At 36.6% G+C, this 288358-nt stretch overlaps 2 protein-coding genes and 1 long non-coding RNA gene across 3 annotated transcripts; 1 reads left to right on the top strand and 2 right to left on the bottom strand.

The window, feature by feature from the left end:
* Positions 1 to 77584: 77584 nt before the first annotated feature.
* On the bottom strand, positions 77585 to 276755 carry LOC117206756. Its single transcript, XM_033446365.1, has 3 exons — positions 273139 to 276755; positions 249172 to 249222; positions 77585 to 77665 (listed from the first exon to the last, which is right to left on the bottom strand). Exons 1-3 carry the CDS (start codon positions 276265 to 276267, stop codon positions 77585 to 77587), a joined length of 3261 nt encoding a protein of 1086 aa, XP_033302256.1. The 5' UTR covers positions 276268 to 276755.
* Positions 150952 to 153096, bottom strand: LOC117208970. The gene is made up of 3 exons (XM_033450527.1): positions 152578 to 153096; positions 151620 to 151711; positions 150952 to 151492 (listed from the first exon to the last, which is right to left on the bottom strand). The coding sequence occupies exons 1-3, from the start codon at positions 152834 to 152836 to the stop codon at positions 151106 to 151108; spliced, it is 738 nt and encodes a 245-aa protein (XP_033306418.1). The 5' UTR covers positions 152837 to 153096; the 3' UTR covers positions 150952 to 151105.
* LOC117208996 lies at positions 253394 to 269932 on the top strand. Its single transcript, XR_004487823.1, has 2 exons — positions 253394 to 253433; positions 269862 to 269932. It is a non-coding gene; the product is annotated as an uncharacterized LOC117208996 (long non-coding RNA).
* Positions 276756 to 288358: the final 11603 nt, after the last annotated feature.

Here is a 288358-nt window from a genome sequence, read left to right as displayed (position 1 = left end):
TGAATTTTTTATTCAGATTAAATTCAATCACTTAAAATACTTGTTTTCAACGTAACCCTAGTTTCGATTAAAAAGATACAAATGATTCTCTATATTTGCTAAAATTTAATCAATAGTAATTTGATCTATAATTAACCATTATTAGTAGTTTATTTTCCATGTATAAAATGTTCTCGTTTTAAAGATACCTGTTTCTTTCATATACCAAATCAAATAAATGAGTTTGTTTCAAATTTATCAATTTGCAGAAAGTACATTTCAGTTACATATATGAAAATTTCATAGCATATTAAATATGTATGCTAGATACCCAAATGATTTTTCTTCCATTGTCTGATTGTTCAGGCTTCTTCCCGACCCCTATTTTAAAAAGAAACATATTGCGGTAACGTTGGAGTATATAACTTTTCGATATTTTCAAAAATATAGTACAACGAGTCGTATGTCTCTTTTGCAAGACTCAAAATTGTATGCGCAATGTCAATAGTTTCATTTCCATTCTTTCGTTCCAAGTTAGACAAATGTATCTTTGATACCGAATGTTGCCAGTACGGTTGCGAATTACTGTACAATGTCTGTACTGATCGATGTAATCGTTTTCGCAAATTAATCAGTTGATTAACTTTTGGAAAACCACAACATCGATAAGTACAAACATTGCACAATAATTCAATACCAAGCTAAGAACCACGCTAATACAGTCCAGTTTGGATTACGAAAAGCCACGAAGAGAATTTTGGATAATCTAAACTGGACTGCAACGTGGGACGCCGTTGGACGCCGTTGGACGCCGTTGGACACCGTTGGACGCCGTGGGATACCGTCGGTAAAGTTTGGGTCTCCAAAAGCCTCCAACAGAATTTTGGATGATCTAGACTGGACTGCACCGTGGGACACCGTGGGATACCGTCGGTCCAGTTTGGGTCTCCAAAAGCCTCCAACAGAATTTTGGATGATCTAGACTGAACTGCAACGTGGGACACCGTGGGATACCGTCGGTCCAGTTTGGGTCTCCAAAAGCCTCCAACAGAATTTTGGATGATCTAGACTGGACTGCAACGTGGGACACCGTGGGATAACGTCGGTCCAGTTTGGGTCTCCAAAAGCCTCCAACAGAATTTTGGATGATCTAGACTGGACTGCACCGTGGGACACCGTGGGATAACGTCGGTCCAGTTTGGGTCTCCAAAAGCCTCCAACAGAATTTTGGATGATCTAGAATGGACTGCAACGTGGGACACCGTGGGATACCGTCGGTCCAGTTTGGGTCTCCAAAAGCCTCCAACAGAATTTTGGATGATCTAGACTGGACTGCAACGTGGGACACCGTGGGATACCGTCGGTCCAGTTTGGGTCTCCAAAAGCCTCCAACAGAATTTTGGATGATCTAGACTGGACTGCACCGTGGGACACCGTGGAATACCGTCGGTCCAGTTTGGGTCTCCAAAAGCCTCCAACAGAATTTTGGATGATCTAGACTGGACTGCAACGTGGGACACCGTGGGATACCGTCGGTCTAGTTTGGGTCTCCAAAAGCCTCCAACAGAATTTTGGATGATCTAGACTGGACTGCATCGTGGGACACCGTGGGATACCGTCGGTCCAGTTTGGGTCTCCAAAAGCCTCCAACAGTATTTTGGATGATCTAGACTGGACTGCAACGTGGGACACCGTGGGATACGGTCGGTCCAGTTTGGGTCTCCAAAAGCCTCCAACAGAATTTTGGATGATCTAGACTGGACTGCAACGTGGGACACCGTGGGATACCGTCGGTCCAGTTTGGGTCTCCAAAAGCCTCCAACAGAATTTTGGATGATCTAGACTGGACTGCAACGTGGGACACCGTGGGATACCGTCGGTCCAGTTTGGGTCTCCAAAAGCCTCCAACAGAATTTTGGATGATCTAGACTGGACTGCAACGTGGGACACCGTGGGATACCGTTGGTCCAGTTTGGGTCTCCAAAAGCCTCCAACAGAATTTTGGATGATCTAGACTGGACAGCAACGTGGGACATCGTTGGACAACGTTGGACAACGTTGGACACCGTTGGACATCGTTGGACAGCGTTGGACACCGTTGGACGTCGTTGGACAACGTTGGACACCGTTGGACATCGTTGGACACCGTTGGACATCGTTGGACACCGTTGGACAACGTTGGACACCGTTGGACAACGTTGGACACCGTTGGACAACGTTGGACACCGTTGGACAACGTTGGACATCGTTGGACACCGTTGGACACCGTTGGACAGCGCTGGACACCGTTGGACACCGTTGGACACCGTTGGACATCGTGGGACGCCGTGGGACATCGTGGGACACCGTGGGACGTCGTGGGTCACCGTGGGACATCGTGGGACATCGTGGGACACCGTGGGATGCGTACGTTTTAGTCTTAATTAATCGTAAGGTAGATACCTATGTCAAGTGCATTGTGAACTCATTCTGTACGACGACATTTATCCACCTTAGAACGAAAAAAAGAAAAATCTCGTCTCCCTTCACTAGCTTACCACACAGTACTTATTGTACTCGCGATTTATTGGTTCGCGATCACTCAGTTCTTTCAAACCGTAGCGTGACGTACTCGCTCGCGCGTATTCCGCGTACGTGCGGGTCAACGTGCACTGGACAACTCTTTGGATTCGTAAGTCGCCCCAAGGACACCTCTGTCCTGGTGACTGCTCGACGACTGCTCGACGTTCGCATCGTATCGCGGGAGTTGTCGTCGCGCCGGTGATGCTGGCGAATCTGTTGGGGATTCAGTCGTGGATCTGCAGTCCTGTCCGATTGGTACTTTGGTACTCGGTCAGGGACCTGCAATTTGACGTCCTCCGTAATTCTGTTCGGGCCCGCGGGAGTGGACCCCACTGTTCAGTTGAGGTCAATGCCTTCGTAATCCTGTTCAGCGGTCCCTCCCCGTGAGTGGACCCCACTGTTCAGTTGAGGCCTCTTGCCTTCGTAATCCTGTTCAGCGGTCCATCCCCGGGTTCCACATGTTCAGTTGGAGTGTGTTAAGTTGCTGGCCTATGTGCCGGATCCACGGCTGAATTACCCGTGGATCACTAGCATCATCGGTCGGCGCCATCGACCGCGACTCGTGTAAGTTTCGAACGGCGAAACAGGAATCGAGTTACGGTCAATTCTTGGGCTTTCCGCTGAACCTCGGGGTTTTCTCGTGTACGGGGGTACGTCGTGTAGGTTTGTTAGTTCTTTCGAGAGATCGCGATCTCGTTCGTTTCGGGCGCGCCGCGTTTTTTTCCTTTATCATCTGATTCATCGGGCATTTTCTTGTTTACCCATTTTTAAGGGATACTGATTGAGATCACGTTAGAGTTTATAACTTTTCAGTATCTTCAATATCTTACAGTGTCGCAAAAATAGAACGATAACTAGTTTAGTACAGCGACTCGTATGTCCCTTCTGCGAGACACGAAATGGTATATACAGTGTCAGTAGCTACATTTTCTTCCTTTCATTCCAAGTTAGATAAATGTGTGTTTGATACCGAATGATGCCAGTAGGGATGCGAATTATTGTATGATATTTGTACTGATCGATGTAATCGTTGTGTGGGCGATAGATGTGTGCGTTGTTCTACGTTTGTAAAGATTCATGTAACTGCTGCGTAGGAGATAGGTGTTTCGCGGTTAGGCTACGAAATAACTATCTCTATACGCAGGCCCATGATCAAGTAGAGTCAGAACTCGACATTCTTACCAATAGGTTGAATGTCGAGACCGATGCATAATGTTGAATAACTCATGGGCGGGTCTCGTGCGTAGTCACCTCCTCGTGGTGAGACCTGGTAATTGGCATCGTTTTCCAAAAATTAATCAGTTGATTAATCTTTGGAAAGCGATACCAAGCCAAGAACTACGCTAATACTGTCCCGTTTAGATCACCAAAAGTCACGGATGGAATTTTGGACGATCTGAACTGGCAACGTGGGACACCGTGGGACACATTGTGTATTAGATTCTTCTGTATGGTACATATTTCATTTTATTCTTTTGTACATTTTGTTTAACTCTTAATCATAATTAATTATTATAATTATAAATGATAACCAATTAGTTTTCGTCATTAACACGACGATAAAAGTCGAAAATTTTAATGTGCATATATATATGTGACTATATATGAAGCAGTGCGCCATATAGAATTACAATTAAATTAAGATTTCATTTAATTTTGAGATTTCTAGTTTTCATAAATCCTAGTCAAGTTTCTAGTTTTCGCGTCGGTATTTTTTCTGAAGCTCCTTTTGCTTTTCGTTTTGCTATTCGTTTTGCTGTTTGTTTTGAACATTGCGCAAACGCACATCGAAAGTAGTATTTATTTGATGATAAATAAATTTTAGATTTTTTTGCGTAAAAGGAGGGTGGGTGGGTTGCGGATAGGGCGAGTCTTCACTCGCAGCTCCTCCTTGTGGTGAGACTTGGGTAATCAGTAGTATTTGATATATAATTACTAATTGTATTACTGTGCAGCAAAGCAATTAACTGTATAACTGGTATAATTATTAATTATATGGCAAGTAATATGAGCTAATTAGCTGTGATCCTGACTAGGTACTCATATCAATCATAAAAATTAGTGAAATATAATTCAGACATAACTTAGAAGTGTAACTAATAACAAGTACCTTTGGTAATTAGTAAAGTAGAAATATGAATGGACTATTCTAAAATTAAATAACTCCACCCAAACCTTCTATGGATTTCCATGAGTACGTAGGTTTAATGTTCAGTCTACCATTTCTTTTGCAAAACGTCTCGCGGGATTGTTTACGTATCTGAATACCACGGTCTTCTTTGTGAAGTAAACTGCCTCTTATGTGTGATTCGAATTGAGGATCACTGTGCGCCTTGTTGATTAGCTGACCTCCCTTCGTTTGTGTAAGGAGGTTTGCTCGCGTGCAGGGATATTTTAGTCGATTTTTAATTGTCACTAACAAAGCAATTTTTTTATTCTTGATTTTCGTCTTATTTCGGCGACAAGAGTCACCCCTTAAATTACGTTGAAATAGTAGCTGAATTCCCTGTATATGTATATACTACATACTACGTTCTACATAGGATGGACCAGTTAAATGGGATCACCTAAATGAGTCGCCCAGGAGCCATACCGACCAACTTCGCAAATTAAAATGCAATGAAAGAATGATATAATTGCAAACATTAAACATTAACCACAACTCCCGCTGGTATACCTTGGATTATTCTAGTGTCGGTAGCACACTTTTCATTCAAAGTTCAACAAAACGGCGACAAAAAATCGTACGTCGTGTTTTAAGAGGTCGTCGTAAAGGAGAGGCGATCAATCTTCAAATCCATGGTGATTTCAGTCATAGAAAAGATTTTTCAGTGTCCGTAGAGACGTCTGAATTTGTAAAAGTTTCGAGAAGACAAAACGTCCTCGTTTTCTCCATCTGCTACACGATGTTAGAACATCTTTGAAAAAAATGATCTCGCTATCATAAAAGTCGTACGCCCTTTTTCACCAAGTTACAACAGTTTAAATATCGACAATTTTTCATCGGAAATTTAGTTTTTTTATTTAACTTTGCACAGTATATTTTATTATAAATCTGTTATTTTATTTTCATCAGATGCATCTCATAATGAATTACTAAATAAAGTGCAATCTGTTGGAGTTTTCCAATAAATATAACGAGCAGGTATCCCAATATTTATAGCCGACAGTGTATTCATTGGAGTACGTGCAATAAAAGTATGTACAAATACTTTTTGTAACCACCGTAGTTATTCAAGTGATTCGATTTACCCGGTACACCCTATATATATCTATATACCTCCATATATCTATATATAGATATATACTATATATATATCGATAGAACCTATCCTTTCGTTTAATACCATCGATTCGAGATGGACGACTATCGCTCGACGAACGAGTAAAAGTCGCCGTTGCTTCGAGTAGGTACGATCGTTAAATCCCCGACCTCATCGACGACTTAACCACCCCTCGAATCCGGAAGAGATAGTGGCCATTCACGGAGCTGAATGAACTCCTTGCCAGGACTGTTTCGACACTACCCTTTTATACGATGTTCGCGATGGACCTGACGTTTTAAACGACGTTAAACTTTCTCCTCGGTTTCTCAATCTCCTAGTTATAGTGTCACGTTCCTTGGATTATTTCAATTCGACAACGATCGTGCTAGGTTGATTGACTCGAATTACCAAGAAGAGAATCGTGAACCCGAAAGAGGCGTTTCGTGATAATCGTTGAGATAACAGGCGTTGCCGTATTTTGGGTTTATTGTGATGTTAATGGCTCGTAAGATGGTTTGTGTGTTGTGTAATAGATGCGACTCTTAAGTGGAAAGTAGTATCGAGATGCTTGGATTACTTCGAGGCTTCGTAATCTGAAGAAAATTTGTGATCGTTATAGATCTTCGAAATGGAGAAAGTTCCATTATATTCTATTATTATAAGCGTTTAATTCTACTCTATGCAATTTTTGTAAGTCCCTAATTCTCTCATAAATAGCTTTCTTCTCAAATAAAATATTTTACTTTAATTTTAAAAATATTTTGGCAAATATTTCTCAAAAGTATTTTACTCGTAATCACAATTTATCTGATAAAATGTTTAGCAGTGAGGAATGAACATCGTGTGTCGTCGTTTTCTAAGATTACAAAGAACTCGTTAAATAAATTTCTATTTACGTTCTCGTTTTCTAAGTTTGCATAAAGATCCACAGCCTAATGACCGTATTTTGTAAAATTGTTCGAAGAAGAGACAAACGGTGCCGCGTAAATAAATTCGTCTACGAAATTTGAAATTTAAAGCAGATCGTATTTTAAGTAATCTTTTTCCAAGAGAAGTATTCTCTCATTGTTTTCAGTCATTAGAGGCACAGCCATTTGTGGGAAAAAAATTCGCCGAGTTTCAAGTACAAAAACTTTAATTAGGTCCAAGGGCGGAAATAAAAAATCGAACATAATGGAAGATTGCGCTGAACACTTGGCACGAATTCAACAAGGAAAACCGGCTTACCTATCGTCTACATTAAAGCCGCGAAAAATGTTCTTACAAAGAGAAAGAAGAAAGAAAGAGTAAGAAAAGTACAAACCCATCAAAAACTACACAGAAAAAAGCAAGAGAAAGAAGAAAGAGCAAGAAAAGCAAAGACTTGTTAAAAAATATAAAAATCGTATTCAGAGATCCACTTCTGTCGACTGTTAAATCACAATTATACTTAATTCTTTCAGTATTCTGAAAAATATAATTTATTTGAAGACTGAAAGACGACGAGAGAAGGAAGTTAATTTTATAATATTACTTTCTATGCAAGTACGCAAGTTTCTCGAACTGAGATATACAGGGTGGTTGGTAACTGGTGGTACAAGCGGAAAGGGGGTGATTCTACGCGAAAAAAGAAGTCGAAAATATAGAATAAAAATTATTTTTTTTTATTTTTCCATCGAGACAACGATCTACAGTGAGATCCGTTATAACGAGACGCGATAAAGTGCACGCGTACCGAGCGAAAATTCAAAGTCGATTTTCTCGAAAACAAAGCCTCGAACGAAAAATTTTTATTCTATATTTTCGACTTCTTTTTTTGCGTAGAATCACCCCCTTTCCGCTTGTACCACCAGTTACCAACCACCCTGTAGAATCAAATATTAATCAGCGACTGACTTTTACGTATTATTTTTGAAACAAGTATTGCATTAATGTCAAGAGGGAAGGAGTTAAGCGTTAAACAAACGCAGATTTCTAATATTTTAATATTCACGACTCCCATAACGATTCATCACACACGACTGAAAGAATCGACGAGGACGAACGTGTATCAGGAATAACGACAAAAATTTAATTAACCGTAAGAATAGAGTCCGTCGGAAAGTTCCATCGGAAGTTGACCGTAACGGCGTCCCGAGTCTTTGGCAGGGATCCAGCCGCGAAAATCGCCTTAGCTGGCCGACAGAAGCAGCGGGAAAAGGTACTAGGAAGGTGGATTGAGGGAGGGTCGTAGAACAAGAAGGCTCGTACGGTCTTTAACGTTGAGGTAGGACAGCTCTAAGCTTTCCACGACCAGATCCTTCGGTCGGCTCTCTTACCCTTGTCTTTCACCCTTTTTGTTCCTGCGGAGATCTCTCGCGTCGAAGGATGCTGGCTTCCGTAACGTGGAAGAGAGAAAGACGACAAGAAGCAGCCAGTGATTTAGTGTACGGTCGCAGTACGCCAGGGGAATGCCGCGGAAGAGAGTCGAGATAACGTTGGAAAGAGGAAGAAGCCAAGACGGATGATTTTAAAGGAAGATGATGGCTATTACATACGCTATAAGTAGGTCATAAGTATCGGGATTCTTTGGCCGTCTTGCAATAAGAGTATGTCGATTTTATCGAGATGTACGAACGAATTAATCACGCGCAGCGTAAGTACACACGATACGAACTCCTGTTTTCTCTAATTGTTCAAAATTAATAAAATGTTTTTACTAAATTACCAAGATCAGAATCGAACCGGATCAAATCTAACCTTTATCAAATCAGGATCAATATCGATATATTGTTCTACGTGCAAATATCACGCAACTTACAAGAAATGTTCAAACCTTAAAATATTTTTTAATACATACTAACATATGCCCAATTTCACTGTACAAGATCGTTGAAATAACCGTAAGCTTTCCAAGATAAATAAATGATACATACAGTGATTCTCATTGATAGAATAGATTTCAAGATGTTGAACATTATTTTGCTTATACTTTGTTAATACGAAAGAGTATGTGCATTGAATAAATAAAATACATGTTTGCTTTAAAAATACCGCTTCGTTCGAAGCCGATATCGTTAGCGGTTTCAGAGGTATAGAGCTTGGAAAACAGTATTTAAAACGTGCGCAATGTCAATCTGAATAGTGTGAAATGGTGTGACCTACTTTATTCCTGGAAATGTGTGCGTCGCCTCTAGCGAGAGTACAAAAGCGCTGACTCAACGTCTGTCGCCGACTCAACGTCTGTCGCTGACTCAACGTCTGTCGCTGACCAGCGCGTGTGGTCTACGCTTGTGATAGACCAGCGAGAGGCTTGCGTGTGAGAGAGCATCATCGAAATGCTCAAAACTGTGTTTCGTTTTAAACGATTATATCTTGGCAACGGAGAGTCGTATAGATACGAAGTAAAAGGTGCTGGACAGGGGAGAGTGTCAGGTTTATAAAAATGTAGGTTTTTGTGCGTTTCGATAGGAACGAATTACGTCATATACGCGGTATTAAGATGTTTGAAAAAGCAGTACGCAAAAGAAAATAAAATGCTCTCAGACAGATCTCCAAAATTATCATAAAAGTCGCTACTTTCATCTGTAGAAGAAAATTTCCAATGATGAAGAAAACATATGTACCGAGATTGCTATATCTACTTAAAAAAGTACTCCAATCCCTAACTTATTTTTTGTTGGAAATCCAATACCAATCGACGATTCTTAATTCTTTTCCAAATATTCATTCCTTAATGCGAAAAGTATTAAAAGAACGATCATAGTAATTTTACTTGTGCTGCAACTATAATGTAATTATCTGACAAAAGGTAGAGCAGAATTTCGTATCCGCATTCGCTAGCTTGCTGTCCATTTCCTATCCTTTTCACTCTCTGTTCCTCGTGCGGAAAACAGATACGGAGTGCTAGCTTGAAAGCTGGCTGGATCGTTAAAAGTCTCCAATTACCGGAGTGGAATCGTGAACCTCTTGGAGGAAGTCTGTTTGCAGCTGCAGCTGCAGCAATCGCGCCACGTTTTCCAGTCTCGAACGATGCTACCACTAAACTTCCACTTTTCTCTTTTCTCCTGTGTCTTTCTCCTTCTTTTTTCGACTAGCTCGTCCCTCTTCGTCTGAGGTCGACTATTGTAGCCGGCGACAACGCTGACGCCTTTCGTGAAATTCGTGAGAAAAGCGGACTTTCGTTCGTAGATTCGGCGAGATTTCTCAGAGTATCGCTATTAATGCTGTCTTCACGATGAATCAATTTTTGACGAAAAGACGACTAAGTTTGAATAAGAAACGAAGATTCTAATTTTTATCAGATAAAATAAAATTATATATATTGTATTATATTTTTCCATATCCTATGAATTTTGTACATTTTTACGCGTCTAACCGTCAGTTGGTGCGACGTAGAACAAATTGCTGAGAGACATAATACGACAGAGAAATAACATGAAACTCCGCAGTCCGTTTATCAAACGTACAGCAAAAGATTATTATAAACTGCCACAAACGTTATAAACTTCCCAAACAACCTAATATATTAACAAAATTACAAGAAAATCACGATGAAAATTTCGATTCCCAAACGCGCAACTCGTCAATAATTTACTGGATGGCGTCGACCACAAAAGCATCGGTCCCTAAAGCACTTAAAAATAACGCGTCTCGTGTCGAGGAAAGGCGATAATCCATTTCTCTGACGGAATTATTCATTTGTCGAGAATATTTCACGCAACCATGAAGCGTGCTCGCATAGTAGAGTACCGCGTCGCGTAGCTAGTAGACAAGCAGATATGCAGTCCAAACTGAAGTAGTAATATAGGCCGTGCAATATATCCGCGTCAGGTTGACCAATGCCCTGTCCAAACCGCCATACATCAACTGCTGTATTGTGGCCACTTCGGATTATCCTGGCTTTGAAACGGCCACGATTTCGAATTTCCACGTTGCGACTTTCGCCGCGTTTTCACCAGCTTCAAACGTTCGTTCCCTCGACGCTTTTCATTCCGACGCATCGAATTCGCTATCCCATGTCATCGAGAGCCCCGGAGCCACGATTTTTGGTTTTCATCGGGTTTCACCTGTTTCGTCAATAGAACGTAGGCTGCTTGTCTATGGTACAGGAAATTTCGAAATTGTAACGCACGGAACGCCGATCTCGAATCGTCACATTCTACACGATCGTCTACACGTCTGGCCGTATTTTCGCGGGTTTTCAGCTTTTTAATTAAGAGAGAGAAAGATAGAAGAGATTAATGTAGAAAGGAGTAGAAGAGTATCGAGTGTTTTTCAGGGGAAATGTTTGATCGTTGTACGAATATTGTGTTGTGTTGTTGCGAGAAATATATATAAAGTATTGTCAGTTTTGAGATATTTGTTAAAATTAGGTGGAATTCTATATTATTTTTTTAAATCGAAGCGTTGTTATCTTGTTTAATAAAATTCACTTTTATATCGCATTAATTTTTCTAACGCAAATATTTAATACCAAACCTAGCATATAGATACGTAATCTTATTCATTCGCTTCTTACAAAACAATAATCTAAAAATTTAAGTTAGACAAATAAAACATAACTCGAACAAATTTATTATAATAGCAATAGTAATTTATTTGACAACGTATAATGTATCAATGTTCATATATACTTCAAACTAATCTCTTAATAAACGTTTAAGTTTCCTCAATAAAAAAGCATAATAGAAATTAAATTACCAAGAAATCTCACACATAACGAAGAATGTCACACAGAAATGTTGACTCTTAACGATCTAACGCACTACCATATTCACGCAACATGTAACCAAACTTACGTCCAACTTAAATTCAAATATTTTCAAGCAAATCGTACGAACGAGAAAGTCGAGGAATGATTACCAACCCCGTCGTTCGTTTCTCTCCTCGTATTCGAAAAGTTCCATAATGTCTCCCTCAGCTGCAGATCGACCACTAAGAAGAGCAGAACGATCCACCTTGCGAGACTATCAATCAAACTTTCCACCGTACCGGACGATAATTCAGTCGGATCACGCGCGACGGGTTCATTTAGTTTTATGAAAGAAACGCGGGAAACAGCTTGTCGGTCAGCTTATTGGCCAGAGCGCACTGTATCCGGCCACAGAAACAATTAAGGAGACCCGGATCGTGATACACGTTCTCGTTACCGCTGGAACTTCATCGAGGTGTTGCCGCACCCTATGTGAAACTTTCGCCAATTAACCGGCGAATCGGGGAACAAAAGGAACAATCATAGTCCAACCTGGTAATCAATTAGAAGACCCAATATCTTCAGGAAGAAGAGGAAGCTTATGGCACGCTATTGATTGTTGTTGTGTAGAATTTCGACGTGTTAGAAAATTATGCAATATACTGTGGTATGTTTTAAATAATATGTAATACTGTGTCTTTGAGGGACAAAGAGATGAAATTAAACACAACTACAGAAATTGGATTTAAACGTACAGTCGTGATTTGCAATTTGCTTTGTTACGAGAGGCCCTGGAGATTTAAATCGATAAAAAGGAATTAAATAGTAAAAATAATAAATATATAGTAAATAGTAACAATATGGAAATCTAACGAAAAAATTAATCGACGACATGTGTTTTATACGTCTGACTCGCTGTATATGACTGAATATGATCCGTTTTTATTTACGAGTTCGATACATTCGAATACTCTGAAATTGAAAAATGAAAGGATATGGGAATTATAAAGCTGAAATTCGTGAAACCTACTATCTGTTGAATTATATATACATATAAATACAAAATTGTCATTTTACTGTAAAATTTCAACTGTTCTTGGAAGATACGCTTCAACGAATCTATTCTTCAGAAATATTTAGCTGTCATAGCTGTTTAACCTGGAGAATCGATATACTAGACAATGTTCTGGTTTATCTTTGGACAAGTACTTGTGTCTAGGATATCTTAGCTGTTATTGAGAAATGGGAAGTAATCTTCCACAGAACTCACCTCAAACTATAACTCGCCAGAAATTCCTTATCGTACTCAGTTACCCCAGGAAAACTGTTAAATAAAGTAACAAACAACATTTTGTGATTTTCATCTTTAAAATATTGTAGGAAATTTTAAATCGTGCGTTCCTTTATTAAATTTCATCAAGTGGAAATATTTTCTAATTTCCGAAATATTGCTGACCTCGATCTAAAAATATCCTAATTCAAAATCGATAAAAGTGGGCTGTGTGCTGATTGGCTGATATCCAAAACGTTGCAGCGAACGAGCAACGCCATAAAGTTCCCACTAATTCCCTGCTCAGGATAAAAGAAAAAAGAAAAAACAAGGGATAATAGAGGACTTATCGTCAGGGCAAATGGAAACTCGAATCATCTCGAGAAACAGACGGAATTCTATTCACATTTCACATCTGCCACTTCAGATCGATTAACTTTTGAGGTTGAAACTGTACACTGGCTATTATCTTAATTGAAAACAGTCGGACAAGTTTAGTGGGATTTTAGGATCAAGCGTAAGCGAGTCTGTTGGCTCGTGGTTTCATTAACCTGCAGTGAAGATAGCGGATTAAATGTTCTTCTTAATCTTGCAGGACATGTGCTTGTCTGTTAAAAGTAGCTGAAGTACTTGAAGAATTGCATAAAAATTTTGATAAATTTCTAATCAGAAATTATTCTCGATAAACAGAATCCAAATGTAACGTATATTTGTTATATTTTAGGGTTCGATAAAACACGTAATGATTGCAAACTTTTGGCCGGCAAGAATGTAACGAGACAATTTAAATTTACGTAGAAAGATCGAAATAGATTGTGAAAGTAAAGATTTAAGTATATGTAGCTAGTTTGATAAAAGATGGATTAAGATAGTAATTTAGATTATCTTAATTTGAAAGATGGAGAATTATAATTGTATCATCACTTTGCGTCGTAAAAAAGTATGAAATATAGCATGTAGCAGTTAATTCGTAACTTTCTACACTTGTACTACAGATTAACTAGTGGGCGAAGCTGCTTAGAAATTCAAGAGTAGAATGCTTCCCCTGTAGCGACCGCTTTAAAGCGACTTTATTAAGTCGCTGGTACTATAAACGTATATTAAGTTTTCAACGATAAATTATGAGATCTTGACGTACATTCGCTTTACCATGTTACTATGAAAGTAAACGAAACCAACGACTTCTGATCTCTATATTAGAACCTCTTCTTTTAGGATCTTATCTTACACTTATAAAAAAGAAAAAAAATTGAATATTTCGGAAGATTTTATGGAATATGAAATTTAAATAATTAGATAATTAATTCTCCGGGTTGAATTATACGAAGAATTTTGTATTGCTTTTGTATAATATTCCTACACCAGAGAAATATTTCCTTAATTTCCGGAATATATAACAATCGTTTAAAGAATTATTATTTAACGCATTTCTGATATAATGTAGAAAGTGGAATAATTTGTAATATAGCATACAAATTTTTAATATGGAACAAAAATTGCCAAGTCAGCAGATTCTACGGCATTCTATAAAAATATATTAAAATACAAGATTCTAAAGATTAATAATACAAATGTAATTTTCACGAATTTTCTTCAACTTTGACAAACGTTTGAATTCATAATCCATTTACATGGTGTATCATTGGACATGCATATGCTGTGAATTTTTCTGGAAACATGTTGTAAAGTACGTCTATCCGAGTACCTGCTGCTACTCAAATTCAATTTCGTCGGGTGTATGCCGGCGACACGATTCCACGAGAGAAGAAGGCATCGCGTCGATTGAAATGCTGATCGATCGTAACATCACGATCAAACATGATTTAAGGATCTCTTTGCTGCTACGTGGCAGGATCAGACCAAGCTTGGCCCAACTCCTGAAACTTTTGAATTGTATTTACTTGTAAGAGTTCCATGGATCGAATAACAATTACCGTGAGCCTGTGCTCGAGATGACTTTTGCTAGCGTTTAAGCAAATTCCTTCCTGACACGTATTCTCATATCTCTAGGATTTCTCATATGAATTTCAAACTTTGTTGGGAAAGATTTTGAAATAATGGAGATAGATAGATATCATCGTGTATACGTGCTTCAAAAATTTGTTGATTACTTTATTACTATACTTCATTATACATTTTGAACTTTTCTCTTGTTTGTTCACATAAAACGCAGACAAGAAGGAAGGACCTATTTAATAACAAATATTGTAGTAAAGAATAAAAAGAATAAAGAATTGTAGTATAGAATAGAAGATAGAGTAATACAGAAGAGAACAAAATAAATCTGCAAAGAGACTGAAAATGAATATATTGAACAGAAATATAACATTAACAACAAATATCATTTCATCGATCAACGTTTAACAAGCTCAATATCTACTGTGTAATTTGTCGTAGAATATTATATTATTAACTTAATTTAATATGACATATTTCAATTATTTGAACATAATTATTACAGAATATTCAATTATACAGTAAATTGCATAATAATTATCATGCGACATTTTCAAGCGTATCAAGTGGTATCGTATATTATTTTCACATGATTGTAACCAAAAATTACAACAATTGTTGATGCTATGGGGTTGCTAAATGTCTAGCTTGAAGCAGTTCCAGTCGAAAATTGAAATACGGGAGTTGGTGCTGCAAGTTCTACTCGCTTTGAATTGAATTTTTAGCTTTTTTTTTTAGCACGATTATGAAACTGATTTAAGGATGAACGTTTAAATCGTCGCATTGGCTTGGATAGTTTCATAATCATTTTATATGCGGTTTAAGTTGCCTTAACTTATATTACCAGCGACGACCTTTTTACCTACAACCGAACTCGAAGCCAGTTTTAAAGTTCATTTACCGAACTCGATCGTTCCATGAGTTCTCGTAATTAGTTCGCAAATAGCGACGAAACGCAGTTAAACATTGGCTCGAGAAGGCTAAAAGAAGAAAGTAGGGCTAAATGACGTTTGACAAAAAAGGAAATTTGTAGAAGGCGTAAGGTACATTACTCGATCCTTTGATCGAGTAATTGAAGGTTAAAAGAATGTTAATTTTTCTCTTATTTTTATATCACTATATGATATTAATTAAAATTTCGTCCTAGAATATTCCTTTTTATTTGCAAACATGCTGCTACAACTATTTACAAGTTACAAAATTCTATTACGCAGATAACGTGCTGTTATGTTCGAAGTGAAACGTACTGATTAATGTAGTAGCTTTAACAGCAAAGTTTGAGCACGAAATTAGGTTTTCATGACGATGTTATTTGTAGGTAAATGGGATGTAGATATGACCTGTGCATTTATCAAATTTATGAACGAGTATGGCTAACGCAAATGTCGTTCTCGTAAAACGTAGAAATCGAAACTAACAAACTGGCTCCCTGTTAAATATTCAAATTTGCTTTTATCCTTCTTGAGATTAAAACAAGAAAACGACACGCTTTCGCTCAATACGGATCTTTGGGGAAAGTTATACAAAGTAGAACATAACTCGAAATTTCTCCACTTCGACACATTCCACAATATTTATTGTTCTATCGTGTGAATATTAAAAATGATCGCGAATTCCAGCCTTTCGTCACCACGTTGAATCTCGAGCGACAAATTGATTAGTTAGGCCATGCGGTTCGATTTCCAACAAATGTCATTTGACGGTAACGTGAAACTGTAAATATTAAACACCTGAAACGGCGGTAGCTAAGTAATTGCGCATCATCATGGTGAATGATGCGCAGGATAAGGCTAATTGCGCGCCAGTTTTGCAAACGAACCAACAAATCTGCCGCGTGCCCGATCGAAATCCTCGCTCATGAATCATTCTGTCGCGGCGCTGTAATTCACCAAATGTGTCCATGCATTGATCCGGCCATTTCTGATGGATTTGCAAACGGAATTCATAGAGTGCTGGCAATTATCGCGAGATCTCTGTTGTTGAATAATTCGTGTTGACTTCGTTGAAGGAAACTCTGCAGCACGAACGTGATCGTCATCGTGAAACAGTGATGATGGACAGATTGACGTATTAGTTCGAGTTTCGCGCTAGCAATTTCGGTAAAAGGAAGAGATAAGAGATTTATTGCGTCGCGTGCTACAAGTGTGTGGTGAAAATGTATTTTTGAAGTTAAAGGATCTTCTGAAAATTGTTTCAATTGATAAATTTATGTATATTTTTGTGCGTTCGTTCAAAGTACGTGATTTGTAAAAATCATTTCACGAACGGATCAAAATGCTACTGTTAAGGTGCGAAATTATATAAAATAATAACGAATAGACCGTAGACTGAAATAAATCTTAACTTTGTACCTTTTGTCATCGCGATATAACTAAAAATTATAAGCGAATTCTCTTGTACAATAATTTATCAATTAGTAATATCAGTGAACTGATAAATCATTATAAATCGAACGTTACGAGCCTGCCTTTCGTAATTTTCCAATTTGACGTCGAGCAGAATAATCAAATGACATATAATTTGTAACATTTCATTTGTTTCCTATCAAACCTGTTAATGTTATGCAATATTCTACATATAAACAATATATCAAAAAGCATGGCAAACGTTATTTGTGATTATATGATACATCAATTCTACACTGAAATTTACAATCTTGCAATTAACCGAGAAAGGACGTTCAACGCAGCATAATGAAATATGGACATTTATCTCAAGATTATTACTTTGTGCCGTATATCAAGCTTTATTCCGCAACTCACGAACGCTCAAACTAGTTTTGCAACGTCTACTTTGTGACAACTATTAATTTACGATACCTACATACGATAATGTGTCACACTTACAGTCACGACAAATCGTTCCAGCGAAAGTTGTTCCAATATCGTGTGTCCGTACAGTTAACCCCAAAAGCATCCAACTACATTGTGGCAGATTATACGTATATCGATAAAGAACAAGAACAACTTGAAATTTAGCTACCTCAAATATTTATTATTTTATTCTACAATGATATTTTAATAATTTGAAGATAACGTAGAACTATACAATAAAACGTTATATTTCAAGGAGTAAGCACGAAATATTCAGAAAGCTGGATAATTTTTTAACCGACTGTAAATTTCTGTAAAATTTTACATGCAATCAAACGACTTTCGATTATTTTTTCTTATCACGCGAGATAAATTACACCGCTTAAAAATATACTATGAAATATTATACATTTGACGAAGATTACTAGCGTGCATCGAATTCCCTCACAATTTACACGTGCAAAACGAATTATGGCAAAAATAGGCGATGTCAAAAGTCATGAAATATGTGCTCGATACGATTTATAGCCAGCAACCCGCGAAGAAGTAGTTATCGAAAGTCCTCTCCGGCAAATCGATCAAGTCGATTGTAATCGGTCCACAGACACGGTTAGTGAATTGTGGCCAACCGATAGTATAATTCATGAACTGTAATTTCACAGTCACGTTGCCTCATCGACATCACAGGCCATCGTAATTCAAAATTTCAAGTCGAAATCTAGCAAGAAAGTACGCGGCCTCGTTTCATCAGTTCACGAGATACCGTGCAAGCTCTTTTCAACGTGGTCGCGTTTAATCACTCAACTTTCTTAATTAATAGCTACCCTTCGATGCGCTTCTTTTGTTTACCTCCGATACTGTTCGTCATCAGTCCTTGTACAATATCCTATAACGAATTGTAAGTCTGTGAGAATTAATCGAATGACTAAACAATTATTTCGCTCTTGCTTTTTGTTTTCCCTACTTTCTTCTATTAAAATAAGTTTTAATTTTAAAATAAGTAATCCTTCCCAAAAATGATAAAACTCAATAAATTTCAAAAGTATACGTTTTGTAATTCGAGCTGTCATATCCCTTTTTCTTCTTACAATAAATAGTTACATACGTATATTTAGATGATAAATATTATCTTAAAGGCTATCTTTTCGATTCTTCTGTATTCTTTGAATCGTTTTAAACCGTTTCTTTCAATTCGTTAATTTCTCGTTGTATGTACTCGCGATTAGTTATACAAAAAATACAAACTGAGGTCTCAGGATCTGGAAGCGTCAAGTACTTTTCCAAACCAGTAGGTCGAACCGACTAGCATCGAGCAATTATTATACTCAGCAAGAAAAGGAAGAGCGTCTATCCAAAGGACATCCAATAAGGACCGCGTCTTTTCACAAAGTGGACATTTCTTTAAGCTCTGTTCGCATGCCAGTCTTATCACTCGTCGTTTCGAGAACATAGACGTCAGCCAATTTTCACTGGAATTTTCAATAGAGAAAAAGATTCGCGCTCACGGCGAGCGACCGCGGGAAAGGAAAGAAAAACGGGTGTTCGTCGTAAAAGAATGCCGAGGTTCGAGGCACGCCGTGATAGACGTCAAAATGATTAATGACGGCCGGCTAATAAATATAATATTAAATTCCGTGCCTGTCGGAGATTGCCACCCTCCAACGTCCAGTAAAAACAACGACGAAACGATCGTAAAGAGTTCGTCCGGTAAAATAATTAATTTTTTCCACTCGGCTTCGAGATACTTACAACAGGCACTTAAATTTTTTTGCGTTGAAAGTTCCGGTGCAGGAGAAGACCAGCTTTTTGCTTGTTGCAGTGAGAATATTTTTATATTCTCAGAGAGGATCGTATTTTAATTATTCGATGCAGAGGATGAAAGTTTTAATAGAATATATGGAAGTTTACACAGGCTTACGGAAGTATTCAAATGGTTGTAGAAATATTTTATTAATATATTAATTAGTCTGATACGAAACATTTTGAAATTTTATTAGCACTGTTACGGGATTCGACTGTCATGGTTATATTGGTAAAGTTTGAAAACGAATTTGAGAACGTACGTAGACGTTAATGACATCGTACAAAATATTTAATACGAGCATCGCACAGAGATCACATAAGGGGTATTTAAACATGTCTCATTTTCAACTATGTTAAGTTGAAATTTTTCTGCTTAATCGTGAAGTGACATTAAAATCAGGAAATTAAGAAAAATGTACTTATCATAAAATGTATGTATAAAAATATACGTAAGTAGTACGAGTCATCGTGGTCTTAAAAATACATCATTATAGATGTGCGAAATTCCAATGAAAAATCGCGAATTGGTCATTTTTGCCAGACGAAGCTGATATAATAAAATTTCTCTGTAAAGTATAATCTTCCTGTTCGCTTCTACTACATCGGGTCGCAACTTTGAAGGCGTCGTTACTAATCGTTGTTCGGCAATCGTTTAAAAAACAGAAAATACAATGTTATGTTATAAATAGCAATTTGCAAACTTTTCGACGCAGTATAGAGATGTAAAACGCGAATTGTTAATTACTTGGATACCACGCGTGTGGACTCAAAGAGAGTTTCTCTTTTCGTTTCTCTTTGGGGTAGAAATATAAATTCGAGGAACGAGAACAAGTCACGTTGAAACAGCTGAAACAGAATTCCTCCGTTTATTATGCGTCTCCTGCAATTCAACGTCGACTGTATACTTCCGTAAAGTTTTCCCGTTAACGACGACCCCCATGAAATTTACTGTCGTCGCGAGATTCAATTTCCCCTTTTGGCAACGCCAGTCGAATTAACAGGGTAATCAGTTAATTTTCGCTCATTCCGGCTTTTCTCGCTATTGTTTCACTTCATTGTGCTATTAAAGCTGTGAGAATATTTTCTCCTCATTTTTTAAACTATTACACATGCAGCAATCCTTGCTTGTAAGAAATTATTCCGCCGTATCTCGTATAAAGTAATTTTACCACTTTGTTATGAAATAATTGTTAGACGAAATGAGATTATTATGAGAATATTATTTATTTTTGATCGGTAGTTTACTGAAGCATTCCAATTATCCGTAAACGTATAATATGTAAAAATGGCCTTTAGCTACTTTACGAATGCGTGCCCTTTCAATTACGCTTCGTAATTGAATCGTATATCCACATGTTTCTTGCTCAATTTTCTGCGAATGTTGTTCTCTTCGGTTTGTCCGCCACGATAAGAATATTTTGTAAATTTTCAATTTTTCGAAGAATGAAAGCTTTTACTAAACACGCGTATAAAAATTCGCTCTTCTAGCGTAGTACGACACGAAAGAATCTAACGAAAGTAAAAAGTACGGGAATTTAATTTGAAAGATTCAATATTAACAACAAATCGAAATTACTTCGCTCTCCCGAGAGCGAAACCTAATATAAGGATCTCGGAGAAACTTTTATAGAACAGGTTAAACGACAGAAACGTCTTTTGTCAGAAGGAACACGTAGAAAATGTTCAATTGCAAAAGCGAATGGAAAATTCTATTTATTTTTCACTTTGTTTCGGAGAAATCAAACGTGCTCTCATAATTCTCTAGGCACAATATACACTTGGCGCAGTATAAAATGAAAAAGAGTAAAGAACAACAAAAAAGATCGATACGCCGTCTCTTAAAAAATGAAACGACGAATCTATCCATGTTTGCCACGTGGAAAGAACAATCGGCCACTCGTAAATAGTAAAGCAAACCGATGAAAATTTGGAAAACACCATCCGCTGCCAGTGTTCAGATATGACGAGAACAATCGTTTTTCTTTTAACGCGTAGCTCTTGACGCAGCTGGCCAATGAAACGATCGTTCGCGAACTCCATAGAAATCCGATAAAAGGGGGTGCTAGAATGCCATTGAATGGCTTTGAACGAGGCCGCGTAAAAGCGTGAAACGTCGAGGCGCGTCCATGGCGTTATTTTCCCCGCGCGAAGCAATATTCCGCGACAATCGGACCAGGCAGAACACAGTGCCTGTCGGCAGCACGCAATTAGCAAAGTGCCGGTAACCTTACTCATTACGCATTGTGCGCGTAAGCGACATCGGAAACGCGAATACGTATCGCTAATGATAGTATAGTGTAGTATAGTAAATATAATATTATGATTTATTTACAATAAACGAATGGTACGGATGGGATCTAGACAAGTCAATAGTTAATTTGCAACTCTCGTCAAAACAGATCCAACGTTCTCTCTCTCTCTCTCTCTCTCTCTCGCGCGCGCGCGTGGACCACACACTCACGACAACGTTAGCAACACTATCCCGACAAAGCAACTCGCACTCTCTGACTTCTCGATTCACACTCTCTGGCTTCTCCACTGACACTGACTGTTCTAGCACCCCTTTGTCTTTTCTTAGACCCACCACGCACGTGTTCCGCAACCACACGTGGCCAGGGTTGCGTAGGCCTTTTCTACGAAACTATTCAATTGAAGGACCGACGACACATTGAGGGGCTCGACGGCGCCTAGGCTCTCGCGACATTGTTTATGACTTACCCGATATCTCTTAGGCCTTTTTGTCCACGATACTGCAGTAGGATTTTTTTAATTTATCGATAGATCTATTTACAATGGATTAAGCAGGGAACGATGGTTATTTAACGTGAATTAAATACAGTAATATGCTATAACTAAGACAACTAAATAGTTAATTCACAACTCTCGTCACCACGGTTCCAATGCTCTCTTTCACGCGGACCATCCTCCTCGACAACGCTGACAACACTCCTCTACAACGCTGACAACACTACCCGACAACTCACCAGCGGCTACCTTTTATACCCTGGCTCCGGTATACTTGGCACGCACATGTCCCATGGTCGAGTAGATCTTCTTAATTATCCAGAGTTTTCTCCCGATACTACAATAGCGAATCTATCCAGGGAAATGGAGAGGAAACGGTTTAGTGTGAAATCGAATCGTTCGACCGATGTCTTGCAAGTGCGACTGCGAGAAGGAAAAAGTTAAGGAGACCGGCAGATTTAAGGAAAAAAGATTGGAACGACTGGTGTGCTGAAGTAAAATTAGAAGGCACTATGTTTGTGGTTATTCGAGTTTCAATCGTGTTTTCATTGGCACGTTGTGCTTTGTTCGGATCTGCCCTGAGGGAAGGAATTAGAATGTTCAGGAAACTTCGGAACACAGCGCAACGTACCAGTGGGAGCACGACAGAAGCTCGAATGTCATCATACTGTCACAACACGGTATATTGTCTAAACATGGTGAAAATTTATCATCCAAAATAACTGGTTGGTGTTTTAGAGAGTCTATGCATAAACATGTTTAGTGTATTGTTAAAATATTTTCGTTGAACGGTTAAAGGAATATTTGGTATTTTCAGAATGAGAGTTTTGTATGACGAAGTTGAAGGAACAAATCGATATTGTGTAAAATTAATTGAAAGATGTTTTGCGAGTGCGTAAACGCGTTTAACGTTTTGTAAATTTCTTATTCGAAGATTTATCCTGTCTAGGAATAAGGATTAAGTTGAAGTTAAGAACGATCGAGGCAGCTATTAGAATAATTGGAATATGTTGGAAGATTTAACGAAGTAGACTATTTCAAATAAAAAATTAACATATACAACATGTAACAAAATTTTCAACAGCGCAAAATTCGTCAAATAAAATAAATCGTTCTCTCTAACAAAATTCCTCAAATCAATTGAAAATTCCGCTATATACCCGAAGAAACCAGTTTTCCAATTCACTCAGCATGTTCCTTTCGTCTACGCCACGTCGTAAAACCAAGAATTGGAAAGGCAACAAGCTCCCGAGTATCGAGACAGCAAATAAAGGACGCCGAATTATGGGGATTCCTATAAACGTGGTTGGTCTTGCGGTTGTACAATTCGAGAGGATGGCAGACACAGCGAAGAGTGGGTGAGAAATAGAAAACAGAGAAATGTCATAAACATAAAGGATAATAGGACACGCGAGGATGAAACATTCGTGGATGCTAGCGAGCAAACAGAATTTGGAAGATAACAAAATCCACGATTCGTTAATGTTCGTCCAAAGTATCCAACTCTGAATAAAAATCTGAGCACTAGTCGACAAGTTTCAAAAATTGTCTTCTTTGCGAATGACACCACGATATAAAACAAAATGTAATTCTCACGATATTTTGAGCCTTCGTCGTAGTCGCTAATAGCTTCAATGATACGTGCAGTTAACGTGAAGTTAAGATCCATTTAAAAAAATACTACGTTAAGGACGGATTATCTTCAAATTTGAAGAAAGTGAGAATCGATGAAATAGGTGGAGAGGAACGATTCGTTTGTCACGGGAAATTATTTGGAAGGCATCGCGGAACAAGAAAGAACACGTGGCCAGAGGTGAAAGAAACGTAATTTAAGTCTTATGCGAAGAAGGATCTAAGAACCACCAAAAAGAGGAATTGTTTTGCCAGGTGTTGCACGAACTCGACGGGAAAACGATTTTTAAGGAGACGTCGGGAATGGGGAAAGGATTTAATAAAAGGAAAAATGAGCGCCATAACCGGACGAAAATAAAAAGGAATTTATAGCATTGCATCTGCGCGCGAGAAGTTCCGAAGTGGCGGTGATATTTTGCACAGGCCAGAATTCCTATGGATCCGCGGAAATTTTCCAGGATCAAGAAACAGACGGAAGTAAGAATGAGAGAGATTGAATTTTCTGGGGAATAAAAATAGAAACAAAAATATGTTTTTGCGGAAAAGTGACTTTATAAAGGAAAAGGAAATTGAGAAAATAAACTCACGAAACTGAACTGATGTTAAATATTAGGTTGGTGCATACGAAGTGTCGTTTTTCTGAATCAATCACACTGAAGAAGAGGAGCTTTGTTATAAATTATTTATATTCGACGGGAAGAAAATTTACAATAAATATCATTTCGTATAATACCAGAAACTTTTTATATCGATTGTCCTGAATAGCATCGGTGATTTTGCTATTACATTTATATATGCTTTATATGTGCATCGAATCGCATAAAAATTGCTTTGATTAAATAATGTAACGTTTAGAAGTTTTATTTGCAAAATGACATTTTATATGTACCAATTTAATGCAACAGAGGGTATGAAATTTACAACTACATTTACAAAGTCTCTAATTTCAGCTTCAGTTTCTATTATTTCTTTTTTTTTCCTCCCTAGCATGTATATTTTGCCATAAAAAGAGAAAAGAACGATGAAAAATAAAAATTTCGTTTGAATTTTATGGTCCATATTTTTAGTGAAAATATAAATACAAATTTTTAACGGGTCATATTAATAAAGTGTGATTAATTTGAAACTGGCGATTGCAAACTTTTTTTTTAATTGCGATAAACTTCTGTTATCGAGTTTCACAGAAAAAAAATGCATTTATATCGCGTGGAATTGAAATACGTGATTATAGATATAGATATTGACAAAGACTTCTCATTTAAAATATAAATCAAAGAATAATCATTCTTCTCTGAAACTATATTTTCTCGTCTATTTCAAATTTAATTTCCTAAAAAGTATCTCAAACCCCCATCAAATATGCAAATTAATATATTCATAAAACTTCCTCTGAATAAAACATCATCAGTGAAAGAACGTGCTACCTTTATCCTCAAAAATGAACCTGTTATACAATTCCTTATTCGATGTACGAATGGCGCAAGCTTTGGAATCAGAATGAAGAAAGGACGAATCAAACAGGCGATTCTCTTCGAAAAATCGAACGTGTTCTCTGAAGCGAGAAACGCTAAAGTGGTTGGATACTTGGCGACGTGCGATCCAAAAAAGACACGAGAAAGTTGCCGGGGCGAGAAGGTCGGAATAAAAACAGGAAGAAGAAGGTTCGCAGACAGTGGGCGTGGAGACTTGTTCGAAAGTTTATCATTACTTTGCGCCCGTGCATCGGAATCGAGTTGCTGCGCCCTGGGCCCGATATCCACCGGCTAATATCATTTTAAAACCAAAGTTTTCACGCAAACTTTTGTTTATTATTTCCCCGTAGTCGCCGGCGGGGACCACCAGCAAGGAAGAGGAATCTTCAATCGAACTTCTTTTATCGCAGCCCCTGTTACTTCCCCATCCCTGCTCGTTCCCGTTGTTCCGAACTTATTGAACGAGTATCGAAAGCGTCGAACTGAGATCAGAAACTGAGAACGGGATAACGCTCTGCATGTCGATGGAGAATTACCTGATAATGGAACATTGTTGCACGACGTTTTACACTTCGTTTAATGGTAGTTCCTCAAGAGAAAATGTAGGATGTAATGGTTGTTGGAACTTTTTCCTTGTGAACTAGTAAAGGTACGCGTATATGACTAGAGATTTGAGGAAATAGGGGAAGAATGTTTCGAACGTGAAAAACATTGAGTTATATTGGTACTGATATCACTGGAATAATCAAACTGATCGATTTGTAACCTTTTACAGAAATTTCGGAAGCTTTTTAGAAATCTTTTCTCGCCAAAGGTACACGCATATTGCTGGAATACTTTGAAAGTGTAAAATATCAAGGATGCGAAATTTTGTTAGAATCGTATTATCATTGATATTGCTAGGACTGTCAAAACGAACAATCTGCAATTTTTCGTAATAATATTACAACGGTATATTTTTGCAGAATTTTCTTAGAACATCATTCTTATAAGTAATATTTAGATTAATACAGAATTTAGTTCACTCTACAGATATCTATACGAATTTATACTTTTAGAATAAATGTTAATTCTTTAAATATTTTGTATCTTTGCATGTTACGCGTTCTATATATTTTTACCCATTTAAATTTTCCATGAATCTATAAACATTACGTAAACATCCACGATCTAGTCATTAATATGTAGATATAAATCTAGTTAAAAAGAAAAATAAAGAAAGAAAATAACTGCTTCGATCACAAAGTCGTCTCAGTTCGTAAGAGTCTCGTCCAGTCGTAGATCGCGCTAGTGAACGAAGTCGATGAAAGGCCGGACGCGGCGCACGTAAGAACGAGTAGTATTACCTGATTCCAGCGAGACAGAGAGAAGAACAAAGGAGGAGCCGGCTTTCTATCGGAGATACGGCTACGTCATAACCAAACGATAAACTCTTCAATGGCTCCGGATGATCGGTTCATTTCCGATAGTTGCCCACAATCGACAATGCACTAGTACTGCACATTCCAGATACCAGATCTGTTGGCACGCTTGCTACCGTGAAGGTTTACTCGCGTACTGTTCGCGTGTACAAGAATCTGTTTTAGCACACTGTATGTGTATCATGTTTATCTTCTATAAATTCGTTTGTACATGTTTGTACGTAGCTTATATCAAAGCCGTTTAAAAGTTAGAGATCAATTGATGCTGAGGAAATTGAACTTTTCTTGTAGGTGGAATAGATCGTATTTATTACGTGTTTTAAAATTATCCGTGTCTTTATGTTTGATTATTTACCGACTAATACTACAAGTATATTTAAAAATTCATTTTTAATGTAAAATTAGTGAATTTTGATAAGAAAACTTTTTATTAGAGATCAACTAATTCCGTGTTTTTTAATACAGTTGAATACGTGGATGTTATACATATACAATTCGATATGAATTTTATATTTATATTACTTTTATCAGTGTGTTGATATAACAGTATTAATTAGCCAGTCCGGTTAATTAACAGTTCGCTAATTATCCAGTTTATGTAGATGTTTTCTTTCAGAAGTTTATGAAATTTTCCAAAGTTGTTTCCTCTGTTTATGCTGCCTTTCGTCTAAAGTTGAAAAGTAAACTAAGTGAAACTGTACTAAGCTTTAGTTTTTCATGGCAATGGTTCCGTATATACAAAATAAATATTCTTAAACTTAACACGGCATAGCACAACTTGCTTTAACCCTGGCTTTATGAACCGTTTTCCAAGAAATTCCTCAATTCTAACGCATTTCTTCGTATCTCCAAAAATTTCTAGGTGACCGCGACGAAATTAACGTGGGGAAATACGGTTTGGTGGAAAATGCTGAAAAGACAGGGCAAAATTAAAACAGGTGATCCCTAACTTTTGACCAGAAATGTATTGCCGTGTATACAAGGCAACTGCAGTCAGGATTCAGGGTTTCTCCCTTCGCGTTGCAATGGAGCTTGTTATCTGGTGCGCGAACACCGTTGATGTACTGTTTATTGCTGGCGCAGCAACTGCGACAACACTCGGCCCATTGTAACTCTTCGCGTGTTTTTGAAGCGGAGCGCGGTAGACAGCGCGGCGACTGTCCCGCGTGCTATCGGAATTCTTTTATCTCGTCACGACGCTGTTTCGTTTTGCCGGATAATTTGCGACACTGATTCTTCCTACGAACATGAATTCCGCTGCTCTCTTTGTTCCTGCCATTTATTTGACGAGGCCTGTACACATTCGGGGGAATGAATTGTTCGCCAACGCAATTTTAAAAGCGGTGTTGCTTTGCCGTCGCTTTGATGGAAATTGTGCAACGATGAAATTGCTAAGTTTTATCTGCTCTTTTTTTCAAAATCCGTAATATTATCCCTTTTATTTCGTAGTGTTTGGAACGCTTGTATAGTTTATAGAAACTCGTGCTTAATATCTAACACTCACTCTCTTTTGAAAAAATAAGAAATATAAGAAAGTGCAATGGCGTAACAGACTCTATGTAAGATCTACTTCTTGCATGTAATATGTAATACGTTCTAAATATCTAACATACAACGAAATCGGATGTATTTCAAAATACGCGACTCATTTGGATACAAGAATGAAGAAGGGGGTTAATGTGCCACGAACATTTCCATCCTATTCCTTTTCGTCTATAGAAAAAAAAAACAAAAAACAAAAAACAAATGAACATATGTCTATAGAAAATTATCTAAAAGCCATTCGTTCTATGTAACACACCCTCGACATTAGTATATCGAAAATATGCCATTATTTCCAAATAAAAAATAAAGGGAGAAAAGAAATACGAGTTGATCTCGATGAAAATATCGCATTCCATATAACACATCCTAAATAACACCGATAAAACGGGACAAGAGTATTTAAAAAATATTCCCAGAACACAGAATCAGCGTTTGCCAGCTGTCAGCTCGATCTCCGTTACAGTACCTACCACCGGTTGATATCGATTTAATTTCCCGGTGGCTTTATTTCCGCGATAAATTCGCGATAGCCAGTGGCGCGCGGACGCTCAACGAATCCCCTCAAGACTCGCTCTCACACGTACCTTCATTAATCTCGATCGTGCGTCACGTTACGCTTATATAGACACCAGCCATCGAGCGTGTAAGTGAATTCACCTGGCGCCGATGGCTGCGACGATGTATCGACCGGCGGCGATAACCATTATCGATGTTCCGTCAAAACGGCCGAACGAGGAAATTAAAAATGTAACCTATCCACGTCCGGCGTAATGGCACTTGACGGCCCTGGGGGGCCTGCAGCCATTTTTCAGCCGCGCCTGACGACAGAAGACTGAAAACCGATCCGGTCGTTCCTCGCGATAAAGGAGGATTCTTCGCACCAAAAGTACGATGCCTAGCCGCGAAAAATTGATAAAGAAATCCGAATCTGGATGAGCACAGCAGCCGCGAACGAAACGTTACGTTCCAGGTAGCTGTTCGATCTTTTCACGGTGGAAAATCATCAACGATCATTGGTGATTCGACGGTAATACGTTTTATCTGATTGATCGGGGACGCTAATGAACTTTGCTTGAATTTTCTTAAACGTTTGAACGAAAGAATTACGTAGATAAGCGAAGGGTGAGTATGTGTCTGGTTAAAGATCGAAATCGGTGGAAGCTTTATAGAATTGTAGAAAATTTTAGTTTAAAAAGAAAAAAAATCCAATGTTGCATTTTGTTTAGGTGAAACAGTGAAAAGTGAATTGGTAGTGAACCTCTAAAGGATATTGAACTTCACTATTATTTACTACTTTATTAGTAGTACTACTAGTAGTACTAGCAGTAGTATTACTGTTTATTAGTTTTGAAGAAATTAGTCGAAGTTGAAGATTCTGAGATCGTAATATTTCATCGATAAGTTGTTAAAACGTAAAAAATTTGGAGAAACTTTGGACGATATTGCAAGCTACAAAGCGAAGTATGTTTAGTTTACAATACCTTGATACTACACTTCGATTAAAACAGGTGTATTTTCATATCAAAATCATGAGAATTAATCTATGAATTTACGGTTTTCAGTCACTGGCAGTTATCCTTTCAATTTAAGAAACAGCCGAGAGGTAAAATATAGCTTATGCGAGTTTAATAAACGATGGATAAATTGTCCGATGTACGATTTATCGTGACATTAAAATTTCAAGGGAACGCGTCCTTCAACGACGGTTCGAAAAATCGTGAATACGTAAAATGCTCTTAACAAAGCCTCGAAGAACATTTTCAACCTGTCCTTTCAGAGGAGATTAATTAGTTCCAGCTATTTTATACACAAACAGAGAACGGCATCGCCCAAGGCACATGCTTTTCTGAAAAAAGAATTAGCTGCATTTTTATATCAAGCTTTACATCCTTCCCTTTTTCTCCCTCTACAATAACATGTAATGCACCTTTATCATTTCCTTTCAAAAACTAAACTTGTAAGATTCTTATCATAGAACTCGTTACGAGAAAAGTGTTATGAATTAATATTATCTCTGATTGTGAATATCAGTAGCATAGTCGAGATAAAACAATTTGTTCCTTGCAATTTGTTCCTTGTAAAAATATTAATCGAAACGTAAAAAAACGAATTGTTCAAACGAAATGTAAAAAAACTTCACTTTATATTTTTCCTAGTTTATAAATCCGATGCATTCTTCGTTCTCAGTTTTCGCTATAAATAACGGTTAGTAACAAATTCGTGCAAATTTTGGAATCCTTATCTTGCCATTTTTCTTCTTAATAATCTCGGGCAGTTCTAGACACAGCGGATTAGGCGACTCTTTTTTATGTTTCCTGTAGATACTTTCGTGGTGACTTTTGTTCCAGTTGCTAACCGCGACCATTCCTTTTCTCCTCCAGTATAAAAGTACTCGCATGCATTAAAGTATACCAAGAAAGAAAACAGAGGAAACTAAACGGTTTCGTGCAATTAATCGAACCACATAGACATCGTCACCACATATCGAATTCTGTATATCAAATAAATCATTTCTGCTGGCACACGTATTTTTCTGCACGATTCAAGGCAGCTCGAACGGCTTTATTTGACATCTTAAGAGAATTTCATTCAATATCTTATTGAATATATCAAGATCGTGTGAGCGGCACTTGTGAAAACGTCTTGCAGGGTATTTACCTATCTACCTTCTTTTATTGCTTTATAATTAACAACTAGAAAAAATGCTTATAAAAAATATTCGATTCATAAATATGCGACTCTCATGTAATATAGTTCAGACACCGATACAGATTCAGTTGAATGTAGAATACAAAGTAAAGATAAATATCCCAAAATTTCCTATTCCGATCCCTAACCGACACCTAACCGAAATCGTTATGGAAACCTATGATCCAACGATCTCAGCCGTATATTACATCCGTGGACATCGATCGATTATTCCCTGCCATAACGACATATAATAACATAACCCAACCCAAAGCAAACACCACAGACATCTCCATGAACCATTAACCAATAACGAACGTACCACGCTTCTCTCGGAAGCAGCGACCTAAAATTATCCGAATTACGAAATTGTTAAACTGCGGGAGTCCATTAGCCAGGCAGACGAAATCGTCTCGAGTTTCGAAGCAAATGAAGACCGAGCCGAGAGTAACTTAACAAGGGGATTCCGAGCAGACGACTGCGGTCAGCCACGAAAACTGGCAAGGGACGAGAGAAAAAAGAAAGAAAAGAAAAAATGAGGGAGCGAACAGGGAAGACAAATTGCGTGGCGAAGAGAGAAGCTGTAGTTCCTGGCCCTGTACGGAACAGTCAGGACGAAGTCGGGGACGTGAATTAAAAGGAAATTCGACTGCAACGTGCAGAATGTTCCCGTTGAAACGAGCTCGTTGCCCTCGTCGAATTGGACTCTAATTAGAAGGATTCGAACGAACAGGCAAGAATTCTCGCAGGCGAGAGGATAACACGCGATCCATTGTCGCTTCCTTTATCATTCATTGGGCTTTATTTTCCACCTAGAACGATTGTAACAGCAGGTCCTAATGATTCTTCGACCTTGTTCTCTTTTAGCCTCTTACGGAAAACAGGGTGTTTATTCTACCATGTATGTTCGGTCTGCTTGTGGAAATTGTATTGTTATCGCCGAGCTCGTTGATGATATGGAACGTGGTACGTGAATTTTAATTAGGCGTGCAATGGACTTTCGGTCGCGCGAGGAGAAAATAGTAGAGGTAGGAAAAAATTGATCGAAGGTAGTACTGGATTGCGTGGACTATTGTATATCGTTGTACGTATAAACTAAAAATTAGCGAAATGCTTTTCTTTCTTGCGGATACCTTAGAAATTTTATAATCTCGAATATTCTTTGTTTCATAAAGAATGGACACTATCAACTTGTAGTTTTAAATACATTAAAAGGTAGAAGTTTGTAAAAAAGAAATATGTATATCCCCATTTTTGTCAGTAAAATTCTACAATGGTCTTTTCAAGAACCCCTACATGTTTTTTGATAACCACAGAGACAAAGAATCTGAAAGCAGTCATTTTGATCGCTTCGATAGTACGAGTTTCAAGAAGATGAAAATATACATATATATCTAGCTATCAAGAAGAAAGAATAAATATGAAGTAACTTGACAGGAATTTTACCTTACTGAAAAGTCCACATCTGTAATTGCATACCTAATTAATCTATTCCCTTTAAATGCATTCAGCTTCTTCCTATACGTCTCGTTTTCGCGCATTTTTCATAAATTCTCAGATTCCATTTATCAGGAAAAAAGAAAGGGAACTATCTTCAATGACAGAGAACGATAAATCATTCAAAGGTACTTCTTCTCCGGAACCCTTATTTTCCCAGATTCTCACACGTTTACCTTCCACTTTGGCGACGTGTCGTGGACAATTTTCGTGAGTTCCCCTTACGGCTACATTAAGCGGCGTGGAATTGGCCGACGGCAAGGGGAAAAAAATGGAACAAAGCCGGGCTTTCGTTTATACGTCCTACGCGTACTGGCTCGTTTTAATTCCGTCCGCCGCTTAACGGGCATGCAAGATTACGTGGCCGCTCGAAGAAAAGTCCATGAACGTTTTGTCCCGGCGGAAATCCGACGGTCACGTGTTCTCTGCAGGACTGTGGCCTCGTTCTCCCAGCGAATTTACTCGCGTTACGGAATCTACTTAATGGACCGTAGATTATTTCCCGGGAAACCGTACGAATTATCGCTGTTAATTCTGACCCGGTCGCCTGTCGACGATGGAGAGAAAGAAATTATCGTTACGGAAGGAATTAGAAATGGCTGTAAGGAATCAGATATGTGCGACAGAGTGGATGAAAGAGTGGATAAGTGGATGTGGAAGAGAATTAAGTAATAGTATAATGGAAGTAATATAAAATGAAATCCAGGTACTTTCTTATTTTTGACACTTTAATTATAAATTTAAAGAAGTAGGAAATCGGAAATGATTTCATTCTCCATTATTGTCACATTTTTGTGATAATTAATTTTTTTAATATTGTAAACGGCAATTCGTAACATAAATCTTGACAGCTTGAATACGATTGACAGCGTATACGAAGGAACAAAGGTATGGATAAAAGAATAACCAAATGTTTAAAAATAGATTTAAAGTGATTTAAAGAAATAATTAAGCTGCGTAAAAATAAATCAGCCACGAGCAAATTAACGATCACTTTGTAGGAACACTAGTAATGTATGTAAATTCTGAAATCACGATGCATTCGCGTTGCTCCTCGTTAAAATTTCAAAACCACGAGAAAAATGTACTAGCTGACGTGTCACTGCTCTCATGAAACTGTACATTGGAAATCTTTGTAAAAATTGCGCGAGAATGCTGCGTATGCAATAAAATAAACGAAATGCTGTGCATACAAATAGGAAACAAGTACATTACGTACGGTAAAACTAGAACCACTTACCAGGCGAGCTTTAAAGGTTTGAAATCTTTTGCAAGTCTGCGAAAGGAAACGAATGCGTTGAAAGTTTAATGCGATTTGCCCAGATCGAAGATGAATGTTATGAATTTTATGAATGCACAGATGCGAAAGGAACGTTGCGAGAATTACTTGATTTTCGTCTATTCTTTGCGCCGAAAGTTCCGTTCAAGTATCCAGAACACGAAAGGCTCTCTAAACATTCGAGAGTTTCTGTGTGCTTATCGATTCCAGGAATTTTAACAATTTCGCGAATATCGACGGTATCGAGGATATTGTAAATGCCTCTTCTTGTTCGATATTATTAAACCCGACTGTTGAATTTATTAATAAACAATGATGATATTGATAAATACGAAGGTCAAATTATTTTTGATGGCAAATGAATTTATAGAATTGATCGTTTAGTAAATAAATTCTTGATCAGCCAAGATAAAAGACATTCTAGTAAAAGGACGCGATAATTATTTCGCACTGTAATACCAGTTTTCCGAATGCTTTTAATTTTCGTTAAAAATAATTAAATAAAGATGAATACACTTAAATTAATTGAAGCATAAACGATAGAATTTTTGTTTACACAATTCTGAAAATATGCAAATGTTTTTAACAAAATTAGAATTAGGCTTTTATTGATATATGTAACAATATGATTGGGTAAAAGTACTTGTCTTTGTTATGTCACTTTAATTGTAATCATTTATACGTATATAACATTGCAGATATCCAAAGTAACGCTTATTCAAAACATCTTTCGAAAAACTGTTATTGAGAAACAATTAATGTTTATTTAAGCGAAAGTCAGTTATCAATAAATTTCAAGTAAATTTCTGAAAAAACGAAAAGATTAGAAAACATTAATTTATAATTGTTCTCATTACGAATAACCCCTTATGAAGGATTAAAATTTTTTTAGCTACCAGTAATCATTATGGATGACGGAAATTTAATTGATTCGGTTATCAGTAACCAACATAAATTTTTAAGGAAATTACGAATTTTGCTCAAATTAATTTTAGAAGTATCAATACAAATTACATCAAATAAAGTAGCAATTACAATATATTTTTCGCGACACGAAGTTTCTTCGCTTCAAACGTACCAAATTTAAACACCGAACCAATCACATGCACAGCTCAAAAAATGCCATCCTTCACTTCCCTTTTCAATCACATTTTATCCAACTTTGCCCAAACGAGTCTACCTTTTACATTCGCAAGCATCTGCCAAATTCGTCGTAAAATCTACAAAAAGTCTAAACGAGATCCTTCAACTCCACGCAATTCCGTTGATAACTTATTATTTACCCTGCGAATTTCGCTCTGTTTGTGTGCGCGACTCGTGCTCGCACATCATACGAAATTAAATACCCTTCGGACCCGAGCATTTCAGCTCGTAGCAGATAAACAAGGTTTCAAAGGCTATCGAAAGGAGAGGGCCTTTTGAGCCACGAAGACACAGTGCGTTCCGGTGGAACAAACAAACGGAAAAGCTTAAAATCGATGCTCGACCGGATGGAATCCCTCCCCCATCCAGTTTGACGAGGCAATCGAGAAAAAGAGAGATACGAAGAGAACCGGCCAATAGGTACACAAAGAGCCGCACTTTTATTCCAACACGCCTGGTATAAATATTTTAGCATTTGTTGTCTGACATCTTGTTAGTCGAACCTGCAATATTTTTGTCCGAGCGGAGAAATGAATTCTTCTGTTGGTCACGGACGTTCCACGGACAAAATTTTTCCCCGGTGTTGCGCGAAAAAAAGGATTGACAAGAAGAGGTGCGCCATCGTTCTCGTCGTGAGATAGTGGGATATATTTGTCGATCTAATGGACCGACCGGACCGAGGGAACCGCTATATCAAACAAATATTCCTGGAAATTCCATGTTTCGCGAGATGACCGTCTTTTGTTCCGAATCTACGAGACTAGGAATCGAAAGCTTTCAGTCCCGAGCAGTTGTCGCGTTTCCTCGCGAATTTTTCGACCTTCCCTTTCGTTCGAACGAACAGACACGAAAGAAAGTTTGTAACGAACTTGGAAAAACGAAACGATAGAAATTTTCTATCCTTAGAGACGATGAGATCTGGAACCTGTCATCGTTTGAAAACAAGATAACTTAGAGATGATATTTGAAAAAGGAAATTTAAATTATTGTTTTTGAGTCTTCTAAATATTTTGGGAAAATATTTAAGGAATTCTTTTGGATGTGTGGGGAAACGTATGTATTAATGGATATATTATACGATTTGTAAGTTTTCATTTGTTTGTTCTTCTCCGAAGACGTGCGATAATGTGAAAGACTGGGTATGTTTATGGAAATAATTTTCAGTATACATTCAACTAAATATTCAAAATATTCGACTAATATCATTAGGTTATAGATGGCTTGTAATTGTTTGAGCCTGTTTATTTATATAATTTCATGTTTGTATTCTTTATCGTGATAAAAATCATTAATGGTATTTACTGCAGATTATAATTGTTATGTATCATTTAACGACACAAATTGAAGAAAGGTGCTATTTTTTAATTTCATCGAAACCATAGGTCTATGAAATATAATTTTAACTCCATTTAAAATGGAAATAAGAAAAAAAACAAAGGATATTATTCAATTAGTTTCAACGTACGGAACGTGAAGCGAACGCGAAAATGGACCTACATTCATGTAATTATCTTAATCATACAAATATTCTATTCAGTAATAACGTTTACATCGAAAAACCGTGCTAATTACGTTAATATTATAATCTAGCTCTGATGAAAGACACAAATTTCATTTTATGCATCGTCGATGTATGATTCTTGAAACGAGACACGGAAAAAAAACAAAATTGCTCTCGCCCAGAGCTTTTTCATTTCTTGCTCCCTCTTCCTCTTTCTCTTTCTAAGTGAAAGGTACGTTGAAAAAAGGAATCTTCCCAACATCCTAGGTTTACAAGCTGATCCAACTAAAAGAAAAGTGGTTAAGTCACGAGGCAGCCGCTCAAAGGAGTTTGAAGTTGAATAAATAACGCAGAGGAAATGTAAAGAAAACAGGGCAAAAGAAACAAAGCTCCGTAATTAATTAAATTTCTGAAGCATGGTAAAATCTTCTTGGGTAAACGAAGGAAAACGCCAATAATTCACCAACGTCGACATTTATCCTGATACGATTTTTTAATTTTAACTTCGACTTTTATCCTCGTACGATTTCCTAGTTTTAAACTGATCTACGTTTGTCTGCGATCGTTTTTCTCCATAAAAGAAATCTTTCGTATAATATAATATTTGATAAAAATAAATCAAAAATAAAGTAAAATGACTTCATTTCGTATACTGAAAAGAGAGAGGATCGAGAATAATTTGATTAATCTTAATCGTTGCAAAGAATGGTTTCTCGTAATTCGAGCCTACCAGATCGATGTTACTTCCTGTCGTTTGCTTAAGGAAACGAAACTTCTGAACACGACTTTGCGACTGTTAATCTAGATGCAATCAGTCCGCTGTAAAATTGTAGAGCCGGTTTACTTTGAGAGCCAACGATCCAACCAACTTTCATGAACTTGCACCGCGTCTGCCAGCCCGAGTAATTTCAGTAATTATTCTTTAATTTTCTACCCAAAGAATCCATATTTTCGCAGCGTAATATTCAAACTGCTATAAACTGCCCGTAGCAGTGTTTACGTTATTCGTGTCTAAAATATCTCTGTGACTTTCAATTCTAATTTTATCGAACGCAAATTTTTGAAACCTTCGACAATACTTGAAGTATTTCATAGGCAAATCTTCTTATTACAAATTCTTTTATTTTTCTGTTACAATACTTGGTAGGTAAAACAATTTTCCGTCTAAGTATCATTTTTTAGTCGTTTCGTTGCAAAATTCCATTCATAAAAACATGAATTTCCGTAAATGTTCGTAGTCTACCTATGAAGAAAGCAAATTATATTTCAACATGGTATTACGACCAATATTCTCAAATTCATCGTTTCTCCTGAATTTTATTTTAACGGAGAAATATCTCTGCGTTCCTCCTAAAATTCTAAAATGCATCGTAAACGGAATCTTGATGAACGCGTGCATGCACGAAACAGCTAGAACGAATGGGATACGAACAGTTAAGCAGCAATGGTGGTAAAACCAAAAAACGAGTTTAGAGGATGAATAAGAAGCGAGAATGGGTGTAAGATCGAGGGAGGAAGGCTTCATTAAAGAGCTTCCTTTTCCTACGCAGCGTCGCATTTCTTTAACCAGGCCAAAAGAAGTTGCAAGAACAAGGATATAAAGAACGCTTATAAAGTTTTCGGAATTGAAAAGATTATGGCTAGCCATGCCTGAGGATTAAACTCAATCAACTGAGATAATTTATGAAGCAATTTTCTTAATATTTTTCCATCGCCTTTTTTTTTTTTTTACCATTTCTCGTATTTTTCATTTTGCTTCGTTCGTCGGTCTTGCGCGTTTCTCTATTCAAAATTTCAAATTTCTATTTAAATACTATATTTAGTGCGTGACAGGTTTCCAACTTTTGAAAGGTAACGTCTCACTTCCTCCATTATCCTCAAGACCCTCGGGACGACGATGTTTAATCGAGCCACGGAAGACATTATCCAACAATTCAGGCATTTCAATATGGAGCTTAAACTTCGGAGAACATGGATTTGAATTTACAATACTATCACAGCCACGTATAAGGGATTACGAAGCTGTTACAATTTTGAAGCGAATGCTACTTCTGTAATATCTTGTGATACATTGGTTTTTAACGTATTTGAGAAAGTTTCTATCGTACATTATAATTACGTAATATCTATGTACGCATATAAATAAACGTATGAATATATTTACACATTATACAAATTTCTTCGTTCTTTTTTTTTTTTACAAAAACTTTTTTCTTCCTACATGAAATGATTGTATAGAAGATTGTTCACTTCTTCTTAAAGTTTTGAATTCTTTTCCCACTTAATCAAATCTGCAACTAATCAAATAGTAGAAATCTTTGGCTTGAGAAAAGGATATTATATCACGATATTATATTATAATGATACGAGAAAAATAGACGATTAACAATGATGATATGAATACTATTCTACGAATAACGTTAAACGAACGTTCCCACAAATTTGCACTCTCTATAACAAGGAGATTTATAACGAGCCACGCTTGAATCAATTTTGTAAAAATATAAAAGGAGCAAAATGTACGCATTTCCTCGCATTTTATTGTTATAACACACCGGTTGAATAACGGGGAAAAGTTACAAGGAACAAAAGACACGAAATATCCTGTTGGTGTTCACGATGCCATCGTATATCCCTCTGTTCATTTTTTCTCGTCTCGTGGAAAAATGTCGGACTCGTGCACGTTAATTCTAGCTAAATCTGTAAAGTCGATACAAACGTTTCGAAATGCGCGAGTGTAGCTTGAATAACAGAGGGAGATAACGAAGAACAATAATGTAAAATTTTTGTTAATGCAGCTATGCAAGCTGCAAATATTTCTGCATTAAAGAAATCTCATTATAAATTTCGTATGGTATCTTTATTCTGTATGTTAGCTTTATTTGTAAACTTTTAGTAAACGTAAATAAAATATTGAAAGATATTTTATAAAGAATTCTGTGGTTTATAACTTATATGTGATAACGCATCGTTTTATTTACGAAGAATCCTATAAATTTAGCTAATAATAAATAGACACGAATTACATGAAAAGCGAGATGTATCAGCAGTATATTGTAAAATTATACAAACATGATATGAATATCATATTTATGATCATATGATGCATCGTATCATATATCCATAATATACGTTTGTAATGTTAAATTTGTTTCAGGGTTATAAATTCATACGTTTGTTATTTAATTACAAACTTTAATTAAGGAAAACAGAAAATTATTAAATAATGATTTATTCGGTCTTGATACAAATCAAAGTTGTCTATATTATTTGGAAAATAAAAATTGTTATGTTTTCTCTTTAAAATGAAATTTGTCGAAGCCCGAGAAAAACACGCTTATTTAATTCAGTGAGATATAATACCCTGAACAATGGATGAGCTTTCGTTTTATCAGAGGGACGACGATTTTTGGTTGCGTATTTTCCGCTTCATCTGTCCGGAGATTTTCATATTTCATACTTTAAAAGCGCGAAGAGCTTATCGCTGGTGAGTAAACAATCGAAGTTGGTTTTTCGAAGTCACAATCGAACGATCGCTGTGGTTTAATAACGTCGAATCGTTACTGTCGGAATCGAAACGCAGCCGCAGGGATCGAGCGCAAGTAATACGAAGACGTTCTCGAGAAAAGTTTTAATTAACCGTCGTTCGATCCACTTTCGAAGGTAACTACATCTGAATTTTCTGCCACACTAACACCGGGAAGATAACTTCCAGCTTCATAAATATAGGTACCGATTCGATCGTATTATTGAACCTCAAGTAAAACGAAATTTTTGACGATTACAAAATGAGTCGATGTTTACCCATTGAAGAGATACGTTAACGTAAATTTATAGCGTCTGTTTAGAATGTAATAAATAATAAATTTTTATTTAGCATTTGATCATCTAGACACTAAAAATGTGAAGCAAAGTAATAAATATAGTTGTTTAATATATATCCTTCTCTCAGAAATAGAGATTTTCAAAAAGTTTGTACCATTCAAATGTAAATGTGTACCAGTGAAATTTCCAAAAGTTTCCTACAACATACGTGATATATTTTTATAAATATATCGCTGTAATACTCCTACAGAGAAGAGTGATGAAATTAGACATAATACGTATATTCTAGACACAATACAATATTTTAGCACGATAGAGTATCTGCATTGCAACAGATAAGACGTGTGTATCTCGCTGAAGAAGTAACTACGATCCTTTCATTCCTATGTTCGCCCATGTCGGGCATCCACTGCTATACTTAGCCGCCTGAAAAGCACAAACCTCATATCGTACGTCGGCAAATATTCATAAGTTAAATATCGTCTCTTCGTAGGAGGCTCAGCACGAGAACTCGTGATATAACACCACCGTGGTATTACGTTGCACGTGAAAATCCTCAGCTTGTCGAAAGTCATCTCTCAGTCTAATACCTCCGCGTACTTGCCCCATCTTTTGCCTTCTTTTGCGAAACTTGTTCCTTTTTATTCTTAATAAGATTTCTTCTTATCATTCGTTCACTTTTACTTGCTTCACTTTGATGGATATCTATTTTTCTGAATACAATTAGATCTCGACGTGCCATTATTCTAAACTGGTATTTTGATACGATTTGCAACATTTAAATCTTTCTAGGCAATTTTATTTCTTTCTAATAGTAACGAGGTATTGTAGTTTTTAATGCCTGAGTTTTTAATTTCATTATGAAAATTCTTTTACAGACTTCCGAACAAATTTTTATTAAAAGAAGAAAATATAAACCAGCTTCTAATTTTCTGTTTTATTTTCTATTCCACCAACCATGAATATTAAAGATGATTTCATCCTTTCAAGCTTTATTGTACAGTACATGTTGGTGCGATCTTGTAGCTTTACAAATACACGTACCATAGACACTCCCACCATACAAGAGACGAAATAGAAATAAATAGAAATTTGTTCCGCTCCTTAACTATTATAAGAAATAATTTACTTTGAATATTTCGAATAGTTTCGCATATTCCACGAATTCCGTATATTTTTGACTCTTTAAATTTCTCCTAAACGTACAAGCACTCACAGCCTAGTAACATCTCCTAAAAAAATAATCAACGCAAATGTTATCTATCTGAATCTACTATCGTCCTCAATATCGTCTTTCTCTTTCAACTCTGACCTTCCAAGAAGATAAAGTACAAGCACACGAAACACGTACACTGTATCATCGGATTTCACAGTAGGTTCCAACGGTGGCTTTCAAGCATTATCAAAATGGTTCAAAAAATACCTCGCTGCTTCCTTCTACTTTTACACTTATAGTCTGCCAACATTCTATTCTCTTTTCTCTTCGTGCCAAGGCAAAATAACTCGAAACTATACGCGCGTGTCTGCACGTTGTTCTGCACGTACATGGCCGCGTCTCCGTACGAAACAACGTCAGCACTTTATCCGGTTCGGCTGCGAGAGCTATCGTCGAGAGTATATCAGAGGGTGTTTTCGCACAAGCGACAGTCAGCTCGTGAAATGACTTCGCCAGCCGGCTTCGCGGTATTCCTGGGGTGGGAAGTCCGCCTCGAGTTCCTCGAGATCCTGTCGAGCGTTTGAAATTACCGGGATAAGTGCTCGCGTCGGAATCAACATCGAAATATTTCTTTGAGCTACAAACCGTCATTCTAGCTGAGAAAAGCCATCCTTTTCCAGCGCTATCCACCTGTGTTTTCCTTTTATTTTCCTTGCTCTAGCGAGGTTCATCTAAATGGTTAAAACGTTGAGGTTACAGGTAATAGTAGGAGAATACGTGTTCCAAATTGATCGAACGTTACGGTTTTCTCTTTATTTCCACACTTTTCGCAACTTTTTCGATAGAAATAAGATTTTTAAGTATATCGAGTTGCGAGTCTCGTAACATGGCGAACTTAAAAAATTCGTAAGTTATTTGCTGTGCGACAAAATGTTCCAAGCTGAAATTATTAGTCTCTAAGAATTACATACAGTACTATGATCGATTTGTTCTTTGCTTTTTTATCGGGATATGACGGTTATTTTCAGTTTTTTAGATTCACTGCTTTTCTACCGCATTTCTGTACAAAGCACCAAATTGTACGTTAAGAGATATCGTACGAAATAAGGCCAGAGATTAATGATCACAGATATAATCTCAAATTAATTATTTCAAAAGGATATGAATTATTGGACAGCGAAGAGTTCACATTGGTTTCGTGAAATTGTCCACCAACACAGGTGGAATTTGAATGTTTGCAGCGACATAAATAACAAAGGGTTACCCACTGTCTCCTAGAAATAGACAAAAGGAAAACGAGCGAGGAACATAGTACTCTCTTATAGCCTAGCATTTTATGGGTAAAGAGTTTGAAATATTTACGTGAAATTGTACGACAGTCGATAAAGCGTTTGTTGTAAAAAATGTTTGGCGATGAATAAAGTTAGACCGGGGCAGAGGTTTAGTTAAATCGTTGTAATAGATTCGAAATAAACTGCGATATTGGTTTTCCATTACGATATTTCTATCCGCCGCAATATGGTGTCGCTGGTCAAATAAAATTCGATGTTTCATGTTATTGGAAGGTGATATTACGTCTTCTGGAAAACTGCCAGTTATTAGCTATGATGTAGCATTGGGAATAAAGATTCAATGTGTTTCAGAATGTGCTGGTTGTCTAGATCTGTCTGTTGCAAATCGGAAAACTATACTAAAGACTAACGTTTATAGCTTGAGATAATGTCGACCTATAAAATGTAAATTCCAATCAATGTCGTTATATTTCATAAAATTGTACGTTCTAAGTGGAAGAAATAGTAAGAAAAAGAGAGCCTTAATCCTTGATATTCTGTTTCATAGCTATCGTGTTATCGAGAGAATTCGATACCGTAAATTGATTGAAAAATATTAGAAATGAAACTTTGCGTTAATATTGAGTCTTATCGGGTTAAGAGGCGGTATAATTATCAGTTCGAAAGCAGCTAATATTAAAAGACTAGAAAGCTAAAACTCGCAACACAATTTTCTCTATTCACCATTTTGTGTTATAAGCCCTCTCTTTCAGAAACTTTCTCAATTTGTCTTTTATTCTAACTTTCTAATTTAAATTACAACTCGTAGTTAGGTAAGTAATTCATGTTTCAGTATGATAAAATTGTACAACCTTGTCCTTTCGTTCTTTCGAGTATCATCTTTAAATTTGACACGCGTTCTCCACGGAAAGTTTTCTCGTTCAGTAAAATGTCTTCATTCTAGAAGCATGAAACTTGCACGAAGACAGCGTGGTTATTGTCAATTTTCCAAATTGCTCGGAGAAAACAGCAGAACGCGAGCTGAAGATAGCACACGTACAAGAACGTTTCCGAAACTGGAGCTACACGTTGCAACGCGATCCGATTTCGAATTACGTTTTTGATCAAGCTGAACGATCAAGCGTTTGGCGTTGCTCGCGAGTTTCAATCGAAGATTCAACTTCGTGAGAAACTTCGATTGCGCGAAAAAATAGAGAGACTCTGGTCCTGGATACGATACAAAATTCCATTTCACGATGTTCCTGAGAAAACGAAAGAGCCAGGGTGCACTCAAAATGTTTGCAAGAAACCCAAGTTTCGAAAATTACACGGACGATCACGCAACGCGTATTGGAAAAGACGAAAACCTAGGTATTCGTGACGTATTGCGAAAGTTTCGCGAACTCTTCCTAGAATGAACTAAGTTTCAAGATTCTGCAACGAGTTTGCTTCCTAAGATCAGCCTGAATTAGGTAACATGGCGAAGCGACTTACGTCTGCGGCGAATAGCTTTTACTTTTGCTGAAACGATTTCTTAAATCGCATTTTATTTACACGCTTAATAATTGTACTTTTAAAAGCTTAAAAGCTTAATAATTGTACTTTTTCGTATATGACTTCTCTTTCTGGGTTTTACGATAATAAGTTGACTTTATGAAATAAATATCTTTATATTGGGTTTTATTGATTATAATAATTTACTATAATTTTCACGGTATTTGATACTCGTAGTTCATTAATTGACAGATGTAAAGTGAATTATGATAAATATGATGTTGCCCAGTTTTCAAAGAAATATCCATCTTGCAAGAAAGTGTTGGAGTGTGTGAACGGTGCATGAAAAATCGACATATAAAATTAGGCGTCTTGAATCTTCCTTCGTTCTTTTTTGGATAATACAAGAAATACTAAATAAAGTACAATTTAATCAATCGTTCCACATTTCGCGGATCATATCCGATTCGATCGTTCAACAATTGTTTACCTTTGAAGATAAAATGGAAGAATTATTAACGATATATGACACTTTCCATTACAATTTTGTACATAAAGATTTTCCCGCAAAATCTTATTGTTAAAGATTGAAAATCTTATTGTTAAACGTTGGAACCAGGCTGAGTTTGACGCCCAAACATTCGACAAACGCCGCAGGATTAATGCGAGCAAAGGATCAGTCAAAAGCTTGCCTGAAAGGAGGTGTTTCAAAAAGTAACACAGTTCCCTACAGGGAGTAAAAAATTCCTACGTTTAGAAAGCCCTGAGTCGATCGAAAGAACAACAGCAAAACGCTGTCACCGGGAAGTATCGTGAAAACAAAGCGTGATTTATTCGAAAACAGAATAGTCGACGTCAAGTTGTGACGTTGAAGAACCGAGGGCCGGAAATTGCTCTTCAACCGCAACGAGGCGTATTCACGTTACAAAAATAGCGATAACCACGGCGCGAATGGAAAGCGAGGGGAGGGAGTGAATATTACGAACTGTCATGAACCGACGGAAAACTTGCCGTGGCTGTTGCTAAAGTGGACGAAGTTATTCATCCACCACGGGACGAAATTATTTCTCGAGATCAGCACGGCCTGGCTGGAATTGCCAGCGTGCAATTCGTTGCTGAGGCTTGCGGTCGTGTTCGAAACTCTCCTGTAAAATGGCGCGAGGTAGACTGCTACACGACGAAGAGACGGAACAGTGACGAAGGAACGACCGATGGTAGAGAGGAGCATATGTCCTTTCAGAATCTGTTACCTTCCTTTAATTACGTATAGTCGGAAGCCTCCATTACCCATTCCTTGTTATTCTCTCTTGATATTTTTACCCCTTATCGTCAGACAGTAAGTACACATTCTGCATCGTTTGAAACGTTCTTACCGGTTCCAGTTAGTAAGATATTCCTAGTAGCTAGTAGGCTATCTGGTAGGAAAATCCTTTGAGTTTGAGAGCTAATGGAAAGTTCATCTCGGGGGCAACGATGTAACGGGAAGAGTTTCGGGAATGGGATCTTCCGTCGGTCGGTGCCAATTAAAATTTCACCCAAGGATTGCTCTTGGTGTCGATTACTGACGGTGATGAAGACATTTGCGTCTTGATGGTTGGGCTAATCGAAATGCGGCTGAGAGAGAGAAAGAGGAAGAGAGAGTGTGTTCGAACGATGTGTCGTGAGCGAATGGAAACGATTTTTCGCAGACGGGATTTTGATACACGAAGGAAATGTTTGCATGTTTGATATATTATCGTTTTACCAGAATTTGGTATTTTGGAGAAAAGTTTAGACGAAGAAAAGAAATTCTATTATGGGTGGGCAAGATGGTCTTTATTGAAACGATTTGTAAATTTGAGTTCTACTAAAACAATTTCTTCACGAATAAATTGTTCTGGTGAAAAACAGATAATGCCATACACACGTACCTACATCTTTATAGCTTCTCAGATTATGCTGCAAAAATAAAAAATAATGTAGCATTTCGTACGGAACTAAAGATCTTCTGTTGTTTTTCGACATAAATATATTTGGTATTTTTGTATTCATTAAATGCAAGGTACAGATTATATAGGGGAAAAATGATCAAATTCAACGACCAGATGCTTTCACACGTGAATTTTCATTTCAGCTCGGGCTAACGCCAGATGAAAATAAAATACGTATCACTAAAAATATCTAAATTTTGGAAGCGAAAACTATGGAGAACAGGTATATAAAAGCTTGAAAATATAAAATTTCGGTAAAGTTTCGACATTCATATAAATATCCGAACACTTTTAAAAACTTTTTATCTTGATCCTTCCCTTCATTATGATTCAAAACTAGACCGAAAGTATAAATTTTGAAATGCAAGAAAATATCCAGGATGGATATAATACACACGTATGTACAAAATATTCATAGGAAACTACTCACCAGAATATTTATTTATCGAAATAAATCTTCAAAATTCATTTTCATAAAACGCACGAATTTGCATAAAATACCCGTAATCTACTCACGATTCTAGAATTGGAAGGTTTAAAAAGATCTATAAAATACCAATAAAAATTATAATTCAAACTTGCAAGTATGTACCTAACGTTATTTCATTTTCGAACGATCATTATCTGGCAGTTTATTATCGATTGGTGGCGATGAGAAGTCTAGACCCGATAATAATATCGGCAACGTTAACGTCCACAATGGTCGAGACGCTCGCGTCAGCCACGCCATTGTTCAACGATTCTCGATCGTAGACGTCGACGACGACGATGACGACGATGACGACGACGACGACGACGACGACGACGAGGACGGTGTTGTCATGGTCGTTGGCCTTCTGACTGTTCCGAATCGAACAAAGACCCAAAATCGAATAGCGAAACGATCCTTGCTTCGTATATCTGACCGACCGGAAGAAGAGGCCACCATGGCATTCAATCGAAAGACAATCGGTCGATTGAATCGGTCGAGGTTAGGAAAACGCGAACCACAACCACATGCTAGCAAGCTCGTGGTTGATTCAATCAATCGACCTGAATCGCGTTTGAGTATTGCTTTGCTTGCTTTCGATCCCTTCTAGGGAAAGATGTTGCTTATGGTGCTGCTTTATTCCTTGGATAATGTCTTCAAGATACGGTGGTTTCCTCATAGCGTAGCTTTCACCGATCATGCGTTTGAGAAAATGAAGGATTTTGGATTTTTGTTCAAAGTAAAATGAAATGAATATTAATAGCGTAGTGGTGAAATGAAATTAGTGTTAATAACACTAATGATTGGTTTCATTTAACAGGGAAAGAACATTACGAGCAATGTTAAAATTTTATTTTAATTCGGTAGCGAGATTAGATATGGAACATCGTGTCGTCGAGAACTTTTCATAGATGTCGATCTTTATAGTTAGACTGCTAAAAACGACGAGAGAGACTGAGAGTTTTAACGTTACTTTATATCTATATGGTTTTGCGTATAACTATATTTGAGACAAAGATGCATCATAAATTTGGACATGCTTGCTGTATTTTTATTCAACGAGTCGTTGAATAAACTGCAGCTTCGAAAAGGGAATGTTAAATGCAAGCAACTAAAGGTAAAATAATTTTGCTCGTGCTTAAAGTTAAAGAAAACGTTAAATTTGAATTTAAAATCAAGACAAAAATTTCATTCGCGTCTAAATTCAACATTAAGTTTGAGCTACTGCTATTTCCGAATAATAAGTATGTATATACACGATTCGTATGTAAAATCTGGAATAACGAAACTAATAAATATTTGAGACATTGCGTTGAAGCGGATGAATATTACGTTGATCGTATATATGACGATGTACAGAAACTAAGTGTAATTAAAGTTTTATTTAAAAACCAACGTTTCATATGGGCCAACTTAAGTAGAAACTGGCATCCAGCTCGTAATGAGAAAAGCAAATGAAAAAAATGAAAAATCAAGAGTGTAAAGAAGGAAAAGATAAGAAAGGGTGCAGGTTACATTCTCGACGAGAAGCCCGCAATCCTTGGTTTCCTTTTCGCTCTATTTCCGCCCTTTCATCCCGGCTTTTGCAAGTCAAGAAGACCTTCGATCCGAAACTAAAAGTCGTGCTTACGAAGGGAAGCGTTTTCAATTAAAGCGGCACGTTCATTATGGGTAATTAGGCTAGCTGCGCGAGCAGCTGCACTCCGTACACTCTCTTCGCCACCTATCCGTCTCTATCATGATGCATCATGTGATAACAGAGAGAGTCTGAAGGAAGAGCACGGAGGAAAGCTCTTATCGCGAAAGAAGACGCTCAGTTAAAGCTCCCGTGACCTCGAACAGAGGTCTTCTTCTTCTTCTTCTCAAGTCTTCGACGCTCTGAAAGCTTCACGGTGAGTGTTTTACCACCGGCGACCAACTTTTGTTCAACTTGCTTGACACGGAGAGATCCGGCTGCCACGTTTTGAATTGGCCATTATCAGGGTGCAACGTGACAAGTACTTTTAGAAAATAATGGAACGTAAGAGAGGACAATGTAGAAATTCGTTTTGCCGCTGACAAAATTGTCTGATATAGAAGATTTGATGTTTCCTCTGTGAGATTATCCTTAGAGATGGCAAGATTATATACATACCGTATATGTGAGCCTTTTAGAAGACGAACCGACGAACTCCACATTTTATAAATTTCTTGATTCCATTACATAGGTACAGGGTAATATTTTTATTGTTAAGAAACAAATGACGTATCTTCACGAGCTGATTCGCGAAGAAAGTATCATAAATAATGATAAATTCAAAGGAAGATCTAGGAAATCGTGTCACATCATCACTTTTTCTGTGTGTTTTCAATTTGTAGATCGATGCAGCTTCTGAAAATTAACCATACGTATTTTATTATTTATACTTTGAAATTTCCAATACATGACCAACCATCCTCACTTAATTATGAAGTTCAATTAATTCATCGGATGGTATGGAGAGAGGAAAAAAGATATTTATTATATAAATATTGTTGGACCACAAACACGTAACTAACGCTTTGTTTAAATCGCTCAAAATCAAAAGTAAATCCAGTATGAAATATCAGTTGTAAGCAAATACAAACAAAGTTTGCATTTCGTTTCTCATTTTTATCACAAATAAAAGACCACGAAGCAAGACCACAACAATACTGCAGCTCTCAACATGTCCAGCTGCATCAGACACTTCATAGCTTTACTTCACGCATCTCTTCAATTTTCGTTTTTCAAACAGTCGCAACGTTACCAACTCGAATAAATCTAACTCGTATTACAGCGACAAATCGCGCAAAAAGTGCGTCGAGAGGCGAACTGATGGTAAGCGGATTAAAAAATTAAGCGACGAAAAATTCGTCGATTCACGAGCGTATACCAGAAACAGTGAGAGAAAGAGAGGAAGGGGAAGAAAGGAAAAAAAAAACGAAAAAATTGGAAGAAAAGAGCGAGAAAGGGAGATATTCACGACGAGTTTTGCAGCGATGGAAAACTTTGAGAACGTCAGACACGATTAACAAACCGCGAACGTAATTTCGCTAAAAGCCGGAATAACGAGGCACCGGGATCAAGCCGCGACGATCACCAAATTTTACATCAACTACGACACGTACGACGACGATGTTCTCAATTTTCGTTGTAATTAGTTACGGCTCGGCGCCCAGCTCGACCGTGTAACTCGATACGCCACGTCGATCAATGGAATTTCGTCGGCTAATCGTTGATCGCGCTTTTTGCGAATTCCCGTGGCAACCGTTATTGTCGTGATCGGGAAATTTTCATCGTGATTTATACGGGATATCATCAGGTAACTCTAAGTGGAGAACAATTACTTGTTAAAAAGCGTACGTAACATCATAATTTTGAAGACGAATTTTTATAGGACACCGATTTAAAATTATTAGTAATTTGATTATTCAACAATGGCGCAGACTTATCAATTGCAAAATATTAATTGCGAGGAATGGCAAAAGTGAATCATCGTATCGTAAGTATCGTAAAATATGTTACTTTTAGTATATAGTGTAACATGATCCTGCAATTGAAACGTTTTTATAGTTCGATATTAATCACGAAATAATACATTCGGCATAATATTAACTCTATCTGTCAAAAGCATATTCAGAAGTTCAATCGTTGTATTAGTATAATTTGACAATATCGATGTTTTCACTTTCTGAAATTATTCAACAACTAATCTAATTAAACCACTAAATATTTCCCTCTTTCGTTCGAAATTACATGAAATTATTATAATCGAATTATACATAATTATAATAATATATAGAGTAAAATCGTCGATTCAAATTTATGCGAAGTTAGTTCTCGCGGAAAATTCATTCGCCGAGGAAGTGAAGTTTTATGAGGCATTTCCATTGTTTCGGCGTGTTCTTTGCGATGAGGTCGATCGAACAATTCATCCTGCGTCCCTTCTTTTACTGCAATCTGCTGAATAGCAGGAGGAAAGAAATTCCTACGAAGAGGAAGAAGAAGCGCAGGGAGCTCGGATCCGGTTCGAGAAATAAAGAAAACGCCGAATAGATCTTTCCTTTGTAAAAAGAGAATCGGCTGCAAATTCTAGCTGCAGGAGTTTCCTTACCAGCGCCCGGTCCTTGCAAAAGCAACGATTTGGGCGTGTTATAAAAAAGTTTCGCGTGATCGAGAAGCTCAAGGAAAATATTCTTTCTCATTGAATAGCCACGCGAGAAACAGAAGATCTTTGTTTCCTCTGATTTAGAAAATGCGATTTTTGCATGATTAATATTAGAAATGCGCAATGGTTTATGATGCAAAATTGTAATAATCATGCTACAAGGTTTTGCAAATTATTCTACAAAATTCTGGACTTTTATGTTTTTGCGAAAGTGTTTGAATATTCTCTGAAAATCGAGAAGTAGCCGCCTTATCCAAGTAATTACTATCTTTTTAGAAACAGTGATATTTCAGTGATTCGAAAAAGTTCGTAAACATTTTAGACCGTTGTCAGACATCGGGAAAAAGTTTTAAGTAGTTGCACGAATAAATTCCGTCGACGACGGTAGAGCTATGTTTTCCTTTTTTTTAAACATTATGATAATTTATCCTTTCTAAAAAGAAAACTCGCAAAAACATTTTGAGCGTTCGCGTGAAATTAATTGCACAAATAATTGTAGAAGCAATTGAGTTACCCTCCAAGCGTTTTCTCAACAGTTTTTAACAAGTTATTATAATTATAAATTATATTTGCACAGGTGCATAAATCGTAAAGTAATACGAAATATATCTATCGCAAGAGCCAAAACATCGAAAGCTGTGAAAACGAATCATTCGTTTTCTATAATAGGAATATGTCGTCTATGTTAGAAAAGAAAAAGGACAAATTACACGGCGAATTACGAGTCGTAAGTTTCTCCTTTGGGAGAAACAAAACTTTGGTTATAAAGAATATTCATACTATAATTCCAAATCACAATTAATTTACTGTCTCGATCAAGCTACGTATTTCTTCTTTTCAGTATCGACTACACATAAAACAAGCTATTACATTTTATACGATAAAAGACCTGACACCCAACTGAACGCGAGACAAACTTAACCAAACAAACAGAACAACGTACAAAAATTCCTTTTTCCGCAACTAAAGAATTTGTCACGGAAAAAGACGAGATCATCCGATATATATCGATACAGACAGAAGGAGAAAAAGTGGAGATATTCTCACGAAAGAATAGATATTGAGTTCGTCCTCTGTCTCGAAACTTCTAGCTGTCGTACGATACATTGGTCCGCCAGTAGTCTGTGAGGACTGGGGTTGGTATTGGTTTTCAATTTGCATTCTCCCAATAGCCAGCCATGCATCATTCCAAGTTACAAACCAACGAACCAAGCAAGCTACCAGCCTCATTCTCCTTCAGTCGCCACACTTCGAGTTTCTGGGAGGGGTGGGCAAAAAGAAAAAAAAAAAAAGAAAGAAAAAAGGAAGCGAAGGCAAAAACATTCTGAACAGAGCGAAGAACCGGGATGACACTGGATCGATAAATATTTGATGGCGTCTAAAAGCAGGTTAATCTGATCGAAGGCTATGTCAGCTATCCATCCTGATCTCGGTGTGTTTTTAGTTTCTCTTCTCTCTTCGTTTCCTGCTTTCTCCTCTTTCTTTCCTCTTATATTTTATCCGCTTTTTTTCCTGTGACGCTTTCGTTCTGTGTAAGCGCGAGACGATGAATAAATAAGCGACTGAATGGAAATGCGGGTTCAATCGGCACAGGGAATGTCGAAATGCTGGCAAACGCGGAGGAACGAGGAAACAGACAGCTGGATGAACGCGATAAATGTTGGAGAGATCGCTCGTGACAGAGATTATCGATTAAAACGCTGGCGGAGAAATTTTACTTTCGAGTTCTTGTTGGCAGACGCAATAGGTTACGATTGGTTCGATGTATTTGAGTTTAGGTGGACTTCTTGTCTTACGATATTTTGTGAGACCTAAGACTCTGGTACTCTTTTCTCTTTCTTTCTATGTAATCATTTGAATTGTTACGGGAGGCACGGCAAACTTATATATTTTGTATTTGATAATTTTTGCAACGCTGATTCTCGGATAAAATTTCATTCTGCAAATTACTTCAATAGTACAAGACAATTTTCCATGTTTACACTAGTCTTTAACCTAACCCTTCTACGAACTCTCTCGAACCTAATTTTTCTTCTTCCCTTAGCTTCTCCTTCTTATTTTACTACTTCTCTTCTTTCTCCAATTGCTCTCCTCTAATTGTTTACTTAAAACACGCAGAAATAAATTCACAAGAAAGGATATCAGGATATCACGAATCCATTCCTCCAATTGTTTTGCACAAAACTTAATCAAAGGATCAGTACCTTGGCCGTTATGCAAATATACGCGCGATACACTCAGGACAAATGAAAAAAAAAAGAGAGACAACGAAGTTTATGTTCCTTTAATTAAAAGACGAGAAACTACGGAACGGAGAAGGAAACGAAATGCGGCTTTGTTTTCAAACGCGAAGAAATCACACAGAAACACGAAAGAAACGCCAATCATCCACCGACAAAGATCAACGGAGTTCATTTCGTGCCGAGCACGGTTAATAACGAACCGAGATCCGCCAGTTTTCGCACTCTGCAAAACTTTCAAGGATTCCGAAACTTCTGTTCTCTGGAATGACGCCTCGATGTCGTTCGTGAAAACGCAGGAGCTTCTTAATCGGCTACCTCAAAACATAGTCTTTTCATTGTCATCTTTAAGCGATGCTATATACTTTCTGTGACATTTTACGGATAACTAGAAGAAGCAAACAATCCTATGAATGAATTTTGAAAGAGAATTAAATTGGAAAAATGAGAATTAGAAGGACTTGTACTATCTCTGGAGTTTATAAAATTATACTGCATTGAAAGTGTTATTATTATTAATTAAAAATGAAGTATCTAATATACGTAGTGAAATGCATATAATTTAAGGATACGGTATATAAGAAAAGAACTGTAAATTCTTTGAGTGACAAAATACAAACCACAAAGGAACGAGAGACATTAATCAAATTCCTAAACTAAAACGTAGTCTAAACTAAACGTATCTGTAGTTTACTTGTACATTTCGTTCATATTTATATTTTATATTTTATTATATTTTCTGGTTTAATGTTTGGAAAAAGAAATGTAGAACCATATAAATTGATATTTGTTTTCATTTTATATTCAATATTGTTATTTAATTACGCAGGGGTATTTGGAAATGATTAGCGTACACTCGAAAAAGAGCCAGCAATATAACCGGTGGTTTGTTGATTACGGTATCGTATTTTAAAGCTTAATAAATAACACTTTGTATATTCAGCGTATACATACGTGGAATGGCCTCGCCGTTTGGTTTATGCATAGCTAACGAATTTTTTACCATAAGGCTGATATATTGTTCCGCCAAACACATACGAGATGTAAATTACTACAAATCAGATAAGCGTTGCACATATGTTAGCGTGGATCCTGCATGGAAATAGTTTGTGGATTTTGTAAATGATATAGAGTGCATTTTTCAATTTTATCATTTTGATTATTCTATCAGGTAATGGAACGTTCTACGTTCCAAACAAAATTCGAAATATTTTAGAATATTATTCTCAGAGACATTACTTTGTCCAATTATCTTAAAATGTTCCTTTAAACTTCCACTGGTTTTAGTAAATAAAACCTCTCTCTTTACGAACAAAGAACTTTCTCTCAAAATTTCATAAACATTTTAATTTGAGCTGCACTTTATAAATAAGTAATTACATTAATGCGTTATTTCAGACGTTAATGTTTTTAAGGAAGATATTATTCGTTATAATAACTATTTAAATTATGATTAAACTTAACAAACTCACTTGGCGAATACTAAACTCCTTCCGTTACTTCGATTATTTCAACTAGGAAAAGAAACGAATGTTCCTTCGATTCTGTCGATAATTATCCACGCTGTTCTAATTATATTTAGATCAATTTATTCGATCAATTGAAAACATTTGTTTCAATCGTGAAAGGTACAAAACTTTTGTTAAGAACTATGAACAAGATCGTAAAGAATTGTTAGCGGAAAGAATTCGTAAACAATTTCTAATTTCTTAAAAGGGTATCTAGAATATTGGAAAGTAAAAATATGGTTGATTCTTTAAGAAGATAACAAATATCGCCTTTGATCATTAACTTCTACATTCTACTGATACCTTACATCATTACTAATATCTAATCTTATTTTATTTATTCGCTAGTAATGTGCCATCTTGCTCCAACTCGACCAATCTATCCAGATACTTAAAAGCGAATACTCTCGTCGTTGGTGACGTAAAATCTTAAGAGACAGGTCAACGGTCGAGCAATACAAACGCTTTCGCTTCGAACCGCGAGCAGCGTGAATTCACGAGTAAATTTCAGCTTCGGAGTCGGAAATTCACTGGACCGTTTCCAGCGATGTGCTACCGGTCTCTCTCGGCCACTGGTTAAACACAATCTAATTTAATCCTTTTAAACCGTCTAATCCCCGGGAAACCATTCAAATAAATACACAATTGTGCACGTTACGCGGTGCATTTCTCCATTTATCTTTTTCCTCGTTCACCCTCTTTGTACGTCATTTGTTTCGTCTCGTCTCGTTCCGTTTCCTATCGTCTTCCTTTTTGTCGATCGTTTTACCTGTTCCCCCATTCACCAACCGATAACTCTAGCGTTCTCGCTGGCTTAACGTGTACGATTTCGCGTGATTTTGCCCCCTTTATCCTCACTCTGTTTTCTATTCTCGATGCTACTTTCTCAAGCAATCGAATCCTCTTGCACGGTACCTTGCTGCTTCTACTCGGTTTGTATCGTCTTCCTTGGTTCTGCCGAATCCCGCTTGCGTTCCATTCTTATAGATTACTATCGTAATTGTGCTTTATTGTTATCTCAAATCCTGGTCAATTGTTCATCGATTTAAATCAATCAGTGGGACCTTCAATTTATTGGGAAAGGGGATGGAGCATAAAATGGAGAGAACATGTAATCTGTTAGATAAATTACTAATTTACTTTCGTGGAGAAAATGTAAAAGTTCTATCTTTTCTTCCTAGGTTATTTTATTATCTTGTAGATTATCGTAAGTGGTGATTTAATAATTTGTCACTTGTCTGTATCTTTGAAACAAATTATTGCAAATGGAAGCAAGTTGAAATAGTAATGTATATGTGAAATAGTAAAATATTACTAACATTGATTACGACGTTTATATTATAAAATACTAATGTTTAAGAGAGACATGAATATAGAATATTGTTAATACTTAACGCAATATCAATTTTAAAATATTAAAATGCTCGAAATATCAGTAATATAACTATAGAGTAATGGTAATATTAAGAACGGTGTAATATTTATACAATATGATGTTATTTTTGTATATCTATATAATTGTATTCTTTGGAAATTCTAAATATATTTCTTTATCTATTTCTCTGTACAATTACCTATTCAAACGTACATATGTTTTATCGATTTCTCGGTTCCTAGGGCATTTTTACATTTATCCGCTATCTACAGCTCTATTTATCTATCTACACGACAAACATAGCAGGTATTTGAGAATTTTTCCGTTGAAGTACTCAAACGTCGAACAAATAAAAAGCACGGTCGGGTAAAATAAGAAAAATCAAACTTACGTTTGGATTACATATATCGGAAGATTATTGCCGTATTATGGCAATCAATATGAACGTAGGAATGAAAAATAATCGTGCGATCAACCAATTTTTAGACCGTAGGCATTATTTTATTAACTATAAATCACGCTTCGATACAGTTCTATTTTGCTTGCTGAAAATTGAACTGTTTCAATTTATCGTAAATAACCGATGTTCTATCGTGTTTATTGATATTGTGTCCGACTATATAGTCGTTTATCTACTTCATTCCAGATCTGTCCATCATGTTATTGACCTTTCGATATTACTTCTTTTGTTTCCTCCGCCTCTTCCATCTAGTAATTAATTTTCCCTATTGTTTTACATAATTGCTTGTAAACCTTCGCTTCCAAAGTCTATGGAAACGAATATTTTTAGTGTTCATTTATACTTTCCAATCTCAATTAAAATACAAATGAGCAAATACTTTTCCAGTTTTAGGGAGAGAAGTGTTAGAATACAGAGATACCTCGATAAACGGATTGAAATAACGAAGAGACGCATGTAACAGTTTGTTCATCGAACAAAGAAATGTAAATTCTCACCCCAAGTTCACAAATTATTTCTCTCTTTACGAGGAAATAACGTTTCCTAAATGTTTTAATAGCTAAATGTTTTAATATTTCCTATTTTCTCAATACAAAGAAATGTTATCAAAAAATCATTCTGCTCGGTATTTCCAAGTTACCTTCCCCATTTCTCTCAGAAAAAGACGCTCACACAAATTAAGATTTTCAGCAATCAAACCGTCAGCCACAAACGAAACGCTCGTTCCTTCGTACCACCAATTTTATACACTAATTTTTCCGACGAAATACAAAAGGCAGATAAAAAGCTCCGAAAGAAAAACGTTTGCAACTTTCTGGCCGACTGATCAGTTTGCCTGGAAACTCCACGGAAAGACTACAGCGGCTCGTTAGCGAGTTCCGGCAAGTTTTACAACCTTTTTTTTTTTTTCACGCGAACGTCATTCAGTCGGCTGATTTTCACCGAAACTGGTCGGTATACGTGACTTAATCCACATTTTCCCTCTGCACACCGGTTTTCGTCGTTTCTCTATCCCAATGGAAATTGCCCGATCTAATTTCCCCTCAAACGAGCATCCGCGCGAAAGCCTCTCGAGGATGAACGCGAAACGATTTTCCACTCGGCCGGAATAGAAGGCGATACGACGCGCGTATTTACTTAACTCGAACCGTTTTTCCGCCTACACTTGGACGAGGACCCGCCGCTCCGTTCTCTCTTTACATCCGTGTCGATCGGTTTTCATACCCGATTATTGCGTTATTTTCACTTATTCAGAATACGCTAACAATGAACACGATGTCCAGTGAGATTCGGGTCGCGACGATAGTTTCGTGGTAATAGACAGACATCGAATGAAACTGTTAAAATTTCCAAATAGTTATGAAACGATAATTTTTTGATTATTACCTTCTTTTTCTCAAGAAAACAGTTACACAGTGAAGTGTATCTACTGAAAGTTTTATTCCATATATTTTTGCATAAATAGAAAATTTATATTTTCGTGCAAGTAGAAAAAGATGAAACGTCTGTTTTGTTTGAAAAAGAAATTAAATTTGTACTTCCTTAGCGATATTATTCCTAAAATAAACAAGTTCCGATACGTAATTAATCGGTTTTTGTTTCGTTGAATTTTCCTCTAATTGTTAGTGGCAATAAAACAATTAATACAAGATCACGACGGAATTAAAGTGTCGACGTACAAAGTTGTCTTAAAATAAAAAGGAAATAACTGAAACGTTAAGAGTTCGGTAAATTACTGTTATTTATAACAGTCAACAGTTTCATTCGATCCCTGGTAATAGACATCAAAGTGGTTTCAATGTTGCATGACGGTTTAGGTGGCTCAAGCAGAGGTAAAGGAACGTTTGTTGAATCAGTTGCGGAGATCTGGATGTTGACTGGAGCTGGGAATTTTAGGAGGGAGTGATTGTTTTGTCTGACCGAGATAGAGATTTTAGGTGAGACTCGACGTTGCTTTAGGTTTAGAGTAAGTGAGTGTTACTGGTTACGTAGTTCTACAATGATTTCTATCTGGTTTGACGATGGAAAGGGATGACGTTTCTATCTCTGTGTGTTTCTTGAGGCTATTTGAGAATTTAGATATTATCAGGCAAGGGTTAGGAGGTTTACAAATACAATAAGAGATCAAAGCGATGGTGGTATCCTCATAGAGGCTGTCTCAGTTGATACAATTATCGTGTGTTGAAATTGCAGCATGTAATTGAAGAGATATTTCGATTATCCCTTAAATACATAATATATCTCTATTTGTACGTTCTACACACCAGTCGTTTGGCAACAAATTCCTTTTTCATATAAAACAATGCGAGGGGTTTTAAAAATTCGATTGTTTTATGGTGTCCGAAAAGTTTCTTTCGTTTTATGAGGAAGTAATAGACGCACCACGTTTTTTTATTTTATATTATTTTGTCGAATTACGTATGATCCATTTTGTTCTGTCGAGATAAACAACGCGATATTTCATAGACTTGGTTTCACGTTTGTACGAAGATGCACTGTTGTAAAAAACACGTTTGCGAAAGAAAGATACTTTTCGGACAACCTAATACATATAGATTAAAAACTTTAAGATATTTCATTACATTTGGAAAACCCGTGTATTTAAGAGTTCATTAAATAACGAAAGAAGGAATATTTATAAGCAATTTATATCAAAGTCATTATCTTTATTAAATTTTGAACCCTTGATATCTTCGATTAAATAACGAAAATGAAATTTCTCTATCTACGAACCAATTTCAACGAAGCAATGGAAAACTACACATGGTAATCCGACGCTTCTTCATTTTAATTTTACCAATGTTTTATTTCTATCTCGTGGTATAGCAAGATACGAGGAAAATATCAACCGTAGGTATTCTTTCCAGTTACAGGATTTCTAATCCCTCCGGATTTCCTCTTTTCTGGACATGTTCCAGGAAATAATTTGACGAGCTCCAGCTACCGAGAATCTAGTATCCGTTTTGAGATCGCCGGTGGAAAACGTGCAACAACTATCGCATTTTTCCTTCGTTTATCTTTCACAGTGAATATCACAATGCTTTCATATTGTCATGGATGTTACGATCTTTTACCATTATTATTGCGATTACGAAAACCCTTGGGGGAATAATCGCTGCACTATGGCAAAGTTAGTCGTAGAACTCCAATTTCAGGAAGATGTAGTTACTTTCTAACTATACATACTGTATATGTACACTTCTGTACATACATACACTGTTGGCCACAGATATTAAGATACTTACTTTTCTAGAAAGTAGTAACAAATTTTATTTTATTTCGTATTTTATACATCAGAAGCTACATATGTATGTATTATACGAACGAAATAACAGAATTATAAAAAAATAACGAGGAAATAGAAGCAATGAAAAACATGGAATTTGTATTAAATATCAGCAAGTATCCTAATATTAATAATATTCGTAACTGGCAGTATATATGTACATCGTTGATATACTAATACGAGATATATTTGAATATAACGTGAACAATCACTATATCAAGGAGTATAGTAAGTACTGTAGTAATATTCTAGGATATTCTTTTCTTCTATAATTATTCCATTTTAATTAAAATACTACATAATATGCTATTGTATTACAATAGAAGCTAGAATACTATTCTGTTAATACAACATGACTGGAATGTTTTATAACGCGTTAATGTATATCGAAGTATAAGAAACACAGTTTTGTTTTATTAATTAAAAAAGGAGAATTACGTAAATAGCTATATCGCAACAAACCGTACGGATTTTAATACGATGTATATTTTCCGGCAAAGTTTTTCATTTTTCTCTAATATAAATTACGGCATCAATCATAAGAAATACAATTTCGAGATGTAAAGTATAATGAGTTAAAATAAGGTTAATATATCATTTCTCTTGCTATCCTAATTGTAACAGTTTCCAATTCGAAACAAAGTAATCACGAATAGAACAATTAATGTCGGCCGTCATTAATCATCTGTTCCACAACTACAGCAATTCATAAATGTAATAAATAATATAGTACGTACTAAAACCATGATGTATCAATCTAAAAGTGATAAACGAGCAAGATGTTACTCATTTTAGTGTCCACTGTACCATAGATACATATCATAGATATCACAGCTGCGAGTAATAGTTACGTGAACTAAATAGTAAATCACTTAACTTGCATGTAATTACAAAAAGAAGATATTCAAACTATCTTGGAACTTAAAAGTTATTTTAACTTTATTTGGATCATTGCATCTAGTAAATCACTTGCTTTGTTCGCAAAATTTATCATTTTTCCGACAATTTCTGAGCGATTGATTTCCAACATTTTTTATTTAAAAAGACTAATCTATTCGTGGAAAGAATTAAAATTATAAAACTGATTAGATACGAACATTCAATTGTTAGAACAAAAGAATCTTGAACAGTTTACTATATATAATAATTTTTCCACGCAAAGAATATATAAATTACATTTATCTCTCACAAGTGATCCTATCAGTTCTAAATTTTTAACTCATCCGGCTTAAAAAATCTCTAAGAGTTCTTACAAAATCAATAATTTATTTGAGTATCCTTCTCGTAAACTTTCAAACCAAATCCATCAACTTTATAGTATCAAATCACGGTCTCACAAATATTTGTATCATTTGCAAACTGTCAGACTACTCAACTTGAAAAATTCCTAAACTCCCTCAAGACGTCGATATCTGAATATCATCTGATCAGTCTCCGCATCAACTGATCGATTTAAAACGGCCATATTTACCACATTATTTCAATCTAAATCACAGCTAGTTCTGGCAAATAGTCCCATCAGTTTTTAACTTATAATTCATCTGATTTGATAACACGCTTTCAAACTAACTACAGTCTTTATGACATTTCTAATCCAATCCAAATCACCTGGCAACGTTATCGAAATTAGTCGGATTCATGGAAATCCACGTATCTGCAATCTCGATGCAGGAGACACGCCTTATCAAGAAGTATATCAGGGTAAGCGAGCGCCTAACGAACCTGTCGAGGGACACCGGCTTTTCTGCGAATGACCAAACGATGATGAAGCGCGGGCAACACGCATGACACGCGCGGCCATATGCGCGCATCGGAGGCAAAGGTAATTAATCTAAAGGGCATCAAACGAACGGGGCAGCGAGCAGTCGCCGGACGTGACAAATTGCCTGGACGAGGACCTTCGTCGACGTAGCAGCCACACCGGACGGTTCCAGTTGCCACACCGTTTCGACGTGCGATGCTTACAGCCTCTGTGGCCGCGTAGCCAATCCGCAAGCGGAAGTTGAACGCGCGCGGAACGTCGAGCCGCGTAATGCCACTACCCGTTGACAACTTTTGTTACCGATATGTCCGCGGTTTCGTTCGCGTTCGTTCGACTATGGCCCGTGTCCAAATCCAATTACCCCCAGTCTGTGTTCGTCCCGTTTGCCTTCGAAAAAAAAAAGAGAACGTACGAGGGAATGAGAAAATGTAGTAATACGCGTGAGATCGAATACACCGTGCAGGGAAAATGATGCACATGTATACACGACTGTGCGAAGAAAACAAAGGGACACTGAGAGACGAGTCATTAACCAAATTTGTGTACTATTCGTATTTCGTATACTCGTAGAGTAGGATAGAGCTGTCTAGTTGGCGTAAATGTGAAAATTAGGTCAAAATAGGATTGTCAAAATTAGGCAAAGAAACTTGATTTCTTTGATTATCGAAGATGTAAAATGGAAAATATGAAGAAGAAAAATCTGGTACAGCTAATTCTCGAGCGAATAACATTACATACCATAACGAAGACAGCAAGTCAATTTACTAGGTTTCCTATTATTTTCTCTTAACTGTTAAGGTAATACTGTGATGCACGATGCATGTACGCGTGTTTATTTCTCTCTTCAAATAGAATTCGGTTTATTATAGTCGTGCAATGAACTTGATTTACCGATATGCGAGAGCTGGACCGCTCGTAACCTATCTGCTTCCACGTTCAGCCAGGTGATCGAGTACTACCGTGATCGTAAAACTCGCGGGGTTGTAAAAACTTCATCTAGACGAATAGAAGGGTCCTACCGTAATTCGCCAAGAAATTCAAGAAATTTATCTTTATACCAACAGCCATGGAACATGCTGAGAAGAAGAACCGAATCAGTTTGAAAGTTGTTTGCGAAGTAACCCCTCCGCCAAAATATTTCGTCAGGTCAGAAGCAACATATCGATCGCGTTCACAACGACCCTTCTGCGTGTCCTCTATAGGATCTTCCTTGACAAATTCAGAAATCATAAAACAATGCCTGATCTCTTGGGTGACAAGCTTTCTCTTAGATATTGCCAGATAGATGTCACGAATTTTCAATTTTCTCACGAGTAGAAGAATAATACGTTCTCGCGTTGAATAAACGTTTCGTATGATTTTAGAATCATTTTGATATTATTATCTCAAAGGACCTTAAAATGTTTAAAAACTTCATCCAATAGTGTAAAAAGGCCTCGTAATGTATAATCTGAAATATATACCTTAAAATCTACTTCGGGATAATTTTAAGATAATTCTACTATTTGAAAATATTTTAAATAACTATACAGGAAATACTGAAGTTCGTTAATTCTTACAGTTTGACAATTTACGATTATATCGAATGACTGGTGGAAACAAAATATACAGCCTTTATAGAACAACTTAAATACCGAGATTTAAATAGAACAAAATGAAGCTGTGTCTCGTTTCAATCACGTTCGCGTTCCTCAAACAGACAGTCAAGAAAGCTACCCCATAAGATGCAGGAAATCGCGCTGCAACCCAGAAACTAAGCGGCTACGAAATAAACAAGATGCTTTCGATGCAAACGACCGCTGAATTCAATCCGCAAGTAACTTTCCACAAAACCTAACGTTTCCTTCGCCGTGGTAATCGATGGAGAACGGTTCATTTTCAACGAAATCGCGTTCTCGTCGTTAATGAAAAGTTCTGCGCGATCGAAATCCTCGACTTTTCTGCGACGAACTTCTTGTTCTGATACGCGAGAATTCGTTCCATCACAATGAAATTGAATGCCACTGAAACGATACAAAAAAAAAAAAAAAAAAGAAAAATGAAGAAGCTATATGGCGATGATATCGAAGCTCGTACGATCGTTGGATGCTATTCGCTCGAGGTTTCGCGCGCAGATTATGCAAATCTCCGTGGAAATCCAGTTGGGAAGAGAACAAAGTCGAATGAGAATAGCTGAAGGAACTGCCGCGACGTAGATAGCTTTGCATTTTTGCTACTGGTAAGATCAAGCGTCTGTTTTTAGTTAGAGTGAGAGATCTGTATCGTTTCTGGAAGTCATATTATCAGCGAAAAATACGTGCGTCCTCCTTGCGTAGTTGGAAATAAATTTAAATGCAAATGTTAAATAAGTGCGAAACGAACGTTTGTTCAGAGTAATGATTGCGCAGTTCTGATTTAGTGCAACCATATCTCCGTTGATAGAGTATTTGCAAATATTTGCGAAGATCGCGTCTATTGTTCTGTTTGCTTGGCTGAGTTTGTATACTTAGCTTGCAAATAGTGTTACGACACCTTTAATAGTTGGGTAATTAGATTGAAGAGATATGTTTTGATAAGTTATTGTTGGACACGAAATATTGTTCCATTCTAACTTCGTTACAAGGATAGCAACTATAATACAACTATAATTTTCTAGAACAATGTATAATATAAACTTGATAGATGCTTGAGCAAATGCGATTTCGCTACCGTAATTCAATTAAAAATACGAACAGTTAACACATTTTCAGCTGCAAAAATATACACACACATTCTTCCATCGGAAATATCTTTATTTTGCGCAATAATATTCATTCCAACACACTGTACATTACCTTTTTTCATCATCTCAGTCCTTTACTGAAACTCAAAAACACAGAAACGCAATAGTCAGCAACATCACATACTTAGATGGTTAAATCGAGGCAACCTATGCCTACGTCAGTAATAACAAAAGAGACTAAAATTAAGGAAATTCCTCCAAAAATTACATTTTTCAAAAGTAGTCAGACTTTCAAAAGCTTCTTCCGCTTTGACATACGGAGGAAAATTTCGTGGAATGGCATCGATCGTCGAGCACGTAACATTTTTAAAAAATGAGCGTCCACCAGTAGACACAAGTGGCGCAAGGGCGGCGCAGTCATACGCACAAACCGGTGATGAACGCGTAGGAACGTGGCACGTGAACCAGGAAATACGACGTATTTCCCGTAAGTTCCGCGACTCGATTTATCACTGGGCCACGCCATCGGGACTGCTGTCGCGACGAGACTTGTTATCCGTAATTACTCGACTCACAATGGAGCACCGTTTCTCAAAGTAGACAGACCGGACACCGAATGGAGAAGTTTATTGGAACGGGATTCTCCGTTGAGCGTGACGGACCGCGATGAACGCTGTTTTTAATATCCGTTTTGCGTTCGCGAGCGTTTCCTCGCGCTTGCTTTCTGTGTTTTCACAGGATATTGTTCTACGAGTTTTATTAACGTCTCTTTTTCTTTTTTGTAAAGAAATATCAATTATAATCTACTCTTTCGAGATTAATCAGCAGTTTCTTCGGTGATTAAAGGTTTTGTTGTTGCATATGAAAATTTTACGTTGTTTATTGCGTGACATATTCGTGGTTCAACCTATCAAAAACACGATCAAAAACCGAAGAACAACAAGTACGTCGATTTTTATTGTATTTCTATATTTCGCAAAGTTAAAGTTACTAAATTGAATAAAAGGTTAAAGACCCCTGTGAGGTCTTTGAAATTGTAAAATAGACGTTAAACTTGGATTTTTATTAATAGAAAAGATGGAGCGAAATAGCTTGGATTATGTGGCTTATGGTAGTACATGTTCAACTTCGATTAGAAGATTCTTCTCTTAAATTTTTGATGTGTATGTTTTTGGAACGATCTTCGACTTTTTCTAATTATTATTACATCCAGGATAGAAATCGCCTTTAGAGTTTGTTCTTCTGCTAGGTACTTGCTTAAATCATAGTGTGAAGATACGTTGATCGTATGAAATTATTATTAAGCAATTGAACTTTGAAATTAGGGCACTAGAGCCGTTCGTCATCAGGAGGGCGGACTAAGGCTCTTCGCTCGACAGGAATTGCCCCATTACCATATGTATATAGATGTTTCTCAATTATAATGTCTTTAATTGATTTCGATCAGTATCAAATAGCTGAAAGATCAAGAGATATTATCTAGCTAGAATACTCTATAAAATAGAACTTTCTACATCATTCTTACAAAAATTTTAATTTTATTGAAGTATATACATAATCCCAAAATAATTTTTATCTAATTTTATCTAAATGATGCAACATTTAAATATCAGATACCACATATATACATTAAAAAATTTTAATATTAGAAAAATAGAAAAAAAAGACGTAATAGCAACTCGGGAATTAATTATTCAAAAAACCACATACACCTAGCCCTGTATATTAAATTGCCCTAGGCCAGAGGGTGTAGTAACGTTTATCATCAATTTTGTTCTCCAATGAACACTTCGATATGCATGTACTGCGATATTTATATCTCCTCTAGGATTTCGAGTTAATCTTGCTCTTCCAACTCGTGAAATTTCGTGCTCGAATTTTCACATAAAATTTCTATAAGCCACTCGTAGAAATGATGGCAAAAAGTACTACGAAATATTATGCCCTATACAATATTTCGCCCAAAAGCTTCCCTTCTTCTTGTAGTGTATATAATATAGTAATTAGACTGCAGATGTTTACTCGTACGTATCTGCAGCGAATTTAATCCTTTCGAGATTAATGGTAATACGTCCCGAAGTAACTTTTAGAGAGATTGGTAGATTGTTATAACTATACTGTGGAAATTTATGCAAATTCATATTTTTATGAAAATAATTAGGAAAGTAGAATCCGGATAAAAAAATTGTTTAGCCAGCAAATATTATAACGAGTGGATATTGCAGTTTTTATACTTTATGTATATTCGCATATTACGTGTATTCGCAGAAGTCGAATCAAAGAATCAAGTCATAATCGTCGATCACTTATTTCTACTCCTTCCACCGCAACTTTAATCACAGACGCGGCTGGAAATATCTGCGTCGTAATTACGATTGTAACAGCTTCCTGAACCAATTAAAATTTAATACAGTCCGGAAAATTTATCAAAGTAAAATTGGAAGGAAATCGAGAGGAGGTCGTAATTAGGGGGGCGTATTCCAATTAATCCTTAAAGCAAACCGTCGGAGAACAGGAATGAAGATGAACGACCACCTAGTCATCCGCTAAACGATCGCAATCAACGGTAGCATGTATGAAGGACTCGTGATACGAATATTGCACATAGTCGACCTATACTACACGGAAATGCAGGTTAGGTTCATCCATCTCCTCCTACCACATCTATTGCCTTTTGAATTCTTTCACTGAATAATTTTTAAATCTTGGTTGCAACAGCCACTGAAACAATGCTTACTGAATCATCTGTATAGAGATTGCAAAATGACCAACTGTTTAAACAAATAGAAACTTCATTTACAAATCTGTGTTACAAATGCTATATCTCTGTTGCCTCTTACACTATATTAATGACATTTTACAATAAATAATCAATCGGATTCCTTGTTGCCTTACCGAGCAATCTTCTCATCTCTGCACGGTACAACCCTACTTCAAAAATAAAAAGAAATAAATATACGAAAGATAGAGGAAGACCAACTAAACTGAATTACAAACTAGGACGGTTCCAAGATAGAGGAAACGATTTTATTACGCAAATTACAAGTAATTAGAATCAGAGAACAGTTCTCCATCCATTTCTTAATTCCTCAAGCCCTCGTTCAGTTGCTCGTTCTCAGCATTCCATCGACGTTACAATATGCGTGGCACATCGTAATCTATGAGCTGGACACTACCTAGGCGACCACCGGCAACGATGATATCAAATGTGATTGACGCGTTGCCCGTTCCACAATCTCAATCCCGTTTCGCGCCATACTATCATCACCGTGAATTGCACATCGGAATACGTACATACATACGTCGCGTTGCTGGAATTTGGAGTAGGTTGCACGCGATTAACCTTCTGAATGACGAATGATCACTGAGCAGAAACTTAGATGACGAGAATCTTTGGTGCTGGAATCTCGATAGAGCTCAGATTGAGAAAGGGGAAAGTGATTGGAGATAGAGTGTACGAGCTGTGTGTAGTAAGTGATACGATACGCAGTAGAGTATTCTTGCAATGGTCAGACATTCGCCATCTGACGATGAGTATGGGCATTGTAAAACGTTAATATCAGTATCTTTACAATATACTGGTATTCAAAATTATATAAAATGGTTGAAATTTGAACTTTGATTAGGATTGTTAGCTACTTTGGTAGAAGCAACATGGCCCTTTGGCAGAGAATTTAAATGTGTAGGGAGTTTATTAAGTTTGCACGAAATTATAATACAAACATGCGTCAAATCTTATGTATATAACTGTGCGGAACTTTCAGACTTTCAAATTTTCGAATTTTTAAATTTTCAAATTCTTAAATGTTGTTTCGTAGTTGAGAACTTTCAAACTTTCATACTCTCATACTTTCATACTGTTAAACTTTTATGTTTCCGAACTTTCAGAGTGCCAAAATTTCCAAATTTCTAAATTACCAACTTTACAAATTTTTAGACATGTAATATCCTCAATTTACAACGTAATTTTGAAAATGTACTTATTGTATTTTGCTGCTGTCATCTTCGATTATTAAATTTTTAACATCTCAAATTTCAAATGTTCCCTCGTCCAATCCCCAGACGTCGAATCAATTGCGCTAGAGAATTTTATACCTCGACCATTGTGTGAAAGGAAAGTGATTCGAATAAGGCTATCAGTGACATCATACTTGGCACAATCGACATCGTCGTCACACAGAACACTCGTTTCGCACACGCAACGACGCGCCAGCAGGATTATCCGTAGACCGCGTCATTGAAACGGATTGCAACCACATCTCTAATTTCTTAGCCACGCAGAAATACACACTCACACGTTTGTGTGTATGCGAGCGTGTGTGCGATATATAGAAGGACCGAGATCGCGCAAAGCATCGATTCCACCGATGATTCGCCAAAAACTGATTCATACTGTTTGCCTATATTCGCTCTGTTTACCAACGTGTTCCCGATTCTGGGTCAATCTCGTTGGAGAACTTCGTGCTTTTGCGGTTATTAGCAAGGGAGGTTGTTATTAAAGATTCAGACCTCCGCTGATTACTCCCTCCTATTACCTCCACGGATTTGCCCATGGATCAAAATTTTGCGCCGTGAAACGTATGCTGCGTCGCAATAAGGTCGTAACACATGAAATATGACTTGTTAATAGTATCTATGAGACAAATAATTTTTAAGTAGTATTTGGTGTCAATGTACTCAAAGTGTATTAGTAAATTACTAAATGTCATATTTCTACAAAGCATTTTCTTAGTTGTCTGATTTACGAAGGTTATTACCACTTGAACATTCGTAAAACAGTGACTGTTGTAAGTTGGTCTAAACTTCTCTTTTATTTTAATGTATTTTTAATCAATCACACATATTCAAATAAACACATTGATAGATTTTGTTGCAGAAGTATTAATATATTTCAAAATTTATATTTACAATGACGAAACTCGCGACCAAAGATGGAATGTCTGACTATCGTATGGATATTCTACTACGTATCGCATCACTTACTATAGCCCGTACTAAATTTTGATAATCGTCATTCGATATTATCTTCTTTCTTACTCTTCTATCTTATCAGCCTTTTAAGTTCATGCCCAATAAATTATATAAAATTCGAAACTTTTAATATTCAGTATCTCATTATACGAAAGAGATTTTGAGAGTATGAGCAATTAATCGGTCAAATTAATAATAAGATTATATTCAAATGTCATTTCAGAAAATCCACTATGCTCTTCGAAATTAATCCAACTTTTAATGCATCGTAAAGGAGGATAACCATTAAACTTGCGTCACGACGAGCATCAGCGTGTATATCATCAGATTTATACTATAAATCTATGGTTTATAGAGTCGTCGACCATCTCGTTTCTCGTATCACGCTTCGTCATTAGGCAACAGTAATAACGTTAATTGTCCATACATCTCCGGATAAAATCGACAACACTCAAAAGAAAATCATGCGCTTTGGGTTCTTTGCCTCGGAACATTTCTCTCTTCCCTTCCTTTCTTCTTTTTTTTTTTTTGCGTGAAACGTTTAAAAAGCTCGTTCTAGAATCCCAGCTTTTATCTCGTGTCTGCAATTTTTTGCGCATCTTCATTCTGTGCTTTCAGCTTAGTTCTATACATAGATATATATCAAGGCGATGTCGATCGAATGATTTTATTTGATCAATTTATAGATCTCAAGGGAAGGTGGAACTGGTGAAACGTGCTCCTTGGAGATTTTCAGACGACGTCCGAGCAGAGTTGAAACTGACGATCATTTCCTTTTAGTGTTTTGACGAAGTTAATTTTCTATGAGCCACTTCGACTTCCGTTCACTTCGAACTGGAAAGACTCCATTTCCACGTTTGTCGCGTAATGGAACAAATTCTGCTGTCAAGTGTCAAAAATGCGTTTTTCTTTGCCCTATACGTAGGCTCACGGTGGTGTTCAAACACTTCGACAGAATCTCTCATAAATATATCGTGTGTGTTATATGAAATATTAAAAAATTTCTTTAGCACAGCTGTAAGACCCAACTCGAAAATATATATATGAAAATTACCTCAACAACTTCTTAAAATATTGTTATTTATTAATTATTAATCTCCTTCTGTTATTCGTTAATCTCTCTAATTCAATCACACCGATGTCTTCAACATAAATAAGTATGATACATGATCGAGATGCAGTTAAGTTCGAAATTTCGTAGAAATTAAAACTCAGCTAAAGAGGAAATGATCGTTCTTTTTTGAAACTGTAACTGCACGATATCCCATTCGTAACGAAACGAATTTCGATCGATGCAACGTAATTATTCGCATCTCGTTAATCCACGTCACGTCGCGCCGACGGATATTTCATAAATCACCGACGGTCGTGTGTGCTTTGCAACGAAAGAAAAAAAATAGAGAGAGAAAGGAGAGAAAAAGAAAAAAGTAATCGGCGAAATGATGCGCTCGTCAGCGAGCAAAGTTACTTGTCAAATGGTAGCCACATTGTTTTACGATCTCAGCGGCACCGGGACGAAATTAATCGGCTATACTGTAGCCACGGTTCGGACATCGACGATTAATTTCTCGTTTTATAGCTTCTCGATGTAGATTAATTAACTTTGAACAGCACTGGAGGCATTCGACTTTCTGTCAGTTTAGTTAGAGCGTAGATTTTTCATGAGAATAGATTCTCGAATTATGGGGAAAAATGGTTAACGTATTTGGTGACATTATCAATTGACTTAAGTTATTAGTACTGTATCGATCTCTCGATTAGTTTTATTTCATAACGATTGAATATGCCATAGTACATTTCTCCTAGTAATTACTCAAGATTCTTTATTCATACGAAGATTAATATTATTCACACTTTTTAATCCAGAATTCGTATTATAATTTAAATGACAGTTGACGTTACTTCACTAATTAATTTATTTGTCTTGGTAATTAATAACATTATTAAAGGCTCTCGCATTATATGGAAAATAATTTTTCAATTAATTTTACGATCGCACAAACTTAACATTTGCCGCTTTACTTCCTTCCGATATCTGAACCCTTGTATAAAGATATCTTCCGTTAAAAAAGTAATCCGGTTACGAAAGAAACTACCAAACTTCGAAAAACGACCCAACGATGTCATAAAACGCGGTAGGACCCTCGAAGCTAGAAGACAATTTTCTCTCCCCGATAATGGACAGATTTTCCGCTATATCTGCACGATACGAAACGAATTTCCGCAATAATCGACGACACAATGACGCTTAAGCTTCCGGCCCGTTCGCTATTTATTAGACGGAAGCGCAACGCAGAGGCAGAACGACATTTATATTCATAACGAAACCAGTTCCGTCCCCGTTTCGTGCCGCCGGCGATATTTACCCTCGGCAAATATAACATAGAAATCATTCACCGAATCGCCTGTTCCCCCCACACTCCTACTTTCCAATCCTTATTCTTATTCTCGCGACCCGTGCCATTCTCGATTCCATATCGCCCGTGCATTCCTTCAGTTGTTGATTTTTCCCTTCCGGATACGAAAGAAACGTATACATAGGAAACTAAGTTTTCGGGTTCAATAATCTCAAACGTATCCATATAATAGTCAACTCATTGTCCTACTTGGAATAATTGTACACGTTACTATTACTGACATTAATTCATAAAGTATTAAATTTGTCTGAACAATTTATCAATTCGTTTCCAATGTTTTCGTTCATCGCACAAATTCGACTATACGCGTCAATAAATTTTGTATAAGTAAATGTCTGACTAGTCGTGGTATTTTCTACTGGTCGCGCAAGTATTTTTACTTTATGAATACAAATTTACAAATGAATCGTATCATGAGTTTGCTGTATCGAATTACAGAGAAGACGTATTTGTAATTTCAGATGTAAAATAAGTAAATTAATCGTCGATTGTTATACGAGTCTTTAAAACTCTGAAAAATTGCAGAAACGAAAGACTTTTGTTATTTACTTTCGATTAACTATCATATTCTTTTGTTTGATATTTTCGAGCGGACATGTACCTTTTAAATTCAGAAATATTTCAGGCAAGTCATAAAGTTGCATAGTTATAAACAATAGTTTGCGCACGCAATTCTGTTACGCTGCGCGAACGATTCATCACAGGAAACCTGGATTTTTATTCGAAAAACTGTTTCCATTTTTAGAGGAAACTTCAGATATTTTGTCCAATTTAATAACGTGCTCTGTACGAAATTGCAAATAAATTTTTTCGACAATATAAAATTCGCAAAACGGAAATCGGAACACAGTACAACATTTGTTTCGAAACATTGACGCATTGATCGTTGACGTGATTATTATTTTAAACGTAGATAAAAGTATTATTGTCGAATGTGAAACGTAGAAACATTTGCTCATTTTGAAACGATATCTAATATCGAACATTTTCTTATACGAGAAAACGAGCTGAAAATGATCAATAATTTGTTCCACGTTTCTCAACACAAATCTGCTAAAATTCCTTTTTTTATGACATAATAATTTCAGAATTTATTTCTGCTAGTTTGTTATTATTTCTTTTTCTTCTTAAGTTCGACACAAGTCAAATACACGATTGAAATTTGTTCGAGTGCGATTACAATACTTCGCGCAAGTTCGCTAATTCCAAGTTCAAAACACGATTGAAATTTACTCTACGTTCTATAATCTATTGTAGAATCTAGATAGTTCAGAATTCAATTAGTTACAACCTTAAGATATAATCAAGTAATGGCTCCTCTAGAAACACTTGAGATGCATTTAATACGTAACCTATTATAGAGGATTTAATGCTATAGACAAAGAGCGATACAATCTAAAGCTGTTCGATAGAATTCATTGAACTATGTATAATTTCGAAGCAGAGGAATACGTCGATAATGAAAATTATGATTGTGATGTTGTTGCGAATTATTACAACACACATTTGCGCATATGCATTTATCTTTTGTATTCTCTAAGCATACTATTTTATTTTTCTCAATGATTATATTCTCGCAAATATGTCAATCTATCAAATAATTGTATTTGTCCGGTCGCTACACGCATGCAGGTAAGTTTAATTGCCTTTATTAACCAATAATTAAACATGCAACTAAATTAATAACTGACCCGCAGTATAGTTTGAATATATGTACTTCATGTTGAACTTCCTATTTCGTTAGTAAATCGAGCGTAAAATAGTTTGTATAATTACGCGTTAGTATCTGATTAATAATAATGTGAATACTAAATATCTTCTTCCGTAAATAACAATTTTTGACGTCTTATAAATACGTAATACGTGACAGAAAAGTTTGTTCATTTGTCTGAAAATTATATACAATAAACGTGTAAAAATGTTCAATTCTCAAGCTTCGAAATTATTTATCCAACATTTTGCTGCGTTCATAATTATCATTTTTGTCGTCCCGTACGTAATGTCTAGATTCTTACAGAACGATAGATTATCGATAAACAATCAAATTACCGGTATAAGGAATAAGAAAACGGGAAATAAAAATCAATGGTGTGAACGATTCCAGTGACTAGATAGCCGCCGTTCGACCCTAATTTCAATCGGCGATACGTTTAGTAAATTCCGAGAAGAAATTACTCGCACCGTTCTCGTATTAATCCCGTTGCATGACAATGACCGTACAAGCGGCACGCTACTGCTTGCTCTTCCATTTCGGTAAACGCATGGCGGGAAAATCTGCTATGTAACCTCGAACGTGAACGTGATCACGCCGTGCGAACACGTAAATTCAAAACGATCCGCTGCTCATTCTGGTTAGCATCAATCGGCATGATGCGTCCCGCCTATTTGCGCTTCGTGCTTTTTCAATCGTGTTACGTGATCCGGAGGACTGGTTAAAGGCAAACGTAAAGAATTTAGGAACTTCTGTCCCGCTATATACATTGTTCGAATGAGAAAAAAGAGTAAATTCTATCGATTTTATCCTTTGAACAAACGTCAAAGTATTTTAACGAATAAAAAGTAACTCTAGAAATTAACTGTTTCGTTTGCCATATTTTTAGTTTCGCGTAGTTGCATCCTTTCGTCGTACGTCTCTCTCCAAGACGAATCAGTTTCAAGCAAAGAAGAATTTGAACAGACTCGAGTTCTAATTTTTAATTTTGAAGATATTTCTTTGATTTCGAGAACAAATGGACATTGAATGTTGTTTAAACGAGGTATGCTATGGAGCTTGAAAGCTCAACGTTTCTTATCCGATTAAAGCACATTGTTTAAATTATATCGACGAGTTTATCGATCTCCATATTATAAATTGTATAATCACATAATCTTTTCTCTTAGAATATAATCTTAAATATAAGCAATATAAGCTTAAATATAATATTGCTTATATAACATTGCTTAAATATAAGCGATAAAACTTCATACTCTCGACCCAAACAATCGACTTATAGAAAACCAGGAGTGGAAAATCTCGCAATAAGACGCTCCTTAAGGAATCTTGAAATTGCTGGCTGAATAAAGAGTTTGGAATCCATCCTCTTTCGATCAGAAGTCGAATCACGCGTTATCTCCGGTATCATTAAACAACCAATGCAGCGATGGAAATTGCCGTCAGTAAGCGTTCTCCGGCGTCGCGATAAAAGTCCAACGGATCGGATAAATTCATGAATGTTAGATGCCTGTTGGCTCGAGAGGAACGCGCATTGATCCCTGAAACGTATCACAATTTCCGCAGCCAGACACGGGTCGACTCGACTTCAGTCGATTCTGATGAATATTTAATTTACGAACCACGATAAACGGTGTGCTAGCAGAGTCTCGGAGAAAAGCGTGAATTTTTTCCCTCCAAATGCAACGATATTCCTTGAGCGGGATCTTTAGCTTCTAGCGACGATTTGGATGAATAATTGCGTGAAAAAATCAATCTTTTTGGAGCGATGGTTTGCCGATAACCAGAGTAGCTATACATCTATTATTTTCAAATTTATCCGATATTGAATATTTTTTTTTTTTCTTTGTCAAATAAATTTTGAGACGTCGACTTGTATCGGTAAAGATGCAAGAAAGCAGCTGGAGAAGGTGTTTTACATGATCGAACATTTGGTATACTAAGCCGATTAAACGTGAAATATATCCCTATGATAAAGTGTTAGTTTGGAGTAGGTAAAGTGGTGCGAAGAGCGTTCTACAATTTAGCAAGGCTCTATGATTTATGATTCAGATTTATTGGTCTTTGTCAAGAGATCTGTGGTTCATTGATGCTCGTTGATCGATTGTGTTCAAGGATTTAATAGTTAATTTACCATACACATTTAGTGCCATCTTTTTCTGCAAAGATTATGTAATTACAGTTCATAAGATTATGTTTCGATCGAAAAGATTATGTAATTATAGCTCGTAATATTGAAACGTGTAGTGGGTATTCGTCGATATAATTTAATTTCAAGCTTACGTAGAATCTATAAATCTAAATTAAGATCTGAACGTTGTTTTACAATTAATGTCGTAGATTTAACTGACCGAGTATGGACAAGGAAGGTCCTGAAAAATTTCACTGTACCCTCAGTAGAGTATCAAATACATCTATTTTGTTAAAACTACAAGTGCCCATCTTAATGTTTCAATTTTCTTCACTTTCGATCAAAAGCGATTTAATATTAATAAATACCAGGATCTTAGTATTAACATTTCCCAATGCTTTTTAAATTATAATATTTAAAAAGTCTCTCATCCGTACACATTCCATAGTTCATAGAGAAATTCCTTTAAACGATTAATTCGATCGGAGGGGACACTCCATTGCCTTCGAACGAGTAATTGGAGGTACGACTGTCAAAACGATATACGAGTCACAGAAAATCGAGCATAGCGACTATGAAATGAAAATATTTATTTGAGAATCGACAAATCGCGACGCTCACGGCGATCGAACGATCGAGTATTTTCAACGTTTACCAATTACAAAGGAAAATAGCGAAATTTAGAATCACGGTGTAACGAACTTTCCAGCTGGAGAGCGCTGACTTCGCGAAATAACAACCAGTGTTCCGATTAAATTAGTTTTCGGCTCGCGTATGTGTCCCCGCAAACTGTAACAATATTTATCTCTGCACACACGTGAATTGCAGCATAAAAGGAAAGAGTGTCAACCAGACAGTTGGAAAACTGCGGCTGATAAAATACGCAGGAATAACGAAATTAAATGGATTATGTTTCGATTACTAAACGATTAATCGTATTATTATAAGAACGTAACAAACGATATCTCCGTAATGAAATTTTCATATTGTCAAATTTTTATTTTTAATTGTCTACTAATTTCATTTCATATTTAATTTTGAAATTTTAATATTTAATTAGATATCAATGTTCTAGCATTTAATTCTTCCTTATGAAAATACGTGGAAAAAGTGGTAAGATAAGAGTACCAAGAATATCAAAATTTCTCTAAAAGCACGAGCTTCTCTACACATGCTGTACCAAGGAGCCGTGATACTCTGCATGATTTCGCAATTACGAAAAATTTATGGAAGGTATAAAGCGACTTTGTGCGTTAAGAACGCCGCAGAAAAGGTTTCAGGACTGAATGACTTGGTTGCCCCGGCAGTTACTTTTAATTAGAGCGCTAGAAACGCTCTATCTTCGAGCGTTTAAAGAGGGAGAAAGCAGAACAGCGACTTAGCAGCAATTTTTACCCATTAAGACTCGAGCAAAAGCCCCGCGAGACTCGTTCTATGAAGAATAAGACGAAGATTTTCTTATACAGATCTTGTCTGCCTTTCGTCCCATTCTTAGAAAACTTTTGCTTTCTCCTCTCTCATAATTACTCGAATATTCGATTCGCAATTATTCTCACCATTATCATGAAAGGTTTACTCTGCAGAAGGAGCAGAATAATTTCTTATCTTCCGATCTATTGTTTATTAATGAAATGCAGAATGTTATTCATAATAGGGTTCGACAGAAACGTAATGATAAAAGTGGATTTTATGGAAATTGTTTTAATATCAATATTAATTTATGTCTCCATTTTAACACAATTTATGGCGCATTGATACTTTTTCGGAAAGATTTCAATAATTTTCATCAACATAATTTTCATATGAAATTAATACGTTTTGAAGCAAACGTATTTTGCGAGGAAAGTTATCCTATTTCATCGTCTTACTTTTGATATACACGAAGTTATTGAACTTTTGACAAGCATAACTTCAACGATATTTCCCTAATTTTTTTAATCGTAAAAGTTACGCTCTATCTAGCCAGTTGTCATTCTACTAAAGTTTCAGATAGTATGTTATAATACTGTACGTATTTATAAATATGGCAATGATTTTTGTGATGATCGTTGATTGCCTCTTTCATATATTGCATATTTCGTTTATTAATTTATCGCAATAAATATGAAAGTGTATGTAACGAGATACGAGATACGGTCAAGTACTATTATTTTATTGCTAATTATTTACTAATTAATTATTAATTACCGTTTAACTGCAAGTAATTACATTAACGTCGACCTTGCAGAAAATTTGAAATATTCCAACAAAACGTCTGATCGGAAAGTAATATTCATGTTTTAACCATATTAAAAGAGAAAATAAATTGATATTTTTCATTTTCAGTAACTTTTGATAATTTAAAACGTTTAATATCGAACAAAATGTAATTACGAAATGTTTAATTTATTAGAACTGAAACCGAGTCGCGTCAAAGAATTAATTACCATCGATATATGAAATTTTATCGTTCTTTGACACTCACCCTTCGACTGTTGCCATCCTTTGGGGTCAGATCCGAGGCCACCGTGCCGAAAATGGTTGGCTGTAACAGGAAACACATAGTTTCTAATCGATCGGAATTAATTTATGTAAAAACATTTCTACGTACACTATCGTTTATAGATATTCGGACGCACTGATTAATTATGTTAATAATATATAAATTTGATCAGAGTGTTCAGATTTTTTCCTGTCAATTTAGAAGATCATCCCTAATCTGACATAAATGTGAATACGATTGTTTAAACATTTTCACTTTACTCAAATGTATAAATTCTGATAGAATAAGTACACTATACACTTTATATATATTTTTATAAACATGTTATACGATATTTTTTAATTTTTCCTTATCGCTACGAACTCTGCAAAAAACTCAGTGGAATAATTATAACGAATAAAACGGCTGCAATTCTTTTTATCTGTAACTTCACAATTAAGATACATTTTATCAAAAATAAGCAAGCGTCCGCATATTTTTGAACGGTAGTGTATATAATTCTAAAGTAAGAAACTTCCAGGATAATGGAAGGAACTGGTGGTTTGGAAATAGAAAATTTCGCGAAAGAAACGCGTTATCGGACGAAATTCGTAGAAGAGAAGCGAGTCGATTTAGGGAGACCGGAAAAACTTCGGCGATCGGCCATTAGAAAAGCGGCAATTACATCTCGCAGCTTTTAGGTGGCCAGGAATATCGTGCTTTTTGACATCGATCGAAGAGCTGTCAATTCGAAATAGAGGCATGATTTCCCTCCGTGAAATCGTCCGGATGTTACGGGCAAAACTGGGAATCCCGAAACGCGGCCTGTAAAAGCTGTCGCCTCGTAAATCTGCGGGATGCCATCTAGTTCGGTGGTTGCAGTCCAGCCATTAACTGCCCCTGACCGAGAAAATGCATTCGCCTAGTTTCATCGAACAAGGAACGAGTAAGGGGCAGAGCAGCAATGTAAAATATAAAACAGGATGTAGAACGGAGTGGGAGAGGATAAGAATTACAGTCTGAATATATGGTTTATGTAGAAAAAGGAAGCGGAAAGTGGGTGATTTAACGATGCAATTTCGCTTAATTCGACTCTCCTTCGGGGCAAGTATATACCGAAGTAACAACTGCGATGTCTCATTATTTGCGCAATGGTTGGTAGTCGTACTTAGATGGCGTAACGTTTCTGAGAACTGGACACGGTTGGTTTTTGTGCATCTTTATATTTTTACGAATGTAATTAGAAGATGGAATTTAAATAGAAAGAATGAAGTAGTATAATAAATACTCTGTTTTGAATATTTTATGTATGATATATTTTTGTATATTATATGCATTATGTGGATTTTACACCTTCGATTTTTCCACGAATAGATAAAAATCCGCAGTCTAGTGATAACTATAGAGTTTGCACGATGTACTTTATCGTTGAAGATAAAATTGCAGCAATTGTTAACGTTGGATCGTATCTTTTTCGTTTTAATTTATTGTACATTTTTGACGATATTACGAAAAAGTTTTGACAAAACTGTTGCGATATCTTTGGAATTTGTATGATATTCTGTTTGAAAATAAAGTCGTAACATGTGTAAACGATAGACTCGATGTTTGAAAAATTTTCTAGAAATTTTGTATAATTTTATGAACTGATGAAACGACGTTACGTGTACTTAATTGTTTCTACTTTAAAATAAAGTTGCGGTAGATATAAATGTCGTACTGTATTTTTATTAAAAATTGTTGGAAATTTTTTTGCGAATTTTGGATGAAACGATGTTGCACGATGTTATGAGAAAGTTTTAATGAACGAGGAAAATGCAATTTTCTGATCACATATCAGATATCTACATGTATTATAAATAAATATCACGTTAAATGTACGCATGAGCAAAATTAATAATGTCCATTTTTTAACATTCCTTTATATACATCTGGAATATTTATGTTATACATTTACGCACGTACATGAGCGATGCTTCCTTCATTTTACACTTACCATTTTGCCTCGTTTATTTTTGAGCAAACAAATTACAGCACAGTCCTGGATTAAATTTTGAAAATCAGATAATTAAACTGTATTATCAATTAAATCTCTCGAGCGAAAATCCATGTAGCTCCAAATTCTCACAAACAAAAAAATCTCATGGTATCGTCAATTCGGTAATCTAGACTTCAATTCAAATCAATCTTCCAAGCGAATCAATGGAATCGGAGCCAAAAAATGAATACGATACATCATACGAGTGCTACTTCAAAAATCAATGATTTCGTGAATTCAAGAGGAAATAATTCCGTGAATTCAAGAGAGAATATTTCCGATCGCCGCCACCGAAAGTATCTTGATCAAGCTAAAAGAAATTCAGATTCATTAAGCGTTCTTCTACTACCAGAATAACAATTTCCGATAATAATTATCGTTGTACGAGACAATAAACAGTGATTAAAAAGTACGTAATATGATCGCGAATTTTACATCAAATTTAAGTATTCGTGCTGTGGATAACAAAGGAATAGCAATAGAAAAGAATGCAAGAAATTGGACTTCCCATGAACTTCGCATAAATTTCCATCATTGTCTTGATGTCTGGGATATGATAATGATACTTAGAATAACAAATACATAATATTATAAATATCGCTGTTTTCGACACGCTATGTACTAGCTGGTGATTATAAATTGAAAATAAAGGTATAGGTTGATCATGAAATACGAGTTTCGTGCATAGAGCACGATTGTTCCATCAGAAAATTGATCACGCATAATTTACCACGCTACTGTGTGCAAATGGCCACAAATCACCCAGCAGCACTCAATCAGCGTCGACTAATTTTCAGATGAATTGATTTGATCGACGATTATACAATCACGATTTCCCTCGTGACCTTTAAATGACCCATTTAAATGATCTTAAGTCCTAACGACGTAACCTCGATGAACCTGCGATCTTCAAATGGCTGCTAACGACACGACCTCAATGACTTCTACGAACCTACAAATGACCGTAGTGTTTAACTATGCTTTGTTTATAAAGTAACGCAATTTAAGTGTTATGGAAAATACTGTAAGTTAATTTGCAGGGTGTGTAAAGTGTTAAACAAACGCACGGTCCATTTAACTCAATTCATCTGTTTCACGTTCGCAATAACGTTCCTATTTAACGCGCAAAGAAAACAAAATATATGATCGGCTGACATATAAACGATCATCGATGACAGAATGATAATATTGACCTGTAAATTTCAAATAAATTTCAACGCAAATGATACGATTTCAATGATCTTCAAATAGTCGCTAATAACACGATCTCTCGAAGAATTTTCTTTTTCATTTCACGAACTAGATAATATGGGATACGAATATGGGAAGCATTGAATATGAGAACATAGTTAAAACAGAAAATATAGTTAACGCAATTAATTATTTGTCGATGACGTGCTATTCTAATCCATTGGACATTCGCGATATTTACGCGAGATTTATCGTTAAATGACAGAATAGTGCAGCAGATTGAAACACGCAGTCCGATGTTGACAACAAACGACAATCGTAGTAACGCTATTGTTTGTAATTCCAAATGGGATCGAGTCAGTTGTGAATCGATCTGACGAATACCGAGTTCGTTAATTATGATGAATCGATGGATCAAGTAGTCAATTTGGTAAAGCCTATTTCATTAACGAATTAAGGAAAATAATCTGTTCCTGTCTTCTGTAATCTCTTATCGATTTACGTAGCAATGCTACGTTTCTTACAACATTACGCCCTAAATCATCAGAGACAGAATTTATGCAGCAATTCGATATTTAAAAGGCAAAACAGTAATAACTGTACCGATAACGATACCGATATCGTTGAACAATTTCTATGAATTATAAAATTAATATCGGATTTTTTCAACTATGTTTCTATAAAAATTTTTATGGTTCTGTGGAAACAGTGAATCGGCGTACGATAGAAAAAATAACTATTATCGTGTTCGGAATTGGTGGAACATCAGTGGAGAAAGGAGAGCGCGGGAATAGCACAATATCAAGCAAACAATTGCAGTTTGTAGCGCCGAATCAATATTGCGTTTCACATGGATAAATGGGACCACGGTGTATGTTCTGTATGCTACACGATGAATCGAGTTTTCCGTTATTGCGTGCATGTTATAGCAACTATGAAAATTAATTAAATCTCCGCGTCCCTACGCTTAGCATTATTTATCCGGTGTTTGTACAAATTTCAAAACATGTAACTCTTTGGATCAATGAACAGCGCGTTGCCACGGACCCAAACGACACAGTGAATTATGAAACCGTTTCTCTATGACACATACGCTCGCTGCAATTGTAAATCAACGAGATTAAACGAAAATAAAAATCGTCGAGCCAATAAGACGACCATAATATCTTTTTAAAATGTAACTTTCATTTCGCATGAATTAAACATCCAAAGAGATATTTTCTTTTCCTAGTTGGTAGATTTCAATCGTTCTTTATGAAAGCTTCCCATATAATTGAAAGATACGATACAATTTAATCCTCTGTAATTGGATCCTTTTCCTAAGAACGATAGAATTTTCCAATTGATTACATTTTCATTGGGGAAATTTCAAGTAATAATTGTTATAAATGAATTACTCGATAAAGACACAGTGATATAATGATACAATAAAATGGGACAGTAACTAGTAAAATTATGTAGGTTCTAAATCACATGATATTATAGTGAAATCAATGTGAAAAATTCTCGCGGTATAATAATTCTTTTGGAGTAATCGTTGTTAATATAAGTACACATTGTTATCGATTTCGAGTCAAACAGAACATTCCTATTGTCATTTGGATACGAACACTTTTGTATCCAGTATACGGCTAAACACTGAAATTTCTAAAACGTTGAAAAAAGTCAAAAAACTGTTGGAAATCTCTGTTGAATCGAAAAGTGCATGGCGCATTCTACAATTCGTCGGCGATATCAGGTGAAGATCCTAATGGCACTTTATAATTTATGACGTAATACGGTTAGGTACGACACGTCGAACGAGAAAAACAAGCCGAATCGATTCGAACAGTGGAACATCCGCAACACGGAATCCGCACTGAATCGCTTCATCCTTATCTATATTCGCTTCGACGAATCGGTCAACAATCGCGACCCTGATTCAAAAAGGCGAGCAGGAAAAGGCTCGGCCAACTTTCTCGCAAAAATTTCTTCCAGGACTTTCTTCCCATGCATATCGGTACTCATTGAATCGAATTACTTTTGATACGCGCGAGCAATTGATGCACGTCGTGACAATTGGTTTCACATTAGTCTGGTAGACCGTTTTAAGAAGATGTAGATTTCCACGTTTTCAATGTATTAACATCCGTATGACTTTGCTCTTTGTGTATAATATTGTGAAAATTCTTTTAAAATCTATCGTTTGAGTTGTTAATTCTAATTTTAGATAGACAGTAGTTAATTAGGATTAAGTTGTTCGAATAAATGAAATTATTTGATAATAAAACAACAAGATGGATTTTGAAGGTGTTATTAGCAAAACGAAGTTTGATAAGATCTTTTCATTTTTCAAGAAGAAAGTTTCATACAAAATGGTACAATCGAATCACTCAGTCGCATATTTGATTTCCAGGTGCCGAAGTAAGTGCAGTGCTGTTCTTTGCACTCCTCTTACCAGAGTGCATCCACTCCCACTTTATGTCAAATCCTTTGGAGAACACCCTGTCCACAAAGAACTCCATCACTAGGGTTTTACGCGAAAAAATTTAGCATATTAAAATTTAGCATATTACACAGAGTTTTAATACTCGAGTGGTACATATGTATTTATCGAATTGGCACTGAGAAAGACGATCTGATATACGTATACACTAAGAAGATGAATATTTAAGTGGAATATAATACATTCTGCTAGTCATAAAAAAGTTAGCGAACGTATTGTCTGAATTATCCACTCACAAACAGATTCGATATTTTCCAAGCGAAATCTGATATAAAATATTCTATATAACCCGACATTGATTTCTAATTATTACGTTATAGATTCTTATCCAATCTCATATTGTTTATGAAAATAACTTAAAAAAGTGCAATCGAAACAGGGATTTGTTTCAAAATAAAATAATGAACATTTTATTTTGAACGTCTTCGATAGTAAAAGCTAATACATGTAATTATCGTTAACGCAATAAATGCAAACGACAAAACGCTTGAATTATTAGCTTCGTGAAAGATGCTTCGTGAAAAAATTGGATTTTAACGTATCGGTCGAAATATTGAGACGATATCACAAACTCTACGTCCAAATGCAATTGTATAAAGAATGTAAGAGATGGTTTCGTTATCGGTATCGTGCCAATTCCATTTCTCTTTGTTCTTCGTCGAATACCATCTACAATGGAAACCTGTTCGACAGCGAAATCCAGGAAACAAATGAAAACAAATATTCGAAAATTCCTAGTGAAATTTTATTCTGCAAAGAGAGGTGCATGTCACAAATAGTACAGCCATTTTTCAGATATAAAAGTTAACCAAATGAATGCTTTTCACGAAAATAACGATTAAGAGAATAAGAGATGTGTCTCTTCTTTTTAAACAAATTTCGTTCATCTTAGAGGTAACTGAATGATTAAGTGCAATAGTCATTAGAAGATATTGTATCAATATAACACAATTTAGTAGAATTAGATATTTTACGAAATTTTGCTTGAAATTTTTTATAAAATAATATTTTTATGTGCATACCTTCTGCGACACTATAATGTGCAATCAAATCAAACTTGTATTAAATACAACTAACAGATCATACTCTGGTAAAATTTTACGCTCAGTGGAATTTAGCGAATGAAACAAACTCTTCCATTTAATATCGGCGCACATTAACGAAATAATGGTTCTACTAAAAAGAAGGCAGTAACACATGGTTTGAAACTTAAGAAATAACGTAGCACCGTGCGATTCTCTACGACCTCGAGTCTAAGTGGTTCTTTGAAACGGCTACCCCACTGGTTGGTTGTAAATCTTTCAGCTCGTTAAGTTATTCCGTGTTCCCAATGCAGAAGGCTCTCAAGCGGGTGATTAAGAGACTCCTTTGAGAATCCAGTAACCGATGTCCGTCTTATTTACAGAGTACTCCGGAGCCAGGTGTTCTGGGAAAAACTTGCGACGGTGACACGGAAACGTTTAAATCGGCTGTGGACCATCATTTACGAATGAAAAATTGTCCAATGAAATTTTCAACCAGAATTCATGGGAACGAAAGTTTCCCGCACGATTATAGGCGGAATTCACTGTAACGGCGTCGATAGTTTTTTGCCAATATCTCGGAAATTATGGCCGACCGATAGTCACGCGTAAAGGAGAAAATTATTCAAAACGTTGAGCTTCACAACATATTAAAAAATCATCCAAATTGGAGATGACGTGGCTTTTTTACAGTTTCGTCGAATAAAATATTTGACAAATGATCGTTTAAACGATATACTGTCTTATTTGACTGAATACTATTTTGAAATAATTACGTGCTAATTTATTTAAATAATCAAATGATTTTTGTCGAATTATTTCGTTATTTAACTATCAAATGACACAATCTTGTAGTTAGGTGTGATTGGACGTTTAGATAGATTTTTCTTGAAACAATGTGTCATATCGATATTGTTAGCTCTGGATCCTTCTGAATTTATTTAATTTCGTATCGGACGAAAAACCGGTTCGTTATCGTTTCGCTGCCATTAGAATTTTTTAACGAAATATATTTAATTATAGAACAAATACGCTTGCGAAACGGGAGAAATCATAGATATTGCCTTGGTTATCCGTGGTATAGATATAGCTAAAGGTAGAAAAGGAATGTGGTTTTCTGTTATAACGAGCTGAATATAATCTAGCAATTATCTCAATTAAGACCATAATTATGAAATACGTCAATTAGTATTATATGCAAAATAATTACATTACAATGTATAGACATAAGATATAAGTATTGCGAATAATATGTAATTTTTGAAGAATATTAAATAAAAATGTAATATAGAAATAGTAGTCAAAGCTTGTTTATCCTTTAAATATTCTTAAATTTTCGTATGAATATCTCGGTTTGTTTGAAAAATACTGTTCACGGTAAAAATCGATAGATAGTTACCTATGTAAATTGATAATGTAAATATATACAAATATTTAAAAACCCTATCATTTTTTCATCGTATCAAATATAGTATTTGTTAGTTGTGGCTTAGGTTCGGGCATCTTATATATCAGTATATATATTTTCTCGCAACATACAAGAAGGTGAACAGATCTTGTTACTTTAATGTGAAATAAGGGGAAAACTGATAAACGAGTGATCTCCTCACTGGCATGTCTGAACAAGAATTTCACGAAGCCGTTGACTCATGTCAAAAAGTTTAAAGAGAGGATATAAGAGTTAACGAGGCAAAAAGGGATACAAAGAAGGACTACAGACACGAGAGAAATGAAAATCCAATACCTGTGGGTCCGCAGCAATCTTGATGACAAGACTGCGAAGAATAGAATTTGCAGAAAGCCGAACAAAATAAGAGGCGAAGTAAAGAAGGGTCATATTCGAACAGTATCACTGGAGGAAATATTTGAATTTTTAACAATTTTTTACTTGCCTGATTGATGCGATAAAATCATTCCTAATGACGGTGCTAATTTATTCAAACGGTGTATTACTACAATTTTACTGAACTTTTAATGTTCTTTTTTAATGTTGAATTTTATTTTCAACAATTTTACTGAAGGCTGTAGTTATTCTGTAACTAACATTCGTAATGAACGTTCGGAAAAGGAATGCTTTAAAAATGGCATTACGTGACACAATAAACTCGTATTTCTTATCGGAGCCATTTGAATTCTCGTTCGAAGTTTGTCACCATAAATTAAAGAAATCACCCAGCTACTAGTTCTTGTTATTTTCGCTAGAAGTACGACTCGATCGTTTCACGATTGTTCTCCAATAGTTCGCAACGGGTCGTAATGAGGACCGTTTGAAGGATACCTACGAAATCACTCGATAACAGCGTTGGAATCATCGTTATTCTCGAACCTCCTGTTCTCCCAAGTGTCCTGGTGGTTCAGAAATTCTGGCGGTGAACGCTTCACGACAATGGACCAACGTCTACGGATTTTGCCCGATCCCTTTTTCTTATATTTTCTTTTGTCTTGTTCATTTATTTTAGTGTCGTTTTCTTCCTTCTCTTCTCCATCCTCCCTTTCGGAAAATTTCGTGCTTCCTTCGCAACTCTGCTGAATCGACGACCTGGATGTTTTTTCAAGGAATTTTAGTACCCGTCGATCGTTCCTAAAGCTTTTGCCTCTCATTCATCCGCAATGCCTATAGGCTTTCCTTCGCAAACATCGAAGATGGATTTTTCGCACTTGCACTTACCGATCGTTTCTAGATCGATTGTCAAAGCGTTCGGAGTTTCTTAATTTCGACAATTTTTACGCGATAATCGGCTTGGCCATTGAGTAGGTAAGATTTTCGAATATTTTACTATCTTTTTAAGAAAAGATCGAAACAACTCAAAATAAATATTCTTAATTTAGATATTATTTTAATTGAAATAACGTTTCGAACGACTGAACACGTAATTCAACATACAACCCTTTGAAACGATTGCAATTTTACAGTGACTGAGAAATAATTAAACTGTACGAATTTAATTAATATTGTTTTTTTGCCAGAAATAAACATCGCATCGTGGAAGAATACATAAAAAAAAAAAAAGGAAATTCACTTCTCATGGAAAAAATTTATCATGTTTTCGTAAATGTACAAACGCACACGTGACACAGTAATAAATTTACAAAATAAATTTCCGCCGGTCAAGAGACAAACAAATTTTCGATGCTCGAATCCAACGATCCTTGCAAAATGAATGTCCCATCTCCACTGGATTTCGGCATCGTGAATACTTTTTTTTTTCAAGAGCGGAAAAAGGTGGGTGAAAAATATTTAAAAATAAAAATTAACGAGGGAACAACGTCGTTACGCGAAGTTACACGCGAAATATCGTAATTTCGAACGAGAAGAAACTAAATGATATTTACAACTGATAATAACATTATGCATTTGGTACGAGAATATAAAGTTGAAGCTGGATAATTTCACTCGTGCGTAATAACACTTGCTTCTAATGAAAATAAACATTTGTTACTACTGCAACTTTACATCCGTTACAAATTAGTATGTGTTACAGCTTTGTATTATATATCGTAGTATGTTTAATAACTGAGAGCGAATTGCATTTTCTGTTCCATCAAACGCAGAGAAAATTTAAAACAGTCTATGACAAGAATCGTTTTTAATATCCTAAAAATTGAACGACGAACAAAGACGATAAAAAAATGAAATATTTTATTGAAACTAGAAACGAGAAATTGTGTAAATACATGGTAGATCCGAGGAGATTTTATTTGAAACAAAAATAAAAGATTGCAACCAGAAGCGATGAAATTCGAGATTAAATAACTTTTCAATTTAATTCCTTCTTTGAAATAAAGTAATAAATGGTTTCGAGTGTTAAATATCTAGTTTTATTTACATTTGAATTATAAACAATAAATTTGGATTATCTAATAATGAAACAAACGTATGCTCTTGACATTACTCATAATTTTTTCTTGAATAAAAATTTGATTAGATAATCGAATGAGTATGTATATATGAAGCATTATAGAAAAATCTATGTTTTTGATGCAAACGATATATGTATCAGAATTAGAGATTATTTGAGAAATTGTTTCAGGAAATATTTATTCGGATAAAAAGCAAAATAAAAAGTTATTTTATTTGATAAGGAAGTAATGAAATAATTCAGAGAAAAGTCATTTATTTTTAAAAATATCTCATTTAAATAATGTCGAATTATTGTACGTACAATACAATACACGTACACGCATACTTATGTACACCGCCTGTCGATTTTCATGGCGTAAAATTGTCAAATATTCTAAATTAACTTCGATAAATTTAGCGAACCATAAAATTGTATCGAACAAACTTCAACCATAAAAATATCGCCTAACCTGTTTTCAGCTTTAAATTGTCATTTATAAAATTCTCGCAAACCAGTCAAAATTCGGAGCAGAATTTTATTTCGTCCGATGATACACGATAGAAGTTTTCGAACGTACGAGAGAAATTGCTCATTCTCTGTTTACGGGCTTAATTATAGCTTTTTCAAGCCTAACGAGTACGCGAAACTCGAATTCCTTCTGCGCTTCTTATTTCTTTCGTTTCTTCCTTTTTTCTTTTTTTTTTTTTTTATTTTTACGAGCTCCTACTACCTTGTTCTTGACGAGGCTCCAGCAGGGAAATGTAAAAGCAGACGATCGTCAAGGAAAAATAGCGCTGAAAATAAAACGTTGTCCTGGCAGAATAAGCCACGAGAAGGATCGTCTCTAAAGTGGAAATCCCTGGGCACCGCAATAAATCCAACTGGAACGCTCAAAATTTGTTCCGTTTGACGTTGCGCGATTCTTTTTTTCTAGCGTTCGAGCCGAAGCTTGGAAGCCACTCACGAGAATTCTCGTGACTCGAATTTAACTGATAAGTCGCTTAACGCGATTATCCTTATTAACCTATTGCTTCTTCAAAGAGAAACTATGTTTCTTATCTTTCTGTGGTAAAATTTCTATTGCTTTATTTCGTGAAACTCGCGAGACTATGACTACTGATAGGCTCAACAAAATTAATAAAAAGTCATTCCAATGTACTTTACTATGTATATAATTGATAAACAATTGCGATATCGCTATATATTTTTCAGAAAGATTAAGAAAGTATTAAAATTTTTCAATCTCGAATAACTGGTATTAATGAACAATTATTATTATTATCATTTCACACGTAATGATTTCAATACAGAACATCAATACGTTCTTATTAGGAGTAACATTAAAGATTATCAATTCTTCGATAAATTTAGTGGCCTATACGTAACACGTTATTTTCATACGAAATACGATATAAATTAAAAAGAAAATATGAGTCGTAATAATCATCAGGATTTTTCAGATACTTCTAGCAATCTGATAGATAAACGCTATCCGTTTCAAGCTTTGCCAATATCTTTCTCTCAATCTCTGTCTCATCTTATTCAAACTGTTTCGCGTACACACGTAGTATATTCGTAAAAGATGTCCACGAATGTTCGAATATTTTCACAAGCCTGTACATGTATCCAATCCGCAAAAATGTTTACTTCGTTTCTTAACATCGATAGTTTTCCAACTTTAATGTCATTCACTTAACGCAGTTTCGTTCGCGCGCGGAGCTTGCCCGGAGCCTTTGTCGACGTTACAATCCCCTACCTCTCAATTCATCGAAGTCGCAACGAAATTTCCTTTTCCCCGAAAAACCCGTCAAACGAAATTTCCGTCTACAATAACCACAAAGAGTCGGTTCCAGGGAGTGAAGAACACGTTCCTTGTTGGAATCGGTCGATTTAGCAAAAGGAACCAAAGGGGAAACGAGAAAGGGAGACAGAGGGGAAAAAGAGGGAGAAAAATCGTTTTAGAGGCGCGTAATGGAGAAACCAGGCTGACGATATTTACTCGCGATGGTATTTCGAATCCCTGTGCCCGGATTTACATCGCGACCCCGAGAACCCGTCTTTCGAGCTCGTGAAGAAGTCGTAAAGCGTCCACGACGCTTCATCTTCCTATCTATTAGGCACCTCTTTGCACCTCGTAACCCATCTCGTTTGATTTCATGGTATTACGACTATACGGGCCTCCACGAAACTCGAGCATCTCTTAAGAAAATAGAGGTTGTTTCTCGTGGAGCGAATTCAAAGTCTGATGTGCCATTCCTGAGTGAAATGATTTTCTAACAAACAGTGTCGATCATATTATAATTACAGAGTGAGTCACGAATGCATGTCCATACTTGAGGAACTGAATCCACATACTAGCAAACTACGAACTAGTAAAATACGTCGTATGGACATATATGTACATTCTACGTGTCATAATTTTCCAGTTATGAATGATTAAAGAAAATATTCCAAGTGTCCGCCTCGTGCCTCAATAGAAGCTACTGCACTGAGTGTATATACTTGCTGGAAAATACATTCGTCAGACGGTTTTCATCATTTTAGTGTATATATTCACACTTTGAAATGTGGACATGATTCGCCCATTCGCGTTTACGATTCACCCTGTATTAAGATGTCAATACTGTTATTTTATTCATATCATACGTTATCGTATAATACAAAATACCAAGTAAAGTGAAATTTTAGATGTCAAAGTTTCACGACGATTGTCAGTTTCAGGTCCGCTCCGAAGAAGGGAACCCGCAATGTTCACGAAATTTCGAAACAAAGCGCAATGCACGGTCGAAAGCCGAAGAGCCACAAAGGCGTGAAAATAAAATTTGTTACAGTTTTCCAACGAATGTGCAACTTCGATAGAACGTCCGAATTTATCAAACTACATAGAGTGTATTATCAATAAATCAAATTTATACATTTACAAGAGTAACGTATAGCATTTGGAGAGCAAATCGTGGAAGAGAACGCGAACTGGGAAACTCGAATTTAATGTTAGTGCAAATAGAAGCCTGTTCTCGATCCGTGGACACGATTTTCGCGATGCTCGGTAAGCGTCGAGCACTTTAAGGCCATATTTCGTGGCTCGTTTGATTTGCTAGCCCCGTGCTTGTCGCGGAACGACGCGATAAATCTCGATGAGCCGGACGGATGTCCATTGTCGCAGCGATCGTGACGAGATTTTGGCGTCGACGCCAATATTTCGGCCAGACGCGGTTCCTACATAGTTTGCCACGCCGTCTATTAATTATTAAAGTGATAACACTGATGCAGCGCGGTACGTTGTTCCCCGTTCGTCGCTTCGTGCGACCTCATTCCTCCGAATGCAAGAACTTTGAGTGGATTGGTTATTTGTCGGACAGACTCGACTCCGTTGAAGCGGATCGAATCCTTTAACTTTTTTATTTCTTAGCATCTGAGAAATTTCTATCAGCATGATAATCCAGATTGATAAAGATAAAGCGATTTTGAATGGATTAATTTTACGTTCTCCGCATAAAAATACGGTAGAAGGATCGTTTCCAGCAGAGTTAAAACAGCATTAAAACACTTTCAAAATTTGAAAGAAAAGAGCGATATTCGAACTATTTATCATTTTGCATCCGACGTCTCGTTTTATAATTATACTTTGATTCGTTCGTCGATGTAACTTCATATTTCTATTTCTCGACGAATTTGAAATAACTACGTTTACTGGTATCGTATTTTTAGAGTGTGTCACAATGTTGTGCTTGTCAGTGAAATCAATTTTCCATGCAATGAATATTTCCTCGTGCGTACACGGGATTTATTTATTTCCCGGTACAATAAAAACTTCGATCACAAATTCCATTTCGTTCTATAGTCACCGCAAATGTACACATAATACGATGTGTAGCTTTGCATAAGGATCCGAACAAGATTCTCCTTCTCTTCTTCCTCCTTCTTTCCGTTTTACGAGCGGCGATATTTCACCGAAAATAGATCGCATTGCGAGATTCCAGCTCATACAGCTTGTATACATTATACATATTAGTCAAACATACTCGACACGGCACAGACAATATCCACTATCGACCGAATTTCAAGTACAACTTTCTTGAATTACATTTACAAAGTACGAGGAATAAACGATTATCCGAAAACACGAGAGAATCATTCGTCATTCAAAATCCATCTTTTTGTGAATTTTGCAATACTACGCAACGATGGAACATATTATTTTACTTATTATGCATGGAATACTAACATCTTTAAGAAGAAATTTAAAGAAACAATAAACTACAGCAATATTGTATCTTAATATACAGATTTAAGATTTAAGATTTTATATCAGTTAATTATGAAAGACGTTTTGTGTCGATAAATTGATGTTCGAATATGTCCCCTTTCTGGGGAGAAACTTAGAGCGTAACACGAATTAGCACGTAACAGGCCTGCGAAGAAAACAAGTTAAAGCGAAACAAGAATAGCATGAATGTTCATTTTCTTCGCGTCAATTCATTTGGTCATTCCAACGAACGAAGATTAAGCCATAATCAAATACAATACTTCAAAGAAATCTACTGTATATACTTATTTGAAAGATATTCCACTGAAATATCAACTAATCAAATTTTCAGCCCGAGTTTATCGAAAATAAGGTCTTCAGGGATATAAAGTTTATTAAGCACTAAAAGGCGAACTTAAAATATCTTCGCTACGACTCTACTATTCGAAAGCTTATTTACATTTACATTACTCTATTTATATTTTATGTTTCTCAAGAAACTTCGATCGAAGGAAGAAATATTGACTGAAGTATCTTATTTAGCTACAGGTGCATTATTAGGAAATTTGTTAACGTGAAATAATAACGAGAAATGCACGATACGAAGAAAACGAAACAAGTCTTCGTAAAAAATCAATCAAATTTCGATGGGTTACTGTAGAGACGATAAAATATTTATAAAACGTCTGACAAAGAAATAGAAAATTTTGGAGGAACGTAGTGCAATTCTGAAAAGCGGAATCAAATCAAGCGTAAAAAGTGAAAATGATAAAATATCCCGATGAAATTGCTACGTGGATATAACTTTAAAGGACCGTGAAATATAAATCTGTTAAATCTGTTTCTCTCAATAAGAGGAAGGGAAAATGATAGAAAAGATTCTGACGAAGAGCAGGAAATTATGATATAAAGAAGGACAAGTACAAATATTCTTTCAATAATAATCTCAAATGAAAAGAACGTGAATGGAAACGAGTTATCGGCATTGATTAACAGGATATTCGTTCTAATTAACGAGTTGTAACTCAAGTAATATTTACGCGAAACTATTACGATTTTATAAACGTTGCACACGGAGGGAAATTTCATTGAACTGTCATTGAAAAATTAGTAAACGGCGATTAATATTTGTATCTGGTGTATAAGAACTGAGGGATATCCTCTTTTTTCGTTATATCAAATTCGTATCAAAGTAAACGCCTATCATTCCGCTGGAGCAAATATTCTATTAATACTTTAAATATACCGTAATCATAACGAGACGAGTGTAACGAAACGTCGTATCTAAAATTACTTGGTTCACTCAAGGGGCTTCATATACCTTGGTACTTGTAATGAGATATAATATGAGAAAGAATCAGAGCTACGCTAATTAATTCGAATCGAGTGAAATATACGCAAGCGTGCGTGCAATTGCCATCGAGAAGATGTACGTTTCGTTCATTTAATCAAACAAAATGAATCTTATTTCTAATTAATTTTATCGATCTCGTCCGTTTAAGTAATGACACCATATTTCAGTTTAAAACTGAATAGATTCGCGCGTATGTGTATATTTTCCTCTGAAGATTAATCTCTGATTAAAAAACGGAAGTGTTCGATTTCTGTGTTTTAATTTACGATCTTAAATCTCGTCCGTTTCATTATATTCAATATTCCCCGTATTCCGGTCGTAAACTTGCTAGAGGGACAAAACGAGGAGAAAAGATACATAAAAATAGTATTACGGATACTTTATACCGGTTGCATTTTAATCCAAAGTGTATCGCAGACTGCATCGGCTTATCGTAATCGTACTTTATACGAAGCAAGGCCCGTTTGCTTCAAAGATTTTCCGTTGCATCGATGGAAAAACTGTGAAAGCAGTCACGGTTCGCCAAAGGCGATTAAAACTGTTCTATTTGGAAGCGTGTGAGCGGAACGACGACGAATCGATCGACTGTCGACTTTTGTGGCTGAATTTAGTCGACCGTGCCCGACATCACAGCGCACGGAATGAATTCTAAATTGCCGCGTCGCATACATACGTGTAAGCCTTATTTGTCCGGCAGAAGAGGCGAAAGTAAATCGAACGTGACGCATAAACGGCTTGTAATTTGCGGTAAATGGAATGGCGTGGAATTCTGACACGATACATACGCAAGGGTATTTAGTATGCGAATTGCGTTCTAACGCTTTGTATCAAAGTATCGAGAGACGATTATCCTGTAACCAGTTACAAAAAAAAAAAAAAAAAAAAAAAATGAAATATGAATTTATTTCCGGTAAATGCGTATTTTGTACGATGATCAAAAGCACGGGATAAAGAATTACTCTCGTTGAATTTTTTAATATCTGTATTGAACAACTTGGGATTTCATTCAGTTATCGAACGTTACAGAGATGGTATGGAACAATCTAATGGATTTAAATATTAAATAAATTTAAACTAAATCTCGGTTTGTAAGAAACGAATAATATTAGTTTATTTGTATTAAATTAACGTAATTGGTATTATCCTGCGTATAATCAACGCTATCGGTATCTTTAAGTATTCGGAAGAGCGAGAAAAACATATTTTTGATTGGTATTTGATCTCAAGATGAAACAGGAAGATGGTCTTCAAGTGGAATTACTTATCAACGTATTACATTTTTAAATTTCTCTTCTATAAAGAAGAAAAAGAATTTATCGTGTGTTTCACCTATGATAGCTTCATATTCGACATAAACTTCACATTTTCCATTCGCCACGCGTAATAAGAAACCTCCGCATTACCCGTGACGAGATCACTCAATGCAAACAATCTCGAACAAACAAACAAACGAGAAATCAAGTCAAACATTACGATCCTAGTTCAGGATCAGAGACGTTAAAATTCTCCTCCATAGACGGTCTGACAGAGAGAAATCTCGCGATAGAACCACCGAAGGAGCACCTAAGTCTCCTAAATCACGAGGAAGCGCGGAAAAATCGTTAGCCCGTGTCCTGAGAGAAAAGTTAGAGAATCCGTCTGGCAAACACAAGTTCCGCGCGAAGCAGCTGTATTATTCACGGAAACGGAGGCGAGAACGGTACGAAGGGGAACAGGGCGAGAACGGTACGAAGAGGAACAGGGCGAGAACGATGAAGAAACGTATACGTCAGCAATGCCGGAAAGTATCGAACAAATCGTCGTCTTATGCCGTTCGCGGATATAAATAAAACTGAGCTCGCGAGATCATGGCTCAAGTTCGATCGTAAAGACTCGATATTTCGAGGTCCTTCTGAGAGACCGGAAAACGTCTCTTCACGGATATATTGTCCCAGATACCGCGTGCCGATTTTCCTCTCCCTCCTCTTTTTATTTCCCCATCTACCGGATTACGTCGACGTGTTTGTGGTTCGCTTAGTTTGTGCCCGCAAGTGTTGATCTTAAAAGTTGCATCGTGGATCGCTGTGTGTCAGTGATTTTCATTTATATTATTTGCTACTTCGTCGATTTTTGCTTGAAAATTATGGGAATATACGAAAAATGTTTAAGTCTATCAAAATACATATTTACCGTATTAACGAAATGAAACGTAAATATTAGTTGATTTAATTAGTTAAAATTACGTGCTTCGGTAGTTAGATATTTACAAACGGCTCAGGTGAGATACAGTAATTGCAAAACAGAGTAAGAGTTGAATAGCGAGAGAGACATTAATTAATTGCTCCTTGAGTGCTGGAATCAACAAAGGTAAGCATTATTTCTGAGAGCTTCCCTTTCCTCCGTTGCTTCCTTCCTTACTTTCTCTTTCCTTCCTTCTCTATTTTCCGCTTCCTCCCTTCACATTCCCACCCAACTTCCTTCCTCGTCTTCCTCTTCTTGCTTATCCTCCCCTTTTCCCAGCCTGTCGTAAATTCTTCTTATTCGTCTGAGAAATATTTACGATATATGTTCCTCCTTAATCCCAAGAGATACGCACACAGGAGGATTTATTACTAATATACATATCGGTTACTCGTCGTCTACAAACTTCACGACGTGCCGATTTGGAAATATTTTTGAGAAAATGTCGCATATATCTGTCAGATCAGTCGTAACTTCTACGTGTTAACCTGACCGTATATAAAGTTTGTTTCAGGAATAATGCGAAAAAATGTCGACGCGAGCGTGACAATTTAAAAACAATTGAGCGAGAGTACTTGATATTTGAATAAATTCGTTGTATAAGCTTGTGATGTTATGGCCGAAATTTTGTTGGCTAGCATATTGGTTTATGTATATATATGTATGTATGAAGAGTCAGTTGGATTTTACGATTATACACGAAAATTATCCAACAGCGAAATTGAAAGAAATAATTAGAAAGATATCATGGGAAGAAATTAAAGTTTCTCTTACTCATATACTCGTCAGTCTTAAGTTCTGATTTATAATACGACGAAGAAAGTTTTATTGAAGTCGCAAATAGAATGAACTTTATTGCGTATGCCACAAACCGGTTAAATTTTAAATTTACCAAAGACGTATTAGTAGAACGATTTTACAATCTGTTGCAGTAAGATTCGGGGTCGTATTTTTTCAGAAATATCGAAGGAAAATTACAATCGAATGTACAATTATTTTCAACGTTACGTAACATCCGCGTTCACTTACCCAACAACATAAATATATACCATGTCCTTACACGAAACCACGTTATGCATCGAAACGATGCTAGTATTCTTAGCCGGACTATAAATACGCAAGTAGAGTTCGCTACCAGCAATGTAACGAGCTTTGAAGATTTCTGCATATTCTATTTGGAGTCGAGGAGCAGCAATCCAGACGAGCCCGATTGAGAAATAGAACGTACGACCCTGAACGAGTGAACTAACTACGATCGAATTGAGAATATCGTTTAAAACGTTGCACGAAGTACGCTGTGAAAAAATTCTCAATTCCATTTTATCGACGAAACGAACGATAAACTCGTTATTATTCGCTTGAAAACTCGTCGATGATGTTTCACCTCTACAAATTTAATCAGAAACTTCCGATAACAAGTGCGAACGATATTATCTTTTAGATAAATTCAGCATCCAAGAAGAAGAATTAACGTCAAGATACGTAAGTTCGGTTTAAATTTCCCGCCCATTTCTATAGTATCATCGCATATTCTAAGAACGTTGGTATATACTGTCTATTTATTCTTCGTTACACTCCGAGCAGTCGGGAATCATGAAACTAAAAGAGGAGAAATTATAATAATCACAGAAATACTACGTATTTGTTTTAGATTCTGAAAATATATACAATAATAATTTCCACTTTATTCGCCAGAGATTGATTCGTATCTCAATGTGTTTTCTATGTACACGGTTTCATTACCGTATTTGAATAGTAAGTTTCATACTAGTAAACACTACGTATGTGGTAAACTTATGTAAACGCTACAGTAAATGATGTATCAATGGCCACCGCGTACGTCTCTTACGTGTATTTCCAACCTAATTTCTGCCAATATTATATTGTTTATTACTTGTATAATTAAAATATGAATGGAAATGTCGTATAAGAATCGACCTATTATACCTGCTTCCACACACAAATCAACGTATGAATATAAAAATTCCATTTTGACAAACCGCTTCATCCATGTAGCTACAATCGCGAACCGATCGTACATAATCGTACTCGAACAACACGCGTAGCATTTGCTCCACCTGTAATTACCGGTAACAAACGATCGATGGCCATAATGCAGGCCATAATATCGTGTCATTACGTGATTACGATAATGGAGCAAGACGTAGCGCCGTAACCTCGTGACGCGTTCGTATCGAGGTGTTCCCAATGCCACGGAGATTCCAGCGGCTTGAGAAACGGTGAACAACTTCTCCGTTGGTCGCCTCGTCAGCCACTCGCATCGGTCTCGAGATCTATTTGAGTTGCTTGCTTACGCGCAGACTCTCGTGAAATTAACCACCGGCTCTCTTGCTTGTTGTTTAACGGCCGAAGATTAATCGCGCGTCTGAGTCGCGCGCAAAAGTTCGGGACACGACGTAGAAATGTTATGCTGTAAATATCGTTCCGTGACAACATGATAATGGAGACGGAAAATATAGAGAAGCTCCGAGGTGCTACGGCATTCTCAGGAATCCTTTTCTGGATTAAATTTCTGGCGCGGAGTAATTTATGAAATCGAGTACTGCCAAGCATGAATTATATGTACAACGTTGTTCATAAGTCACGGGACACTTAGCTACTTGTCGTTGGTACATTTAGAGCAGATGTAAATGGATGTTGGAATTATGAAACGAGCCTGACTTTTATTAGAAGTGTCTATTATAGAGAATAGTAAATTATACTACGGTTCCAAGATTTTATTACGTACGCAAGTAACCCAAGAAAGTCGATATACAAATCTACGAAAAGCAATCAATTTGGAAAAAGGGGTACAAATTGTACGATCGCGCGTACGTATCTCTAATCGCGTCGACCAGCTACGAAAATAATCTATTATGGAAATATTAGTGGTACACGTATTATATCATACAATGTGTATCATATAAACCGATTCGAGCGAGTATTTTTTAAACACTCGATGGCATCGATAAATATTTCAGATAAAATTGGAATGGTGCAGAGAAGATAACGTAACTGACCACGTAATTTAATAGGATCAATCTTTTTACTGGTCGACGTATTAAAAACACGTACGAAGATAAAATGTGCATTAACGAATGTAGCTTGCCATTCCCTGGAAAAAAGATACTAAACTAGATATTCAATTAATAGATATTAAGTTATCTCATTAGTCACAGAACTATAATCACAGTTTCATCAAACTGAGGCAATAGCGGTAATGGCAATCAAGGCAATAACAATAAAAATAAAATATGATAATTATATTTTGCATAAGAAATACATATATAAGATATTATGAGGATCGTCGTAATCGGTAATTCACATTAGAAACATTAACGAACAATTAGCTATTTCTCAAACTTGATGCGATATACCATTTGAATAAATAATTCAAAATTATGATAACCCTCGTTCTCGCGTTCGAAATTGCTATTCTTTCACGACGTGTACTACAATTACGCGAAATAACATTAGCATAGCGTTATTGTTTGTTACGCATGTTAAGTAATATTTAAACACCAGTGAGCCGTGCATTAATTACTTCGTAGATTAAATATGCTCCATTAAAGGTCGCGTTGATTTTGCCTAATTATCTGCGAACGTTCGCAGCTTTCTGCTAGTAACTTTCTGCTCGCTGATACGTTTCAACGTAATTGTAATAACGACTGTGTCAACGCGCATAATATGGTAATTTGTTGGAGTCGTTATTTCGCTGTGACGCCATGTAACGATTCAAATAACACGGAAAACGAGGATAATCGTCGTTTGTTCTCCGCAATTTGCCTCGTGAATCATTACAAATGTTTGACGTTTGCCGGTGTTACGATGGATGCAGGAACGAAGAAACCTTCGATCGATTATTTGAAATATAATATTTGTTATGTATAAAACTTTTAAGATGTCTGCTTAAATAGAAATTGTAAGCTATGATTACCATAGGTGAATAATACGAAACTTAATTCAATTTCCTTGAAAGATATCATCTACCTTTAAGTTGTTTAAAATCCAAGTACTACGATAATTTTTAACACGATCCCTAAGTTTACTTTAACCAACAAGAAACTAGACAATCTCCAAGACACGATCGAGCAAGTGTCTATTACTTAATTATTATTTTATCATTTACTTTATACCTGCAGTTATTCTCTGTACATCGAAAATCACTTCTTCTCAATTTCAACGAAGCATAAAGGAACCAGCTCTCGCGTAATCCCCACATCTACAAACTCAAAGCACAATTTCTCCGTATCTCTTCCGAAGCCTCAAACACAGAACCTATCGACAGTCACAAAGAACTCTTTCCTTTTATAAAAAATCTATCCCTACTCTTCAATCCTTATCCGAACAAAAAAAAGAAGCGAATGTAATCAAGTCCATGAAATCCTCGTTGCCGCTCTCCGTTGGAATTTTCGCCAACAGATCCAGGAGCGATCGTAAAAATTCCCGCTCACAGTCGAAACAATATCGACGATGTAACGACCTGAATCTTCAGCCTCCGATCGCTTTCCGTCAGTTTTCAATGATCAGAACGAAACGATCCAACGGGATGCCGTTGAATTCGCGCTTGGAAAAAACATAACGATCCTCTTTCGCGGCTGGCCGGATTTCCTTTCGCCAGGCTGCGAGGGGGTTAATCGCTCTTTGATGCGCCGCCGCTTTTCCCCAACGTGCAACCTGCACTTTGTCCCATCCTCTTCCGCCAGTTTTTTTCTCCCTCCTCTTGCCTCGATGCACGCTCACCTGACCTGACCGCAGCAACGAGAGCTGATTGCTGGCGCGACGTAACGAGCGTGCAGGCTACGCGTAAACGCAGCCGCGGTTCGCGTCGAGTGTTGAATGCACTCTCGCGGCTCCGATCCAATGGAGTTCCTGTGTCCTCGCGGGGATCGTATCGGCGAGATCGTTAGCCGAGCCATTCGCTTCGTTGATCCACTCTGACGCTCTCGATCCCCGCTGAGATCGGCAGCAACGACGAGTCACGTCGAGGATTCTTCGCGGTCATATTTATCGGTAAGTATAGTATGTAAAGTATTGGATGATCCGTTGTACGGACGATTGTTTTGGAAAAATTGATAAAAAGGCGATTGATAGAATTTGAATAAAGCGATAAGTCAAAGACGCGCTATGGCATATTTTTAAATCTCTGAAAATAATCACTCGAGAAAGAAACGAAATTGTTACTTGGCTGAACTATTTAAAAGTTGCACTGATGAAAGTAAGTCGTTTTTTTCTTCTTAAAAATTGAATATTAATTGCGGGCTCGTACATGTAGTAAAATTGACAAATTAATAGAGAGTTACAAAGTTATAAAAGTTAAGGTTAACGAGTTATACAAGCGAAGTTGCAAGATATCATCTATCTTGAAGATATTCAAGACTGAGACAGGACGTTAATTTTCAATTAATTAACTCGCTAAAATTTTAGTATAAGGAAGTGTAAACTCCTTGAGGAATCTAACTGATCATAAAAATTGTTCGTCGCTTAATTAGGTCTTTTATATCTCCGGATATATTTTCAACATCAAACGTTCCTTCTCTCGTGACTCTACCGAATAGCGTTTCTGTGTCCCCACGGGGATCGAGTTGGCGAGATCGTTAACCGAGCAATTCGTTTCGTTGATCCATTTTGGCGTGTATTCGATGCCCGCTGAGATCGGGAGCAACGGTGAGCCGCGTTGGAGATTCTTATTGGTCGTGGTTATCGATCGAACAACGACCTGAAGTATGGGGTATTAATTGTTGGATGGTCGCTGATCGGAGGATTGGTGTTTTTGGCTAAGTTTGCTGCGGAATTTATACAGTCGAACTTTCCAGGTACGTGCTCAACTGTACTATCGCGGCGACGTAATTAATCCTTGATTACCGTTTCATGTATGTTACGAATATCTATGATCTTTTAATAACGAATTAAATTGTTTCAGCATACGATTTGTTTTAGGGAAACCGATAAAAATTTTTGTAGGTTTAAAAGTGTACAATTTGAGGCAATTTTTAAAAACACATAATAAATTCAGTAAAGGAGTCTCGGTAAAAGATAATAAAAATGGTACCACAGTGCAAACTTAGTATCTTTAATATTTCGTGTCTTCTATACGAATAACGTGTATTTGATACACGAACGAAATTTCTAAAGTGCAAACGTCACCTTTGACTCAACCATCCGAAGTAAAAAAAAAAAGCGAACACTAAAAAAAGTAAACACCAGTAAATTCATCGGTAAAAATTGTATATACGCTAACTGGTCCATGCCTCGAGTAGGCGAGGCAGTAGAAATCACGATACACGACGTACTTTAATGACGTTAATGATGTTAAAACAAAAGAGGATAGTATGTTATTTAGAGCTGCAATTACGATATCAAACTTGCGATTAGGATAATTAGTGACTATATTAGCTTTTGAATGTGATTACTCGGATTACGAGGTGACGAGGGATGCAAAGTCCAAAGTATCAATTGGTGGCTAGTTGATGATAGGTGTTGGGGACACAACACTAATGAGAGTTCCTTCAGCGTGTGGCGATCTAGGGAAGGTCATAAATCACCTTGCGAAATATCCAGTCTCCATTACCTACGTGTAGACCCATGTCTACCAATGGTAAAGCTCGCATAATGGTAGAACTAATCACAGATTTACATCCTGATGTCACTTCTACGACCATTCTCGCTGTTCGAGTCCACCTTTCGAAATTAGTTAGAAGTGCAAACTCTGGGGAGAGCTTTAATACAAACGGTATGTAACACAACAGTTCACGGTTCAATTAGGCTAAGAATTTCAACTTGAATCAATTTAAACCAACGATTACTCGAAGAATGAAATTAGCAGCAGCTAATCCATAATGTAACTCGTTTCATTGTAACTTTGCACTGAATTTATAATTCACTTTAGACGGTACACAGCAAACGTTTTTTCGGATTAAACGTACTTCGTAAGAACGTACTCGTAGAGTATCAAAAAATATCAACTTATTTGATACGTTAAAAGTGGGATTATTTATATGTGTTTCCACGAAAATGTATTATTCTTAGTTGCAAAAAAATATTCAGCTTCCGAAAGTATCTGCAAATGACCGTAGTTTGAAAAAACTATTCGATCCTCGAAATCAGCCCGAAAGCAGCACAATCGGCCGTTTGCAGCTCGAGTATCGGTAATTCCAGCGATGCAACTAATTCCATTGGGTGTAGGATCATTTCCGGAAATATCATCAGAGGCAACTAACTATGTAATTCACGAAGAGCGAATTGTTGCGAACAAAAGATGATGGAGGGCGGAGAATCGCGTCGGGACGAGCTGAATATCGGTCACCATCGGAATGTAAGTTAACCCTTGTTCCAGCGTTGCGTTGCTGGACCGGATGAAACAATCGACTCGCATCTTAATTACGCGGCCATAATTTAACGGGCACCGCGTCGCATTCGCGAAATGCACGCGTGCCAACGGATTATGGTTGATGCACCAAATGCGCGCGACGATTATGGCAAACAATGCCGACGATATTGAGTGGCCCTGGTCCAAACAAGAGGCTGCGTCCGCTCTCATAAGTGGACGTCGTTGAATGATGCTTTGACTTCAAACATCGAAATAATTTCTGATTAATGCTCCACAGAGTTGGACCGTCATACGCGGTAGCCCAATTTCGTTCGTGTTGCTGATTCGTCGACTTGTTTGCTAGCGATCGATGAAAATACTTCCAGTCATACAATATGTATATTATTCCGTTTTGGAAAGTTTAATTAGACGTAGAAAAGAAATTCTGCGCAATCGCTTTTATATTTCATAGTATTGTTTTAAAGCCGGATATTTTTGTACGTTTCAGTGCTAATACCGTTGTTTTTAATATAAATATTTTTCCATGCTTTGGTATGTGTTTCTTTTTTATGGTAGCGTTATGCGATATCGATGTTTAATTTGCAAAGGAAATCTTCGTTTGGAATTCTGATTGCGATATTGAATAAATTACGCTAAAGTTACGTACGTGTAATAAATATTATATAAACGTTATTTATTTTATATCTTCGTTTCACGATAAATCTGTCAAAAAATGTATTATAAGAATTTCTGATATTCAGATACGGTAGAACTAAGTTTTGCCGAACTCTGTGTATGCGAATCCCGTTTATACAAAGCAGATTTTGTTTACCGTCAGTTACCGAGTAACCGAACCTCTATTATTCGAACTGCGCTCGAGCATGCTTTTAATTATACATATACTAATGCGTATTCCGAAGTCGAACACGTCCGTGTGTTTTGTCTAAGCTGAGATATATATTTAATTTAATGGAATTCGCGTCGAAATTGTAGTTGAACCTCATTCAAACGTCAATCTGTATTGTCGAAACTCATAGCAGCGACTGACGAGGGTAGCAAGAGAGTCTCTGTTACCCGAATTCGTCGGTTATCCGAAATATTTTGTCTCCCGCCCGGTTCGGATGAACGAAGTTCCACCGTAATAAAATTTCGTTACATTTTATCTTGCCGAAAGTTATTCCAATTAACAACAAAAACAGGGGAATAATTTTATGCATGAATTTCGCCGCCAGTTCCAACAAACACGAGAAAAACGTTTAACTGGTAATTAACATCCACGCGAATCGAAGTTATTACAGTGTTAGTCCCGCGTTTACATAGTATCGTACAATATTTTGCAATAATTGCATGTATTATACATATACGGTGTATACATAGCGCGTTATTGGATATTATGAAACAACAGAAATTCCAATTTCCTCTATACTGTTCTCGTGTTAAAATCTTCCATCACATGCTATGTCATTTACATCGTTATTACTATAAGCTATTAATTTTTAATATTCTTCGTGATATACTCTGTGAAAGAAAAACAAGTTCACTCAAACTGTAATTTTCGATAAAATAAATACAGACTTCTCTTAACGAACGAAGAATATTGTGAAAAATTGTTCAACTCTTTCGGAATGAAAAATTACAAAACTAATATTTGATCGCTGTTACTTGCAAATTATTCTTTTATTTCTTAAATAATTTGTTCGCTATACGTTTCCAAATAGTTTACCTCTTTTCTTCAAAGACTTGTCCGCGTCACTTTCAAAATACGATGAAATACGACATGTTCGCCATATATAAAATCATGTTTGTCGCAATAGTAACACTTACCCACAAAACGTAACCAACCACGCAAGTGAGAAACGCGATCATAATTCCATAAACTGTCGGCAAAGTTTCTTCATTGGACTCCCCTTTCTCCATGGTATTGGTTCACCGCAAACTTCAAAATCACAAATGCCCGTTCCCTATCCGCCGCACGATCACCATCGAATGCGAAATTTCATTCGAATTATATAGGTTATCGCGTCGCTGCCCTTTGTCAATTCCGATTAATTACACTTGGAGTTTATTAACCGCAAATGGCATTTACGTGCAGCTGTCGAAAAGACTTTTAAGCTTGGGTCTGATTAAACGCTTGATTACCAAACCAGACGGTGTATTAATATCTGATGGAACGCGAAGAAAAATAAATTCTATACAACCGGATAAAAGATACGTATGAAAATTATATATTCGACTAAAAAGAAGAAATAGATTGTAAATTGTAAATCATCTATTATTTGGCGAGTAAGTATCTTGAAAACGTACAAATTAGATGAAAAACGATGACGAACGAGCGTTAGTACGAGAGATATTAACGAAACAAGAACATAGCGAATCGGAATTGCATATTCACCGAAGTAAGAAACACGTAATGGTAACTTGAAAATCAGACGTAAAATACCAGGAATTTGAAAACTCAACAAAGTTGTAATGTACGAGATCCAATAGGGAACACATTAATTACGATATGCTAAATTATGTTGTGAGCGATTTAACACGACAAAAATTAACGAAAATATACTCTTCATTTTTAATTAAAACCTCCGTAAAATCATACAGGGGAAAGACAATTTTCTGATAAAGAAAGACCATTTCTCTGAGCAAACGAAAAACTAGCCGAGCCAACTCGATCATCGTTAGGAAATGACGTCCATCCCGTCACAATGTGCAGTGGCATCGTAATACGATAATAAGACGAATCGAACAGAGGTACGATACGAATCTTTCATAAGGCGGCTTTAAAGCAATCGTAAAAACGTAGCAGCGACCAGCAGTTGCCGTAAAAATCCCAGAAGTGCTCAACGCAAATCCTTCTTATCGAGAGAAAGGAAACTTTCATCTGGAACAAATAGCGACACGAATCCCCGTTGTCCAGCAACAGTAAATCGATGAGTTTGGCTCCGTGCAGCTATTTGCCGGAAAACCGTTCGACCAGGAAACTCGAAAGCATCGAAGAGAGCATGAACTATGAAGGAGGGAAAAAGTAGAAGATAGGTCAAGAGGGAAAAGGAAACAGACGATTCTGGTTAGCTTTCGAGAAAGAAGGGGAAGATTTATGGTGGTCACTTTATCGAGAGCGACCTCGTGCTCGATCATTTACGAGCTACACCTACGCCAAGGAGCATTTTTTTTTTTCCTTTTCGAAGACTACTACGTCATTCCGAGTATTTCTCCTTCTTTGTCCTTTTTTCACGGTCGGGAAAGTGACCTAGTAGAAACGTGACCTTGATACGGTTACGTTCCTCTCGATAAACTCGTATCGATAGGGGCCGCCAGAGACGTAGGCGGATGAGAAAAGCTTCGACGGGTATTAATGACTCTCCTATCGCGTGGAAAATTTGATTCGCCGTAAGACAGTGTCGTTTTTCAAAATTCGAGGCTCGGAGGAACGGAATTATAGCTTTGGCGTTTTTTCAAGATCTTAAGATCCTCTTAAATCGCCGTTTTTACGACATTGCGATCACGATGATACGGAAAATGCAGCTAGATACGTCTGGGAGGAATTAATTGGTATTTTATCAAATTGTTCGTAAGGTAAACCCACGGAAGAAGTCGAAGAGAAGAGAAGAATAAAATAGCGAGCACGATAGAAGTGGAAATATTTGAAGAAACGCGAGCTCGAAGCTAAAAACGATTGTCAGAGATGTATATTAGATTATTCCGAGAACACTTTACGCAGGAAATGCAATAATAACCCATGGAAAAATGTATCGAATATTTATCGAAAAATTCGTAAACCTTCGGGCGAATATTTCTCGGAAGAGGGAATTAATTGAAACGAATTTAACAATTCATCTCGTTGAAACACCATCGTTGTATTTTTATAAGCACGGTCAAAGAACGAATTGACACCCTTTGAAACTCTAAAAGTCATACTTAATTCTCTGATAAATAAGAAACTACAGAGACTCGTTGAAGTTCGTGCGAAATCTGCGAAAAACGACACGATCAAAGAGTTAAAGGGAACCGTTGGTCGCCGCTTTAAAAACTCAGCGAGCCACATTCCACGCGTTCAACGCGTCAAAACCCGTCTGGTTCAAAGCGAAACTTGCCAAAAATCTGGCGTAACGTGCCCGATCGCGCCACTAATTCCCAACGCTTCTTCGCTTTACCGTATAAGCAGGCGCGTCACAGTGTTTGGCGAGTTGTGTACGCGCGTTTCACAAGAAACGTCGACAACAAACACGAATCGCTCGTTCATCGTGGAAAATTCGACAGACCATGGCCACGTAGCGAAGACTCAATGACGAGGGATCGACACTGACTGATCGGCGAAGGGAACTTTCCTCTCTCGACTATTTTTAACGCGAGGGTCAAAGACGATCGAAGACGAAAGGAACGGCGATGGGATGAATTTGGCGATGTAAACGTCTCGCGCGGCCACGTAGACTCTACAAGCCACTGGTTTCTGTTTTTCGAGACGCGTGTCCGCCTCATCGCGAAATGTCGGACGCGGAAACGCGTATTAATAGTCCGGTGGAAATGGAATCTAGGTGAGCAACGGAGAAACAGACGGTCGAACGAGCTGTTACGCGGCGAGCTTCGGCCGAGGGTGAGACGAATTCGCACCGGATTCCACTCGATGTTCGCGAATTTATTGCCCGGCCATCCGATCGATCGTCGAACCCGGTGACTTTCGCGTGTTTCCACGGAGAATTTCGGAATCTACCGCCAACGTGTTCTGGCCCTGTGGATTAAGTTGTTAGCGTGCTGTTTCCATTTAGTGTGCCGGTTGTTGCCTGTGTACCCCGGGATTAATGAGATTCGGTCGAGTTTAAGGTTTTTGTGTTTCTATTTCACAGCTGGAATTAACGCAGTTGTTACGATTAAAGTATGGTTATACCATCTGCGTATTTACGCAGTTTAAAAGACTTTGGCTAATAGATATCGTTTATTTAAACGTAATGGTCAGTTCTGCGTTTGCCTTTTTAAATTCTTTTGACGAGATGTATAATTTTAAAGATGTAATCGTTATGTCGGTAGCGTTGCATAGAATCTAATAATAAGTATGACAATTGAATCGATGCAACATATGCGCCAATAGCAGTGGCTGCATTAAAAAGCACAACGATCAAGTTATATATACGTACCTGTAGGTAAGAAAATATTTAATTTGAGAAAGTTGCTGGTAAAGTTCAGTTAAAATATGGAAATCTGTATGCTTTGTAAAAGGAATGTTTTTTAGAAATTAAAAATGTTTTTAAGAATCTAATATTTGTTTTCGCTTCCGTATGTGTACACATTTCGCTTCTACTAAAAATAATGGATACGTTTCGTATTCCTGCAGAATGGTTAAAGTTTAAATAACCTTAGTTTCTGGCTCGTTTATGGCTCGTTAGATGTAACTTATGAACACTATCAAAATACATCACCGATAGAAACATTTTTACATACGTTTTGCAATAATATACTCGTACAGAAATTACGCGAAGCTAGTTATACGCTTCCGTTATTAATTACAGAATTTTATTATTTCCTGAATGAAAATCCTGTACAGATTATCCAATAATTTAATTCTCTTTATAACAAAATACGAAATTATCTTTATTATTTGAAAAAAAATCACATACTTAGTATCTGTTAAAATAGTATCCATTAATTGGAGCTCTTTAATACCATTTCACTAAAACACATCACACGGAGTGATATTTCTCTCCACTTGACCCGCAAGAAATAAACCTAATTCTTTACACAGCAGCGCTAATTGTACCAACGCCATCGACCCGTGAAATCCAAATCGTTGTACGTGAAAACAAAGCGAACCTTCAGTGTATTTTCGTTGCAAACCGAACGCGAGTTTCGAGGATCGAGCTCACTATAAATCTGATCTCCATTTGCGGAAGGTTCCCAGGGGGAATTTAATAGATCAGTCGAACTGCTACCAGTAGAGACGAATCGATTCCATAAAATTGTCGCAAAAATAGAGAGGCGTGAATTCGAACATTTGGAGCTTTTTTCAACGACATTTGATCCGCTTAAACGCCATAGCGTTTAATTAAATAAATGGAAGAAAACTTTCTACGAAAGAAGAAAAAACGATGATAATTTGACAAACACGATTTCCCAAAGATTTATCTTTTATTTCGTAGATTATTTTTCTCGCGGGTTGGAAAAAAGGTCTAAATTTGTTGGACTTTGGAATTTTATTTCTATGGTGAAAACAACGTAACTGTCGAAAGGTTTGGAAAGACACCATTTACGAAGCTTTGCCAGCGATAGTACGCAATGAAAGTTCACGGTATAATCTTAATAAGGCGATAAACGACTTGAAGGTGAATTTAATGGAGTACTCGTATTCCGCGCGTGAAATATTTCCGCCATGAATATGTTAATCGCGAAGAACGAAGAAGAAGCTGCGGTGTAGCCGCGAACAAAGTGCCATCTCCGTAAGCGAACTTGTGTCATTTACGTTCTGCAAAAGTATTCAGATGCAAATTGAAATTCTCGGTGGATCCACGCAGGCGAACAAACTATGATAGAACGAATCGAAGCTAATTTCGATGTTTTATGTATCCAAATGAATAAGAAGTAACGATTGTCTTTTCAGACTTAGATATCCGGATTAAATTCCTCTGCGAGCAAACGCAGTTTGAAATATAAATTAACGAAAGAGAATTCGTTTCGTGATAATAATAAATTGCGATAATGATGATACGATGATGCAGCTGATATACATTCTTTATGTAGCCAGTGGTATTAAAATTTAAAGCATGATTAACCGGTTGAAAACCAAGCAGTGAAATAATACGTGGAACGTTAACATTATTGATAATTTTACGTGAAAAATATAATTAATTAATTAAAAAAATATGTTTTAGAAGATCATTACAAAAATCACGAAACTACAGAAGATTTCCATAATACTCAGTCAGGTCAGTGACTATATTTCTAAGACCGAAGCTAATTTCAAACCGAATAAATGTCGCAATTTGAAATATTTGATAGCAGTCGACAAGGATCAGCGATCGTAGAACGAACTGTAAAGATGACAATGGCGGATAAGGTAAACCTATTGAGTAACAATTAAGCCACTGTAGAAAGATGCGAGCGACATTAGCGACATCGATGATTTTAATTTACAACTGTTCCGCAAACTATGACACGTTTCGAGAATTACGACCATCGGCGCAATTGCTATTATAACCTAACTCATACATTATATTTGAGAAACAGAGTAAAAACTTCTTTGAATTAACCAAATCAACCGTTTTTAGTGCGCAATAATAACACGCGTACGAGAAATTAATAAGCGTCATCGAAATTTATCGTGAGAATGGTTAACTCATTGTAAATTATATTTGCAGATATTAATATTAAACACGATACGAACGGCACCTTCCGGTCAGCCATCGTTAAAAGAATCAACGATCCATCGAGATCAATGTCGATTCCAGCTGATGTTCGTCATTTATCTTTAAATCACGTTGTCCGTTTTCTGATACAGAGAATAACGTTTCGTGGTTTGCAATGCGTTAACTAAAATTCGGTATAAAACCTTTCGTAAATGAAGGTTTACGTACTTCGAAATACTGTAATCAATTTTATTAATTCTCAATTACTTCGATTATAACGTGAACGGGTATATTGAAAACGAATAATCTTTCATCTTTTATAAACCCGCAATATATCTCTGCTCTTTGCAAAATCGAGTTATGCAGGATGCTTCCACATTTATTTGGAACTGAGTTTTTACGAGTAGGCGTTTTTCATTATTTTTCACTGAATACAGTGTTAATCGATGTAGGTTTGGGGTTGATAATTAATCGATTCACACAGATTTGATTTTTCTCTCTATATTTCTCCGCCTCGTACAACACGTCTAAACGTACAGAATACACTTGGTCAATTAACACGTGGTCGACTTCTAAGACAAAAGAGCGTCGTTAGAAGTGGTACCAACTTAGCTTGTAGTAACTAGCGATCATACCAACCTAACTTTTCTCAACATACAGTGGAACTATCGTAGCAGCGATGCTCTAACAATCGAAACAATCTGTCAGATATAGACAATTCCGATTAAAACGATGTAGATAATAAAGATAGATAGGTATATAGGATTATTTTTCTATCTCGATTAAAGTTAAAGCACCTGATACGATGCTTTTAACGATAGTAAAAATGAAAAAATTCCTAATTTCAACAGTAAAGTATAGTAGTAGCGATATATTAACCTTCTCATTCTGTTAAATCGCAAACGTGATTTAAAAGTCTAAATAAATGTGGAAAATGAGATCGTCAGAAATATTCGCAAATATCGCAAGGAATATTAAAATAAAAATATGATACTCGTGTACTATGTGTGTACTACCGTTGAGAATACAAAGGAGAGATACAAAATAGGCCGATACGCTGTAAAATAATAATAAACATAGGATAAACATGCGATAAAGAAGAACGGTGAATTTGCGATCAAAGAAAATCGTGTGTGGGAAATCGGGGAACATTTTATCGGGATTCGGCCAAGTTAATTTCACGGATCGGCGAATGCGTGGCTGTATTCGTTTATTTAAATGTAAAGTTCTCATTCCCCTGTAGGGTTTGTTTTCAACAAGCAAACGCAGTTTCCATTTGCACTGATCCGGTTTCGTATTGTAACACAATGTTAGCAACCAGTGCTGCGCCCATTATGATAAGCTATATGAGAATTTATTTAGGGAACCCTTGGAACTGTTTTAGGAAGCCGCAATCTGTTGCAACAATTTCCTCTTCAACTACCGTTGCTTCTCTGCCTCGACAGATTTACAATTTCGTGCACTCGACCGGCGTGCAGTAACCGTATAACTCTTGTTCACGGTTTACTGCTATCAATCAACGTGATGTGCTTAAGCTTCGCGGATTCAACTCTTTTCCGGAGTAAATTAACCTGCGTGAAAACGAGCGCGTTGACGTTTAAAGAAGATTCATTACAACGTGGAAAATATTTACGCTCGTTTTGGACAATATTTATTTGCGCTTGTTTATTTCGTTTAATATGTTTATACTTGCATTCTGATGAATTTATGTCCGCGTAATTCTTCCTAAGTGTTTGATCTTTATTTCGTACCGCGGGTGTTGAAACATCTTACCAACTGTACCGTAAAATTATACTGAAAATATATATAATGGTTTCTGTACATTTTTCTCAATTCTGAAAACCTTCCTATGTATTCGAATTTGTTTTTTTTTCTATATATCGAATTTCAAATTTCTATAACTATCACAAAATTCGCACAAATAAAAGGGATACGACGGTTTCGAAATATAATCGTTTGGTGGTTTTTGAAAAAATTAACGAACGAGGAGCACGATTGTAAAAACGATGGTAAAAATCCTGATATAGAATTAATAAGCAGAAATAATCAAAGAATTAATTACGAACTAAATTAGAATAGGATCACGATAGATTGATGTAAGAATTTAAATAAAACAAGGTAGAAAAATTGTCGAGTAATAAAGAAGATTGTTAATGGATATCAAATTTTCTGTTAGACTGTCTAAGATAATTATTAGACGAACAAACAAAGAAACAGTTTTATAATTAAATAAATTTCTAATATTTATGTAATAAAAATCCATTGTTTCATTAACACGCAAACATTCTAGTTTACGATATACATATCTGCATTCAATAAAAGTTATTTCTACCTAAAACACGTTATGCGATGTCAATCGCTTAACTGGACTTTTCATCGGAATAAAAAGTAACCGTAAGAAAACGAACGATGGAAAACGCGTTAGAAAAATGATCGAGACAAGCTTAGATTGCAAATTGCAAAGGCAAGCAATCGACAGCGGTATAACACGAAGATGGTCTGGCGAACGCATCAGAGATGTCCTTCGTTCGCGCATAAAATGCAATTTGGTGGGTGTCAGACGGCCGTTACCGTTGCCCACTCTGCTTCTGCAGGCAGCCGCGTTACGAAATTTAATTGGATTTATCGATCGGTTTTCTGATTCCCATTTCCCGTCCGCCCTACTATCGGTCGAGCCACGCGAAAATCCGCCGCCTCTGTAATCGATGTCGTAAACCCGACCATCGCACCGATGATTTCCTCTTTGCTCTCGTCCAAACGTCTATAGCCTATTCAGGATTTTCGTACAACTCCAAGCTGCAAAGTGTCTAACCAGTACAGGAACTTTGCAGGTCTCGTTCACGCGGTTGTGCGTATGTAAGCATTGTGATCTGAGTTGGGAGATAATTGAGTCGTTCGAAAGCCATACTAATCAACTTTTTCGAAATGTTTTGAAATATTGAATATGTAAATTATCGAGGAGAATTGTTCATAAAAGATAGAGTCGATCGATGTAGTTTTTGAGAGACCCAATTACCATGCGTAAACATTCCTCGACATGGCGCGTTGACGATCGGTTTTAGTCAGTCACCGAGCAAATGTCAAAAGGTTCAGGTCCGAGATTAAATAGCTAAGTAAATGAACGTGACGTTTTTTTTTTTTTTTGTTTTTTTGAAACTACTAAGCCCTCTCGCTACAATATTATCAAATACAGCGATATAAGTCTTTTTTGCTTTTTTTTTTTTAATATTTATAAACACGATGTTTTCATAAATTTTGTTCTTTTAAATTATCGATAAAGGTAAAAAGAAAACTTTCTTATCTACGCCAGTAAATAAGCAGTTCCCTTTTACCGACGGTCGAGAAGAGACGAGGTTTTCTCATCGATCAGTGACTCTACAGTACCTATCGCTGGTATCGTGCTATCAACTGGTAACTTACCATGCTCTACAGTCGGTCGGTAATACAGATTGAGAGTTGAAGGAAGAAAATTAACTGTACAAAAACCAATATGTAAATCAATAACCTACGAGATGTTATTCAAAGTACCAACAAAATTATGCGACCTTACGATATTATATTAAAAATACAAGTAAAAATGAATGGAGATACACGTACGTAATAAATCACACACTGCCTACTTTTTCGCCAGTTACTCGACATCTAAAATCTATGATCACGATTGTATTCAACGAGGAGTTTAACATCACCAGAAACACAACGGAGAACCGGGAAGCGACTAATTCTATGCAAATCAAGGAGGCGTGGCATAGAATTCCTGGATATATCATTATCATCGGCCCGATATATTACGTCCTACGTGCAATCATCTGATCGCAGGTGCATATAAGCGTGTTTTCGACCGTATCTAGCGATATACGTTGCCGCAGATTTCCTGGTGATGTGTTTAATTGTGACAGAACAATACCATATGCACGAGAATATTATCGTTCGAGAGGTTCGCCAATGGCACGATTATGTTAATGTGTCCTCGGTTTTATAACCTAACCTTGGAAATACGATTAACGAAAGTTGTATCGAAACCGTCGCTCTTTTAAACTTCATCGAGATTTCCATAATTTTCTCCGAGTTGATACTTCGTGTACCAGCGAAATATAAAATTTACGTTAAAAGGTTCAGACTGAAAATCATATATGCAAAAATATATGTGTGCGTACAAATGTAATGTAAACGTTGTAAAATTTCTGTGAAAAATTACTAATTAGATACTCTGACTATTTCGTTAGCTCCAGCGTTCATTAAATAATTACATTAAATAATTACACCCCTAACGAAATAATATATAAAAATATGGTTGAGAGGAAATTACCTGCGTACATACCACAGTTCCCTCTCTTATGCCTGAAAATTATCTGGAAATGATCGATTTCACAAAATCATAGTGCCAGTCTATAACGTATCCGCAAGACACACAGACCGCGGCGGTGCAATTTTTCAATTTGCATCGCGGAAGAAGGATATTCCGGACCATGAAAGTTTCCTGCATCTGCGAGAGTTTCTGACTCCAGCGTTACTCTGTTACTCTTCCGAGACAAGCCGCGAAAAGGGAAGTTTATGTCGCGAAACTTTCACGCGGCCCGCATGCACACCAGCTATGCAAATAATATAATTTCCTTAACTTTCTTGTCGCAAATTTTCCTCCTCGGAAAACACCGATAAATTTGTATTTTCCCGTTATTCGTTTATCGTCGCTCGAGACATTCAGGTCTATCGTAAAACGTTTCTTTCCTACTTTCATAACAGGAACCATTTAATTGGCAAAGAAAAGAGAATCCAGGTCATCCAACGAACCGATTCGCAATCAACGTCTCCGGAATAAAATATTTTGGCAAACCCATAACGCAAACGAATCGAACATCCAGTTGAAAAATTAAATTACAGCTGACGATGAAGTCACGTCTGCATCGACAAAAGAGAAAGAGAGAGAGAGAGAGAGAGGGAGGAAGAGGGAGGCTCTAAAATATACCGTTGACATCGGTGATCGATTAATTGCCCGGTTCACTTTGCCGATACTCGTTTCCTGGCCAATCAGCACGGGGAAAAACGAAGACAAAGAACGACCGTTGCTGATATTCCAGATTTCCGTACGAGGAGAACGACCATTACTCAGTCTACCGGGCACGAACATCCAAGACGCGATCTCACGACGTTTTCTTGCGACGATACCAAGCTAGCCAGTCGTTTTCGCCAAGTACCTGGCTGTTCTCGAGTAAACTCGACCAGCAACCATCGCTTCGCCATTGCTGTATGGACAAGGAAAAACACGAGTCGTTAAGATCCCGTCGCACGTATCTTGAATAACGAGTGTGCGCAGCTACCCTTCGGGAACCTGATTTAACCCTCGATCGGTGTACTGCGGTTTCGATAAGTCCGTAACGAATAGTCTGCAAGATTTTTACGCGCTTGTGGAAAATTTCGAGCTGCAGAGACGTACGATACGTATCTGTAAAAATATATAAAATATGTAGCGTATAGTACTCGTTGATATACAGGGTGGTTGGTAACTGGTGGTACAAGCGGAAAGGGGGTGATTCTACGCGAAAAAAGAAGTCGAAAATATAGAATAAACATTTTTCGTTCGAGGCTTTGTTTTTGAGAAAATCGACTTTGAATTTTTGGTCGGTACGCGTGCACTTTATCGCGTCTCGTTATGACGGATCTCACTGTAGATCGTTGTCTCGATGGAAAAATTAAAAAAAAAGAAATTGTTATTCTATATTTTCGACTTCTTTTTTCGCGTAGAATCACCCCCTTTCCGCTTGTACCACCAGTTACCAACCACCCTGTATATATAAAATAATTTTCAAAGTTCAATTTTTATACAAGTACCTTCTTCGATCATTTGAATTGAAGAAATTGTGATCAATTACGAGCTTTATATTTACAAGCATAGAGTTTGTATAGAAATCAAAGTACGTTTACAAATACAACTAAGGAAACCCGGGGAAACCTAAATAGAGATTTGTCTCGTTTTCTAAATATTATAACAAGTGCTTTTTTTCTTTCTATAATTTCTATACTCTCGCATATTATATCTATCCTGCATTTTTTCTATATTTTAATTCTCCATAGTTGCGTAAACATTCGTAATCCATGTATAGTAAGTAACACACAAAAAATATCATTCCTTCCCTACAACCGTAGAAAACAACCTGTTGTAGGGAAATCTCCTTCCGCCATCGCTGCTCGTCTACCACAGTCGAATCGATCGTCCACGATCTATTGTACGTATATCGGTGGACTCTTCGCAATTCCAAATTCGCCGTTAGACTGGCACTCGATCTTGCGACAGTATATCGAACGTCGGAAGACCTGGTCGCTCTTTTCACTAGCGCGCGCAACGCACTCGGGAAGATCAAACGGCCCACGCTATCTACCATAAACGATCTAGATTTCACTCGGTATCCGAGTATCCAGCAACTTTCGTCGAAGACGATGTTACACGCGTGTCATCTATCCGTAACCGCGGCGGTAGTCAATTTTGAACCGTCGAATCGATCGCAACGACACCGTGAAAGCGTGTCGTCTTCGAGATCCGGAGTAGTGACCTAAAGCCAGCTCGCAAGGGTGATAACTTTCTGTGCGAAGGAGCCGACAAAGCAGCTTATATGGCAACTTACGCGGCAACTCGTTTCGCCAAAGCGGTTTTCTATCTCGCGCTATTCGCTCCCATAGAATGCAGAAGGACAGTCGAGGCCTGTCGGCTATACGTATTAGTATACCGCTTGGGCAAACAGGCTGGCGTTAGAAAAGAACCAAGACAGAGTCAGCAGACGCGACAGAAGGACAGAGACCGCGAAGAAAGAGAAAAGTCGGCGTTGCCGACGCGTGCTCCGAGCAATCTATCGAATTTCTAATTGGAGATCTCTGTAAAATTGATTTCGTTACGGTCTTCGAACGAGTTGCGAATTGCTCGATACAATTGGAGCGAACGGAATGCCAGATCCGTGTAATATTTGGATAGCAATGTGTTTACGGGCGGCGAAGTATTCGAACGATGAGAAAAGTGGACAAACGGTTGGCAAATTGTTTCTTCGTGAAACATCGTCGTTCAACGCCAGAAGTGTCGGATTTAACGAAAACGAGCTTTGGTTGTCTTTCCTTCGTTTTTACGATGATTAAACGCGCTTTAAGTGCCGAGGATATATAAACCGTCACGAACCAGTTCCAACTCTAATTAAAAGCAACGTATTCGCGTTTACGCTTTAAAAGGTTTCGTGACATAATTCGAGTCAATTAAACCACTCGTTCAAACCGCTCGGATAACTTCAAATTTAATCGTCCATTATAAAAGTAAACAGCCTCTTAAAACAAACTTGTAAATCTGCGGCAAGATTTCCGTACAAACCGTTTGTAATGCTATTCACCGCAACATTTACGAAGAAAGTAAAATGCGATCGATAACGATCAGACATCGCTCGCAGGCGAAAGGAATCAATTACCACAACCTGTTAGTCGCATGCTTCGGTTCCATACAATTTCGAAAACGCTTTATCATCCGAGGAAACGCGTTAAGCGACGATATTCTTCCAACAATTTCGTTCCGAACAGTTTATCGAGTGTTCGTCTAATTATCGAATCGTTGCAGCGGTATAGTAGAAAAATTCGTATCCAAGTATTATGTCAGTCTGGAATTTTGTTCGCTCGTATAGGATTAACCGAATTAATACCATTCAAATCTTAATTGCGTCAAATGGTAGAAAATGAAACGATCGTAAATCGTTTTAATTGGCTGGTCGCGTCTTACCTTGGCTGAAATTTCTATACGATTAATTAGCAGATAATACCGACGTTGCAATGACACACGTTCGCATACTCACAATAGCGATGACAGGATTCTTTCGCACCCGTAGCAGAACACCCAACTTCGTTATCCATTGTATCGTAAAATAATTGCAAACGAAAAGATTCGTCAACTATTCCCAAGATTTTGAATCTTAACTTCAATCTTGACAAAATTTTTCTGAACTTTTGCAGAGTTTTATTTAAAATATCATTCACCTTTGAAACTCGTGGAATAATTCTCTTCAAATATGACCGAATAATGCCTGTAATCGCGAAGGAGAACGCGCAAAGAGAATCGAGAATCGCTTACCGCCGAGTTGGTCGTCTGAACAGGCACCTTGGTTCCCAGTCCCGTGAGTCCTCCGAGACACCTACGCGCACAATCGGGATCGTTATCTTCGCAGATAGGGCAGCCTACCGTGGAAGAACCGCTCGCTTCTCTCAGCACGTGATTACTGCTGGTGTTGGTCGTGTAACCTTGATCGGAGCTCGCGTTCGAATTCGGCCTGGACTCGTCCGAACTGTCGAACGGTTTGATGTTTCGCGGCCGATGGACGATTCCCACAGGCTCCCATATCTCGCTGGTCGACGAGGCGTAGTAATTATTTTCCTTGGTCTCGCGGCTCCTCTCGTCGACGACCTTTCCGCCCCGCGCCACGGTCACCTCCTCCTTCGTCACGATGGACGACTTTACGCTCAAGGATGTCTCGAGTCGTACCGGGGCCCTTTGCAAGCATTTCCAGTTAGCAGGTATCACGGTGGATCTCTCTCTTCGAGCACCCACACCGATTCCACGAGCTCGTTACACGCGTGGGAGGATTTTCGTTATGATTTTCGAGGACTGGAATATCGGCTAATAGACGTGAACGAATCCCGGCTGGTTTGGCGGTGGGTCGAAAGGAAACGAGCTTCTGGAAGTTGCGATTGGGACATACAGGATTTCTCGCGGTTTAATGGAAACGTGTAACTAAACTTAATTAGTTTGAGAATTTGCGTCTGTATTTCATTAAGCGTGTATGGCGAGGAACGTTGTTTTTGCAACTCGAGCTCGAGACGAAAGGAGTGAAAGAAGTTTTTTGAATTCGCGATTGTCTCGCGTGGTTTCTTGCGCTTCGACGAAGATACAAGAAAACTTGGCGCGAAAGAAAACTACGAGCGCACGTATTTCATGCCTATGTGAAGGATTTCTTTTGCAAACTTGAACTTAAAAAGAAAGGAGCGAGAGGCGCTCCTGGGAGTCAAGATCGTCGAAAGTGGTTCTTTGTGTTTTGACAAAGGTGCAGGCAAACTTGATTTGTCAATGTACGCATTTCATACTTGCGTGAGAGGTTTCTTCGAAACTTGAATTTAAGAAGAAAGGCACGAAAGAAACTCAACTGGCAGTCAAGATTGTTGCAGGTGTTTCCTTGTATTTTGAGAAAGATGCGAGCAGACCTGATCGGTTTGTGCATGTACTTATCGTATTGTGCCGGAGTCCATATTTACATGCAAAGTTTAAAAATTTAATGGAAATAAAATTTTCCCAGGATGGAGTGAAAGAAGCACGTAAATTACTACATTTTAAAGTATGCCTGTATCGATATTGTTTTAGAATTGAAACGAAACTCCATATTACTAAGTAGACTTCTATCTGGAGAATCCTCAATAGACGTTTTCTAAATTATTGAAACACGTCACGAGTAAATTAGCTCTGTTGCTCTAGTAATTTAGCAACTCCAGTTTATCGAATCTTCGTCGAGAGGCTCGCGAGTAAAGGACGCCAAATATAATTCGAGTAAATGACACGAAGGACGACACGGATGCACGCGGCGAGCAATTTATTTCGCATCAGGGCTAACTCGAAAAGGATCCACGATGATACCTTAGTATTCCAGCCTTGACGAGGATCTGATTGAGCAGATCGCACGGTGGCACCTGGCCGGTTATCATAGCTTCGCGGATGGCAACGCCATCCGGGCCCTCGAGGGGAATCGGTACGCCGTTTATCAACAACACTTCCTCCTCTCTCATGCTGGATTTCTTTTCGCAGTCCACCACCTTCACCCCAGGCCCGAGAATCGACTCCACCGTCGACTGGATCTCGTGATCGTCCATTCCTGAGAAAACGTATGCCACGGGTTGCTACGCGAAACTCGTTGCTGATTTATTCGTACCTCGTGCGACATCGATATGGACGTGATCGCGGTTTTCTTTCGACCAAGCATTTATTACGCAAGCTCATGAAAGTATTCGAACATCCGAAGACACCTTATATCACGCATTATGCGTACCGTACGAAATATTTAGAAATTTCGTCAGCACCGTTGCGAGACTGTCGTAATTCTTGGACACACGGATTTTTATAGATTTATGGTAAAGTTAAGAATACATGGAATTCTTATAACGCGTAAAAATATAGAGAATATTCGAAATACGGCATGCGTTGTACCTAGTATTCGGTAGGTGAAATCGTTCTCTGCGTATATTCCACTCTTTTAGTCGTATTTGTAAAAATATGAATTTGCATAAATATCCGCAGTCCAGTAATTATGTACGTTGGTCGAGTTTCAAACAAATCTGAAAATGTACGTAGAAATTACAAGATGTATACGATATGATAAATATTATTTCTCAGTAGAGGAATTTAATTACCAGTAATTTTATGTTTAATACTGATTTACATTAGAAGTTATTACTTTCAGACTTCTCGAAGGGAGTAAACATTTTTATTCGTTTTGAAGTTAATTAGTAGAGAAATGAAATAAAACTTTGTTTTAATTCAACTAATTGCGAGAGTTTCTTAACTCTTGATAGATATGCCGAGTAAGCGGAATATTTCAAGCCAGATTTGTAACAACGTAGCAACAAAGAAGCTTCTGATGTTAATCTCTGTTCTCGAGTTCTTCAATCCCTTGAAATTCTTTTGACAGCGTTCGAGGAAACTGATGCGCGGCGAAAGAAATATTCGCCGTCGTTGTCCTTCCTCTAAACTGCTTTTCAAGCGATTTTCATTTCAAACCTTGGCGCAGAGATGTGCTAAATTATGTTCGCTAAGATATCATTAGCCCTGCCGAGTTTAATCGAATAACGCTGATTTATCACGAATATTTCTCATGACGTCAAAAATAACGAGACACGATATTTCTTGAATTATATATCGGATACTCCAATACTTTGATTCTTTATACTTATTTACTCTCTCCTCTTAATGCGATTATCAATTTAGAAAAATTCAAACACAATCTGTAAACAAACGAAAATAAAAGAGTTGTACTTGTACAATTTTATTATTTCACGATACATCGCAGATTATATTAAAATTTTACACAAACCTTACTTTACCTCTAAAGTAGATTTTAAATAATTTTAACATAGAATATATTAACTGTGCGGTGAAATTTGGTTAGAATTTCGTTTCCACAAGAACAGTCGTATTGTAGAACATACAAGACTTTAGTGACTAATTATATTTGAGTTGTAAGAAAAATTGCAATTTGTAAATCTACGTAAATGCAAATTACTTCAAATATGATATACATAATATATGACCTGATACACTATCAGCCAGGTGAAAATTTTCTCAGTTTTGTTCGATTAATTTTCTTATTAATTCAAACTTACTGCTGCGGATTTCATAAAAATTTTTAGAAATTCTGTGTTCGGGGATTTTTCTAAGATAGTAAAAGTTTCAATTAACTCCTTTTAAATTGTTGGCTTCCATACTTTTCACTGACAGTGTACTCGTCTACTTCGCTATTGAAGGAATCCACGTATCGAACATAACTGAAACGCGAAAAACAAGGATCGTCACGTCATTAGTCTCCTTTCAAAACAGCGCAGAAGTCTTCGACTACGAACGAAAACGCATCTTATTATGCAAATTAACTGGGTCGTGTAATCGTTATAATCGTATCGGAATCGTAAACTTAATCAACGGAGAATAAGTGAATGAAATTTGGTACTTACGAAGTTGCTAATATGTCGGTTAATCGTGCCGTATAATCCAAGTCAAAGATTACGAAATGAAATCCGCAAAACATCGTTAGGGGCGACGTTACAGCGACAAAACGATTTGGAAGAAATTTTTATTACAATAATTTGCACCTGGCCGACTCGTCGAAGGTAAGTCAAGTTAAAATACGTTCAAAGGCTACTCGGAGATGGAATCAGCTGCATACCGAATTGCAAATGAACCAGCGATGAGAAGGAAATCATAATAATACCACGGACAGATGTTAAAGCTCTTGTCCACGAGTCTTCATCTAACTAAATGAAATCGAGGATGACGTGAAATCGTTGAATTATTTTTAGCAGACGGATATCTCTTGGCCGCCTGCACGAGGAAGTTTTTAGATAGTGACATTTGTTTGACAGATCTAGACACTTTCACTCATAGGTAATACTTTGTACGCGTACCGCGTACATTAGGATCACGTGGCAAGTAGATTTGTAGATATGAAAAAGCTTTTCTAATGGTTTATAGTCGCCCTATTCTTAGAAGTCATGTATTATTAAATTAAACGTTCTTATTGTATTATTTTATGTTCGCATCAGATTAATTACATTTTCAAAGCAATAGTTACTTAAGTGGATTTATGTAAATCTAAATTATAAATATTAGATTCTATATATTATTAACGCGTAATTTATAGGATACTCGTTAATTATACAGGGTGGTTGGTAACTGGCGGTACAAGCGGAAAGGGGGTGATTCTACGCGAAAAAAGAAGTCTCGATGGAAAAATTAAAAAAAAAAAAGAAAATTAAAAAAAGATTTTATTCTATATTTTCGACTTCTTTTTTCGCGTAGAATCACCCCCTTTCCGCTTGTACCACCAGTTACCAACCACCCTGTATATCCAATGATTCAATCATAGACAATCAGAAGTTATATACATTCGTTGTTACATCCATATTTTAAAATATTCGCTGACAAAAATAATATTTTTAAACACAAAGTTTTGTAGGAAATAAAAAAACAAATTTTTAAAATTGCTTCATAGCATCGTCGTTTCTGATGTTCTAATAAAGGCATGGTAAATAGACTCGATGATTTTATTTGCTATTCGCAGGAGATGGCGCTATTCCGTAAATTTTTCGTCGTTCCGAGTGCTGAGAAAATACCACGACAGAGTTCGAGTAATTAACGAATCATGCTCGTACGAAGCTAAACAAGAACACCTGGAGGAAAGCAAACGAAAGCGCCCCGATCGATGAAGGATCGGTTTGACGAGCGCACAGCTGCGCATGCGCGCAATCGGAGCGACACGTTTGAAATAATTCAACAACCAAGTCACGAGAATCACGAGATCTCGAGACAAGAGCTGGCGGCAATCCGTGAAGGCTCAGGTAATATCTGGAGAGCACCTGCACACGTGCGTCCTACCACCTGACCCATCCAAACTAACCTAAGCTAACACTACCTGACTGAAATCGAGCACGCCTCGCACCTGCGTCCAAGGATCGGCATTTAAAATCATACCCAGAATCATCAAGATTTTTTATTTATTTACCTGTTTATTAATCTATTAACCGGATCGTCTTTTAACCTGAAAGTTCCATAATCATGGAATGAAAAGTTAACTAGGACGAATTAATTCTCTCTCTTTACGACATGAATTATTTGTAAGCAATTATTTGTGAAAAAACGAAACCTATATAGAGATCTATTTCGTTCAGTAATTATCATAACTATCATAACGTGTATTTTACTGTGGATATTTTATATAACTTTTTTACATCATGCGTGTTCTTTCCATTTTTGCACGTTGCAAATAAAAGATCCATTAAAAATCAACGAATATGATACGATAGTGTTATAGATTTCAAGTTCTTTGAATTTGAACAGTCATACAGATCGTAACATTCACGTGGAAAATCTCCTATGCGAACAAAGTGGAAATTATTTTCAAAGTTGAATCAAATATTCCGTAAAAACTAGATAAAATTCATGTTAAAAATGAATGAAAAAGCTTATGTAATCGATCAGAAATTTCGGTAGACGGTACGCAAACAGTATTTTACGTTTACAAAATCGAATACCGCTTGGAACATATTTGATGAGAATATTTTCTACGAAATTACCATGTTCTTATTTTCGCTTATCAATTTATATCGTTCATCGTTCGTTTATATAATAACCACATCGTCGAATCTTCCCTTGAAAATCAGACGAAGAACAGGCGCTTATTTCGTATAACACGTTATTGCATTATTCATGAACTAATGTAACAATAGATACGACGCATTTCCATCACAACCGAGATGATTCCTGTGAGATAGATCAGGAACTTCGCCTCTGACCTGAGTCACGAATGAGGTTAAGAATGTTGCGGATCGACGATGCAAAGAATGTATTATCTTGGTTCACGCACACACGCCTATACATCGAATCCACCTTCGTTGATTTACATCTTCGAGGAAGCAACAGGATGATCCACGGAAACAACCTTATTTATGGCGAGAGAAACACAGAAGTACGTGTCTCTGGCTGCAATTTTTCAACCACAGTTTCTCTCGTTTCTTCTCTGCGGTTACGATATAACAAGGATTTCCGTCGAAAGGATACACGTGGACAGGAGGACGTATATTATGAAAATGTTTCCAGTAGAATGATGTTGTATTCCATGAACTTCTCGAGTGGTTGTCAGAAATAAGGAACAGATTGAATATTTTAAAACAGAAGAATTGCATGTCTGAAATAATTTTATTGAAAAATGATCGAGGTAAAGACGACGTATCATGTCCGAAGATAAGTTCTCGCGCTTTTTTTCTGAAGTATATTTAATAGAAAATTTTCGAGATCTAGAGTCATGTACTTTATTAAGCTCAGTTAATTTTTTAATCGCTTCACTTGGCTTTAGTTTTTCATCTCAAATTTTATCTCGTGCACTAATAATATTAAAACATTTTATGGCTCCTTTTCATATAGCTACTAGATTCTCGTGTAAAGATCTTTTATTTCTTAGTGTGGAATGAAATATTCTCTAAATACCTACATCTATATTTATGCAAGTTTCATCATACCGTGAAGTAATCGTTCAACAAATACTCGAGACAAGATTTTTGTTTAAAAATACAGGAAATATATAAAACGTGAAAAATATAATTCTGATGCATAATGCGTTGAGATTTCTCTGGTCCCTCGTGTTTTTCTTCTAACCTCTATTATTTAAAAAAACGGAGAAGTTCATCTCAGCAACCTCAATACCGTTATCACTCTCATCTCGCTCCTATAATTCGATGATGACAGTTATTAAACGAATTACTACTACTAATTCACCTCGCAATGCCGCGCGTAAATCGTCATTCTCTCGAAATGTTTTCAATTACCGTCGCGATTAGGCGTGATCGTCGCGGCAAACATTCTCACGTGACCGTAATGAACATCTTGATAGCATTCATCGTTCAATTTCCCATGGAGAAAGGAACAAGGAATCGCGACAACCGTGACAACGAACCATAATATCGTTACTCGCGATCCGATTTAACTAACGTGTACAGTAAATTGCTGACCCATCCGACTATACACGGTAAATTTTCCTCCTTTGAAACACCGGTCGTTACCGTATTTTCGTATCTTCGTATCCTCCCATTTGTTTCGTCCTATACAGTCGAGGATTGCCAATTGCCTAAAAATCTCGTAGCTTGCAGGAACTGCTAACACGGTTATGATTCGCCCACTACGATTACAGTAGATCATATGTGATGATAGAGTGCAATTTCGTATCGAAGAAATTATGTTACGACTAGGGCTTGATCTTTGACACTTAAAAAAGCTGCTTTAACGATACTTTGGTTCGTTCCTTCTGGGATGAAATAGGGAGGGATGTGCGAGCAACAAATTTTACCCTGCCATGATTCTCTCAGTCGTTCTCGACCCCAATTATATTTTTGCAACTTTAAAAAATATCATCGGTTTGAACAAAGTATTACGAGAGTCTTATCGATCTCAACAGACTAGTATCTTTCGCAAGGAAATTTCAGGTAAAATTATCGCGAAAGGAAAACCAGTCTGGTACACACGAATCAAATAATAATTTTCCTAATAACGCACACGACGCCACGTTCGTAACTGCATCGCACAAAAATTCCGTAACGAACAGAACGATTCGCCAATCTTCGCAGCTCAACGACTCACGACTTTCGAAACTCGTTTCCTTCGCGATTAATCTTGCAATCTCGTAAACGTTGAAAAATCAGAAACATCGCGTGGATGTATAACTTTGCTTCAATTTTGACGTAGCTTCTGATAGCTCTCTAACTGACGCGGCTTCGTTTCTAGTCGAGAAGTCTAAGACAACCGTGACAGGAACTAGGATGAAGCAGAAGATGCGAAGAAGTGTCGTGGAAGTATAGAGAAAGACGAAGTGCGTTTGCCGAGGCAAGGAGGGCTAATTAATTGGCGGGCGTGCTAATTAAGGGCGAGAAACGTAATGTCACGGCGCTCTATTTGCACAGCACGCCAGGCACAGAAAGCCAAGCTGTTTCAGACTGTTTACAATCTTCCAAGTTCAGACGGTTTCCATTGAGTCTCATTAGTGTTAATCGCATCGCGTTCACGGTTAGTAAACGGAAGGATGTTTGGATGCGTTTGGCCGATGAAATTCAGTTCGATCGACCGATTGTCTGCGTTGCTTCAGGTGCCAAAGTCGATGGAACATCCCGTAAATCACTGTCGTACAAATGGAGACAAATTCCACCGAGAAAGTTGGAAACATGAGGACACGAATGTGGTTCGACGACGAGAAAATCGTTTGTAGAACGTTGGGACGTTTGTCGTCGGTTTGCTCGTGGTTTGCGAAGATCCGGAAGAGGATTTGCTGGAAGGTAAATCGATCTTCCTGAGCTCTGGATTGGCGAACCATTGAATTGGTTCGCAGAATTTCGCTATAAGATATTAAAGGAAGTTGATAGGGATTTCTAGATTTATACAAGCTAAACAGTAAAGCAAAAGAAAGTTTGTGTAAATGTTGTGTACAAATTATACAAAATGTTTCAAAATCGTTGGCAAAAATGTGGGTACAAGCAGTAGTTCGATCGAAGTTCGATCGAAGAGTAATATCAACGAAAGAATGGACTCGAAGTATATATTTTGTATATCGTTCATGAGATTCACGTTGTTTTACAGTAGATTATCGAATTCATATAAAGCTACTATAAACTGAGAATATTTAATAACAAAATACAAAATACGGTTTAGCATTAGCTAGGTTTTAAAACTATTTAATTTAATACAATTCATAATCAAAATTAGCTAATTTACTTTTAAATTATCTTGCGCTAAAGATTTTGTAAAATAAATATTTATACGAATCTTCTTTCCACTTCGTTTTAAACGATCTGTGTAATAGTTTCAAAATAAAGAATTAATTTTCCTTTTTAAAACACATGTATTTCCTCATTTACCGTACTTTCAATCATTCTTCTGTTATTGCAAAGCGAAGATTAGTCGTGTTTTTGCAAGTATCTATGTCTTACAATCGCGTACTCCTCAATTATTGTTTACGACACCTAATTATAATTACAACATAAGTGCATCTCGATAAAACGATAGAGGAGCTCTATGAAAGTATCAACACGCGTAACGACGAAAGGCAACAAAAATCATTTCCCTGGAGTTTTATGATTTCGAAACCACCAACATCTACGCAAACGTATCCACAATAACAGAACTTCAACGTCAAAGAACTAGCAGATGACGCTCTAACTAAAAAGAAATGGCGTCATCAAGGGAAACGTAGCGGTGCACCTGCAGTACCGTAGAATGGCGATAATTTCTGCGTAAATAAAGCGAACGCTAATTTTCGTTTCGATAAATGGCTCAATTAAAACTGTAAAGTCGCCCGCGGTCGCGATTTTTCCGACACGTGCTCGCGCTCGAAACCACTGCCAAGTCACGAATTAATTAAATTCCCCAGCGACTAATTAAGACACGGAAACGGGACACGCGAGTGCGTGAGTCTTCGTTCGAATGTTACATCAGACATTCTGTCGTCCGGAACGGAGAACACCCATTGAAACGCGGCATGCTCACGATCGTCGACGCGCGAACAAAACGAAAGTTAAACGCGCATCGGCCTGGATGAAAATTCGCGTGTGAGATCTGGCCGGATAAAGAAAGCGCAAGTCGTGATTGTGTGCAAATTGCACGCCACGCTGCCCTGTCACGCTAAACACCAACCATTTTACGGAATAACGTGAAAAGGATACGTTCCTTTCTTTTCTTTTTTTTTTTGTCGAGCTCTTACGTGTGTCGGAAATCTAGCGTTGCGTTATCCAATTGCCTGTTTCGACACTTCGTTGTAAATTTTATGAATTGAAGTCGCTTGTGTTGCGATTTTTTGATTAATAACACTAATTAATCGGTATATAGGTGGCAATTTAGATTGTAAAATTATATTATAAGAACCGTCTTTTCTTTTTTCATTTTTTTTTTTTTTTTTTAGATTCGAGGAACATTATGAAGAAATGACCCACACGACAAAACGGCAAATTGAGCGAAATGGGTCGGGTGTTTCAGTCCTGGCTTTTTTAATATTACCTACGTTTTTAGAACAGCTTTTTAGAATTGAGGGATTTTATGAAGAACGACCCAAACGATAGAATGATAAATTGAGTGGACTGGGTTGGAAATTTTAGACACGATTTTTTAATATTACCTGCGTTTGAATTGATAATTACTATGACTCTTGGAGAATTTTGTACTATTTATGTTTGCAAAATAAACAGAGATTTCATTGGAATTCTATTGTTTGATTGACAAATACACCAAGCTCCTAGATACATATTTATCATCAAACCCTATACTGCAGCATTCCGCACTTTTGCTTCTCAATTTTAGAATTTCTATATGGAATGAAACAACAAGAGGGCTTGAAACTTGTAAAATTGTAGTATTTCGTTTCGTTTATTAAGACACTTTTTACTATTATATAACGGATTTTGTTAACATTGGTAATTTGTAAAATTTTCCTAATACTGTATTAGTTTAATCATGCAAGAAATTTCTGGCCCTATATTATCGGTTTCTCATTTTCTTCTTTCATGTTGTTTGTACAATAAATTTGTAAGGAAGGAAATTGGAATTCGAGTTTTCGCGTGATATCACATTTGAGATGTATGAATATTTTATGATTTAGTCTTTATGTGTAGTTTGCTCGTGGATTGTTCGTGGACTGTAGTTAACGCTAATTGGAGTTGTTTGTAATGTTGCAGTTTGCCGTGTAAATGAACAGTATAATTGAACGAATATAATGTGTAATGTGCAAACAGGCAACGAATAGTAGTTTAATACAACGTGCAATGAATTTCGTAGATGAGCGTAGTATTGTATTATGTACCTTTTACCGCAAATTTTCCTCGATCTCAGTATGTGTAATTGACTGTTCAATATACGCAGACATAATATCGACTGTTGTAATAATTTACTTCTTTCTAAACGCTTAACACTCACGTAACATAAAGACGAATATATTAAACTTTAATTCAAACGAAAATACAATTTTGACAATGTATAATAATTATTTAATGTTCTAGGAATATCACAATTTAAGTACACAGAAAATAGTAACTCATAAAATATAATGACAGTCTACCTTGATCATCTTTTCCAAGATAATGTTCAACTCTTTCCAAGAAATACGTTTTCAAAGAGAATTACATATCTCATTTTCTTTCAATCTCCCCTATTAAACGTACTAAAAAGGAAAGACCTCTAGGCTCCGGGCGAACCATCTTGTTGAATCAATTTGAAAATTTATATACAAGTTTCCCTTCGTTCTTTTACCTTTTAGTGTAACTACGACAAAAAAATACGTATCTAAATTCGCTAAATTCTTCGTTATTTTAACCAACGTTCCAGCTAACTAACTTAAATTTCAAATAAACACCCGCCTATAATACCATTCCCATTCTTTCTTCTTTCTCATTTACTTTTTAATGGGTAGTTTTAATTAAAATGTATATTCAGAGGGGAAAATTGCATAAAAGGTGAAATTGTAGCAGAATTTCATCGTTGCTACCGCGTTTCCTGATCGTTCAGCTGCAATGTCTATTATCTGGGTTACTAATTAAAGTGCGCGCATCAACAAGTGGGGGACCCGGTTTTCGCTTCATTGTCTTCCTGTCTGTCCTCAGTCTGGTTTCCCTGCGTCCGCCACCGGACATACGATAATGAAATAAACCAGGCGTACGGCGCCGTCTTTATTCCGTATTTATTGTTACTCCCGACCAAGAAAACGTGGATCGCGTGTTCTTGGACGGGAGTCGTGAGAACCCAGACCGTGACTCCCTGACATTTGAAAAGGGGAGAAGTTAAGAATCCGAGAAGGGACCAAGGTGCGTCAGTCGTCGTGTTAATCATTAATTAGACCACGCGCTTATTAATTTGCACGGCCGTTCTTTTTCTACTTTCGAATTATCAGCAATGATCTTATACTCTGTCATAAAAGAACGGTATAACTAGATATAATTTTTATTAATTATCTTCTTTAGGTGCGGAAGGTAAGAACGTTTTCACACTACGAGCATAGAAATTTTTGTTTCTTAAGTTTGTTTCTTCGTATATTCTATATTTTTAAAGTTAAAAAAGAAGCTTTATTACAGTTTGTTTTATAGACACTTACGGTTATAATTTTTATACCGGCGGTATATAATTATATGTTATTTATTGTATGACATATTAACAATTGTGAAGTAGAGATGATAGGCGCAGAATTTACAGATTTATAAGAAGCAAGAAATAAGGCGAATGATCGTGAAATAAAATTTCGTTTCTCATATCTTAAATCGAACAAGCATAATTTACAGCGTACGATATTTCAACATTGGTTCCCGTAAAATGTTCTCTCACTTCGCTTAGAGTTTACGATATAATAACTTTCAGGACCACCAAGAATCTAGTCCCGATTGTAATATTTTATTTGAAGTAACATGGAACGAGACTACGTGTCGACGAATAAACTTTGTTCCAAGTTGCGTGATAAACGGAAACACAAACGGCAAGTCACTTTTCCTTTCGCGAAGAAACATTCACAAGACTAGTGAATTAATACCCTCGCTATAGCTGTGAGTTTCACGTTCAACCGGTAACCAGACACGTACATTATTTAAAACATTTCATCTTATTAAAAATTTCGATGCATTTAAATCACGCGTTTAATTAAATCATTCTTCCGATAATTAAAATTCAAAATTCCTGGAAAAGCCAACGTGGAACTGAATACAATTTTTATTTAACGACTGAATTATCTAATGAATAAAACCACAGATAATTAAACAATCAAGCTACTGTTTGCGTTATTCGGCCGAATTCGAAATAACTCGTAACTGGTTATGGTGCGAAATAATTTCAGTTTCATGACTTCATTGGAAAACTAAAGCTAATAAATATCACGATATTTTATAAATTTAATTCTACGTTATATTACAGTATATTCAAGATAATATACGTACTAGAGTAGAAAATGACAAAATGGAGTACACACGAGATACTTGAAAATCGTCTTTAAAATAGATATCGTTTCCTTATTAATATCCTCTGATATTACATCGTACGAGCTTCTAAAAATCTCATTTTACTATTCATAAAAAATTTCACGTTTTTCTGTACACGATATCAAATATAACGTACGTAGAGATAAATTTGAAGAATCAGGTGCAAAATTTCGGTTACGCAGTTAAGCAAGCAAAATTCCGCCGTACACTCGTGACTAAACGTCTATCTACACATGAATGAACTTTAAAATAATTTCGCATTTACATTAGAAAAAAAACTGGTCTGGTGCCAGTTCTCGTCGTATGAAACGAGCTGTGTTAACGATAAGCGGTGGACGTTACGAAATATTATACATACTTTACTCCGGCCCAAGTAATTTCTTCCTAGAAAAAAGGTTGCTTACCGTGCAACAAAATTATATAAAACGATATCCGGTTTCTTAAGCGGCAATAAAAATCTTGGTATATTTCTTGATCCTTAATAGTCACGTTCCATTTCCATTTACGACTGAAAATGAAATCTATATAGAAGACAAGCAAACCGATTCCAAATACCAATAAAATAAAACTATAAACCTATTCAATAAAGTTAAATTCATGAAACTTACGTCAAAAACAATGAAGAAGATAAAAGAACAAAAATTTGCTTCTTGAACGATTCGATCAAAGTAGAATTTTAAACAATTCATTATCGATTCCAAATTTTAGCGAGGCAATGATACCAACGAATAAAATTCTACAAAGCAAAAGTAACTAAAATAAGAATAGAACAAAAAAGAAAAAGGAGAAACCATGGGATAAACGATTAAAGTATAGCTTCGAACAAATTAAGGTTTGACTTCGTAAAAGAAAAAACGTATCAAATCCAAAGGTAAACAAAACCGTATATAAAACTGCATAAGAACAGAGAGAGAAAAAAAAGCATTAGCGAACCGAAAAACGTTCCTTAAACGATTTCCAAGTCGATATTAATTTCACGAAGCACTAGCGATCATTTTACGCATCAGAACACCAGCAAACATGTGCAACTCGATGACGTTTAATATTCAGTTAATTAGTCACGGATCGTAACGTACTGTTTTGCTATAGCCGTTTGAAACCTCGCGTCTGATTAATGTGTTTTCTACTGATCCACAGATCGTCGCGCGAAATCTGTTCGTTAGTGTATGATTATCATTCAGAATCGCAGATTATCGTTTGCTCCAAGTATCAGTCTCGTACCGTGCAATCGAAAATCATTCGAGTAATAACTAAAATTTCCACGGTGTTGAACCTCGACCAAACGGATGGAATCCGTTAAAACGAGCCACACTTCCAAACCGGTAGTCTCGATTAGCTGAAGACATTTTTATGAACAAACGAAATTACGTCCAGGAAAATGTTTATCCTGCGTGGTAATTTACAAGAACCAGAAATCGAATTGCACGAATAAAAGAACATTTTGACAACTGTAATTTTGAGTTTCTCAAGGAAATCCCAGTGTTTGGATAGAAGTTCGCGTTTCTCTCTATGTTGATAGCTTACTTTGTATAGAAGATTCAAGTAACGTAACAGTTTTTGGTGCGTCAAAAAAGAAGTATGTAAACTCATTTATATGCTAATAATATGCTAATAATTACTATGTGACATTTACTATGTACACTACGTTTTTCCTCCATCGATGACGTTATACATATTATTATAGACAATACTTATCTGTATAGCTTTGTATGTTTGTCCACTGCACTTATGTAATATTCGCAATGTTCTTCAAAGTGTAATCAAATGACAAACACAATCTGATAAGCATAAACCGAGTTTCCTGTTACGTTCTAAAGATATATTTCGATTTTTTATTCTTTTTTTATAGAAAAAACGAAACGATGGCGATAAAAAGAAAGTGATGGTACACGATAAATTCTGAAATACACTCGATAACGAGATGCAAGTTTATTTTTTAGTTGAAATATTTTCTACAAACTTGACGTTTGATAATACTATACGATGCGAACTGGATGACCACGCCCTCAAAGAGATTTACATAATACGATATACTAAATGCAGAGTGCAAAATTGTACAACTCGCGCTCTAAATACTTTCGGAATTATGGCTGGTGCTTGTGCGGTTCATTTTGTTGGAAGAAGGCCAGGAGTGCTCTGTTAACGCAATTTAAAATTGAAATTGTATCCAGTTCTATTGTGATGTCATCTCGTTCACGAGGAACGTGAGCGGGAGGAATTGTTTCTTACGTGAAATTATTCAGACTCGCGACAGTTAATAACAATGATCAATGCCGCTTACAATGAATAATTTAAATATCAGGTCACCTCGCCAATTATGCGTTTATGTATGTGAATATTCCTTAGTTTGGAATAAAATTTGCAATGTAAAAGGATAATAACGAAGCAGGCTTAAGAGACAAAATGCTGGCGTTAGAATAACAACGAAAATTAATCGAGTACTTCTTGCACAATAAGCTAGAACCAATAGTGTTAATGAATTTACAAATTACAGGTTCTATTCACCACTGTTACTGTAACTTAAACAACGTAATGTAACTTAATATCGATATATTTGTATAAATTACCAACTAATATTATTGATGAATTTGACAATTGCAAGTTGTAGTTTCTGCAACTGCGTTGCGCAAACAATTTGCACGTTATCACTTAAATCATTAATATCGTTGGAACATACCATATTCTCCGCGAGATCATACTAAAATCATCGTTTAATTAATTAAATAGGGTTTTATTGATTTATTATACGATGTATATCGTGGTGTATACAAATTAACCATAAACTGAACTAATCCTCGTAAATAATATATCTATACACACAGATTTAATATATAGGCTATATATCATGACACAGAAACCAATCATCTACCGCTGAATAAAACACAAGGTGCTATTACAAACAAAGTGCAATTAATTTTAGCAATATCGTTCGGAAAATCAGGCAAGCGAAGAACATCGAAACAAAAGAGTGGCGAATACCCCGTGTAACATAAAATCTACCAGGCTTCTACGTGGATTGATTGTTTCGTTTGGCGCCGTGTTCATGAGCACGTCCGCAATTAAGAAACCAATTTACCGGCGATTCGCGCGGCCTCAAGGCGGCTAAACGCTCGTTTCTTAAGTATGGTGCACTGACGAAAATTCTGTTTGCTTGATTTTTACAGGAGACCGCCGTCTGGATGCCGGCCAGGAAGCGTAATACTGTGAAATTGCCGGTGGAACGAGGCAAAAAGCGCGCGAGAACGTGTACCAACGTCGTCGTCGATTCGCGGCGCGCTTTCCTCGCGAGTGAATCGCGAGCTACGCTCCCTCTGTGCGCCCAGGGAGGGTGGCCGGCCCGAAATTTGCATTGCAGAGTGAAATTAGCTTGGTAAAAAGTGGCCGGCCCCGTAAGGAATTTGCAATGTTAACGAGGCCGATCGCCGCGTTTCTGATGCACACCGAGAACCCGGTACGTATTCTCGTTTGCACGTTAATTCGCTTCAGCTTAAGTCTACTTCTGCAACTTCTTCCACTCGCGATTTTTATTGCGTATCCGCGTTCTACGTTCCAGGATATATACATTGATTCAGGGAAATATTTGACCACTTACCATGGAAATTTCTTATGTCTATATTATGTATGTGTTACATCAAACATTTTGAAATGTCGTTAGCATTAAGACACGATTATCATGATTTCCTACATTAGCCGAATTTCAAACCAACTTGAAAATCCTAATGAGGAGAGCAAATGTACGTAAGAGGTTTTTAATCTATTTTAGTAAGCGTTTGATTGAAATTCGTGTGTGAATTCATAGCCGTAAAAGGTTTAAATCGTATTGGGAATAGGAAGAATGTACGTAGTAAAGATACGTAGTAAATACAAATTTATTGAACAGATCGCGTGGATTTTCATAGAATCCATGATCGAGTTATTTTTTTCGTTTGCTAATTAAGATTTATACGACTTCCACATACACAAGCTTGATGAAATAGATTTACGAGCGCATAAAGTATGCCAGACTTCACCAAAGCATTTTAAACACAATCTGGCTGGATTCATGATCCCATAAATTGCACATGGAATCTAATATTATCGAATTCATAATAAAAAAGGTATAATACCAGGAAGAATAAAGAATCTCAAGAATGTGTATCCATAAATCATCGGACGTATCTTATGTCTTATATTTGCTACGATTAGTAGCAGTAGTTTAATTTCATTAGCTTTACTTTAACAGAATAAATATGTCTTGCATATTACAAATATAAAGATAAAAAAAACATTGTCGCTTAACATTTCAATATATTCTATATTATATTACTACCAACGAGAAATTCGATAAAATCTATAAATGCAATGTCTGTGTTATTTTATTGCACACTGCATATTCAAGACACCAAACAGGACACCAAGCAGCCATTGTTAGAGAATACAATAAGGAAATATCGCTAATTCGTCGAATACGTAACAGGGCGCGTGCTAGGAATTCCTCGCGTTTGCCCACTTTCTCGAAATAGTCCGGCGGTGACAGGCCAAGAAAATCATGCAGGTTTAAGCATATTTTCGTCGATCAAATGAATTTCCTTCAAGGCGAGTGCCTTAGATAGTTTGCAAATTCTTCTCAGCTCTGAATCGCAGATGCGCAAAGCACCGCGCCGCTAGAGACGCCGAAAGAGAACTTTATTTAGGTTAGTGGAACTCGTAAAAAAATCGCTACCTTATAACCGTTGGCGTGCCGAAATATTTCTTTGCAGTCGGTTTTAAAGTGAACGCGAGAAAAAACCAGGATTGAAATATGCAGAGACGACGAAAATGAAAGCACCGGTCGAACTGCCAACGAACTTTTGCTTCGATAAAGACGTGCAGCTTGAAATTCGGTTTTTCCTGTTTCACTGAAACGCTTGTACGCTGCGCAACGCGTGACCAATCGACGAGGATAATTCCATAACACATCCAGGAAAAAAAAAAGAGATAGAGTGGATAATTTGTACGAGCTAGATTTTTTATGAGTTTCCACGAAAATTTGAATTTTCCACGTCCCGAATAGCAGTCTATATTTATTCTCTATTGGTATAACATCAAAAAAATCGAGGCAATTAAATAACCTGTCGACAATTCACAATCGTACACTTGTAATTGGTTTTTGCACAAATAGTAAGGAAAATTAATACGTTGTATACATCGGGAAGCAAAAATAAATTGACGATAATGAAACAATTATCCGGGCAATTTTCTTTCAACTATATTACAAATACGATATATTTAAAATATCATCGACTTAGGATCTCAAAAAAGTAAGTAACAGGAAATAATTTATCTAAAAATAACTTTTCAAGCTATCAAGGTGTTGTATAGTAATTGTTTTCAAGGTGAAAAAATGTTAATTGAAATAACATGTATCTTAATCGATGTATGTTCGCTCATCTTGAGATTAGTATTTGTTCCTGTTTCAAAAGTGTCCACAATATGGGCAAGTTCATGTTCACGAAGTTTCCATAATTCAAAAATATAAAAAATTATTGTATTTAATATGCAACAACTTATAAAAAATTACTTCATTCTTATATATTATAAATATAGTAAATTATATATATTATAACAGTTATGTGAAATAGTTGTAGTTCTTCCTCGATAAAATCAGAGCATTAAGCGTCAAATATTTTGCATCTATCATATTCTAGAGTTAAAATTTAATTATTTTAGGGAACGTAAACTATTCTAACAAACTTGAACTTCAGGAAGCTATTCTATCTACGGTCAGACCCACGTTAAACAAACTTTATGGCTTTATGTCGTCCTGTAACGTCGTGGTTATTTATCTGCAGTATGCGGAATACCAAATTATCTCGTTACTCTCGTTTGCTTATCGTATAATCAGAAATTTTGTCCGGTTTATTCTCATAATACAGAGCTTAAACTGATCAAACACAATCGCAGTTTTTTTGGTAAAAAAATTGGTTAATCAACCAACGTCTATTTGAAATCACGGTATCCGAATATTCCAATATTTGCTTACGACCAAGCTAATTCGACTTAGAACTAACGAGAAAAGAGTTATTTTCACGTTATGTATCAGCAACACGGAAATGGTAAAATGAAGTCAGATGGTCCCCTCCCAAAACGTGGAACACGAAAAAGCATTGCATTCGTGTCTATTCTGTATCTCGTTTGTGGTAGTACGGTGGCATTTGAAGAGAGAAAAACGATCCTGCTCCGCGGCGGCTGCGAAACGTGTCAAGTAATTGGTGTCAAGAACGAGAGGCAGGAATCGTTGGAGAAACGCGTTTAAGCAATCGTCTTACGGGATGTAATGCATTTCAGGCAGTTAAGATAATCACGAAACACCGGTTAAGAAAGGGATCTCCGTGTCATATACGTAGTACGTATATACGGCTGGAGATCCACTACAAACAAAAATATTTCCCTCTGAGACACAAGCTGAACGACATTGATGGCTCACGGAAAAAGTCCTTGGCAATAATATAATAATACCTGGAACGTTAAGTAATTGCGTAATTATGCTTACCTCCTTCCATGTTTATATAGGGTGTCGCGAAATATCATATGAAAGATATTTATAGGTATCGATATATAGGTATATCGATTCTAAATATCAAGACATAGAAATATACCGGTAACCTTTCTCTCTATATCACTCCCGATTTATATTTTTAAGCTATATCGGAAAAACCATAAAATTTCATTTTTGTATTTTTGAATCCTTCTCTCTTCACTTAGCGTCTCTAGATATCCGAAATTTATAAGTTTCGAGTAAATCTGTATTCGACAAAGAAAATGAAAAAAGAAATACTTGTACCATATCTGAATATTTCTCATTCCGAGATGAAGAAACGAATGACATAGCATGTGGATAGGATTTCGACTGTCGTATTAGGTTGAGGAACATGCAGCGTGAATGAGATGAAGAGAAGACCTTATTCGCTAAGACCACTATATTTCTAACGTGAAATAACGTGAAAAATAAATCTCGTACGACACCTTTGTTCATGAATTTTTCTCGTTATTTTGATGTTTAAAATCGGCCCGATAAATATTCCCCACATTCAACATATTTTATGACACGTGTATATAATGTAAACGTGGTGAGTGTAGGTATGCGTGCACACGCAGTCTGTACGTTGTAAAATACTCGCAAATAAACCTCGTGGAATTTCATGCCGCGAGATAGTACGACGTGTTATCTCGAACTGGCGATTGCACTTACGAGAGAAACGGGATGATGTCTCCCTGGTGTCGATCGATACCGGCGGACTCGCTGCTAAACGGAATACAATTGGATTGGTTCGCTTCTCCTCTCCTAGAGTCGAAAATAATTGCTTGATGACGAACGAATTCGAGGACACGATGGATAATGAAAGTGCCCAAATGCTGCAATCGTGTGTTAATTAAACGTTAATTTTGGGATGTAATGGAACTGTGGAAATGTAAAATGGTTACGTTATTGTTCGTGAGAGTATAAGTATGGAGATTATTGGAGATTAGCTGTAGGGTAGATTAATTCAGTGGCTTTCAGGAATAATTGAAAGTTTATTTATACATATAGTATAGAATGAATTCAAATTTTATTTATGATTACAGTATAAACCTAATTATTAAAATACCTTTTATTATCCAACAATATAAAACTTCACAGATGGATTTTATAGATTATTCTTTGAAATATTTGTCCATTAGAAAACGAACGCGTCGTACTAATTTACATACATACATACATAAGTAGACAGGGTCCTTAAAAACTAATTCAATTCGAAGTTTGCTGATAATGTAATTTATAACTTCTTTATAATTTATTTTTTTCAGCTCATAAATGAAGATCATTTTGCAGAGTTTCATCGTTCACTTATTAAATCGCTGTATTATTAATCGAAATCTAATAAAAATGAATCTAATACGTTTCTTTATTTAGTAAAAGATTTTTCATACAATCGAAGAAACTCGCTTGCTGAAGCTACAAAAATTCACATCTCTCTCTGAGCCGAGTGGTTTATAGTTAAAACAATTTTTCCATCTTCGAGTACTCTGAAAAATTAATATACGACTCTCGATGTTTCGTCTGGCAGCAACCCTTTTCAACCATAAAATTTCAGATCGATATGCCGATAACGCGAGCTGGTTGAACGAATCCCCGTGGAGCAAGTTTTCGTCCAAACAGTGAACGTTAACCCCCGAAAAATATGCACCCTGACCGAATCGTACGGCAACGGTGTGCACGCGTACAAGGGGGATGAACGGTGCGCACCCTCGACTCTCGAGGGATACATGAAGGGACTGTATCGTGAGATACAAAACGTAGTACAAGTGGAACGAAATCCTCTTTAACGTGGAGGATTACACAAGAGAACATTCGCCGATGTAAGAGAGAAAGCCGTGGCAATTGCGACGATTCACCCGCAAATTGGTTTATCGTGTTCCCGCTGAGGCGATCGAATGGAAGCAAAATGTCTGCCGTTCGTGGAAAATCGGCCTGTAAAATGACCTTCGAAACGATCAATCATTCGTGAACACAGTAATCGATGATAACTCGTAGACAACCGGATTAACCAATAAAGATACGCAATCTTAGGTTGATTCGAAATAAACAAGGGTTACAAGCTCGTTTGATAGAAAACTAGTTTAAGACACTTGAGAATATATCATTATATCATTGCATGAAATACTCGAGAATATGTTAATGGTTGTCGCAGATGCGATGTCATGTTGGAATTCAGACAGCGATCCGAGGTGACTGTTAAATTATTTCGTAACGAAAAGATATACTACGCTGGTAGCGGCTTCTTACGTGAATGTAAGGTGCAATTTGCAGAGTTTTACAACTGATCGGTTTGATAAGTTTATACATTCAATATTACATACATAAATTAATTCAACTGAATTACGGTTATTGAAACTAGCCACTATACGATTAACCGTACGATTTATACCAAACAAAAAAAAATATATCCACTGTCATCTATATCAGTGGAAAATCATTGCAATAATGCGACCAAAAACAGCATCAAACAATAAATAGGCCACTGAAAATAAGCGAACAAATTTCTTAAAAAATTGTATTTTTATAAAAACAAAAATTATAGCGCTTTAAATTTCGATTCTAAATATCATCGATATATTCTTCCCCTGTCTCGAAATGCATTTATTTCTAATATAATAATTCAATTTAAACTTACTAACTCTATGAAACGTACAAAGGTTCGGCCAGCTATACCACTTCACCCTATACCATAAAAACGATACTAAAGCAAACACGAACAGCAGAGAAACACGTTCTCCCCCTGTCATCGTATAATCGTATCTTGTACAGGTCAGTCGGTAGACCCCCTCTAAGCTGATCCTTCGCTGTATTTTCGAAAATACGATCGTTCCCCATAAATACAGCAAGAAAAACGACGAAACATCGGGGCTCGTGCGGTGGAGCAAGTATGGGATAGAAGAAACGGATGGCGCGCAGCGAAGGGACGTTCGCGACCAAATATGGCGCGCGTGCCAGCTTTGACGAGGCTACCTTCCAAGCCGATCCTTTGCGTATCCCTTCGTCCTTTTTGTCGTCCTGTTCGTCGCTGTCTATATTTATAGTTACGAGCGCGCGAACGAATCTCGTCAGGTGGTCGAAACCCGACTGGTTTATATTTACGTTCCGTTTAACTGCATAATGTATGCGCATCAACGAAGCGCGCGCTGCTCCATTTTAATCCCCTGGCCAGCCTAACAGGGGGGGTCAGTTCACCCCTTTGGGTGCAAGGGTTTCGTGCGTGTATCAAGAGGAGAGGAAGAGCCAAAAGGGGCCCGCATACGATCAATAACATTCATAATAATATTGTCTTCTATGAAGCTCGAAAGAATCTCGTCGGAAAGAATTATATGGTTTTACACTAATTTTCACATAAATTTCCAACATTATCACGTTACTATTTGATCTACATATTTCGAGGAAGTTTAAGCTGCTAAAAATCTATAGAACGAATATTGTATGCAAAAATATATAAAATATCCAAAGTAGAATGCTTATTATGTTATCTAATGTCATAAAACTTGTATAGTAACAATTGGCCAGATATTTTCGAGGTCTAATGCATGTTCATGAAAATTTAAATTTGCGTCACATCCCCGCCTAGAAATTAACAATACTATTGGCCATGCACAAGCCCCTGAAGGCAGCAGCTGGTGGGTGTGGAAATTCGTGCGGACTAGTCTCTGTGAAAATGAAACGAGGACGACCTTCGACTGTTGGACACCGTCGAAATGAACCATGACGCACGGCTCTTACGCTCTTGTTGCCGGAACACTACCAGTTATACCCGCGTGTACGCAACCAAATTAATGAATTCACTTTCTCCCTTCCTTCCCTCAACCGCTGGAACGAGTTTGTTATACTCGTTCGAGCTAAGTTGACGGTGCAACGATTAACTTGTCGCTTGGCCACTCGAGGACTCGCGGTTATTGGCCCGCTTGCTGTGTTTTTCCTGTTAACGAGTTGCCAGTTCGACTCGTGTTCCACTGGTTGTTTCGCGAATTTTTATGCTTCAACAAATTCAAGAGTACGTGGAAGTTTAGTTGGTCCGATTTGTCGCTACTTTTCTCCGACTTTGGAATTCTTCGAAAGGTACAGAAGTGGAAGTTGCAAAGTTTGTTTCCCTATCGGTTGGTTTGTACGTAAGTTTAATGCCGTAGCTCGATAAAGTGCCGAGTTTTAATGTAGAATTTAATTATTTTTGTATGCATTAGCATTAAGTATATAATGACATTAATTGTCTATTATCTTGTTGTTATATGCACGAAAATGAGAAAATTGAACATGCATGAATTAATTTATGGGTGCAGTGGGTTTATCGTTGATGGCAGGTTAATGCTATGCCATTATTTACCTATCATAAATTCATTTTGATAAATCCACTACTTAATTCTGTGCTTTCAGGCATCGGAATTTAACGTGGTTAAAATGATTACTTGAAACGATTACTCGCTTAAATAATTCATTACCTTTGCGTAAAATTATATTTTACATTTTTATTGACCCTTTGTGAATAAATTGGATCAGTTTTGTTACTCTTTTTTCACTAAAGTAAGCTTTTTTCTATTGAAAATGAGAATTTGAAGGAGAGAAATTTAAGGGTGAAATTTCAGTTTGTCAACGATCCAGTTTATCCAGAGAGGATTAAAAATAAATTCAAAACTCTTAAGTACCTAAATAAACTCGTTTAACGCGTTCGCTCGTGGTCGAATTTTCATAAAAAATCATATTTCGTTATTTATATAATTTATTTCTATATTATAAAATCGCACGTAAATTATTCTAGAGGCATTTTTCACAGATATTCGAAAATAAATGTCATAAAAGTAGGCGTCGGATCCACGGCGTACACAACGAAAGTGTTAAAAAACCCAAAGCGTGTTAAATTATTAATGTATATTCGCGTAGAAGAAAAAGATGCTCGCGAAATGCAATTTTCCCAACCAAAGTTATTCAAACTTTTACGCGAATGTTCCCTTGCCCGGTGATGGCGCGAGATTAATTTTATGCAAGCTCTAACCACTGAAATTGCATAAAAATTCAAGGAGAATCGAAGCGCGGCTAGGCATTATCAGAGGAAACTGGGGCAACGAAATTATCATATTTCGCACAAAAAAGCCGGTTCCGTGCATGGAACAGGGTCCGTTCGCCGCCGGAAATAGACCTGGGGTGCGTTCGAAATCGCCAACGGCGGGGAGACTTAATTGTCCAGGTGTACCTATGTAATGTCTGGCTACGTGCTAACTTTGCACGGAAGCGAATTGCAAAATTCTAATTCGCGTCTCGTTTCGTAGAACCGGCCGTGCGAGTTCCACGGTGAATTTCGATTCGCTTACCACGCTCCTTATCGGACAAAAGACAACCATTTTTTCGCGATGTTACATCCGCGCGCAAAGTGAACTCTTCAACCAGCAAATGAGGGAACTTAATTGCAACCACGTAAATTTCCGCGTCTTTGTCTCTTTTCACTCTCGCGGCCCGTGTTATTAATTCCGCGTTATTAAATAAAATATGGCAGCCACGGTACATAAGGAAATGTACCGTGTACATCGTGTGGTTCGCGATGAATAACCGTGCTACCTGGGTTGAAGAGCAACGATATTTGTTACGATTTAGATTATGTCGCGTGATGACGTTGCGACGAATACGCTGTTCGTTGACCGATATTCCGGATTTGTCGCCGGAATTTTGCAAGTTGAAAATCAGGTGACGATGGGTTAAAAGAATGCAAGGGAACTTGAATTGTCCAATACTAGAGATGATGCGAGTAGAATATTTCTTGGGATTTAGAATCGTACATTGTTGTATAGCTGCATTTTTTTAGCCTGTCTATGTCAGTAAAATTTATTATGTAAATTATTTTCACTTTTTCGTTTCAGTATTTGAAATTTCGAGTTGAATCCATTATTTCATTATTTAACAAGTACATTTCGATTAACAGATAATTTGAAGTAGTATTCGATTGTTGAAGATAATAGGAAATGTGAAGAATGAGATAAAACTCCGAGGACAACCCGACATGGAACACCGACTTGTTAAATTTTATCTTCTTAAATTATCGAAGTCAATTTTATTACAGAATGTTGGTTTGTTATAAAATATTGTGGAATGTTTCTACAAATACTTTCTAATATTTACATAATAAAGTAACGAAATGGAAAATCGTATTTTGTTTTAAGCTCTCAACAGGTTAAGTATCCAGATAAAGAAATATTTTTATTCGAGCTTCTTTTCTTAAAAAATTGTGACTCATTTTCCAGGGATGAAGTTCTTTTTACGTAGAATCTATTATCGACAATGTTCATTAACTACGGTCGCCCATCGCGATCGATGAAATTACGACGAATTAAAACACATCGAGGAGACATTCGTGTGGACCGAACCGAAAACGACGCGTAATTCCATTTACATCAACGCGCGTCGCAAGATCGTCGGAATGACCGTGAGCCTTCGAAGCAATTGAACTGTCCACGCATAACCAACCGAGCAGATAAATCGAGCGCAATTACCATCCGCCAAATTGAATCGCGCGTCATAGCCGAATGGAAGTCAAATTTCTCTCTTATCGCTTCGAGCTAGCTCATTATTTGTCTTCGCTAACGAGATTGCCTCGTTCCTTTCTTTTCGCGAATCGTCCATCCACCAGAATGACCGAAAAGTAAATGAACAAAAAAAAAGAAAAAGAAAAAAGAAGAACAAGGAAGAGAAAAATTCCAGGTTTCAATGATTCAACGGCACAAACAGCAAATACTTTTAATTACTGTCGGTTGCCAAGGGTCTTCCTAATTGCATCTCAGATCCTCGAGCATCCTTTCACGTCCGTGAGTGGGCAGGGAATAATTAAAAAGAATAACTATTCGTTATCACGGAGAAAGCAGGTGGTCTGTGGTTAGATCGATCGCAATGTACACTGCCAGTCGTAAGCGTTAGGACACTTGGCCCATTTTGCACAGTCGATCTACACTGGCTCGCGAAAGTATTTGAAGAAACCATGCAACTTACAATTACGTTTGTCCATTGAAAAATTGTGTAGTTAATTCTGTAGCCAATATAAGTAGCATTGTCTGTTAAATTTCAGTATAACGATCAAACTGTTCCATCGACTGAAAGTTTTGACAACGAAAGAGCATCTGTACGACGTGAAACATCTCTGATGAGAGACAGACATACGCCGATTGATTTCTAAGCCTACCATATGTGTCATGTAACGTATTAAATAAAATACCTATTACAATTTTCCAACAAATATAACAAATAGATAGTGCTCCGATACTCGTGACTGATAGTGTATGTGTATGTGAGTTTGAGATGGACAGAATACGGTCAGCATGCAAAAGTTCTTATCAAAGCTTTCTCCTACGAATCTTCTCGTTTGACCAACGGAGATCAACGTGTTTGATCTGACATCCGATCGAGCATCTTTCTCGCGAGCTGATCTCGAAACGAGTCCAAGGTTTAGAAAGTGCGACGGGTCAGGTTTCGGTTTTTCTACTTTCCGTGAACCGGTCACTGTCTCGCTAGATCTACTCTCGCGTGAGATCGCTATCCTGCTTATTACTCGCGTACCGCGTAAAGATCATAGCCACCTACGCCGACAGGCTTAATGGAATTAAGATTAGACTCGTCGTGATGCTCGCGTGACGTCGAATAATGATACTCGTTCCAGATTGCGAGCATCTCCTTCTGTTGATCTCCAGATTATTCTAAGTCGGTAAGTGGATGAGAAACACAATGAAATTCTTATACGACTAGTTCATTACTCGTACAATTAAAATACGTAAATAGTTCAGTCCTTCGTTATATGGTAATTAAAATTTCCTTTGTCTTGGAATACGGGATCCTTGAAATATTTAACTATGTACGTGTATAATCCGGTAGATCACCGAATTGCAAAAATTTCATTTCTACGAGTACAGTATGGATTAATTTCTAATAGATACGCAATCAAAGCGATATTCATTGTTCCAATAAAAAATCGTATACGTTAGTAGCAAGGAATTCTTAGATATTTAGTTTTTATAAGAGAAAAACTATAGCATTGAATTGAGATGTCGACGTAAAGAATAAAAGGTCTGTATAAAACTTTACTAATTCCTAAACTTTGCTACCACGTCTCTCAATTTCGCTAAAAAATGTCTTAAGATATCGAAAGTTTCGAGCGATCCAAGTACAATAGCCAAGAATTGTATTTCTCCGAAATTGCTCGATCAGACTTGAGCAGAACACGAATTTCTGTTTTCTCGATCAACTCAACCGTATCTTAGGGAACAGTGGCTGCGAATAAATGGACAATCCGATAAATATCAGCAGAAGAGGGAGCTTTCTCGAACGACTGACTGGAAGAAGCAAACACGGAAGAAGCGAGCCAGAAGATGCAAATGGTAGTAATGAACTGTAGATTCGAAGAACATTATCGGAAAGGGAATAAAGTACCTGCGCAATTTCACGAAAGTATTCTAACACGTTCCTAAGATAGATATTCACGCTGTGTACTAATTTTTTACTAAATATATGTTTGCAATAAATGTCTCGTCATCTCTATGTACACGTTCAGATTGATTTCAAAACTGAACAATATAATCGCGACAGTCGTATTTTGTTACGGTGTTAATGAAATTTCTAAATGTTTTATACAACGTGTAGAGTATAATAGACGCAAAAGTTTTCAATGGTAATTGCTCAAATACCTCTGGGAGGCAGTATAAATCGACGGGGAAGACGGACAAGGTAGGAGATGAAAAAAAATTGCTGAAAGATGGGCGTGTGGATAGAATATGTTACAAGAAGGAAAGAGGCAGAGGAGGGAGGAAAACGATGGCAGCACGTGCCCTGGCTGCCGGTCGAAATCGGTTGGACGATTCCGGACAGGAAACGGGCCCGGCTTCACGGTCGATGGTCAGATCGTATCGATGAAAATTGCAATGGCCTCGCCGCGGCGAAACGTTCCAATTTCGCGAGAGAACAACGACACGCTGCATACACAACGACACTGCGACCCGACTCCAGGTACAGCCAATCGAAATACGTTCGACCATCCCGTCGTCGATCGTACACCCGGTTTTCGAATATGGCGATTGATACTCGTAATGCACATGGAACGAATCTAGTGCTGCTATAAACTCCCGATGGCAAAACCGCCCCATGCCTTGTAATTATAGCTCATACGCCCGTTGCGATTGCGAGCTTATTGTTACTGCATCGTGGTAAAAAGCAGACTTCCGCGCTTGAAAACGACGATGATAATAGGTATTGAAAGAGCGCAATTGAAAAAGTGTTCTCTGGTACTAGTCTCGAGTTGTTGCCATACTCGTTAATGGGAGCAGGGTGGAAGTTGGTGCAAGCTGGAATTGTGTAGAATAGGGAACATTTTCTTCTTTTTTTTTAACGATGATCTTTTTTTTATGATATAAGTATCCGTGTCTGGGATTTCTATTTTACGTGTATTTAAGTGTACGTGTACTTTGCACGAGGAACATTTTTATGATACGATCGACTAACGACTTCAATAAAATTTCAAAACGAAACATTTTCGAACCAAAGGTTCTGTTTAGAAAAGGAAAAGCTTATACAGTGCCACAGAAAGTATTTGCGTACGCTATTTTATTTATTATAGTACACGAAGCATTTTCGTGTCATTTAGTAATATTCTCATACCACCAAAAAACGCTTTATTGAAAAATACGTGTATGTGCAAATATTTTTTGTAGCAATTATAAAGTTAATCTAACGCGATTATAAATTTTATTATAGTAGATTTCTTCCTCTTCTCTATAATTTAGGCTTTAAACTTTTTTTTCCTTAGGTAGTAAACCTAATACGAGAAACAATTTTCACACGATTAATGTCGCTAGAAACTGCCTGTTGAGTACAAAGAGTTAACATATTCCAGATGGATAACAAGATATCTTGCTTTTTGTTATCTATTAGAAGGCACTTTAACGAGTTTTCAGTAACAAGTGATAAAAAGTCAGATTCATTACGTAAATTAATTTTTTTTTAATAATAATTAAGAATGATAAAAAAGTTAACGATATTGTAAAATTTCAATCAAAATATTTGTTGAAATTAATATCGAATAATTAATAATTTTTAACTGTATCAACAAACGATAAATTATTTAAGAAAATTTATCGGGGAAGGTAATAACTCTAATTATGTTTGCCAATAGAATATTTGAAATTTAATTCGTGTTATACGTTTTAGTATTTACGTGTATATGTATGTGCGTACATATATACGTATGTTTTAACGGACGGAGTACACATTTGCTACTATTAAGATTACTGTACCAAAACAGAAAATTAATCGATTAAATTCTCCCGAGAGAAATTATATCCGAAATTTTTAACTTTAATTAAAATCGAAATATTCGCGAAGTCATAGTTTCATTCTGAAAATTTCTTGGGTCTGTGTACCTATCTAAATAACTATTCTCATACCTACCGACTGCACGCGAATTAAAATATGAATATTTTAAAAACATACAGTCCTGCATATGAATATACGCGAATTACATTTCTAATACTACCGTGCACACGGCTATTGAAACGTACGACTATTCATTTTACATGGATTCATTCAGAACACGGATTTTTAATTCTTCAACACACGTTACATCTATACGTATACACATATCACTTTAATACGCTCTAAAACCCAGCGACTCTAATCTGGAATTCTCACCACATTTCCATAAAACGGAAAAATGCTAGAAAAATAAACGATAACATAAAGTGGGAGAATAGAAAATGCGATGAGAAGGGTAAAGAAGGGTTAAGAAATAGAAAACTGTATTGACAGCTTGGTCACGAAACGAACGTTAATATTGACCGAGTCCATAGGAAACTTTTGAAACTTTTATCAACGAAGAAAAATTTGCATAGAGTAAGAAACTTCAGGAGGAAAGGAAGCTTGGAATACGTATCAGCGAGGAAGAATCTTATATTGGTACTTCAATATCGGTCTCATCCATTCAAATCCTTCTATTCACGTTCCGTACCAATAGCAATCCCATTTTCGTTATCTACACGTAAAAATGTATCGAATCGGATTCCTTTTAGCGCAGTGATCTGTTGAAATCCAGCTTTGAGAAAAAACTTCGAGACTTTAACGAAGTTTCGTCGTTAATAAAGTATCTTTATCTAAAAAAGGGGACCATCCAAAGAGGATATTAAGCGGAGTGTAATGCCTCGGAGGTGAGTCTAATTGTAAAGCACGCCTCTTTCCTCGGGAAACGTGGCTGCTTGAAAATTTCTCGGTGACCCGTATTCCTTTAATATCGCCATCTCTAGTCCGCTTCATACGCGGCCGATATTGGCTGGATGTGATGAAAACGTTTCGTCGGAAAAATTGCCCACACGTAAAGTGCTACCCAATCTCGTCGCGATCAACATCGACTTTATCCCCAGGTCGGATTCAATATCATGTAAATGGTAACGCAAAGGGTTACCCAGACCGAGTCAGAGTGTCGTTTCGAACGAAAACCAATCGGCCATGCAGAGTAACTAGCAGTTAAATCGGCGGACACTTGACTGCGAGTTTGCTGATAAAACTATCGAAAGCGAAACGCATACTTTTTTCGGTCATGTTCGCATCGATGCGTATTTTTGGAGCAATTGAACTTCAAAGCGTTATTTTTTTATGTGGATTGGTTCTACTTCTTTCGAAGCAATTTGTAACGTTTATTTGAATGAGTTTTTTTTTAACGGTACATTTTTTGAAACATTTTTTCACGCGCTTGGTCTTTCTCGTTACAGTAAATTAAACGTTTATTTTCAGTGAATATTAATTAATCGAAGTGAAATTTAATCAGAGAATCGTACGTTGCTAAATTAAATTTGAGAAAATACCAAGTTTTTTGATATGAAATGTATGTATAAAAAATCTTTCTTTTCAATGACGATGACGCTTGATTTGAGAAAAGATCATTAATCAATTGTAGACCCTTGACAGGATACAGCAGTGACATTTCCTGCGGCACACCTGTACCGTCCTCGATTGCGATTATTCAAGCTTGAATCCGTATCAAAGCATTACTAACACGTATGTTGGGAACAACAAAGAGACTAATGTATTTCTTTTGTCGTGTAATGGGTATAATACACATTATGCATTACAAAGAAGTAATACGCACGATACGTCTGTCTATCAACTTCTCGGACTTGAAAATAAATATTCGTTATCAAACTGCGTAGACAAATTACATAAAGATTTAATTTCTCAATATATCACATATGGTTCTTAGATATATCAATTTCGTTAGATCTTATATTAAAATATTATCCTCTGTTCCATTTAATTGTACAAAAAAATCTAAAATCGATATCTGTATTGGTTTCTAAGAGAACAAGTTATAACAATTTATTTGGTGCACCCTGTGTATAAATAGACATAAATATAATATGATATGTATAATATATTACACGTACAATAGGTTCGTTAACAATATCCAACCAGTTCCTATAAAAAGCCAATAACTATTTTAAATTAACTTCTATTTACACTTTCAACATTTCTACACGCGTTCGTTTTTTCTCGTATAAAATATAAGCTTGCTCGCAATTTCAATCAACCATTTGATAAACAAAACGAAATAATCAACCGAAGCTTAAAACTTGCAACGAGTAAAATTATATCGTTGCAACGATCACAGTACAATTCATCGTCGCTATTAACAATTCGCTGCTGAATTTAATTAAATATTTCGCTCTCGTTCTCCAGATCACTGATTACTTCGTTCTTAAAGTCGTGTTCTTGCTGAGTGCTTTCGTTCTGTTGCAACCAAATGCACTGAACTACGTTAGGTTCAGTCTGCGTGTTCGTCGAAACTGAACTAGACTGATTGTAATAACCCATGTCAGCGTTAAAAAGAATATCACTTATGGCGTGCTGAACTGCGCTTCGAGTACGAGCTGAATAGCGTTTCAATTTATTCGCCACGAACATTCCGTAGCTGTAACACTCGTCCTCGCTTGGTGTTTCCACTGCCTTAGACATCTTTTCTATTCGTTCGTTCTCTGATTGCAGTTTGTTTACTTTGATAGGTGGAGGAGAATGTTCGTCGCGATTAACGTTAACCTACAAATTATTCATCAAATCGTTAAATTTGTTGTTTACCTGTCGATAATTTCGAGATTTGATGCGATTTTGAAAGATTTCAGAAGACTTTTTTTGTTTTTATAGAATTACGTTTTGAAATACTTACAAAAGATTTGTTGGAACGGAGAACATCTTTTTCGATAAGAAAAGTTAATGAATCATAAAGGAACCATGTGGATCCCGAAGGTCTGTCAGAATCTAGATAGAGAATTATAAAATAAACTATTACTAACAATGATTTCATTAATGATAACATCATCGAACAAACGGAAACCGGGTCACTATCTGTGTTGAGAACAAGTTCTTTCGGACTCGTTTACGTTTCTTTCACGTCGTTCTCGACAACGAATTTTCGCTGCTTGCCTTCGTGCACGTCTTCCATCGAAATCGATTCTGTCGAAATGCGCGCTTCTACGAAATTGTTGTAACAGTAGAAACACATTCTCTATGTTGTTTTTCTTTGTAAAGGCGAGAACAGAAATTGGACAAAAAAGTCTTACAGATTCATAGAATAGAAGCATATTTCATCTCATTTCATTCAAGATGTTCACGAACTAGAAATATTTTTAACCCATCGAGCGATTATGTCGTATATGTACCATTCAGAACCAGAGTCCATTCATAATGGAAATGACGGCTATAATGAATACTATTGTGTCTCAATGTACATGTTTATGTCGAATATGTTGACTTATGAGACCTTTCTGTATTGAACCTTGAAATATCTAATCATACTAACATACTCTTTAAAAGTTATCTTCTGTGCAATAACAAGTTTAATCCTCGAGATGCTAAAGTATTGATATTGACAAAGAAGTATTATTATATAATTGTTTGTACGCTAATGCGAAGAAATCGTGCCACTGTGATGTACACATTCGGTGATAAACCATAACGCCCGAGAGGTTCAAACAGAAGAGGGAGACCTAAATATTAGCCCAGGGCGTCTAGAAAATTGGTCAAGAAACAAATAGAACATGGACTTGAATCGCAAAGAACCCAATTTCCGTATCTACAGTCTCGAGAATCCCAATTCCTCCAATGATTAAATTCATCCAACATACCTCCCTCAGCCATCTCGCTAATCTTCCTTACTTTTACCCTCTCTCTCCTAAACGAGGAAAGAATGGTATCCATCTTTCTCTTGCATTCCAATGAAGACACCGGTTTTTTAATAATCAAGGAGAGTTCATCAGCGACTTCTTGCCAAGCATCGTGTCGTCTATTTTTTTGATGGTATTCAGAGTTCCCCGGGTTCCATAGAACCTCCTTGTTCTTGTATAAGTTCACCAGCGAGAGCCCCATATCTTTCGACCAATCCATAATTTCTCCTCAATGACAAACTTTCATTAATGAGTGATAGAAATCGACGAATAAGGATTGTAAGATGAACGATAGGAATATAGAAAGACGTGAACACAAAGAAATACACTAGAAATTCGTTCCTTCCTCTAACGTCGGTAGGAGTACACTGGTTGCGCGGCGCTGCCTGTTCGCTGTCGAGGCCGCTGTTCGCGTACACACAGGCGCAACGCGCCGCGCGGAACGTGCTCCAAGCACTTGAAACCGTTGGTTTAATGGCCGCTGGGAAGAGACCACACGACCGTGGAAGAGACCGACCGACCGTTCGCGCGCACACAAGCGCGCACACAGCCGCGCACACAGCCGCGTTCACAGCCGCGTTCACAGCCGCGTTCCAGCCACGGCGCGCTGAGAAATACGCCAGCGTATTTCGTCCAAAATGGCCGCTCCTCGCCGTTCTCGAGTACACTTTGCACGACTCGACGCAATGTCTTCTATGCGGAGGAACGTGACCCAACGTATTTTACGTCGCGACGTTCCAACACCGTCACCAGCCAAGCAAACATGTTTACACTGACAACGTCTCAGGACGATTGAAAAGGAATTGGGAGAATCGATGTGCTATTGTGCTATCGGAACTTCGATTATAAGAATCGTTTGTTCCTCAAAGGAGTCCCAAGTTATAAGCTTTGTTTAGACTTTGGAAGAGGGTAAGATTCTTTGGATGGGTGAAGAGTTTGGATGTTCCGACTTGAACCCACCGATCTTCAAGTTCGTGGCATTAATGGTTCACAGCTAACATTACGTTCACCAAATTCTTCTCATCGCGGCTAAATTTCTTTTTATATGCATGTAATCTTGGATGTGACGCAAAGTTACATTTTTCAGGAGAAATAACTTGGAGATCAATCCAGTGCGTGTGCATCTAACATAGTAGTTTTATTACTATTATCTGAAATCGTAAGTAAACGTTGAAAATAAAAATTGCTTCTTACATTCCTATTTAAATTATAATTGCTGTAATATCCTGGAAGGACCGTAGGAAAGACAAATTTGTAGGTAAAGTTGAGACCGGACATATCTTTCAAACCAAGGAATCTATCTCTATATGGCATATATAATTGATAGACACTTATTGCTAGAGTGATTTGATCGCTCTAACGATCAAGAGAAGACCCAGGTTGATCCTAAGACTACCCTGTTGCCTTCCACTTCATAAAGCATCCTGAACTTTCTCAAAGAAGGTAAATGGGCATATCGATCAACTAACTACAAACTTTTAAATATTTCCTAAAGTAGCCCCGACCGCACTCTATTTAGTCCTTCGCAGAACTTTTTACGACGTACCCTCTATTAAGCTCCCGCAAAGGAAATTTGTCGTAAAATAAAATACCTTTTCAAACATTTTACACAAAATTAATTCGACACGTGAACACCTGTGAGAGACTTTTTAATTATAGGACGAATACAAAGTTGCAAGGACCGACTAATAGGTACGGGAATATTCGTGGCAAATACGACCTGTCGCGCAGTGTCGCGCACAGAGACTGAGCAGTTCTGGAAAATGCAGTTTCGTACAACAAAAAGTTATTGCGCGATTTCGACTTATTTTGAAACACTCCATTTGTAGCACGAATTACTTGTCTACTCTATAAACGTGAGTTGTCAGATGGTTGTCGAGACATTTGTTAGACCTGGTACGAAGTTTGAGGATTCGAGGTTTGGGGAAATTACAAACGTTGAAACGAAGGTAGAAAAAGACGGCGTAGAAAACTAAAACAATTCAAATCTGCAGTTCATAATTACGAGATAAGTTCTAGAAATTGAAATTTCATCCTCTTTTATAAATTAACTTATTTTGTACCAATTACTCGTAGATGAAGATATTACGATTGATCGATAATTTAAATACGTCGGTTGAAAGCTAAAAATTCGACTGTAAATTCTGGAATAAAGCGGCAAATCCTTTGATACGAAGTTGCGAGGACAAAATGGAACAGAGTTTCCTTACGTACCCTCGTCGTACAACTTTGACCTATACCCTCGTCGCATAATCACGTAAAAATGATTTTGACTAAAAATATACAAATTGTTCCCAAGGAACTACGTATGATTGAAGTTTCATTTATAAAAAAGGAACGACATTTTACACGCATCAAGCTAGTACCACTGACTATCCACGTCGTTATTCTTTTTATACATGTAGGTAACATTAGTAGCCTGAATGGAAAGTTCCTCGGTCATCAATAACCAATGTTGCGTGTTATAATACATATATGTTACAAGATTTTATTGCACATATGTAACTACAACAGTTTTACTACGCTATACGATAAAAAGACTATCGCAACGAGTTCTTGAATTCGTGTTTATACCAAGCTTGTATATGGTTTGGCCAATCAGTAGAATAAGAATAGTAGAATAAGAAAGTAGGGTAAGACGATAAATTTATACGTACTACGCACACAATAGCGTAAGAGTATAGTGCCTTATAGAAATAATAAATTATCTGATCATCCTCATAACTAGAAAAAACAAAACGAATTAGCTTGATATATTATATAACAAAATTATACTATATAGATATATTTATATCGTATCCATATTAGAATTGAAATCGATCTATTTGAAATTGATTTGACTTTACATACTGTATTAACTTTTAATTTCATGATTATAGAAATCTCTGAGAAATGTCTCGGTTAACAGGTTAAAAGTAGCACTGTATTCTTTTGAATTGTTATAATTTGATCCGTGCATTGAACATCGACTATTTTAAACATCGTTTGCATATAATCTCTTTGATGATTCATTGGAATGCAGGGACCACGCGGATCGGATTTTTAGTGCTGTTCAACTTATTGTTCGGAACAAATGCCGTGCACGTTCTACAGCAACGCACAAGTGCTTGTGTTATGAGTGTGTCGCGGTTTAGTCTTCATGGAACCAAAGTTGCATTATAATGACATACCGTGTATTATAATGTTATTAGATCTCTTTATGACTAACAGGATAATCTAGATAGTGTGCAACATGTGAACTTCAATTTAAATTAATACTTTTGCAATAGAAACTCATGAGTCACACTGTCGATCAAATATACTTTTCATGCTAGATATGAAAATAAAGCAATTAAGTTTTATAATTAGCATTACATTAAGCGAGAAATAACGTAACTTTCTTCATTTTGTATAATTTACATATCCTTGTAACACGTGTGTGGATAATTCCTTGTCTGAGAAATAAATCTACGTGGAAAACAAAAATAATTCTGTTACGTATATTTGTTAAATCTTGAAATTAAATCTTAAGAAGTGAGCAAAACGGGGACGATAAATTCGCTTTCGAATCGGTTGGATGCATTCGCGCGTGCAGAAAAATTCCTCGAGAGTACGGTCACTCGTACGAAAAGGTCGACTTTCCTTTTTGCGGTATCGAGATTGTATGCTGTAAAACGATACGAATTGATTGCAGCAATGACATTCGACTATCGTTGCGGCGCGGCGCGCGGTATGAGCTCCAGGGGGAGCCGAGATATTGGCCTCGAAGAGGTTAAAATTTTCGAAGGCAGGGTATATCGGAAAAAGGAGACACTTCATTACCGCGTCACGCTATCGACTCCATATAATACTAGTTCTCTCTTATCCTCTACGTGACTCAATTTACTCGCGCGATTGCGGTTCTATTACCCGGCGAGCGACCGTCGCGCTTGTTAGAATCAGGCGTTAGAAGTTTCTTCGTCTCGGGCATTAACTTCCTCGAAATGAAATTCCGGTGAAAACTACTATACGAAATGCTACTTTCCGCGATTTCTCTAAATTAGGAGATTGCCGGTAGGAAAATATACTGAAACTTTTCGTAAAGCTTATTCCGTTTAGAACTTTTGTAATGGTCTTTAAATGGTTGTGTGCTATTTTTAAATGATATACGGGAGAAATTAATGGTAATTGGACCACGTGCTTTATTTCGAACATAATGATGTTTCTGATTATTTAGATTTGTGCAAATATATAGAATTAATTATTTTCAAGAATATTTTATCTTTCTTATGTAATATCTATGTATATAAGAACAGTCTTTTGAATAAAATTATATGTTGGAAATGTATAAGAAGCTTGTGCTTTGAATCGTATCTTCATATTAAAGGAAACACCAATTTCGCTTTAATTTACGATGTCTAATTGTTATTTCATTTGACTACAAATTAGTCTACACAGAATTGCTTAATTAGTGTTGTACGATATTACATGGCATCGGTATTAAGAGATTTAATCATTATACATTATACTATCTATCGTGTAACCTATTTTATGTACGGCACAAGTTATTTAGCACAGCGCACCTTCCAAGGAATTAACATAACTCACATCAATCGATTCAAATTAACTTCCATCTTATTCATTCCCTTTCCAATACTCTTATATAATGAAATACAATCACATTCCAGCATAGTTATGTATAACCAATATCGATTTCGACATAAAATAATTGCTCTAAGTGCGTTACTCTAATGTTAGATCGATCGTACACTCGTGCACAAACGTCTTAGGACAGCAGTTACATTTGCCCTAAATTTGGGATGAATCGAAACCATTCGAATGTACGAAGTAATTATATTCTATTATATGTGACAAATTCTTTGTTTCGTTATTGGGAACACGAAAAATCTTCAAAAATGAGAGAATTTGTTAATATTTAGATCAATCTGACCAAAAGAACCAATTCGTAATTTTTCATAGAAACTTTATAGACTTAGAATGATACATTTCTATAGAATACATAAATAAAATTTCCTTATATATATTTTTTATGATTTCGTTGAGTCAAACCGTTTGATAAGTTTTGTACTTCAATTTGTAATTCCGTGTAGTATTAATCTTCATAACCAAACGTTATATACTTTTTCTTCTCTTCGCAAATACCCCATAATTTCTTGCTATTCTCTGCCTATTAAAAACAGCACCTGTTCTTAGACCTTCGGGCGAGACTAGATGATTCAGTTCTAAAACAAAGAAAATTCTGTAACAGCTGTATCTTCTACAAATTCGCGGTTTTGTCATCATAAAACGTTCGCTATTAACATGTTTACGAGACGGGCTCTTCAACGTTTGCATTTCCACCGGCTGCCATGCGTCGATTGATATTTATCTCGTACGCGGATCAATTTGCGCGAACGATTGCGCTTACGGTTACAATGCAAGCGAATCGAATGTATGTTCGCTGGAAACGGTAAACTCGATGGAACACGGAGCCTCCCAGCAATCGGGGCTTCGGTCTTTCGAGCGAATGAGAGTGCATCGCAAGCGCCGCGCCGATCGCTAATTCGAATTCAAATCACGTCCCTCGCTCCGTACGTCTACGCACCGCCATTAAGTTGTGTACAGGTAACCGGTGCCGGTCGAATCGAAACATACTGTTCACCGACTTCCAAAGAAATTTTATTGTACAGGTGAATTGGTTTCGTTTATTCAACTGTCCTTGTTTTAGGTTGGAGTACTTAAATATATTTTACTTCGTTAAATTTTCTTTGTAGTCGTTGTCCTTTTATTGAAAATAGTTTCGAATATCCGAATTAACGAACGGTTCTGTAATGTACTAAAGTCAACCAAAATAAATAAGTACCTGTCCTAGATTTCTGGTACATTTTCTAAAAGCTCAGAACGTTTTAGTAAAAAGTATTAAGTTTGAACATAAATAACGTAATCTAGCTGCGGGACATAAGAATATGTTTGCTTATCACCATTAATTACCATTAATATCTAATTGTGAGAATACTCTTCGGATGTCAATGTCGTGGAATAAAAAGTTGAAAGAAACCAAAATTTAACAAAATAAAAATATTCTATTGGAAGATTAAAAATTGTCAAGCTTAAGAAATTGAAAAATTCGCAACATTCAAGAACGTTTTTTTTTTTCAATGATCAGAGCAAGTATCCGCTTGAAATAGTTTCGCTCCGTTTTGATTTTGAAATCGTTAACGAGGAGCACTATGAGCATGCAAAAATATTTATGCACTTCTAACACGCTTCGTATAAACTTTGTCCCGAGATGTAGATCATATCAATCAGTTGACGCATAGATAATTTTAAAGCACACGTCCCGCCACACGAATGAATGGCGCTGCATAAGTAAATGGTTGAATGAACGGAAAGAACGAGTGCCAAGTGCGAAAACAAGAATGGAAGTGTGTTCCTTACCCAAGCTACATATAAGCTGCTCTTATGCACACTGTTTACATCTCTGCCGTAATCTGTATAAACTGTGTGTTCTGTCTATGACGGTGAGCTTCTGCACTGAGATACTTCAAGAGAAAATTTTCGAGAACTCGGTCAATGTACTTTAGTGACCTCGATTAATTTTTGTACTCCGCCATGAGCTCATTTAAATATTTATTTTTACTCAGCGTATGTTTTACCCGATACATTAGCATATGTAAAATGCTATTGTATAGATCGAAAAATAGTCGGTTAATTAATTTTCTATAACTGTTGATATTATTTTGCAACTCACGAAAAACATGATAATTCGTAGAGATATGGAAAATAAAGCGAAATCTCTCATCCGGAGTTTACAAGCGTATATTTTTAAACTACAATACATTTTTAATTCCGTACACGCCATACATGTTGCACTTTGCGAAATTTTTATTCGTTAACATTACATAATCCACGTCCAAGATAATTTTATTAAAACTTAATCCACGTTTATGAAGAGCATTATTCTCTTGCTTGTACGCATTTTCATAACAATAAAATAACCTTCTATCTACATACAACGTGTCTAAAATTCAACTCAAACAATACACCTCGTACAATAACGATTGCCGAATAAATGATTTCTGTATGGTATTTATGATGTTATGGTAATCGGTATTACGTATAATATGCATTACAAAAAATGAACGATAGGAATAAAGGATATAAATTATACGATGTAATATTTGCTCCAGAATATATTTCGTGGCAATAACACCCAAATCCGAGATTACGTTAACAGCTAACCGATATTCGCGAATTTAACATGGTGTTTTGTCTCGCGGGCAGATCGTGAAAGCAACTCGTGATAAGATCGCGCGATAAAAGTACCATTTAACGAAAACGAAAGGTGACGTTATCGGTGACAACGTTATCATATTACCAGGCGTTATTCACCTCGTTGGTCACGAAATACGTGACTATACTTTTATACATATCGACTGTCAGATTACGAAACTCCATTCTAGTAGAACAAGATTCTAAGAATCGATAGGTGATAGTATTGTGGATTACGTGATCAGAGAGAGAAACTAAAGGAAACGGAAAAGGCAAATAAAAAAAGGGCAGTTAAGTATAATTCCATTCATATTGCTTTGATAAAATTTCTATGTAAATTACAAATTTTATTTCTCTATATAACGTAGGATGAATTAACTGTTGGTTGGTTAAGATGGATGATCAAATAGTTTCGAGAAAATATAACGTGTCATTAGCTTCTGCGCAAGCAAGTTGTGGACGAAATAAAATTCACGTTCAACGGAACTAAAGCTGATTTCCATCGATTCTGGACATAGAATTATCTCCCAGCTTTACCTAATCCCGTGATTGCAGCGAAGAGAATAATTTATCCACTTTGGAAGCACTTGGTACACCGACTATTTAGCTAGCCGTGGGAAAGACTCGAGAAACGACGTAACGCTAGTACTAAGACCTGTTATACATTGTAGCCACTTAACGACCATCCTAACAGCTGTCTTAGCGGCTGTCATTAGCAAGCTTGGTCCTCTTTCGCCAAACATGGTAGTTCATCCCGCAAGGTGAGAGCAATTCCCGTGCCTTTCGATTGTTCAGGCTGAAAATGCAAATGATAAGATCTTGCCACTTACAGTACTTTGACGATACAAACAATGAAATTAATTATTAAATGATGCAACGAGTGCCTGTTGATGTTTTATAACATTCGATAAGTGCATAATATGGTTATTAACAATGAAATTATAAACGAGTAAGGTGTGAAACTTGTATTCAGGAATCTTTGTAATACAGAGACAAAAGCGCAAATATTATGTGGAGAATATGTTCCTTACATCAAGATAGAGAGCGATTTTTATCGTCTTGCTGACGTAGAAAATCCTATTCTTACTCGCGATAATACCTATCCAAACATTTCAACGTCCGAATCACAGAAACAAAGAATTCAGACGTATCATTCTGTTTTATTCACTGCGCTCCATAGAATTATGTATCTCCCGCGTCAGCATTTTCGGGGAGATTCTATTTTTCACGTGATACTTTTTTGAAGAAACACGTGAGAAATCATAGATCGTAAAATTCCGAATATCTAGAATCTAAATATCTACAGCTAGAAATATTTACATTTATAAATTAGCTAAATATTTGTGTTTGAAGTAATATATTTATTTAAAAGATAAAATATGTTCTATTATATGGCCAACACACATCCTAACATGGATCTTTGTATATTTATAATTTATAGGAGATTTAAATGTACAAATAGTATTATGTACTCTTCATATTTAATCATACTATATCTATGATATAGTATGGGAAAGTATACAGTACCCAAAGTACAGTACAGTTACTCGTAATATGTAGAGGATGAAACAAATTTCTATTTAGATTCAATCTGTGAGCGTTTACAAAATTGAACTTGCATGAAAATCCACGAGATGCAAAAAAAAAAAAAAAATCAATGAACTTATCAAAGCTCTCTCTACATATTCCCACGTGCTCATTTGTTAATTGTATAGTAGTTTAGTTGCTTCAGTTTATACTACAGTTACATTGCATTAATTTACGACAAAACTTGTAAATGGATATCGCTAATAGCTCTTGCTTCCATTGTATTCATGAGCAAAAGGGCTAGCTCCCAAGGGTTTCAATTTTCTCGGGAATCTCGCGCCTTCAGTTGTGACGAGCCTGGAGTGCTAGGAGTATCGATCCCGCAGGAATCGCGTATGCGCGCATCAGGTCTTCCCAACGTAGATAAACATACGATATAATAAATAAATATTAGACAATAGTTTTGATCGAAACAACCCACTTGCCTCTAATTGTAATCTTGACGAATTGTGAACCCTATAGCGTACAGTTCACGAATGGTCAATAATTTTAAACCAATTTCAAATTACGCAATAATTAAAATGTTTACCATATAGGAATAGAAAGAGAAATTATTAACTCTGTTTATTTATTTAAGATCCGTTTTGATGGTCTTTCGTGCTTTATGTAAAGAATGGTATTAATGGTATTGACCCTAGTAATGGACTTCTAAAAACTATCATTCTAAAAAGAAAGTATCGTAAAAAAACGCACTATACGTAGTGGGTTAAGCAGAGAAACAGACCAGCGAAAAAGGATGTTAAGGTTTAAGTGGATTGAACAATATGCGGAGAAATTAGAGAGACATTAATGGTATGATGAACAGTACTTCTATATAAATTAGTGACTTTCGACAACAACACGAGGCAAAAAATTTTTTAGGGGGAATATAAGTGATAGCTAAAGGGGAGTTCTTATGAGAGAACACTTGAAAACGTCTGTCCGTATTCGTTCCTGCTTTTTTAACAGACAAGGAGGAAAAAATCTCTATCAAAGGTTCGTTTGAATTACACTTTGGTTAATTTAGTCTAATAAATAATACAGAATAAAGTACATGTGAAGGAATATATTTTTCACTTGTCCTTTTCTTGAATCTCATAATAATTAGTCATTATTATTTTACTGAAATTTAAGTCGATATAATGAAAACATCAATTTGTATTACGTCTTTACTTCGTTCTCCCTTTGTTCTTGGAAGATTAACATAGAATATAAATTATCGGAGAACGAGGAGAATAAAAGATACGGAATAATGAATATTGTTTCTGAAACTTTCGACGACACGAATTATTATCGAGGAAAAGATGCTTTCAATTAAGAAATAATTCTGAAATAACGAATCTAGAAACAGTTGATATTTGCTGCAGACACGTACAAGCTAAGAAATCTTTCTTCCTCGCTTTTTACGCAAGTATCGTTCGCCAACTTTCGTAGCGCACAATGAAAGCAGCTGGCTCACTTCGTGGTCCATTTATTTCCTATAAAAACTTGAAAATCCAAGTCTCGCCAGAAATATATATTTCAGAGGAACTGTCTTCAATTTACACTGTTCATTTAATATAATCTTTGATAAAAGATAAAGTTTCTAATTCCATCAAAAATTCTTTTCAAATTTCTCCCCAAAAGGAAAGTACATTAATTATACAAATGAATATACATTCTAATATTAACGATATTCACGTGAAACTAGAACATTATTCATTCGATATAATATACCTCTCATACTCTCGTAAAGCTCATTGTTCATTCATACTCGTGAAATATGTACTATAAATATAATTAATTTTGTAGCATTCATTATTATTGGAAGTTTACGTAGCTTAGAGGCATCAATTGCTGAGATTTCTAAATGGACAACTCATAAGACAAAACGACATCGGAAGTTTTAGTTTCAGATTCTTAATATTACGTATGTTTGATTGAAGATTGTAATATATTCCAAGTAACGTTGTCTTTTGTTCTATATTTACAAAATAGATTCTTAATATTACGTATGTTTGATTGAAATATATTCCAAGTAACGTTGTTTTTTATTCTATATTTACAAAATAGATTAAAAGTTCATAATAATTTTACTAGTTTGATCAGAAAATGCTGGCCCCTTTTTTAAAAAGTTACTTAATCTTACGACCCTACATTGAACGGATTAATCGAATGGCTAATAATTTATAAAATTCGCTTCTAGAATTTGGCTCGATGGTAATTTGTAATTTGTGACTTGTAAAGTTTCGCCAATGATACTAGTATAGACACTATAGGCACCATAGATTTTCAGGAGCCCCTTTAATCTTTATTACAAACACAGCTAACTATAAACCAACTGTAGGTGGGAATCTTTGAAGTATCAGAGTATAGGAAACTGGATACGAACGTTAAAGTTCCTTCGACCGAGGTCTATCTCTTAATTGAACCACCGCCAAGTTCAAACACCGCTAAATCGACGAGAAACGACGGGGAACCATGCTGGACGGAAGAACGATAGGAAGCAACGCATCGAAGGAACGAACACACTTTCTTGATGTTTCCATGGTCGGACTAAGGCGAGGCCGCGTTCAAAGCGGCCCTCTAACTTTCCCCATCGTCCGGCAAACAACATAGACGTAGATGACGTGGTCGTGGAGAACGGATGGCGACGAATAAACTGGGAAAGAGGAAGAGGAAGAGGACGAAATGACTACTGGCCAGTCTGGTAAGAGGAAACTAATTCCGCACGCACAAAAGGATGGGCTCTTCCGCCTGGAAAGCAACGGGAGCAGAGTAAAAAAGGGAAGGGGACAAGGAAGAAATGCAGAGAGACGAAGAGAGCAGATTGAACCAGATAGAGTCAAAGGGATTCTCCTCCTCTCTTTCTCCTTCGCTCTCTTCCTATCTCGATGTCATTCGACCGACGATTTACAGCTACACCGAGAAGCGATCGAAAGTGTTTTCCATGGGATTGTAAGCATCGAAGAGACCCTTGAAAAGACTCCGGCAAAGATTAATCGGTTATGGAGATGCGTTATGAAATATGCATGCGATGGGTCTTGACATTCTGCAGCGAATATGTATGAAAGAGGGCCCTGACGATCGAAAGAAATTTGTACTACTACGTTAACCGCTTATCGTGACTCGTTAAGTTCGTGTACATGTTGCAGTGGTATTAAAGATGCTCGTGCGAAATAGGATCTTCGATTCATCGGAGGGTTCAAAAGCTCTTACGGGTCTAGAAAATATTATTACACCGCGGATAAGTAATGATTACGAACTTTCGACGACGATTATAAATGCAGCTTGTTCAACGGTCGAATAATTCCACGCGATCGATCAATGCTCGAGTAATGAAGGCGTCGGGCGATTATGCGAGAATTTCACGTGCTGCCAGGGAAATAATTTTACTCGGCAGCGAAGAAAGCTATGAAACGTTGTAATATGCTGAGACTTGACAGGATATCGATGCGTTCGATTGGACACCGTTTCCGCCGAACGTAGAAAAAAGAAAAAGTAAAAGAATGATGGAACGTTGAAGGGGAGACATTTCGCGAGTATATCGTAGGAATAACGTAAGTGAAATAATTTGTGCAGAAAATTGGCTATTTTGTTTCAGATTTCTCTTCGTTTAAGATAAGTATGCTTTTACTTGGATAAGCTTATTAATCAAAGTACATATTGTATTTTTTGTCGAGATACACTGTTGGAATCGAGATACGATGTTTCCAGCAAGATTTTGGGATAATATTGTTGCACATTTTGAAAAATTTCACAGGTCTGCCCTTTATTCGTTTTCGAAGCTGGTACTGTTAAAAGTCCAATGATAAATGGTTCTTTTATTACAATGTTAATGTTATATACGACTTTGACCGCGGTGTAATTGAATTCTCATTTCTTGCGTATTCGCTGTACTATCGCAAAGAGAATACTGAAAAGTTTCCAACGCTATTTCAAATAAGAGATACGTAAAACGAAGAAACATAAATCGACATTCACATCGTAAGCACATGATAGATGTACTTCGTAATACGATCGAGATGAAAAATCTGAACGTTTCTCACGAGGTACTCAGAAACCAAGCTGATCAACTTTCCATTTTCTGGAAATTTCTTATTTTCACTACGACCATACATAATTACTCTATAATAATTCAGAAACAAAATGACTAGCCTTGATAGAATCGATGAATTTTAGTTTCTGCATAACTCATATACGCTGTATCACAATCTGATATTCTCAAACTAATTTCTGTTCTCAATATTAACGCCCTATTTGTATAAAATATTTAGGCTTAAACTTACACTGCTAAGAGCACATTCAAAATAAAATAAACGGGAAAGATTAAATTAACGTTTTTTAGCAAAAAAAGAAAAAAAGGTTGGAATTCGCAACAAAATAGCATAAATCTCTTGATATCTGAAAGGAAGTGAATACGAATGAAAAGTTTGATGCAGAAAGTTTTGATTAATGGGAGCAGAGAGAAGGTTGCGATTAAAAGCGATTAGCGAAAAGCCTCGACAGAGAATCACATTGATCACCGAGGATACACTGAACGCATTTGAGGAAGAACGGTTTAGTTCGAACCGCTTTTGCGGTCGTGGCGGTAGAACCCGATTTAGCAAACGACCACACGTACGCACTGTCAATGACTGTTTATGGCCACCTACGATTGCCTGACTACACATTCGTGCTCGACCCAATACCTGAGAAAAAAACCAGTGAAAACTGCAATGCAGCTTTCCGACTAGTACGCGTTTATTGCACCCTATACACGAATACGAACGAATCCATGCTTTCATGTATGCTTTATGTTCTTCTCAAACTGAACTACTCTCATTTATTAACGAGCAATAATTCATGAAACACAGTCATCTGCGTAAGTATTTGAACATTTCCTATGGAAAAGTTTTAGATATATATTACGTGTGTTATATGAATATTTTATTTTGGAATTTCACTGACGTATTGGTACAGTTTAGAACGAAAATGTATATACAGTAAAAATTACAAGATATTTAATGCAAACATACATTCTCGTAAATCGGTACGAATTAATTAAATATTTAATAAAGAAACACCTATATAAGTTAAAAATATAAAAGTAACGAAGATGTGTAATAGCTGGTAAGACAGTATTGTAACACTTACCATAATTGTTACGAATATATTATGTGTATTATATAAACTTGGCAATCTAGATCAGTTATCACGTGGCGATCAATTATTACGAACGGAAATGTACAGTTCCAGTTTTGCTTCAGACTTTATTAGCACATATAATGACGATAGTGGTGCCTCGTTACAGCGTTAATGAAATTCCAAAATGCACGCATAAACTTCCGTATCACTTTATATCACGCTTTAATTCCTTCGAAATATTTAAAACGCGTAAAATTTCCCACACGTAGGTGTACTACTCGACTATTACGCCAGTTTGTTGGCGTCCTTTCCCTCGCGCTCAAGGATACCCCTCGACTCCTTCTCGAGCACCTACGCAAAGAAGGGTTCTTCGTTAAGCCATCTCTCCCCAAACCTCTTCACCGCAACCCTAAACGCAAAATTTTTCGAGATCCGTTGAAATTAAAGCCGCGCCAGAGGGAGAGAAACGGAAGCTACATGAAATACTACGCAACATCAACCACGTCACGACTCGAAACTATCAGAATATTCGCTTATTTTTGGCAAGAATTATCCGATATAAGGTAAGATAGGGTTATCTGAGCCGTATAAAAGTCAGCACCTTAAAATCCAATCTTGAACTTTGCACGAAATAATTAAACTTGTTGTATACCTATTGTGAGACATGGTTAATTTAGTAATATAGTTGAACTACACGTCGCGAACATATGCAAATTTTTAATTGATAGTTGTAACGAAAGAATGAGAAGATATCGTATATTTTAGGTTTATAGAAGGAAGACGCGTCGAAAAGGGGAAAATCAGTTGAATAATCCTATGGTAAGGTTATTTGAGTTAGGAAGCAGATATTATGTGAGAAGTAATAAAACAAACACCAAAATAAAGTAATATAGAAAGACTGCCGAATTATAATAATTGTGACTGAGAATATTAACATCAATTGGACATACTTTCCTTTTGATGAGTAGATGTTATATTCCCGTAGAAAACTATGACCAGCGAACCGTCAAAGTACACGACACATTTCAGTGTTTCATCACGCTACTAGTAACGAGTTAAACAGTCTGTTTCGAAACGTAGATGGCTTAGAAATTCTTCATAACTTAATTTACAACTGCCTCCGTGTTGCTGCAGACGCTTCAATCTCCGTGAAGATTTAATCAAAATTTTGTGCGCGAATCAATAATCTTCCGGTATTACGATCCCCAGGCGGTCCGTGTCGCACTACACAGCAACGTTTACAATCGATAATCTGTCAGAGAAAGTTGGACTACGCATCAACGTATACCTAATGGAAAACGCTAATTAACTGGTTAATAATAATAATATCGCTATCAGAGCATCGTTGAAGAGAGTGAGTGAGAAAGGGATAAATAGAGAGAGAGAGAGAGAGAGAAAGAGAGAGAAATGAACGTGATATCGTTCCCCAGCAGCGATATTTCGAGAGGAACATCCGACGCAATGGACGTGACGAGCTAGCGTATTTAAGCGTGATTAAGCTCAGCAATATCGGGCTTTCGGACACAAAGGGAATTTCACTTGCCATGGCTACCCCTCTAACCGACATCGCCGTAGAGTGCCGTAACCATAACGTTAATTAACGTTCGTTAAAAAAGACCGTAGGGCTCCTTTGGTGTCTTCGAATTGTTCGAATCGCTCTTTCGGTGGATTTCATCTGTCGCAAGGTTTCATAGGGTTTCCTTTGAATGTCCTATTTGTGATGTTGATAGGTATCCTGAGATGACGATATTAAAGGCGAACCGTGTAGGAATTCGCGTTGAAAATAATATTCTATCTTTGATTAACACTAGAATTACGAATCATTAATATATTTCTGTATATTTAAATGTATTGCGTGTACCTAAAACTGCACGACGAAAGCAAGTAGAATGACAAATACACAGGGTGGGCCATGCAAATGGACCAAGCTACGGCTCTGAGATGATGCAAGACAGAAAGAATATTTCATCGGACAAAATTAAACGTCAAATGTATTTTATAAAATTGAGCTATAAATCTGCTAATATCTCGATCGATGCATCTTTTTCTGCTTCGTAAGAAAGTAATTAACGCAGTTATGTCGAAAATTGATTGGTTTACAAACTATTTTATCTTTAATTTTGTAGAATTTATCATATAAATGACAAGGGAAACATAAATGCAGGAGCTCTACATTAATCATCTTCTTATCTTAATAACAGCCAACGTTAATTTTACCAGAAGTATATATATGCATCTAGTATTTAACTAGAAAAGGGATTTCCAGCATACTTTGAATATTCTTTTTATCGAATTAATCACTTCTCAAACCACGTTTTCCAAACTATAAGTTTGTTCAACTTCATCGTTTTGAAGTAAACTAAACCATAAGTCTTATCTTCCAAAATTTCCAACTCGATAACTTCCAATAACTATGATCGGTTTATATCGGGCTATATAATACTCAGTCGCTAACATATACCAAATAATTTCATAGTATCTGGGAAAAGTATCTGGTAAAAGTTATAACACTGATAAACGTAATGTCTCTTGTTTTTCAATATCGAAGGAGAAAATGTAAATCCATCAAAGGGGCAAAGTATCTTAATATCCTGGCCCTCGATTCGATTCGTGTATCAAAGGACCGTGTGACAAAGTCAATGAGGATAGATCACTCAGATTCTCTCGTTATCCTTGATCAGAGCGTTTGATCAAAGATCTCACATAGCCCCGCAGAGGTTAGCGAAGACCCTGGAAATTCCCCGTGTGGATGATGTTACGGAAATACCAACCAGAAGCTGTCGAAACGGATCATCTTCGAGTTGAACCCAAATCCGGACAACTGGAATTAGTCGTCGTTAACCTTTTCCCGAACTCATGAACTCGATAATGCTTTTAACCAAGTTTCTGCTGCAATCCTCTGCAGCTGGTCAGTTTTCGATGAATGAAATGCTGGTTTCTTGTTTTTCGATCATGTACTTGATATCGAATCGATAAATCAAACGAGATAGAGAATAATTTAAGAGTTTGCTGGAGTGTTCTAACGTTACAAACCATTATAATTAACAATTCGAATGAATCTGATATAAAAAAGAACACACACACCATGTACTGACTCTTAGTATATATCTGATCTGATGGTAAAAATGAACAATTAAAAGTAAACATCATAATGTTATCAAAAAAAACCTATATGTTGTTAGTAATTGCAAACATTAAGAACTGCTAGTTCTAGCGTTAAAGAACAAATTTCAGAATAATTCAAATACAAAAATACATTAGAAAAGCACATTACGTGCTCGACACCTACATTTTTATCATACAGATAGATCCCTTTTATCAGAAAGTTCCTCGATTCTAATAAAAAGGTACGTAACTATTTCTGCTTAACTTGAAAAATAGTAAAGAATTTTATATCATTCTATCTGCGTTAAATATTAAAAATTCAGTTGAATAGTACGTAATAGTAAATTAATTAAAATAACTTGTGTTTATGTTACAGGAATCGTGAGTGAGTTAATGGAAATGGTAAACGAAAAATAAAATGCAAAGCAAAAAGGATGCATCGTTGCGATGAATAAAAGATACGCTCGGTATACAGAATATTCCAAAAGTGGAGAGTAAATATTAAAAAAGAGAAATCTGAAAAAATCTGTAATGCGAGGCAACAAAGGGAAATTTATTTCTGACGAGAGAACGATGTCAACGAAATGAAATAAATGAAAATTTCGCGATGAAATTATTCAAGATGAGAGTTTTGTAAACATAATAGAACAGAATAAAATGCAGTTCGTTATGATAACAGCACTAATTCAACGATTAAGTGATCGCATATATACTCTGGGCTCTAAATTGGAATCTCCATTCTGTGTCTTTGATTCAAAGCCATACTCGGCCACTGTGTGGTTTGCCGTACCTCGTAAACACTTTCGAGAGCCAGGAACACGCATATCCATGCACGCATTTATTATGAGCGTGTAAACACACACGCCACTGCGTTCATCCACTCGAGCTTGGCTTTCCAACATCGACAATATGATCGTGATGCTTGTCCCGCGACAAACACCGCGAAATGCTATTGGATTTACATTCGATCTGGATCGGTGCAGCCAGTTCCTCCCTTTGATTGCGTGCAGTCCGATTGTCTCCGACAATACACGTTTCCTAAATCTATCATCGTATCAATTAATGGTTCTTAATTGCAATGAAGTACACTTCGTGACTTCTGTTTCAGTTGTGGAATTATAGAATGCACGAAATCGTCGGGTAATAAGCTCTATATCGTAGCCATCGATAGTTCGAATACCATAATAAACGCACGACAGTGATTAAAAATTCTCATTTTTCAAAATTGACTATGAAATATCAGATCTTCGGCTATTTCGTAAAAAAAAATTCCTGCTGGTTTTAAACTACTTTTCCAACGTGTCGTAAATGAAACTTTACGCGACTAGTAAAGCCAATAAACGAGATGACGAACAATCGTTCGACAGAGGAATTTTCTAGACAGCACATTTCCGCCAGCTTCCGCTGGCGACGTCATTTCGTTATGAACATCTTTTATGATCGTGCCCCATAAATCGTGTTCGCGTCAACGAGAATAGGAAGGAAGAAGGAGGACATGTTGCCTATAGGAGGGAGAGCCAAATTCGTTGGTGACATAAGTGCAATCACGTCGATTAAACGAATTCGCGCCGGGGTTCGTCATTTAGGACATCTTTAGATTGATGTTTCACGAGCTGCTCTGTGGGCGAAACTCTTGTTGCAGAAATAAAATTTTACGGCTGAATATACCATTAATATACCAGTGAATAATATCATTAGCATAACGAATACTAACGACAACATTTAAGACTTCTTTTTCCTCACATTATAGTTAAACGTATGCTTCTACTACTTTGCACTCATTCCTAGCTATCTAACGTAGCTGACTATCGATTTAGTAATTAGTCCGCACCATATATATGTCGCCAAATAGACGCAGTTTCCAGAATATCAAATTAATATTGGAAGTTTCGTTTTTTCTCAGAACGCTGCTCCATTTTAATAAATTCGAAACAGCACATCAACGGTTAATCTTCATCTTTCCTCCCATTTAGAAAAAGCAAGCGAGCAGGATTAAATGAAAATTTCTACGAATGAATTTCAGCTCGATGAACACATCCGTATGAGTAAATTGGATCTCTACACAGATAAGCAAAAACGCTAGAAATCGGTTCAATCTTGCCGAGAAACCGCGATGTTCTATGCAAACAAATAGAGCTAGCCACATGAATCCGCAGGAAGCAACGAAAACAAATAGCACCGCGGTAGAGCTTTCTAACGAGTGGACGGTAGATAATTGAAAGAAGGCCATCAATTCCCGTGCGACGAGATTAAACTCGGCAAGATTCATGTTCAACAGTATCCCACACGTCCAGCCATCATTATTAATCCCGTATCAATCGATCCACCTCGTTTCTTATTATTAATGTAAGGCAACAGGGATGATTCGTGGTTTTCATCTGTGGTTTCGACGATCGGTTAGACACACCGATGCAACACGATGATTTTCATCCAAACCATCTGAAGATGGGATTTCATATAAGCGCCAGACGCATACGTCTGATACAGTAGATTATAGGCAGGCACCGAAAAACATAGTTATTAATATTACTCGTTACGTCGTATTAATAGGAATGTTAAAGATGGTTAAAAAGCACCTAAAAAGTTTGTCATATTGGGTCAATCACACTGCTGTTGACTGTGAATTTTATATTACATATTTTGTTATGGAAAATGTTATTTAAATCGCTCGCATTGTTGGAAATGTATTAACCTATGAAATTCAACTTGTTTTAATCACCCTGAAACATGTGGCAACATGGGTCACCGATGACCACCGTGGAAGTCAACGTGTTAATCGGACCAACACGCCGAAACAGCATGGGTTACTGAGACTCGAAGGTCTCTGGTGGTCCCTACGCAACTATGACTCATCGAACTACTCATCCATCGTGCGTGGTACCCGTACCATGGAGTCGTATTTGCAGTCACGATCCACCGCGTTCGTAATTGTGACCTGAGCGTGCCTGAGGACACGCGACTGCACGCCCACACCAGTCAAACGTACACACGCACGGATAAAGTTGAAATTCCTACGTGGGAAATAGCGAAACGTGCCAAGGACGTGGTGAATTATTCGACCAAATTCAAAGGGATATCGTATATGATTCACGTGTTGGACGCGTCTATGTGAATTTGCACGTCGTTTTGAGAAAATCGAGTATCGATTCGTCGTTGTGAAACGGTGGTTTTCCGACGTCCTTACTTCGATAATAGTTCCCAACGTAGCTGGGTCAGATGGTTCTAATTAAGGAACTTTATCTGGATAGTAGTAATTGGAACATTACGAGCCCGTATATTTCAATTAGCGAACGCCACGAACACCCCTGACCGCCCTTGGATTAATTATTATTACTCGAGGAATCGGTAATTAATACTTGGACATATCGACGGAAATGATATCGAAGGGTCGATAACTCCATCATTGGGAATACGAGATGAATCACGAATGATTAAATACTATCTGATTCCATAATTTACGCGAGAATATCTGACTAACGTTCTAACGATCTTCTAATTAGATTTTGTATTCCCATGGATATGCTAAAGAAACATTAAACATTTGAATTATAGTACAAATTATAACACGAATTTCTTTAGCTTCTTTGCCGCTTCAAACTTCCAATTAATTCTCCGTGGTTTCGCTTTTCAATCATATATTCTTGCAATTACATCAACGCATCGATCATTATATTTGTATCGACGACCATTCGTGCAAACCGAATCCAATCACTTTTAGTAATCAATAATCAAATAGGTAAATACATCGATATAACTTGATATATGATTTTATATTATACTGCGCGTTATGTTCAATAAAATACATGTAGTATTATAATCTTACATTAAAATAAAATATATCTATGAAAACACATATACTGCCAGCTATTTTGGCCAGATATTGTAATATGTAGTTCTATCGACCTCAAATATATTAACTCTTTGCACTTTGACATCAGTACAGCGACGCTGATAGTATTTTTTTCAGCTTTATATTCGCCGAGACAAAATTGGAAAGGTGAATAAGGCCACTATGTGAATAAAAATTCATAGATATATAGAACCAGTTTCTCTCTTGAGAAAAACAAAATGTTCAGCCGGAAAGAACTTTCACACTGTACAAGTATACTTATCAATCTTATAAAAAGTGTTAAGCATTCCAGTTTACTAAATAAATTCCACTGATCAAACAATTTTTGTTTGCACCTATTTACCTCAAAAAAAAAGTCTTATCCCGATTGAATCAACATACGGTCCTCTAGCAGCAAATGGATTTTTCCATGCATTACGCGCGATCGATGTATTCGCAGGCATCAGTCAAAACGTTCAGACAAATGGACCACGTAATCGCAATGAAAACAGCGGTCCGCTTTTTCGTCTCATTGTCGAACAAGATAGCACTCGAGAACGTTTCCGTAGGCTTTCCACGCGATGATTCATCCCGGGAAAAAGGGCTGGAAAGGCATTCCGCGGCATGAAAGAAGAAGGGGCGTACGCGTTCTTGCGTGTATGTCATTGCAGGGTCGTGGACCCTTGTCTACTTAAGGAAAAGGGCGAAGCAACCCCCTGTCATCGTCGTCGTGTATTATCCATCGAGCTTAAGCATCATAAAAGCTGCTGCCTCTGTTCATAAAATTTCACGAGAGAAATCGCGTCACCCAGTGGAGGCGGCAAAAAAGCAGCGACGACGCGAGCAGCCACTTTGCGATTGAGCTTTAAAATGAGGGTAATAAAGGCACTCGTGTATCCCTCCCACTCTGCTGCTTCTCTATTCCTCCGTGATGTAACCTCGTCGACGAAATTGCGCGCTATCTGCGAAAAATTTGTTCAACGATGGATTAGTATTTTCAACGAGACTTTGCCTCCGGCAAAGTGTAAATTTGTATACTCTGACGAGTACTTGAAGGATACTCGATTAATTTAAATGATTTCAATTTCTTAAAAGCGTAGATACGTTTCGCTCGTAAGAACACGAAGTTCTTTCAAGACGATCATAAATCAGATTCTGCGAACAGTTAACATCTTGAAATACGTGCTATATCTTGTTATATTTAAATTTCAAAGATCTAGTTAGTCCACAAAACGAATCATATAACATCGAACGAAGGACAGGACGTAATATCATTCAGTGTGGTATTTTATGAGATAGTGTTCTCCTATCTACGCAATCATCCAAGGTTCCCTGCAGAACGTGGTCAATCGACTAAACCGTGATTCTATTTTTCTTGTTCGAGATTTCGTAAAATTAACGACCTTCTTCCTGACTGTCCTTTAACGCATATCGCATGTCTGGCTATAAATCATTGCCGCAAATATCGGAATCCCTCCAATGAAGAATAACGGATGCAATTCCAATAATATAGTACCATTGTGATCTGTCACGTGCTGGAAGAATCCATATCCAATCGGAAGGCTCGTATTTACCCAGGGAAGACACAAGAGCACTTCCTTCCTGTCGTACTACGTACTACGTAAATCGATACACTTACTTTTAGATAGCCTTCGGAGATATTGTTCCACACGGAGTCGTAAAGCAGCGTAGCCCGTAATCAGGGTCTATATATCTGGACATAATTCGCATAAATATTCAATATGCGTCATAAAAATCCGTAACCCTCGATTCTTCGAATAAGATCGCAGTTGCGTCTATTTCCACATAGAAAGAAGTGTGTGCAACAGGTCAGCCTAACTTATTACACTTGATGGATTTGCTGTTCCATTCGGAAGAAGCGGATCCTTGTACTATGGATCTTTCGTATTATCGAATTCTCATATTATCATATTATCGAATTTTTTTTCAATAACCGTAAACCAATGCAAATACAAACTGCATTAAAGAGTACAGAAAAATGCACTTGATTATAAAGTCATAACGTACCTTATAATTACAAAGTTTTGCAAGGAAATAGATTTCAGCGAGCAAATTCACGCCGTACAATCCAATTTTCAAAGCTACCCTCAACTACATTGCAAATTAAAAACCGGCTATATAAACGAGAAGAGGACTACTCGAGGACGAGGCCTACGACGATCGTCGACAGCTGTAGAAGCATGAGCGAGAAAGGATGGGTGAAAGCGAGCGAGCCTGTTCAAGGATGGAAATTGAATTTCTCAGCTTCCACCTCGATCTTACCCCAATCCTTTCTGCTCCTATTTGCATCGCACGCTGTCCTGCCTTTTCCGTGCCGTGTACACAAAAGTGTTGGAACGTACAGAGCGACACGATGTCTCACGAAATACGAAACGGAGGAAGACAGACGAAGAAAGAACGAAAACGGGGGTTGAGATCTACGCAGGCGTTTGAAAGAAACGCGAGGAACCGCCTTTAGTTTCTTTAAATATATACTCGGAATACGAATCAGCTCTATCGTACCCTTCCATTCGATGGTCCTTTTATTTCGCTCCATTTCGCGGAAGGGTCGCGCGAATATGTAAACGGTCGTTGGTTTCCTACGATTAAGGCAAACGGTGCATCGATCGATGAACAATCGTGCAATTGTAACGACTGGACTGCGGATTTTTAAAAAATATATAAAATATCCAAAGTATAATGCTTTCTGTGATAACACTTGTGCTTATTTGCATTTTGTAGATTTTGGATCTTCGAATTTCTCGCAAAGGTATAAAGCATTGATTCCGTTCGAAGGGGGTTGTAACGATTTGTCGACAAAAGTACTATCGGCGTGTGGGAACGTGTAGAGTGGCCGTGAGGTATCGTAAAGTAATCGATAAGGGTAATAATGGATGTCTGTAGCTAAAGATTACGGTAAACCGCTTTGAATGATGTACACGCGCGTACCTGGTTTAGGGAGATTGATGAAGATGTAAATTGTTGGGGATAGGACACAAGCTGTGCATTCTACTCTGCGCCTGCTGCACGAAATGACGTGCTAATTTTACACTAACAAAGTTCAAGCCTCGACACGTTTCATGGACAACTAAACTTCTTTGCGTTTATTTTTGTAAAAATATTCAACTTATAAATACTTTCTTCTTTTTTACATTAAAGTTAAAATTACAACCCCACATGTCTATAATGGTATTGGGCAATACCAGTATCTATATTAAAATGCTTCTATGAATCAAAAACTTTTTGAGTATTTTTTGTTTGTTGGCTAATTCAGCTCTCTATCTTTTTGAAGACATTTAGTGGTATAACTAATTTTCATAGGATAACGGGTTTTTATACGTTTTGCGTAAATGAGGTAAGTGATAGACATACAGATAATATGGATTATTTGAATTTCCAGAACCATCGTTATTTATTGGCAAGATTATACGCATTGCGTGTATGTTGAAGATTGTAGAAATATTTGTACTCGAAAGACGCGTCGTTTAATCAGCTTGCAAGCAGCTAGAGTAAAAATTCCAGTAAAAGAATAACGATAACAACTCCAACGGTAATATTTGATATTCATAAGCTGAAAATCGTTATTTGTCTCGGTCGTGTGAAACGAAGTAATTTATTCCCATTCTTTTTCTTGCTGACGCAAAACTTTTAGCATTAACAACCATTAGTTCAAAAATATGATCGATCTTCAACATTTTCGAAATACGAAGGATTAACGAGTAAAGTAAAAGAGTTTAAAAGTAGGTGGAAATCTTAAAATCGTAAATTGCCAACTCGGTGATTTATCACCGAGCTTTCACTAAATCGGTAGCTATTCGACTTCTTCTCGAATCGAATTTTCCACTGGTATTTGGCGTATCGATAATCGTTAATTCAGCAACCGATAAAGAAATCGCGAAATTTCGGAGGGACGAAGGGGGAACGGCAACATATGGGTCCATACGTTTCTGTATCCCATGTTCCGACACTTCCTATGCGGAAGCGTAAAAAGTGGCCAGCGACGCCACGTGTTTCCGCGGTGTAATCTTTTTATGCCTCATCGCATCGGGTTGAATCACCGCGGACTAGCGGCATGCGTGTGCACCGCGTGCGTGAAACGAACACGTATTAACCTCGAGAGAGGAAGCTCACGAGCCCTAGCTCGTGTCACGAGCTTACAGTTTTTTACGTTTTTGTATCAGTTCTCCCGGTCACGAGATATCGTCTTTCATTCAACTAAGCTCCTTTCATTCAGCTAAACCCGGCAATTTTTAGAAGCCTGTCCCACACGCATGATGCATCGTATTTTTATTACAGCCCCTGACATTAAACATCCTCTTTATTTGGCTAAAAATGAGTAACAACGGGCAATAATTAGAACACATATACATCGTTAATGAGATATTTTAAAAACCGTTAATTTTGAGATGTTTGCGGAAATTAAGTTGCAAAGTGAATGTCGTTTATTAGGATAGGAGTATTGTAATTAATCGATACAATTATAATAGATATTTGAGACCAAAGTCACAATTAATCGGTAATATTATAGCAATTTTGATATGAAAAATAAATTGTGTAATCTATAGAATTCGACGTTCAGAGATAACAACTTTCAATTAAAGTACAAATATGATTGTCGGTTTCGTTTTTCTTCTTCCCTTACCAATGTAAACTTACAAGGCCCCCTGTGCTATCTAAAGTCAATATTTAATTATAGAATATTTGTCATGTGAGTTCAGTAATGTTGAATTACAAGTTTCGTAAAAAGAATACACCCTAAGCTTAATCCATACCTGCTATACCTGGTATAACGACCTACGTAAAGGACTGTCCATTATTTCTAATCAGCAATCATGAAACATGCAAATCAGCTTATTTACACATCCAAGAATAAACCAGTCAAGTGAATAAATTCTATTACGCATCTGTATTATGTATCTTTATATTACGTAAGTATCAGTTCTTGTCGTCTCAAACCTGATCTTAATTACGTATGAATATATAGGTAACGAGTTTCCAAAATCGACATATTCGTAAACGAGATCTCGAATCTGTGTTCTATAACTTTAAATTTACCATTGATATTAGCCAGATCGTTTAACAAATGAACTAGCAGAACTTTCAAGAAGATATCCTCCAGCGATTCCTCGAAGGTAAACCCCAAGTGAACAAATTTTTATTCCACTCTTGCGATTTCAAACTTTATATCGCACTATCTTTCTTCTCTTCCTTGTATCAAACTTTCTACAGCACCCTGTATATACCGATATTCCTTTGAACTCACTCTACGGAATATCTAACTAATTTTATGCATTTACCCGCTTAAACGAAGTTTCCTCAATCAGACAGCATTACGAACTTTCTTTTTTGCTTCGCCCGATTACCCGCATAGCACGTATTTCGAAGATAATCACTGTTTTGCAACTTAAGATCTTCGAATACTTGAATTACCACGTTCCTTCCGTGGATAACGCCAATTTATCAATGGACGTCCCTAATTCCCCAATGAATAGCAACGAAGCAAAGCTGAACGAAAGCTATCAGAATCGCGCTGCAACTGTGTAATCGGCAGTAACAACACACCATTAACGAATCGAAAGGAACGGCTCGATCGACAGGCCACGAGCTGTTCGTCGATTAAATTGCAGGCCCGACAAATGGCGGAACGTTTCGGGATCATTAGACAAACGTTCGGGGACGTTATTAATGTCGACGTCGGTACGTCGTGGAATGAATCGTCCATCTCGTTCATCCGGAATTGTCCCTCCTCGTTTTTCCTCCGTGAAAAACGTTTCCAAGCGTGGCTCGCGCTATCGATCGACCGAGCCACGCTCCAATTTCACTGTTACACGATTCCGCGATCTGCATTCACCGCCGCCGATGAATCTTCCTCTAACGAAACTTGGTGTACGTTGCTACGCTATTACCAAGTATTAAGACATTGCTCGTTACAAATGCATAGCGAGATATCTGGCATTCCGCGTTCTCTCGTGAAAGGACGTTAATAAGGGATATCAAATTTTATACAGGTAGCTACACTATCGACCCAAAATTTGAAATTATTGCGTGTTTCGTAGTACCTAGAAATTTAACATTTGGGATTCATACGTATGTTCTAAAGAATTTAAGATAAAGATAGCTCGGCATTGCTTAATCTTCGAATACCTTTTGCTCAGAAATGTCTCCAAATAGATAAAATTGTTATGAATAATTTTATTTATTATTATGATGGACGGTATTCCAAATATTTAAAAGTTCATAGCAACGAATAAAAAAAAAAAAAACAAAAACCGTCAGCACTAGGTTACTCAAATATGTATATCATATAAAACATTTAACATCCAATATTGTACGAAAGTTCGCATCAAAAACAACACGATAATTACTGCGGCATAAAATTTCTCTATCTCCAAAATACCAATACCCCAATACCAATTTGAAATAGTATGCGCGTAGCCACAGTAAAATACACATTACATTTCGCAAATGATTCTGTGCCTATTAATCAATCATTTGTGTTACCACGTCTCGAAATGTTGTAATTGACGAATTTCTAGTATAATCAAGCTCAATCGAGTCGTAGATTTAATTGCGCCCATAACTGCGACTTTTCGATAGCCCTCGTTATTGCTTGTTCCCCATCCCCCTTTCTCCTTTTTTCACTTGGTGAAAAGAAAGCGCTCGTTAAAGCACCGTGGAACGCTGCAGGAGTATGGATCTCGTAGTTGAAAGAGAATTTCAAGGGAAAAAAAGAGGGCTGTTCTCGAGACCTTGCGAAGTGATACTGAAAGAGAGGCGTGCCTCTGAAACGAGGCGTCGAAATGGATGGCGCGTCGTTTCCCGCGGGATTAAGTTCGTGTCCTACTCCAGGATTCGGGTGGAAATCTTAACAGAGAGGTACCGGTCTCGCGAAAAATTTTCCCCCGAGAATATTAAAGCTTACCGCGCATTTATTCGCAGATGTCGTCGAAAATGTCTTCATCGCAGTTGGAGCTGCCCGCGTACGCTACACGCACTCAAATGAGAAACAGAATAAAAGTTTAACCGAAAGATCTGGAAAACAGGGAATCCTACTACTTTGATCGTAGCCACTTTTACGTGCGTATGATATATTTGGAAATAGAACAAGTACATTGGTTGCACGATAACAATTCGAATATCGGACATAGGTTGAAAATCCAACGAAAAATAAAGAATTACAAAAAAGAATTTCATAATAATTCATTAAGAATACACATGTAAGTTTTCATAATATAGGAACAAGTAGGTATTGCATGAAAATTATTCGTCAGTATACAGACAAGTTCCTCAAAATGCTTACTTCCCTATCTTTTCATCCATAATTTCGTCGTTAAAGGTAATTATACTGAAACTGGTATTTATCCCTGGAAATAAAAAATTCATCGATATAACTATAATGTACCTACGAGAACGTCACGACACAATTCCCTCCCTCATTCCTCGTCACGCGTTCTTATATAATCTTATCTGAATATATGCCACATTCCATCAATATTCGTGCTTATCTATACGATTGTCTCGAGTCTATCAAAAATAACCAATCAGACAGGCAGTCCTTTAATACTACCCTTGCCATCCACTATTCTTAAAATGCTATACTTCCAATACTATTCTTTTAATTAAATCTTCCATGAAATATAACAATATTTGGATTTTACAGGCACTTTCAATGGAACAGCATTTCTGCGAAAAATACGCGCAACACGTTGATCTCGATACAAGGAGAATCAAATAAAATTGCTAGGGTTAATTCTACTACAATTTCAAAGGTGCTTTCCCACGACGTTTTCCGATAATCAGATAGCTGACGCGAGTTCCGCTCTCCCGAAGCTACGTGACCCACCAACGGGTATCTGTCGGGGTGTTTCTGAAGAGATTCATGAATTATGTAGATATATCAGCGTGTGGGAGGAGTTTCTACACGCTGCCTATACGATCAACCGGCAAACGCTTCTGAACTGTCGGCAGAATGTTGTTTACCGGCTATGGATTTGATGGATGAATCTACATCGTTCGATAAGAGGTGACACTCTATCCACTTTATCAAATCGGCATAGTCATCGTGTCATCGTCACCAATGTAATTCAGCGGGCTTTCCGTATTATTTGCGATTGGATCGCGTATTTGCGTACGCTCGCCTTTGAGAAGCCCATTAAGATCGATCGAACTTTCTGACAATCACCTTCGATGCATCGAATGGCAAGATTACGATTTGTACCGGCGAGATTTTCCCGTACGCTCTATAGTTCCGTTTCATTTAAATTCTTGACTTTAGGATGTAATTTTTACTGTTATTAGAACTTCTGGATTTTGTATTGCAAACCTTTTTAGGGATTTTGTTCTTAAATAAATTTTTCATTAAGATTTTTTAAATTATTAGAATTTTTTAATAAGTTTTTAAATGAATTCGTTTGAATCAAATAATTTAGAAAAGAATTGATATCAACATTTACGGTATATACGATAGCTTGAGATTTCTAAGATGATTTCTGTCGAATAACAGTTTTTCAAATATTTTGTAGCATGCGTTTGAAATGTAAATTCGTCAGTTGAACCGTCAATGGGTAATGAATTCGAGAACGAGAGTAAGCCAAGCAAATGCTACACCATGAACGCTTTAATTACAAATTATACCTTCCGAAAGCGCGTATTTTGCCGTTTGGCAAACGTTTTCAAACGTTGCGCCAACATAAATGGTTTCTATTCGTGGGATTGATAAATTCACAGAGCGAAACAAATGCAAAGTTTCGATAAATGGCGAAATATCCATTGAACAGTAGGATTAACCGGTATAAATGACGGGCGACTAATATACGGCTCGTTTGTTCCATTTCAAAGTAAACCATGGAATATTGCGTTCATTATGATTATCATTGTCATGGCTTTAACGTGATACGTGTAATTTGTAATTCTATCGGTGAAAATCATTCGTATTTTGCAATTATAAATGTGTAGCCATGAAAATCGGGGGTAAAATATCCAGAATAAAATAGTAAGTACAGCACAAATATAGAAACTTTTTGTGAATATGTTATATGTGTATGCTATAGAAAACATTGCTACATCTTATTAATGCTGCAATGAAACGCGACTATCATCCTTCTATTGATAAAATTTGAAATCTGAAAATGTACGCAATATGCAATGACTATATGTAAATATACTACACGTTGAACTGTGAAAGTAGATATTATCGTCGAGTAGAAATTAGGTTGAAGAACTCATACGATCGGTGCCTCTAAATTACGGAGCTCCACTTCGCTCTATTTTTTGACATTTCTGTCACGAGATTTCCCGCAGGATATTGGGCTTGGATAGATTTAGCAATATGCTAGATCCTACGAAGGCATCTTGACTACAGAAAAATCCAATATCCTGCTTGTCGACGATCGGCAACGATTTGAAAACGAAGACGGAAATAACCGGCGTCTCTAAGTTAAGAGATAAAAGGAAGTAAAGTCGGAGAAGAATTCTGTCTAAATTTCTACAAACAAGCAAGTTTAATCCTTCGACACGTTGATACGAACATCTGCCAGACAAGACGAAGCAACGTGGCTGTTTCTTATTAACGTTCTTAGTAATTTAAGTCTTCAATATCTAATGCTTCAAGAACTGAATGTTTTTAGAAAAATTTTTCTGCCAATTTTAATAATAATAAGTAAACAATAGAAAGTAATGAACTGCAGATATCGATGCAAATCATATCTTTCATTAATCATATATCATATTTTTATTAATCTAATTAGACAGAACCTGTGCAAAATAATTTTACTTATAAAAAATTGCAAGCGAATAGAAATCTATAGTTTAATAACAAATAGCAATTTTGGTCGAAAAAGATAATATACTATGTTACTATTTTGCAGTGGTAGTATACACAATAATTTTGGAAAAAGCACTTTATCTACCACGATCTTCCCAGATTTACTGTATACTCAATATAGAACTACATTTTTTAATTTCGATTGTAACAGGTACTCTCGTTGCCTGTAAATAAAGAGAGCAAGAGAGAGAGAGAGAGATCTATCAACTACAGTCAATGCAAAGCGATATCGGCAAAAGTTTCAACAAATACGAACCACTTCGATTCAATTAAACCGCTAAACGAAATGAAAAACACGCGACAGATGATGGACCTAACGGAACATGGAATCAAAAACATTTCAGCAATGTGAACAAAAATAATGAACAGTAAAATAAGAACATTTACAAACACGTGTATGCCTTAATTCCTTCAAACATTAAATTATAGAGTCCAGGTGAGAAATGACATAAACAACGTTCGATAGAAGTCAAAATTTAATAATCTAAATTGACTGGAAAAGGATTGCAAATGAAATGTTGCGTTGACGTAACGATGACTCCTAATGAATTAATATAGCCACGGCAATTCCCACGAAAAATACCAAAAAATGAGTGTCACCAGATAAGAGTCGAACAATTAAACGCAACAAATGACACGTCGATAAGAAAACCATGCTAGATTCGCGTATAAAGATTCGACGAAATGGCGGGAATCGCTAAACTCTCGTCTGTTCTCGTATCGATCTCAGTTCCGTCCCTTCTCTTCTCTGCCCTGCTCTTTTGTGCGAGCTCTCTTCGCTCGGCAAGCCCTCGAGGAGTCTTGGCAGCGAGCAAACGTTTTCCGCGATTTTCCAAGCTTGGTGTGACGTCACATCCGGTAGCTAGGACGTTCACCGAAAACAACATCGCGTGTTTAGAAAAGTATCAGCATGTTTATAGAAATTGAAATCACTCGGTTTCAGAGGAGAGAACAGAATTACGTTACACTTCCAGAACGGAATGATTGCATCCGGTATAATGTTTTCAATTATGTTACTCTTTTTATCGAATGTACACAGCGATGGGATTTTTTTAACAGTGATAAAACCAAGAAATTGTTCTAATCGATTTTTCGATTGTAAAATAATTTACTAATCGAAAGCAACTACTAATAATATAATTATTGTTATACATGTTGTATAATAAGGCGCAAAAACCTATGTGAAAGCTTTTGCATATCATTATATTAGGTTGCATGTACTTCTCCCTTTTACGATTTTATGACGTTTCGACAAATATATCACTTGTTAATACCGGTAATTTGTAACTTGTGACTTGTAAATTTTTACTAATAATGTTACTTCTATTGTGCAAGGTAGCTCTGGTATTTTAAAACAGATATTTTTCCTTTGGATTTCATTTACAGAGAAGTTATCGTACACTTTAAAAGTCATAAAAGAGATTTATACAGTTTATTAAAAATTAATAACAAATTTAGCTTCAACTGCTTAAAAAAAACGAATTTATTTGAACGAGTTAGTTTATTTTATATTTTAACGAAAACAACGTCATCCTTTATTCGAAAATGTAGAGCACGTCAAACGCGTTACGATATTTTTAACCATTTTACGATCATAACAAATTAATTAGCAGCATCGATCACGTGCAGAGCTTTTAATCAACCATGATGATTAATTGTTTCCAGGTTATTGCCAGGTATTGGACCGAAACGTACCAGTTTCACGTATGATCACCCAAATATTAGAAATTCAAAATGAATTTGCGAAATCGTAAATAACGTGGCAATCTGTCGCTTCGATACAAATAATTCATACACAGCTTGCAATGGATTGTTCGATCATTTCAAAAACTATCAAATATTCACATAATTGATCTAACTATAATCTAACATATTTGTAAAACTGTTTTACTTACTCAGAGAATAAGTTTAAAAGTTAAGTTTAAGAAATAACATCGCTGATATCATTTTTCTTAATACATAAGTAAAAAAATGGCTGTTTTTTTAGAATTTGAAACTTCAGAAAACTTCTTTCATCTCCCTGTACCGAAAAAATATTCTAAAAACAAAAGAAGATATATTCTCCGTCACTAAAGCGTACATCATCCTCGAATCATTTTTCATAAAATCACACCAACTGTTTATCATTACACACGATATTCTCCTTGGGAAAGTCAACACCCACCATAGACGATACGAAAGATACAATCTAGAATGTCCTGCCGCAACCAACCACAGGGATAATCGATCGCGGAGATGAGTCATCTCTCCTGCGGAAATTTTCGAAGGGATGCAGTTGATGTGGGTTGGCGAAGGAACGAAGATAGCAGGGAAGAACAAGAGAGGAGGGAAGAGGGAAGAGGGAGGAGAACGAGTGACGTGGAACACCCTAAAGTTGATTCCAGAGAAGTTACGATACGCCCCGTTCTAAGGACACGTTTCCCACCTTGTTAGCGATTAACCCACCACCTCGTTGTCTTTGCCTCGTTGTCGTCCCCTGTTCTATCGATATTAAAACATTTAAAAATAAACATAAACGTCTTGCCCCCTCAAAGGATAACTTTAAAAGAGAGTCAGTCAGTGAGTAAAATTTCCATAAATATATTATGTACGTTATACATAACTATCTTGAAATTCCATTAGTACCACGTATAATAAGCATCTTCGAGTGGAGACATTGATCGATAGGGAGCGAGAGGAAAGTTAAAATAGGTACACAAGATAGCGAAAACGTGAATGCAGATGCCTCGACAATCATTTCCGGAAACAGGCAGAGGTTGTAGCCAGGCCAGCCGGAAGGCACCTTCGAGTACTCTCGCCCGTTCCTCCGGCACATTTTCATTCCTCTGCCATTAGCCGCCGCTTACTATTCGTTTTCGACCCAATTATCAATCCCTTCCACGGCCTCGGCCGGCCGTGCAAGTCGATGGATATCCAACTTCCTCGGCTGAGCGAGGTTCGAGTGTTTCCTCGATTTCCCGTAAATGAAGCTATACAGAGACGCAGATAATACTCGCTACCCGTCCTACGCGGCCTCCATTAACCAGAGAGTTCCAACATTCCGCGATTATGCGTTCCAGTCCGGCCAGAAATTAACAATTTATTTCCAGCTCGTAAATTGAGCTGTCCCGGCAATAACGAGCATTTCTGAATCGCGCTCATATGGCGTTTCATTTTATTGGATTTACTACGCGAACACGAAGCTCACGTGCAACGGCTGGCTTGTGCTCACGTGCAATGGCTCTGACACCATGTAACGCGCGTTGTACGATACTTAAGTGGGTAGATACTTAACGCATGTCCCATCTGCATATCTCGATCTATCATTTCGCGAATTTTATTACCGCATCGCATCGGAGAGATTCGACTCGTGTTTCGACGATTGTTGCGAGTTCAATGCGCTCCTCTCGTGTATAGGCATACACAAGGGCGCATTCTTCCTTGAAACTACGATGAATCCACCGTGACTAGGCAACCGGCAGGATCTTGTTTTATGTTGTTTTTGGTAATTACGCTTGGAATAGGATTACGTTAGACGAAGCTCGTGCATGATTCATCAAATAAATGATTTCAATTTCGCGTTAGCAGCGAACGAAATAATCTAAGTGTACGTATCTCAAAGTGCATTTCGAATTAATTCGGGATGAATGGCAAGTCTCGCCGACGCTCCAATTTCTGAAGTGTGGTAATTTAATTTCCATTTCTGTCTTCATTAAAAAGTATCCGTTATATCATTCAATTTATTACTCTCTTTTAGATTCACATTTTTTGTTCAATTTTGCGAAACTTTTAATCATTGCATTTTCTGTAATGTTTCCTGCTTCGGAAAATTGTCTACGTTTTAAATTTCCAACGATAAGTCTGAAGAATGGTTATAGCAGAGTTACGGTTTAATTCAATAACCTAGTCCTATACATCTACCTATTGGTACCTATTATCAAATTTCAATCATGAATTTATTCAAAAATGACGATATTATTCCAAACCGTTCGTTCCGTATTCTTCGTCTGTCAAAGTTCATTTCGACACTGTCGACTGATCAAAATATCTTCAAACACGAAGCAACATACTTTTGCAAACACCGAGAATGGTAACTAGAGAACCTTTTGAAGTCTATTGAACGCTAAGAAAGGCAAAGATTTGGCCATATAAAACGGGAAGCTTTGACACGAACGTTCAACTTGTAACCGATGAACAAGCACAGATTGGTCCTTTTGCATGAAGCGCGACCATCGTCGTCTAACGGCTTTTGTAGATGCACTCACAATGCACGTCGCTTCTCCCCACACACCGCTTTCCTTCAGACGGTTTACATACGAGCATAGATATTACTCTATAGTATCTAGGTTGGTTCGGCATTGTCGCGTATGTGCACCATGGTACAATAACTTCAGCGAACAGGAACAGAAACGTGCTCCAGAAACGGAGATAGCGTCTTCGCCGCGAGAACGGAAGACGCGCTGAGTCGAAAACGAACTTGGATTGAAACTACGCGATAACGATCGTCTTCTTTGTGTAGATACTGCCACGTGCTTCCACAGCTTTTGTCGTCGCATGGATCCATTTATTTCGAAATGAATAACAGATTTTTGGATGATATCTTACTGAAGTTAATTATAGATATAGAAGAGACTTTATTTATTTTTATTAAATTACATACTCGAGAGAATTTAGATGCAACGAAGACACAGAAACGTATAATCAATGATGAATAACGAGTGTATCAAAAATTCAACACAATAAAAAAGAAGGTTGATCGCGCAGAAAGCGATATCTATTTCGTTAAAGAGTTTCTCGTTTACGATGATTATCGAAAAACCACTTTATTAAATACAAGATCAAACGAACATTATTACGTTTGACGGAAAAGAAGAATTTAAACGAAGAGCGGCATTTGTGCCAGATAAGCCCAATTGACTCATAAATTTTATTAGTCAGTCTGTGATACTCCTTTGAGCTATACAGCACGAATTAAACAACGTTTTATGACTTGGATGAGATTAAATTGACATCGTATGTTCCATTCCGTACTGCGGTCGTGCTATCACTAATACAAATAAGAAAGAAACCTTTCAAATAGAACTTACGGAACACCTTCCAATCGGCCACAACTTTAATATCTAAAATGTTATTACGAAAATAATCTGGAAGGAAAATATCGACTGAATCCGAAATAAATTGAACTAAATTTTATACGTGACTATTTCATCCTTTCGGTTCGTTAACCTCGTTATCCCGCCTCTATTTTGGATTGATAAATGTGTTAAATTAAATTAATTATCTACATCAAATTTCTACTAGATTGTCTTAAATTTTTAACGATACAGCGCATAAGATACGTTTACATTTTTCCTAAAAATCTTCTCGCTCGTTTAATTGGTAACATTTTGCAGCAATCTTCCATCGCGGGCTATACATAGTCCTGGCCATCGAATTTTATTACATCGAGATATGCAAGATTCATTTCTTAACCGCGATATGTCATGTTCATACATGACAGATAAACGAGTCTTGAAAAATTAACCTCCGCTTTTTATAACTTCTTCGATTCTGATTCATATTATAACCCAATTACAACTGGATGATCAGGGAATGTATATTACCGTCATATTTCACCAAACAAATTGCAAGCAAAAGCAGCACGCGTTTTCTTGGAAGCAACGCGCGTGTCTCGGAAGATTCAAGAGTGATCGTTAGAAAAACCTGATCGCAGGTGAGCATATTCACGAGCCACCTGAAAAAAGGAGGATCTCTCGAGCGAAAAAGAAGATATATGCACAGTAATCCGACCGCAACACGTTCTCTTTGTTGCCGATCTCGTGTCGAATGGCTGCTGCCTCTCCATTCTGCCAGCCTGTACACTTTCATTTTTTTCTTTTTCCTTCCCTTTTGTACCTGGCTGCACTCCAGAAACATTGCGAGGGCCAAGTATGGCGCCCTCTCCGAGAAGGACGAAAGAATCGCTTTCCATTATATATAGAAACGAGAATGTGTGCTACGTTCCATCAGTAGGTAAAGGTAGCTTCACACAGGGACACGGGGAACGGCATACGTACTCCTCGTTCTACCTCGACCTAGCGCACCCAGGAAGTGTTTTTATCCGATCCTCGTGTATCTCCGACTCGATGATTCCTCGGTGAAGTCGGAAACGCCGACTTATCTCGCTTTTATCGCCAGCGAACAAACAGCCCGCGCGATGGAGTCTTATAATACATCGTGCGCTACACGTTCTTCGACGATCAGGTAAGTTTACTGGATATCTCGACGCGGTTGACGGCAGCATCGAGAAGCATCACGAACCACGATCTTCAACTGCGTCTGTGTCTGTGTATCTAGATGCTGCGAAAACCACTGAACGGGATAAACAATCCGTCGAAACGAGGACACCAAGTTTCGAAGCGGATCAAAAAGCGTTCGGGAGAAAAAGAGATTCTTCGTTGGCTGTGAAAGGAACGTTTTTACCAGCCCTCGAACGAGGCCGCTGGACTTAATAGGTTAACAGCAGATTTCTTATTTGTCCCCTGCTCTCAGAATCATCTGATCGAACCGAATTGTTATCGCGATCGAGCGAGAAAATCTCCTTTCGAAGTGTAGGTTTAGTGTAAAATACGCTTTCGTTTGAGAGTGAATTTTATCGCGAATGAAATATTCGATGTGAAATATTCGATGTGAAATATCGGAAGAGGGAAAGAAATGCATTGGAAAGCTAGCGAATTCCAGGTTACCGGTAGTTCAACTGAAGAAATACAGAAAACGAGCAACGAAAATGACGATTACCCAGTGAGCTACAAATCAAGCTGAGAAGCGATAATACGATCGCCGAGCAACGAAGAACCGGATCGAAAGCGATAGAGAGCAACGAGGTGCGACGATTACGCGTAAAGTCAGCTACTTTATTAATCCGTTGGTATGACCGTGCATATCTAGGAGACAAACAAGAAGAGCAGAATCAGAATAAAATGGATTTATCCGAATCTTTTGTTCAACCATAGGCAAATCATACATATTTATGGACGTTCTCAAATAACTTTTATATTCTTCTTCGCCTTCTAGGAATTTAAGAACGCAGCTATATCAAAACAACTCCTGGCTATTCGCTTCCTCCCACAAATTGGGTGTTTCTTTCTAGCATTACTTGCTGAAACTCTTAAAAATTCATTCGCGATTTTCTTCGTTATTACACGTATTATAGTAAATGCAATTTCCCTCAAAATCAATCCAGGTATTTTTTATTATCTTTCCGAAATAAGATTACCTGAAATCAAACGAATTCAAATCGGCTATCTTGACTTGACATGCGCGAACACAAACTCAAACTCAAGTCATCCGAATTCTACCAACTCTGAAGGTTACTCTAAAATAACAGAAACGAGGAAACTAAAGAATAGATACATCGATGAAAATCACGTCAGTGTTATCATCCCACTTCCTTGCTCGATCTAATGCAAGATCAGCCGTCGTATAGCCGAGTAAACTGGTTCGATCGCTCGATTCGAAACCAGTTTCCGATGGGCCGGGGCGATCCATCTTGTTCACCTGCACGCAGACACGGGTCCACGCTCGTATAGACACGCTCGTTAGCACGTGCGTGTATACACGATATCCCAGATTCGAGATCCGATTATTCTGCCATAAGGAGGAAAGAGCCAGACGAGATCGCGTAGTAGTTTAAACCAGTAGTTCGCCGGATCGTTTGCTTCGTGTACGCGTGTACGACGCCAGACAGTCGGTCGACGAGAGGAAAACACGGCGAGTACACGTCGAGGAAATCGAGGATGCGCCTGCTTAAATCGAGACGATCATTTCTCGCACGCTGCCTCGCTATTTCCGTCGGACGATTATTTCTCGTGCGGCTTAACCTCGCCAATATGGTAATCGTTGGTTAGTACGAAGAAAAAAAGAATTATGGAATTGTTCGTGGTTTGTCTAATGAAACAAAATAATAGGAAATAAGGGGAAAATGCGGTTTGCGGAGGAGCATTTTGTGCGAATTGTATTGTGAGTGATAATATCGACATTATGTAGTTAGGTAGATTTATCGTGGAATATTTTGCAAGTGAATTTTTGCTCAGGAATGTTTCGATACTGCGTGGGTGGAATGTGTTATTCGTAAACGATATTGATATAGTTGGAACCGTCTGTTTAATTATTATCTTTATCAGCTGCGGATTTCAACACCACGAGTAATTTTATGTTTCCTTCTCGAGAACCTTGGAAGGAAATTATCGGTGGTAGAGTTTGCAAAATTTGGTTAAAGCCAATGTAATTGAATAAAGATTTGTATCGTTTGATATGAATTATTTCTTATTCTAATTCTAGTGATGTCATGGAGATCATTTACGATGGAATTACGACGAATGTCGGAATTATACCTACCAAATGTACATTATATCTATACATATGCATAACGTAACGTATGCTACAAAACTGAACAGCAGCATTTTGCTGCTATCAGGAAACGCATAAAATTTACATAATAATCACCGCGTTAATTAAATATATTGGCTCGATCATCGAACACAATTATCGATTAACAAATTGATAAATTAATCATTTTAAATTGTCAAAATTTGCATAAGAGTTGGAACTGATATTTCTAAATCCTCCTTCCATTCATTCACTAATCTTACGTTAAACATCATTTTCATCGATATTTTTTTTACTGTATCCGAGTTCTCCAACGGTGAAACTAATCTCTACGTAGGGGATTTCCGTAAAAAAATTGAAGAACAATGCCCAACGGTAAACAATCTCAGTGGTATCTAGAAAGGTAGATGATAGGAGTAGGCGTGCAGTTACGCTCGATACCTCACCACGTGTATTACGTACAATCTACGGATGCTGAAAAGAATCACGACTACCGTTTCTTCCTTACGCGTAGGAGTTACGATATCCTCTTTCGCGTGTGCCTGGGGAAAAGAGAATGGCGGCACCGGTGGTCCTTGACAATGAACTGGTTTTCGAGTTTTGGCGTCGAACCAGTTGAACGACAGAAATAATAAAGGAAATGCCAGGCGTGCGACAGCCTATCGATTGGGTAAATAGCCACGCATATTATTTGACGATGTTCAATGAGAAGGTGAATTAAGTATGGCAGGCGTAACAATATGTAGCACGCGTATTACAATATAAAGAGAATTAAGCTAGACTATATTTTCAAGATTTTATTTCAAACTTATTTTAAACAAACATTATGTCTAACTTTTGGACAGCTGTGTACGTGATATCAAGTAAAATTGAGATAGGATAATATGCGTAAGATAATACGTTATCTACTATAAAATTAACATGAGAGAGTCATAAGTTAAAGTTCTGATATTTGGCGAGATTGATAAAAAAGATAGTAATAAAATATAGTCCAAGTAATTGGTAAATTTTCTATCTTATATTTTTTATCTAATTCGGGAGAAATCGTGTTCATATTTCGAACAGGGTATTCCAGAAAATTTCTGCCAAGATAAATCTTAGGGATTCCGTAGATAAAATCGTATTCTATCTCGGCAGATAATTCTCTTACGTACGAAGGATTTATATCCGGTAATTTAGAAGAATCGCTAGGTCGTGTCTGTGACTCATAGATAGTTCGCGCTCCAGCTCGACAAATCGTACTTTTCGCGTCACCGTCGGTTATTTCTTTGCAGTTTTATCTCTATTCTTATTTTATCCTTTGTCGAATCAATTACGAAACAAAATTACTAAAACTATGATATGTTTCTCTAAATATCTAAAATAATACCCTAGTATATCTGGAATTATTTTAACAAAATTCTAAGGTATAAAATGTGTAGAAAAATATCTAATTTCTTTTAATTTTCATTTGATGATACTTTTGGAGTGCCTATGACGATTAAGGCAACTCCACTTTGCAGAAATTCGTGTACATCAACAAAAACCAACTTAAAATCAAATGACTTTTGTACTATAAATTCATAGTGGTAGCAATAAACTTTGGCAATATTGACTATGGACAACCCCTTCAATTTCAGAATTTTGCGTCGACGCATATCGCGTATTTAAGAAGAAAAAACACAATCTTTTTATCGTTCGCACCGATGAATAGAAAAGGACAGAAGAATTTATGTTCTGTAAACAATGTTGAATCATTTTGGGAAAACAAATACACGTTACATTCGATGAACGGTGAATAAAAAGGTATCGACCTCGAGATAATACTGCGTCTTTCATTTATCAGGGATCGTGGATATGGAACTTTGCCACGTATAGCGAAAATAAACTTTTGCAGGAGATCAAGCGGCCTCGATGCAGCCATTGTTTAATTCGTGTTTAATTCAATGGCATAAACTGTCAAACGCAAACATTTGGAGAAGTAAATTCAGTTTCGATTGTACACGACACCTTTATAATCCTTTAATTTGATCAAAAGCTGCGAATAATAATACGATACGGCAATTTTATTTCACCGACGATTGAAAACTCCAACATAGAAATCACATAGTTATCGAAAAAGTTACATTGAACAGGACGCAATAAATGACAACAAATACTTTAAATAAATAAATACATAAGTATATTTGAAACATTCATTCCTGTTACACGATGAAGGAATTAACGTAGTAATTTTCTTTCACTCTTCTTTCAATTCAGTAATTACCTTTCATAATTCAAACTCAACTATTAATAATCCGATTCGTAAAGCAAACATAATCACTAGATCATTATTGGTTAAGTTAACACACTGTTGACAAACCATAAATATATTTGTGCTTGTTCACATATCAATTTACACAATTATCAAGGTATAAAATTACAGAAATTATCATAGTAATATTATTCGCTACATCGATCAGCGTTGAATGTTATTGGATAATATTTGCTGGATAAATTATGTACAAAAGTGCAAAAGTAAAATAATTCCATCGGGTTAAAATAATCCTAAAATTCAGTATCTTTCCAATAAATGTCATCAATACTATAAACAGTCATCGACGGACTTTTAGTTACGTAAAAGCATGCGTAATGTTTTATCTTTTTTTTCGCGGCGAGTCTCTCCTATGGCATCGCAAATAAAAGCACGCGAATTCCCCGGGGCTCCCGGGACGCCTATTTTTAATGGGGAACCGTATTTAGACACCTGTCAGGGAATTCTGTGTGGAATGCCAGAGCGGAGGTGCACGCGGTTCAGGAAACACGGGTGCAGAGGCGAGAAGTAGAATATACGAGCGAGAAGAGGGAGAAATGTGCGAAGAAGACGCGACGCATTACATAATAGTTGGCAGTTGGCATAGTTCTCGAGCACGGTCGCTTATTCACGCATGGAACTCGCACGAGAGTCACTAGGCGACAAGGCTAAGGGCGCGTTCACACGCTGCCGGTATGGCGAGCAAAATGAATTTCTGCTCGAAGGATCTTCAACCGCCAGAACCACGATATCGATATAATACCACGCTTGGAATTACACGGCGATAAAATAAATTAACTCTCGGCTTTAAACTAAAAATAAAATGGAAAATATGACGTCGTATATAAAAATGTGATATTTAAAACTTGTTATCCAGTCCAAAGACACAAAGCGTTTAGAAATAGATGACGAATCCATGAAATTTTCATGAAAAACTCGTTTCTAAAACGTGATTTTTAAAATATGGTTGTGTCAAATATGATGCCGATACTTTCGAGAGAGCGATCAATATTTTTGATATAAATATCTTTCAGCAGAATGTTATAGCCGAATTTAATAATAATAATAAAAAAAAGACAGTTTTGATAACATGTATGTAATTCGTTGACGACTGGATTTTAAAATTGCTCTCATGTGAGATGAAAAATGTGACTTATCGTGTTTTTCGCTTGTGGTTTGCAAATAATATTTCTAGAGGAGAGCATAAAATATCCTCTGTGTGGTATAAAACGTAAATTGTTTTGCATAAATTGCATGTGCTTTTTCTATGGTTATTACGCTCGTATGAAATACGTAGTTGTGTTAAAGTAACGATATTGCGTACGTGCTTGGCATAGTGGTATGATGCATCTAGTGCAGTAATTTCCTTTCTCAATATCTGAATGTTATGACACTCCTATGAAATTTTTAAATTATAAATTATTTTATTCTTTATTTAAAACATTACATAGTTTTAGAGTAGAAATAATTTCAATTTAAGCATTTTGATATGGCGTGATTCGATCATTAACAGTAATGTTATTACTGAAGTTATATGGCTTTGCATATCGATATATATACATTGCGATACAAGTTAATTAATAAAATAAACAAGTAAAAGGAAGATTACTTTATGTAATCTGTTTTACATAATCTGTTTTATATAATCTATTCATTATTGCAGAACTTCCGCGACTTTATTCATCGATACCCGTCATCGATATCATATATTATTTACGTTAATTCGTTTTCGAATAAAAGAACAAAACGGTGATTGCTATTCATCGTTTCTGATAAACATAAAAGATACGTTTCGAAGTAGAAGTCAAATCCATTTCATTATTAATTACTTAGTCCGCTGTAAACTCTATTCCACGAACACTACGATAACGTCAATGCAACTTATCCAGCTATCGATATCCCATTTGCCTGAACATTCTGAGCTTAACTGGCAATCTTCTCGCTTCTGCTATTAAAATGACTGGAGCACGCACTGAAAGGTCGTTTATATGGACGATGCTTTAACATGAGCCGTCGGCAATACATGTGAGACGCGTTACACGCGAATACTCGCTGCAAACCGCACAGGGACAAACGAACGGACGTTAGATGAAAGGAGCGTGTGCATTTAGACGCGTGGGATCTGTCTGAGACTGCACCTTCGATACCGCGTGAGGATACACGAGTGTAATCAATTCTACGAGAGAAATGTACACCATGATTCATAAGTATTATATTTGGACATTTCCACGTTATTGCAATTAAATAAAATACATATATGCATGCATATTGCGTGTTTTATATAAAACATCTTGGAATATCATTAGCGATGTAATGAGACACGATTACAAGGATTATATTGGTTAAATTTCAAACCAATGAGAGGATATCTATCGTATATCCATATTGGGTTGTTTAAAAGGTCTATAGCTTCTTTATTATGAATTTTTATCAAATAATGTAACTTTCGAACACAGATACTAATTTTAGTGGGATATTAAATAGATTTAAGAAGAAACATAAAAAATTCAGTAATGAAACACAGGATCTTTCCATAAGAAATAAGCACGGAACTAGAACGATGCAGGCAATGACGTTCCTTGTTTTAGTTTAAATCTGATTCGACTTATGGCGTAAAGTACAGAATTAAAGGCAGAGAAACGTCGTATTGTAACTTTAAAAGTATCAACATTTTGATCGAACTGCACATAGTGTCAAAATGCTTATAAACGATAGCGAATATACGACCACGAAGCACAACCTCGTTTCTTTCACCCAGTTTTCGCGATTTCAAACCTGATTCCTGACTCGAGCCTATCGAACGATATCGTTCCAGTTAATCTCATTCGAAGCTACTCTGCTAAGCATCCTCGACAATTTGATCGTTATGGAGCTTGTCGGTGCCCCTTCGATCGTTTTAGAAGACGAAGATTTTATCTTCAAAACCGGTTTTCTCATGGCAGGGCGTAAGAATAATAAATCTTCGTGGAAAGTAATTTTCATTCATCCGGTAATACACTGAGTGAATTTTAGTCAACGTTACAGGCTTCTCGTTTCCCGGTAATTGTCAGTTCGATAATTTCATTTCAACGATTCGTTAATTTCGTTTCGACGGGTCCGAATTAATTTCGTTATTCGCGAACCTTTCGCGAAAAATGCTTGTCCTCTCGACGGTGGAACGAAATTTAATAAATTTTCGTCCGTGGCATTCGATTGTAACTGATTTTCGACGATGATTGATTTCCATGTGGATAGTGTACGTTCATGGTGTTGAGTCGTTTATGTGAAGATGAAATAATATTTATATTTTACATTTTCTCAATCGAATTTGAAGTGAACTATCTGATGTTCAAAAATTAACGATGGATAAAAATAATTATTCGAAGTAGTTCTGTAAAGTTATAGGTCAAGTTGACACATTCAACCACTCAGTATACGTAAATCTATCACAACGAATTCCTGAAGTTGTAAGAAGTTATTTAATTATTTCAATTTTCCTTCGTCCTTGTATCCTGAATTAATTTCATCGAAAGCCGTACTTAGTTATTTGAAGGTAAAATAACTTCTTCTTTTTAGCTATTTATATTCCTTACTTTTCTCTATGGAGTTATTTTTATGTAATCGTCGTCGTGTGGGACAAGTCATACATTTTCTTTGGGACATATCGATACTCGAAAAGAATACACATATGAACCTAATTCCCCATCCCTCGTTGTAAATAGATTGATTTGAAAATTTTATCTATGCAGCGATAAAGATGATTCATTTCTGGTTGTCTCATATCCATGTTCTCAAAACCAAATTAAATAATAATTACAATACCAATCAAAATAAAATCGTACCAATAAGATTCACGGTATCCACATGCTCCATACTGAAGAAAGACCGTCTATTTTTACTGTGTTAATATATTAAATTAACGTTGTTCATTCTCACAATATTATAATGTATAATCGTTCAAACTGAATTTGAAACATATTTTTCAAATTTTCGTATTTGTAATTCAACAAAATTTGTAAATCAAACTAGAATTCTAGTATATTTTTAATTAAAATTTCGAGTAACGATCATTAAGAGTTTTGTTTCGCGCAGAAACAAAAAGAAGTGAAGAAGAAGGGATACAAGCGGCTGGGAAGAATCAGCGGAGTGGCTCCAATTTTACAAGCTTACCGGCCGCAAAGACGTCGAAACGGGTACCGTCTAATAGCGCGTAATCGATAATAATCGAATATCGGAGCGAGGCTTGAAACGAGGCGGCGCGCCAAAGTGGCCGGTATAAATAATTTAATCTCCCTCGTGTACTGGCCAGAGGTTGCCGATCCCTCTGACTTCACCAACGCGGATCGTCTGCAAAGGAAACGTGCAAACGTTGCGCGCTCCTACTTGTACATACAACTTGTACGCACGTGGGAATAAGCGTACCGAAAATATCTTCACTTTACAACCCCTTTGTCCCCCCTTCTAGAGTCCCTTCTGAACTATCAACCTTCTTGGTTGCCTGTCTTCTCTCTGCTTTTCTTGGCTCCTGTCTATCGTAATGGAGGACTTCCTCCTCTTTTGTGTTACGTTAAATTATGCGTTCGAGAATTGAGAAGTTCCAATTATGGACAATTTTCGGAGTTTCAGTTTCGTTAAGGTTAGTTTAATTCAGTATCCACGTATCCCCCAAGGAAAAAAGTTATCATACTCGAGATGGTTTCGTTGGAAGTGGTTTATTAAATAATTCTGCGTCGTTGGCCCAGTGGAATAAGTATCGGAGATACGACGATTTTTCCTGATACCGATGAGAACTTTGATATAATAAATTTCAATAACTACTTCGTGTCTTTATGCGTGTTAAAACGTGTTAAGTGTTTATGTTTGTTCGACATAAAGTTTGCAGTGTTTGTATGAATTAACAGTACTATCGATAATGAATGAAATAAAAATCGAACAAATATTACGTGTATTTTGCAAATTTTTGTACCTTTGAATCTTCCGTAAATACATAATTCAAATACATCTGATTTTTCAGCGAAGATATGGTAGACAGAAAGCCATTAAGAATGTGATAATAGAAATGTTCAAACACTGTTAAAAGTTTCTGTTCGTGTATATAAATACGCGAATTACGTAATATGTAAATTTATGTTATCGAAGAAAGTATCAAAGGAAGGAGGTCGATTTATATGCAGCTTTGCTTTCACGCAAACTGCTAAACATGATCTCGACGTTCGACGCGCCATTATACGCGACCGATCTTCGATACTTGATATTCAGAAGTGAATCTAAGAGTTTCTGCTCGGCGATTTGCATTTTGCCAGCGTAACTCTGGGTGATTTATAAGTTTGTCGCAATACCGTAGACACTCGAGTATAAAGTTCCATTGATTTCACCAATTGTATCGAAGCAGACGTTCTTTGAACAAATGTACTAGTGTCTCGAATGTAACATCAGCTCGAATGTCAAGACATCGGCAAGAATATTCAACATCCATAATATCCCATGAAAAATTAATAAGTATATATAATTAGTAAAACGTTTCTCAAGTCACATCGATCAGCTCCATAATTTGAAAGGTGATGATGTTACAAACATGGTTCCTTAAATTTACCTTACGATTTACCATTAATTATGACAACTTCTTGCTACGAATGAGCTTCTCAAACTATTTGTTTCTTGGGAACTCGATATTGATATTAATAAAAAAATATGCAGAGTATTGGTCAGTTTGATTTCTGAGAGACTCGAGCAAAAAATTGCAAGATCGTCATATTGCAAGACGGCAATCATCGAAAAATAGTGATCGTCCAAATACGTTTCAGAAATCGATGAAAGAAGAGGGAGGAACGAAAGTATGATTTACCAGTGCCTGTATTAGCGTGAAACTATCGAAAATTGTCTGGATATTCCGTACAGAACGTGGTATATACAACCAGAACTGGACAGTACTTGTTCAGTAGCGTATAGGTATAGCGACAGCTGGGTGGTACTTCCTATAAAGAGAGTGGAATATCGTGCTAACACAGGTATTAATTCTGGATAGAGGCCAGAAGCTCAGCAAAGACTGTTGGAAGCCTGGTACACGGCCAACCACTGTCCGATTAATTATATTTTACGATTTAACCGGCGATCCACGCTTCCTATTCTCGCGTGAAAAAGAACGTAGCTATATAGACGAACGAGGCGTTCGACAGAATTCTACCTTTCTAACCAGGAATTATCAATGGGACTGTGCTTTCGACGGGATTAGAGAGTAATCCTCGAATTTAGAAAGTCGAACACCATTCAAGGGAAATAACGCAAGAAATTGCATTGCAGGTATTGAGTTGTGACTAACGCGAGTTTAATCAATTTTCTGGCGTGTGTTATGGTTACAGGATTAAACTATGGTTATCTGATTTAAGAAATTGTATTTGATTATGTTAGATTATAGGGCATATTCGTTCGTTTGTCATTTTAGGTCAGATTATTTATTTATCTTTCTTTTTATAAAGTGCATCAATAATTCAAGAATACACGAGATCGATTATAAGGTTGAATTGGTAGTTAATAACAGAGCATACTTGTCGTTTTGATGGATTTCACATGGATCCTTCTTTACAATTGCAGACGATACGCGGATACTTTTCACGAAATTGATGTCGATTTTTATTTACGTAGAAATATGGGAACATATAACTATTTGTTTTCCTAAATATCATTTCAATTGAGATCGTCTACGTAAGAATCGTTGAAGCGTGACTCTTAAAAACTTATTTTTACAAGTATGTCGAAATATTTTCGTATAAAATTCTATGAACTTTATCTCGGAGTAATAAAGATGAAATATAAATTAAATATTTTTAATCGAGAATAATTGATACAATCTCTAGAAACTCAAGTGAAAAGATTTTGCAAGAGGATGACACTGTAACAAGTGCATATTATAAAGTGGAAGATCAAATTTTTTGCAAACCGTTTTCTCGCCAGTAAATTTAACAGAGAGAGTCAGATAAAACTCTTTCTAGCGTGTCAGAGCAAAATTCTGTTTTTTAACGAACTGTAGGTAAAGTGAGGTACAAAATCGAGAACGTGTCTGTGAACGCGAGGGGAAACGAGTTGGAATTTTGTAGGTCAGAAAGAAAATGGAAGAAGAAAGAGAGATGAAAAAGAGAGAGAGAGAGAGAATACCGACGTCGTAAAACAAAGGTCCTGGTCTGACCTGACTAGCTTAGTAATTGCCTAGATTCTTGGTTTTCTCTCCTGTTCTTTGTCAATGGTCCATTTGCCGGCATCTATATCAATTAAGGCTTGCGTCAACAGATCGATTTCCAACCTCCGCGAATTAACATTTTTAATTTGTTATTTCCAGAATTACAAAGCTACATTAAAATAGTAAAATCGTCAGAAAATTAAACACGTATATAAATATATACGTTTAACGTAAATTATTAAAGTAGAAACATTTTTTGTCGTAATAAGACAATTTGTTTAAATCTCTGTTTTCTGTAAAAGCTGCTGCTACCCTAACAGAATTTGTATACTCCAATCTTACGTTTGTTCCGACAAACAAAAGGGCTTCTACTGTCATAAAAAAAACTGTAGTACAGAATTAATACGAGAAATAACGCGTATCGGCGACGACTTTTTCGTGCTGCCTTCGATATTGACGAATCTTTTAACGATAGAAAAAAGCAATTGGGTTAGGATTACAGCTGACAGTATTTAAGATAAAGAGAAGGTTAACAATGTTAAGCTTAACAATGGAACCTTCCACCCATATCACCATATCTCCATTCTTCCATACATATTCCACACTAAAAAGAAAAAGCAACTACTGAGAAGGAATAAAAATCATCAAATACATAATCATCGACGTATTTTCTCTTCTCTTCGAACGTTAAATCGGGAAGATTACTTCAGCCGTGGAAATAATACCTTAGGCAAAATCAATCAGTGCTGGCGGACAGATTAAAGCAAATACACTAATCCCGAGAGGAAATCTCTTTTACAGAAGGAAAATTGTATGGTAACGCGTTTCACTGGTAGCAAACACTCAACCTGAATACATTCAGAGACGCGGAAACCGCCTTGCTCCGGCTCCTTTTTAAGGAAAAAGTCACCGACCGCTTAACTACTGGCAAACGGGAGGATCTTTTGCCAGTCTTCGTCGTTTCGCGATTCTCACAGAGCCTGTTTTACCTTCATCCCGTGCACGATGCACACCGTTCAACATCAACCGGTATTATACGGTGTAGAGGAGGTCCCTCATTGTGGACGGGTGTTTATGGGTAGCTTTTATGCTGGTCGGCAACGAGCGTGTTCAAAGCGCAGAATAATGCCAGGCGTTGATGCGTTTAGACTTTCTTTTTCTTCCTTACGACCGGTCTAACATTGCATTAACAGTCGTTTAGAACTCTTAGATCCCCTCCTCCTTCTCTCCTTCGATAGCCCTCGAATACGGTCATTTATTAACATTTTATTTCGTTAAGTAACAGGCCGCGCATCACTGTAATTCAGTTGCTACGCTATGGCTACTTTCTAGTAAGCGATCTGTACTTAAATGGAGCATGTTTAGCGATTGCTGCATTATGTAGTTCGTGCGAGTGTTTCGCTGATATTTCTGTGAAACAGACTATAAATGTTTAATGATTATGAATGGACTATAAATGTCTATGCATAATTTTATAGAAAATTCTAGCTGTACGTTAGATAATCTGATTGTGATGATATTAAATATTCGTTACTTTTTAGGAATATACCAGATCGAGAAACTCTGGTACTTTTGTTTGTCCTCGGAAGAAAAGAAATCAAGTGTTTTAACTTTTCTATTAATCAGCTCTCGATATAATATTAATCATAGTTATCTTCTCCGTATTTGACAATTTACTTATTCCATGAATTTATGTATCTACAGAATTTTTCATTTTCCTCTTTAACATTCTAACACTGCTTCTAAGAATTAATTTAACTCAAAAACTCCAAAACACCTTTATGAAGGGAGTATCTGAATCATTTTCAGATAAACGTAAGTGCTTTCTTCGAGTGCTTTCTTCGAGCGCTTTCTACGAGAAGTCACTTTAACCCGCGCCGTATATTTAAACCGCAAGGCTACGTGCTAAGACGTCTCCGCCGCTCGCCAGAATTTTCCTCACTCCGCGTTTCCATTTCATCCAAGTATCTCGGACCTGACCTGTCTCATCTGTACTCGCCGAGTCAAATTAGAACGTCTCTTCGTATTTTCACGTACCTACGCTATCACGCACACGTGCACCCGCTAATTGCGTATACACGTGCGTTTCTACTGTCATTCTTCTCGTTCGCATGCACAATACGCGTATTAGCTAGTTACGCAACTAACAGCTACGATATGTGGGTCGGTAGTAACGTTGTCGCAGACGTAATGAAACGAGACTCTAAACGCGTGCAAATACGCGCTACGATCACACACGTAGGCATCATTCAACTGGAAACTAATCGAAACCGGAGCGTCATTTGTGTACCTGGACGAAACACGCATCGTGCGTGCGTGACCAAGGCAGAATACACCTGAAGAGGATCCACGACACCAGAGAAGTTTGCAGTGCTGAAATATGGTACAACGTAACAGGAATTTGATTTGAAAGTTTAACACTAGTGATTTTAGTGATATTAAAGTATTACATACTTGTTAAAATCATAAATTTGTCAATTAAATTTGTCAGTTGTTACAAGTCATAAAAGTCGAAATTTGATAGTCAATTGGTATCGTTGGATGGTAGGTGATCCATAAAACTAGGGGAAAAGTATGGATCATAAAATAAGTATTTACATTAATTAAAAAATGTATCTATTATAATAATTAAACGTTGTAGGACTATAGGTTCAGGATATCGCAACATCTTGCAATTAAAAAAATCATAGTAATTGGAAGTATTTTATGTTGTTTATTATTAATTGAAAGAAATACGAGAAATTTTCCACGTTCTCAGAAACTTTTATAATTAACTTGCAAGGCCTTCCTTTACACATGGGCATCGTATTACGTTAACGATCGTTAAGAGAATAATTCCATGAATACCATAAAACTCTGGATCCGTGCATTTGCATGTAGTTAACTAGTAAACTAACATTCGTCGCTAATTTCTGCATTTCACTATCCTCTATTATATGTTAACAAATAACTATTCACGTAACGTTTGTTTCCATATTGTAAGACTTTATATACGTTTCACAAATATATTTTTCCTTAATAAACTATCGTGAGTTTTAATTTATGTTCTGTACCTAACTTCGTATATATGATGTTGAAATACGTATCAATTTGGATCTAAAAGCTAGTCAATGAACGTATTAAAAAGACGAGAATGAAAATTGCAAAGCCATGAATTATACACTGTTAAAGGCATTTATATAATACCAAGTCATTTGTGAGGAAAGATAGAAAGAAGATGAAATGAATCGCGGAAAATGATTGTATGTTAAAGATATTTGTTCGAGAAATAAGAATTCCGTCCAAGTAATGAAAACGTTGAACGAACTTCAGAGTTAAGGTTTTATTCCAGAAGAAAAATATTTTGTTCAGAGAAGAGTTCTAAATCTTTAAAGCAATTATTTTCAGATTAAAAACGTTGAAAGAATTTTATATTAAGTGGTAAAAATATTCGATTCGAGAAAGAATTCTGTATCTTTAAAATAATTATACTTTGATTGGAAACACTGAACCAATACTTAATAAATTGATATGAAAACAACACAACTTTCCCGCTTCTATAGTATAACCTGATATTAATTAATGAATTATTTATAAATTAAAAATAGGAAGTACTTTGTAGTTACAGGACTGTGCGTAAAGGAATTGACAAGATTGAAAAACGCTTTTATTTAAGCATACGCACTGCATCAGCGGAATGAACAGTAATATGAGATTGGTAGAACGTTACGTTTCATTGATTCATTATGTTGAGTCTCGAAGGAATGATACGAGATAGATACAGTCTACAGTAATAAGATAATGTCCGTTATTCGGGATCAATTGTAATAACTTCGTTGGAATTCCCATGGCTATTAAATAATGAAATTAACGTAAGTGCAATAGAACATCAACCTCGATGACTAAGAAGAAATCCGATTCACAGTTTCAAACACGCGTGGATATATAATTTTCTTTAGAATTCCAGCTTCAAAGCGTGATAATCTCTGTGCTGTTACTGAAACATACCGAGTGTTTGCAATTATTGTACGACTGGAATTTTCATAAATAAGATACAATCACATCTTTTAATACTCTTTTTATTTGCGTAAAAAATGTTTGAAATGTTGATCATGTTATTACATACAGAGTTATACTCTTTGAATTGTATTATTAATACAATAACGAAAGATTCGTAAATTCTTGAAAGTTATTGTCCGTAACGTTATCAATGTTCAATTCATGTAGTTGATCAGATACCGAGCGGTCTAAATACAAGTGGGAGAAAAAGATAGGAATCGAGACTTGTAGTTAATATACGCTAACGTGACTAATTCTCAAAGTCGTTTCATCATGCATATTATTTTGCATTCTCGACTTATGATCTCAAAATGAATATTACCTCTCCAGTCGTACCGCAAAAACATAATCGTAAAATCTATACGAATATAACGAAGCAAACGACGAAGAAGAAACACTCTCATGGAAAAAAAATCAATTTGCAAACCAATCAAAGTTCTGAATCGTATGAAGCTTGCAAGCACATTAAAAGGAAGCAGCCTCGAGTAGGTACTAGCACGAACGAAGAGATAACTTCATTTTTCGTTATTTGCATACATTGCATATTATGCTGCTCATTTTGTTTCATTTCCAAGCGAACTGAAATTAATATGCGTCGTCGGTACAATGATACCGAATACCGTTACTTTTGTACAAATAATTTTATTGTTCGGCCAAAGATTTACGAGCGGGCTGAGGACGCGTTTTATTTTTTATCCGAGCTGTACCACCGCACCGGTTAGGTCGGCTGGTCCACTGGGTGAACGAATGATAGGTATCTGCGAACCCAGATCGATGATAGTGACGAATTAGTACCGCCCCAAGAATTTATAAAAAGAACAATTTTTTTCGCTCTTTTACTCCAGACGTTTCATCTCAAAGAACCATCATTTAAAATGAGACAAAGCAATTAAATTTCCTCTGTTTCGAATGTTATTCATTTTTGGCAAATATCTCACTCCTGTCGATAGTAATGCACCTCTGATTAATGGAATAAAAACAATATCTTTATTGCCATGGGGCCTGCCACTATTTACTATCAAACGAAAACATAGAAAATCACTAAGAAAAATTCGACTGATGAAATTTCAAGAATTTCTCCAATAATGATATAGATGATAATAATTAAAGCGTCCGAATAAATTAGAGCTCGACATATCGAAGATTAACAATTTTGAAGAATTCGTTTGGAAGTTTCATCATCGCTAAAAAAAATGTCTAAAAACAGTACACGTGGATAATCAGTTTCTCAGTTATTTTCAGCAACTATACGAGCAGGAAAGAATCGAGTCCAGCTGCTGAAACGAGTTTTACAACTGGTGCGATAAAAAGTACAGGTAAACGACATACGCGCGTTTTACTACGAGGCGTGAATGTTAACTACAAATCTGAAAAAAAGAACGTTAGATCTTAGAAGGATAAAACAATCTGATAAAAGAGAGCAACAAGAAAATAACAAAGTCGTAAAATGTGGCTTGAAATTCGAACGAGGCACTGGCTAAGCTGGAAAAAAAATAAGTTTCTGAACTACTAATACAAATGAAAACGATATCGGTATAACGGTGACAGTGCACGTTGCCGATCGTCCATGTCAATGCACCGAAAAGAAAACTGCAATCGACGGATCGAACAAGTACATCGTGTTAATGTAAACGAGCATTACGTAAATCAAAGAACGACGGATGAACCTAACGATACCAGAGCGTCCATTAAAAAAGGATCTCAAGCTTAATGATCAGGCTGGTTCGATCGCCAATGAGATCGACCTTGATCTCTTGCACATATACGCGAAGTATTCATAGATAGCCTCGATTATTGAGGTCGTCTTCTATGAACCGCTTGGAACTGTACATTTACGTAATCCCCTTTGTCTAACGCCGCATGAATGGAGATACTTTCCTACAATGCCGATTTAAATGGGGTCTTGGGAATTCGCTTTAAATCAAATTGTTCTGGTTATATAGAAACTACGTTTAAGGTTGAAATTATATTTTCACTTGTGATTTCAATTGCGAGTGATTAGATAGCATACGAGTGAAATAAATTGAGCGATTACTTCTAACGAGTAATTAATTATATAAATCACTCGGTGGGAAGATTCTAGGAAATGAATTTTTTTCTTTTACTATATCGAACCTGTTATATCGCCTGTTGAGATAAGAAAAATTACGTGCAAGTAATTACGATTAGTAATATCCTCGTCGCGCAGAAAGATAAAAGTAAACAAAACTCATCGAAGATATGAAACGCCAAAACGTCACGGTTGCTTATTGCGAACTACACTATCGTTCATTGACGGGATGCAAACAAAGTTCATTCATATTCTCGCGCCTATATTAATAATTCTGAAAACCGTAGTCAATTAGCATTTTCTTCCTTTATATATATCTACTCGTCTTTTTCCCGCGAGTTCCAGTAATATTAAATTCGTATCTCTAATTTCGAATATTTCGCCACAAGAAAGAAACAACGAAGTCGACGAAACCGCGTATTAAGCTGACTGAAAAACAATTTACAGCGTAGGCTGCAGTTTGAAAGCGGAACACGCGGCCTATATTTAGTCCGGGTCCATGAAATTAAATATAATAAGGGAAACGCAACGGGTACGCAGTGGTTCGTAGGTTCATAGGCTGACCGAGCAAAGCACACAAGGCAGGACTCGCAAATATTTAGCCCACTTGCGCACGGGCAACGCAAACAAATATCAAACCTGTTGACGAAGCGTGTATCTGGAGCTCGGTGTTCCAGAAAATTTCGTTCTACCGGCGAAACAGCTTGCGTACGAATTTTGAAGGTTAGGCGGGTCCTCCGCTCGCTTTCACGGGATTCCAAATAGACCGGAAACATTAAAAAAACGAACGCGCCGGAAGTAGAATACGGGGAACTGGCTGTGACATCGTTCGCCGTTGCTATCGCGAAGCGAATAAGGACGAATTGCCATCCGGTTAAACCGGTAGGTTACCAGCCTAATCTCACTGTGTCCGCTAATGAGAAGACTCGTGTGACACGTAGAACGTGTGTCGCGTAACGTAAGGGCGATATACATATACAGGTGTTGGCAGAAGGGAAAAGTCGTTGTGAATAGACAGTTGATACGAAAGACGGCGCCAGTTGGACTCTTGGCGATTCCAGGTAATGTAACAACTCGCCGATAAAAAATACAGGTGTACAAATTTGCTACTGTTATCTTGAAATCATTGAGAAAATATAAAGCTTTTTATTTACGACATAGACGTAAAATTTTGCGATACTGTTTGAAAATTTGAGAATTTATTACATTGTAACATGAATTCGTTCTGTTTTTATATTTATTACAATGTATGTGACATATAGATAAAACCAGAACGAATATTTGTTACAGTCTAATACTTATTTACTATGTATATGAATAATCCCTCTGCAATCAGGCGTAATGTGCGAGCAAGGAGACTGAGCTTAAGTAAATTGCATAACAAAATTCTCGAGCCGAATAAAGAGACATATGAAGAAAATGTATATATACAGGGTGGTTGGTAACTGATGGTACAAGCGGAAAGGGGGTGATTCTACGCGAAAAAAGAAGTCGAAAATATAGAATAAAAATTTTTTTTTAATTTATTTTTTTTTTTAATTTTTCCATCGAGACAACGATCTACAGTGAGATCCGTTATATAACGAGACGCGATAAAGTGCACGCGTACCGAGCGAAAATTCAAAGTCGATTTACTCGAAAACAAAGCCTCAAACGAAAAATTTTTATTCTATATTTTCGACTTCTTTTTTCGCGTAAAATCACCCCCTTTCCGCTTGTACCACCAGTTACCAACCACCCTGCATATGGTTATAGTATCTTCTGTATGTAGGTACATAAATCAAATCGAATTTCTATTTTCAAAACTATTTATTCCGAGTATATATATACATATATAGATTATAAATCCATAATTATGGTTATTGATAAATATTGGTTGAAAGCTACCTTTACAAGAAACATACGTAAGAAGCAAATGTTAAATTCTTTTCAATGATGTTTTTATAATACTGTGATCATACGACGTATAAATATTTCCGTTCTCTTCATACAGATAACAGTTTTCCACGAAAATTAGTTTCTATTGATTAAAAATGGAAAGGAAACGTTTGAACAATATTACGCGCGGTTCTTTGCTTTCGCTATCGTTGAGAGCGAGCAGACCAGCCTCGTGGGTATTCGTGCGGGGTATCGGGAGAGCGGCTTAACTAATTTTTAACCCCCTTCCTACTGACCAGTTCTCGTGCACCGAAGCCGGCATCGACGTTTGCTGTGTCCAGGTAAATTCGACTGCACACGTCTGTCACGTTTGTACGCGAACAAAAACAATAAAGAAACGACCTCCAGCGAGCACCCATTGTTCGCTGCTGCGTTTGAAAGATTCATAGAAAAATTTTATATCTATATTAATATCGGCGATATCTCGATTTCGTTTGCGAGTTGGCATATGTCTCTCTCGTTGGAATTGTAGAAGTTGAAGCTTGTTGGAAAATAAAGGAGCGACCAGTTGATAAACGAGAACTGTCAATAGATTGATATGTTAGGTAAATAAAAAATGCGGTTCTGGCAATGGTGATTATTTACACGTTTAAACGGGCATGGCAAAGTTGTACATGAAAGTAATTACATAGTACTTTGTCCACTTTTATATGTACAAATTATGGAACAGTTAAACTCGAAAAATATTATTTTCGAAGGAATCATTGTATTCCATACAAATTTAAAGATACAAAATGTTATATGCTTTGCGCAAAAAGATGTTCTACAACAACGGTTCGGAAGAACTCTTTCCACGTAATTTGGAAGAAATATAAAGACAGAAGAAATATCAATACCATTACAAAATTCAACGATATTAATTGAAAAGAAATTGCAAAAGAAATTGCAAAGTTAACGTATTATACGTTACCTACCAAAATTCCATTCAAAAAATTAAATTCCATCACATGCAATACAAATTTCCCAAAGTCCTATACAACATTTAGGTTATCAACTCAACGCGCACCAATACAAAATTAAAACGAAACTAGGGTCCATTCGTTTCGTACCAAAAGTTCGAACAAATTTAATTCTAATCCTATGAACGATCCACGTGCCGAGAAAACCAGTTTCGAAAGGGAGATCCGAGCAGCTGTGCATCGCGTGGTGGGTTATCTAATTTTCAACCCCACGTACCACGCGAATGGGCATAAGTTACGCACAATACCTTTCCCAGGTGAATGTAAAGACACCTTGGCGCCGAGCGAAGCGTATTGTTCGAAATAGCAGACTGCCAGGGGCGAAACGAACAAAAAGAAAGGGCAGGGTGGGCCTAACCACTGTATACAGACTCACCGAAATTATTAATTATGCTTTCTGTGCACGGATATCCGCGTGCATCCGGATATCCGTGACACGAGAACGCACGTGTGTTCTTCGTGCCGCTTAGAATGCACGAGCGTGCGATATGCGTATCACCTAACGCATCACTTTCACAGATCGTACATATCTTTCACGATCTGTACTTTACCTATTTGCGTCATGTGTAAATATATATTTTAATTTGATGTATCTCTGATGTTACACCGATGTAACACTCTTCATAAATATTAGTATACGTGCTGATTTCAAACGTAATATGGAAATTAATCTAGATTATCCAAGAAAAGATTGATCGATCGGAATTTTGTATCAATGCAAGAACGCCGTTCAATATACATAACCAACCCAAAAGTATATGGACACTTTTTTATTTTTTAACAAACTGTAATTTAATTACAAGATTATAGGACGCGTTGAATCGAAAAAATAAAATAATATCACGATTGATAAAAATTGATCCAAATAGTGATTGCAAGACGTAATAGATATAGAGACGAGAAAGAATTAAAGTTATTATACTGAATCGATGAGACTTCTATTATCATTACATTGGATATGGGTTCGCTACAGTTTTACTTTCAAACGAGGTAGTCATGTTTCAACATTTTGATAATTTCAATAATTTCTAACAATTTTTCAAGATTACTTTTAAACAAATGCCCTAATACTTACTTATGATCAAGAATGTACATGATGTCTAAAGCGCGGTTAAACAATGCAGTAAACGTTAGTTACTCCCTCGTGGATGAATGTGTAACGGGAGGCGAGATTTGAAATTGTAATTTGATTACGACAGTAATTATATCGCCTTTGAGATTCGAGATTAAGTACAGATACAGACAATTATGGTACTTCGTAACTTTTGTAAGATAATAGAGCTGTTCCGATGACTGCTTAGTTGTACTTCTAATTTAGAAACTAACAGTGGAACATAAATATTATATATCAGTATGAAACTTTTGCTTTTCCCTTTTGGATTTGGTATTACTTGCAATGTTTGGTCTTCATTTTAAGTGGTGTAATTTATTATTTTGATTGATTGTAATAAGAGAGAGAGAGAGTATCAATCCTGTCATCAATGTTCTATAATTACATCTAGATTATCGTAGATGTTGTAATAGTGCACATAGATTATATACTTTATCGAAGTTAATATCATACGATAAACGTTCCTATTGATAAAATGATCGAATACTGAATATAGTAGACATAATACGATATTATGTTATCCTTGCTATTTTAATACAATTTACAATGTTTAGATTCTAAATTATATGTTTTAATTAAAATGTTTGATACGTGCAGCAAAATATAGTTTATATTTTACTGTTTAAAATAATACGTCCATTTATCGATATTCGCACAGAGGTTCTTACAATAAATATAGTCATGAAGTAAATTGAGAATCCTTTACATTCTTTCATCCATTTAAATTACAAATTCAAATTTCCAAATTTTCAAACTTTCAAACTGAAGTTTTTAATTTAGATTTATATTGTTAAATTTAATAAGTAATTTAATCTTGATTCGTCAATCTACCTCATTTTTATCTGCCTAACTACGTCGTATATAATAACGGGTGGTAAAAAATTATAATATCGAGTTGATCTTCCTTGGCAAACGTGACTGCAAACGACGCTTTAATTTCTAAATAATTCAAAACATTACAGAACAATATATGCGGAGTGAAAATCAAATTCCATGGTATACAATTATCGTAATACAGAAGAAGAGACGGAATTTTTATTACAATGATAAATAAAAATCTGTTAGGTTTCGCTAATAAACGTGTATCACACGAGCCAGATATTTCAGCGCATAAATAATTAAACCGCTTTGACGATAAAATGTAAAATACAGCATATAAAAACAGACTTCTTTTTTTTCTACAAGTATTATTAAAACGATTAACTCGTCAGGTAACCATCGTAAACGGATTTTTTAAACGCGTTTAATGACAAACCAATTTTACGTTTTAATGAACTTCTAGTACCTTCACATAACAATAAAACGTTCCCTCGTCCTTTAATTAACCGCACCGGCTTTACAACAATAGAACGAAATCATCGAACGTAATGATCGCTACGTTTCACATTTATTCGAATTATAATGCATCGACGAAGACATTGTGCCTGAACGAACAAGTACTTTTCATCTTTATCGTTTTTTAATCGTCCCGCTAATGATTGTTGCAAGAATATTTTCATCGCGGTAACCTAAATCTAAGCAAATTATTAAACGCTATCTTGGCCACGGAATTTTAAAGATATCCTGTTTTTCGCAAAGTTGATTAAAATATGTGACGTGAAAGCGTTATTACATTTTCTTCGTTGTTTTATGGAATTATACGATTATAGTGTAATCAACATTGTTTCAAATGAAAAAACAAGTTGGTGATTTCGTTACTAGCTGAAAGTAGTCCTGAATGCTATTGAATGTTTTTGTATGGTGCTTTAAAATCATCTTTTATAATTATCTCTCAAGATCATTTTGAAAGCAAATGTCACGCGTTATATTGTGAGCAAACGTGTCGATTTAATCCATTACTTTACAAATTATTTAATAAAAAAAGATATAAAGTTCTTCGCACAAATAATTAAATCCGACATTTAATTTCAACATTTCGTACATCAATCATCACCTTCTTACTAACTTTATCTTATAATCGATTAACTTCAGCTTCACCTCCCAACCAAACAAAAATACACGTCGTTAAACAACTTTCCACCCAGGACCAGTTCCGCAAGCAATCTACTTCACTTTACCTTATATTCAACTCAACGTAAATATTTCTACCCTTCTCTATTCTTTATATTTCTCGATCCGTATTACTCGACACAATTTGCTCGGATTGTCCCTAATTGCTCGAAAATTTCAATAATTCCATCGTTGCATCGTCCGAGCAACGGCTCGAATCAAGTTATATCGTTCTCGTCACGGTCGTCCTCGTCTCGTTGCATTTGGGTCATCGCCGCGTTCGTTTCGCGACGGATTCCGTCTCTCCTTCTTTCGAATCGCGCAACAGGAATACATATCAAGGAGGGCCATGGACATCGGCGGCCCACGTAAATTGCAGTGGCTCGCGAAAGTATTTGATCACTTCTAGAATCTTTTTACGAATATATCATTTATTTCGAACAAAACATTTAGGGAGGGAGAGAGTAATGAGGTACGATTAACGTGATTAGGCTGCGAATTTTTATGGATTTATGGGAAACCTGAAAATACACAGCATACGCATAATATGCAAAAATATAGAAAATATCTAAAGCGTGGTACTTTTTATAATATTCAGTAGGAAAAATAATCTTTCTCCAAACGTTATTTTTTCAATTATATTCATAAAAATATGAATTCTCGTATCTAGATATCCTGTAACTTCTCACATATGCATATTCGTAAAAATTGTCTACGTCAAGCATATTTTCGAATATTTTCACAAGCCACTGCGTCTATAATCTTAGACGTATACGACACAATTTCGTGCATCGTTCACGCGAAAGCAGTTCCGAGCACACAAGTGTACACGGACTTCGCTAAACTCGAACAACAGGTGTGCAACTCGTATCGATAGCTGCGGCCACGCTTGCCAAGGAAACTGGGTTAGAAAAAGCCATGCTCGAGACTCCACGGTGACTATGACTATCGAACGTCGTACGAAACGCGACCGGTGAACTTGAAAGCGAAACGACTCCGACATGCCGATTCGAGGTGGCGACGTGACTTTCCGAATGCTAATTAAAATGTTGGTATTTATAGGAAAGGAAGGAATTAAACATTGCCGAATTAGTAGAGACAAATTGTGTTTTGCAGAAGATCTGAGATGACTTTAGACAATTAGTAGATACTAATTTATGGGTTAGGCTCTATTTTGCAGTTTTTTCGTAGATTGCAGCTTGGACAAAAATTTAAGAAAATTGAGATAAATAGGTATAGGACTTTGATAGTTAAACAATTCAATTTCAAGAACATGACATAATAGTGTGGTTTTAAAAGTACCAAGAAATTCACAAGAGTAGATAACAAGAAAAGATAACGTATAAGGGACAAAGATTTCGAACACAAAAATTGAATTTGTTTGAAAACTAAAAATTAAATAAAATTAAATTTCTTGTCTAATTTACTGAAACAATGAAAGTGCAAAGTTATACTACTTCAAAATGTAATATAAATTCAATTATAGTAATCTGTAAACAAAAATCGAAAGCAATATACGAAATATTTAAGGGAGAAACAAAGTCATCCGATATTAGATTTAAGTCATTATTTTAATAAAGTATAAATCTGCATAATTTATGACTGACTTTCTGAACGATTACAGCAGCTAAACGACGTATTGTCAATAACGAGGTTTACAAGACCAATAACTACCCGACTCTATTAGCAGGAAGACAAGCGTGGAAAAATGGCTGGGCGTTGGAGGGAAAACGGCGATTATTAATTGCAAATTTCCAATCTTGTTCCATGCAAGATCAATCGAAAACAATGGCCATTAAAAAATCCATTGAACGCTCGAATCAGCGTGACGGTACTATAATTGAAGTAATTGGAGCGACACGATGTTGAATCGCATCAACAGACGCTCGACCGCCCGTAACTTGCGCGAACTAACACGTATTATTGTGTTTCATTTTGTTTCTCCTTTTCTAATTTTTCTTTTTTTTCATTTTCTTTCGAATTTATCGCGCGACGCTGTCTGTCTCTAGTAATGTCTCGGTATTACCGGGAGTCTCGATTATGTATCGACTCGTGAGTGTCACGTCTTGACCGTGGGACGAAAGGCAACCCACGTTACCTCGCATGATTTATAGACAATAAAAAATACGGATCTACTCGTCGTAGCATCGTGAAAGCCTCAATGATGGTCGGTTGCGTAGGTAGGAAACTGCGATCGTATTCCGTTTCAAATTTTATTCAATGTCTATCGACGATATAGTGACACGAAAGATTCGAAATTCCCGGTAAAAATATCATATCAAATTAGTTAATATTGTGCATATATGTATGTAGATGTTGTATTAAATTCGCGTACAAAATTTGAAATTATAATACGAATTTTTAATTACGAATTAGATTTGTGTGAGGTTTTTTAATTTCAGTCAGGCAATCTCAAATTCCGTGCCAAAAGTTCCAATGGATATTTCAAATTTTAAATCATGTATTCTACATCTTTTGTTCTAGTTAAATAGTTTCGACTTTCGCGTGGACAATTTAAACTCATATATCGAATTTTAAATATGGATTTAAAGTTTTTAAAGCTTTTCTGTTTGCAATTCGTTATGTAAACTTTTTAAAAAGTACTTTCATTCTACGCAAAAGTAATTGGATTGAAGAAATTAGATAGTGGAAATTAGATTTTCGCGCTTAAAAGTGTTTCATCTCCGAAGCAAATATTAATCTACCAAATTATATACATATTAATGTAGAATTCGATTTCAATTGTAACTTACAAAGTGTCATTTGAAGCGCAGTTTGTAAATATAAAAGAGCAATATATTATCCAACCGGTATAATCTCTTAAAATATGCTTCTAACGGATTTATGGTTTCGTTGGGATTCGAATTCCGCACGCGCCACAACGCGAGAAAATAAACGTCGATTGAAATCGTATCGCGTAACGCTATATGTAACAGGTAAATCATTTCGATCGAATCAAAATTTCATCGTATTCTTACGGAATCTTAAAAGCGGAATTTATGCAATAACTTGCATATTTAAAGTAACTATACAAAAATATAAAATAGTCGTATATTTATTATTATCTCTACATTACAATTATATTTAAGCGCTTCTCTGATTAACATTCCTACAGTATATTCATTGATTCATCATTGAAAAATCCCAAAATATTGTCAATTAACTAAATTCTAAACTGTTTGAAACAATTGCACGGATTTACGTAACTAAATATGGCTGCCACAGATCAGTAACGGTTAAAACAGTTAAACGCATACATATATACTATTAAATATATACGACTGAAAACATAACGTGTAACTTGAAATCGAATCGTATTTGAATTAGCGTCACCGTTTGAATTTGAAGCGCGCCGAAGTTCAGACCGTATACTGGTGCAATGAAAAGTACATATGTATATATACATATTATTTCACTAGAAATATAATTTGTCACTCGTCCCACGGTCGTTACACGCGACGCATCTTATACAACAAGCACGAGTCAAACGTTTACATCGCATCCACGCGAGCTGTGATTTAACTGCGGCGAGAAAGGAACACCTGTTTTCCTGTCTTACTCCGAACAGTGTTTTAAAATGACTCAACGTTATCATGATATGTTTATATTTTTTTATTTTTCGTTTACCTTTCTTGCCACTTTGCTCGTCGCCACGCAAAAAGAATATTGTACACATCTCCTAGTTACGATACTATAGATATTAGGACACCACTGCAAATTGTATTCAAACTGCTTTATTTAAGCGTTATATTATAAATTTATTATTTCATTCGTATTACACGTGTCTTATCGTGTTAAATACTAAATAAAATAAAATTTATTAGTCTTTCAATGTATATAACAAGTGTCCTAATATTTATGGCTGATAGTGTACATGCAAACGAATAAAATATTATCGACTCACTTGATGTTTCGGCCTGCTCCGTGATCGCACAAGTAACTCCACGCTTCGTAGTAATCCAATGGACAAGTGAAAATACACAATAACTACCGTTTCACGAAATAACACGATCTCTCACCAAGCACGAGATACAGTAACGTTGTGCACCCTATCGACGAGAACGTAGCCACGAATTCGAAAACGCGGGAATCGCGGGAATCAGACGACACTATTGTTCGTGCTTCTGTCGATACAAATGGATCGTCGTGTTATGAACACCGCGAAGAGACGCGATGACGCGTCTTCCGAAATGCCCCTCGATGATGACATTAATGTTTATTTACACCGGTCACCTCACTCGCGGCTTTGAGAAAACGGGAGAAACCACCAAAATACGACGCGACACACACGATCTACACGATAGGAGAGCTCGCGGCAGACTGACAAGTGACAATCGTAAGCCGGCGCAGCCCCACGCGCTACGCTATCCCTACTCACGCGCGTACACGCCTCACGCATGTCCATCCTATCTGTCGTGTGCATGTTCCTTCCTCTCGTCTCTTCAATTATCCGAGATTCTCTAGGATTCGACACATTGCTTTGTAATAATTTTCGGTTTTCGGAACAATTACCTGTAACTCTGCCAGCCCGCCATACTGCTGGCAATCGACTAGACTACTGCGCCACCATACGGTAAAATATTGTAACTGCAGTTATTCAAAAATATCTCGATTACATAGTATCGAAATATAAAAATTAAATATCGTTTATATTATTTTCTTGTTTTACATTAATGTCTGATTGCCAGAAATAGAAAATAATTTACGTTTTTATACACATATATATAGGATTTCTATGTGAGTATAATTGCTGTAAATGGGTCTTGAAAGTTTAACACAATCAGTGCGAAGTTGATACATATATCGATATTACTTTTGTCTATTTTTAATATTTCTTAATTATCTAACGTCTGTTCTAATAATTTTTTAAGGAAAGGTAATTAAACAAATCTTTTTTTATCTCTTTCGTCACGGAAAGTTGGAATCTTAATAATAAAATATAATAATAATGAAATGTATCGGTAATTAATTAGCTATACGCCTATCGATTAAAATCGATGTTACAAAATAGCGGGATGTGGACAATGGAGGGTGTAGACGTTTCTAAGCGTTCGTGTCAACAATTCTAAATTCATACAAATATAATAATTTCTTTGTATATTTTGTGAATATTAACGATAAACAGTGATAAAGTTGCGTTGTGAACTTTGAATTTTGAACAGTAACTGTCATATGATTTTTATGCATGTAAGAACGGTATGGAATACATGTAAGGTTATTCTGTAATTGTTTGCTACATCGCAATAGGAGGTACTCCTTGGTGTCAAGGATAAACTCAAGGTACGTACTTAATATTAAAGGAAAATTATCTTTTAAGGTACAGCGAGCTTTGTGGAAGAAATTCAAATGTATGCGCATAATAGATCTTACATTAGATAGGAAATACCGTGCAATTTTAGTTTATACTTACACAGATACTTATGTTTCAAGCGTTTTAATATATGGGAGTAGGGAAGCGAGTGGGAACTATGTAATATATAATTGCGAACATTATTTCTCATAATGATATATAAATTCTGTGTCTTTCATGAGAATATTAATTGTTTTATTTGTAACTTCATAAATATGTCGTATATGTATCATGTATAAGTATATATATAAGTATAATGTATCATGTGTGAAGTATGTTGTTACAAAATTCGGTTTGTAATTGTAGCCGAAATAGAGACAACTTCGTTTTAGAATATACCAAATTTATGATTCCTTTTACAGGTCAGTATTGTTGGACCCTGTTCGTTACAATTATCGTGCATTTGTTATTTTAAAAAGACACAAATTCGGTATGCTTCAGGATGAAGTTTAACCCGAAACAAAATAAATAACAAATTTTTAAATAATAAGAACAAATAATTAAGGCTTGTAACATAATTTTAATATATGTGCTTACATTATCTTTACCAGAAAATCATAAATAGGTTTAAAAACAAAAATGAGTATACTTTTAACGCTAGATAAAAGACAACATTTATCAAACATTTCTTAAAACATTCACGGCAATAACTGTATTGATCTTAGCCAATGATAACAGATGCGCCTCGTGATATTGATCTGCATTATGATCGAGTTAAGGGTTTATTTTCTACTTTAACTACAGGAGAGCTGAGCCAATGGTCGGTATAGAAGCTTCCTGCTTGAGCAACGACCGTTGGAACAGCATTGATTTCATCTTTCCTCGTAAGATGGCAACAACTCCAACAATCGCGACTGCCATAGATATTAACACGGATAAAACTGTGGCCAACTTCAACGATCGATTAACTGGTGAACTTCGTCTAATTGCCGCAGCGCTAATTAAAATCAAGAACAAGAAGTTGGAACCAAATTAGGTATGCGTCTTCAAGTTTGGGAGAATTCTGTGTGCATATTCCTAACTAGATGAAATGAATATTAGTCTGTAGTTGTGAAACATTCAAGTTGGTATCTAAGTATCGAGAACGACGCTATCTAATATCGTAAGAAAACTTGTTGATAAGTGAAATTTTAAGTTTGCAATTACGAAACAATATTTCCAATTTATGAGAAAGATCTACATTAGTGTAATATCGTAAAATTAGTACTTCTAGTAATGTAAAATTTTAACCTCTAATTGTAAATGTAAATAGACAATTTAGAAAGCGTTTCCAATAACCGTGTCCACCTTAATCTCTTTTTAGTTTGTGAAATCCACTTTAGATGGAATTTCATGGCATTCCTGCTGTTAGCTCGAAATAAATTTAGGCGATACATTTTGCGGAATCGCCAGCCGAGACGATATTGTCTTAGTAAGTCTTTCGGTGGCGAGCAGCACACTGGGGAGTGCACTTCCTACGAAATTCGATACGGAGAGCAAACTCGATTTAAGCTTTGGTCTCTTGACTCCGGCATCCCCAACTATCGCAACCAAGTGACTCGCGTTTGCTCTTACTTACAGGAAAGGCGGAACCGTGTGTCTCCAGCGATATGTCGCCAACCACCATAAACTTGAAAAGGCTGCAATTAGACGTGCACTTAACACGTTTCGAATCCATATATTTTTGAAAGGGAACAATGCTGCTTTAGTCATCAAGGTATTGTGTTTCATTTGGTATATGATATTATTTTAAAAATTGACATCACTGCCGCAATAAGGAGCCGGCTCTATTTTTCAGTAAGGGTAAATCAATAAAGATGAAATCAAAGTCAATTCAAATCAAATTACTTTCTCAAATAAGCTTTGAATCTATAGTTAGATGATATTCGTATTAATAAAATTTCATTTTTTTTAAATATAAAACTTTGAATATGAAACTTATATCTTTGTTTCTTTTTCAAAAAGTATAATTTAAATATTGGTGGTGCTTCTTATTGCTGTAGACTATTCAGTTGTTATTGTAGAATAATATTACAAAACTTGGAGGAATTTTTCAACGCAAACAACCTTTTATTGTTACTTTATATTTAACCGTATATATATATATATATATATTGTATACACGTTATACGCAGTATACATACAAGGTAACTAACCAATAGTATTATAAATTGCTTTCTCGTACGTTATTAAAATATTAACAACAGTATTAACAACAAAACAAAATTATTTTTAATTCATCATTCATTCAATGAGGTATTTGATGAAAGGAATTATCCATTTTGTATTCTCTATCGACCACTTTCAATTTTTTAAATAGAATGATATGTAAATTACTGCCTACTTAGATAGCCGTATAGTAAAATAAATATCTTGTATGAATGCAGTATTCCGTTTATTGAAAATGTGCACATATTTTTCATATGGAGATTGTTTTCTTCTTCACAACGTAAAATAAATTATCGTATTTTAATACGTCCAAGTTATTAATATAAACTGTAAAATTTATTGTTACAATTAACAACAAAATGCTAAGTATCAGACGTTGGCATGAAATGATTATTGATTAAATATTTATTAATAACAAGACGCTTCAGTTACATGAATAATTAAAATTCGTATCGATCAAGATTACAATATGCAGAATAATTTATTGCAATACTCGTTATAATACTCGTCGTAATTAATCATGCAATTAATATTCCACATTTTATTTCATAAAAGTGGTAACCAATCATTTGATGTGCAATAAAATATATCTCGTTATTTAATTCATCTGAATAAACGATTAATTTCGACGAAAACATTTAACGAAATTCAATAAAAAAATAAAAAAAAAAGTCGACGGGGCTAGGACAGTTTAACCCGATATTAGCTCGGACAATTATTGTCCCTCTGGCATTGTCAATGTTTCATCACACGATGCAAACAAATTAAAACGCGGATCCAGCTCCGGGTCGAGTAATTAAGACGAAGAGAAGCGAGACGGAACAAAGTGAGTATCTGAGTTACAGTGAAACTTGAAGAAGAAAAATGGGCGAACAAAACGGCCGTAGGAAGGCGGCGAAAAAAAGAAGCCCGAAAGAAAGAGAAAAAAGACACAAGAAGGAGAAGAAGCTTGCAGCCCGGAATTGTTAGAACAATGGGCAATTTAAACGAAGAAAGGATTGAAGTAAACGAACGAGGAAAAAGCCATGGTAAACGCTGTTAGAAAATAGAATTCCACGAGAAAGAGGAAGAAAATCTGCTGGATCGAATGTTTTAGAGCGGGAAGGAAGCAACGAAATAGGAAGAAGTAACAGAAGGAAAATAGAAGTGTTTACAAGAAAGGGGGACGATGTAAGGGTTGCACTGAAAACAAAGAAAACGAGCGAAAGAAGTAGAATACGGGAACAAAGAAAAGAATTAGAGAGCTGAAGGGGTAGCTGAGGGAAGAAGAAAAAAGGGAAGAAGGAGAAGAAGAGGCCAGTGCTTATATAAAAGTTGGAAGAAAACACAGAAGCTGTCGGTGGCGGCTGAAGAAGGCGCGATGATAGCGAGGCTCGGTGGTGATATTAAGTGCTCTTTTGCCGGGCAGAGATGTCTAGGACGATGATGAAAGCGCTCCTTTATTACTTTCTCGTAGGTGCGATTTGAATTTCAAGAGAACGCTTGGCCAACCTTGGTTGATTTCTCAAAAACGGAAGACCAATTTGTGTTGGTTCAGGAGAGTTATTAATTCGAACTAAACACCCGCTCTCTCTTTAGCGCCTCCAGCCTTCTGCAACTTACTTAACAAACACAAATAATACGTTAAACGACAATAAACGGCCTTGGACTTTCGCGAGAAATTGAGTCGCATTGTTTGAGCTTTGCGCATCGCCATTGACAAAGGTTTCGAATAATTAATTACTATTATCAGGCCCACTAATTTAAAACAATTGCACGACCTTCATAATCGTTTTTCGAGAGGTTGAACCTCTTTCTGCCTTTTTCCGTTAGTTTTATCATTGCGCAAATGCATATTTTTCCCAATTTTCAGTTTCAATATAATATTTCAGTATATGTCGCTAACACTTATGATAGTTTTGTATTTTGTCATCGTATTATTCTTCGATCACGGTGATTAAAATTTTAAAAGCTTCGTTATTCGTTTTGTATAACAATTAACAAACGACACGTCGTAATTTCGGTGGTCATATTAATTCAGTTGACTAATTAACCATTATCCATTTAGGTCAATGATGCAGCTTGCTTTTCAATCAATATTTACCAGTTTGTATCAATAAGCTCTAAAGCATATGATATAAAATATGGATATTTATTATGTATTCTCCGGAAATATAAAAAACAGCAAATATCTTCATCCATATCACCAATCGGATATCTTATTTTAAACAAGATTCAAAAAACAATATTCTATCAAAACTACTATTTTAAAAAGTTTTACAGTAACATAATATTTTAAAAAGTTTTCTCTCTATTATCCCCCTTACACTATTATTACTCAACTCTTAAAGGGAAGAAGGAGGAAAAGGAGATACAAATGGAAAATTCCATTATCTTATGGGTTCGAAGAAATTCCTGGATGGTATACGCTTACAGCGTCCTGTAGCAATGAGAATCCAGATCCTTGGCTATTTACCCAGGAACTTAGTCGAGCTGGAAACGCTTTCGGATGCAGCATCTCGATTCCCGATCCAGAAGCTCGTGTTGCGCCGCAAAAAAACGTTTTCAAGTCTCTTCTTCCATTTCTTCTTATCCCCTGCTCTGATCCCTCAACCCCTTGTACGACGATTCCCCTTGGTTTCTTTCCATCGTCGACCTGCTCTTCCAGCAGAAACTGTCGATATCTTTCGACTTCTTCCTCGTTCTCTCAACCGGTGAAAGAGCCGGAATATTGAAGTTTTCGGTCAGTGCCCGATTTTAACTATACGACCGTATCTCCAACAGGCAACGAATCCAGACGCGACTCGACTCGACTCGACTCGACTCAACTCCACGGAGAAAGAGACACTCCAGCGTGAAAACGGGGGTGGCTGAGAACGGGGTTGGTTCGGTAGCCGAGTTGGAAACTGAGTGAAACAGACAGAAAGCCGGGGAACGAGACGGACAGACAGACGAATCCGAGAGTCGCTGGAGAGGAGAGTGGAAAAAGAGAATGGCAGAAGCGAGAAAAGCCGAGGCAGAGGGGAGAGAGGTGAAAGGAGCAGGGGCCAGATATAAGAATCAAACAGTGGGTGGCGAGGGAGATGGGGAGAGATATCGTGGGTGGAGTGGAGAAAGAGAGAGAGATGGCAAGTAAACGAAGCCCTTTTGACTTTCTGGGTCAGGAAAGTCGATTACTCGGCACCCCAGCGCCTGGGAGAAGCTCTTAACTCTTCGCCAAAGTGTAAACAAGCCTTGATGCTCGACGTGCATGAATCTAACGGGTGTATCATTGTTTCACTCGCTTCGTGGATCTCCTATCGGCTTGATTAATTATCGTTCATCGATGATAAAGCGAATAAAGAGCTACTCGAGTTTCTTTCTTCCTGCTGTTTCTTCTTTTTAATTTGATATTCCAAATTTATATCTCATTTTCAGTTCGGACGAAATTTTTGCGAAATATTGAAATAAGTTGACTTTGCTTAATGATTAGCATAGATCTGATATCTAAAATCGTGTGAAATTTCTTTACGGTATGTTTTTAAGAAATAGATCCTATCGTCGATGGTAATATTTTAAAAATTGTTTGAACGTTTATCGTAAACGTTTGATTATTTTCAATGATACTAATCGGAAACTAATTGCGTTTATATTGTCGCAGGATGATAAATCATACTCTTCGGTGTTAACTTCATAAACTGTGACACCCGGTAGAGAGGAAAGCGACCGCGTAGCGAGGAACGACCACCCGTAGGGGGCTTCGCAACAGAAATCGTAATAATTACTAATTAAGCAACAGGCACACTTGAATCCGTAATTACTGCTCCCTTGGCACAGCTACGCAACAATTTTTAATTATTACGAGCCACCCAACGGAGAACAATCTGAATGCCTGCCTTCCCTTCGAACGAAACACTGCCACGTGCTTTTTCTCCTTTTTCACAAGATAGTTCCAGCTTTTTATATCCTCGCTGCGCTGCTAATACGCGGAATACGTTTGTTCTTGTATTTTTAGATATTATTGTCTTTGGGTGATGAGCTGCAGGTTTGTTCGATATCTCTAAAATACGGCTCAATGCATTTTAATTAATGGAATTATTAGTTGTGATGACAGAAAATCTACGAATGTAATTGTACGTAATTGTATGATATTAGTTAGATGCATGATGTTGATAGAGTTAGGAACTTTTGGTAGGATTAATTCTTCCATTTGTCAGAGCTTAGAAATTATTTAAGCATAGAATTAAGTTAGCAATCTTTGAATACTGATATTTATCGTATTTATTGTATATACGTATTGTATAAAAATTGTACTGTGCTGAACGCTTCGTCGTGCATTTAGAGGAGATAATACGAAGGTGGTGTAATTGATGATTCGGTACAAAGCTATTGGTCGGTGGTATTCCATCATAGGACAGATTGACAGGTCGATGGATTCGTTGAAGAGCTGATTTAGGATACTATTTGTCCACTATTTGTCGAAAATGACAAAACCTAACTCTGGACCAACACGTGATATTACAGTCATATCGAGAACTTTCTTTTCATTGAAACGAATTACGCGTTGCAATAATGGAAACCGATTTAATTAGTTTCATCTGATAAATATATACGATCAGCGTTGTTCCAGGAAAATAAACGATCCATCGACAACGAATCGTTGCTATTTATTATATTGTAACTATTTCCACGATACGACACAATGTTATCATAAAGTCTCTACGCTGTCGGTGAAGTTCCTGCAATGAAACGTTACACGCGAATTCATGGCGAAATGTGTTCATTAAAAATTTACATAGTCCATACGCGAAAGATCGTTTGCTGCCAAAAGAGATGAGTTTATTTATGTAATATATTTTATTTAGATTTTACGAATTAGTATGTACGACTGTCTATCGCGTAGTATGTATAATTTATTAGAACGCGGGTGAAACTTCACGAGGCATCGTAAGAAAGTATGCGCGAATAAAATCTTAATTAAAATTAGGAAAAATTTCTATGAAACTTGGTACGTTAAATCAACACCTAATGTAAAATTGTTCTTGGATGAAATCTTTTTGATTGAATTCTTTTAATTTACATGCAAATGTTATGTTTTATTCAAGCTTTCGTTTAGATAAAGATGATTTGCCCGTAACATTTTTATATATTTTTACTTGAAATAAGTTTTACAAAGTTACATCTATACAGCAGCAGAAGCTCTGTATTTGAAATTTGATTAGTTATTATTCGTTGGCACGATACTCATTCATGGTTACGTAGTGAAACAATATTTGTCGTATATTAGGAATTCCTTCATTAAAAATACCGTTATGGACCATTTGTATGAAAAAATATTGTAAATGTTTGTCGTAGACGTAGTTGAAAGTATCAGGAATCTATATATTTCGTAAAGCTTATGAAATTCGTACACTACTAAAGGAACAAACTTTAAGAAACGATCGATGTTACTTAATTTTTAAATCGGAAAGTGAAACTTGTCTTGTATCGTTATGTAAATTCTCTCGTTCTGCTTAACTTCTCTCGCCAAAATAATTTTGTCATGAAGCGTAATTGTTCATGGAGCAATTATTTTCGTTAATGGGAACAATTCGTCTCAAAAGTTCTCGTATCTCGTGGAATATGCTAAATTATACATCACTTTCTATCTTGTGGAAATGAGCAGTACGAAACCGGCTAGGTAAATATCAGGCGTGGAAGTAAACTCTCTCCGCCATGAACAGCATAATTTTCAACGGTGTCGGTGCTATTTCTGCAACTAGTACAGTCATCTGTCACCCAGCCCAGCCAGTTATCAATGGTCTAACGAATGTTTACAGTAATTCGGTGCTATTATTTATTGGCGATTCTCTAACGCGAAACTTCGCTTAGATCAGGATGCGTTTAATTTCTGCCGATCTCCTGTTCATTGGCATTGCTCGTGGATAATTATATCCATTAAATTACGTTTCTACAGTATAGTCGGATTCGTCGAATGACAAAGTCGACCCTTGATTGTCACCAACGACGTTTAAGTTGGCCGCGTCGATTCCTGTGGATTCCCTTGTAACTGCGCCCCGTTCATTTCGACATAATGAACGCTCGAAGCGGAAATGATCCTCTCTTGCTGACACTTTTCTTACTTTGGTCCTTTCAAAAGAGATATCCTTTGAACGCATCCGAAGCGAACGTAAAGGGAATCGAATAAGAAGGGCGGTTCAAAAATGATAAAACGAGGAGTTTGTTCGAAGCGATCAGGGAAGGTGTTGCTGTTCAATTAAAGCTTAATGAAAATTTTCGTTTTCGTTTTACACGATTTTTCACTGTGTGATCGTAAAGTAATGAAAGAGAAGATAGGTTAAATGAAATGGCAGAGCGAAAGGTGTGTTGGAAGAGATGAAAGAAAGTGTTGACATTCGACTAATGCTGAATGATAGTTCCCATTTTAATTATGGCTACGTTGTTTGGCCATAAGACATAAATGATGTTCGGTGTTTCTTTTAAATAAATGTTCTTTAGATTTAGAATCCTCTCAATGATCTTACTTTCATAATACAATTATTCTTACTATCATGTTAGATTTTATTTTTGACTAATAGTTTAATACACCGCGCAAAGCAATTAAAGGGAAACAGGAAAGTCCTACGGTCTTAATGTATCGACATGTCTCTCGTATAATACTGTGATAAAGATTGACTTAATTAACGATAATCGTTAAAAACAAATATAGAGAATCGACATAAAAATCAAAGTGATACGGAAAACGATTTTCCACATAATTATTTTAAACGGCATATTTACTTGTATAACAATCAATAATTTAATATAAATGAAATATTTATCAGACGTAAAAATTACAATCTATCGTAGGATTAAATATTATCTTCTTCCAATTTATTACATAGGTATTATTTCAAATCGTGTGTTTTTCCATCACTTCCATCGACAAACATTGCACACGTTAATTTTAAAAGTTTCATATAAATTGAAGGCAAATGGGAGAATATTCGCAATAAAAAATAAACGTACATGAAATACATGAAAATTGGCGTGTGGAAAAATCGAACTAGCCTCGGATTAATCGTGAGCGTCGATCAAAAAAAATAAATATTATTTCAAGCGTAGAGGATGCAGCTACAGAGATTCAGGGCGTGCCAACGAATGTGAAACGAGTTCTTGCGTTTTAAGGCGAAAAGTTTCTCGTTAATCTCTTTTCAACGGAGGTTACGAGATTTTCAACCGCAACCGCATACAGAATCGTCGTCCACGTGCATTCGCATACACAGTGAAGCCATTTGAAATGGTGGCGAACGTATCTAGGTAAGCTGTGTAAGGTCGTCTTTAGAAACCGCAAACGACGCTACCCTACGGCGCGGTCATTATTTATTAAACTCGCGATTTAATAGCCTGGAATTCCTTCTCGTAGAAATATCAACGAATTCGCGCAGGTATGTTCTGATATTTATGAGCCAAGAACGAGTCTTGTGCGACAACGAACGAAATTGGATGAGAAAGAAAAATGGTTGTTTTAATGGGTAGAAAAGTTTCCAGCTTCAAAACCGTGTGTTTGTAGTTCAAATAATTCCTAACTGCTTAGTGCAATCGTGTTTTCGAATAAAAAGTGTGTATCATGTCAAACAGATGAAACTCTACGACAAGACTATCAGGTTATTCGATCGTTTTATTTCACAAAAAATGATGAAATTGTAAAGGACAAGTCTATAACTTATAACTTGTAATTTGTCAAAAACTGCATTAACGTTATTAGTTGAAAAACTACTGTGCAATCGAGCTCGGATTATGTATATATATTTAAGCCAATTATTTAAAAAGGAAAAGCGTTCTCCAAGAAGCAAATATCTAAGTAATATTTAAATTATTCCAAATAACATACAAATACAGAGTTGTCCATATTGCAATTGCTAATAGCAATTTGCCTTTGCGAAATACCGTCGTATAGCGTTCACCGTCGCGTGTACATTACGTTAGACGCGGCTGTGAAAGTAAACAAATCGATGTCATGAAATTAACGCGAATCGAATCATATAGGCAATCGACATCAAAGGATCAGTAAGCAAATTAGCACGGAATCATCGGTTACTTCCTAACAACCCCTTTAAAAGCAAAGAGTCATAATGGAAGATTTATAAACCGTGCAAATAATCCGTGACAGCCTCTCGATGCTCGCATGCATACGACGTGAAATACGATTCTCGCGGAAGCTCGTCTTACTTCGGACGGAAATGACGTGAAATGTGAACGTACACGCGTCATCCTTGCATTATGCCTCTTATTTGAGAAGGAAACCATATCTGACGCGTCACTACCGCCGCGCATAACTTGTTGAAACTTTGAAAATTAGATCTACGATACGGATGTATGCAAATGTAACTTTCAAAGAATGCAACGTGAACGAGATGCAAGTTTTAAAGTACAATTGAGGGAGAAAATTTGAAAATCGCTAGAAATTGTATGGTCATCGTACAAGTAATGCGATTTTAGTAAAAGTGGAATAGAAAATTTGATGGAAAAAGACGAAGAATTATAATAGAATGAGAGAATTCTTTCTCTCGTTCTGTTAATTATTCTGTTAATCTATCGTTCTATTCTATTAATCTGTTATGCAGAAAAATGAACAACCGCGTTACGGTTCTGACTAAATTATCTCGTTTATTTGTAAAAAATTTACGTTCGATGAAAATATGCAAGAATCATCGTAGATGTGTGTAACGTTTCTTTCCAGTTTTATGCTAAAGATTCTTTTAAAATATTAAAAACCATTTTTGTTCGTTGAAACGAAATATTCTCTTTGAAATAGAACTAGGTATTTTCGCAAAGTATCTACAAAATTTAAACGCTCGCGTGTTTAATTAAATTAAGCTGGAAGAACATTTAATTATCACGAAACGTCTAAGTAACGTCACTCTTCGAGTTCCTCTATAATTTGGACTTTGATGTACATTTGGATACTAAATTTCCAACAAGCTTTAGATTTAGTTCTAACAAGTCGCGCGCTAACTTTGATGTAACTTAAACATAATTCCAACCCAATTTGTATGCGCATTACAGACACGTATAAGGACAAGTCTACGAACTTGGACACTAGGGACTAAACTAAAGGATTATCAATACGTAGTTATCAACACCTGGTTCTCTTGATAAATTAAATTATAGTCCTTGCAATAAATCGTACGCATAAAGTCTTACCCATAACTTACACCATATACAATTTCCTTCAAACGATCTCAAAATTCTAAGTATCGTTATTGGTGCCAGCGTAGTGCCAGCGGATTTGGTTACAGTTACAATAATCAAATTTTAGTTGTGTTGTAAAATATACGTACGTCAAAGGAAAAGAAATTCACGCGACATCATCACGATGCATCGGATGACATTTGCTAGGGCTGTGAATTTTCTTGAGAAATAAGCTCTCATAGAATTCTATCAGACACCGACTGCACCTCAGAAGATAGGAATAGCCCTATTATTCCTTTCTCCAGGGAAAATGGGAAAATCAAGAGAGAGATTCTCGAGAGCTCGAGGGTCAAAGAGAGTGTACTAGGACATTAGTTCTGAGTATATTCTGGTTAGAATATAAAGAAAATTACTATAGTCGACATCGCTAGAAATAATTAAATCGTATCTGTGTATAAAACACAGTGTCCATATGTATATATTGTAAAAGACGCTATCCATTAATATAACGCAGTGTAGTATAATCGTAAAGAAGATCGTGTTAATTTACGAAAATTGATTCGCCGAGTCTATTTCTCGAGTCTATAGAATGGACAACTTGCGTAATATCCAAAAGCTTGACGAAATAAGAATTGCCACGCCCTATCAACCCTAGCCAGTGACACGGTCATCGAACAGACGACGTCATTCACCCGGCCGTTTTCTTTTTTATTGTCCGACGGTCCGCTTCCTTACGATATTCGTTTCGACTTTTCTTTATTTCCGTTTGCTTAACGGTGCGGCCGCGAAACAAAGAGGATGGACGCCGAGGGGCGGTTATCGCGCAGCGCTCTTTTGTGTCTGCTCCTCTTCCTGCGGGCTCATCACCCAACCCTCCGCTATTCCTCCGCGCGGTCTTTCGGCCTTCCATAACTTTCCATTCCTCTGCACGGTATGCTCGCTACTTCGTCTAATCACTGGGTACCTCGTCGAGCTAAAAAGGAAAACGGAACGCGGCCGGAAGTGGGCGGAGGAAGGAAAAGGGACGAAGCGAGGCAAGAGAAGTCACGACCCCTGCGTAAACGGCGTACTTGCGCGGAAAAAGACCGCGATCGAGATCACGATACTACCTTGCAGCCTACAGAAAGGCGAATCAGTTTTTTACGAGGTTGAAGGGTGGCTAAAATTCGTCGCATTCGTCTCTCGATGAAACATGACAGGTGGACAATTTCTAGTCAAAGTGGAAAGTTGTACGAACACGTAGATTGTTTGATGTGGGTTTGTAACTTTCGGCTTAAGAGAGATAAATCGATGTATGAATGGTTTTTAGTGTTTGTAACTGTAACACGTTTGTTTAATATCGATCGGTTTTGTTTGATGCGAAATGTGAGGTTGTACAATATGATACGTTATTGTTGAATTTTAATACTCCGTGGCTGTAGATAATTGTGAAATATAATAATAACAGAGTCTGGATTTACACATATGGAGTATTAAAAGTCAATGGAATTTTGAGATATTTTTTCATTAACGCAGTTTGCGAACGTGGTTTTATCCTTTTATGTTCAATCGTATTTTGTAAATTACTATTTCCATATCAGCCAAGGGAGTCGAAACAAATTTCTGTTTCCAACAAACATTGTGCTGATATTATATCTGTAAGTGGAGTGTGTATTTCATATTCAATGATAGAAATAATAAGTCGGGAGCATTTTTATATAAATCGAGCTTTTGATTTGTCCCGTCAGATTGATTATAGCAATACTTTGCTTCGATCATAAATTTTCATAAAATTGTAATTTTGGTAACACTTTGTGTTATAATAAATCTGCGTTGCTATTATTTTAGTTCGTCTAACAAATATACGCATTAAATAACGTGAATCTAAAATTATTGGATATTCGAATAACGAGGAAAATAAATCGCGGACTTTACGCATAATCATGGACAAGAGTGGAATTTCATAGCCACTCTGTTTCAAGGTAATAAAATGACGATGATGCCACAAAAATCAATATCCAAATTACAAGGGATTAAAATATACACGTAAATTCATATAAACACGAGCGGAAGATCAGTTTTAAGCTACGTTAATCGATAGAAAATTAAGCTTCGTTTCATGAAACTTTATACTTGAAAGCAAGTATTTAAAGTATTTGAATATTTATCATAGAAAACTTTCGCCTATATATTGTGTGTGTTATATAAAACATTCTCAAATTTCATTAGCGCTGTAACGAAATACGATTGCCATGATTATATTTCTAAGATATGAAACAAGTTTGAAATACAGAATGAACAGCCATTTTAAACACATGGTAAGTCTTAAGTATGACCCGGATAATCGAGCATTTAAGTACCTTTCTGATCTTTGCGAAACATGCACTCGTACTAAATATCTTGTAATTCCTACAGATATATATATTTTTTTAATTTATTCTAAACTTATTAAAAAACAGTCAAATCTCGTAACAATGCTAATAAAACGTCAAAATGATTCGTATAACATGTGTAGCATATTCGTAGAAGGCGTGTACAAGTGTTTGAATACTTTCGCGAACCAGTGTATAAAGTTAGGTGAATGAACATTTATTGATCCGTACTACTGCCGTATTTCCTTTGTTTTTGTTAAAGTTATTGCGATTTCTTATGGGAATACCATCGTTCAAGCAAATTATTCACGAAGCGGACTGCGAGCGGAAAACAATTTATCGGTTGCGGCGTATTGAAAGTGACGAGATCTGGAATTTAGGATGAAAGATCGGATGGCAAAGGCCGAGAGTTTCGGTGATTGCTAAGCTCTAAAGCTGGCTGCAGTTTGTCTTCTACTCTAGAACCGTTCAATATTCCATGCCTGCCAATTCTCCTTCGATCGACGATTAAAACTGCACCCGGCGAATTTCTACAGCTTTCTTCGCTAAGAGCATTCAGGTTTGCAGGATCGGTTGCTGGATGTTTAATGAATCTAACGTTGGAAAGGGAAACGAGATATCGAAGGGTAGAATTGCGGAGAGAAATCTTGGTAAATCTGCGGTACTTTCGAACCTGAGATAACATAGAAATTGTAAAATACACCGAGGGTTTTGCTTAATCCTTCAATCGTAACCTCTTTATCACAGTTTTCATTCTAGACAGATAGTCCTCAAGAACTGTGCAAGTAAGATACATTCTACGATATATATTTTGTAGACTTTTTACAATTATTAAGGCATAAATGTATATGATGGTACTGACAACGGTTCTAGAAAATATGAAATTCGAATAATTCGCATTATTTTTGTTTCTGTCGTTTACCTGGCTTATACAGAACCTATAAAAAATTGTTAGCTTGCGAAGATCCATTAGATCTGTAAATTCCATCGTTCAAAAATATAACGATTTAAATAAATTAGCACGAGAACGAGATAAAGACTTCATCGCGTGTATCTGATGAATTTTTGTCTTCATATATTTCTTATTTACATTTTTATATAGTGTTCCTGAGAGCTAGTGCCATATTATACTATTTACTACTCATTGTCAGAGAACACGAAAAAATTATTATTCTATACAAAAGAACTCTTAGACGGATTAATCTCCTTTTTAAAGGGTTAGTTTTTGTAGTCTTATACGAAGGAACCATAGTTAAGATTTTGATAAATTCTTTTTCACGAAAGTTAATACGAATTGGTGAATTGTCTATTAAATAATCGAAATCATACTTGGTTTCTCTTGATACTCTTCGCGAATAGCTTTTTTATTCATATCATCGCGAAATATTACATTAACCGTGTGATTACCATTTCAAAGTCTTCGAACCTTAAGTCTGCTTTTATCGTACTTTAAAGCGTTCTTTCACTCTATTTTTTAACGTTTCGTCGTTTCTTTCCCATTTGTACGTACACGCGGATTTACCTCAAGCTCGAGCCATGTGAGCTGGTCAGTGACAGACGTCGAGCCAGCGCATTTTACTATTACCAACAGCTACGTACGCACTTGCGGAAAAAATATAGGTCATGGCGCTTCCCGGCTTTTCAACTCTCATTCATCATCCGCGCGTTTTAAGTGCAAAGACTTTGAAGGCTTGTATCTTGGGAGCCAATTGAGATACTAGGTTGGAACAAAGTGCATTTTAAATGCACGCTTTCTGCTATTTTCAATTGTACTTGTCGTCAAAAATTTCGAACCCATTTACAATAATTGTTCGCATTAAATGCGTCAGCGCCAAGTTGAAAGAAACTGCGTTAACTTTATCCATTGGAAGCACCGTTTCTTGAAAAAGTAAAACAAGTAAAAAAGCAAATCTTGATTTATTACTGTAATTTTTTCATATTTATTTTTACTATGTGTTTGTTCAGGAAAAAATTATCTATTAACTCTTGATCTTGAGCCAAGTTCTTAAACAAACATAAAGTTTAGCTTGTTGCTAATTGTGTTAGAATATGATAAACGGTATACAGCAGTATGGAAATGAAGATTACGTTGTTTAGGGCATTAGAGGTGCAGTAGAGGAGTGTTTGAACAGAGTAGTTTGTGATCATAGTGTCAGTAAAAGAGTACACGATTATCTATGGTCTTAAAACTTAGTGTTTGAGTCTAACAAAGATTTTGACACGGAGTTAATTAAACGCGGGGGATATATACAGAGTGTCTCCAATTTTTTGTGCATAATATACCTAAACCACTGGTGTTGTTATATTGTTCTCGCGTCGATCGTAACATTTCTATTATTAACATTTCATCCTCCACGTTTATCCGAGAGAAAGCTTGCTACAATATTTACGGATACCAATGTCAACTTTGATAAAGAATCCTGAACCAGAAACCAAATAAAAGATACATACAAGGAAGTCGTAAATCGTGTATCTACACGATATCAAACTAAGCTCACAGGCGGAATCGGAACAGCAAGATTGCATTAAACGTGATCGTCCATTTTTCTTCCCCACTGCTTCATTTCCAGAAATGGCTGTAAGATCGTTCTTCCTTTCGCTCCTTCCAGACCTCCCCGACGTTGCCCGTCTATCAGAGGACGTCCACGAGGCTGCACGTGAAACAATTCAGCTATAGCAGCCGAATGTTTTATAGTTCTCGTCCGCGTGTAAATTGCTCGTACGAAACGCAATTTCTGTCCGTCGGGACGACGTTGCGCGTTTCGGTTGTATTCGTGTTTTCTATCGGAGAATCGAAGATGAAACTAGAGGCATTCGGTTCGAAATGCATTGAGATTCGTCTAACAAATTCGACGAGTACACCGAGGATGTTCGTGCATTTATGGAAAATTTAAAGGAACAAAGATGCACAAAACGTAAATACCATGGTGTTATATATAAAATGTACAAATTATTCAAACGAAAGTATTCATTATGACATTCGGGTGAAACAGATATTTACGTAGTCTCCATTTCTTTACTCCTATTCGTTAGAATGCAAATTCGGACGAACAATCACAGTTTGCTGGCGAGATTCCGTAACGTGATCCGTGATAAAATGAAGTATGTATAATTCATTTCACTAAGATGCTCTTTTAACTTATAAATTGCTACAAGTTTAATTTACGAGGGACGATTATTTAAATTTATCATATTCATAATCGCTTTAAGAAGAAACATTCAGAAGTTGTTTTAGACAACTTGGAACATAATTATTTGCGGCGAAAAGTAAAATTAAGGTTTATAAATCGATAGAAATTTGTTGAGTTCCGTGAAAAGTATATAACAGACAGAAATCCACAGATTATTTTCGAATCTATTACAACGGGTCTTTCGCATGCCGAAAGCTTTTCATCTCTTACGAGTGGAGTTCCAAACTGATCAATATCAATCGAGTTACTCAATACTTCGATTACCAGTGACCTATTAAAGTCGAGCTATAAATCGTGCAGAATTAAGTAAACGTAAACTATATTTTCATTACCTTTTACTATCCATCCTGAGCGCTGTACTGCATTTGAAATACGAATCACGAACCAGATATTGCTCATTTCAGTAGAGAAATTCCAATTCGAATAATGGAGAGTAGCAATTGACCGATGGAAGGTGATTGGTAATGCAATTCGTGACATCGGATTATATATCGCCCAATTATAAATGCCATCGTAATATTATTACCATAATGCTGGCAATTATGCACGAAACTTATATTTTTGAAAAATATGAAAATTAGTGTGTTATTGAATTTTACACGGATTAATTATAATTTCAAAGCTTTATATCATTATCGAAAACTACAATTCGCATATCACACCAAATAACAATTTAACTGCAAATTTATTCCAAGACATATCGTCTCCTCCGTATTTACTGCAGGATCTAAAATTAATTTCACGTTTTTAAAAGCTTCTTTGATACAACCATATTCCTCTATATCTCTTGAAGCTAACATCATTCATCAAAAGGACGAGCCGTAGACGAGTCCGAAGATACAAGTGGTTGGTGAAAAAAAAGCTCGGCTATACACAGCAGGCGCCATAGACGCCATAGTCGTTTGACATCGATTCACAGGCAAAAAAAGTGATGAATCGAGGCCGAAAGGTGACAAGCTACGTCGACGATGAGGAGGTTTTGGTGTTGGTTATCGGTTAAACGGAAGTCGGTATCACCGGCATTTGCTGTCTCTGAAAGCTAGCCGGAAGAAAGCATGCCTAGATTGACAGCATCGTGCGCGAGCTTTCTTGTGCCGTTTTCTGTCTGATTTTTCCCGTTGTCGAAATGGGAAAAAGTGCCGCGAGAAGTTGCAACGAGGTAAAGATGCCAGACGGTGAGCAAAAGAAGGCGCAGAGTCGAATGGGGGGATAAGAAACGGAGAAGGGAGGAAGAGAGACAGAGGAAGAGGTACAAAAGGCGAGAACGAAGACGTTTGGTTGGAGCTGAAGACGGGCAAAACAAAAGGCACGATGTTGAAAACCAGAAAATGCCTCGTGGGTCACGACCGGCACATGGTTCGCGAACAAAAAGCCACCGGATCTTTCCCTCAGAGAAAAATATTTAATCCCCTTCGTGCGTTCGCCAGCTTCTCTGGACGATCACCGAGCCAGACTGAGAGTGGCATTTTGCATTTTAAAGGGATTTATTAGAATAAGAGTTATCCCGACCTCGATCTCGTGAGAAAATTGAGAGAAAGATTGGTCCTTTGCTGGCGTCTTTTTGAAACGACCTCTTTGGTACTTTTTTCACGACTCTATTTATAATTTGCAGTCCTCGAAGACAGGCAGGAGGTTTTGAGGGAATAATTTTTATTTTATACGGCTTTATGAAGAATGGTTTGTGTAATATACGACAGAGTGTAATACATGACAGATAAGATTTTTGATATTATCAATGTGCAACTTCATGCATTGCAATGATCTTTTAATTAGTTGTTGTGGTAAACTGAACTTCAGCGAATACAGTTCATTCTTTCGTGTGTGAACTTGTAGTACTCGAACGAGACACGGATAGTGGGAAGAACGAGCCAAGTTCTATAAATTGTTTGCTTTTACCTGGGTTTAGATAAATGGAGTTATTAAAAATTTTATTATTTGAGAATTTTGTCCATCCAGCTTTCGAATCGAGATCTGTATCACTTATTCCAGCACTGTGAAAAATGCTATATAAAATTCTTGTACACGGAATATCGGATCATCTGTGTACGCTAGTGGTCTTGGCATGTGAGTCGAGCAAACATTTCCGCAAGTTGTTATATGCAAACGAACTTTAATGTATTCCCTTTCTGATATTACTCGTTTATAGTTTCTTCTGATCCGTAATTGAAAATTCTGCAATAAGCAGAGCTCTCGTTTAAGCGTTATAGAATATGCATGAGGGCATCTAGAATGCATTAAGGAAGTATAATATAAATGGGTGTTAGTTTTTGAAATATACAAAAGAGAATAATAGAATATACGCAATAGGTACAATATATTAAGAAACTACTCAACAGAATTTCGAAACAGGATTGCTGTCGTTGAGCAAGCAAGATCAAATTTCACGTAAAAGCGTCGAACAATCCTTTCACACTCGCGTAAATCATTCCTTTATCGCCTATCCAAGCCTTTCAACGATCCTCGATATCCTTGTATCGTGATAAATATACCATTTCCTCGCGGCAAACATCGAATGATTACCATTCGCGAGCGACAAAGAGTCATGAAACGTAACGACGATTTCTCTTCAATTGATCCGGGTTATGTTTTAATAAAAATCCACGTAGAATCCTCTATGCATATAGTCAGCATTCATATTCTCCCTGCACCTTCATAACATTTCAACTACGAGTCGTTCACCGCCAACGAGTGTGCTCCGTCGATTCGAATTCATCGATGGGAAGTCGGCTAAGCGCGCACACACACACACCCTTATAAACCGTTACGGCATTTATCATCAAATAAGGCCACGAGTTTTCATTAGTCCGGAGGAAAGAGCACGGCGAAATATGGGAAAATTGGAATCTCTTTTCCATGGCTCGTTTTCCCGGAAGCAGACGATGAGACTTGGCACGAAGAACGAACGTTGGCTCGAGCCACAGAGCCGCGGTGAGTCGCGGGGTTAGAAGGGGGTGGCGCCGAACGTCAGCGGGGGTGGTACCACCGGGGATGGTTGAAAACTAGCGAAATGTCGATTCACGGCGACGGTATCGAGCGGAGGGTCGCGTTTATTTGTTCGTAGAAAACAAAGGCCGAGCAACAGGCCCTCTGCTCTTCGTCACCCTCTCTGCTGGTTTCGTTCCGCTCGTCGCTTCCGGCACCTTCGCCCTCGAATCGAAGCTCACCCTAGCGTCGTCGACTGGTACCTACTTGGAGAAATCAGAAATTCAAGGGAAAAGAAGCTTCGAGTGGTGGAAAACGCGATACGTTTCCGGTAAGTCAGTTTCGTACCAGAGAGAGGGCACGATGTAGTCGATCGAGTTTTATGGTGGACTTGCAACTTCAGTTCATACTCGAAATGGAAATCTACGGAAAATAGAGAGAGAGAGAGAGAGAGAGAGAGAGAGAGAGAGAGAGAAGGTTAGAGGTTGGAGGTTGGAGAAGTTGGTCGAACATATTGAAATGATCGGGGCAAAACGAACTAGGCCGTGATCACGTACAGAGAGAACCACCCTGCTGAGAATGATGGAACATTTTTTCTCTTGCGTTTCTCTTTTTCACGATAAATCGATTCGACTAGAAATATTATTCCGGTTGAACGGCATGTGTCCGAAAAATTGATCAGATATTCCCTGACCGATGCTTCGGTTTTAGTGAAATTTTAGAGGACGCACTTTTTCTCGTTTCAAAGTTTACGAGCAGAAAGCAGCGCAGAGCTGTAGAACCGGCAGGATTTATGGAATTGTACCTTTCACAAACCGCCATTCGTTCCGCCGAGTGTTCTGTTTATCTGCGCTTTGATTTATATTCCATACATTAACAGATCGATTCGTGCTCTATATTTTTGAAATGTACGAGATGAGACAGCTTGATCGTCGCGAGATTTTAAATTTTCTGATATTATCGATCGATGGTTGGATATATGAAATTAATACCCGTATACGAGTACTATAAAAATAATTGTAACAGTTAACAGCTTTAACTTTGTTATCGATGGAATTATTAAATTTTGAAAGCTTCGAAATTCAATCGAAGTTTAATCGAATAAAATTACTGTCATGTATAATAGAGTTGAAAAATTTGAGAATTTTAGTTGCTCCTATTCGGTCCTATTTAATTATTTAATTACAGTTATGAATTTTGGATCATTGTTGATTTCTACTTTGATCAAAGAATATTTCTGTTACTTTCGTATACTATTAATTATTTATATACGATAATCTACAATAATTAATACCTATCTCTTAACATAATTCTCTGCAACAGCGTGAAATCGAATAACCTTCTTAGCAGTCAGAATTTTCAAGAAAAATAAATCTCAGATTGCACATTCTAATTATAAGAACAACCGAATTTGCAATAAACCCAATACTAAAACATTTGAGCCAAATCATCCAATTCATTAATCATCGTTGCTTAACAAATTCCAACACATGACTCAAACTGAACCATCATCCTTTCCCGATATCAATCTGTATTTTTCATCACTATAAACTCTCGAATCTCCTGTCAACCATAAATCATACACAGTTATTACGCAAAATGTTAGCTACATCGACGTCATTGCATTAATCGCGCGCCACAGAACCAATAGACGCGTAATTTCGAGATTCAGCTAGATACTCGTTTAGTTCGGAAGCCAGGTCGGCTTGTAGCCTCCGTTACCAAGGATTTGCATATCTATGAGTGCAGCCCGATGTATATACGTGTAAAGGGCTAGGTATACAGCGAATAGGAAGTCGGCGTCGCATCCTAGAGGATAAAGACAGAAATACGTGAGGTATAGTTTCGCAAGGGGATGAAAGGCGAACAGTGGAAGGCTGTGGATGCCGTAGTGGGAAGGTCGTACGGCTATTTGTAATTGTAATTAGCAGCAGGCCAATTCATTACACCGAGGAGAGACGTACGGCGAAATATGGTCAGGTTAAGTTTGACTAAACGACCGATTGACGACTTATATACAATGGCTCATGAAAGTACTTGAACAATTTGAAAATTTCTATGTGTGTATTGTACATGTATAAATGCTTTTCTATCAGTTTAGAAGATCTTTCTTAATCTGTCTTATAATAAAAAAATCGAACAATTTGAAGATACGGAACTTGTCAAATAACAAAATAGTTCCACAAGGTTTGACAGCTATAAGACAATACTTTGCTATTGCATATTTCTGTTTAAAGATCAATTTAATCGTGTCATAATGATATTATTTTAGAGATTAAACATGAAAAAGATGTGAGAGACTAAAACGCTCTTTTAAATCAGATAAATAACAATTGAATCGCGTATTGTGTAAATATCGGCACATCGGATGACAAAATAAGATAAATTCTGTCTCCCAAGAAACAGCAATCGTCCACAAATTACATAATCCAAGTTTTAATACGTACGAACGATCGAATTGTAATTTTGATAGGACAGAGACAGAGACTCCGGTGAAATGCTGTTCTCGTGCGATAATGGGATGAAGATTTTATGCAGGATACCGTATTATAGCTCCGTCAAGGAACGAATGAAACGTGACGCACTGAAAGTTTGATGGTATCTCGTGTGACGAAGATTGAGGAGATAAGGGTGGCTTTTTGGTAGCTTTGAGGAAACGAGGATGGTATATACGAGTTTCAGAGAATATCTTTTTGTTTTTATGTAAAGTGCCTTTTGGTGGGACATGCGAGAATATCAGACACTTTCCGCTGGGAAGATTCTTGAGGAAGTGATATGCTGATTTATGAGAAATGTTCGTAGTTTGTGGGTTAGGCAGTAGATACACAGAGGGGAAAAAAGAATAATGGTGGAAGTTTCTAGCAAATGTGAAGTTTAGGTGGTTTGTATCTTAGATAGTTTATATACGAAATAAGAATAAAATAACTCATATTGGCGAAGAAATCATATTAGACGCGTAACTTGAAATTTTTATTGACCACCGATATAAAAATATTTCTATTATCGCTATATCTAGAATTTATTTCTTTAATTTAAGATTGTTTGTTAAACTTCAATATTCTTAGCTTATATCATGCTTGAGCTATGCTTAAACTGGAAAGAATAAACTAATCATTCGCTTAAGCATGTTAAACTTCGAGATTGAGGTTGATTCATCCAATAAACGCTGGCTGAAAGTGCAGTAGGGATTGATAAGTTTCGAAATTACTCCACAGCGGAGGAGTTTCCTTGCAACAACACCTCTAGGATCTTCGCAAACAAGCATAATTTTAGACACTTTCTGCAGGCTATGCACGATATAAGCAGCAAGATACAAGCGCGTCGTATCTTCCATGAAATGGTCCCATAACTGACCATTTAACCAACAATAAAAGGGAAATTCAGTTTAGGACAGGGAGTGAAAAGAGAAAGTCGCACGTGGCCCTTCCAAAAGACAATAGACGTGTTCTCTGATTCAAGAGTCGAGAATCCATGTGTCTAGGCGAGGCAGAAACAAAACAAGGAAACGCGTGGAGAAGTAAGTGGAATGACCTTTGTTTCGCAATGTTGGAAAATTCGGGAGCGCTCGCTGGGGACGGCAAAATTGAAATCTTCTTTTGTCACCTCGTTTCCGGTCAGAGAGTCTTCAACGTAACGAGTTGAATCCATTTAGGAGATACGACGAATGTTAGAGAAAATGAGATAGTTTCGTGGAACTGGGAAACCTGTCAGAAGGTCTGTAGAAAATCATTGTGTTGCTAAAGGAAATAAAGCGACGATAGGTATAACGAGGGTGATGAGTTCAGAAAGTTCTACCACAATATCACACATATTTAACAATCAAATATTTCAGAATCTTTTAGATTGCATTAAGATGTATTATATAATTCTGCTTCGCAATTTCCTCGTTGTCTTTTAATTGTTCTTTGTTGTTTTTATTCGCCAACGTTATGAAATTTTCCAATCGACAGTGAAGAGCATAGAAAGAGAGAGAGAGAGAGAGAGAGAAAATTAACATTTATGAAGTCACATATTTAATTTGCAAATGGAGAATTTAAACTTTTATCTTTACAGTATGGTTCTTATTCGCCAACGATATATTTATACTTATATCTATACTTATATCGTTTCCCAGAAAAATTCAATAGATTATCAAAGTTCTATAACAAATCACTCGCACCACCGGAATGAAAATAAAAAATTTTATAATATCCTGTATTTTCCTTTTCTTTTTTTGCGAATAGGGAATTTTGTAAAAATATCGCGAGTTTCAGGGGCGGCGGAAATAACTTATGATGGGGTCGCTGACAGTGTTCAGGATACGTAGCGAAAATGTTTCGAGCTTCATGAATAATTCACTGGCAGTCAAATTTGAATTCGATATTTGTAGATTACGCGGTCTCCGCTTGCGTGTTCATTTTTCGACAGTCTCTCGTGTTGTTTATTTAAGCATTATAGTAATACACGCGATTTCAGCGTGAAAATCGCCCGTGATAGCTATTTTTCTTCCTTTTTTCTCGGAAAATACCCAACGAATTATCGCCATTGGAAAAATATTTTGAAACGTTGGCAGAAAATTCGTGGGCGCTAATTGGCACGCAAAAATGTTCAACAACAACAAAAATTGCCAGCGTAATTCGCGCTCTTTGTTACTTCGATATTTTTTTATTTTTGAATATCCCGTTCGTTGGAAACCGTTCGATCATTACTGCGCCACAATAAGCGCACTTTTTAGCTGGCGAATGAAAGAAATCAAATTATGTTCGGTATGCTTGTCGATTCGATTTCGAAAAGCTTGTTGATTGACGGCGGAATTACCGCAAATTTTTCATTCTACGCGGTTTTCATTCATCAGGTACCTTTAATTATTTAGTTAAACATTGATCAAATATTGTCCGTATTACAGCGTTCTTTTTTATCTTTTTCCTGTCCTTTTTTCTTTTTTGCTCTCGCGTGTATTCGCGTATTTGCGGGAATATATTGTGGTGGATCGGTACCAACAGGACGCCGACAGGTCGAGGCATCAACGCGGTCGTAACACCTCCCGGGCGATCCGCGGGTACCAACCGCCAACACCAGAGGGCTACTACGACGAAAACGAGTCTGTCTGTCTCGCTAGCGGTCGAATATACGGGCGCACGATACAAATACCGCACCTAGCGAGACTCCCTCTACGTCTAAGGCAGGGACTACCGGGCATAGTCTTACTGACGAGTCCACCGGTAGTCCCGGGACGAAACGCGAATTCTTTTTTCACCTGGCAGCGACTACACTTTCTACAATATTTTGACCGACGATTTACACTGCCAGTTGATCTGCATTTTGTGAATGCATTCACGTACAGTGTGTTGTCTAGTATCGTAATGCGGTAGGAAAGCGCGAAATACTATCGAGAAGATAACGGTAGCGTGGCCTGAATAAAATCATGTATACATTGTGAACTGTTGTTACCTGGAAAAAACAACGAATTGCTTTTCAAAAGCAATTTGTTATCTGTGGAGTTTCCATTTTCTTGTTTGGTAGAATCAGTAGGCAGATATTTACGCGTTTATGGAAATATCGATTTATACCTCACTAAATGTTGAAAAAATATATCTTATGCGTAAAAATGAAAAAGATCAAAATTATACGCGGATGAAATAATTGTATTTTAAAATGATACGTAAAATGGTCCGTAAGGACAAAAATATTTGTTCAAGAAATTATATAAGATATCCGGAATAAAATACTGGCTGTAATGATTAATAAATGAAACAAATATTCCTTCAGATTATAGTAAATAAAAATGTGAACTTGTGTAGACATTTATAGTGGGGTTATTAAGAGTGATAGCTTTAAAGTAGCAAATGATTCAAAGAATCTTTCAATCTGATGAATGGACTGCTAAATGCGTTAAAATCGTGTAATAAATCACTTTCGAGTTAGCATGATCGCAAATTGATTAGAGAGCTGGCAAGGAATGAAACAGCTACGATTAAGCAAAGGAAAGTTAAGGGGTTAAATGACCGAAACGTGGTTGGTTATCGATCATCCATCGTTCGAAATGTTCAAATGCACGTGCAGTGAAATTAGTCGGTGATTGATACTTGTTACCAAAGTATAGTCACGTTATGGCAAAGAGGCGCATGTTATTACACAATATTATACTCTTCCTAGTTGAAATGTGTAATTTTAATTAAATTCAAATTAAATTAAACTTTAAATTTTTAAACTTTTGTATAACTTTTACTTTAAAGTACATTTTTCGAATGTGCATGTGAATTTAAATTTGAAGATAAAACGCATAATTAACGAACGTAGCTCGTGAAATGATTTTAAAAACGTTTCGAGAAAGCAGGAAAAATATAGCTTAATTATGGATCGTAAAGTTTTAACGCTGTTACGCGAGGTATATAAATTACTCTGTATCGAACAGCAAACAGAATTTCAATGAGCAGCTTGGATATAATAATTTCATCAAACGGATCGATTTTGCGTTTATTTTAAGTCTCTTTTATCTGTTTTCGGACCTATATGATAGAACGTAATAAAAGCTACCTGAAATTTTACCAAACTTAAATCAGTTTATAGCGGTATTTGAATGCGAAAATGTTTTTAAAGCCCTACGCGAGTTTTCATCGGTAAATATTTTTCATATCCAAGATTTCTCATCAATGGAATAAAAGCGATATTCGGGCCAATATGTGACGTATTCAAAATTGTTTTCAAAGAAAATAATAGTAAATTGCTCCGTTATAACTTTTCGTTAACAATGTTCGACTTTAAACATTGCCCATGATATGTCCAACCTCAAACATCATAGAATCTTCAAAAATTTAATATACATACATATTTTATCGTGTACTGTTTTCCAAATATCTTAATGCATGTACGACAATTTTTCTATTAAAAATTGAATCTTTGTACGAATATAAAATTTCAATCGTTTTCATGAAATGGCAATATAAAGAATAAATGAAAATGGCAAGATAGGAGTTTTGGCCGTAAAAGGCACTCGGTAAGGGTTATTAGCATATAAATAGGTATTAGAAATCTGTATGGTTAAATATGATAGAGAGAACATAGATGTGTGCTCCTCGTATTATGTGCATTTTGACGAAGGTTAGTGCTGCCTTCGGAGCACAATCTCACCTCATCGAGTGGTTAAAATTAATAGAGATCACCGTAGTTATCATTCACAGACTGTTCTATGTACGTTGGCCTGCTTCAGAGATGACAAAATGGAACGAAGTATAAAGACGAGAGTTCTATCGCATATTATAAAATACACATATTTCACTGTCGAGTGTTTTAAACTTTCTACGCAGAAATAATATTCCTATACCATTTGTGATCTCAGTAGAAGGTATAATTATAAAGAACAAGAGAGAGAGAGAGAGAGAGAGAGAGAGAGAGAGAGAGATTACGCTTTAACAAATATAAAGTTTATATTTCAAGGTTGCAGAAAAATTTCGTAAAAGGCGAAAAATTTTCTGAAATTTAGTATTCAAGAAACGAAGGAATTGTTCCAAAGTAAGCCATGTACAAAATATTTCAATGTAACATATTCAGGTTTCAATATACAAATACAGTAACATCAAAAAGTAGAATGAAACACCTATCGTTAAAACTAGCCACGAAGAAAGGCATTCTTTAACTCTTATTCCAGCTTCGAAGAAGCAAATAGCGAAATTATCCATCATACTAATAAAAATAAAAAAAAAGGAACAATTCTGCAATACTGAGAACAGAACTTACAGAATCCACTGTATCTATTAGTATATGTATTTCTATAAATGTGTTACACATTAGATTTGAAGCAATCCTAGAGAAGCGTGGTATTCGAAAGAATGGCATATTAAAGGTAAATGCATGGCAGGATACGAGTAGACGGCCCAGATTGCATCTGACAGACTGTCGTAGAATTGGCTGCGCATTTCCTTTTTCCTAGGGAGGAAGGTCGCATTTCCTTTTCACAGAGAGAGGGTGGGAGAAGGGGAGGAAAAAATACGAGCACCCTCGTGCCTCCAAGAAGTTCTTTTCCACGAGGATGGTCCTCTCGACCAGTCGCCTCGACAAGCAATCTCACGAAATTGAACCGCGCGATTTCACGTCGTTTCGCAGACGTTACCGTTCGCGTTCCCCTTCCGGTTCCACTGGTTTTCATTTGCACCAGGACTACGGAAACAGTTCGAACGAAGCAACGATCGTGAAACGTCAGGCAAAGTTCGCAAATTTTAATAGCTGAGAAACGAACGTCGTATTCGATTAATTCCTGCATTGACAAATGATTTAAAACGAGCCGGATGATATACGATCAATGATCGATTATATCACGTGAGATTAAAGTTTCGGCAGCGAGGTGTTACGGTGATATCAATCACTATGTTAATTAAAGGGCGATGAACTTGTCGGATTTCTGGAATTGAGGAGATCATTCGTAATTTCATTTTATTTAAAGCTTTTATGGCGTGTTAACGATAACCCAGGATAAAATTCTGATTTCTTTTTGGACAGTAACCATATTACTGTAGTGATTTTTAATACAAGCGATTTGAGCGATATATTGAGCTCAATATATCCTCCTTTTTCAATTCTTCATTATCAAACTACGCAGTGTACCGAAATGTATCGTTCTGTTAATGTCTCATCGCTTGGAGAAGAAAAATGATTTATGTAGGAAACAACATTTGTATTTTTATCGAGAAGTTGGAAATACTTGATATAACGAAAACGTACGTGTCTGTATAATTTAGCGAAGCTATTGATAAATATCCCAAAATTCTTTTTACATCTTTTTGGCACTAACAGTAAAAAGGTAGATTTGAACTAATGGGTTAATAGCTATTTCTAGATACCTATTGCTAGATTTGTACAATTCCTATATAAAACTTTCTTATTACGATTTTGGCACTGATTTTTATTTTGTGTATATTCAAACTGTCACCGCCCGCGTTTAATCTTAAAACATACGCAGAGAATATTTTACTGGATAGAAGATATTCGAAAGCAATTTGGCAGCCGTTTAAGTTAAACGCAAGGGAAATATTGCAGCGTGGTAAATGATTCCATTGGAAGGTTGAGTGTGTTGGTCTTGAAAGTTCCATCGATTTTTGCTCGGCGCGCCAAATATGTGCCATCCTAGCAATTTTGTCATCGAATTGGAATTTATGCTTCTTGGACGCAAAACGAAGCAATCTAGTTGCAGCGTCGTTCTTGCCGTTATAGAACACCAATTTTTTCTGAGTTTCGTTCGCGGTACAGAGCGGCAATACGTATATACATATAAATCATACATATAAAGAATGCAATACGTGCTCGAAATATTCAATCCTTCGAATTATCGATTCTTCAAAGTAATAATTTACGATGATACGTTCGTCAAATAGTTATTGGAATTCAGGTTATACAAGGATGATCGATATTGTTTCGCCTCACAATATCATATGATAAAGCTTTTGACGGTTATGGCAAGCCAAAAAACAAAAGATTTAAAAAATGGGACAGGTGAAAAATGGAAAACAAAAAATACTTACTATACTCCACTATATCAAACGTGTAACATCAGAGATTGTAACCGAATGAAAAGCAAGATTATTCTGTTCGAAACAGAATGAAATGAAACTACTTAATAATTTCCCTTCGGAGAAAAATCTATTTATGGTTTAAAAAATATGTTGCTCGAGGAAGGGAAAAGTTCATGTAAAATTCTCCCTATAATTAACGATCTCTTGTTCGAAGAACATATTTCCTCTCGCCGTTTCACGACCTGGATCATCGATCAAGCACAAAATTAATAACTTATATTAACGTCTCGCGTGTACACGAAGGCGTTTGTAACGAATAGCTATCGGTTGTTTCCGTCTCGCTTATTTTCCCGGTGATTTTTCTACCCACAGACATTGATATCCAACCTCTGCCTCTTTGTTCCACTCTGTCTCCATCTGTCTGGTGAAATAAGTAGGCCCAGTGGGGATTAAAACCGAGTTCTCGTGTCATCGGGTTAGAGTACGTCATTTAGTGGCTTTGTTCGTTCGTACGCGTCTTCTTGCCAGTTGTCTCTAACACGAGCCTCAATTCTACGTAATTTTACGTCTACGAACGATCGTATAACATTCACGAAACAGGTATACCACGTCGATCATTAAAAGGTGAAACTAGACGTTTCCACGCGGATCGTTTTTTCCAACTTAACGAACGTTACAAATTATAAACATTAATTTTCGTTAAATTTGTTACGATGTTTTGTTGTTTGGACAGCTGATGGATATAGAACTTCCATTTATGTTACGATATTGGCATATATGACACGGAGAGAGATTTGTATTCATTTCTACAATCCTGCTGTGACGTTTAACAGTTTCGTTTAAACAATCGAAACAAAAATCATTTATATACACGCTGTGAGGTACGTCCAAAAGCAGGGCAACTCCATAAAGAGACAAACTATGGCAAAGTAATACGTACAACCCGGATCTCGATTCACGACACGCGATTCTACGCTCGTAAGTTAGAAACGAACATCACGACGATGCCGTCGTTTCCCTTCCGACACTCTTTCGCATGGTTGGGTTGAAGCGCCCGAGGATCGCCGAAAACTAAAGTCGTAAAATTATACGTGTCCCGTTCCCTCCTGGCCGATTTCGTGGTTCGCTGCTCCGTGAAGATATACACGCGTATAGTTTGAACAGAAGGGGGAGATAGAGAAAAGGGGTTGATTCGTCTATTTCAAGTTCTCTCGAGGATGCCGAAGAAGCAGAAGGAGGCCCATGGAAGAAGGGGCTGGTAAAGTTGTTTGGCCAAAAGTACGGTGAACTCGGTTTGTAGGCATCGATCGGACATCTAACGAGCTCCGGCTAACTAGTTTGTACCGAGATCGTTGCCACGAACAGTCCTATTTGAATCTGACTTTCACGTGGTAAAATGCAACACGATCAAAGGTGATAGACACGTTATTTGTTTTTCAGTGAAAAAACTTAAAAACTTACCCGCGCCTTCGGCGTCTGCTTTAGTCCGATGGCTGGTTGGCTTCTGTTGCTCTGCAACAATAATTGAGAACGCCATGGTCAGTTGAAAGCAATTAATAGGTTCCGCAACATTAATTATGCCGAACTGGTCTGTAAATTCTATTAATATTCGACGCGTTTATCACGGTGCCTTAATTATTTTGGCCGTGCAGTGGTCTCGGGTAGTATGATTTTTTAACTAGGTTGCTTGGAAAATTGCAAAACCAATGGGATCTACCTTGAATATAATAGAATAGGATAGAGCGCGGTACTATGGTGGTCGCCTATAAGGGAAGTGTATAAAGCAGGAATGTATTTGCAGAAGAATTTGCAGAGCAGGAATATCTGGCTGAAATCTTCAATTTTTCCCTTGAAGGAAATGATTTTTCAGTTCGTTGAGCTTCGATTGATATTGCTGGATCACAGGTGACTACGATAGTTTACTTGTTTGTACTTTGAATCTGAATTCTGGATTTTATAAAAGAAAACATAAAATCAAATATTCTGAAATTCAATAACCTTAATCCAAAGCGTTGTTAATAATCTACCGATGTTGTTGATAATCCAACGATATTACTTGAAAATTAGTCATAACTTCTACTACGAAGATCTTTATATAACAATAATTTTTTATACATAGTGATACATAAATGTTTTTCGCGTGAGTATTGATATAGAAAAAAAGAATTCTGATAGCGACTAAAATGTGCAAAATATCTTTGTTGGTAAGAGACTTATTAACCTATTATTCCAGATGAACAATATGCAATGAGCAAAAGTTCTCTTCTTGTATCTGACGATCAAAATATTTAATTCAATTTGCCAGATTTAATATAATCTATCTACTATCGCCAAAAAGTGGTTGTAATTGAAATCAGAGTATAGCAGTAACATTCACAGAGTTATAGTAATATTTTCCAGTAATGCTTCTTTCTATAAATTCTACCAGATTTACATTTCCAATGCATACAAATGTCCCTCGCTTTCACAGTGAAAACTGTAAACGAAGCATTCATTTTCTCCGCGATAGATAGAAAACAGAACGTCCAACATTTTTTTGGAGCGATGTAAAACGGAGGGGCAAAAATGTTCTTCTCTTTTTTTTTTTTTACTAAAAGCGACTCCTGTTTCGCAAATATCGTACGCAAATATTTTTGGATTTCGTGCAAACGCTTTTCAGGACCTACCATTCTTCATCAAGTTTTGTTTTGAAGCAAAACTATGAATCCCAGCGTTTTCTTCCAGATTGCAGGCAAACAAGCATTAACCAATCGTGACTTGCATATAGATAAGAGCGCAACTATATTTCAATTAAATGTAATGTACTTATACATCTGAAATAAATACAAAGCGTCTACCTGAAATATGAAACATCTCGAACGAAGAAGTACTTTTTTATAATACTCGATAAATTAACAAATTATATCAATTGTAACAATTAAATTAATTGTTATAAAATAACATTCATTTCTCTAATTGCGCCTATAAAGATACGAATTTTCATAAATATTTTCAATTTAATTATAATTCAGGAAATGATCGTGCAAGAGAGATACGCTAATTGAACGTGCAAATAGCAGGAATTGGACTAAAATAAAATTAACTCGACTACGGTAGCATTTAGGTTGCCTCGTCATCAGATGGAAACTGCATGAATTCACTCGTCCGAGTTTTCCGTGGTTGTTGGTTAACGCCGCGCGGCCTCCGTCCCTCTTCGATTTGCCAATTAAGATTTACGCATTTCCAGCAATGACGGGCCGACACGACGATGCTGTACGGTTCGACAGTTTCCCTGAATTTATCGTTTTATCGTTTGTTCCTATACTAGACAGATTGCGCATAGAGCGACAGGCCACCCTTCTCGGTCGGATTTATTCGCTGCTGGGGAAACAACATTCTGAACGCCATAAAGGAACGCGATAACGGCACTCCCCTCTATGGACATACGCGGAATGCTCTTTACTCTTTAAATATTTATAATGGGAATCAATTGAATGTGCTTTTTGGTCGATGTTCAAAGACATCTGTAGAAAAGTACATATTACCGACTTTTGATCTTCCAAAGGAATTATGTAGGATGACTAAGATGATTTTGTAGGAAAAAGAATGTCACGGTTGATTTGCTCCGTCATAACCTTTAGTTGGAAATCTTCAACTTTGAGCATTATACAACATTTTCATTCTTAAACATTCCAGTATTTTTGGAAACGTACACAGCTACTACGCAGTATGTCTATGTTATCCAAATTCATTCAAATATGGTCATGTTTTGCATCATTTTTATGGGAAAATTCCGAGAAAAATGTGTTTCTTTCATTAATGAGTAAATAACGAGTTAGTTGGTAGTTTGTAAAACATAGAACTTTATATGCTATGTTATCAAACTTGCTCTGGTTCTAGAGAATTTACAAGGACTAACAATTTGTAATTTGTGACTCGTAAAATTTCGTTAATGAACACTAATCCAATCGTATAATAGAGCCCCGTTAATTAAAATACTTTTTGAATGTGTCTCGAAATGTACTTCACTTCGGTACTTCACCGTTTTCTTACACGAACCCAGTGACGACCTTAATTAACAGCGTGATTTATTATTCGCTGTGTTTCAAAAGCATCCTACAAACTTACTTCAACATTCTGATTAACATCGCGAGTAAAAGTCTTTTCTATAGTGCGATTATAAACGCGAATGATAAATTAATATTGTGCGTGAATTCGAGCTCAGTTTCGTGATGTTGTAACTAGAAACAAGGTACCGAAGTTTCTGGTATGATAATGTTGTACTTAAAATTGTATTTTGAGTATAATTATCGTGTTTTGAGCCCATTGTTGGAGTTTCGAAACGAGTAACGAGTTCATTTGTTATTAGTTTGATACAAAAATTACTATAAATTTATCGGAATTCAATGAGATTTTTATGTATTGATGCGAAATCTGGAGATAAAAATTCATAGAATGCACACAAGACGCAAAATACCTGAAATAGAGTAATTCTTATAATATTGAGGAGATGAAACGAATCTCTCCTTAAATACTAAGGTTTACCAGTAATTTTTGCTTTAGTTGCGTTTGCTAAACACAGATATTTACGAATCTATGGAACAGAAATTTATTTCATTCGCCAAGTTCGTCATTTTTGTATCTTCGAATTTTTCGTAAATAGATAAATTCCGCAACCTGATATTTGGATTTCGATTAATCGCCATTCTAACATCATACGAAATATTAAGCCTAAGAAGGCAAAAGTAACAAGATGAGGATTGCCAGCCAGTTTACCATATCTCGAGAGAATTCAAAATCAACAACGGATACTATACGGATGAACAACGAACGTGGTGCTAATTACGCGGTTTATCTCGATTAATTCCGGATAATTGCGTCCACTAATTAGTCCAATTACTCCGATGGTTCGGCATAGCACGAATAACACTTGTCCTTCACGACACATCCTCATTGGTCGAAATGTCGCAAACTCAACCGCAGCAACTGTTATCTTCCTAGGTTGGATCCGTGTATTTCCAGTTGCCCATTTGCAGAATTACTTTACAGATATCACGATACTACTTCAAAACAACTATGCTTCCCACGAACATATGTACACCTATTCCAATATGTCAGTTTGTAACTAATTTTCATTTAATTTGCCCTTTGCTAAAATTATTTTGTTTAACAGTTTCGTTACTGTACGAAATTTGATTAAATATTATTAGGTAAATGATATAGCACGATTTATTTCCAAACTTATACTTGCGTATGTTTAGAAAATTATTTACACATTCTAGCCAAATTTCTAAGTGGAAATAATACATATTTCTCCATTAAAGCTATATATAATTTTAACATCAAAGCTACGAAACTTGTTAGAATGAAAGGTTAGTTAGATTTTTCAATTTCGTCTTTAGAAAGATCAATTTTGAGATAATAATATTGTTAAAATAGAATTATATAACATAGTAGTATATTACAGATCGGCAGTTTTAATATTGAGATATTATACATCGTTTAATAAATCCGTTTAGATAAATTATTTGAATATTTTCAAATCAGCTACGACTAGTGGATCGTTTGTTTGATTTCTCAATTCACGGACGTCGTAGACTTTACAACGAGAGTGACAACAAATGTCAACCGTTTACAGCAGTTTTTGCATGTTTATTACGTTCGTCGCCTCCCCAAGAATTTCTTACGCAGTAGCTCATTCAATGTCGTGACGCCCGATGCTGTGGTTCTCGTCTACGCGACTCGTAAGTTTTCACATTATAATATAATATTATCTTAATAATTTATCAACGCTGCGCTTTTAACGATATTAGTTACATTATTTCTTAAATTAATCAGAATATTGAATGGAAATTCAAGAATGTATTTAAGACGCTTCGATTATTATTTCCAAATTATTTGTTTAACGTTATGCAAATTACATATTATTTGAAATACTTATGTCTCGCGTTGTCACACTGCGATGTAATTATTTTGCACGAAACGTTACTTAGTCCGCTTCATCGTTAAAAAGTATTAAGTGATAATGAGAAACCGAAATAAATGCTTCATTCGTTTGGTCACTTTCACTAAAGGATCAAACTTTTTCGATTAGAACTTGCTTCCGAGTAACAAATTTTCACAAATTTACGTTATTTTACTGTGAAAAATCGATGGTCAATGAGTATTATACCTGCTTGTATTTTTCATCAAATAGATCGTTCCGTAAATTATTTTGTAGTTACGACTGTTGGAATTATCGTAAATTATTCTACGTTATTTGTTGTCAAAAGCTTCCACAAAAAATGTCCACAATTTTTTTCTCCATAGAGATCGATGATACTGTGTCGTTTTATTGAAAATTCTCGTTTTATTTTTCATTCCCACATTATGCTTCGTTCATGCATCGAATATCAACGCATATGAAATCGTATTTCGTTCGAAATGGAATCGTAGTTTTGATTTTGCTTTGAAATCCATATAGAATAGATTAATCCTCGAGATAAATAATCGTATTTCGTGTCACAATATCACCTAAACAAGTTTTTTGAAGCTATGCTTCTCACGAATCCAGTTCGTTAAGCTACGATCGAAACAATGTTTCGTTCACGTGTTGAATGTTGAATATGGTCAAATGATTGCAACAGTGTTTGTAAACGCGAATTATGGTTACTGCGACACTTGAAAACTACGCAAAATACGGTGAAGTGGAATTCTACGTGCTATATTTGTACTTATTTGACGTATCACTTATTACCGAAGAGTCAAATATTACAGAACATTAATTAACCAAAATTACAAATTATTCACAAACATATTTAACATTTAATTAGAGACATACAAGTACGTACAGATGGTCTATTTCAAAGTTCACCATCGATAAAATAATTAAATTTCCTATCGTTATTCAGAAACAAAATCATTTAAGAGAAAAATAGAAAAATTAAATCCTTACTTTAAATCAACATTAATAAAAGCCTACGCGATTATCAAAAACACCGTCTGTTATCAAATGATGAATATAGAAATCTCATTCTCCTATGAAATAGAAACATCAAATAGAAACGGAAAATACATCTTCCAGACTACTGTTAAATTATTCGTACGTTTACTTACGTTTTAATTAGGAATTAGTCGATGGTTCAGTTTGGTGGAATTTATACTGCCTGAAGAAAGGGATAGAGTAAGTCAGAAAAGTTGAGAAATCGAGTTATCTTATACCCCGGTTCTTTACATTAAGCGGCACACTTGGGACACTAATTTCTCGAGATAGCTTGCAATTTGTTTGTGTTACCCTCGTTTCCGGAAGTTCATTTATAAACGAAATCGAGGGTTTCGGCTGCGTCGAATCATTCTTGTTAATCCAACTCGCGGATGTTTATTCAAAATTGCGTCACGAGGTTGAAAACCGAAATCGATTTCAATTTTCACGTAGAATTCGTCGAATGGAGGTACGGTCGCTCGCGTAGTCCTTTCAACGAGCAATTTATCGAAAGTTCATTGCTTCGACTCCCTATTAAATGACGGGATGATTGCGTCGTTCGTCTCGAAACGGCGGCAACGACTCGTCTACGAGTAATCTCGCGGACATTTGCGGAATTCAAGCGCGGTAACGTCGCAAAAAATTCCTTGCCGAATAAAAAACGCGTGTAATCATCAGGCATGACTGCAGCGACAGACACAAACGAGCCGGAAATTTAATCAAACTTTGCTGTTTCTTGCTCGGACGATCGCCAAAATTTGGTAGCGAGGCAGATCAGTTGCCTCTGTATTCCTTATTCCTATGAGTTTTCCATCGAATTGTCTCGCTGCTTGGCCGATGGATAATAATCTCGAAGTAGCTCGACCCAGTTTCGATAATTGTTCACCGGTCTGGTTCCTTCGAGTTGCCCGATTCTTCGTTTGTTTTGTCACTTCTCGTCTTTTCTCGCCGTTGCCATTTTTCTTGTCCCTTCCTCTAGCCGTTTTTATCGGTGGTTTAATCGTCGAAATACGGGTCGCATCCTAAATGCCTTTCGTACCGGCGAAAGAACAAATAATTAACTCGGCCGGTTCGACGGAAGAAATGCAAACTTCGCGAGAATTCGATGCGAGAATTCTGTCTGCGAGTTTGTTTTTTTTTTTTACAGAAGGACAATTTCAGCGACTGTCGTTAAGGTACAAGAGTTTAGGGATGTTTCATAGAGAAATTTATTTTAATTTTTGAGAAGAAAGTTATCAAGATGCAAGTAAAAATGATCTTTGTAGATGATTAACGTCGAGATAATTTTGATCTTTCTTTTTCTTTCTGTTTTTTAAGATCAGTTTTTCTGCTCGTTCAACAGAACATTTTCTAAAGTACATATATGTGTGGAAAACGAAAATTTACATACTCGGTATGTAAAGCCCCTTTCTCAAATATTTTCTTTTCTGCAATATCGATGGGCGTGGTTTCATACGTTTGTATTAAAAGAATCATGAATATTATTTCAAAGGGATAAAGAATTCTTCTCTCCTACAAGTCCTCTTAGATTATGTGAATGAGTCTCCGAGAATATTGAAAAAATTCTACCTCTTTTCATGTTCCGGATAGTAGAGTTTAAGCGATAAACGATATGTGGGAAAAATATGAATTTACTTTTTAGTGGAAAATTATAAATTATATCGAATACTGTGATAAATCTTGAAAATGTCAGAACAATTTTGTATTTAAAGCTATCAAATCAATTATAATTTCTAACACAGAAAATCTTCACTTCATACACACCATTTATTACTTTGATTCCTCAATTTCTAATATATAATCCAATAAAATTTCAGTCACATAAAATAATGTTTTAAATCGGACAGGTTGTCTTTAATATAATAGAATATAAGAAAACAAGTTCCTTTCGCGATCGCGTAAAAGTGTTTTGTCAACTATTCAGTTAAGAACTATCAGCCACTATTGGCTGACAACGTAGGTAATTCGAGCTGGAAGCAAACCGAGTAGAATTGAAAACAAATCAATTTATTCGAATGAAACGTGGCACGGGGGTAGATGATGGCGTGAGTAAGTGAAAAATCCGTTGTTAGGTCACGTACGAAGGAAATGAGAATCCCACTTCGCGGAGGAAGCACTCAGCCACCTCCTACGATGCTCTATTCGAATAATTATACAATCGCCACGAACCCTTTTTACAATCGCCAGTCGAAGTTAGACTGATATTCAATTCCAGGCGAAAGCAAGTTGAAACTGTTCGAACCGAATGTTATTGTTAGAGTGATAGTCGCTCGAAGAAAATTGCGGTCACGTTCGGGTTTTTCCGAACCTCATTAGCGGTGTGAACGTTTTCACTTTGCTCCAATCTAGAATCTCTACCACTGAACGCTATCGAGATAATAGAAGAAGAAAAAAAAGAAAGATCGTGAAGATAATAGCAACAAATTGGGAGGAAATCGACTACGCTTAATTTTTTACGAAGAGTGAAATAAAAATAATATTTGGATAGATATTGGAAACGTTCGAAGTATTTTTATACTAATATTTATTTTCTAGTACATTTTTGTGAAACAGTAAAAGCCCATTTGTAACAGAAAATATTTCATTCGTAAAATCTTTTGAAATGATCCGTCAATTTTTGTGAGTAACTTATACCGTCGTTTGTTTCAATATTTGAAATAGTAGAATCGTTATTTACGATTCTTGAAATTTTCCATTTGTAGGTTGGGTATTCTATATGAAATTACGAATATATTATTAAATATTTAATAAAAGTGGCATATCGAAGTTCTTAATCCGTGTCGAGGCAAAGTAGAGTCAAAGTTGTACAGTAGTAATAGCCCTGAATTTTCTTAAACAGATAAAAAAGGTATTTTATAATAATTGTGTTGAATAAATGACTGTCCTTCCTAACTATTATGAGAGGGATTTTTATTACAGTAGATCTGCTGTTTAAGGACGTTCTTTACAAATGAAATTTTGTAATATCAAGATATCTTGTACAAGACACAGAATGTGAAATAATTTAAAACACCCGTATCGTGCGAAAGAAACAGAGAAATGAATAATATTCGCGTTGTTCTCCTTCCTATTTTAATTTCATCTCATTAAAAGCCAGCTGTCTTTTTTAAAACGTACAAAATTGTGAGGGATAATTCATGAAAAACTTACATTGTCAAGAAATGTAGTTCCCGAATGTTGAAGAGGGGTCGTTTTACAGTAAATTCTTCGTTCCGAAAGAAATTATTACAAACGAGATGTTTTTACAAATTACAAATATATTATTTTTTTAAACTGTTATATTAAGATTCGTCATTTTTAATACGATTAGTTAGAAATGTAAAGGAATACACGGTACCGTGAGGTTAATGAAATTTCATTCTTATTTACCGATTTATCGATAATATTACGGGAATGGTTTTCTATTTTAATAACATTTCACGGTAAGAGAAGACGCTAGGTTTTATTCATGCCAAATGAATTCATTTTGCTGAAATGGAATCATTTTATTTCCTCTTGTGATCGATACTGTTGAAATTCAGCGAATATTAATTAGTCAGTTGGGATACTCCAATTGCGAACGAAGAACTCTACGCAGATTCCCATTAAAATTCGAGTAAAAACCGACAATACATTGTCTAAAACATAGACAGACGAAACGATTGTTACTTAATTAATTTCGTATTGATTACAGACAAATCTGTTTCTTGCTAGTCCCATTTTTTGTAACAATATTTATATTTCGTAAACTTCCCTACGCATCTGTCTTGCCATTAATTTTTTTTAAGTGTTATAATTCCGTAGTGCTTGTTATAGCGATAATTATATTTCTACGGATCGTTGTATATTTAAAAGAGAGGAATCAACAGTGATTTTAATTCTCTTCGATTTGTTTGTAAAATTTCACCGTTTTATTTCAATTCCCAGCTTTTGTAATAATACATTACGAAAAAATAAATTCAACTCGTTTCTTGTTGAAGAATTAAACAATGAAATCAATTACTCGAAAACAAATGGATTTTTTTGTACATAGAATTTCGTACATTTTTTGTAACTGTAATTGCTAAAAAATATAATTCTGAAATGGTGAAATGTTTGCTGGTTTTGTAATTTTTACAGAATGTATTAAAAAGTAGTAATTGATTTTCTTCTCGCTCCCTTTAAAAATTCATTGTATTACGAAGGATAATTATAGAAATATGAAGAAACTAAAATGCAAGAAAATTATTATCCCCGAGTCATTCGAGACAAGAATTAATATGATACACCTTCGTTTCATTTCATAAATTTATGTTATGAGTTACATTTATTAATAAGGATATGAAAGGTTACATTTATTCCTTTCGCTCATATTATATTTCTGACAAATATTTATCAACTGTATTATTAACTTTTCAACTCTTTGTTATTTATGTTGTTTGTAATGTCCAGATTTTTTAATATACATATATTAAATGTATTTTTTTGATTAAATGTTATAGGTATTACCATGAACTGTGACTATGAAAGAATTCAATAAGCCTGTTCTGAAATATCAAACTAATATAATTACGTAATATAATATCATTCAAAAGTAATTTTCAATGTCCAATTTATTGCGAGAGTGGACATATAAAATGCAATGGAAAATTACAGATAGCGGTGTTTAATTTATGACGAAACTGATTAACTAATTGCAGTAACTGTAATCGATATTATTAATTATTCACTGAAATTACTTTCATCTCACCTGCTAACCGTACTTAATCAAATTTTAATGTTCATTTCGTGGTTTGCACTTATTTCGAAGTTTGGACCACGTTTCCAGCGATTGCCATCAATATTTTTATTGTCGGCTAACCTTGCTTTAATATTACGTTCGCTTCTCTATTATGCAATACGATATGACAGAGAATTTTCGTGGCGTGCGAGCTTTATGTTGTTTTACAAGATTTTCACAGAAAGATAACATCGATTTACTGCCAATGGCATAACGTTTTTTACGTACATCCACGTACCAGACCGCAATAAAAAATGGGAAATAGAAAAACATAAGGAATGGAATCGTGCGTTTTATTCGATCTCTTCCTATTTGATCTTGTATGGGTAAAATTGTTCCCGTTGTGCGAATCCTTTTTTAATACTCAAAAGCAACGAAAGTAAATCCGAATAGCAGGAATTTAATTCCATTGTGCCAACCTTTTATCGGATCTTTGTAACGAATGTTAGACATGTATATTGAAAAGCTAGAACAAAAAATAGTTCCATATTTTTCATAAAAATTAAGACCAGACGCGTTGAGAATATAAGGAAAGAAACTTTTATGGAACAAGCGTATCGCGAATCATAATATCTAAAATTATTATCTATCAGGTTCAATCTACTTCCGCGCAACGATAATTCTAGCTTTCACTAAATTGTTCCATAGTTTCGACGACGCCGGTAAAACATCGCGAATACTTCAAATTCCTCTCGGATTCCCCTGGAATCTCATCATCAAAGTCAACACCAAAGCAAAAAACAAAATGTTTGGTACGATACTAAAGCATCGCTTCGTTCAGATTAGTTAAGCTACGTAGCTACGTGGATTGAAACTGATAGAGAGTGTCTGACGGAAAATGAAAAAGAACGAAAGGATGTTGTAACTGTTTGAAGAACGCATTAAGTACAAATTTCTCAATTATGAAAATATTGATTATAAAAATTACAAGTTGTTAGACCATCTTCGATGCTTTACACAAAACTGAATTAAACTATAAGATAAGCTAAACTGAAACATCGAGCTTGCGCTATATTGTCGCTACATTATCCATAAAATCGCAACGCTCCATCAACGTTTATCGCAAGGACAAGAATTGAATAGAATGTAGCGATCAGAAGAACGAACCACGAAATAGTTCGTAATGCATTGCGTCGCGTTCAGCAAGCTTGTATCGCTTTCATGCGCCACACGATTTGGGCACAACGACGCGCGAAATGTCGAAAATAACCAACTGCTCGCGGAATAACGTGTAACGGCGAATGGTAGGAAGTAAAGCGTGCGTTCGAAGCGGCCGTTCGATAACCGAAAACCGGAAAAAGCTGTAGCGACGTATCGACGGGCGCGTTAAAACGCGACTCGGATATTTTGCAGCGAGCCGACCGACAATGAAAACTCAATTAATATATTGCGACCGATCTGAACGACGCTCGAAGTCGACCAGGTCGAATCAACGGCAACGACCGGTGGTGAAACGTTTTTTTTCTCTTTCGTTTCGTTTCATTCATTCGTTCGATCCAACTTGTCGCGCGACCGAAATGGCGGTTCGCCTCTAAGGAACGAACTACATATTCTACTCCCCAGAGGACCATTTCCGTATACGCGGCATGCGCTGTTTCGAACTTTCGATTCCTACGTTACTTCTATATTCTTTTTTATTTCCTCTTTACGATATCCGTATCCGCAGTTCTCTTCGTTCGTTGTTAAATTTTTTAATCGTTATCCAAGTATCTGGGATAATTGTATCGATCTCGAAGAAAATGAGATTTCATCTCTTTCCCGAGCAATTCCATTTCAACCGCCAATATTCGTATTTTCCTGGTTTCTAGTACCGCAGTGTTCGTTTATTGCTATATTTGTTTGCTCTGCCTGGGTTTTTGCTTTAAACGGTGTTTGAGGAATCGAAGTTGATACTGTTAGAACGCAACAGAGACAGAATAAGAGCGTCTGATGAATTCTTTCCAGGAAGGAAAATGAACTTGATTCCAAATACCAGCAGCGACTCGCTTTGCGATAAAGAGTGAAATATTGAAACTGAAATGTGTCAAAATGGTGGTAGATGTTGTGCTTTGATACGTGACGGCCATAAGGTTGAAATCTCGTTACGATCTTCGACCGTGACTTTTCAGGTCCGAACCATAAAACATCCCTGTATCTGTCATAACGTCACTCTTTCACCGGCACTATCTCTGCGTCAACAAACAAATTTTCTACTGTTTCTACTATTTTCGGAAGTCAGCCAATGTCATCACTCTCACAATATGTCAATTTCGTATAAATTTTCATCACTTTCAACCGGATTATACGTAGGGCGTTGCCTATGCATATATCAATGTTAGATCTAACACAAATTCGTACATGATTCACCGATAGCTTTCGATTTTTCTTCCGATAAAGAAAGTGAAAAAATGTTGGTGTCGCTTCTCGGGTTACGACTATATCAAATTTATAACAATAACAATATAATAATAATTTATAATATAATTTATAAATAATTTCTAAAGGAATTGTAAACGAGGAAACTACAATAACTCCATTTCAAAAATTCCACGCAGCTATTGAATCCAACTAAATGTTCTAAAATTATCAGTAATCGAAACTACAACAACAAGAACGTATCTTACTGATCTTATTTGTAACTAACGAGAAAAAAATGAATCAAGGGAAGTAATGATCGTGTTCATAAATACAAATGACATTAGTTAACGATTGAACTTGCTTAAGCGAAACAGAACGGTTCAGTAAATTCTCAGCAAGCACATGGTACGGAAGGAAAAGCAATTAAACAGGAAATAATTTAATGTTTACGTGTAAGCCGTATCTTTTCGCATATTTAGATTATTAACAACACTTAAAAATTATATCTTAGAACCGTAGCGCGCGAATCATGAAGTTTATCGATCACCCGTTCGCCGTGTACGTGCTTGGATTTTTATTAGAGGTATCTCGTTGCCAGAGTAAAACCTGTTATGAATCTGCCGAGAACAACGGCACTTTTGCCTGCCTGGAAAAATACGAAAGTATAACAGGTATCGGTGTGATTTCGTTCGATTCATTGCGTTATTTAATATTCTTCTGCCTTCCTCTGTTTTACCTATTCCGAGCGGTAGTTTTATCGTGTTTCTCTTTCTTCTCGAAGCGAATGTTATTCAATTTCAACCATCGAAAAGAAATTATTTCACTTCGTAGCTCGCTCGTGAACGGTGTTTGTAATTCATAAGAATTTCAATCGTATTCCTTATAATGTGTGTATAATTAAAGAACAATACCGCGTTAACGCAACATTTCGCTTGTGATTGTTTCTTCTGTCACTTTACGTTATTGAATTCTGTTTTTATGTAATTATGAAAAATAAATGCTTGATACCTTTCCCGTTAGTCTCCTTTAATTTACATACTACGATTTAATATTTATAATAGTGGAATAATCGTGTTTCAAATCTTCGAAACATCTATTATTTTGTAAAAAATGTCCATTCCTTTCAAAAGAAAAAAATATTTAAGAGCTATGGTACTTTGTTCACATCTTTCAACAACGTTGCGTCCATGGAGAGATATATATTAATCAATTAAAAATAATAATCATATATTATTGAAACAAATTTTTTAATTATTTTATTCGCTGTTTTCAATAGGTAGATATTATTTCACGTAACAAAGAACCAAAAACTTGGAATTAACGACTTTTCCGATATAACTTAATTCGATTATAATGCCAAAAAAAATCAACTTGTATTCCAACCACGCAAACCTTTACTTCCCAAGCATAAAACTCTTTCAAAATTTTATCTTTAGAATCGTTTCTCTCAAAGTTTAATCACAGATCACAGTTACAAACGTTACATCATTTTAATTCAACGATCTCACAAAATTTTATACAATTTAATAAAATTCCTTCAGAGATATAGTTGAAATGACGACGAATTTAAGGAAATAGAACGTACGTTAAACCGTGTAACTGCTGACATTAGTTGAACGAAACACGAAGCAAGATTTCCAACCATGATGTCGTTTTACGTGATTGCAACGGGCGGGTTTGCCTTTTAAACTCACAAATCGTATTTCCCGGTTCCGTGATCATTCTCGCTTTTTCTATGGATCAGCCGCAAATTCGAACAAAAAAGTTCCTGTTTTATCTGCAGTTGCAGAAGCCGCGGCTGTACGGCAAATCTGATTAACTCGTCGTGGCACGTCGTTCCGCGTGGCACGATTTTTAGTGGGACATGCAAACACACGGTCCTGTCCGGGTTCAAAGATGTCCAACCTAGCTAGAGGCTCTCTCTCGCCTCCATTGTTATCTCGGACTTTTGTGGACCGTAGAACGGATTGTTTTCGGCTTCGCTGTCGACAGTTTTCATTTTACTATTCAGAAAACTGTTGACGGTTTTTGTTACGCCTTCGTTGTTGCCCCGAAGTGTTTGCCCACGAATCACCGTGACTTACAACCGTAGACGGAAAACACTTTCTCGGAAAGGCCTTTGAATTGCGAGCACCATCGACTTTCCCCGCACCTGCTGATACGTTTTGAAGACTTTCGAAACGTTCAAAAAATTCAGAAACATTGGGACAGTTAATGTGGCAAATGTTTATTTTCTGTGGTTTTATCTTTCATCGGTGGAACAGGAGACATCGCAGTCGTAGATTTAATTAAAAGTTCGTTCACTGGTGGATATCCTTATTCTGTTCACAAAAGTATTCCATTATAGCAGTAGATGTTCGATATTTCACGAAATATTCACGATTAAAGTTTCAAGACTGTATCATGATTTTTAGTTAAGATAATCAGCAAATGATATACTTGCGTGAAGGTAACATGTTGGAATTCTATTCACACTCGTAAGAAAGTTGTTTTTTAAACAGTAATTTTCTTGCAAGAATCACGAATACTATTTTGTTATACATATAAGGTGATAGAGGGTCTGATATTTAGAAGATCTGTGGTACCTTGGCCTTATCCAGAGGAGTAAAAAGTGTTTATTCGAAGTAATTTGCGAAAGCAATGCTGTCGATGTAAAGTCAACTTTTATTATTTAAGAAGCTGAAGTTTTCCAACCGAGTAGTGTTCTCAGTAAACGAACGATACAATAATTTTGTTACGCCTAATATAATTGTTTGTTACATAAAAATACGAGAAAATTTGATAGATTTAAAATTTGATTTTAATAGCAGAAATAGTTAGTGTCTTGTAGAGAAAGAGGTTACTTCCTGATACACAAAAGATAGAAATGCTACAAGGGGAACAAAATGTTTCGCATAATGCTTCACCATGAAGTACCACGTTTTACAGGAATTTTTTTAAATAAACGAGGATAAATTTAGTGTACGTTGGTTTCCTTCTTTTACACGAACATCATTATCGTCTTAAACAAGAAGGATAGCGTACGTAACGTTAGGGAGGGTCATTAATTTCAATTTGCAAGGATAATCCTGAAAGATGCGAGGAAATTGTGCTCGAGTTTCCCGAGAATAACTGCATTCTGTGAATTCATAGGATGCAACTGGTAACAACGTTGTACGAAATGCATGTAAAAAACATAATTAACCGTATCCTAAGATGAAACATATACTTACTCCTAATTTATATTTAAAGCAGTTTAATATGAAATCAATAGTTATAAAACAGCGATGGAATTATTTTTCCCTTAATTTTTGTAATTTTAAGAAATTTGTTGAGATAGTTTGGTATAACTAATAAACAGTTAATTACAGTGATAGCAGTCATTCGTTAGTACGAGGTAGTATTTCTGTGCAATTTACATATAGATATGACTTCATTAACACGTATCAGCAATCAATTGGTAATCATTCACGAATAATGATTAAAACTATCGATTACCAGAGAATGGTCCATCTATCAACTTATTATCTACGCTTGATAACTATGATATTGAACGATTTAATGGACTTTCGTCGATAGCAGTAATACAAATTACGATTTTAATTCATGAAACTTGTCTTTATGAAATCATTACTGCCATTAATGAATTCGAACGTCCATCGATCCAACAAAAATTGATATACAACATTCGTGCATAGGACAAAGAACGTACGAAAGCAATGTTCTAAATGTCTAGAACTAAATTCCTGAGGTATACGTTTCCAATTAAATTATTGAAACATTTTTCTTCTCGAACGAAAAACATATATAAAATAAATATGTCATAATTATAAAATTCATTTTTAACTATAATTAATTCCAGTTAATAAAATATTTATCTATCTGAGGAAGGCATTATTTGCTTCGAAATACTTATATCCCTTAACTTTTTCAGCGAGCGTGTGTAAATGTGTTCGCACAACTTTACAATTTTTCTTATATATAAGAGAAAAAGAAGAAAAAACAGCGTTCGATGGCTGGAAAAAAATTTACAAACCGTGTCAGTGATTCCCAATTGGTTAAGCTACTTAAATAAAAAAAAAAAAGTTCCCCTGCGAGCGTATCTACATATCGGAACTCGAGCGTTTTAATTCGGTCTCGATCTAATTTTTTTGTTCCTTGCCCATACTTTTTCCCTTCTGTTTCGTGATTCTGAATATTTCGAATCGTGGCTATCGTATCGAGGCCGAGTTATTCATTTCACCCGTTCCGTTTTTACATTTATTCCCGGCGATTCAATCGCGGCCGAATTTTCCCGGATTCTCGACACGCGAGGCAACTGTACTTTCCGCGAAACCGTATCACCGCGGCGAAACATGACGGAAATTCTCGCTGGTCGAGTTACGCTCCTTTCTGAATTTACGTTACTCGAGCTGGCGTGTCTCGAATGGCTTAGAGTGTTGCGGAGTCGCGGCTTTTGAAACCGCAACGCTACGAACTTTCCCGCGATCTTTGGTGACACAACATTCCCACGATTTAATGCAGACAGTGTGACTGACTTAGAGAGTAAACCACTTATCCAACGTACACGCTCGAGATAGTTCGACGATACGGTTTGGAATTAACTCTGCCACGTCTTTTGCGTTATTTTCGATTCAATCGTGTCTTTTTATCCCTAACAAGGAAAATTGTACAGGGATAGTTTTGAACGCTAGAATTACGAGAGTGGTCAAAGTAAACAACATATATGCGTAGTAGTCGTTTATTTTTTTCCTTTATATTATGAACATTTTTTCGGATGTCTTTCGCTCTGATTTTCTTGCTACAAGTTTCATACTTCAGTCGTCGGTATCTCTGGTGATTTGTCTAAATGTTTTAGTTGGACTGTGCTAAAATTTCCTTTAGAATGTTGAAATTCCTTTTGCTAAGTGAAATGAGCGTGGGATTGGGACACATAAATCTGTAACGAGATTAAAGTTGTGTTGAAGCGGTAAAATAGAAAACGGTATTTTTAAAATAGGCAAAATAGCTTTGATTAATTATTCCCCGAAAGTTCTATAGTTCTACCTTCTAATTATTTACCTAAGCGGGGTATTATCCTCTAATAGGTAATATCACATATTGAATAGATATAATTAAAAGAAAATTGTACAGCAATGGCTTCCCTTTATTAATATCCCCGTCAGTTTTCCGAAAATAAGAAATATATCTACTAGCGAAACGGTAAAAGAAGAAACGATTGAATGGAGGTGACATTAATAGAATAAGTTACTAGCTAGCCACGTTTCAATGCCTTCTGATAATATATTATCGAGATCCATTTCGATCCAATTCCTATCGCACGAATGAAAATATATCAATGGGGTCAAAAGCGCTTTAAAGGCCAGTCACTTGGAATGAGTTGTCCATAGGATCGCACGAAGGTCCCTTTCACGCTATAAATCTCCTAAAAACGATTCTCTTGAGCTGATGTTTGAAAAGATTGCACCGGGAGCTTTTACGAAGTTTTATTTCCTTGATAATTCCAAGCTCGAGTGGTACTTTATCGATGGTCAAGGAAAGGATAATTTTGCCGGTTCCTCGTCTTTCGTTATAATGCTGTAAGAACTACACGTTCCTTTCAATGCAAGAATCAGAGCTGCGATTATTGGAAACTCTTCAGTTTACTTGTATTCGAAGAGAAAGAGCGAAATAACGTTATTTCGTCTAAACGTAGGTAGAATACCGTGGATGTCCAATATACTAGTTTCAATTTTCGTAACACATGCAAATGTTTATACATATGAAATGAAGATTAAGAAAAATTTATATAGACTACAACTAGGTACGATCTACTATTAATTTCATTAGAAATAAAGTAGTATGGTAAGAAAAATAAATTATTTGACACATACGATACCATATTTAGAAGCAAAAAATCATACACGACCTGGTGCGAATTTTTTGAAATTATTCGACGTAAAATTACTTGAAAGTCGGTAGCTTGAACCGAGTTATCGTAACTATTTGACAAGTTATCCGTGTCAAAGCGCTTCCTGAGTGACAAGGAATGCATTATTAATCGATCGGCAATTACTTGTACAAACTGGATGGACCAGAGCTGAACCGCAAGCGCAACGTCCATTAACGTCGCAAAATTCTGTCACCGATGCGGCTCGTTCGGCTTTTATTTTTCACTTTTCCCGTTTACATCGCTAAGCACGAGTCGAGAGCGTCGAAAGAAGGAGACATTAATTACATTAGAACGAAACGCGCTCGCTTGCCTAGACACTTGGCTTAGTAATGTGGCTTTGCCTAGACACTTGGCTTAGTAATGTGGCTGTAACCGAGCGACAATCAAACTAATCAGCTGATAAAATCCCTTAAAGCATATAAGGGAAAGCAGACCATCTCTTCTTCTCTTTACAGATGGCATTTTCATCCGGCGGTTCTCCACACCAGAAAATAGGAGTATTGATAACCATGATGAAACCCAACCACTCAGTTAACAATACTGGGCTCTGCCATGCCTATGCCCAAACTGGCAGTTGACTGACCAACTTTCATCCCCCCCCCCAGGAGAAGGGGCCCGTTATATAGCGACACCCACGTGTCCTCACGCTCAAGATAATTGCTACACCGTGTGTATGGCGCGTGCACGGGCCGCCCGCATCTCCAGCTTAAGTAAAGCAATAAAATAGAATAGTAAGTTTAGTAGCAATAGTATCCCCTCCTGATCTTTGATCGCGGCAAGAAGATCCGGAGTAGGGGTGGTCGCTCCACTAGGAAACGTCACACTGCAAAAGGAGGGTAGAACCGAACTTTGGATACAGTAGTCCCGCCATTCGTACATATCTTGCTTACATATCATTCTACCATATATATTAATGTCTTTCTTCTTTCCTCTCTTCTTCCATTGTGTCTAAGGTATAGTTCTGCTAGGTAAGCTTTACTGAAGAGTCCTATTAGCAGATCTCGCACGAAACATTTCTCTCTCCTTTTCCTATATTTAAAAATTCTATTAGCTCATTGGCCGACGTTCCAACTTAAGCACGCAGAGCAAAATTACGCTTTATAAGACGATAATAAAACCTGTCTGGTCCTACGGAATTCAACTATGGGCAACAGCAAGTAATTCCAACATTGAAATACTCCAACGCTTCCAATCGAAAACGCTAAGATCCCTGGTAGATGCATCCTGGTATGTTACCAACGAAGCAATACATCCCGACCTCAAGATATCCACAGTCAAAGAAGAAATAAGAAAATGTAGTAACAGATATATCATAAGAGTTAACAACCATCGAAATTCCCTAATTATTAAATTACTTAATACGTCGGACCAGATTCGCAGGCTAAGAAAACACTATCCTTTAGTCCTAAGTACTAGATGCAGCTAGGAATAAACTTACTGTAAATTAGTTAGTCATGTCACTGCACCACGTCAGAGAAACTTACTCAAAATTCTCGATGCGAGAATTGATTGTAAAGTGCTTGTAAATAAGAAAAAAATTTTTTATTTATGCTTTCTCAAGTCGTTGTTTGTTTATTTGATACTCAACATCTGTGATGGAATATCTAATATGGAACTCCGGTCGCCGGGATTCGAACACGAGTCCAAATGTTCGCATCTAAGGCTCTAACCACTGCGCCGCCGTCGACCGGGAGTAGTTAGTGTGGAGTGGTGGTATTTTGTTGTCGAGTGCTGCCACAGTAAGAATCCTCTAGCGAGTAAACGAGCCACCGAGTATGGGCCAGAGACGCAAATTCTCTTAACTTTGTATTGTAGCTGCTGTTACAAAGGCTCGTGAAAAATGGCCCGTAAAAAAGGAAATCCTTTCTCTTGGTTAACTGTGAACTCTTTTACGCTTTTAATACCGATACAGTACTAGCAAAGATACTAGTAAACATAGAAAAAAGTTGTGGGCTTGATTAATTACTAGAATGGGTTACGATAGTATTTCACGCTTTTTAAAGTTTTAAGGTCACTCTATTTTTAAATTGGGCTATTTTATAAAAATTTATACGACTAATTTTAATCTTTGAAACAAAGATATTTTTGTATCTTATAATTTCAATTCACCTTCCTGTCAATTTTCTGATTCTTTGTACCCTGTCAACGTTTCCTTTTCCGTAAAATATTTTATAATTTTTTAACATATATTGTATAATTGTTAATTTTGTTGCAATATTTTTCAGAACAGGAAGATATCTTTTAACAAGGAGATAAGCGTGATTCACGATCGAGGAAACTCTAAAGACTTCACAGGTAAATGAGACAATCAATTAATAATATGATCATTGATCCGTCAGTTAACCCTCTCATTCCTGAATTCACAAATTCAGTCACAAATATTTATTTGTTACATAATAAATAAACGATTCATTCAGATGTAGAATCCTGGCAGAAATCCTTTTCATCCACTAAATATTCGAACAAATTCTATATTCCAAATATTTTCTCCAATCTTGCATATTATCGGCTTTCGATGCAATTTTTCATCTTTAAATTTTCCACTCTCGAATGCGCAAATATACGCATCTAACGATTAATTTTTTTATATCATACTTGATTACCGTGGGAACGAGAGGGTTAATAAATTAATTGTGATTATTAGCAGTAACACTAGAACGATTACATAGTACAAGCTAAACCAGAGTTTATTCGATCGACTCTGATACGTAGGCAAATAAACGACAAACCTTAAGTCGCGTGATAAATCTTTCTCGCAACACAAAAGTCGCGATACAATTCGCAATTCAGGAACTCTCTCCGCCTCGCGATTTTTATGGCGTATAACAACAAGAATGAAATATTCGCCTTTGTGTCGCCGAATCTTTTATGCGTTCCATTCTGCTACTTATTTCGCGCGAATTCCCGGAAAGGAACACCGGCCATTACTGAATTGCATCAGAGGGAAATTGGCCTAGAAGCCAGCCCCATAGTCGGTTGGATTCTCAGTTAGGTAGGTTAGGTAACGCACGGCGGTTGAAAATGCGAATTCTCTTTACTTCTCTATTGTCCACCGTACTCGCAAAGGGAATGAGAGGAAGACAGCAAGAGCGAGAGAGAAAGAGAGAGAGACAGAGAGAGGAAGAGAGAGAGAGAGAGAGAGAACTGGGCTAGGGAGGAAGGGGATATTTGCTCTTCTGGGAAAGTAAACTCCAGAGCTTTTCATACACGCGCGACTCGTAGCGCTAACCCAATTTTACCGGTACGACGCCAACGAAGCTTCGGCGGCTACGTTTTCACCGAGAGACGGGTTATTTGCCTTACCTACACGCCACTACACGGTACCGTCTTTTATACAAAGTATTGGCAAAGGTTGGAAATGTCCCTGTAGGAAGAGTGCGCCCACGACAGTTAAAATAATATCGGTTCATGGTGAGGAAGCTTCGAAAATATTATTTGTTAGACGCGCTTTACGTGTTTTGAGAAATTTCTCTTAGGGAGATAAACCGAAAGAATGTGGGGATCGAAGTGTTTGCTTTAGGAGGGAGCGGTTATACATGGAATGTATCATGCTACACGGTGGATAATATCGATTATCGAGTATCGTACTGTTACTGTCTTTTAAGGGTTTTATTTTTTAACTTTGAAATCTGCGATTACTTTTAGCGATAATAATTTACGAGGTCGTGCTACTGAATTAATTCATCAGATTTATTGGAATTGTATGTTTCTCTCGGTTTTGCCTCATTTTAATATGTTGACTACCACGATTAGTCAGTAACGATTGGCGATGTGGGAATTGATTGAGACAATTAAATTAGAAATGAACAGTACATATTCGTAAAATTGTCAATATCTTTAATACTGTGATAACAACGCGAGGTACTACTACAAATAGATAGGAAGAAAAGTTTCAGTAAATTAATTTTCTGATACGTATATTCGGCTGTATCGTATAAAATTTGCATAGCAGATAACATGTTAACCCAAATGCAGCTAATCTCTTTTTTTTATATTATTCAAAATAACGTTATCATCCCTTTATTTAGATTCTAAGTTGAATACGTTAATTTCATTTCCCTACGTTACTATTATTTAATTTAAATAAATTGTCATTCTTTCAAAAGAACAGAATCATAAAATAAACTAAACTAAGCCTATAATACTAAGAGTATATACAATTTCTAGCTCTTACTTCGCATTCATTTATATGTAGTAATTGAAAAAACGAATAAATTACGAAAAATGCAGATCGTACACTTCGTACCAAATGTAAAGTTGAAAAACAAAGTAAAAAGTGAAAAAGACCGTGGAATTCTTGTACCAAGTCTTTATTTAGACGAGCGTGTTATATAGATATGAAATCTGGAATTCCCTATTCTAAACACGTGCACGCTGCAGCAGGTGACATCGTCGTCGGATGACGGTATCTAGTTTTATAGCACGAACAAAGTTGTCTAGACGAAAAGACCGAGTGTGGAAGTAGTAGAGTGAAAGGTACACAGGGCTCGTAACGAAGTTTTCAAAGACAACATGGAGTTTGATATCTAACGAGTTCATTCTACTCGGCTGCGATGGCAAAAACTGCAAGTGGAGATCTCTATCTGCCACTCTTTCCGGCCAGGTCACTCATCTATCTTCGTTCCACCCTCCTTTCGCACCCTTCTTCGTCTCTTTCCCTAGCAACCAATGTTGAGAAACGCGAAATTCGTTCCCCTTCGCACCCTTCGCGCGTTATTCACCCAAGGCTTCTGGATTTTAATTTTATAAGAAATTATTGGCGTATAAGCGACGCACTTTGATCGTTCGAGTGTCTCTTATTACGCATTTTACGTTTCATATAATTGTTTTCTTTATATTTAAAGCGTGTTTCTACAATCAAATAAATATAAGATTCGTGGCACGAATTATTTCTATCTTTTGATGGAAACTTGCATTTCTTTCAATCAACATTATACACCTTTATATGGTTATTTTAATGTAAAATTGTAGTTTCGAAATAGCGTTTCTACGATATAATTTTATATACTATTTTAGATTATAACAATGAATATCTAAACGTGCAAAATTATAACACTATTGATCCTTAATTGACTAGGACACAGTTAGCCGGAAAAATGTTTGCTCGATGTTATTTTGTATTTTATATTTTTCAGGATAAAAATTGTTGAGAATTTGTATCGCGTAAAATGCGGAGTACAAAATAAAATTAAATAACTTAAGACCACTGTTATGGTCGACTGTTCTATGATGTAAAGACTATTTTTTTATTAAAATAAATCATTTCTTGATATATGAATAAACAATTATCTCGTAGCATATTCGTGATCATGCTATACTGCTTTTAAAGTAAAATATAGTATCTTTACTTTGAAATGTGGCAAAATTGTATTCAAATAAAAATAACCCTGCTGTAAAATGCACTAAGGTCGTTATAGCTGCCTATACATCGTTACACCATGCAAAACGAAAAACTGAAAACTTTTTAATATCCATATCATTTTCAATCGTTAACGCCCTTACCTCTGACTCCGGTGACTGAACGATTAGCGACGTTCTCGGTGGTTTCTCGGGAGGTACCTTTTTCAAAGTTCCAGTAAACGAAGCCACGGAAGCAGTGCTGGACGGTGCTGAAGCTCCCTCGTGACCGTCGATTTGACACTGAAGTCGATGGAACTGTGAGAACGAAGTACGGGACGTATCGGCGCGATCGAATTGTGGCAGACACGGCAGTGGCATCTGCGACATGTTCGGTATCTGAATAGAATTCGGGTCGCTGGTGTCGTGTTGAAGCCTAGGTGATAATTTCTCGCAGACAGACGATTGGCAGGATTGATGATTAGAGTTCTGTGTATAGGAAGCGGTCAATAACGTTTGATGATGACTGTGCGGCGTATTCTGGCTTTGCGACGTGCAAATCTTATCGGTCGGTTGTTCTTGGTGGTTGGGCAGAGAATTCGATTGAATCTGGTGGATTTCGTTTCCGATCGAATGCGGCTGAAAATCGGTCGATCTTTGTAATTTATCGCACAGCTGGTTCTGTGCTTGCAAACTTTGCAGACGGGCTTGTAAATCACTTTGTTGATGTTGAAATTGCGCCACTTTATCGAGGATTTGATTTTGATTCTGAAGACACTGAAGCTTCGCTTGTAGATCGCTTTGTTGACGCTCAAATTGGCTGAGTTTCTCGGATATTAAATCAAGATTCTGTTGATTTTGCAGTTGTTGCTGCTGGGACGTCAAAGCGTCGGATTTTTCGTTCTGTGTGTCTAGTTGACTTTGAAGATTATCGCTCTGGCTCTTGCTATGAGTTAGTAAGCTGGTCGAGATATTGTGGCTTTTACGATGGCTATGGATTATATGATCCACTTGATCGATCGGTTTACCTAAACTTGTTTCACCGAAGTCTGTTACCACAGTTAGGACAGTCTTGGTATCTAACTTTGCTTCGCTAAGGGCTGGATACTGATGGCATATATTAGGACTGGCTCTTTGAGAGGGAGCCGTACTAGCAGGTGGTCCAAGGTTCGCTACGGATCCACTAATGGGCTGCTCGTCGAACTCCTTTCTCGAGAGTTCCATGTGCTTCGTTAGGTCAGCACTAACGTGTCGCAAATGTCGACGTTGTTCCATTATAGTCCTCTGACTGATGTTGGGTATAGGTTGAAAGGCCGATTGAGTCATTCTAGCTTCCTTGCGATCATCTGGTTGATGTATCTGTCTCGGGTCTCTCCTTTCCTCGGACTGATTACGAGAACGTGGACTGGTGGAGAGCATTTGATTCTGCATCATGTTTCTTTCGTGTTCCTGTCGTTGTCGTTGTTCAGCCCATATCGTTAGCTCTTGTCTAGTCTTCTCGAAATTTTGATTTACAAACGACGGACTTTTTTGTCCTGCGCGATCCGCGGATCCTTCGCGAATCGGCATGAAAGGCATAGGAGACCTTCTAACGTCTTCCATTCTCTTGCCTTCTATGGTCATCGGTGACCTCCTATGCTCGTCGAAGTAATCGGATCGTCTGTTTTCTTGCGGTATCGCTACTCTTTGATTAGGGCTCACGTTACCCCATTCGGGCTTTCTATCAGCCCCTATGCTCTTCCTATTTTCTTGTCTCGTATCAAAAGCCATCGGCGATACTCTTAAGCTCGTATCCAATCGCCTTTGATCAGGCGGATACACTTGATTGGTTTCGACTCGTTTCGGATCCACCATAGTTCCGGTCTTCCTCGCTGGCATTAATATTTCCTGATTCGTGTCACCAGGGAACGTGAACGTAATCGTATCGTTACGACGCTGGAAACTCGATGTAACGTCCACGGAAATAGATTTCCTGTGTTCAGGTCTGGTCACATATAGACCACAATCGGTTACCACGGTTTCGCACATCTTTTCTCGACCAGGTGGATCTCCATTCGTATCGACGTACAGACCGTCCTGTCTCGTCCTAGGGTTTTGATTAATGGCTGTCAGGTATCTTCTATCCTGAGTATCGGTTACGATCTGTGCGCCTTGCACGATTATCGCCCCGTCGCTTCGGTGAATTTGTTCTTGCGGAGGATTTTGATTAGGGTCGTATTTAGGTTTCTGCATACCTGGAACATCGACACTCGCAGACTTTCTGTGCCCTGTATCGTGAGTAATCTTCGAATTACCTCGTGGTGGAACCATAGGTTTGGGTCCACGACTGGGTCTCTCTGTAGTCGCCATTGCGAGACCATGAGTCACATTTTGGGCGATCGGTTGAATGATAGGCTGTGTCTGATATTGTCCAAGTTCCTGAGAGAATCTTTGAGGATTCGGTGATTGTTGTCCGAATTGTTGAGCGGGATACATTCCAGTATGAGGATTATACGGTACCGCGTTCATTACTGTTTGAGGATACTGACTATAGGAATACTGGGGTTGCCCGCCGAATTGAGCGTAACTAGCCGGTTGAGGTACGACAACGCCTGAAAAGTACGGTGGCTGAGGACTGGCGGATTGAGGAGGCATTTGCGATCCGTGTTGAACAGTTACGTATTGACCCTGTCCAGTGAACATCGGATTCGCTGCACCTCCTTGATACAACGCAGGATCTCTATATGTTACATCCCTCGTCACGTAACCAGCTCTTTCAGCATATTGAGCTTGTTGAGGATACATCTGTTGAGGTCTCACCTCGAACTGACTTCGGATCTGCGTGTACTGAGTTTGATCGTAATCAGGCATGAATTGAGGCTGCGCTTGAACCGGTAGGGTTTGTGTACTAGTTTGAGAAACATGTTGCGTCCTCTCGAGAGCAGACTTTTCCTGGCTGTACTGTTGGGGTGGAAGTTGTCCACTAGGGGGGTGTCTATCCTCGGGAACACCGACCACAGGTTGCTTCCTTCCAGTCAGATATTGACCTGTCTGCTGAGTTTGCTGTTGCTGTTGTTGTTGTTGTTGTTGTTCTTGAGTTTGGCCGGCTGACTGGTTCTGTTGAACCCTATCTTGAGAGAATCTGTCATATTCTATGGTACGATTTTCAAAGCCGTTGGACAAATCTTGTTTCGCATTGTCGGCAAGCGGCTCAGCTCGGCCGTTTTGACACGCTGTCTGTTGATTCTCCATCGTTTGTCCAACCTGGTTTTGTTCCTGGCTATCGTTCACCCCTCCTGAACCAGACTGCGACATGTTGGCGGCCCCCACCGACGGTCGTCCGCCGATGTAGCCGAGAATTCGCCCCAATCCGCACACCGTGACGACTTACCGTGCAACTCTCTGTTGGAAATCTAGATTTTCGCTTGAACGCAATCGTCACGGATCGCGTTTTTACGCCTCGTATATTCCGCTAGGTCGACTCGAGGCATGTAAACGTCGATATTGATGTCGTTTGCTCTACGCCCGATCGCTGTTCCGTGATCCTTATTGAGTTTCCTCTTTTTACGTTGTCTTCTCGGTGATATAAACCGTAAAGGGAATGCAACAAAATTTTTCGCAATTTTTTTTCTATAATTTGTTTTCTTAACGTACTAATTTTTGTTTTTAAACGTGAAGTGAATTCGTTGCAGTTTTTCGATTCGAATATTTGACTCTTCGTTCGTCGAGTAATTTGCTAGCGAATTTTTTTTCTTTGTTCTTTCGATTATCCGAAAATTAACGGACGAGTTCGTCACGCTGTTCTTGCGTTTTATTTATCCAGATCGTTTGCATCCGTTTTCCCGCCGGAGCTTCGTTAATAAATCGCAGACGCACCGAATAATATTACGTGAAAATTTGGAACGTTTGTCCAGACAGAAAGTCTCTGAGTGCCGCCCTCGAATTTCTCATTTTTCCACGAGCAAATGAGAATGCGCAATTGCAAATGTAATCTCTTTTATTGCGTCCCTTTGACGCGATCCCCGTTTCGTTTCGCAAATCTTTATCAATTATGCGTTATTGTTCCTTTTTTTCTTTTTACTTCATGGTTTCCTTATCATCGGACGACAGAACGGATATTACGAAGCAGAACTGTTTGCCTTTTTACTATTCCTTGTCCGTAAATAGCAGTTACGCTGAAACGTGTCAGCGCGTAACAGCTCGCTCGTATCTCTCAGTTATTTTCGTTCGTCGTGAAAATGTTACTCCAAAAAATGTCATTCAGAAAGCTTTTTGGCTGTCATCGTTTGACTTCCACTCGAATTTTTCATAAAATATTGCGCTTGCCACGTATAATTCGTCGTTTAGATATACGATTTAAATAGCAATTCGAAAGGACACGATTAATCAGTGTAAATTCCTGGAAATATTAAAAAATTGAATACTTTTCCTTTGATTCTTTCGTTTTATTATCAGTTTCTCGAAAGCTTTTGATTTCTGCTGGGCAGTTTCCGTTATAATTTCCAATAACTTTCAATCCTGTAGCTGTTAACTTTAACAATGACGATTTGACGATTAACTGCTTCAAGTTGAAAGACAACATTTGATTTTATTGTTTCAGTTTCGTATTATATAACTTTCTTCTTTTATATTTAACAATAGAATTAGTACTCTTTCTATAGCGTTGACGTAATATGTCGTACTCGGAAAATCTGTAGAATCGATCTGCAAAAGAAAGGCACGAAATGGTACTTTCCATGTATCTTTTATAATTTTTCCTCGTAATATTCGGCGCAAAGTAATAAAATTGCATTCACGGTTGGTTATTTTGCAGAAATTCTGAAGTAGAAAATTACGAGTTTCTGTAATCAGGACAAAGAGGAGAATGTGAAGAATTTGCTTTCAATTATTACGCAAATTATTATTATTAATTCAAATGAATACAAGGAATTCTTCTTTATCTTCGTGTCGTTGTTAACCGAAGAGATAAAATGGTAAAAAATGTAAATGTCAAAAGAAGTAAGAAATGATTTTTGTAGTGTCAGGGTAATTTATTTTCATTCTGGGGGCTATCATAAGTATGGACTCCCTAGACTTTTGGTCGAAAAAGCTGTAGAATCAATACCCAGATAAACAAATTTAACCAATTTTTTTCTTTCTAACTCCGTAAAAATGTCACACGCTGATAATGTACAGTTCGAGCGATACATATCATAGATGACAAAACTAATAAAGATGCTTTTGATTTATTTGAAATTTTTACTTCTAGAAATTACATCGTTTATCGTTTCAACTGTTTTATCAACCAACCCGTGTATGACCATACTTTATGCACAAAGAAACATAATATTAGTCAGCGACCGTCAATATACCAATTCGGAGAGTAATCTTTCCTACTCAAGCTCAGTCAGTTTTCACGCAAATGAAACGTCCAGCAGCGGTTTCTCGGCGCGTTTCTACGCCACAAAACCATGACTGACGTTAGAATAGTGGAACGAAAAAAGTTGAGCGAGAAGTTGGCGTAAACTGGTGGCCATTAGTTCGGAAATTTCACGAACGACTTGCAGATGGAAGCAGCTCGGTGAAAGCGCTTATTTACCATGGCTAAGAGCGACAGGTCTTCGGGAAAGGCGCGTTTCAACTTATCGCCGACAATGACAAGCCTCTGAACAAAGAGTCGGTTGCTTCGGAGACGATCTGTTTCACTCTGAGGAACGCGAATTGTTTTCGTGATTTCCCAAGCGCCTCGTGATCACTTTAGTTTCACGGAGTGGGTGGCGCCCATCTCTCATTGCCGGAAAGTTACTCCGTGGCAAACGAAGACGTTGAAAATTTCTCACTGTCGTGGAGAACGCCGTGAATTATCGGCTCGCGTATCAACGTTTACTTTCGTAATTTCTTTCCTGACACAACGATAGAGATTCACCTTGATTGCTTCCCGATAAATGGAGAATGGTCAGACGAAAGCTAGCTCGACAGACAGGATGTATTATGGGACAATTAAAGGAAACTCTTTCTAAGTCTCGTACTGTCGGCGAGTTTTTGTTACTTTCACGGGACCATTCGCGACATTTTATTAGCTGTATATCTTGTGAAGCTGGCCATAACGTGGAGGCTGTGGTGGAAAGTTGGATAGAAAGGAAGACGAAGTGTTGCGCATTTATCTGTAATAAGAGGCGGCCATAAGCCCGTTTATGAGGCTCCGAATTTCCCCGAACAGCTACTGAAAGCGCTTTAACCATCGGAGCAAATGGTAAAATTAATGGGATTAGAGATTACGCGAAACTTTTATTTTAACAGTTCCTGATGTTACGGATTAACGGTAGTTATTCGAGATGAAACTAAATATCAAAGTAGATTTAAGCTTTGTTTATCACAGTCCTTTGCGGGATTTTATGCGAAGTACCTGGAATATCGATAAATTACACACGCCACTTTGCAATTGACACTATCCATCGGAGAGTCTTAAATTAACGAACTTTGTTCGAAATGTTGGGATGTGCGTTCAACCGACGCGCATAAAATGAACATCTGGTTTTGTAAATAAGGGACTCCGATTTCATCATTCGCAGGCCTCCCAATACGCACTTCAAACCGTGTCTAATAACTAGTCCTCATACATGGGGTTGAAAGGATTACACATGAATGGCCATTTGTAGGTTGAACGTTGTGTATCGTGAAATATGAACTGGTCGAAATGAAAATAAACGTTAAATGAAACAAACAGCTCGAATTAACTTTATTGAAGACCAATTTAAGGGGAAAAACACTTGCTTGATTGTTGTAGCATAATATGACATACAGGAAATTGTTATTCCGCAGCATATACAGGGCATTTAATTTAAATAAATGTGGAAAGATGGAATGTTAAATATTTGAAAAAATTATACAAAGGAATAATATAAATAAAAAAACATATACTAATGTTTAACATTTTCTTAATCTTGCCATAACCGTGAAATCTCTGACGATTATTTTTGAACGATAAACGACAGCTATTTTCTCTATTTTAAACCAACGTTTCCGCGTAATCGACAGTTTGAACCGCGTAATCAATTCACCGATTTGCAATCAGTTGTCCATTGTGTATTGTACAAATCGCTGTGAACGATTCTAATTACGCAACGGGGTATCGTATTTCACCTCATTACCTTTTCTCTCTGTTCTTACACGTGTATACGTGTGTAGAGCTGAAAAGGGTATCGAAAGAGGCGTATCACGATCTCGTTAGAAGCGGATGATAAACAACTTGAGAGTATTCTCTCGAATGTGTCTAAGGAAAATTTCCTAGTTGCCTGTGAGCGTGTATCCTCGTACGGATATCTTGCTTTCACGCTTTACATATTTAAAAGAAATATATACGCATAGTCGCGTCTACAAATATACGTGTGCGTTTCCTTCATTTTGAATAGCTTCAACTTTTTCTTATTACTTTGTAGGGCATACTTTATTAAAGCGCACGTGACGCACTTTATTTATGTTAGGGAGCGTTATAAATATTATATACAGGGTGGTTGGTAACTGGTGGTACAAGCGGAAAGGGGGTGATTCTACGCGAAAAAAGAAGTCGAAAATATAGAATAAAAGTTTTTCGTTTGAGGCTTTGTTTTCGAGAAAATCGACTGAATTTTCGCTCGGTACGCGTGCACTTTATCACGTCTCGTTATAACGGATCTCACTGTAGATCGTTGTTTCGATGGAAAAATTAAAAAAAAATAAAAATAAAAAAAAATTTGTATTCTATATTTTCGACTTCTTTTTTCGCGTAGAATCACCCCCTTTCCGCTTGTACCACCAGTTACCAACCACCCTGTATAATATAGTATCAGCTGAAGGTTTTATTTTTTCGATTGTACATACAACAAATTTTCAGCTGGTTTCTTTTTATTAATTTTGAGTTAATGCCAGTTTGATTTTTCCCTTCAATTCTTGGATTACATAGAGACTCCAAACCTTTGTACGACAGTTTGTACTATACTATACAGATGGCATAAATATATGTACATGAAAGATTAATTATTAGGTTGACGTAGTGCATACGAGATGTAATCTTTTTAAGTAGAATTTAACTAACAATACTTTGGTAACTATTGTTCGGTTTCATTATTCGAGATTTATGCGAACGATGTCATTCCTAGAGTTTAACAATTTCTTAAACGAGCTATTATGATTTCTTGCAGTGTCTCAGTAATTTTCATAATACTTTTTTAAAATTTAAATTCGTATAAGGAACGTATCTTAATTGTATCGTACGCTAGAATCATTTGCCAATTGCTATTGCAATTTACCGTCTAGATTTATCCAAAGACCATATATATTTTCATAGCATTCGGTATCAAGATCAAAATAATTTGATATACCGAGAATCTATCGTGGAATTGCTGAATGGGACTAGATGTGCCACTGTATGTGTAATAGGGAAATTGTATTAGAGCCTGTACACTGCATACTCATTGCTGCTGTTCGAATATTTACTTTATATTTAGTTGTATCTGCACAGGTGTGTATTTATATCCTATATACTATTCGTGTTTACTAAGTGTGCTTTGATGAGTTTCCTGTAGATGTACAAATTTGCCATTTGCACGCATGTGCATGCTATTACGCAAATGCACACATACCTGAATCAATCTCTAATTAGTCAGTATGGTATTTCCGTGTGAATTACATCTTACGTCTTGGTAGTTTGATTTAAAAAGAAGTGATGAGTTTGCACTAGATAAATATTATTATTTACTAAATATAGTAACATAAAAAATGAAGTATTGTCGATGCTAAAGCTTGCAGGTAATTCGTACAACCAATCCGAAAGATATTCGTTGCATATAATGGTCGTTATCTTCGTCGTTAGTAGGTTGCATCGAATATTAGAATGATTTTCCATCTCTGTGCCAGACTCTGTGCGTAGGTTTCGTCTACGCGATTATATTACTTTATCGATCCTTATCAATTTCTCTGACACAAACCCGATATGAAAACGAAACTCAGAATTTAATTTCTCTACTTAAATTACATCATAAAAGTCGATGCTAAGTGACGTCACTTATTTTTTCCTCCTTATATCTGATATTCAATTTAATTTCCACGTTTCGAGCTGCGTATAGATACCACTTGGATGAAACGAAAATAAAACAAAAGCGACAATTTAATAAAAAATCTAACACGAAAGACGATTCAAAGCATAATAATTTAATAATCTAAAAATTAATAAATAAGTCAACATGTACGAGAGCTGCTAAATTATTTAGAATACTCGAAATTATACAAATTATAAATTATATAACTATCTGTAACACCGTATAATTTCTCATTTCTTTTGCGATCTGAATAATCCATGCAAATGGTTGATGAGATTATAAATAATGAAAGAAAAAAAGGAATGATTCCTATAGTTGCAAAAAATGTGTTATCGAATATCGATACATTTCAATTCACTTAAATAAATAAAACACATTCAATATCTTCTTTTATCGAAGTAGCGTGCTACTAGTAAGTAGTAATGTAAAAGTAGTAATGTAAAAAAATGCTCGAAGCTTGAGGTATTAAGAACTTGAAGCTTTAGACTGCCTCTGAGAATTTTCAACGTACCTGTATTTCACAAAGCAATTATCCTATTAAATTTGTCAGCATATTTTAATCCGCGTTAAGTATTTTGCAAATCGGTTATTCCTTGTAAATTCCCCTTATACGAATGCGGCGTGTAAGATAAAAGCCTGCCTAAAGCTGTCTGTCCAATCCGCGTAAGTCAGCTTTCGCGCATCGTGTGCGATATCTTTCAATCGCATTTACCAGTTTTACGTGATTTCTTTCCCGTCAAAAATTGAAACCCTTTAAGTTTCAAAAAGCTCGAGTAAAATGTTACTCTCCACGTTTGTTCTACTTGAACGTTTTAAAGAAATGGCAAACGGATATTCACGAAAGGCACCATTCAATTTTATTTTACGTAATGCAACAACTTTTCAAATAAGATTCATAGAAGAATAGAAATAAAAATATGATGATGAAGTCCATTCTTGCAATTTTCTGATTTTTATGGATGAGTGGTGCAATTGAGGTTGCTTTGACGAAGGAAATAATCTATTAAGTTAAATGCACGATTTAAGGATAAGTAATAAGTTTTTATCAAATTAAAAAAAAAATTTGCGACGATTAATATTTTTGAAATATCGAAGAAGATGACAGGCAAAAATACGTGTTTAATTCCAAACTAGAGTAAAAAGATAGCTTTAGTGAGCAATTTTTAAATTACTCTCCAATAAAAAAAAGGGGGAGAAGATATATTTCTCCCATGGCCTTCGATTGAAATTAATTAAAAACTAATCCAATTCGACGTATTACAAATCTGAAAACAGAAACACACAAACTATTTAACACGTTCGCTTTACAGTCACATTCAGGCTTCGTTCATAACTGAATTAGTAGTAAAATCTCATTTACTCGTCCATAGCGTACATATTTAACCACGTGTGTGGTATACAGCGAACGTAGGGTATCAAACGTGAAAATTGACGAGAATCGATTTCGTTTCTATGAATCCAATCTTGCATCGGGTAAATTGTGACGGATTGAAAGCAAACCGAGAAACGTATTGTACGTGTTCGAAAATTTGACGAGCTAGTCAGTCCTTTATTTCGACATTCCATATATTTTTTTTTTCTCTCCGCTGAAGTACGCACGAAGAAATTCGTATCGAATTATCGACTTGTCAGTCGTGAAGAGAGTTCACCGGAAACTGACGATAACGCGAGGTCGTCGAATGGACCACGACCGAATTACACCAATTTCCTCGGCCTCGGCGCAGTCGTCTGGTTATCGGGAGTGCGATCGACTGTCGCGATGCATCGGGATCAATTGAAATCGGCTTGAAATCCTATTACTTGCCAATACGACAAAACACGATAACCCGGTCACTTGGGCATTTATTTCGAAGGACTTTCCAATTTTCTCGTGGTATCAAGAACAATAAGATGCTATTTCTATACTATACTCAGGCTCGTCGGAATCTGCACCACAAGCGGTTTGGGTATTTACGATTTCGTCTGGAAGATGGTTATTCGTAATATCGGAAGCATAGAAAAAGCAGAAGAGGTAGAATTTCTCTGGATACGGAATAAGGTGACACTCTTTTTATTTTCGAGTCTATGAATTTTAATATCTGTTTTTGTTATGTTGTAAAAATAACAAGACATGACAAGATTACGATTTTTTAAGTGAGTTATGGATTTATTTGGTGTTTCGAGTAATAATTGAACAGCTCGGTAGAAAAATACTACGACTGTTTTGTTTTCAAAAAAATAAAAAAAGAGTACAAGAAATGATATATGCATGAGATCCATATTTATTTAAAGGATTCTGTTATGAACTTTCAAATCTTTATGAAGCATAAAAATAGAATATGTAATATAATTTCTCCAATAATATGTATTTGACTTTAATCATACTTTCCCGACTATAGTTATTCTTACAGTAAAATAATCACAAAATAGATAATACAAGGTTATATTTTATTTATTTTACTGTATCCGACTGCTCGAATAGCGTCGTCAATAAACAGTTCTCGCATCTCAAACTCGATTAAAATCTTAATATCTCTCATTGACGACAACCGTAATCAAAGGATTAATAAAGCTTTAATTCTCCATAAAAAAAAAACTTTGATCGTTATGTTCAAATTTTTCTCAAATTTCATTAGAAACTTTACAAATTTCACGCTACAAACAGTCATCGGAACAATACACGTCTGCATAGGTTCAAATGCGAATTACATGGACTGAAGCAACTATACCCAAGATTCATTTCGTGCGGTTTAATTGAACGATCCTCCCCGGACTGGCGTTGAACCAGATTTTCCCAATTAACGTATCGAGTTCCATGGTCGATCCGGATCAATTAAAAATTGCCAGTGGTTCGCTGGCTCGTCGCGAAGCTCATACGTCAGACGTAATTGGGCAAATTGGCTTGCGGTGGCGAGAACAAAAAACGCAGGGAAAGTGATAAGTTTTGATTTAAAATCCACTGGTGGGCCAAAACGACCCGGGTAGCCTCTCTTAATGTGATCTGCTCTCGTGCAAATTGCGGCACAGTTCTCTAGGAACACTCAGATAGGTAATACATGTGCATCGTTACATGTGCATACATGTTACGTAGGCGAGCGCAAGAGGTCGATGTGGAATCTACGTTGGAATGAAAATTCCGGACTTCCTGTGGACTTCTATAGACCGCAACGCGCATGATAATGATGTCGAAGTTGCCTCGAGGCTGGGAATTCCTTCGATTTCACGGGTGTTAATTTGTATCGTGCCTGTGGCGTATATTTTGCATAATGCATATGTACGTAGAACATCGGCCGAAAGTTTGGAAACAGTATGATTACTCAGAGAATATGCTATAACGATATGCAATATATTTTTTGCGATTCGTAGTTGATACAATGAAATGTCATATAGCGAGTGTAACTTTGAGTGGAACTTGAATGGAACGAGCGAAATTGTGAGTTAAATGGTAATAATGATTCTTAAATTTATTTTTCTCCAATTCTCCATCCTTAAAGGATTCACCGTAACAAAGATGAGTCAAGTATACCTGATTTATGTTAATAAATTTCTTGGTCTTTTAGTTTCGTTGCGTATAATTTTGACGAAAGTCAAAGGATGTTTAGAAGAAACGTAACTGTTAAAAGATAAGCTAAGACAGAAACGAAGTGAATATATCTTTAGCATAAGCGTTAATTTTATTTATGTGCGGTTAAAGTCATAAAATACTATACAGTTTGTTTGTAATTGTTGTTAGTAATACGAAAGAAACTGCCTATAAGTGTAGCTAAGAAGTTTTCAGATTTATTATCGATAGAATATTTATAGGATGATCTGCATCGATATTTCCTGGCCTTTCTCGATAGCTAAATAACCCCTGACCCTATTCTTTCTTCATATTTACATTAAAAGGTACCTTCAACAGAGTAAAGAAAGTACATCAAAATTGGATGCTTTAGACCGATTCTATATAAGCTTATATTTATAATAAAATAAACGATAAAATTCTTTATGGTCAAAAATTTTCTATAAAGCTAATTATAACTAAAAATATATGAAATTATATATGATATTATCGAGCAGAAATATCGTGAACTCTAATATATTTGAAAAAACAGTGATGCCTTTATAATATAGCACATATATCCGTGCCAAACACGAGGCTGAAATTTCAATCTATTCGATGAGCGCTTTAAAACTTGTGTGATGAGTTTAGAAACTGGGGTACGGATTTGTTGGGACGAATAGATGGAGAGTGATTTCAATATGTAGATGCGTACTTCGATCAGTGTTGTTCGTTTTATTCATAAAGCTTGAATTTAAACCAGATAAAAGGGACACGTGGGATAAAAGAATACCCGTGCCTCTATATAGACACTTCACATTCAATCTGAAGCTATCAGTCAATACTTCGTTGTCACACTTTTCTAAAAGCACCAACTTTCTTCTCGCGATTGCTATCGATAGTACTCGGCATAGTAGCTTTTTTACATTTTCAACACTACCAGTGACACGCTTGTATATTAACACAGCGAACATTTTTTTCATTTCAAGTTGTATTAATGGAATCAAAGTTAAAGATAGCGTAAAAGAAGTACATATCCATGTACTTTACAGGAATTCATTTGAATTTACAGAAATACATTGTTGCGGCTAAACTTATAAATTTTGTTTAACGAAAGATTAAGGTGGTCGTAGTGTTAAGACTGACTGTAAACCAGTTTGCTTACAATTTTATCTTGGAGGACTTTTACAAATCTGATGAGTATACAGATGTAAATTTTAATTGTCGAAATGTAGATCGTAAAATGGCTGTATGATATTGCTGGAGAAATTAGACGAATAAGCGTGTTTCTTTACAAAATGCATTTTAACGTAACATTTCACAGCTTCTTTTATGTCAGATGTATTTAGATCTTTATAAAACTTTTTGCAAAAAAAAAGAAAAAAGAAAAATTCGATGCTGAGAATTAGTTTGTGAAAACTGAAAGAGTATTTTAATAATAATAACAATAATGAAATATTTCACAGCGATGGAACGAATAAGTGAAAGACAGTCACGTGTAGCGATGGATACTATGTCGAAGGCTAATTAATGGGAGTTTCAATTAAGAAAATACATTTTTCTATCCTTCGAAAAGAAAAAGCGAAGGCCAGAACTTTACCAATATTTAATTCGATAACTCACTCATAACGCGAAATAAGACTCCGCAGTGGCTAATAAATCTCCCTCGTAGCGAATACAAAGTTTGACCCTTTTTCCAACAAGCTACCAGAATTAGTATACAAACAGGGGAAAATTTCCCAAGAAAGGTAAAGAAGAATTTTTAATCGCGTTAAATTGTTCGTATAAATTAGAAGGTGCTACCAGTTACACAGGCTTTTTTTCAGGCGTTTGCATCTTTATGCTTTTCCCAGTAGTGGCAGTTAGGTTAGGGTCGCCTGATTTTCATATTTATCATACCGTTCGAAAGTTTCCTCCCTTAACTCGAAAACTTGTCCCCTTCTCGACGGCTGGAGGCATCGATGTGGAAGCTTCGCTTTATTTTGTTGCTTTGAGGAGAAAATTAAACTCCGCCGATCGTACATTTCGCTTCCTTTGCCGACAGACTCGAAGAATGAAACGTCAACAACGAATTGACTTTGCACCCTCTTCTTCTTTCACCTCTCCTACGTTCGTTCTTTGGAACTCATTAAGTTGGCCGGTGAAAACGTATCCCCGTGCATCTTCTCGTGAAAAATGAACGATGTAATTTCCCGTTCGTTGTTTCAATTTCGTATAACCGTAGCGTGGAATCGTTCCAGCGCAGTTTTCAACCGTAATACGCGACACAATTAAGAAAACTTTGTAATTTAGCGCTGGGATGCACGCCAGCTAAACTATACTACACGAAATTTTAAATAAGGCGAATAAAGAAATCGTAATATTCGAATTTAATTTCTTGACTATGTTGTTTAAACGGTATCATTTAGTCATTTTGTCGAGATAGAATCTCTCGTTTTACCGTGACATTTAAAAAAAATTTGTTGAATCGTTCGATACTTCGCGAGAGTTTCTAGAACGTTCTAAAACTTGGAATTTTTAGAAGTTGATGTTTTTGGTAATTTTTTTTAAGCTTTTTTACTAGAAAGATATTTTCTTCCCATAACATTACACCGTGATATCTCAGACCATCAGATATCGGAGACCATAGAAGAAAATGTTCGAAAAAATGTGACGAAATAACATGATCGTGGAACTTGAAAGAATCACCGTCATGACACTAAGGACCCTCCGAGGACCGTAATAAATGAAGCGAGTGCTCGGAGACTCTAAAATCTTCATGGTTGATGAAAAATGCTTTCCTTCGTCGGAAAGAGTAAAAGGAAAGAAATAGAAGATTTATCAGTAAAGT

This window comes from Bombus bifarius, unplaced genomic scaffold (assembly GCF_011952205.1).
Source record: "Bombus bifarius isolate JDL3187 unplaced genomic scaffold, Bbif_JDL3187 scf7180000007966, whole genome shotgun sequence".
Classification (NCBI taxonomy): Eukaryota; Metazoa; Arthropoda; class Insecta; order Hymenoptera; family Apidae; genus Bombus; species Bombus bifarius.
The sequence above is the reverse complement of the archived record's forward strand: the minus strand, read 5'-3'. Positions and strand labels throughout refer to the sequence as shown.

What these genes read in the sequence shown, in the direction of transcription:
- LOC117206756 (XM_033446365.1), bottom strand. Translation starts at nt 276,267, where the DNA reads ATGTCGCAGTCTGGTTCAGGAGGGGTGAACGATAGCCAGGAACAAAAC. An exon ending in TTCAGTCACCGGAGTCAGAG is followed by an intron (nt 249,223 to 273,138) that starts GTAAGGGCGTTA and finishes TTATTGTTGCAG; the next exon opens with AGCAACAGAAGCCAACCAGC. An exon ending in AGCAGACGCCGAAGGCGCGG is followed by an intron (nt 77,666 to 249,171) that starts GTAAGTTTTTAA and finishes TTCCTGTTACAG; the next exon opens with CCAACCATTTTCGGCACGGT.
- LOC117208970 (XM_033450527.1), bottom strand. Translation starts at nt 152,836, where the DNA reads ATGGATTGGTCGAAAGATATGGGGCTCTCGCTGGTGAACTTATACAAG. An exon ending in TAGCGAGATGGCTGAGGGAG is followed by an intron (nt 151,712 to 152,577) that starts GTATGTTGGATG and finishes TTCTCTATCTAG; the next exon opens with ATTCTGACAGACCTTCGGGA. An exon ending in TCCGTTCCAACAAATCTTTT is followed by an intron (nt 151,493 to 151,619) that starts GTAAGTATTTCA and finishes AATAATTTGTAG; the next exon opens with GTTAACGTTAATCGCGACGA.